The 287,049-nt window shown below is 49.6% G+C and overlaps 2 protein-coding genes and 3 long non-coding RNA genes across 11 annotated transcripts; 1 reads left to right on the forward strand and 4 right to left on the reverse strand.

Annotated features, from left to right (window-relative positions):
- Positions 1-14,714: 14,714 nt before the first annotated feature.
- LOC118915114 (uncharacterized) lies at positions 14,715-16,526 on the reverse strand. Its single transcript, XR_008996121.1, has 2 exons — positions 16,257-16,526; positions 14,715-14,849 (listed from the first exon to the last, which is right to left on the reverse strand). It is a non-coding gene; the product is annotated as an uncharacterized LOC118915114 (long non-coding RNA).
- Positions 16,527-67,158: 50,632 nt separating this feature from the next.
- LOC118915102 (uncharacterized) lies at positions 67,159-91,315 on the reverse strand. 2 transcript variants are annotated; one of them, XR_005025927.2, is made up of 4 exons: positions 90,139-91,315; positions 72,280-72,410; positions 71,542-71,653; positions 67,159-67,295 (listed from the first exon to the last, which is right to left on the reverse strand). It is a non-coding gene; the product is annotated as an uncharacterized LOC118915102 (long non-coding RNA). The 2 variants fall into 2 exon arrangements; XR_005025925.2 differs by having other exon boundaries at positions 71,542-71,656.
- A 28,585-nt stretch (positions 91,316-119,900) lies between these two features.
- ST3GAL1 (ST3 beta-galactoside alpha-2,3-sialyltransferase 1) lies at positions 119,901-214,397 on the forward strand. 6 transcript variants are annotated; one of them, XM_057497725.1, is made up of 10 exons: positions 122,229-122,368; positions 145,255-145,392; positions 176,940-176,994; positions 197,337-197,770; positions 199,890-200,747; positions 204,150-204,346; positions 205,061-205,240; positions 206,441-206,486; positions 207,886-208,005; positions 209,888-214,397. In XM_057497725.1, exons 5-10 carry the CDS (start codon positions 200,436-200,438, stop codon positions 210,059-210,061), a joined length of 1,029 nt encoding a protein of 342 aa, XP_057353708.1. In that variant the 5' UTR covers positions 122,229-122,368; positions 145,255-145,392; positions 176,940-176,994; positions 197,337-197,770; positions 199,890-200,435; the 3' UTR covers positions 210,062-214,397. The 6 variants fall into 6 exon arrangements, with proteins under 6 accessions (XP_036746416.1, XP_057353708.1, XP_036746415.1 ...); XM_036890521.2 differs by lacking the exons at positions 122,229-122,368; positions 197,337-197,770 and adding an exon at positions 119,901-120,128; XM_036890520.2 differs by lacking the exon at positions 197,337-197,770.
- On the reverse strand, positions 120,757-122,746 carry LOC118915110 (collagen alpha-1(I) chain-like). Its single transcript, XM_036890549.2, has 3 exons — positions 122,652-122,746; positions 121,591-122,592; positions 120,757-121,130 (listed from the first exon to the last, which is right to left on the reverse strand). The coding sequence occupies exons 1-3, from the start codon at positions 122,744-122,746 to the stop codon at positions 120,956-120,958; spliced, it is 1,272 nt and encodes a 423-aa protein (XP_036746444.2). The 3' UTR covers positions 120,757-120,955.
- A 27,364-nt stretch (positions 214,398-241,761) lies between the features above and the next one.
- Positions 241,762-247,591, reverse strand: LOC130682796 (uncharacterized). Its single transcript, XR_008996123.1, has 2 exons — positions 247,261-247,591; positions 241,762-242,077 (listed from the first exon to the last, which is right to left on the reverse strand). It is a non-coding gene; the product is annotated as an uncharacterized LOC130682796 (long non-coding RNA).
- Between the last annotated feature and the right edge of the window lie 39,458 nt (positions 247,592-287,049).

Genomic DNA, 287,049 nt, shown 5'->3' on the forward strand with positions numbered 1-287,049 from the left:
TTTCCACCTAGTCCTATCTTTGCCTTTCTCCTGGGATCTCCTGAGTGTTCCCCAAACAACTACCATATAAGACTTACTGATGTTACCTTCTCACCTTTTCAAGCCGCATCAGAGCCATACAGATTCAGAAAACCAGCCTTGGCCAGACACGCCATGTACTCACGGCCACTCTGGTGCTGCCGCCTTGCGTTCCCCCTGAAGACACCTCAACGAGGCCTCCTGCGCCTCACTCATTTAGGTTTTACACCCACTTACTTGAACTTACAGGGGAAGCTCCATCCCCACCTGCCCAGAGGGCAGCCTGAGGGACCCCACATTGGCATCTCACTCTTGCCCATTTTCCACTTCCCCAAGCTAGAACATTTTTAGCTCAAGGCCTTTCATTGACTTTCCTTCCCTCCAAAGCTTGGGAATTTCCCCATCAAGACACATTGCCCCTACAGAGACATTCATTCTCTACAACCAATTATTCCAATGTACTTTCCCAGATTCCTTTGTAACGTGAGTAATGAGCCTTATTGATCTTTTTCCTCAAATGGGCTTTCCTTAGAGTGAGTCACATCCCGTCAACATTTGCACTGGTCCAAGAATCAACAATGCAGTGAGGTCCAGGAAACCCAAGGATTAGACGGAGGAGAAAGGAAATTGGTGCTGAACTTGCATGAAGTCTCTTGGGATGTGTTCGATTACACTTTACCCCCCTGAGAAAAAGAAAGGCAACTACCCAATAAAGTAATGCTGATTTTATTTATGCTCTGATTATTTAACTAGGCAATGAAGTGAATGCATTCTATCTGCCCAACACCATGTCACATATTCATAAAAGAGACATTGTGGAGAAAAGTATAGAATACCTATTGGTTTTGCCAATGCCCATGGGCTCTTTGGTGAGTCGTCTCCCCCTCTAGGCCCCTGTGGCTTCAGATTTAGAGGAGGGCACACCTCAAACCAGCAGGTGAAGAGTTTACAAAACATTTTGCACAATTTATAAAAAGGATTCGATTTTTGTAGTTGACTTTGTATGGGTGGCTATTAAGAGTTCATATTCATAGTGTATTACCCCTGAAGAGAGGAAAAGTAAGGAAGAGAGGAATAAAATAAGAAAAAGAAATGCAGAGCTCAACACTTTCAAGATCAATTAAAAATGAAGAGAGTCACACTGAAATTAAACCATGACTGAAGAGGATGAGATTTTGATTTTAAAGATCTAACACACCCTTTCCAGAATATAGCATCATTCAAAAGCCATTTGGTCTGTCTGTCACTTCTGTCTTGGATCCTAAGACTTGTCTGTAGGTCCACCTCTAAAGGATCTGCTCCCTTCTCAGGGCTCTTCCCAGTATGGCGGCTCCATACCAGGCATACTGGATCAATGACTTAACCCTCTGAGCACCAGTATCTCAGCCTATAAAGAAGGAGGGCTAATTCTCATCCCGAAATCCACTAATGGATGGGCAGAGACTCTCTCCTTGTGTTGGAAGGTAAGCAAGAACTTTTTGGTAAGTTCTTTGCTGGCCCTGTTGACTACTCCACGGATCATTATGGTAGGGACGGACACAGAGAGCATCTGGTGACGGAGCACTGAGGACCCTTGCTTCCCCTCATCACAAGCCACTGTGTGACCCTGAGTAAGTGGGCTCCGTCCTTACTGTGCTACCGTGTTCTCACTGGTGCAGTTGGGATGATTTTGTTCACGTGCATGTGGCTCATTTCTGTAGCTTCAGAACTACAGAACTACAGACCTACTAACGTGTCATTTAGCACTGATGGTGATATCAGGATTTATCACCAAGGATCCCTTTAACCTTGCATCTGCTGACAGAAGCAAAGACTTCTTGCAGAGAAAAGTTCAGACATCGGCCTCACAGAAAACCCCAGTTCGCTATGAGATGAGTGGGTCCAGAGACACCATGACTATCAGCCTGGACCTGGGTCACTGGACCAGACTCAGTGCTATTGCCCTCCCAGTGCCCTTCCTGCACCCCCATCTGTTCACTTAGGGTCCCTCATTTGCTCACATGCTGTCGGTTAGGAGATCTGCTGCCTACAACAGAAATCTGATGGCAGTGGTGACAGCAAATAGGTTGTGTCTCCCAATGTTATATCCAGTGTCATGTATACGTGTCACAGCTTTGACCCTGCCTAAATCCCTAAATGAATTTTCACCCCACTTAGACTAGAGTGCCCCCTCAGGACCAGACCAGCAGAAACTGGTGGGATCCAAGATGGCAGCTCACTTGCCGTCCCCCTAAAGAATCTCTAACTTCATTGTAACGCACTTTTCATACTAAATGACATCCCACTGGTGCCATGAGAGTTGACGATCACCATGACAATGACCAGAACAAACCGTAAGAGGAAAAAAGAAGGGAGTTCTAAGGTTTTGAGAAGTTCTCTTCCCATCCCAATAAAAAAGCATGATGGAGCTCAAATCCCTAAGAGGGGCCAGAAGGGACGTAGCCCCAAGCTGAAATGCTGAGGGGGGACCGCCCACCCCAGTAACAAACTGCAGCTTCTGGTCAGTAGAGTCCCGGCAGCACTGAGGAATGGAGTGCAGGTATCACTGGGCAGTCTCTCAAACACTTACAGTTTATTTTTTTTCTTACCATAAAAGAATACAATCTTTCTAAACCATTGCTTAAAATGCATGAAAAAAGGGAAAAGGAAATAAAAATCACCTTGTCTTCAATGCTAGTACTTTGTCACCATTCTTTCCAGATTTTATTTTATACCATGAAAGAGGCTTTTTTAGTTCCAATGATCAGAAGTCAGTGTACCAGGAATGTACCAGGCCATGCAGCTGAGGACCCCAGGGGAGGAGGGTCCCAGGGGGGGAGGACCCCAGGGAGGGGAGGACCCCAGGACAGGAGGACCCCAGGGGAGGAGGACCCCAGGGGAGGAGGACCCCAGTGGGGGGAGGGCCCCAGGGGGGAGGACCCCAGGGGAGGAGGACCCCAGGACAGGAGGACCCCAGGGGAGGAGGAACCCAGGGGAGGAGGACCCCAGGGGGGGGAGGACCCCAGGACAGGAGGACCCCAGGGGGGGAGGACCCCAGGACAGGAGGACCCCAGGACAGGAGGACCCCAGGGGGGGAGGAACCCAGGACAGGAGGAACCCAGGACAGGAGGACCCCAGGGGAGGACAACCCCAGGGGGGGAGGACCCCAGGACAGGAGGACCCCAGGACAGGAGGACCCCAGGGGAGGAGGAGCCCAGGACGGGAGGACCCCAGGGGGGGAGGAAGCCAGGACAGGAGGACCCCAGGGGAGGAGGACCCCGGGGGGGGAGGACCCCAAGACAGGAGGACCCCAGGACAGGAGGACCCCAGGACAGGAGGACCCCAGGGGAGGAGGACCCCAGGACAGGAGGACCCCAGGACAGGAGGACCCCAGGGGAGGAGGACTCCAGGACAGGAGGACCCCAGGACAGGAGGACCCCGGGGGGGGGAGGACCCCAGGGGAGGAGGGCCCCAGGGGGGGAGGACCCCAGGGAGGGAGGACCCCAGGACAGGAGGACCCCAGGGGGGGAGGACCCCAGGGGAGGAGGGCCCCAGGATGGGAGGACCCCAGGACAGGAGGACCCCAGGGGAGGAGGAGCCCAGGATGGGAGGACCCCAGGGGGGGAGGAAGCCAGGACAGGAGGACCCCAGGGGAGGAGGACCCCAGGGGGGGAGGACCCCAGGACAGGAGGACCCCAGGATGGGAGGACCCCAGGACAGGAGGACCCCAGGGGAGGAGGAGCCCAGGAGGGGAGGGCCCCAGGACAGGAGGAGCCCAGGGGAGGAGGACCCCAGGGGGGAGGACCCCAGGGGGGGAGGACCCCAGGACGGGAGGACCCCAGGACGGGAGGACCCCAGGGGGGGAGGACCCCAGTGGGGGGAGGACCCCAGGGGAGGAGGACCCCAGGGGGGGGAGGACCCCAGGGGAGGAGGACCCCAGGGGGGGGAGGACCCCAGTGGGGGGAGGGCCCCAGGGGGGAGGACCCCAGGGGGGGAGGACCCCAGGACGGGAGGACCCCAGGGGGGGAGGACCCCAGGGGAGGAGGGCCCCAGGATGGGAGGACCCCAGGACAGGAGGACCCCGGGGGGGGAGGATCCCAGGACAGGAGGAGCCCAGGGGAGGAGGACCCCAGGGGGGGAGGACCCCAGGACGGGAGGACCCCAGGACGGGAGGACCCCAGGGGGGGTGGACCCCAGTGGGGGGAGGACCCCAAGGGAGGGAGGACCCCAGGACGGGAGGACCCCGGGGGGGGAGAACCCCAGGACGGGAGGACCCCAGGGGGGGAGGACCCCAGTGGGGGGAGGGCCCCAGGGGGGAGGACCCCAGGGGAGGAGGACCCCAGGACAGGAGGACCCCAGGACAGGAGGACCCCAGGATGGGAGGACCCCAGGACGGGAGGACCCCAGGGGAGGAGGAGCCCAGGGGGGGAGGGCCCCAGGACAGGAGGAGCCCAGGGGGGGAGGACCCCAGGGGGGGAGGACCCCAGGGGAGGAGGGCCCCAGGATGGGAGGACCCCAGGACAGGAGGACCCCAGGGGAGGAGGAGCCCAGGACGGGAGGACCCCAGGGGGGGAGGAAGCCAGGACAGGAGGACCCCAGGGGAGGAGGACCCCAGGGGGGGAGGACCCCAGGACAGGAGGACCCCAGGATGGGAGGACCCCAGGACAGGAGGACCCCAGGGGAGGAGGAGCCCAGGAGGGGAGGGCCCCAGGACAGGAGGAGCCCAGGGGAGGAGGACCCCAGGGGGGAGGACCCCAGGACGGGAGGACCCCAGGGGGGGAGGACCCCAGGACAGGAGGACCCCAGGGGAGGAGGACCCCAGGACAGGAGGACCCCGGGGGGGGAGGATCCCAGGACAGGAGGACCCCAGGGGAGGAGGGCCCCAGGACAGGAGGACCCCAGGACAGGAGGAGCCCAGGGGAGGAGGACCCCAGGGGGGAGGACCCCAGGACAGGAGGACCCCATGGGGGGAGGACCCCAGGGGGGGAGGACCCCAGGACAGGAGGACCCCAGGACAGGAGGACCCCAGGGGGGGAGGACCCCAGGGGGGAGGACCCCAGGACAGGAGGACCCCAGGGGAGGAGGACCCCAGGACAGGAGGACCCCAGGACAGGAGGAGGACCCCAGGGGGGAGGACCCCAGGACAGGAGGACCCCGGGGGGGGAGGATCCCAGGACAGGAGGACCCCAGGGGAGGAGGAGCCCAGGGGGGGAGGGCCCCAGGGGAGGAGGACCCCGGGGGGGGAGGACCCCAGGGGAGGAGGAGCCCAGGGGAGGAGGGCCCCAGGACAGGAGGAGCCCAGGGGGGGAGGAACCCAGGACAGGAGGACCCCAGGGGAGGAGGAGCCCAGGACGGGAGGACCCCAGGGGGGGAGGAAGCCAGGGGGGGAGGGCCCCAGGGGGGGAGGACCCCAGGACAGGAGGACCCCAGGACAGGAGGACCCCCTGGGGGGAGGACAGTGTGAGCCTGGCCAGCTCCACAGAGCGAGAACCCTGTCGCCTACGTCCCTCCCTCTGCATGGCCAGTGCTGTGCTGCCTGCTTCTCAGGTGTGACCTTTATAAGATGTGTCATCTACACACATCTGCAATCCCAACTGAGGGGACCCCTTACCCAGCATTCTTCCCAGAAGTCTCTGCTTAGCCTGGTTTGGGACAAAGCCTTGGATCTTTGCAGGATCACCATGAAGTGGGGGAACTCCAGGTCTCCCCCAAAAGAGCACCAGGCAGGCAGTATTACTGCTCTCTCACTTTTTAAAATTAGGATTAAAATAAATATATGGCAGTGTTTGTTGAGTGAATGAGTGAATGAGTTGGTGAGGGGGTTTGGTTCACCCACATCATCTCACTTCACCCTGCCTATCAGCCCTCTGATGAACGCAGTGATGGGCATCTTTTTCGAATTAAGGAGCTCAGCCTAGAGCATTGAACTGACTAGACCCCAATGTGTCTGAATCTTTTCCCTTGGTTCACTCAGCTCATCATCATCAAAATAAGTTAACATACGAGGACTGTAGAACAGAGCTTGGCATGGAGCGAGCATTAGGTAAGAACAAACATTGGTCACTGTTGCTCATTTCATTATTATGATCTGTGATAACAAGTATCAGCTCACTTCTGATCCACTTTGTTAACACATGTGTAAGGTCCTGTGAAGGCTCATACCTGCTAGTGGGTCCTAAGGCAGGGGGCTTCTCAACCGAAGGCTGGCATCCCCTGCTCAGCTCACCTTGGGCAGGTGAAGGCAGCTCTGTCTTCTTAGGAGGCCTGCTCATAAATTTATTTCTAAACTGCAGTATTTTCCCTTTAGAAATGAGACCTTCACACTAGGCAATTCTTAATCCCTTCCAGGAAAGTTCTGGACAGATGGAAGCCCACCAACAAAATTCAATTTTCAAGTCACCAAAAGCCTTTTAAAAAGTAACATTTATTTTCTAAACATATAAGCAATATATGCTCATTGCAGAATTTCTGGAGGCTATATAAAAATAAGGAAAGGAAATAAATACCACTTACAATACCCAGTCCACCAGAGAACCACTATAACATTTCATTTGGTCTCCTTAATGTTTATTTTATTTTTTCTTATGCGTATGTCAATACTTTTTCATTTTCTCTCAAATTCTTTTATGAGAGAATCAAACTTTTACTATCTCATGGAAATATTCACCACCTCTCCCTAAATGTTTTATTATTCAATCTGTGAGACACTGAGCACCAGGAAGCATCATTTGATACATTGACATGAGAACTCTATAATTTCAAATGAAATTTTCTGTACAAGACCCATTATTATTTCATAGGGCATTAAGACTTAAAATATAACTTTGCACTGTTTTTTCCCCCATCGAGTGGGGAATTCTGAAGGGCAGACAAAGAAGAACATGAGTGGTTGATCTGGGCATTAACAGAGCTGGTTCTTACTTTCCGTTCTGAAAGCATCGTGCATGGAGGTGTTGTAACTAGTAATGAGTGTGGAAATAAATCACCTATCTTACTGTGTAGGCGAAGTGACGTCCTGAGAGTAGGTGCATAGCCTGCTTTAACGCTAGTCTTAGTGTACTGACATTTCTGGTTTGTACATTTGTTTCTTGCATTAGACAGAAATCTTGGGAGCTGGAACTGCATCTCATCCATCATGGAGTTCCCAGGGTTTATACAATGCCAGGCACTGGAAGCTACTCATGAAATACGTGCCGAAGTCAACTCAGGGGCTAGAGGATTTGCACCTGGCCGCTGATGACCTTTGGGGACTGAAGTGAGGGCTCATGTTGTTCAGTGAATGTGTGATGGATGAACAAATGGAAACATGAAAGGGAGGAAGGAAAAGAGGAAAGGAAAAAGGGAGAAAAGAAGGAAGCAAGGAAAGAAGAAGGAAGGGAGGAAGGAAAGGGGGGGCACCTGTGCCTTACCTCCCAGACTGTAACCTCCCTGAGGGCAAGAGGGTTCATCCCACCTCCATCCTCCACGCTCTGCATGGGGCCCAACTCATATCAGGGGCTCAAAAATGGAGACCATTGGTGTGGTCCGGTACACCCCGTTCCCTGAGTGAGCTCTGCTCAGGCACCTTTCTGTAGCATGAATTTATTATCTGGTTCTCCCAACACAGACACTAGAGGTTTTTTGTTTGTTTTAATGTTTTAGGCGCTAGAGTTTTTAAGGCATTATTATTCAATGTCAAGCTAATTAACTCAGCTTACCCAGTCTAAGGGCGCCTTTCACTGAAGGCTTTCTGAAGACATCAAAAGGTTAGTTTAGAATGAATTAATTACACCAAAAATTATACAAAATTAACTTGAATCCCACAGTATATTCAATGTGCAATATGTTTCGCTGGTTTATATTTCTTGACTCGAGTTTCTTCCCATTAAGGAGTTGGTGACACCCTCAGCAAGGTGCAACTGTAGAAATAGTCCAGACTTTCTCCTCTCTGGCTTTTCCTTCTCTATTATCTTTCTATGTTATTTTTTTCTTCTTTTATACTTCCCAGTGATCTTCAAAAGAATAGCTGATTTCTTTGTCTAGTGGCGGAAGGGGCAGAGGGGGTGCGATACATACGCTGCAGAGAAAGCTGGTTCTATCTGTTCACAATTGCTCAATATTTTAAAGTTTAAGTGCCGAGTCTCCATTAGTTGAGCTGCTATACTTTTGGTTACTACCACCATTCCTAGTTAGCCAATGCATGCATCTGTGCAATGTTGTAAAGCATGGAAAGCATTCTCTTCTAACATCTGCAGTTTAAGGAAGAGGATAAGGAGGTGTAATCTGGACATGGTGTACACGAAAAGGTTCTTGGCAGTCTACAGGGAGATTTCTACAGGTAACTGAAAATGCAGTTAAGGACCCATTCTTTCATTTCTTCAGTTCTCTAGGAAACATGTCTTGGAGCACAAATGAAGTTTCACAGACAAGCAAGCTGCCAGGTATTTGGAGACACAAATGACCACTCAGCGTTATAGTTGGTAGTACCAAACTGGGGAGTTCTGTTGATGGCTGTAACCACTGTGAGGCTTCCCACTATACGGCCCCTCAGCCCCAACTCCAGACCTTGGGGGCTTCTGGGAGCACAGGCAACACTTGTCCAGAATCCACTGAGGACCTATGGCCTCCGTCCACTGAGTCCTAAGCTGGGCAAGGTCGAGAGCCAGGCGAGTTAGGAGCTGGCCCCGAGTGAAATGTTAACAGGGCTTTGAGAAACTCCATAAGCAAGAGCAATCATTTTCAACTCAATATTTAAAAAAATAAAAATGCAAAACTCCATGATGAACAAATGATCCATTTTTAAAAATAAATACAGGAGCTGAGGGGGAGACTGTTAGGGTGATGAGACAGGCAAGAGCAGACTCAGATGCTGTCTTTGTTAAACGGTTTGATGTTTCATTCATCATGGATATTTGGCATTAATTTTGGTTTTCTTTTTGAAATCTGCCAGGGAAATAGTGGTCGTGAGGACTGAGTTTTTGGAGCTCCTGGCATTTTGCACAAGTGAGTGACCATCTCACTCCTAGCCCCAGAAGCCTTTGTGCAGAGAGCGGGAAGAGAGGGTGGGCCTCCAAGCCTGAGTGCAGAATGCGCCTGGGCCCTGAGCTGCCAGGCTGACAACACGGAAGCTGCCCAAGAAAGAATGGGCCCATCCCTGCAGAGCGGTGCAAAGGCTGCCTGAACCAGGGGACTCACTCCCTCGAAGGTGCTGATGGAGGAGAGAATGTGCCCTGATCCTAATGTCAGCCACAGCAGGATGGGTGGACCTGGAGAAAATGGCCCCCTGTCTCTGGTGGGGAGCAGAGCAGGACCTCATACAGGCAGGTAACTGCTGTGGAAGAAATGTGAAAAGAGCAGAAGGCATCTCTTGGGGCCTCTGCAGACAAACTTGGTGAGATCTTACAAATCTTTCACATAGAAAGACACACTCACAGCCTCCTGCAGAGAGGTCTGTCTGTAGGTGCCCCCTGGGAGTAAAGACCTGCAGTAAAGACCTGCCAGGTGGATGGGAAGCAGGGTTTCTGGGCGGCCTGGGATGAGGGAGTAAAGGGGCCACAGTCATATTACTGTGCACATGGCAGGGTGGCTTACAGACCGAGTCACCCTCCTGCGCCCCTGGATCCAGAGAGGGGGCAGGGACTGGGCTTCAGCCCCACTGCGCAACCCTCTCGCCATGGACAGTGTTCAACAGATGCTGTTGCTAAGATCACCCCTGACGCATTCATGCTCCATGGTGTCCCCGGTGGCCGCCCTTCTGCCACCCAGCGTGGTTCCTGACCCCTCAGGCCTTCTTAGTACTATTGCCCAGATGCAGCCTGTCTTTAGGTACTTCCTAAATTTCTTATTTCTTCTTAAGTACAACTGCAGTGTTACCTTTCCAGAAAATTCCTAGTCATCCTTTGTGTCGAGCTCCTGCCACCTCTTAGCTCCATGGTTTGCTTGCTATCCCCCCTCCCTTTCATCAAATCATTCTTTACATTTATCTCCAACCTGGAATAAACTACATCAGATTGCCAGGGGAGGTTTTCATGTCCATTCTCACCCAGAGACTTGAATCTTTGGGAACAGAGACTGTTTGCTCTTGTTTATTTACCTCCAGCCTCCAGCACGGTGCCCAGACCCCACAGCCAACCCAACTCACCAGAGTTGATCCCATGGTGGCACGGGACTTCCATGAATCAGTTTGCACTCTCGAGTGTATCAAACGTGTCTTTTTATGCTGATGCTTTGACCTCTGGGGCACTGCGGACGCCAAAGCGCATCCCCTCCCAGGCAGCTAGTCCCTAGAGGGAGTCAGTATCTCCTGGCCGCATGTGGGACCCAGCCCATCTGGAGCTCACACCCACCACCCGCCACTCCAGGCCACATCCACCTGCCCTAATCATCCGGATCAGGAACCAGACAAATAGTGACCCGGATGCCCCAGTCAGTCCTAGGCTGCTTACCCTGTCTTGCTGGTTCCTTCCTTGCAGAAACCATGATAAAGGCCTCGTCCCATCTTCCCCAACGTCTGCTGCCTCCTGCCTGACCTCGGGCTTCCCCGTGTGGCCCTGCGTGGTGAGCACGCTGCCTCCTCCCGGGAGCCGAGAGCAGCAAACCACCTTTTCAATGGCAGTCATGTCCTGATCTGCAGGCCTCACCATGCTGAATAATAGTAAAAATAATATTAAAACCTACATTTTAAAACATGAAGCATCACGGAGCTTCCTCAACTGTAAGCTGAGATAATAGCAGGGCTACGTCACAGCGTGCTTAGGAGGGGTGAGGGGTGCCGGAGCTGATACACGTGACGCTGCTGGAAACACGGACAGCGCTTTGTATACATGCTCATTCTCCCCGTCACTGTCACCTGTGTTACGGCGAGGCAGTGAGAACCAGCAAAGAGTTGGGGGAGGGAAGGCGGGTCTGCGCTCTAAAGGAGGCAAAGGAGCGAGAACTCCCACCCATGGGGAGTCCACGGCCGAGGGACTCTCATGGGTAGTGACAAAGTCTACATGGCCGGAAATGAACGTCTGTGGATTTCTTTGTCTGGTACTCAGGTCTCTGCTGTAACTGCCTTCATTTCAGCACCTACCTCCCTACCCCTCAGGACGCTTGTTACAGAGAGCGGGGAAAGCGCGAGATCAGTAGACAGAAGGCTGTGATGCCAGTGTGGGAAATTCAGACTTCATCCTAAAGCGGATCGTGGTGGGCAGAACGATGACCCCACCCCCAAGACATCTGCCTCCCTAACCTCAGGCTTGTGGCTAGTTACCTAACCTGACAAGAGACTTCAGAGTTCCATTAAGTTAGGGGTCTTGAGATGGGGAGATGACCCTGCAGGACTTGGGTGGGCCCAGTGTGACCACACAGCTCTTCCGAGGAGGGAGGCAGCAGGGTCAGAGGGCGAGATGACGCAGCAGAGGAGAGAACAATGCCACCAAGAAAGGGCACCTGGCACCGGGAGGGGCTTTGGAAGCTGGGAAAAGCAAGGGACAAATTCCTCCTGATGCCCCCAGAAGGGGTAGCAGCCCTGCCTATGCCCTTATTTTGGTCTCATAAAACCATTTTGGATTTTTGATCCCCAAAACTGGAAGATAATATATTTGTGTTGCTTAAGGCAATAAGTTTCAGACAGTTTGCTACAGCAGCAAATGGAAACTAATACAAGGCTCAGGTTTTTATGCACTGGAAGACCCCGATTAGGACCGGTTTGGGGGAAGATCACTTTCACCTATTGGTACATGTTATGCTAATTATCATCATAATAATATTAGTAGCAGTAGTCATACATTTATTGAGAACTTCCTGTTTGCCAGGCACTTTTCCAAGAGCATTGCGTGTATTAACTCACAGCACCCTCTGAAATGGGAACTATGACTGTTCCCCGCTCACAGACAGGAAGCCAGGGCCCGCAGAGCAATGGAAGAACTCGCCCAAGGTCACACGGGCAGTCCAGTTGTAAACATTTAGAAATTGAGGGTCACCTACGGGACAGAATTCTCTGAGGTGGCAGAAGGGATGGCCACCTAAGATGGTGCGTCCCTATCGTGTGCTCTCTCCACTGAACCAGGGAGGCGACCACAGGCAGTGACATGAGGGAGGAGAGAAGGAAACAGGCCAGTGTACCCAGAGGGCTTGCAGCACCCGGAGGGGCACATGGGCACCTGGTCAGCAGTGGGTCCGCTCCAGGCATGGAAGTGCATCGCCAGCAGGGTGAGCATCAGGGCAGCCTGGAAGCTTTGTGGTTGTGGTGCTGTGGGAAGCTCTGTGGGAAGGCTGGCTCTTCTTTAATGGCTGTGGGACACAGCAAGAGGCAGAAATCGAAGCAGAGATGAGACTGGTGGTGAGAAGGCAGGGCTGCTCTAGGCTCGAAGCAACCTTTGAATGCCTTTGAAAAAGATGCCCCACTGGGTGAGCAGGTGCAGAGAGGCACCCCTCTGGGTGGACACAGTCCTGCAGGTCAGCTCACGGCCTGATGGGGACAGTTTCCAGAAGCTTTCGCCCCTCCTCTGCTGTGTGTGTGACCGTACCCTGTGCCCGCCATCAGGACAAGCTGCAGCAGTGCCCTATAGGTTTCCTTGTTGTTTGCTTGTATAAACTGTTTAATTAGGACAGTTGAGATTTCCAGAAAAGTTGCAAAGAGCCTGGAGCTCCATACACCCCCTACCCCTTTTCCCTGCTGTTAACGACTTACTTTATAGCCAGATGATTCTCTTCAAAAATCCAAATTCCAACCCTTTAATTCACTAAAATGAAAATACTGAGCACCTACTCTGTGCTAGATGCAGGTGTCAACAAAATAACAGTGAAAGAGCAGGCAGCTCCTTTCTTCATGGAACTCACATTCTCCCAGGAGAGATGGACAGTAACACAAAGATAAAGTGGTTTCAAACCAAGCAGTAGAGCATGGAATTGACTTGCAGAGTTGTGGGGACAGGGGACAGTCTTATGATGAACTGACATTTGAACTAAAACCTGACTGATGAGACAGGAAGAGATCACCCCAGGCAGAGGAAAGAGTCAGTGCAAAAGGCCTAGGACAGGACAAGTCAAAACAATTAGAGACCAAACAGTGTGGCCATAGCACAATAAGCAGATGTATCCTAACAGGTGGCAGGAGCCAGGTCAGATAGAAACACGTAGGTCAAGGCTTTGGAGCCAATAGACAGAGTCTTTCAAAATCCAGGCTCCATTCTTTATGTGCTGTGTGACTTTAAGCATGTTACTTAACCTCTCCGCTCTTTAGTGTCCTCTTTATAAAAAGCTAGTGCGACACAGCGTATCCTGAAGGCTGCAGCTCTGCAGCCAGCAGGACTCCTGCATGCAGCCCACACAGCAGTGCAGGCACCTTACAAGCCCAGAGGCACCACACTAAGGAGGGGTGAATGACAGCCCTGGAGTGTGAGACACAGAGGCCCCCCTGTACGATTCCTGCTATCCAGCTCTGCCTCGTGAGGCCCCGCTCCCTCTCTGCACCCGAAGGAGAAGGCCTGGCTGATGTCACTCAGAAGTGGATCCTGGATCTGAGATTGACCAGCAGCAGCCCACCCGGAGGCACCAGGAAAGGCCGTGGGGGAAGGCCATGTCTGTTATCCATGCCCTGGGAAATCCCTCCAGGACATTCCCATACTCGTCTGGCAGAGCCTTTGGGACAGGCTGACAGGATGATGAATGACAGGCAGGGATGGAATGAGTTCCAGAGCTGAGGGCTAATTGGCTTGGGATAAACTCTGACTGGAGGAGACCCCTGCAGATTGCCATTGCTCCAGGATGAGATAAGCCTGGGAAACAGGAAAAGCTTCTCAGATGGTGTCAGAGCCATATGGTGAGATGATAACAGCCGCCATTACTGAGTACTGAGTGTGGGCTCTGCACTGTTCTCACAAAAGCACCACTGGATAAATATAACCACTATCTTCATTTTTAGAAGGATGTGTCAGGAATGTGTTCACAAGCAAATATTAGAAAGCTGGACTAATAATGGCTAAACGAATAGGTACTTTTTGTTCCATATGAAAGGTCCGGAGGTAGGGAGCTTCAAGTGTTGGCTGGGCTGCCTGACCATGAGAGCAAAGACCAAAGCTGCTACTAGTTGTTCTCTCTCCCAGACTTACGAGTTGCCTCACAGTTGCAAAATGGCTGCTGTCTGTCCAGCTATCACATCCATTACACTTCTATCTAAATGATTCAACATTATGATTCAACACTTGACACTGGGTACATTGCCACCCTGAACAAAATCAACAAATAGGAAGAAAAATGGATATTGAATAGACAACTAACATCACTATAGTCAAAAGGTGAGCCATGTTAGGGGTCTGCATCGTGGTGTGATGAAATGTCTCCATGTTTACTCTATCACTTGCTAGCTATGGACCTTCAACACTTACATCAGCTTTCTGAGCCTCTGTTTCCTCTCATACATAAAGGAAAAGAGCAATGTTAGTGTCTGCTTAAGGATGTCAAGATAGAGGACATGTGCAATTTCTTAGTAAATGATTAAATGAAAGGAATGTTCCAGAAACCTCATGGCCCTCTATGTGCAGTTCGGCACCACTGGGAAAAGCAAATGCTCTGGTCTCAGCCTTCTTGGTTTTGAAGTCTCTCTCCTCTACTTATTACCTCAGTGATCAAGGTCAAAAACAACTCCACATCAGTTTTCTCATCTGTAAAATGGGCAATAACTGCACCTTGCTCTCCAGGTATGTGCAGATGGTGTGTGGAAAGGACCTTGCCTATTACTGCCACACCAAAGGTGTCTGATCAGTGCATGTTCTTAATATAATCTGCTTTTTACACAAAGATCTAAAGCTTCCTGCTCGACCGCTTGGTGTTCCAGACTCACTGAGTCCACTTCTTCCTGGATAGTTTACCCAGATGCTCCACAGATACTGCAAGGGAAAGAGGTTGACAGCCTAGCAACTCATCCTTTCCCTGCACACCCTCACTGAAACTGTCACCAAGCCCTGCCCTCCCATCTCTAAAGCCATCTCACGTCTGTCCTGCTCTTCCTCCCCAGAGCTGCCGCCTCAGTGCCCACGTCCAACCCTCACCAGGCCAGACACTTCCCGAACTGTAAGACGCATGCAGAGCCCCAGGGAATCTTGCTAAAATGCACATTCTGATTCCTACGTCAGGGGGTGCTGGGGTGGGGGTTCTGAATTTGTAACCAGTTCCCAGGCGATGCTGCTGCTGGTCTACAGATGTCATGTTGCATCACCAGGCTGGAGAGCTGGCAGGACCGTGGGTAAATCTCTGGGCTCCAGCGCAGACCCCAGTGCTGCTGATAGCTCTCCCAACATGACCCACTACCACCCCACTGCTGCGGCCACTGCCGCTAACACCACCAGTAACAATAACACAACATGTTTTGGAGGTTGCCACTATCTTCCAGGCACTCTTCTAATTCTTACATGTTTGCTACCTCGTTTATTCTTCCCGTTCATGGATGAGGAAACTGAAGCTTGAAGTGTTCAGTCTCACAAATAAGGTATTTAGCTGGTAAGTAAGCAGAGGTCAAAGCCCCGTCTCTTATGACCAAGGACATTAGATTTTTCACGTGAAGACTGTCCTACGCCTCGCAAAGCAGGTGGTTGTGGTACCTGGTGTCAAATCTCCTTGGCTCACATCTGATCTCAGCCACAGCTGTGGTGGACAGAGGTGGAGGCAAACGCATTCAAAAGAGATTTTGTGTTTCCTATTTCGGGAGCACAGTCCGGAAGAACTGGGTGTGGGTGTGCAGGGGCTGGGTGGATAATCGCCCCCCAGCCGCTGGAGTAACCCCCCCATGGGTGGGGCAATGCCAGGCCTTCTCTCCTCAGGGGGGCAGCTCTGGGAGCAGTCTGGGTCCTCTCAGAGAGCCCAGCAAAGTCAGGGCCTCCATGGCACCCTGCGTGAGCTTTTCCTCTTCCGGTCTCACCCTTTCTGTTCTGTCCCTTCTGCTTCCTGAGGCCACCTCTAAAATAAAATACCCATACCCAAGTGCTCTAGGCACTCTATCTTGGGAACCCCAAGTCTCGCAGGGCCCAAAAGGGGCTGGAAGCAGACACTGGGGAGGGCGCAAATAGGGCTTTTGATGAGGAAGGAGAGAGGAAGAGAAATCTGATGAACTGACTTCCTACCATGTGTCAAGAACAGTGACACCTGCCAGCTCACGGAAGTCCCCAGTGGTCTGTAGGGGGGACTGGGGCTCAGAGAGCTGGAACATCTATTAAGGTGACTCGGATTGCTAAGAACTCACACAGGATTCAAACGGAGCTCTGCCTGGCCCCCCACACCCCATGTTCTCTCCTCCATACCTGGGCCAGCAAAGCATTCCATCAGGAGAGTCTGCTCACATCTTGCACACTCACTTCATTCTGCACTGTGTGATGAGGAGGTGGGAGGAACGGGCATTTATTTGTCTATCTGACCTCCACAGCCTGAGTACAATCATAATATTTGGACAGTTCAGAATAAACATCACCAAACATCGAAGATCTTTGACTTCTCCCATTTCTAAAGACAGGCATGGGTTATTCACCAAATATTTGTACAACTTACTTGATTTTTGCTGACTTGTGAAAATGTGTCTCCTAAAGACACATGTAATGCTTCTCTTTTGTTTACTTTTTTGGTTCATCATACAAATGTAGGGTGGGAGCCACTGAGGCCTGCCTGGCAGTGAAGCAGCCTGCAGCCCTCCTTGGCGCCTGAGCCCTCCTGCGCCTGGAGGCATCTGAATCAGGTCTTGCTGCCTGGATTCTGTCGCTGCCACTCCTTCTGATTGGCACCCACTGCAGGCCCGAGGGAAGGAGAACAATGACATGAAGAAAGAGTTAAAAAAAAATAGGTGGTGTTATTTACATATTTCTATTCCCCTCCTTTCTTACAGAGCCCCAAGACTGTCAAAATCAAGGTCAGAATTAACTTTGTCATAAGAAATGGCTGTGGGCAGAATAAAGCCATCCTTCCTGTCCCTGCTCCAGTCCCACCTCTTCAGAGAAGGGCCCCTGATTGCCCCAATAAAAAGAGAATTTTTATTGTATAAAGCATAGTAGAAAAAAATGATGATTCTAGGGTCAGATTTGACCCAGGAAAGAAGCACAGGATGGGAGATGGAGGGTCGGGCCCAGGGCCAGGGCTGCACGAGGTAGATATGTGGCCCAGAAGGAGACGCTCAGACTCTGAGCATCGGTGTCCCACTTGTCAAAGGGGCTCAAACAAGGCATCAAACACATCATTCTCACTATTTCATTGGGTCCAAAACAGGCATTTTGTTTTTATTTTAACATCTCCAAAGGTAGAATGTATCTTAAAATCGCTGGAGTCTCAGACTGATTAAACACAGTAGTGGAGAAACAATCCATACCTGGGACAATTGGGTAAAGTACAGCCCCCGGCCCTAGAGCTTCTGAGCTGGTTGATAATCAGCTTTGAAACCTCAGAAGGTGTTTTATCTCTCATCTGATAAAATTTGATAAAAGTCTATGGGGTGGGGGGGGAAGGACAGAAAGGAATAGCCATTGGCAAGGGCTCCTGGTAGGAATGCAGGAAGACAGGCTTTCTGGTGGAAGCCTAGGGTCAGGGGTCAGGGTTGTAGTCAAGGTCAGGGCTGGGATGAAGCAGGAGGGAGGGTCCTATGGTACAAAGGAGTCACTGACTCTCGGAACCATGCCAGTGCACCGTCAGCATCTGAGTTTGAGAGCCTTCTTATATTTGGGCCCCTAGGTCCCTCTGTGGCCTCAGTGCGGTCCCAGCCTGTTTAGAATATGACCCTTCTGGGTCCCACCATTGTGAGCCTTGGGCAGCTCACTTCCTCTTCTGGGACTCAGTTTCCTGACCTGTAAAATGGGGAGGTAAGGGTCTACTCCAAAGTACCCTTAACACTGTTTCTGTGATTCTACATAGTCCAATTTTGCCACTAGACAGGGCACTCTTGGGGATCCTGGCCAGTGCTGTTTTGCCCCTATAACTCCTCCACAGGGGCACCTATGGGGCACCAGGCAGGTGCTGATTATTTCTGTTGAGTAATTGTAGTGATCAGACAGCTTTGTCATTGTTAGTATTGAGAGCAGCAGCTCTGAGCTGGCTTTGGAACCCAAGAGAGCTGAGTTCAAATGTCAGCTCCACCATTCAACATGTGAAAAATTTTATGTAAGTTACTAATCTTCTCTGTATGCTTCCTCATTTGCAAAGTGGGGGATATGCAAGACCCCAAAGGGCTGTTGCGGAGATTCTGTAAGAGCGTCAGGGAAGGTTCTCAGCAAAGTGTTTGTGGGGGGGGGGGGTCAGCTGTGTTGCGCATTGTTACCGTCACTTTCCCGGCTCAGCTTCAGGGACCTACTGCTCCCTAACAGGCAGTGGAGACAGAGCACTATGGATGACCCACACGGTGTCCTCCAGTCCAGAATATTTTCAAAGAATTTTGTTTTTCTATTTGGGATTCTGGTCGTTTCCATAAAGACTCCTCTTGGAGCCTCCCTAATTCCTTGCTAAACCTTCTACTCTTAACCTGCAGAGGAAAAACAAAAGGCCTTGAATGTAGAGCTATCCCCTAAGATCCCCAGGAGCCAGAAGGGCCCACCAGACTGCACTTCTTCACACCCGAAAGCACGATGGGGCTCAAAGAGCAACCCCAGTACATCCTGAAATCCCAGGTGACTCAGGCTCCAGAGATGGGATATTCAGTCCAGCCACTCATAGTAATTCCATGTTAATTATGATTTTTTCCTCATCTCTCTTAAGTAACATTAACGTGGATCCAGTTGATAAATCTGCTTCAGTCCCTACTGAGATTCAAGGGTGATGGCTAATCACTGCCATGCTTCCCTCTAATTTCAGAATCAGTCAAGAAATATATACACGTGTCAAAGAAGTGGAGATTTCAGAGATCAGTATTAATACCGCTAAAGCTTGATTAGAAAACCTAGCTTGCATCCTAGTCATAATCTGGTTATCTAAGACCTCCGTCTTCCCAAGGATTTGGGAAAGTCTGCAAAGCTCATCCTCACCTGCCAGGCGGCAAAAGAATCATTGCTTCCTATCTGTTAAGAAGGAGTAAGACGGAAAGAGAGAGAGAGGGACCTACCACACTAAACTTCACCCAGATGAACTGCAGCCTGCACTAAAGATTGAAAGTTCACTGCTTTTAGCCTCTCACCAACCAGTATATCCTCCAGTCCCTTCTCCTTGCCAGGAAGGAAGGGTGCAGGAGGAAGGAGAGAGTAAAGGGAGGTGCAACAGAGAGGCTGGAAATGTTTCTGCAGAGGAAGTCCCCTTGTGATGTTATCGGTATGTGAAATAGATCTCATTTTGAGATGTATCCTCTCCTTTTGTTTTCACTACATGATGAAATGAATGAATGAATGAGCGAACAAATGAACAGACTGTTGCAACACTCCATGCTTGGTATGATGGAGAGAGCATGACACCAGAATAAGAAGCCCTTGCCCTTGCCCAGGTGCTGGTGCAGTGTGACAGCAGTCATAATGGCCCACACCTCTGAGGTGGGGATGGGAAAGAAAACAGCTTTTAGGGCAAAGCATGCCAAGGAAAAAATAAGCTTATTAAAAGCTGATTGAACATAGCTGGAAGATGCCCCAGCCTCCATCCCCAGGGAGGGACTGAGGTTGTAAGTGTGGGTGTGACTGCATCACACAGTGTTTCTGAGTGCATGCTCACTGCCAGGCCCTCTACCAGACCCTGAGAGGCTACAGACAGGACAACGCCTGAGAAAGTGCAAAGGCAGACACCCTGGGCTGCCAGTTCTTCAGAGACTTGTCTGGGCTCCAGCGCTCAGAAACGACAACTTCTCCAGGTCCAACCTACAGGGCGTGAGGCTCTTTGCACACCAGGTTTGCTATGCTGGTCCTCTGCACAGGAGGAGTTCCTGAAAGCCAGTTGAGAAATGGGATGGGCAGTGCCTCTCCCCGCTCAACACAAAATCTCCCTTCTACTGTTGGCTGTTCTCACCATCTGTTTCATTTTCTAAAATTTCAAATGTTTTCCCTTCCAAGGGCAAACTTTGAGTCACCCACTTCAGCTTCGTTGTACCTACTTCTTACCAAGGCTGTGAGCTAAGACTTATTACTCTTGTCCAGCCTTAAAGGGACTGGGACCCTAAGAGCTGAGCACCTGACCAGGGCCGTACACCTGGGAGACAGGGTCGGGCTGGATCCCAGGTACACCAGGGTGCACCGCTTGCTTCCTGTCCTCACTGTTCCAAGAATGCAGGAGGAAGCCTGTCATCAGCAGCCATCAGCCTTTCTCATCTGTTCTGCCCCTGTCTCATATTGCCACTACAGTCAGGCTATGGGTTCAAATTTGACTCTACCTCTGTGTGATCTTGGACAAGTCAGTTAGTCGCTCTGGGATTCAATTTTCTCCCCTGCCTAATGGGAATAATATGTCTATTTTATAAATTTCAGATTTACTCTTCCCTCCAGCCTCCATGAAAGAAGTATATTTTCTCATTCCATTAATGCTGACCTTGGACTTGTGGCTTGCTCTGACCGATGGAGTGACACAAACACTAGTTAGAAGGGAACTATTTGGTGTGCATGGCTGGTTAAGCTTGGTTTCTTGTGCTCCAGTCATGCACCATTAGGAATTCATGCCCAAGAGCCCCCACTCCTTCAGCCTGGGCTGCAGTGAGCCCCAGAGCCCCAGGGTGGTGACAGGGTATGCCCAGGCCACAGGAGGGGTGAGTTGCCATTTCCTGACTCAAAGCCCCCGTACAGCACACAGGGCATCCTGCAAGTACAGGATAAACATGGTTGTATTTGCAGAGATCATAAGCCATTCTGTGCCGTGTAAGACAGAGATTTCTGACCTACATTGTCATCCCTGGCAATTAATCCAAACTCCCCATCCAGTTTCCCCAGAAGACCTGCTGGGTCAGGGGGTGTGTATCCACTCAATGTTTGGCTCTTCCCGGCAGTCACCAGTACCGGAGACCAAGTAGGCTGGTACAACTCTGTGCTCAGTGGTTCCCTCAGGGCAGCCCTCAGCCCATGTGCCCCAGAGACAGGAAGGAAGGAGGACCTTGTGCGGCCATGTGGCTGCTCAGTCTCTGCATCCGTGAGAAAGATGGAGGCACTTCAGTGGCTCTGAAGTGTCAGTTTCTTCATCTTGACATGGGGATGAAGTCCTCACCTCCTTCATAAGCTGTTGTGGAAATTGAATGAGATCGTGCATGTAAAGGGCTTGACATGGAACCTACCCAGCAGGTGGCCAAGCAATGCTGAGTTATTCCCACCCCTCCTTGGGTGATCGTGTGAGGCTTCAATGAGGAGAACTCATAATACATGCCTGGTACAGAGCTGGGGTCACCACGGGTTAGATACTATTGTTGTCATTAGGCTTTTTTGGTCAGCAGAGTGACATGTCTGACAAACAGAGTAAAACAATCATATGTGAATGCCGATGTCAAAAACCACAGGCATCTCTGTGGAGCAGTGGGGGTCATCTGGAGTGCAAGCTGACCCTTGGCGGGTGTGTCTCTTTCTGTGGCTAGGGATGGACACCATTCTCAAACTGGCTTAAGCATAAAAGGAAATGTATTAGCGTAGATAGCTGTAAACTCTAGGCGTGGACTCACTTCTGGCAGGTTCAAACCACATCACCAGGATCTGATCGCTCTTCCTGGGCCCTCAACTCTGCTTCCCTCCACTGGCATCACCCCAGGCTGGCTCTCTGCGCAGCATGACCCCTGGCGCTTCCTACACGACTGGGGGCCCCACAGGAGACAGTGATCCTTGTTGGAAGAGCAGGACTCCTTTACCCCAGCAGGTCCTGCAGAAGTCCTGGAGATGAATGCCACCGGCCTGCTTGCCTCATAGCTGAACCTATTCTGCAACTTGAGAAAGACTATGTGTAGCATGACAAGGACTTGGTGCTGACTCATCCTAGATCCCACCCAATCCACAGGGGCTGAGTGGGGTGAGAAATGGTCCTCTCAAAGAAACTGGTGCCAAAGCTTACAGAAGAGAGAAGCCTGTGGGCCAGGAAGAAAGCACCGCTCTGTCGAGCACGCTCTGGCCACAGCACGTGCAGTGAGATGGACGGCAGGTTGTGTGGGGTTTGGTGAGGGGGCTGCATCTGTGAGAGAGTTGGAAATCAATCCCTGTAAAGTAGACCTGAAGGCACTGGGGATGCCAGACCTGAATTCAGGACATCGTATCCCTCTGTTGTCTGGGAATCTGTTGTCTTTTTTCCTTACTGTTTTGCATCTTTAATTGTTGCCCATAAGTGTGCTTCACTTAAAGAAGGATATTTTAAGTAATAGTTATTTTTGTGAAAACAAAAGAGATAAACACAGAAAGCTTAACTGTATTAGTGATCTACTGCAATGTAACAATATTATGAGCTTAACACAACACACACTAACTGTTGCACAGTACCTGAGAATCAAGAGTCCAGACTCAGCTGACCCGGGTCCTCTCAAGGCTGCAATTGGGACGTCAGTCAGGGCTGTGTTCTCATCTGTAGATTCCACTGGGGAAGGATTCACTTCCGAGTTCACATGATTGTTGGCAGCATTAAGTTCCTTGCAGCTGTTGGACATAGGCCTCAATTTCTTGCCAGCTGTCAGCTGGGGCTTGGAAACCACTCACAGCTCCTAGAAGCTCCCCTCAGTTCCTGATCCTGTGGGCCCCCAAAATGCCTGTTTGCTTCACTGAACCAGTGAAAAAGAAATTCCAGTAAGACAGGGGAGACACTCTTATGTAATGTCATCAGTTGCATCCCGTCACCTTTGTCATAGTCTGTGGTTAGGAGCAAGTCATAGGTCTTGCCCCCACTAAGGAATGAATGCCAGGAGTCAGGGCTCATTGGGGGGTCACCTTGGAATCTGTCCACCACATTAACAGCTTGCCATGTTAGACTAGATGAGTAGTGAGCACAGAATTGACTTTCCAGAACATTAAAAGATTGGATTAGGTTTTCAGAAAAGGTCTGTACCACAGATGTATAAAACTGCCAGGGTTCTCATCTGCCACTTACTAGCTTTTTGACCTTGAACAAGTTATTCCATCTGTCTAAGATTCAGTTTCTTCATCTGTAAACTGAGGGGGAATAAAACTGCCTTCTTAATAGTGTTGTAAGCATTAAATGGGTTAATACACATAAAGTGTTATCATTAATTCCAGCTCATATTTAATGCTCAGTAATGATCAGCATTACACACACACACACATTATAAATATATACTAAACACACTATTGTGCATCTGAATGATGCGCTAGATTTTTCAAGTGCAATATGAAAGCCCACTTACAGATGATAAAACAGAGGCCGGAAGCAGCTGTGTGTCCTTCCTGAGCTCTCGGAACTGCTCAGTGGCTGAAGTCAGCTGGACACTCGAAGCTTCTCAGTGGGCCCCAAGCTGGAAGAGCCCTGAGTGGTCCTCTAACCTTAAAAATTCCCCCTGGCCTGGTTTCCCAAGGTTTTCCATGGAAATAAAAGGATGGCCAGAAGGGTGGGACTCCAAGAGCTGCTTCTTTTTATTTACTTTATAGTTTGGGCTTCTGCAGAAAGTTTTGTTTTGTGAGGAAAGGCTTTGGCATTTGAAAAAAAAGCAAACAAATAATTAATGGAATAAATACGTAAGGGTCAAGTCAGCAGCCTCTCCCTTCCTTATCACTTACCGAAGAGGAAAGTGAGACCCAGAGAAGATGCGGGCCCAGGTGTCAGCCACTTGATGTCCCCGGGAGCAGCAGGTGCCCAGTCTCCCAGCTGCCGTCTCCTCAAGGCCTGCATGGCCTCTCTGCCCGTGAGCTTCCACAGACTATTTTACTCTGAGTTTGATCGGGAGAAATTAAGCCATTTAAAAAAAAAATTGGCTGGATTCACTGTGTCCTTGTCCAAAACAACCATGAAAGCAACTGGAAATACCAAAGTAACAATCTCTCGAGCTGGATAAATCTGTAGGTGGATGTGAGCCATTTTGAGCATGGCCTGCATTACTAAGCAGTAGAATGCTAACAAAATGTGGGCAACAAATTGCATTTTAAAGGCATCATGGGAGACTGAGATTGCACTTTTAAGAAACCCTATGAGGAACACCTTGATAGAGTAAGAAGGAAAAAAAGACCTTTAACAATGGAATAAAAATCACTCATTTGAGTCTTATAAATCTCGACTGTGGTATATGGGGCTTTCTTCTAACTTATTGTCTTTTATATGTGTAGCATATGCCTGAGCTCTCATACGTAAATCAGCTGGGTAACTATGGCTGCAAAGCTATGGCCCCCCTACTGTCAATCCCTCTTACCTAGTTGTCTCCTTCCTCCACCTCACCCAGCAAACAAAATCAACTTTCACCGTTAAAATATCTAAGTAAGTGAGGTCAGGGTGGTTTAGAGAAATGAGAACGGATTGGCTAGTAAGAGACCTGAGCTCAAGCAGTTTGACTTTTGAGCAACCTGTCCTGTTACCTCTCGGAGACTCAATTTTTTCATCTGTAAAGTACAATATCAGCTCAACTGAAATTAGAGGGCAATTTTGAAGGTCAAAATAGATGATGAATGCAAAAGCATTTATCAAAAGAAAACTGGCCAAGAGTGTGAAAAACTCAGGCTCTGGAAAGCGTTGCCTTCTCCCTTGCCCCTCGTCCTTACCTCCAGGCAGCCATCAAGTCCTACAATCTTCTTGGTTAAATATTCCACACGCACACCCCTCTTCTCCGCCCTAAGGTCCTGGCCTAGCTCAGCCTCCCCTCACCTGTCAACTAGGTAAAACAGGCTCCTCACTGATCTCCCTGAATCAAGGTATGTCTACCTCCAATCATTCTCCAAGGCAATTTTTCTAAAATCAACTGTAATAGCTTCCTGTCGATCACAAGAAAAAAGTATTCAGCTCCTGTGTGAAGCTTAGCAGAACCTTCAAGATTCATCCCTGCCCACCTATCATCCACGTTTCTGTGTCAGACTTTGCACAACAGCCTACTAAACTTTTAAGGTTCACCAGATACAAGGGGCTATTTCTCACCTCCAGGCATTTTCATATGCTGTTTTCTCTGCTTTGATGACTGCTGTCTTTATATATTAGTCAGGGTGATCTAAGTTATAAGGCAGAAACAAACATCCCTTACATCTCATTTTACATGTTCAAAGTCATCACGAGGAGGAGGGATGGAAAGCACCTGCTCGCTGTCACTCTACGGTCTGATCACTCTGTGATCCAGGCTGATAGGGGCTTCATCTCAGCATGTGCTTCCATGACCAAATGTACACAAAAATGTCCTAGCTGTTGATGGGGATGGAGAGGTATGAGGGCTTCTGAGGGTTCTGGAGCCAGCTGAGCGGCCCCTCACATGTCTGGCCACTCCACGGAAAGCTCCCAGCTGTCCCTGCAGCCACAAGGCAGCCAGCCACACTTCCCTCCTCCAGCCACCCAGGGTCAGTGAGCCTGCTTTATCTTCCTGCATCCCGACCTTACTTAGTTACTTTCCAGCTGTCAATTTCCATCTATTGTAACTGTCTAAAGTCTTGTGTATACACCCTACATGCTACCTACACACTGATTGTTCTCTTCCAAGTAAAACCTTCCTTCCCAGTGAGAATTTGAAGACAACAAAATATAAAAACACACTTCTCAGCTTCCCTTACTATTCTGGACAAGTAGACGTGACTAGAGCCCCCAGTTTCCTGATAAAGAAGGAGGCGAAGGAGGTGAAAGGACCTGCCCAAAGTCCAGCCACCTGCTCATGAGGAGCAGAGCTGGAATCCAGCCTCCGTGGCCTGCAGCTCGCACCACGCTGAGTCCTAGTCAAGGGGAAGGCAGGGAAGGAGCTCGCAGAGCAGCCCCCCCCGGTCATCACTCACAACTGGCTCCTGCTGCTGCTCCCTGCTCCCTCCGCTGCCCCGGTTAACCCTCCCTGGGCTGGACAGGCTCAGCTGCCCAGACTTGGGCTACTAAACTGGCCTTTGGGCCCTAATCCTCACAGGTGACCTGGTCTCATTGACATTGGATGATTAGTAGCTACAGGCAATAGGCAGATTAAGGGTCAAATGAGGGGTGGGTACAAACTCTAGCTCCACCACGGACCAGCTGTGTGGCTAGATAGCAAGTCACCGATGGCTCAGAGCTTCAGTCTTCCTCATTTGCAAAAGAAGGGTAGCGTTCCCCTGATTTAAGGATTAAATGAGCTCATGTGTAGTAAGCACCAGGTCTGTATCTGGCATGTAATAGAAGCTTAATATAGGACAGCTGCTCTAAGGTTTGGCTGTCCTGGGCGGCTTTGTTGTTTGGAGCCGTAGTGAGAAAGGAGTGCTCCTCAGTGGGGTCCATGGACTGCCCCCCACCCACAACTCTGTTTACCCACCCACAAGATGAGGGGCTTGTGCCACATGTAAATTAACTACCCCTCTCCCTGAGGGCAGGGCCTGCCTGCTCCTCCTGGCTCCGGCTCCAGCCCAGGGCATGGCTGGGAGGATGATGCGTGCGGCTGGGTCTCAGCGCTGCTGGAATGAGGACCCACAGAAAGTGACAGAGACGCGGGGGTCTAAGCAGAGCTGCGCACACGTCCTCTGCCTCTTCAGCCCAGTGGTTGGGGAGGGATCCGGGCTCCTGGCCCTTTCATTTCACTTATTTTCCCTTTGGCTCCATCTCCACAGCATCTGGCTTCTGTCACTGGACAGATGACACTTGGGCCCCAGGTTCCTTGACCTCCCAGGGACTCTGAGCATCAGCTGGACTTAGCAAAACTGTACATTCCAAACCAGAGGAATGTGCTGAAGAAGATGGGGAAGCAGCCTGGACTCAGTGGGAGGTCGGCAATTACAGAGAGACTGCGGAGGGGTGCCTGGCCCCGGACCAGCCAGCAGGAAGGCCTTGGGCGGCCTCAGGCCAGCTCAGCTGTCCGTAGTCCCACAAAGATCTGAGGATAGCACTGAACGGGCTAGATATGCAAGCCTTCTTGAACACAGAAAACCCTCAGTCAGAGCCCATTGTTTCTTTATCATTACCATTATTATAAGAGAAGAGATGTGCTTGCCTCATTGTTTGTAATGCATCCATCCAGATGCTTCAAGCAGTGCCAGGTTTCCCACCATTAGGTAGAAGGGTGAGGAGGTGAGCTGAGCTCTCACCACGGACCAGATACCAGACTCCACGCTTCCTGATGGTGGCCCTCCCAAACTCACTGGGACTTGCATCTTTCCTCCTGAAGGTACAGACGAAGAGATCGAGTTCCACTCAGTTGGTGACCTGCCAGTGCCTCAGAGCTTCCACGTGATTGAGTCCAACTCAAAGCCAATTTTGATTAGTTTCTCTGCCCACCACTGTTTTCAGGACAGCATACTGGGTGCTCAGAGTAAGTGCTGAGGCTCTAGTCTCATGCACCACACAGACACTCCCCCCACCATATTCACACATACATACACACTGTATATTATTACGCTTGCACACACACCAGCACTCGCATTCATGGGCAGGTGTGCACATGCACACACACACACACTCTCCTGCTGCAGCATGGAACATTGACTCACATTCTCCTGGGGCAGCTCAGACAGGGAGTGCAGGCACCTCATGCTTTCGCAGCGACATTTGCAGACCTTCATATCCACCTGCAGTTGATACCTCTGAATTCTGTGTATCTGACTCAGAAAAGCTGGGCCTTGGACCAGACAAGAAGGCCATCTCTGAGCAGGGAACACAGGAACCAGGCAGGGAGGGGAGTTATACATAAATGATGAGGACATGAAAGGGAGGGGTGTCTATTGCTTCAGTTAATGGTCCACTTACGGCAACATTTATTGAGTGTGTCTTAAACACTGGGACTGCTAAATGGGAGAAGACAAGGCCTGTGCCCTCCAGGAGCTCTGGGACAGTGGGGAGATAGGACAGGGGCACCCAAACAAGCAAGTGCTCACCACCCAGTGCTGCAGGAACCCAGGGCATGCACCCACTGCTTGCCCTGTCTCAGCACTTGCTCATCCTACTCCCGGGTGCCTTGCAGAGCCACCGATTCCTCCCTAGGTCTGCAGTCAGCTCACAAAGCACCTCCCCTCTTCTAGGTAAGGTCTCCCCGTGTCCACACTCAAAGGCTCCCAGAAGTCTGGTGGAAATGGTCACAATTGTATGCAATGGTAAACAGCTTCCTGAGGGCATGGCTGCGTCCCCTGCTTCAGCGCTTTCTTTCCAAGGCCTGGCACAGAACAGGTGGAAGCCACTGACGCACTTTAAGCAGGAAAGTGAAATGGTGCTGTTTAGAATGATTACTATGCCACGGCGTGGAGGGTGGAACATAAGAGTCCAGCCTGAAGGCACTGAGTCCAGGCAGGGGCACTGCTCTAGGCACCAGGTGGGGATGGCCAGAGCATGGGTCAGGTGGTGGTGGGCTGAGGGGCGGGGTGCACTAGAGACTCTTGGGAGCTGGAATGAAGAAACTGCTGAGAGGGTGCGGAAAGGAGAGGAGAGGAGAGGAGAGCGTTAGGATGCACGGTCTGGCTTGTCCCTCAGGCAAAGGATCCAGTATGTTCCGTGCCCACATGGCTGAAGGTTCTCTGCTTCCAGAGAGCTGAAGAAAGGAAGGAATAATTAAATGGGCAGCTTGGCCTCTCTCAAGGAAATAAACAGAAATGGACGCGCCCAACCATGGTGACTGAATGAATGTAGAGAAGATGACAAATGCCTTCAATGTCAGAGTTAAATAGATATTAAAGAGCAATAGATCCCAGGCTCCTCCACCTGACCCCTTCTGCTCTCGCCCAGATGGCTCAGCGTATATCTGTTCCATTGGGCCCTGTTACGAGAGCGTTTTGCTCAAGGACTTTGTTAGTGTATGGGTCCTAACAACTTCGTGTGCCCAAGAGGTAACAGCACCCAAAGCACCCCAGGTTATGCTTCTCTCCAAACCAACCTATTTTTAATGAACAGCTCAACCTGACTCTATGCCGAGCATTACGGTGTGGGCTGCAGGGAGGTGACGATGAACAAGACATCTTTCTGATCCTCACAGATCACACAGTCTGGTAAAATATCTAGAATGTGTACACTCATGCCTATGACACAGGAAGAAAGCCGCAAGAGGCTTTACAATAAAGCCAGTGCTGGTAATACGCTTCAAATGATCCAGGTCCTGTTCTAACGGTTTACCTTGTACCAGCTTGCAGCCACCCTCAAATGTAGAGAGTTCTTACTGCTGCTAAGGAAAATGAGACTGTTGTCCAAGATTTTAGAAATCTTAGTGTCGGAGCTGGGGTTGGGTCCAGGAACCCGGTGTGGATCACCACGCTGCCCCACTGAGTGCTGAGCTGGCGTTTACGGAACGCTGGCTCTGGGCTAGCTACACTCGTGCACGCCCTCTGCACCTATTTCATCCTCACGGTGCTTCTAGGAAGGGGAATGGCAGTACAGGATCATGAGTTTAATAGTCTGATTTTATGGGGTCAATTTCCAATTCTAGCACTCACTATCCATGTAGCCCTGGCCAAGTTTTTAACCTCTCTGTGCCTCAATTTCCTCATCTTCAGTAGGAGGATAATCATATGCCAACCTTGAAGGCTATTGCAAAGATTTAATGAGTTAATGCATGTAAAGTGATTAAAGCATGGCTGGCACAAGGGAAGAGCTTTTGTTACTGGTGGGAGAGCAACACATACAAAAGTTAATTGCATCTTTTGCTATTCTACACCTGGTAAGTGGGGGACCCTACATGCACGTCCAATTCCAGTACTAGGGTTTTTACCCACTGGTGTTGATACAATGAATGAGTGAATGAATGAACTAAAAATAATTATTTGGCATCTATTATGACCTGGACAATTTCACACTTGTTATTTCCCTTGGTAATTAACTGCCTGAAGGTAGTTAGCTGTAAAAGGTATTATTGTGGCTTTTCAAGATAAAAAACCAAGACTGAGAGAAGAAAATAGCCCAGTGCCATGTCACTGCCCCCCACGCCCAGCACCACCTCAGTGGAAAGACTAGGATTCAGTCCCAGGTCCTTGACACCAAGGTTAATGTTTCTTTTTTATACCAGAATAATCTAAGACCTGGGGCAAATCCAAAACAGATTCTTTCCTCTGCAAAACTTCACTTAGAGCAGTTAGACCAGGAGAATCCCAGAGCTCGTGTCCTGCCTCTGCTGATTTCCAATCAGAACAGGGACCTTTGAGCATATGAATTAATTCTCTGAACCATGGTTTTGTTTCCTATAAAATGTGCATAATGATACCCACCTTGCAGGGTTGTTCTGCGGGCCAGTGAGACGCCACAGAGTAACAGCCAGCATGAGACCTGGCACACAGGAGTCACCTAGGAGATGGACTTTAATCCATATCATGTTTGATGAGTGTATTAATTAATAACAATTTTAGCATGGAGGCTGAGCAAATAATGGGGAAATTGGGGCTTAAAGAAAATGCAGGTGATCTGCCTTGCACAGCTCCTGAGCTGCCACCGTGACTGTGTTTTCAGAGCTCCAGAGGTCAAGGGAGCATCATTAGCCACCCCTGCTTCACGGACTTCTGCGTGCTCAGTACCCGGCCACTGGGCCGAGGTCTGCTTCTGCCCGACTCAGCCTCCAGGTCGCAGCTGTGAACCCAGAAGTAATGGGAAAAGAATCTGAGAAAAGCATAACAGTAATCACAAAACTGTAACTTTTCCCTTCTAGACTATGCAAATATACTGACACAGTTTATTCATGATTCTGATAGACTTTGGAATCAGGATGTTTTGGGGTGCAAATAAAAGATTCGACTAACGTGGCATAAACATAAGGGGCATAACCTCTCAGAACAAGGAAATCAGAGGTAGATGATTTTCCAGTGTTGATCTGCCAGTTCACAGTCTCCTCATGAGCCCTGAGACCTTTCATCTTTCCACTCCGCCATTTTCGCTCACTGGCAGCGTCACCCTTGTAGTTGAAGGTGGCTGTCAGAGCTGTCTTTGACTGTCCGAAGGCAAGGAGAGAAGAATTCCCATCTTGGGTTAGTTTTGCAAGACCAGGAGCACATTCCCAGAAACATTAGGCAGGCTTCCCCAGCACCTCGTTCCCTGGGGCTCTCACATGGCTCTGCCTGACTCCATATCCAGCTTGGGAAAGGACCCGCCAGGAGCGGCCTGAGCAGGAGGCTCACGTTCTCTGGGGGGTTGGCGCTTGAACAGAATCCAGTCTGGCCTGCCCACCAGAAACAGGCAGGATGGTGGGTAGAGCTGTGCAAGCTGCCACATTGCTCACTTGTTATGTGACTTCTAAGCCCACAGCCATGAGAAACACCGAAAAACACACCCTTCCCAGTCTGCAGCCCTTCAAGGTCATGTGACGGCTCACCTTCACTCTCATTCTAGTCCCTCAGGACCCTGTTTGGTAGGAAGGGTAAGGGACTCTTTTTGCCCACGTCACATAGGAGGAAGCTGAGACTCAGTGAAATGTTAGTGGGGTCCTTCACAGCTGGAGGGAGCTCACTCCGAGTTCAGTGTGTAAACCCCGTTCAAGACAGCTGCAAATCGGCAGACACAAACGCCCACAGAGCAACAGGTATGAGATTCTTATTTGAAATCATATACAACTCCCCATTAGAGCTCAGCATCCTTGCTACAAAATATTTCAGGTTTACAATAAGCTCTGGGTAGATGAGCATAAGTCTTCTGAGCCATCTAATTTGTTTTACAAGCAAAATAATAATGCCAATCTGGTTTAGATAGCTTCAACATAACATGCACAGTTCATGGAGAGACAAACCCATCAGAGCTGCAGGCAGCTGGGAAAGCAAGCAGAAGCTGAAGACATCCACCAGCCAGAGCATGAAATATTCATCACCCACTGTAATGGACCCTGGCTGCCTCATCCGGCGAGCCCCGGAGCCGCCCGGATTATGACAAAAAGCTTTCTAGGGAACAGGATAAGTTGTCATGGGTTTTTCCTTGAACCCAAGTCAGACGACCCTTCGTGTATTCACTCATTTTGTGGACGTTCACCGGTGAGCTGTGCGTTCAGGGCTCCAAGGTGGAATTTGGCGGTCCTCTTCTGGGGGATCCCAGAGTCCTGGGCCCTTTCCAGTCCCGCCTGTGACCTGCCCTCCATCAGGACAATGTGGTGACAGGGGCCATCCCTTGGAAGATGTATACTCCAGGCTGCACATGTTCTCCCTCCACACCCAGATGTCTGCCCTTGGGTCTCAGAACATCAGGGGAGAGCGTCGGGAACTCATTTGCTTGCCTCTGAAGCTGTACATGTGTGAACAAAAAAAAATGTGCCCTGCAGAGTTGTGCTGACCTGGGACCCTGAATTGACCAGTCACCAGTGGCCAGCTGATTCCTGGAAGGGGAGTGTGACCAGTGAGGGGACTCTTTATTTCTGGACAGCCCCAAGCTGTCAGTACTCCCAGAAGCTGGGGGACAAATGGCTTAGTCCTAGAGGAGGGTCACACCTGCCAGCATCCACTACTGACCTTGGCAAGGAGTTCAGGTTTTTCAGCTTAATGTGTGTGGAAAATGAGGCTCAGAGAGGGCAATGGGTTTCCTGATGTCACACAGCATTTCGCTCCATAATCTGAGATTCAGAGCCTCCCAAGACAAGGGCACTTCTGTAAGTCCTTCCAAGCAGCTGTTTCTAAGAACTCATCATGATCTGCTTCTCCTCTGGACCAGTACTGCTGGACGTGCACACATGTGTTCATCAGACCCATGTGCAAACCCACATGTGCATATACACACACACAGTGTAATCACAGTGCATGTCCCTGCACTTCTGTGTCTTTGGTGAACAGCCTTTCCCTCAGAGGGAGTAATTTATTACACCCCCCAGCAGTCATCATGGAACGTGGAGACACCCTTCAAAAAAAATCACCGAAAGACTGATAACCTGGTGTATGGGGTTTCTTCTCTTAGCAGATGGCCTGCTGCAGCGCCCAAAGCATGGAGAGGCATGTCCCCTTTTCCCAGGAGGAAAGGTCTTTTCCGCACATCTCAGATCTCAGTTTACCCTGCAGTGGCCAATGACTGATGTTAGATCCCAGTGACGCTCTCATCTCCAAAAGCCCCGAGGGCAGCCAGGCAATGCAAGCCTGGGGTCTCATAGAGCCAAGAAGCAGACCAGACAAGTTTTGAGTGTCCTTTCAGAAGATCAGAACAGCCAGGTTCAAACTTATCTCTACTTGCCAGCACATTTGATTCTTCAAAATTATCCCTTAATTTTTTTAAAGAAACACACACACGCTTAGGGTCAATTTCACCAGATTTCTGACAAGGTCAGTGCATGACGAATCAGCCAGGCAGTCAATTCCGTCTAGACTTGGGAGCCAAAAACTGGCTTCTTCATCGACCACTGTGTCACCTAGAGGGAGTCACCTGACCTCTTGACCCATGGCCACAATGTGGAGATAAGAGCCCTGGGCTCCCATTTGTTCTGAGGACAAAGGATGCTGTCTGTACATGTGCCCCTCAGACTCTAATGAGCGTGTCCCTTTCAGGTCCTATCATTAAAAGACACAGGTAGGAAAGAACATGAGCTGCTGTAACACTTGACAGGCAGCGGGCAGGGGCACTCCTGGGATCATGGCTTTGTGCACGTGACCTCCGCCTCCCATCCGCGGCCACGACCGAGTGCCATCAGCCCTTCTCAGAATCTGGTTCTGCCACAGGGTTGCTGAGGGACTCCAGGCAAGTGACTCCTTCCCTATATTTGGTGTCTTCATGTCCTATAAAATGCTATCTTCCCTATCTGCCTCCAAGGCCTGTGGTTGGAATTAAAGACTCAAGCCTGGAGAGGTGACACATGCTGGATGGGGTCTCTCAAGGTCAACGCTTGCCCCCATCCCAGCCGCCACACCGCTCCAGTTCAGGGACACCTGCCTGGGCTCAATGTCTAGACCACCCCTCCACCCCATCCCGCCCTGACCCCATCACCTCCCTCAGGAATGCCTAGGCAATCCTTCAAAAGCCAAATACCCAGTGCATCATTTCCCTCCTCAAATAATGCCACTGGTTCCCCTTGCTCTCAGAAATGTGAACAAAGACCTTCCCTTGGTGTTAGAATCACACAGCATGGTGGGTAAATTATAGAACCCGGAGCCAGACTGCTGGGATTCAAATCCCAGTCTCATGACTTACCAGCTGTGTGACTTTAGACAAGTTCACTACCTTCTCTGTGCCTTACTTTATTTATGTATAAAATGATGATGACAAAGCTGATAGTACCCACTTAATAGGATATTTTATATGGATTAAATTAGTAAATACATGTAAAGACCTAATGAATGGAGGCTGTTTATTCCTAAGCCTGCAGTAGGTAACCCATCTACTGTCATTTTGGGGTTCACTGTGCTGGCAATTAATTTATAGAGTAAAACGAGGAAATACCAAGACAGCCTCAGACTGACAAGTGTTCTAGTCCGGTGGGGGTCTGGAAGTGGGGAGAATTTCTGGTCCATCTACAGGTAGACTCGGCTGTCTTTAGTTAGCTGCAAGGGACAAGAAAATTCAAAATGGGGCAATTTCAAAATGGGGAAGGATTGTTCAATGTTTAGAGCAGGTTTCTGCAGGCAGCTGTTTCCTGGAACAAGCAGGGGTGAATGGGGAGCTTTCTTGTGGTCATTATGGGGGTGAGAACAGCAGGTTGCTCACTAGCCTCAGCCATCACCACCCGCCAACAGTTCCCTCGTGGCGACTTTCTCACCTTTGGTCTCGGGTAGGACAGGGCCACACATCTGCCCAAAGGGACCACTGGGGGGACACAGGTGAGGAGACTGTGGCACCACGGCTGGCCCAGGCAGGGGTGCCCTGCAACCATCCTTAACTCTGTGCAGGATTCCAGAGTGGGATGCAGGCAGTCACATCTCCTCCTGGAGACTGATGTAGATCCACATAATGATGGCACTAAACTTCTGGGAAGTGTTTTTTAAAGGCTCCCCTTTCTTAAATATATTTTGGGAAGTTAGTATATTATGGAGCAAGTGGGCCTGGGGCAAAGTAGAAATGTGACTAGGTGCTCCTCCTGTCCATGTTGGGTAACCCAAAAGGCGACTCACTCCAAGCGGGGGGAGGCCCCAGGCTCTGTGAGCTCCAGGCTTTGATCAGCAGACAGCTCCCTCGGTCCTCAGCCTAGCTCTGCAAGGGTGGGGGTGTCCAGAGGTCACTGGAGGCAGCAGACTTGGCTGCGGCAATGCACACCGGCGGCCACCCACTCCAACACCGAGGCACATGACCACCAGCCCCACAGGGTTTCTGCATCTCCACCCTCTCTGATGAGGCCACCCAGCATTAGGCAACGGTAAGATTTAGGCCTTGGAGATCAGCAGGTGGGTGAGAGCAGGGACATCAGCGAAAGCCCAGAACATGGTTAGAACAGAGCGTGCCCTAAGTGTGCACAGTGTTGGGCGTACGTGGAATCTCCCGTCTACTGCTCCAGGACTCAGTGGTGAGACCCCCAGTTTCCACCCTTGCCCATACTCTCATGTAAGATATTGCATGTCTAGCATGGGAAATGGTGCCCCGTTAAAGCTGGAAACCTTGTGCAATGCACAGCATGAACAGTCTGTATGTGGCAGCCCTGGATGAAGGAATTTTCTCCACAGAGATGAGAGTGAAAGTCTTGGAAGAGGGGACTTGGATTAGCAATTGGAAGGAAGGAAGGTGACAAGATTTATTCACATATTCACTCCCCTTTATAATTTATTCATTTATTGCTCATTGATCCCATAATTCAAAACTCTGAATTGAGTTCCTACTTAAGTCTAAAGTCTAAATCAAGGGCTAGAGTCCCAGAAACAACCTTGCCACATACCTGTCCTAGAGGAGACTGTAGTCTGGCAGCACCAGCGAAGGGTTTTCGCAGAGAATGTTTACCAGGTATGTTTGCATCCATGCCCTTTTCTTAGAGTCATGCAACAAGTAGATGAAGAGCGTCTGTCTGTTCCAGACATCACATTAGAGACATGGTCTCAAGAGGCAGGAGCTCAGAGTTGGGAGGACGAGAACAGAGATGGTTACTGCAGAGTGGGAAGGAGATGCCTTAAATCCAGGTGCCCTCCAGTGCTCTCCTCCCAGCCAGCCCTCCCCTGATGATGCCCTTGCCCTCAGTGGGCATAAAGAGTTTTTCTGGGTTCCTGTAGCTGTTCTGCTTCTTGCATTGCTCCAGGGCATCATGACCACAGCCTGTTTACTTGCCACGTCTGCTTGTCTCCACCATGAGCTCCTTGGGTTGAGGATATTTCCTCATGTCTTGTCAAAGTTCCATGTCTTGCATGGTGAATATTTGAGACATGCTGATGGACTAGACGAATGGGTGCATGCTGCGTGCATGTATGTTGCCATTTCCAAAAGATGAGCAGAATATCATCCAAATGAGAAGCACACTAGAAAATACAACCCTGGGCAATGATTTTGTCTGCTTTGCCCACCTCCTAGCCTGGGACCCAGAACAATACAGTACATATGTCAGTCTACAAGCATTTCCTAAGTGAATGGCAGGAAGCTACCCTTTCCTGCTTTGCCAGAGACTCTGTAAATGGGGAAGGTCATTGCATAGCAGGGTTTAAGCAGCCCTGCTGTCACAGGTAGCCTCCCATCCCTGTTTCTGTGAAATCCTCCCAACAACCTCCAGCAAGAAGCTTGGAGCCACAGACTTTCCTGAAAAGAAGTCAAGGATTCCTCCAGCCAGAATCTGGGTTCTCACAGCATCAGCCATATTTGATTCTGTCCGAAATTCCCAAGGAAATGGACCTCAGCAGCGCCTCCCACTGACAAATGCAGGCTGACTTGAATCCACTGGCAAGGCGTGGACCCTGGGGATGCTGTGTGCTGTGGCAGAGATGGGGAGACAGAGAGAGAATCAAGGGGAGTCGTTACTAGTGCAGAAGTTAAAAATCCCATAGTCTTGATTAATTTGGCTCAAGCCTTCCTCAAACCAAACCACAAATCAAGATCTAAGACTGGACATTCCAGTTATTTGAGCCAATAGACTTCTTATTATCCAAGCCAGATAAGAGTTGCATTTTCTGTTTCTTGGAGCTCACAGAGGCTATCAGGTGGCAGGGGCACGCTTCTAAACTGAATGAGATCGGCTGCTGCTGTCTTCTTACGGCTGTCTTAGCTCCCATCTTACTTACTCTTCAACCCTGAGAGACTACTTGAGAGCTCTAGTTTCAGGTGTGTGCCCACACTTCACAGGGGGAGGACAGGCACCCTCATGTATGGTCTCCTAAATGGGAAAGTGTTTTCCAAAAAAAAGAATTAAGTTTGCTGTTAGCCAAAGTGGCAGTCAAAAAAACTACATGAAAGAGGAGAAACTTGTATGACTCCTAACCGTTCCGTTGTCCTTCCCAGGCAGTAAGTGCAGCTAATCTTTGCCTCCCTCTCAACTTGGACGTGGGGGTGCCTTTACCCACACAAGTGCTGAGTCTTCCTGTGCACCGTCTGTGTCACATCTGAGCCCTGTTCCAGCAATGCCCTCCAGACCCAGAACATTCCTTCATTCCAGGAACGTGCCTCATCACTGCTCTGTCCATCAGGCAAGCTGACTGAGCAGTGGCTTTGCAGTAACTGGAGTCTTGTGCAATCCTAAAGGAGAAGTAGACGGAGGGATGTGGGTGGGCCTTGGAACCATTTGTTTTGAAGCTCAGGGCTCATTGTCCATGGTTTCTGGGGCACATGCTTGAGGCTCACAGAGCCCAGCATGTGAAAGAGCACCCCAGCCCCCTGCTGCCTAACTGTGCCCACCCTCCCCTTCCACCATCCTGGGCCATGGCTGGGGCCAGGTAACATGGGTACAATATTGCAGATTCTTAATAGGGACGGTGGCTGTAGCTTGTGTCCTATGGGCTTTAAGTGTCTTGCACATCACCTCCAAGTTCCTTAGGCCACTAGGATAAGGCAGGTAGAGCCCTGATCCTGGTCCTGACCTCAAAGCACGGAAGGCCTCCAGAAAGTCCCTTCCGCTCTCTGGGCTTGGCTTTGCCTGCCCAGACACTTCCTCTCCAGGGCAGGAGTCCCTGCTCCAGTTCCTGCCCAGTGCCTGTTGTGCTGTGCTGGCACACCCCCAGGGACAGGGGACTCACTTGCTCACAGGCAGCCTGTCCCGTCATCAGAGATCTCTAAAGCCGCAACGTCCGTGGCAGGCACTGAGCCCAGCCCAGCCCAGCCCAGCGCCATTCCCATTCCCCGGGTGGCCACCCACCCACCGAGGGCCCTGAGCCTGGCTGTGGGGCTCCGGGTCACACCGCTGGGTGGCAAACAAAGCCCCAGATAATGGACATGTGATCCACGTGTAAGCCAGGTCTCTCCCATCTATTACAAAGGCAATGGATTTTTCAAGCCTGAATCTGATTTTACACTGATCCCTGTGAAATCTCAGAGTCCTTTTCATTCATGGAGTGTTTTTTTTTCTTTTCTTTGGGGCTGTCTGTTGATGGTGGAGAAATGATTCGAGCTCTCTGAAGAGAATGCCCACGCACCGCCATCATGCTGCCTGCTGCAGGGCTAGGAGCAGGGACTCTGGCGTCAGACGGACCTGGGCTGGCAGCTGGTGCCAGTGCACCCACCGTGTGGCTTTGGCGATGTTTCTTAAGCTTTCTGAGCCTCAATTTCTTCAACTTAAAAACGCAGATAGTAAAAGTCCACTAGTTTTTGTAACTGCCCCAAGGTAAATCAGTAAATGAAAACAGGCTACAAAGGACTTTCCACCGTGCAAGGCTCTAGGCGAGTGCCCAGCAAAAGGCTGCTGCCGTCCCACGTGGAATTACCCGGACAAGGTTCCAGGTGTGAAACTGCTTTGCAAGCTCTGGGAGCCCTGCTCTTCCAGATGCCACCGCCCTGGTCACCGGAGGAAGCCGAACAGGGGGAAGGTGAGAAGCCCGGTCCCTCGGCCCCACGCGAGCCGCCCACTACTGAGCGCGCAAGGCTGGTGAGGGGATTCTGTGGTCTCTGTGTTTGGAGCAAGAAGGCCCTGGTCCTTGGGCAGGCGCTCCTAAAGGCGCAGGGGCTGGACACTGAGGGTGAGCTGTCTGGGCTGTCTCTTGCCCTGAGTAAAATGTCGCTGCCACACCCACATGACCTTTTGCCCTGGAGGCTGTGTGGCCAAGAGGGCCGAGCTTGGCCTTTGGACCCAGGCAGACCTGTGGTCAAGTCCCAGCTCTGCCATCATACTCAGGGTCTCCTCCTGCCTGGATGGGATTCTCCTACCTCCTCACCGCTGATTCTTCTTTGACAGGCTGTTTTCTCCTTAAAATTCAGTTCAAGCAGAAACTTGCAGAGGCGCCCCCACCCCCAGACAGGCTTATGAGATATTTTCTCTGCTGTCCCCAAACTACCCTACATTCTGCCACCAGCCACATGGAATTGAAAGAGCCTGTTCAATGTCTGCCTTCCCGACCACCTGTGAGCACCTTAAGGGAAGGGACAGAGGCTTATTCATCGGTGTCTCCTGTGCCCGGAATGATGCCTGGCACCACGAAGTGTACCTAAATATTTGCTCAATGAATTAATTAAAAATAAAAACAGAATCAAAACCAACTGGGTAGGTGTTAGGGACAGTTATCGACTGTAGAAACAAGAAGGGGAGGAATAGGAATGGACCTTTTCTGGAGCCTGGTTCAAGGGGTAGAGAGAAACCTGGGCCAGGTGAAACCCAGCTCCAGTCCAGGACCGGCCTCACTGCTTCGGCTTTGAGAGGAGTCAGCTCCTCTCCCTGAGTCTAGATCACAGCTTCCCTCCCCTGGGAAGGTCTGGATGGGTCACCTCTAAGTCCCCGTCCATTTCTGCCCCCCTCTGCAGACAGAGGCCGTTGACTAAGGTCAGGATCTAACCCTCCCACCTTCCCCTTCAGCTCCGGCCAGCCTGTTCAGGAGGAGACAGCCCTCCAGGCGAGGGCCACATTATCTCTCCAGACAGGCGTGTCATTAGCCGCGCAGGGTAAGACAAGGAAGAGAGCGGTTTTCAAAAAATGCACGAGCCTTCCGATTCAACCTTACTGCCAGTGGGTTTTCTATCTCATTTGTTTGCCCCTGAGTGACTTGAGGTGTTCATTCTGCAGCGGCAACACTTACAAGAAATAAGAGAAAATAAATTTGCCACAGACATTATACACCACGGTGCAGTAATTACAAACTGCTGTCCTAAAAGCAGCCTGAGGTGGTTGAAATATATGAACGCATCATGCTTGGGAGGAGGAAAGGGGAACGGAGGGAAAGAAAGAAGAAAGGACAATGGGGGGATGGCGGGAGGTTGAGGGGATGGAAATAGACACCATTTATCATCAGCAATCTGGGTGCCAAGCACTATGCCAGGCTCCTTACCAGCTTTACCTCGTGTACTTCTTTCAAGATCTCCCGTGAAGTAAGATTATTTTTAACCTCAGATAGAGAGGAGAGAGGGAGCAAAAGCAGAAACAGAGATACGCCAGCAGTGGAACAGAGCAATGAGAAGCGAGCCAAATTTCCCTGCAGAACCTCTGAGCGGCGCTGCATGCAGAGCTCTGGCCTCCTAAGAACTAAAAGCAAGCTGGAAATTGGGATTGGCTGGAAGCCTGTGTACAGAGAGTTGGCAGCCACCCACCCAATGTCCCATCCGCCCCTGCACAGCTGCACACGTGCACACATGCACACACAGAAGACCAGAGCCTTCAGCTCCCAGATTTTTTTTTCTCTCTGTCCTTCAATTGGGTGATTTCTATCCATCTGTCTTCAAATTCACTGATTTTTCTCCAATCTGTTAAGTCTGTCCAGACAACTTTTCATTCCTGTTCATTCTTCTCAGTTCTAGAATTTCTATTAAATTCTTCCCAGTTTACATTTTTCTGTTGAAATTTTCTACTGCTTCCTCACTAAAATCACATTGTCCTTTATGTGAATATATTTTCAGGAGTCATTTTAAAGTCTTTGTTAAGGGTAATATGCACTATCTTAGATTTGATTTCTATTGACTGCTTTTTTTTTTTTTACTATGGATTATATTTCCCTATCTCTTTATAAGTCTAGTGAAAATTTTACTGAATACTGAACTTTGTGGAGAGGACATTGTAGGGACTCTGGCTTTGGTTATCATCCTCTGAAATTAGCAAGCAATCAAGTTCATCACTTGAACTTGCAGAGGCTTGGTTTCACATTTTGCTCATTCAGATCTCTAGAAACCTCAAGGCATTTTCTAAGCCCCTCTAACTTGGTGGGTCTCAAACCTGGCAGGTCCATAGCATGGCCCTCAGTCTAAGGGCATGGTCTTTCTGGTGTTTCAGCTAGATGCTTGGGGTATGAAGTGGATTTTTCCACTCTGGCAGAGCAAGAATGTCAACTTCCCCAGCACCGCTTGGCCTCTGTATCTCTGTTCTGTCCTCAAAGCCATAACAGCTGCTATGTGATAAGGCTGGGGTGGCTTGCTCTGTGCACATACAGCCAAACCTTGGCCATGGACTCCCACATCAGCTAACAGGGCAGCTCTTTTCTGGCATAGGCTCCTCCTTTCCAGTGCCCCAGCCTGGGGATTCCATCCCTCTCAAGCCCAGAACTCTGATCTCTGTTTCTTCAGCTCAGTGGGACCGTGCTTAGTGGGGCTCAGCGGGGCTCTGTTCGGGCTCTGCTCATCGTGCCATCATCACGAGATGGTCCCAGGGTTAATGCTGGACGAGGAAGGAGTCACCATGTGGGTCTCTGTTCTCTCAGGGATTGCAGTTTTGCATTGCCTGTTTCCCACTGCTGAAAGCAGTTACTTCATTTTTTTCTCCAGTTTTATATCTGTTTACAGCAGGAGAGATAATCCAGTGCCAGTTACTGTAAAATGGCTCGAAGTTTGTGAAATGTATTTTTAATTTCCCAGAAACTGAATTACGGGAAAGCATAGCAAAAGGAGGGTGACATCGCTGTTGGGTGAGCCAATCTACAGTATGTTTTCCAACCTAGAAATATACTATTAGCCAACTTTGAAAGAAAATGAAAATCATTTCAGACTTTCCAGGACTACAAATAATAATAATAAATTAAAATGTCCCTCTAACATATCCTTTCCTAGGAAAGTACTAGAGGAGGCACTTAGTAAATTGAAGAGAAAGAAAAGGAAGACCCAGAATCCCAGTAACAGAGAATCCAGTTCAGGAGAGTAAAATTATCAAATGGAAGTCCCATTTGATGGCCATTGTGTGCCAGGCTGAGAAAGTGATCTATTCAGAGTGAAAGAAAAAGCTGCAATGATATAGGAGGCAGATCTCAAGTACACATAAAAATAAAGCTGAGAGTGTTTAAGTACTTGGAGAACTCTTGACAGGCACATGACAGAAGGTGAGAACAGTAAATAAGAAAGTGATAGGCACACAGAAAATAAATAATAGGAAATCAAGGCAATTATTTACTCCAGGTAAAACAAAAAGTTGTAGGCTGTATAACTGCACACTACTTAGTCTAACAGGAACTAACATTTACATAGTCATAATTCTATAAACATTATTTACGTTTAACCAAAAATTGTATGCAGATATCGTTAAGGAATATGAATAGAGATAAGATTACAAGGGAAGTATTGTATAAGACAGAGTGCACGGGTGCCTCATTCAGATAGGCCTGTCAACTACTGGCTCTTGCACCACCTAACTGGGATGGACTGGGTGGCTTCCTTGAATTTTCTGGACCTCAGTTTTCCCCTCTATGAAATGGCCATTGATTCTCATATTAAATGAAATACAGAAAGCCTCATATACATAATGATATTGTATATATGGGTATATATGTGTGTGTGTGTTTCCAATGTTTTCTTCCCCACGCACCCAGACAATTCTTTTGCAAGAGAAAGTAGTAAAATATTATCTACTCCAGTCACTTTTCTAACCCAGCCCTGGCTCCCACAACCCCTTATCTAGCCACCCCTAGTCATCCTCACACTCTATGCTATAATCACACAGAATTATTTGCCAGTGCTCACAACACATTCTACTTCCAGTCACACTGCTGTGTCTTGGTATTTGGTCTGCCTAGAGTTTCCTTTTTGACCGCCATGTGCATTTGTTAAAAATCATAATCTTCTGTTATAATTCCAAGAGTTCCAATTAGAACTTACTCCTTCAGTGTCTGGCACATTCCTAGTTTGTATTGTCTATCTAAGTATCTGTGTCCCCTACCAGACTATGACCGAGGACTCTGCTTCAATTCAGTTAAACCAGTAATTATTTGTTGAGCAATTAATGTGTACCAAGTACCATGCATGTTAAGAATTGGGAATCTAAGATGATTTAGATTCATTTATTCATTAAAAAATATTTGTCATGCACCTACTAAATAACAGGAATTCTAGTAGGTACTGGGTATTGATGTGACCATAAGAGACACAGACACCTTTTTTTATTTTGTTTACAGTGTGGTGAGAAGGGCAGACACGTATAGGAGGAATTCTAAATCTAAGTGAAGCTTATATGAGGAGAAATGTCTGGGTCAATGAGAGCACAAAGGAATATCCAGCCCAACCACAGGAATTCAGGAGAGGCTTCTTGGAAGAAGGGATTTCTAAATTCAGAGCTAAATAAGTAGTAGCTAGTCAAGGGAATAAGAAAGTTCAGGGCTGAGGAAAAGCCTGTAAATATGTACACAGTATAGAGAAACAAGAGGAATGGGCATCCCCCGCTATCTAAAGGAACTGGGGAAAACTATGACAGAATTTGAGCAGAATCTTGAAAGATAAATAGGAGATTACAGGTAATAGTTGCAAACATTCTTTTTGTTGAATAGATAAATGAATGAACTAATAAGCCAAACTTCATATTAAAACAATAATTTATATTTGCTTTAATGGTTGTATTTCAGCAGGGTTGTGTTTACCATCTAAATTGTAGTTTTTGTTATTTAAAACAGATTGATTTCATCTTGAAATATTAAATACAATCTGAAAATTAATTTAAAATTCTATTTTTTTAAACCCTATTCTAGTATTTGATGCAGTTACAATTTTTTGTACAATCCAAATTATCTTGAAGAGAAAAACATAGACACTAGGAGAAAAAGTTGGTCACTGTACCTCATGATGTATATGCAACAGGGCACAGCATCTGAACCAACCTGCATTTCAGAATGAATGATTTCAGTGTTCTAATAACAATTCAGAAATATGTAGCCAAGATAATTTCAAAAAGAAACAGGTGTCTCACAAAATTAAGTAGTATGGAGAAGAACACCAAAGAAGTTGACTTGAATTGAAAAGACATTTTCTAAGAGCCATGAGTGTGCTTGCCCTGTGCCCTGAGGAACCAAAGGAGAAGACACAATTTTGCTGTTCAGATGAGCTTTGAAGGGTTAGCAATATTGAAAGGCAAACAAGAGTCACTATCTCTCCAACTCATTTCTTCCCTTATTTTTACAATGACTGTCTTAAGTTAGGCTCTCATCACCTAATGTCTGGATTATTAAAACATTCTTCAATAATCCACTGGATTTCAAGCAGAGTGACCTTTCTGAAATGCATACCAAAAGGAATCTCTCCTCTAATTTAAGTCTTTTTTCATTCCTCATTTTTGAAAGATACGTTCTAGGTTGACTTTTCTTCTTTCAGTTCTTTAAAGTTGTTCCTCCATTATTTTTTAATTTGCATTATTTCCAACAAGTTTTTTTGCCATTTCTTACTTCTGTTTGCCTATGCGTAATGAATTTTTCCCTCTGTATGCTTTTATGATATTCTCTTTATGACTGGTTTTAAGCATATTGACTATTGAGACAGGGACCATGGGTGTAGTCAGAGTAGGGTGAGAGCCTCTGGGAAAAGCAGGGCAGAATATTTACAGTCAGAGCAATGTAACAATGGGCAAAAAAGTCCCTACTGAAACTCTGTGCTAAGCATTATGCAAAGTCAAGGTCACACTAATACTCTAGGGAAAGATACCTAAGAATATAGACATCTTCAGTGAGATCAGTTAAAGGTTAAAAGGCCAGAAGCAACTTAGCCTAGAATGTTTGAGTGTTCTGCAAGGGTATCAGCATAACCCCTGACCCTGCTGTCAGCCCTGGCACTCAGACTACGACCCAGCGCGCCTTGAGGACAGGGCAGGTGACGCAAGTCCCCACCCCTAAGTTTTTTTCATGTCTTCGAAAAACCCTCAACTGCCTATAAAACCCCCTAGACAACCCACCACTACGGGCTCTCTTGTCCCCTCCTGGCGTGAGCCAGGAGCTCTATTCTCTCACTTTATTTCTAAATAAAAGCCTGTACCTGGCTCTCCTGCCTTGAGTGTTTGTGAAGCTCATTCTTTGGCTTTGTGAACAAGAACCGCGGCGTCACTATCATGTGCATTGGCATAGCTTCCTTCAAGCTTCTGCTTGGAGTTTTCTGAGCCTCTTGTATTTGAAAAATTTTTGGCTCTATTTCATAATTTTGTCCCCCTTTTTTCCCCAGGACTCCAATTATGCATATGTTAATCCTTGTAAAATTACGTTCTAGTTCACCAATGCTCTGTTTATTTTGAGTCTCTTTTCTCTGTGCTTCATTTTTGGATACTTTCTATTGCTTTTGCTTAAAGTTGACTACTTTTTTCTTCTATAACATCTACTCTGCTATTAGTATCATTGAATGTATTTTAAATCTCAGACATTCTTTCACTCCTACAAGTTTGCTTTGAGTCTTTTAAGTATTCTCCACGACTCTACTTAACATGCTCGTGTTTTCCTCTACCTTTCTGAACATAAGGAATATGTTTATAATCGTTTTTCAAATCTCCTTTTACTAATTCTGTCATCTATACAATTTCATCTATGTCTGTTTCTATTGACTGATCTTTTAAAAATCCTCATGATAGGTCCCATTTCCCTCCTTTAGATACCTGGTAATGTTCAGTAGGATGCTAGACATTCATGACTTTTCCACGTCGGCTGCTGCATTTTTCTGTGTTCTTGAGATTTGCTCTTCAGCGCAGTTAAGGTACTTAGGAACCAGTTGATCTTTTCAATGCTTGCATCTAAGCTTTGGTAGGTGGGCCTAGATTAATTTTGCCCCATCAGTGAGACAATACCGTCCTGAGTACCCAGCCCTGATGCTCTGGTGCTGTAAGATCCCGGAAATGGCTGTCTGCAGCAGGAACCATCCCAAGTCGCATGTGGCTCCAGGGATGTTGCCATCTACTCCTTTCAGGTTTTCCCCTTGGCCTCAGGTGGTTTTCCTCTAATGCAAGTGCTGATGGGCACTCAGCTAAAGGCTCCAAAGAGCCCCTCTTCAGAACTGCAGAGCTCTCTTCCTTGGAGCTCTTTCCTCCAGAAACATGGCCCAGAGAACTTCATCCACCTTGTCCTCCTCAAATCCTCGGGAGATCGGGAGATCGCTGCACTCAGTTTGGTTTCTCCTCCCTGCACCACAGCCTGAAAACTCGCCCCAGGCAATACACGGGCGTATTCGTAGACCTTCCCTCCTTTGTCCCCCTTTTCCAAGAGATTACTGTCCTGTGCTGCCTGTTTTCCAATGTCTGAAAATTATTATTTCATATATTTTGTCCAGTTGTTTGTTTGTTTAAACTGAGAACATAAATCTGGTCCTGTTCTTCCACCATGTTTGGAAGTAGAAATTCTTTCTTTTATTTAAAACAGGTAGTAAAAAAAAAAAAACCTCTAACCACCTGGAGGGACAAATCAGGACCTAGGTGGTCTGGTCTGATTATCCTTCCTGTCACCTCCCCTCCCCTTCGCCCCCACCACCCTAAACTCCAGCTACACGTGACCATTTAGAGCACCCATATCTGCCACAGGGTTTACCTCTGTGCTTTGCCTATGCTCCTCCCTCTGCTCTGAAGGGACTTTCCTCTCTACCAGTGAGCCTGAACTTCTGCCCGTCCTTCCAGAATCAGCTCCTCTGCTGCTTTTTCCAAGCTCTGCCTACACCTCCTCCCACGGGAGGGAGGAAGGGTTTCTCAGCATAGACTGGTGTTCGCTGGTCAACCGAGTAGTTGTCAGGGACCCTGGGAAACATGAATGCTCATGCCCAGCACTGTTTTGGCTTCGTCCTTCTGTGGAAGAAGAACCTGGTCTCCAAGTGCTGGGACCTGAGGTTACAGCTCCAACTCTGTGCGTCCTGCTCCTAAGCAGGCCTGAGATGCAGTACCGAGGTTCCCTTATGGAGCCAGGTCCTGTCCTTGCCCAGGTGCTGCTCAAATGGGGAAATCTCATGGCAGAGCTAGCCTGCTGCTATAACCAGATGGACTTCTGGCCTGGAATCCCATCCCCAAAGTGAATCCATCATAATAAATTCATCTGCTATCTCTATTTGCTTGCCTGGAAGGCAACATTCCACTGACTTCTTAGCTTGACTTCTTGACTGTAAAAATAGAGCCAGTGGAGAGAAGGGAAACGCAACGCTCTTGAGACATTGCAAGAAAGCAAATTTGTTAGCAATAGCCCCATGGCTGAGGCAGGTAGGCTTGTTAAGGAAGGAGGTTCCACCACAGCACTCAGAGATCCCTTCTTCCTTAAAGGCACAGCCTAATTTGAAAGTCAAAGGGAGAGAAAGGAAGTCAGGGAATTGTCTCATTCTTCGCTGCAGATTGGTGGCACCATAATCATCCCAGAAGGAACACTCCCAGCTCAGTAGGCTCCTAGGTTGGAGGAGACAGACAGGGAGTCAGGACTCGCCCACCTGAACCACTTCCCTGCCCAGGTGACCATGTGGTCTTGGTTACTTCACTCTGTGTTTTCCCACTTGAGCAATGGTGACTTGGACCTGATGATCTTGGGGCTCCATCCAGTTGTGGTGTTTATGATGGGTTCTGAGCCCTTCTCTGTTCTCTGCTTAAATCTCTCCTCCCCCTGGTATGTTTGGGAAAATAAATAGTTCTTCCCTTTCTTCCTATTCTTCCCACAGGACAAGAGAATTTTTCTGGCCACCTCCAGAACCACTGGAAGGAGCTACTGCTCAGCTGATCCGCCACAACCTCCAGTCCATCAAGCCCCAAGTCCAGGACCTGCCCTCTCTTTCATCCTTGTCCCACAGGAGGGAAGCCACTTCGAACAGGGCTTGTCCCGCTGGGTCTTGTTTGGCCTTCATTCATTCCGCTGGTGGTGTTGAGGTCACAGGACCCAGTTTGGGGCCTGGACAAAGCATATGGTTTCCAGGGTTGGTGTAAATCCAAGGAAAGGAAATCCCAGGGCAAAATATCTCTAAAACCGAAATTGGTCAAAGAGGGAAATAAAGTTTAATATCTGTTTATTGCTTACAAACTGCAGTCCAGGCCATCTCTCTTCTCTGCTCTGGCAGAAACAAAAACCAGCCCTCCCCTTAATCCCTCAGGTTCAGCTAAACCCTCTTGCCCAGGTGATTACCCATTGATATGGAGATGAACTTCTCTCCACAACTGAGGAATGCCTATTGATATGCAGATGTCCTAAAGCCATACTTCACTCCACCCCTGAGGATGCTAAAGCCAGGAGAGATATTCTGAAAATATTACGGTTTTGCCCACAGTTGGAGACCGGGAAATTGGAGCATCCACGGAGATCTAGGTTTCTTTCTCTCTGCATCAGTTTTCCCAGTGATCCTGGCAGTGCAGGACGCAACTTGCTTGCCCAGCTACACTGTGAAGAAAACTGATCGGTTTCCCACTTGGCTATCACTCCTGTATGTGCAGTCCTCATTGTCTGGACCTCCAGAGGGCAGGAAGAGTGAGCTTTGGGATCAGGGACCTATGTCCCCACCTTAAACTCCTATTAAGGCAGAGGAACTCCTGCAGAGTCCCAAAAGAAGGCACTGAAATGATAACAACAGGGTGCTCCATGAATTCTCCATGAGTACTTGTCCATCAGATGGAATACAACACACCAAGAAGAGCCAAGGTTTTAAGGAACCCAGGCCCTAGCCCTGCCCAGCCTGAGGGTATCTGGGAATGTTGCAAAAGGAAGTGAGTGGCCCCTTCCCTCACATGTGCCATGCAGTGGCATTTTTTGTAATGGCCTCCCAATAACAGTGACTCGGTTGAGCAACTCTGGCCCTTTGGAAACATTCTGGCAGCCTCGTGCTTTGGAGAGCTCAGTAATGATTAAGATGGAAGACGGCAGCCAGCAGCCCTGTCAGGCGGCCAGGGAGTTCCCGCTGAGGCCATTATAAAGGGAAGCCCCGGGGTAACCTTAGGAAAGCTGAGGATGGGAAAAGGACCCCACACTGGCCTCCCTGAGCCTTTGATTACAACAGGCCAAGTTCGTCCTCCCCACTCTTGAAAACGTGCTTTCTGTGAAACTAGGGCCCAGAATTCTAAACAAAGAGGCTGTTAAAAGATAGATTAAAAGGTACAAAAATAGTATTAGATTTCATGGCACAGAGAGGCCTGTCAGGTCTGGGCTCACAGAGAGAATTGCTTTCAGGCAATGATCAAAATGAGTCACCCGTGTCTTCTGCTCGGATTGTGCTGATGCCTCTTGAAAAGGCAAAAACTGGCACTATTGTTTGTGTCAAAAATACTTCTGAGGAGGCTGCAGAACTCAAAAGGTGCTGATCTGCCAAAGTCTGGAGGGAGAGAAAGGGGAGAAAGAAGAATCAGTGGACTTAACATGGAGGGACACCAGGTAAGCTAGGAAAACATTTCAGAGTAGCATGGAGGAGGGCTGACAGTGGGGACAGGATGAGTCATGGAGGTTGAGTGGGAGTCCCAGCACTATCACAGGGGATGGTCTTACTTTTATTGAGCTTCTACTATGTGCTAAATACCATGGGAGGCACTGTAAGTGTGAGACTAGTTGAAAACAATAGTTCCTTGAGGGGCCTATGTGTCCTTAAAGATGTCATTGCCCCTCTCTGAACCTCAGTGTCTTCTTCTGGAAGGTAAAAGCAATCATCCATTTCTCCCAAGGTAGTTGAGGAGGAGTATTAGTTCGCTAGGGCTGCCGTAACAAAATACCACAGACTGGGGGTGCTTGAACAACAGAAATATATCTTCTTATAATCTAAAGTTTGGAAGTCTGAGACCAAGGCGTCAGCGGGACTGGGTTCTCCTGAGGCGTCTCTCCTTCCTTGGTTGACGGTGATCTTTGCCTAACTGTGTCCTCACACGGTCTTCCCTCTGGACATGTCTGTGTCTTAAACCTCTTCTTATAAGGACACCAGTCATATTGGATTAACTCTCACCCAGACGACCCCATTTTGCCTTCGTTGTCTCTTTAAAGACCCTGTTTCCAAACACAGTCATATTTCACTTGGGTGAAAGCCCCAAGTTTCTAGGAAGGGTTCAATGTATGATAACTGAATGTAAAGAAAAAACACAGGATAAACATAATTGTGAAAATATTTATCAAGAACATGTTACACTCTGGCTGCTGTGATGAGCACTTTACATTCATGCATTATCTAATCTCTATTTAATTAGTAAAGACACTGAGGTACACACAGACTAGGAAAGGAAGTTGTCCAAAGTCCTACAAGAAATAAAGAAGCCAGAATCCCAAACTCCATCCATCTGGTTCCAAAACTCTGTGATCCTAATCATTCCAGGGACTGGTTTCTAGAATGATGGTGGGCCAATGTTGGATTAACCTGAAAGGTCACCCATTATGAAGCCTTCCGCCTGTCCTCAGGTGCCTCTGTCACACTTGAGCTCCCCTGAAACATCCTGCCAACCAGCCAATCTGCTCCCTTCCACACTCGCCCAGCGACGGGGCACTCACGCCCTGCGAGACAGCCTGTCTGATTTCTGGATGAGTCTAATGGCTTGAAAGCACTTCCTCCTTCAGGCAAACGGATTGATTTCAGATTCAAATCGGTACCAAGTAGACTCATCCTCAATTGTCATTTCCAGGGAGGGAGTCTTTGACAAGTTCCCGTTGCTTTTAGAGGTAAAATAGTCATAACTTGTTCTTCGTAAAAACTGCCAACAGCGTGAAGAGAATCAAGACTGAAGACCGAAATTGCTTTTCTCTGCTCTCGCTGACACTGTCAGCGGGGCACGGCCGGCTGTGGAAGATCTCCATTCGGGACCAAATTTATATTCATTCAGGTGTCACTGGACTGTGCTTTCTTGCGTCTCTTCCCTGTTCAATGCACTCATTAAAGACCCGGGCTCGGCAATAGATTCACCTTAATGCTCGTCACCCTCGGGTTTCAACTGCGGTCTCCGGGAGGCTCTAACAAGCCACTGAAGGATGAAGAGAAAAAAGCTCTTTCTTTCCCTCCTTATATAGAATCTGAAATTGTTTCTCTTCGTTCTTTAAAATGGTTCTGTTGACTATCCTAATTTTACTTAGGAGCTTTACAGGGCACATAAGGGAAGAGGGAGTTGGCAAAAGTATTCATGTATAGCAGAAGGTGTACAGGAGGCCCTTGATTATTTACCCCAATGCATTGAAAAAATCTGAACATTTACATCTGTTTTTCTGAATTTGAAAGATGTGTTTGGACACTTAAAATAAAAGGATGTTTGTTTCACCCTTTCCTAATTCCTTCCTTTTTCTCTCCACAGAAGCACATTTACACTTTTGCACCTTCCCTTCTAAAATCTGTCTGCATGCTCCCGTGTTTTCCATTCCAGGCATGATGTATATGGGATGTTCTCAGCATTATTTTCACTAAATCTCTAGCATACACATTTGATGTCTTGCTTGCTTCTTTTACTTAGCATCTTGCTCCTGAATAATTTATGGAATAGAAGTTCTTAACCATTCCCATTAGATTACTTCCCTTTTCTCATAATATATGTAAGACAATAAAATATCTCCATACACATTGCTATTTCCTTCAGTGAAGCTGTTTCTTTAGGTTTGAGCCTCAGGGATGGGAGCGCTGGACCAGGGTGCATGCAGAGTCTGAGGACCTGCTGTCTACACGTATGCTATCTACACAGTTTTCTAAACAGAGCTTAACTACTTCAACACATCAGCATGTAAGAGGACACCAAGTTTACTGCTCTCTTACCACCACCAAATGGTGTGTCCCAGCATGCTGACCTTTGCCTATTGGTCTTCATGTTTGTATGTTCTAGTATGGACACCAACTGTATTATCTCAAATCAAACCACTGCCATGACCCCAGCCCCCTACTCTGGATATCATAGTACTTCATGCTTTTTAAGAATTTATGGCGGTACACCCATCTGTTCTTTTTCAATAGCAGTTTAGGATAGGCAAGCCAGCCAAACAGCTCAGAATTAAAGGTTTGTCATGCAGTGGATACTGTGCTTCTTTGGCAAATAGGAAAATTGAGTGGGAGAGCTGATCCACAACTGTTTTCTACCTGACATTCAATACAGGTCCTATAGCCTTCACCAAAATTGAAACTATGCTTAATTCAGTGGTTAGGCGGAGTGTGTGCAATGTTGTCATGCTACTGTTGGAGGCATCGTGTTTCAACAAAGCTGGAAAGGATCAGAAATATTTTTCAAGCTCATAGGCCAGGAAACAGTTTTGTGAACTCTTTTGATACCATTAAACAGTGACTTATGATTGCCTATTACTGAGCCTCCATTTGGTCAAAATATGAACTGAAACTTATGTGTCCCAATGCACAGCTCTGTGCTAAATGCCTCATTCCACTTTATCAATGAGGCAAACAGATGTTACAGAGTTTAATAGACTTAGCTAAGGTCATACTGTAGCAAAGGCAGGGCTGGAAAGAAAATCCCCATCTTCCTAATGGCCAAGTCCATCACACTGTCCAGTCTGAGCACAGGGCACTGCAGCTGGGCCGCCCATGGGATGCACGGTGTGTGGCCTCTCATTTTACAGAAGGAAGACCTGAGGTGAGAGACCTTGAGTTACTGGCCCAAAATCACATGCTGCCAGATCTGCTGTTAAAGCCAGGCTCCCAAATCTTCCCTCCAAAAGGATCTAAATAATGTATCATGTCCCCCTGCCAGGAGGGGGACCTTAATTTTTCTCCTCCTGATTATGGGCTAGACTAAGTGACTCTTTCCAAAGTATGGAAAGGGGAACTGAAGAGACTGGGCAGATAGCACCTCAACCAAACACTCAGAGTTCCCATCCCAGTGATAACTCACATTGGTAACTCATGCAGAAAACCCCCAATGTCATGCAACCAGAAGGATACATCATGTCTGTGCTGGCTTCTCAAAAATCTATAACCCCATCCTGATTTGGCGAATCCAAATGGAGGGATACTGTAAAATGCCTGACTAGTATTCTTCAAAAGTGTCCAGGCCATGAAAGAAAAAGAAAGATTAAGAAAATGTCTCAGATCTGAAGAGTCTAAAGAGACATGATGACTAAATGCAACGTGGGACTCAGACGGGATGCCAGCAGGGAAAGGACAGGAGGGGAAACAGACCACATGCGGATGAAGTGGGCTGGGTAAGGATGCTGTGCCAGTATTAACGTCTTCACGTTGATCATCACCTGCACTTGCAGATGCCTTAGGACAGCCTGGGTGAAGTGTACAAAGGAACGTACTGTAGGATCTTTGCAACTTCTCTGTAAATCTAAACATATTCTAAAATAAAAAGCTTAAAATAAAGATAAACAGGTTTCCTAAACCCAAGCTGCCTATTTCATGGGCATTCCTTTACAGCTTGTGATCTTCCCGAAGAGGAGTGCAGAAGAATATTTAGGGAACACTTCATTCTAAAAACTTATAGCTGTTATTCCTCGAATGGTCATGCTCTCACCAACACCACCACTACGTGCATGTACACACACACACACACACACACACACACACACACACACCCTGCAAGCTGCTAAAAATGGCTCCAAACATACAACAACATTCTCTTTTCCAGCTGGGAGCCTGAAATTTCATGTGGCCACTTGTTAGGGTAGGATTGCCCCAGTTTTTTTTAATAGGGGCAACAGTGCTGCAGCTGAGCTTCTATAGAAAGAGAATGATATTCTTTTCACTTGAAAAAAAGAAAGGGAACAGTTAAAAATATGCATTGGTACATACTGCAATTATCATTCAGAAGAAATGCAGGAACGGTGACGTGAACTAATGGGAGTGCAGCAGCTGCCTGCTGACTGAAAGCCTTCCTCAGCAGCGCCAAGGTGTCCGATGCTAATTGCTCATTTAGTCTGTCTGACTGACATGGGGGAAAAGCCCACCAGGCAGGGACCAAGGCTGCTCTTTTTTTAAGTGCAACCCAGAGTCTGTTTGTCTTCAATGGGTGTTTGCTGGGAAGGGGGAAAGTGTTACAATAGGATCATGATTTCATCAACTTGACATTTGCCTTTGCTTCACTGAGATTTTCCAAAGGAAGAAGGCTCGGTGAAAACGGGTAACAAAGTGATCACTAAAGGGGCCTCCACATGAACCGGAAATGAGCCACACTCCAGGCAACACGAGGCACATTACCATGTCTTTAGTCCTCCCACCACCCCACTGCAGGCAGTACTGGGAGCCTCTTCTAAACAGGCCCAGAGCCATGAAAGGCTTTGTTGGGTTTATACCTTGAGAAGCAGGAAGTTCAGGCTTCTCTCCTCCAGCCCAGCCTTTTTCCCTGCACCAAAGCCCTTATGGGTCAGGCGTCATGCTTGGCACCCTGGATGCCAGGGGGATTGTTTTAATTATTTATTAATTTCTGTATACTCACACCTCAATTCCAAATGCAATTTGGATGCCTTATGGAGACTTAGTAAAACTGGACAGAACCCCAGTTGCATTCCCAATAGCATCTGGTATGGGGTGGATGCTGGGATTTCTTTGAGCATCTAGCAGTCAAAGTTGCAAGATCCACATTGTCTGTAAGGAAAAACCAAAGGGAAGATATGAGGGGGAGGGACCAGCAGGAACCATGCTTAAGGCATTTATGTCCCTTTCCTGAACAGCTGCCTTATACTTTTGGAATTTCTTTAACCTTCTATTGGGTTATGTGTCTTTGAGAGCAGCAGACCATGTATTAAATTGCTTTTTTCATTCTCCATAGTTCCTTGCATATACTGAATTGCATGTGACTCATTTGCTTATTTATAAATGATAATATCCACTTCAAAGTAATACTGTGAATTTGATCAATGCCTGTCAACCGCTTAGCACATGCCTGATGCATGTGATCAGACAATGCTTGTCAACCACTTAGCATGTACCTGATACATGTGATCAGACAATGCCTGTCAACTGCTTAGCACATGCCCGATACATGTGAGGCCCAACAATGGCAGCCAGGGCCTCGGTGTGCACTTAACAAAGCATATTGATTTGAGTTAAATTGCTTAAGGCAGACAAAAGTTGCTAAAGCTGGGACGTTAAGAGGACAATATATTTCAGCGCTGCCCACCTGTATGACAGGGAAGGATGGAAGGAAAGGGGGAGTGAGAGGGGAGGGGAGGGAAGGGGGAGGGAATAGGGAAAGAAAAAGGAGAGAGCAGAGAAGGAGGGGGAGGGAAGGGGGAAAGCAGGGAGGAGGAGACCTGGGGGGAGAGGAAGGAGGGGCAAGAAGATGAAGGGAGGGGCAAGCACTATGTCAGCTGCAATCAGTGTGACCAGGAAGGGAGGGAGGGCGGGAGGGCAGGGAGGAAGATCAGGTAGATAGATAGATGATAGATGGACAGAAATAGGTGGACAGTCAGACAGAGCCCGGCCAGGATATAAATGGGGGTTCCTGGCCTGCAGTCTCTTTCTACCTTCCCTTCCCACCATATCCCATCTTGCCACCCGGTGTGCATGCATTTGATCCCTCCAAGCCAGGCATGCTAGGTAGCCACCCTATGGCCACACACACTCACCAGGAATTGCATTAGTCACTGCCATCTTTAGGCCGGGGCAGCCAGAAGCTCTGCCCCGTGTCCTGGGCCATATCCCTCCCCCTAACAGTGAGGACTCCGTGAGCCCTAAAGGAGGTTCCCACCCAGGGTACCTGTCCCAATCTCTAGAACGTGATCTGGATACTTTCACGTAGAATTCCTTGACCCAGCAGCTCAGACCTGACTCTAGGGCCATGTAGGCCTTTACCCATGTAGCTCCCTGAGGACAGCCAGTGCTACTGGCATGTATGCTCACCCTAGGCCCTGGGGTCCACTAGGTGGCTACCTAGGATGCCTGGCTTGGAGTGACAGCAATCTGCGTGCACCACTGGCACAAGCCAAAAACAGAAGGCGGCAGGAAGTCCCATCCATCTCCGGGTCTACTCCAGCCCAGCGTGGACCCCAGTGATGGGCACAGATTCCAGAGTCAGAGGACGTTTGTCCAGAGAATTCCAAACAATGCAACAAACTGGCAACAGGATGGTTTGTCTCAGAAGCTTCCCGAAGTACCTGGGGCCACCGTATAAGGGCTGTGATCTTGCATAATCAAGTAGTACGTTTGGTTCAGGCATGAAGAATCTGGTGTGTGATGCTGCAGCCCCTGGATATCTGCTTATTTGTCCAGGTGCACATGCTGGGGTGGCTTTAATACTTAGAGTTCTCTGGAGCTGGGGAGCCAGTGAGTGTGCCCTGAGATTCCCCTCTCAACAGGTTAACAGCGACAACCCCCAAACCACCACCAGTCCCGCCTACAGCATGTTTTCCAACCTATCCTCTCCTCACTCTCCCGTCTGGACATGGTCCTCCAGAAATGTGGCTCCCAGGACAGAAACCAAGTCGCTAGGAGCTCTCATTACTCCTTCAATGCAGAGCCCACTTCCATTAATGCGGCCTCAGACTGTAGTAGCCTTGTGTCTGCTTTCTATTGCTATGGGACAAACAGCCACAGCCTTAGAGCTTAGAACCGCACCCACGTATAGGCTCCCAGTTTTGCAGGTCACAAACTGGGCACAGTGTGTCTGGATTCTCTGCTCAGGTTATCACAAGGCTAAAATGAAGGTGCTGGCCAGCCTGAATTCTCCTCTACAAATCTGCTTCTACATTCAGTCTTGTGGGAAGAATCCAGGACTGTGTGGTGGGAGGACTGAGGTCCACTTCCTTGTCAGCTGTCAGCCAAGGGCCGCTGTCAACTCCAAAAGGTCACCCACATTCTTGCCATGCAACCCCTCCTTCTTCCAGCCACCAAAGGCACATCAAACCCTTCTCAACTCTCTGACTTCCTGTGTCTGACCTTCAGACCAAGATTTACAGAGTTCATGGATTAGGTCAGGCCCTCCCAGATAATTGCCCTATGTTCCGGTCAACTACTTGGGAGCCCTAATGTGTCTGCAAAATCCTTTGTGTCGTAAGCACTGGAGCCACGGCTCATCGTTGCCACAGGTTCCACTCAAGGGGAGGAGAACATATAAGGGCAAAGTTATGGGGGTTGTGTCAGTTGAGGGGCTTCAGGGAAAAAGAACAAATAGGTTACATAGACACAGAGAGAGACTGAGATACAGATAGACATACATATATACATGCTAAGAGATGTATTTTAAGGAGCTGGAGCACATGGTTGCAGAGGCTAGCGAGTCTGAAATCTCTAGGGCAGACCAGCAGGTTGGAAACTGAGGCAGAAGCTGATGCTGCAGTCTTGAAGCTGACTTCTTTGGGAAACCTGCTTTGGCTCTTAAAGCCTTCAACTGATTGGATGAGGCCCATCCACACTATGAAGATTGCTCTCTTTTATTTATAGTCAACCAATTCTGGATGTCCGCCACATCTACATCATAACTCAACAGCAACACCTGGATCGGGTTTGGTCCTGTCGCCCGGTGAAGTGGACTCATAAAACCAGCCTCGCAGGGGTCATCTTAGAATTGCACGTACACCACTGGGTGAGCGTCTGTACCACACTAATGACCTACGTCATGGTTGTGGTTAGCCAAGGCCCTTGGGCACATTCCAATATGCATGTCCAATGTTACACCTGTCTGTTCAAGAGCAGAAAAGTATCTACAGCTCCACCCATGCCTGGAGAAGACATGATTCTCAGGGAGGAGGGTCACCCACAGCCATGACCTCAGAATGTTCTAGAGGGGCTTGGCAGCCCTCCCACCCCATCCCTCATGCGGAACCCCAGCCATGAGCCCCCGCATCTCAGCAGCAGAGAAGCCCTGGTTCTGACAGCTCTACAGGGGGGAGAGGCATTTGCCAAGCCCAGTAGTGGCCCCATGCATATGTTTATTTCAAAAATCAATTCCTCTCCTACAGACAGCATATTGCAAAAAAGAAACAAGAACACAGCAGCTGCTCTGCCAGTGGCAATTCTGGTCCTTCGCCTCGGTGTGGCTGGGACATCTTATGTGGGGGTGCATTTGCATTTCAGGGCGCCTGATTCCTCCTGCCCCGGAGCAGAAGGAGAAGCCCTTCTACCTGGACCTCACGTACTAAGAGAGAATCCCATCTGTGGGGCCCCTGAGCAGGGAAGGGGGTCCAAGCCCAGGTGGAACCAGGAGTGGGCATCGGCCCGAGGGGACTGGAGAGAAGAGTGAGAAAAATGCCAGGGAAACAGGGCCTGAAAAGTCTGCCCTATTACCTCAGTCTCCCCCATCGAGGAGAACGTTCAGGATCTGATGGTTCCAAATGGCAGCCAGTGTAAGTTGCATTTGTCACCTTGCGGAGTGTCTATGATACCCCCACCTCACCCGCATTCTCTCACATCAGCCACAGGGATGGCAACGGGCTGTCTCTAGGAAGATGGTGCTGTGTAAGAACACCGGACACACGTGTTCTTGCTGTAAATCGCATCAGAACACGGGAGCAGACACACCTGTGACCCTGACTCACGTCCTCAGCCTGACCTTAGGTTTCAGCTGCAGCCCGTGCAGACATTGCTGGGGGCCTTGGCTCACACTGAGCCCACAGAATCTGGCCTTGAGTATGCAGGGTCCCCATTTTATAGGTGCACCTCTCCTTCAGTGACACCCTCCTGGCCTGTGGACAAGTGCAGTTCAGACACTAGGACTGTGAGCAGCCCTGAGCAGTGCCCTCAAATAAAGGTGGAGAGGTGGGAGGCGGGAGGCGGAAGGCAAGCGCCACCTGTGCAGCCTGCTGACAATTCCGGGCAGCAGCCTGAGTGTGGCTCCGAAGGACCTGGAGGAGCACAGCATCTGGCTCGTAGCAGCCACCGCACAGCCCCCATGGGGGCATGTCCTCCGTCCCTGCTCCACTCTCTCCTGTTCCTTGAGATCTCCTTCCAGAAAACGATATAGACACAAGTGTTCCAGCTCCTGATTTCAGGGGAGTCCAGAGCTAGGACCTCTCGGGAACTCATTAAGTGCCAAATGCTGGCTAATCCTTACTGGGCTGCTGGGCTAACTCTGCCCCAGACCCAACCACAGTAACCTGGATGGTGAAAAAGACATATTAACAAAGTTGACTGTGGGAACACGTCTGTGGGAAATTCACGTCACCAGGAAATTAAGAAACCACAATAATTCCTTTAAAAATTCAAACTCCCTCAGGGGAAATTTTATGTACTTTTACTTCTCTGTTTTCAGCGATGCTGGAAGTCAAGGGTGTTGAGGAGAATATACTTACAACACTTCTAAAACTTACTGACAGGAATAACACGGAGGAAACTGAGGTGTGGGCTGGAAGGGTCCGAGCAGAAATTCGTTATGGAGGCAGAGCACAGACAAACTTAGGATCTACTTCCCCAGCTTCTAGGACAGGAAAAGAGGACAAGGTGCATGAGGTGCCTTAGGCTACCAGCTATGATTGCCTGCTCGGAGGAGGGGAGCTGGAAATCACAAAGGCCAATAAATACGTGATCAGGAGACAGACACTTAGAGTAGGAACTGGAATCTGCAAGATAGCATAACGCGCTGCGTCTGTCAGCACAGATTGGGTTGCATTGTGTAACAGTGCAGAATCTTGGTGGCTTAAACCTACCGAGATTTACTCCCCTCTTACACTAGGTGTCCCTAGAGGGTGGGCCTGGGGCTCTGCTCCACGTGGCCTTCACTCCAGGCTGAGGCACGAGCAGGGGCTGCTGCCTGATTCATGGCCAGTCACTGGCAGCCAGAAGGAACACAGCGAATTGCTCAGGGTCATGTAAAGTTTCTGCCCACACTTATTGTCACTTCTGCTCGCATGTCACTGACCGAGGCCAGTCACAGGGCCAACCCAGATAAGTTAGGAGTGCAAACTTAGCAGAGGGCAGAGCTAGTAATAACTGGGAAGGAATGCTAATTACTATAAAAACATATTTATAAACATCCCCTCCAGCCTTCAATTTGAGGCTCCCAAACTGTTTCTGGGGCACAGAGGGGTGCTAAGTGGATCTTAATTGTATGATTAATTTTTTAATTAAGTAATTATTTAAAATTAACTAACTGTATGATTGGTGTTTTGCCATTTTCAGATATAATAAATACCACTGACATTTGGTTATCTGTGGTCTGGTCTTTATTATGATGTTAATATTTTACTAATGGAAGTATATGTATATTTAAATACTTAGTAATATTTTAGTACTGTTTGTGTGTGCATATAATCTTAATTTTTTTGATTTGATTAATTTCATTTATATATTAAGGCATTCATTTTTTTACTCTGCGACTTCAGCATCAAGTTTAAATGTGGTTGCCAGTTTCCTATAAAGCCCTGTGCTCCACAAGCAGGCATTGCCTCTTTTGAGTGACTCTAGGATCCCTTCTTTTTTTTTTTTGATAATTATTTTTTATTGAAGGGTAGTTGACGCACAGTATTACATTACATTAGTTTCAAGTGTACAACACAGTGATAAAACATTTATATACATAATTCTAGGTTCCAGCTATCACCCTACCAAGCTGTTACAATATCTTGACTATATTCCTTATGCTATACATTACATCCCGGTTACTTATTTATTTTACCATTGGAAGTCTGTCCTTTTTTTTTTTTTTTTTTGTGAGGGCTTCTCTCATATTTATTGATCAAATGGTTGTTGACGACAATAAAATTCTGTATAGGGGAGTCAATGCTCAATGCACAATCATTAATCCACCCCAAGCCTAATTTTCGTCAGTCTCCAATCTTCTGAGGCATAACAAACAAGTTCTTACATGGAGAACAAATTCTTACATAGTGAATAAGTTACATGGTGAACAGTACAAGGGCAGTCATCACAGAAACTTTTGGTTTTGCTCATGCGTTATGAACTATAAACAGTCAGTTCAAATATGAATACTCATTTGGTTTTTATACTTGATTTATATGTGGATCCCACATTTCTCCCTTTATTATTATTATTATTTTTTTTAATAAAATGCTGAAGTGGTAGGTAGATACAAGATAAAGGTAGAAAACATAGTTTAGTGTTGTAAGAGAGCAAATGTAGATGATCAGGTGTGTGCCTGTAGACTATGTGTTAATCCAAGCTAGACCAGGGCAACAAAACATCCATGTATGCAGAAGATTTCTCTCAGAACAGGGGGGGTGAGGTTCTAAGCCTCACCTCTGTTGATCTAGGATCCCTTCTTAGGTGTTGGGAAAGGACCGCCGTATTTTTCATCACAGGAATCCAGTCCCACAGCCGTCATAGTGGGCAGCATTGCTTCTAAAGGGCAAAACAAAGACCAAAAAAGACAGGGGGAGGAGCAAAAATTAAATAGCCAAGGAGGTCAGCATCAAGACAGGGAGAGGAAAGGGGTTAAAAAGAGGTTAAGAGCAGCCCACCTGTTCCAACACCCCTCATGCACCTGACAGGAAGTCTGAGGAAGCCTCCAGAACAGTCACTGGCAGATCAGAGCTGTCCAGTGCTGCGCTGACCCTCCCGGCATGGTTAACTAGGAACGCAGAGCTGTGGGCTCAGGCAGGTGGTCAGCACACACTGAGGCCAGAGCTACAGAGGCCCTGGGCTGCTTGCGGGGACCTGGGGGTGGAATCTGAGGTCCTACCCGGGCCGAGGGCTCTCAACCTCATGATGCCTCCCTGTAATCCACCCCAGACCCTGACCCCCTCACCAAGGCCAGGCAGGGTCATCTCCCACCCTCCTGTTCCACCCCTCTTCAAACGGACCCCTGAAATGCCTATTCTCGGAATCTCCTTCGCCTGGTGATTCAGAATCAAATTCAAGGGCTGGAGCAGGAAAGACCCTCACTGAAGAAGAAAGGAAAGCTTTCTATCTTTGTTCAATATGTGAATGCATGTTGCTAATAACCCAGGGGCAAGGGACATCAGGAAAATGGGCTTATTTACGGTCTCCAGCTGATACTACATTCATTTCCCTGATATTTGTAATGAGGAGAGCAAAAATATTTACCTGCTTTGCAAATGCCCCAGGAGGGGAGATGCAGTGAGGGCCTGGCCAGGTCTTGGTCACCCACTGGCTTTGTGTAAGCAACTACTTTGCATCTCTGAGACTGTTTCCTCAGCTGTGAAATGGAAAATGAGAGAGAGTCTGGGTGGAAGGCCGGCAAAAGTCCTGATCTATTTAAGTGACACCATTTTACTGAATGCCATGATGTGGGTCCTATTTGATGTCAGTTCCAAGTCCTTTTAAAAAATGTAACACTACATCCTTCCTGCCCGGTTATGATTGATCCTTTCTTTCAAACAGATACGAGCCTCCCTCTTTATCCTCCAGTGGTCTCCCAGGATTAGAGATACATAGTAAACATTATTTAATAGTCTTCGTGTGACTGTATGCAAATGAGAAGCCATTCTGGCTTAAGTCTTGTTAACTCTTGTCAATCTTACTTAGATATTTTATTTCACTTACAATAAAAATTTATGCTTTTTAAACACTTGCTCTGTCCAGGCACTATTGTAACAGGTTACATTTGGTAAACACCTTCCTATTGGGTCCTCATAATAACTTGGTGAATTGGTGCTGCTATTATGTCCCCTTTTTACAGATGAATCCCTGGAAGCTGGGAAAGAAGTCTGTCCCTTCACTCAAAGTCTGCAGAAAAAAAAAAAAGGGCAAATATGCGGATAACTAGACCCAGGCATACTTGTCTTATTGCTTCAGACACAATCAGAGCCACTCTTGCTGCGGCCGTTGGACACCTAGAAAGGCCCCACCGGACAGACATGGTAAGGACTGCTTTAAAAGGCCCATTGCTTGTAGAGGCTCAGGCCAAGTGGCAGGATACCAAACAGCAATGAGAGCAACAAACACCATTTTGCACTAATAACTCCTGCTTCGAGAGCACCTTCCAGGTACCAAATACTGTGTACATATTAACTCTATTCATCGCAAAAACCCTTCTAAACTTTCCTTTGCTGAGATGAAGAAACTGAGCCTTTTCTCCTGACAGCTGAAAAAGCAGTTAGAGCCAGGGCCCAGGAAGCTCATTCCAGGTGAGCATCATGAACCCTTCTTCCCAGGTGAAGGAGTTGAGTGGCTTGTCCATGGTCACAGCAGAGCTGGTTAGTGATGGACTCTGGTCCACACATGAGATCAAGCTGCCTCCAGACGCAGCTGCATCAGTAATTCTCACCAGCAAACCCAGCCCCTGGTGACCACAGGACCCTAACACCTGGTCAGACCCACCTCCCCAGCCCAGAGGCTCGGCAGGAGAAATCTGCCCCCGGCAGTCAGCAAAGACGCTGGCATCAGCCCCAGACCCTCTTTATAATCAGTGGTCGGAAGTCCTGATGTTGCTGTCAGAATAGGGATCCAATAATATGTGGGGTACCACTGGAATGTAGAGGAAGAAGCCAGACGGAGGCAACCTCCAGGTGGGACGTAGAGATCAAAGGGTGGGTGACCTTGGCCAGAAAGCCCCGGAATGCAGACTCTGTGTCATCCTCCACAGGGGCCTTAGAACCAGGGGAAGCAGGGCCTGGCAGGCTCAGATTTGTGGCCTAGAAGGAACTCTCTGCTGGCTCCAGGTACCGGCTGGAAGGCAGGGAGCTGGACTGCACAGGAGAGAATTGGCAGCCAGCTGGAAGGAGCCAGTGGCATATGAAAGGCGAGTGCGGCCTGTGCCTTCAACATTCATTGACTATGTTGATGAAGAAATGAACCACGGGGAACTGCTGAGGTCCAGAGCGGGGTGGAGAATGAGGAGCCAGTCCTAGGTTTCCAAGTCCGAGCCCTCCGGTGGACCATCCCACGGCCTGTATCTGAGCCCGATGCAGCGGGCTGGAGGGAGAGAGGCCTGGCTCCTGGACCCACCCCAGAGACATGGAGGACCCAGGGGGAAAACAAGACGGCGGGAAAGGCTGCCCCCACTAGCGAGGGTCAGCCTGGACCCTCTGGGCTTTAAAACTGAGAGAAGGTTCTCCCAGCCTCTACCTGAGGCTCTCTGGAAATGACCCTCCCTGGTAAGCTGAGTCAAGGCTCCTCAAAGACGCCTACATCCTAATCCCCAGAACCTATGAACGTGTGACTTTACACGGGAAGAGGGACTGTGCAGATGTGATCAGGCAGGGATCCTGAGGAAACGAGATTATCCTGGATCCTAGGTGGGGGTAGATGTGGTTACAGGGTCCTCAGGAGGGGGAAGCAGGAGGCTCAGAACCAGAGGTGATTTGACAATGGAAGCAGAGGTCAGAGGGCTGTGGCCATGAGCCAAGGGGCAGCAGTCAGCTTCTAGAAGCTGGGAAGGGGAAGAAAGCGGTTCTCCCTTAGAGCCTCAAGAAGGAACACAGCCCTCGAATGTAGACTTCCCTCCTCCAGAACTGTGAGAGGGTAAACTGGTGTCTGAAACCACTAAGCTTGTGGCGATGTACTCAGCAGCCATTGGAAACTACCCTCGTTCCCTTCCTCCCCTGCTGTGTGCTGGCCTGAGAAGCAGCCTGACCGCAGCCCTTGTCTCCCTCAAGCACTGTTGGGACACACTAGCCAGCAGTTAAGGGACCAGATGGGAGATAAACAGCCTGACTTACAAAGGACAAAGACCTGCCCCCGACCAGCTTGTTCTCTTTCCAGACCCTGCCTCCTGGTGCTTCCTAGTTCTGAACAGCCTTTGCTGACCCACAGGCCAGTTCAGGAAAAATCAAAATATTTACAAGCTGCATTTTGTTTTCATTTAAGGTGCAAATAGCTCTTCTAGGCCCCAGGGGGACAGTATAGATTTGTACAGCATAGATAACTATTAGAAGTGAACAATGCCCAAGGGAAAATGGGCATTTTTAGCTTCTAAATTAACATTTAGAATATTCCTTAAGTAGACAGGAGAGTCAGCTTTCTAATTTTTTCTTCTTTCCTTTGTCTATCCTTTTCCCCCCAGTGTCTGACCAGTGACACCTGACCCCTGCCCAGAGCTGGCGACCTCGCCCCTCTGGCCTGAGAGCAAAATGTCCCTGGCATGACTTCATCGCCTGAGCCAAGCGGAGGGGTCGCGCAAGGCTATGGTGGGAACAGGATGTGAAGCAGACACAGGGCCTGAAATAGAAGCCTGTACGGCCACAGGAAGAGGATGAGAATATGGAGGGTAGGGTGGCTACCCACTAGCCCTCTGTCATTAGGCATCTTTATTGTGTGGTTGACAGAGGAGTGGGGAGCGTCCACCAGACCCAGACTGGCAGACACGTAATTGAGTCCACCCTGCCTCTGATTTAATGACCCACTGGTACAAGCCACAAGCTCTTCATTTGTCCATAATTAATGGGAGGCATGCAGGCAGAGTCCCTTGGAAACCACAGTCCACAGGATGGCCCAAAGCAGGCCTCCCGGCCCCCGTGACCTAGCATCTAGCAGGCGGGGGCGAAGATGCTGCTAAACACCTGGCAGGGTTCAAGACAGCCCCCCACCCCAACAAAGGATCAGCTGGCCCAAAAGGTCATTCATGTTGAGGTTGAGAAACCCTGCTGCTGACTGTGTGTATTGCTTGGGAGTAGAAATCTCAATTTACTCAGTTTTGAATTCCCAGTGCTGTCTCAGAACCTGGCAGAGTCAGAATCCAGCATATTTTGCTGTTGGTGAATAAATGTATGAGCAAGTGAATTCTCTCCTGCCTGACACATCTGCGATGCACAACCACCTTCATGCAAGCACAACCCCAGGCCCACTTTTTTTATCTCTGTATTATCTCTGTGAATACATCTGCACACAAGTGCATGCACACACAGATGAGCACACATCCACAGGCATGCACACACACACACACACACCATCCTCTAGGCACCTGCCCAACTCCGCCGATCACCCCTTCCCTAGTTCATCTGAAGACCAGGGGCTTCTTTTCTCTGCTACAGTCAGAACATCCTGGGCACAGACACCTCGGCAGAGGCACTAAGTGTTCTCCATAAATAATTTCACTGATTCGAGGCATTTTCCTGTAGTGGCTCCATGACTGACTAAGCAGCAGATGCAAAAGGGAAAAGATCCTTTTTGCAGTTATACACACAGAAGGCAGCTCAACAACTGCAAAAGTGACATGTCAATTCTGACGATGGAGTCGGCCCAGACACGTTGTAGGTGGGCCCGACTCATTAAATGGGGCGATGTTAGAGGTTGTTGACAAAGGAGTGGAGGGGGCTGGAGGAACTGCAGCGGGGACTGCCAGGCCCACCGGTGGGCACCAGCTGGAAGGGCACAGGAGAGCAGGGTAGAAGTGGCCGTGGCACAAAGGCGCTCTTGTTTCTTTCCTGTGCTTGTCTTGTGGGAGCTGGACAAGGCTCAGAAATGAGCAGTCAAGAGGAAGAAAAGCCACAGGGGAAGTGACACAATGATTTAGGTACCAATTTCCTGGAAAAATTGGAAAAGAAGGAGTCTGGAATTTGTCAGTTCTTGGCTCTGTGACCCAAATCAAGTTACAAGTGACCTTTCCCACTTTGGCCCTGTCAAGGTCGAGGTATTGCATGCCCACAGGCCAGGGGCTTCCCTCCATCTCAGCAATTACTGATCTTCAGGCATTTCCTGATTACTCACCCTCCTCCCCTGCTGAGCGGTAAAGTCCCTAAACAAAAAGGGTGTCACACTCATATCTATGTCTCCAGTATCTACTTTAGTAAATGTGTGATAAGTGAGTACATAAATGAAACAATGGAGGAACCCCAGTCAACTGAGTTTCGGGAGGAGGCCAGGGTAAAAGGGCAGAGTCCAGGGACAGAAGCCACATTTGCTGTGTCAAAGAGTTTGGGGTTTTTTTCAAGAGGCAACAAAGAGTTACCAGGGGGATGACATGCTAAGTTTAGTGCTTTGAAGAGAAGCCTTTGTATATGTACACGTGCTGCACCTCTGAAATTTATAACCAATGCCTTGAATTTTTGTGTTTTGCTTTGAGTTTGGTTTTCATTTGGTCAAAGTGATGAACACATTATCTGACAGTAAACCCCACTTCCTATCATCTTCCATCTGAGACCCAGAATTTGTCTCGGATAACTGTGCTTTAATGAGTATGTGTGATATGGTTTCAGTCGTGGTGGCACATGCATTCAAAAAATGTAATCAAGAAATACACAAGCCTATGCCAACCAGTGGCCTCCAGGAGGCAGGACCCTTTGTGTCTTCCGCTTCTGTTACTATTTTTTGTTTTGTCCAAACATTCTCCAGAGCACATGCAGGCTGAGCCTTCATGGCCTCAGCTCTTCTTTTGAACTTCCCACCTCATTGACCCAGGAACGCAGGCACTGCTGTGTGTGTGCAAAATGCCAACAGCCCAGGCCCCAGTGAATGGCTCAGGTGTAGACACTCGAATACAATGCCCCAAATCCAAGTCCTCTCCCAGAGCTTTGGAAAGGAAATGAAACCGTCTGTCTCCAGGTGGCTGAAACATAAGGCATGGGAGCTTGAGAGCTGGCCGCTGGACGAGGCTGGAACAGACAAGAACAGACAAGAAAACTGTTTTCCAAAGAAGCAGAGCCAAGAGCAGGTCAGAAGGGATTCTGTTGTGTTTCAGGGTCTGGCGTCCAGCCGTCTGGGGGCCCCTCCACGTTCCAGTCTCCGGGTTCTGTGACCTACCCCAGTGTCTTCCCCAAACCTCTTCCTCTTGCATAAGCTACTTTTTGTTGTATTTCTTCCACCTGAGCTTCAACCAATTCTGTAATAGGAGGTGTTTTACTTTTACGATCAGAAAAAAAAGTTGTTGAGAATATAAGAGTTTGTCATTTAAATTTCTCTAAGCTCCTGCCTCACTTGTAACTTCAGACCTACACCTTTGCAGCTGTGCAAACCCACCAAGCCTTTCTTTGAGGAGTTTCCCTCAAAATGAAAGAGGAGAGACCAGCGCTTTCTCTTCTACCAGCGGAGTGATTTGCTGTAGCGAATCTTGCCACTCTCCCCACCCTCCCCACGCTGTCCTGTCCAGGAGGTATCTTTGCATCAGCAGCCCTGAGGGTAATTTGGCTGGGAATCCACCCTTATGAGTTGAAATAGGCAGATGCTGAAGAGAGAGACCCGCATCTGAATTACAGCTTTACCATGTGCGAGCCACGTGAGGGTGTTAAATTACTAAACTCCAAGCCCTCAACAACGTCCTGATCTGAAATGCTCCTAATAAGGGACATGTGCCTTCTAGAACATGGGGGAAGATGCAATGATATAATGCCTATAATCTCCCTTAGCCGGGCTGCTGGCCCACAGGAAGCACAAGAGAAATGATGCCTCACATTGTCAATAGTGTCTCTTCTGGACTCCTTCCTCAGGGTAATTCCCACTTGAACAAGAACATGCTCTACTCTTATATCCCCATAAGGATATATACTCTTATATCCTCATATCTTTGAGCTCCCTAACTCAAATGTTTCATCCCGATTTTCCTGGTCTTCAGTTTTTAGATCTGCCCGGGGTATGTGTCCATCCCGCCCGATGCAACAAAGGCCTGTCAGTCAGCTTAGGTTTATGCTGCAGAAATAAATTTCACCCACCCCCAAAGAATCTTGGTGGATTACAAAAACAAACGTTTATTTCTTGCTCACAGTCAAGTTCAACTCAAGCTGTAAATGGGGCACATCTCTGTTCCAAACCTCTTCATTCCAGGGCTAAGGAGCAGCCACTATCCAGAACAAACCCAACTCGGGACAGAAGAAAGAGATAGGGAACCACCTTAAAACATTCACTGGACTTGGTGCCCATCACTTCCACTTACATTTTAATTCCAAAGCAAATTGGGAGGGGAGAACTTCTATCAGTGGAAGTATAACTTTCTTGCATGGATGAATTCAAGAAAATATTGTGAACAAATAATGGGCTTTCACTGGGAGGTTCCCCACCTGGTCGAGGGGCTCTCTGGCTGGACATGCAAGAGAACACATAACTTTAATGCCCTGGGTCCTGATTCCCTCCAAGAGGGGGGTGAAGGCCTCTCTGGTTGGCCCCACCCCCTGCTGTTACACCTCTTTGGCCTCCGGTGACCCTCCAACACAAGTAACAACTGATATTTAATTCCAGCTACCAAAAAGATGTTCACATCATAAAAACTGGAAGGAAATAATCCAAAATCTAATTTTGCTTTTTCTCTGGGATTATTTTTCTTTTTTTATCTTCCAGGCTTTGTAGAATGAGTGTGTGTGTGTATTTTATTGAATAACATACTAAAAAATTAACTATAAAAAATAAGAAGATGAGCCTGGCAGCAAAATGGGGGTCTGATTCCCACGGAAAGATCCTGGAGGCAAGAGGTAGGGGAGGAAGGAGATGAGGCTAACGCAGGGCCGTGGCCGTGGGGACCGAGCAGAGGAGGCACATTAACTTGGTCGTGGCGGGACTGATGGCAGCAGGAGGCGGGGAGGGAGGCTTCTGTCGAGCACCTTCCTTGGGGCTCCTGAGGGTGTGGAGCCCTTGGTCTTCAGGAGAAGAGGACACCTCCCTGTGTCTGTTTTATACAACACCTTGACCCTGGGCACATCAGTAAGAATCTCTTGAGCCTCAATTTCTGCCTTTTAAAACTGAAAGCAGTATCATCTACCTCACAGTCCTATTCCAAGAATTATTCTGAGAGTGATATGCAATTATTCTGTTTTGAGAATTATTCTGAGAGTGATATGCAATGCATTTCTGCTCTTGTTTCTGTTTCCTGACAATTCCTACTGGAATTGTTGAAAAGGAATCAGCTTTGAATCTGCTCTTGAAGCTGCAGGTGTCATCCTTTCCTTACAGAAAAGTAAGAAGTTCCTTCCTTGAAACCCTCTTCCCAGCACCCATGTCTCTCCCAGGTTCTGCCCTGGTAAGTAGGTCGACATCTAATCTTACATTGTTTTATTATTTAGAAACTATCATTGAACTGCCACCATCTTGCTTTTAGAAAACAAAAGCTTGATGGACAACTGATGGGATTATTCCCTTCACCCTCCTGTCATCATGGCAGAAAAGTGCAGGTTCAGCCCCTCCTGATGTGGCGAAGGACACACGTTCTCAGGGCGGACAGCGCTGTATTCAAATGGTGTGATCTTGAGCACGTCGGTGGGTGTCTCTGAGATTCAGGCTCCTTAATTATAACACCTTCTCCATAGGGTTTGTAAGAACTGGAAGGTGTCAAACTTTGAAACATCTGATATAACAATGCATAGCACATAATAAGTAATTTTAGTAATGATAGAGCCATACTGGTACCAAATTAATAAGTAAAATCATCTATAATTTATCCATCCATTCCACCATTTAATAATTAGGATGTTCTTCCTTGTGTCCAACCTAAATTTCTCCTCTGCAGCTAAACCCATAAACCGACAACCTGCCGTGTGACAATAGCCCTGGTCTGGACTCAGTCCAAAGCATGATAAGATCATTTGCTATGGAGTCACATGGGTCTGTTTTACAACAGCTTGACCCTGGGCACATCAGCAAAAATCTCTTGGGCCTCAATGTCCACCTTTTAAAACTGGAAGCAATATCCTCTACCTCACAGTCCTGTTTTGAGAATGATTCTGAGAGTGATATGCAATGTATCTGGTCTGTAAAAGGTGTGCAGTGAATGGGGGTTCCTTTCCATTGATTTCTAATGGATTTTACCATTTAAGGAAAAACATATTTTTTTAACTGAAGGGTTTTTTTTCAGCTCATTATTTTTATCGCAGACCATTATAGCTTTTAAGTGTTTCGGGGCTTCCCTCCCTCCAGAGACACATTATGATGATAATTCAAAGTGCAAGTATACCGAGATTAAAAAGTAATGACTAGCAAAGTGAACGGTGGATTTCCCCTCTTGACAGCTTGCCCCTCCAGAAGCTCATTTCCAAATAAGTAACTCTCTGGGGGAAAAAAAAACAACAACATATACACACACACTTTTCTAGGGTTCGGGGAATATCATTAGGATTTTACAGTTTAGGATCATTTGATGGCCATGGAGCAGAAGGATGCTCTGCGGCAGCAGGGAAGCACATTGACATCAAGACAGCACAGACCACGCTGCTGCCCTGTGTTAGGACAGACATCTGATACCATGAAAACAATAGTCAAATCATAGGGAGCTGGAAAGGCTGGGTCACCAAAGGGAAGAACCAAAGGCTGCATCCAGTTTTACAGGCACTTGTCCCCTTCCTTTCACTCTTACACATGCAAAAGGCTCTCAGCAAATGTGTGGACTCCCTGGGGAATCTATGCTCATGTTGATGAAATTATGTGTAGTCTTCCTTCAGTTCTATTCCTCTTGCCTCGCTTGACCTTTTCTCCACCTCTTCCTCTCCAAAGAACATAGGCGTAAGCATGGAATGATCTAATTTAATATGGGGACCCCAGATAAGTTTCCTATTCTTTTCGAAAACCATCTCTCTCCTCTGTAAGTAGGATAAGTAATGCCTGCTTCTGAGCCTCATCTGCTTCGCGCCCATTACCGTATCCGCGGCTCAGGCCCATTCTTCTGCATTCATGCAGCTGCAGCCCACCTGGTTTCCCCGCCTCTAGACTTAGCAACCCTCCTCTCCACCCCAGCCCACAGCATCCATGCCCCAAGCTACTGCAACACGTTCCTTCAGCAATGCCCTCCCACCACGCCAAACACCTTCGCAGTCCTATCTACAGCGGAAGGGGTTAACCTAGCTCCATGAGAAGGGAATCTGGAGCGAGGCTAAGGGAAGACATGGCATCCACCCTCAACTCATCACTCCTTCCTCTACTCACTTGCTCTCTTTACACTTCCCACTCCAGCCACATGGCCCAGCTCACCCCCCACCTCCATGGCTTTTGCTGCTCCAGGTCTATGCAGGTGCTTGTTTCTGTTTCCTGACAATTCCTACTGGAATTGTTGAAAAGGAATCAGCTTTGAATCTGCTCTTCCCAGAAGCCTCCCCTGCCCACTCCAGGTTTGGCTCAGGACCTGTCTTCTGTGTCTCAAAAGTACTCTGCCCTTACAGGTGTCCAGTGGGCCTACAGCTGTTGGATTTTATGTGTCCCATGCTGGCCTGGGCTCACTGAGACAGACATGGCCCTTTTATCTCTTCATCCCCAGTGCCTGATGCAGCGCAAAGCAGCAGAAGCCCTGAGTCATGGTTCAGGAAGGAGTAAAAAATACCTACTTTGCAGAGTGATGCATGCTATCACAGAAATATAGGAGGAAATTGAATAACCCAGTCTAAAACTGAAAGCAGAGACTCACTCTGGGCAGATGCTTTCATGATTGTCCCTTTTTTTGGTAATGACTATTTATGGAACAGCTCAGTTTGGTAGGGTGCTACCATTATGGAGCTTCACATGCATCTGTCTGGATGGCGAGTGGCTTCCCTCCTCTTCTTACATTCTCTCCTTGCTCGTCTCTACAGAACTATCTGTACAGACCACCTCTCTTGATCTCCCTTCTCCCAAACCCTTTCCCCCATGGGCCCTCCCCCACGCATTGCTAGGCCACTGGACATGTCCTACCTTCCATGGATGGATTCACACTTCTCTGTTGAATGTGAAGGTCCTGATCATCCTTTGTCCTCAACTCTGGGGTTTCATCCAAATGTGAGACAACAGGAAAGAGCTTCTTTTGTTAACTATTAATCACATTTCTATGATATCAGGGAAAAAACAGACAGGAAATTGGCTTTGGTGAGGGGCACAAAACGATGTGTTCAGCTAAGCTACAAACAACAGTCCATGATGCTCCCCAGGCCCAGTGCCTGGTATGCCTGCAGATGGCAGGGGTGGTCTCCCATAAGCAGGAATGGAGACTGTTGGCCATTTAGAGGATCTGTTTTGGTAATAATGGAAATGTTGGACTAAATTAAATGCTGAATTGCATTTGTGCACATGGTATGGGTGTGTAAATATCTATTTTAATCAGCTAAAGAACCCTTTAGTACCTTTGGATTACATTGCAGTTAAAAATGTCTAACCTCCAGAAACACTAATAATACAGAAAAGGCCAGGTTCTGGGCATTCCAGAGAAATGCTCTTCTGTTGGATTTACAAATGGACTCTGACACACAAAGAAGACAGCCATGATTCTGCCCAAGCTGGGCAGGGAGGAAGGCTTTATGAAGGGGATGGGTCTTTGAGACTCAGGAAGATTGCTCTGAGGGGAGATGGAAGAGCACGCAGACCCTGGGAGCCCTGGAGATGACCAAAAATATAAGAGCAACTGGGGTCAGGGTCCAGGTCGCAGGCCTGGGTAATGAGAAAGAGATAGGGAGGGCATTGTCTGAGCCTTCAGTCCCCTAGATCCAGGTCCTTCAAGCCTCTTTTCCTATGCGCCCCGTGAAGGAATTAACAGCCTGTTTCTTTTCAGATGCGGAATGAGGTTTAGAGACGCTAACTGACTTGTAAGGAGAGCCACGCTGGGCACTTCACCTGGGCAGTAAGGCTGGTGTTCTTCCTAGCGTGCCGCTGGGTGGGCAGAGGTGGGAACTGACACTGAGATGTTAGCTGGGCCTCAGGACAGTGACCTTCCACATGGTGCCCACCTTTGCTGGACGAAGAACAAAAGCTGCCAATCCCCCTGCTGGGGAAACACAACAGGTGCCAGGGGCGGCCTCGCTGGGGAGCAGCCGCGGCTGGCCCCGCTTCTAGACTTGGAGACAGGGAAATCCTGGGCTCAGGGTCAGGACAGGGCTGTGAGGGGGCCCTCGTGATGCAAGGTCAGGGATCTAGGCCTGCTCCGGGTTTTCTTGTCTCCAAGTATCAGATGATTCAATCCCCAGAAAACTTCAGCAGCTTAACAAAATCACCCCTGTGACCCCAGATCTCCAACCCCACTGAAACATGCCCCCTCAGTGCTGAGAGTGGCCGTGGGTAAGGAGATTCAGGGAAAAGTCCTGCTGATCACTGCTGGGACCCGGCAAGGTCAAATCAAGGTGAGAGCAGGAGGAAGGGAAGGGCCCAGGCCCGAAGCCTTCAGCTCTTCGGTGGGCATGTGTTCTGTGGCCACCTCCACCCTGGACGCTCAGGGCAGTCAGGCCCCCTCCTGCCTGCAGGCGGCCACTGTCAAGGAGAGAGAGACTCACAGGCAAACCTGGGTCCCCTTCACTGCCTCGCCATTCAATAATTCTACACTGATCTTGAAAAGCAAACAAACATACTTTTCTACTCTCTCATCTCCTAGGATATGAGATGACCCACAGCAATTAATCTGTCCAAAGGACTTAGTCAATTCTGGCTTCTATAGTCTCAAAGAAGCAAAAACAATAAAAATGACAAAGGATAAATCTTTATTGAGATGGTACTCTGGGCCAAACGTTATGGGGAGCTCTTCACAAACGTCGTCACATTTTATTCCAACCACCACCCTATGAGCTGACTGCTGGGGTCATCGTCCTGTTTTCCAAATGAGGAAACTGAAGGTTAGACAAACAGCAAGCTGCGCCGGAGGCAGCATGCGGAGGAGCCAGGTCTCTGACACGGACCATCTGGCTCCCCGACCGCCTTTGATAAGGAGCCTGCCCCAGCCACAACAGGTGCCCTTCTCTGCCACCGACACAGGGGTGGAAGCCCAGGGAGGCCCTGGTGCTGTGAGGCGACAGCAATTCCTCCAGACGCAGAGGGAGAAGGCTCTTCTCTGTTTGTCATGGACAGCCCCATTGCAGCCCTGGGTCCCACCCTGCAGGACCCTCCCCTACACCCAAACACACAAGGCCTGCTGGTGGGGGAAGGCCCCAAGGTCGGCTGTCTGCCAATCACAGCCACCCCCAGCCCTGCACGGTGAGTCTGTCTCAGGGGCCAGTTTTAGACACTCGGCACAGTCAGTGTCCCCCACCCTGGGAAGGGCTTACTTTTTATTCTTTTAACACACAGAATGAAGGACACCCACATTCACAGCAGCATCATTTATAAGCACCCGAGGCAGAAACAACCCCAGTGTCCATTGAGGGATGACTGCACAGACATGCCCTCTGCACGCACCGTGGAGTGGCAGTCGTCTTAAAGAGGAAGGAAGTGCTGACACGTGCTACCATGTGGAGGAGCCTTGAGGACACCCTCAAAGTGAAATGAGCCCGTCAGAGGACAAACACATCTGATTCCCCTTACAGAGGTACAGACAGTAGCCAAATCCATGGAGACAGGAAGTAGAAGGGTGGGTGCTGGGGGCTGCGCAGAGTTAGTGACTCGTGGGGACAGAGGTTCGGTTTGGGAAGATGAAGAGTCCTGGAGATGGTAGGAATGGTTGCACAGCAGTGCAGCTGCACTTAGTGCCCCTGTCCTGTGCACCTCAATGTACTTAGGATGGCAAACTTCACATTTCATGTGTTTTACTACAATTAAAAAGTTACAAATGGAAAAAGAAAGAGAAAAGCCGGAAGAGCCTGGGGGAAACTTCCCCAAGGCTGGTTCCTGCCACCCTTTATCCTCTCTCCAGGCAGCATTCCACTGTCACCCCACGGGTGGGCCCTCTGCCCAGGGAAGTTCTTCAGCTTCAGAAGTCCCGATAAGTCTAAAACCACCCGGGCTTCTTCTGTAAGGAGGAACAGCCTGAAGGCTTCCAGGGGATCCTGGAGCGAAGGCTGGGGAAGCCATGCCCAGCGGCTGTGCCCCACGGAGGGAGGAAGCCCGCGACTGCTGCCCACTCCTCTCTGGGGGACAAATACAGCGAGTTGGCACAAGATTTCACTGAAAACCTCACAGAATCCTTACCACCTTCGTATGTTCCCTTCGTTGAAATAATGTGATGTTTTTTTCCTTTTAGAGAAAAGGTACCACAGATCTTGAGAACAATAGACAACTATCACAATTCATTATTTCCAAACTTTACTCAAAAGAGAGAAGAAATCAGGAAATATGTCGATCAGGGCCTCAGGACCTTGAGTGGAAAACGATAGAGGCTTCCAGATGGAGGGTGCTGCCTCTGTGCCACTGACTCTCCTCAATCCTCCAGAGACCTAAGAAGTCAGAGTCCCAGCCTCTTGCGGCCCACAACATCCCCATGCTCTTCTTTTCCATGGTCTCCAAAGGCCACCAGGTAGGGGCCCCAGAAACACCACCAAAAGCTTGTTCCCTGAACACCGACGGTGACCCTAAGTCTAGAGAGCAAGAGGCTTAGTAAGTTTCAAAGGTCGATTTTATCACTGAAAGAAGAAATCTTAACCTAAGTCTTATGAGGTATTCCTCTCTGAACACCAGAGTCGCCCAACCAGTTCCGAGGCACCGACAGAGAGGGTAATTGAGACTCAGTCGGGCCTTGGAAACTAGAGAGATCTTCAAAGATGGGCTGTGACTGAGTTTTAAGGGTGACAAGGAGCCCCAGGCGAGGCAAGAGGCATAGCCAGGGAGAAAGGTGTCTCATAAGCCAAGGCCTGAGGTTTAGCTCAGGGAATTCTGTGCATGAATGTGGGAACGGGCAGTGGTGTGGAGATTCAGGTACCCGGAAAAGAGGCGAGTCCTGAAGGCCCTCAGGACCATGGCAAGAAGCGTCTTCACCCTCCCATACGTCTGTTTCCACGCCATTTACAATGCATGTCAATGGGGTGGGGGGCAGACTTGATAATATGGGTGAATGTTGAAACCACAATGTTGCTCATGTGAAACTTTCATAAGATTGTATATCAATGATAACTTAATTAAAAAAATACATGAACAAGATTTCCATAGCTATAAACTTAACATTCATAAACTTAACATTACTGTTGTCTCCTTGAAGTTGGTCTAACTCTACATAATAATTTTTGTGCTTAAATATCTTGTGATAGTCATTCTTTCATCATTGTTCGCAATGAAAATATGAACGCACATTGGGAAGAACAACATCTCAAACTTTTCTTTAATGTTACTTGAAATCAAAACACACCAATCCCCCCAGAGTGGACAGAATAATCTTTTTAAAACCTAAATCTATCCTGTCTTGCTTAAAACCCTTAGTCGATCCCAGTGGCTCTTGGAATATGAGCCCTTTGGAGAGCAGGTGCCTCTGTGTAAAACCTCTGCTGGCTTCCAAGGAGTGACGTAATATTAACAGTTAATGACATTTTACTATGGACTATATGCTTTGCCTGTGTAAATTCATTTAATCCTTATATCAGGGTATAAGGTAGGTGCTCTATTAATCCATATTGTATTTGCAGATACTTTGTCTGAGGTGGCAGAGCTGGTGAATAGTGGGGTCAAAAATGAAACCTGGATGTCAGGCTCCAGAGCCAAGATGCTGTAACCCCTGTGCCACACAGCCCCCCACGGCCATGTTGGCATGTCCGTCCCTACATGCCTCTCTCCATCTTCACTTCACTATTCGAATCCAAGCCGCCCACATCTCTCCCCTCTCAATGGCCGTGGCCTCCGAATCAGACTTCCTCTCCGATCTCAGCTACATTCTCCTAGACCCCTGTCAGGATCCCAACCTCCTGCGCCTCTTTCAGACCACCTCCTTTTATTTCCTGTTCATTCACTCTAGTACACTAAGTACAACAATTCTTTGGCCCCAACACAACCTACAATCCCACGATCCTACCGTGTATCTACTGTCCCTCACCCTACTCATGACCCCATTTCCTCCAACCTAGCACAGACTTCTCAGAACATCACCATTATCCCCTCACACACCTTGATCTCCTCAACCTTTCTTTCTGTCACTGTATTTACCTGAAAAGACTCCAGTCCTGGTTAAATCCTCCCTGCTCCCGCCCTCCTCCTGAATCCAAGCAACTGTCTTTCATTGGAAGAAAGCCCCAGCCAAGCTGATTCTAAATGAACGACCATCAGCCTTGGTGAGCCTTGATGACTGCCTGGCAATCCTGCCACTTTCCCCACATCAATCCACTCTCCCAGGTCATGTGTACTCCTCTCTTCTCAAACTCCCCAAAGTCCTCTCCACTCTTCCCTCTAGTTTGCTACTTTGCTGAGAAAGTGAAGCAATTAGAAGAGAAATTCCTCCTACTCCCACCCCCACGTACACCTACCTCCCCACCTGCACCTCTTACTGGTGATTATCTATATTCCTATCTACGGCTATTCCTTCTTCTCTGTCCCACCTGTTCTCCCCTTCTGAATTTCTCTCCTGTATCAACAAATTTCCTCTTTCTATGGAATCATTTTGATTAGCAGTTAAGTGTGTTCTATTTTATATTCTGGTTTTCAAATATTCTTCCTTAACCACACATTTCCCTCCTTCCTCTTGGAAAGGATTGTATTTACCCTTTTCTATTCTCTGTTTGACTCATACCTGTCAAAACTTCATCTCCACTAACCTACCAAAAGAGCCATCATCAAGGACACCAATGGCCTGGTCAGTGCGATTTCTGTCATTCTTCAGTCTTGTTGTGTTGCAGAGTGCTGGACACATTTCATAAGTTGATCACTGCCTCCTTGGTAAAACCCTTTCTTCAGTTGACTTCCAAGACACCATCTGTCTCAATCTATTTGGGCTGCTATGACAAGATACCGCAGACTGGGTAGCTTATGAATCACAACATTTACTTCTCACAATGCCTGGAGCTGAAAAGTCCAAGATGAAGGTGCCAGTATGATCCCGCCTGGTGAGGGGCCCCTTCCTGGTTCATAGCTGCCAGCACCACGTCACCGCGTCCTCACCTGGCGTCACGGGCAGGGAGCTCTGCAGCATCTCACTAAGCCCATTCACGAGGTCTTTGCCCTCATGACCTAACCACCTCCCGAGGACCATCTCCCCGCACCATCTAGTTTGGGGGTTAGGATTTTAACATATGAATTAAGGGGACACAAACACTGAGACCACAGCACCACCTTGGCTGTCCTTCTCCCTCACTGGCCTCTGCTTCTCCTTTTCCAGTCTTTCTCCATACTAACCACCAACAAACAATAGAGTGACCCACAGCTTCCTCCTCAGACCTCTTCTCTTTGTACGTGCACCTGCTAGGTCAGTACCTCAAGACTTTGGGTGTAAATAACCCTCTATTCCTTGATGCCTCCCCAAGTTTTATTGGGGAGAGGTCTGATCTCTATTCTGAACTCAGACATCTCCACTGGGAAGTCTGATAGACATCTTAAACTCTACTTGTCCCCAAATCCCTGATTTCCACTCCCTCTCCCAGCCTTCTGCCCCCACAGGTGTCCTTGTCTCAGTTAAGGGTAATTTATCCTATTTGGCCAGAGGGTCGCCCTGCTCCATTGGAACAGGTCCCCTCACATAGGTGCAAGGGATGCACCAATGTGCCCCGTGGTCAGACCGTCACTCAGCAAAATGGGAGCTGCAGTGGGCATCTTGGAGCAGGCCTGAGTGTTTCTCAGGAAGGTGGGAAGGACCAGGGGCAAGAAGCTGCTGTTGATCGCCTGGCGGCTGGGGGCAGGGATGCAGAAGTAACCTTGGAATAGAGACACAGGGCCAGGGTGAGTTAGGGTGTAGGAGAGGGCCAGGGAAGGCCTTCTGGAAAACCCACAGGACAAAGAGTTAGCTTTGAGCAATAGCCAGACCTAAAAGGACAAAGCCAGCTTATGATTAGGATAGTACTAGGCTAGGGACTTGTCTATTTCTATTTTCTCCCATACATCAGAAACTGGTCATTGAGTAGAAAGAGGACAGTCAGAGAATCGGAAAAGAAGCCACCCACACTCCTGTTTTGCCCCTGCAGACTTCATCCCAAGCTGACCCCAAGCTAGGGAAGGGAGAAGATTTGCCACTAAGGCCCTTGAGAGTTTTCATGATTACATGGGACTGGAATTACATGGGATTTTTAAATCAAGATTTCAAGGGATACAGGAAGTCTATTATTTTCTATGAGCAGAAAACTTATGAGCCCACCAGAGCTTGCATTCAGATTCAGAAGACAATAACCTCGACTGTCTAACATTTGGAAGTTCTATCTTGATCGTCATGCACACATCTTGCTTATCCATTCTGTACATATACCAGGTGTGTGTGCACACACACACAGTGAATTCACTAGGGATACAGAAATAAATAAGACTGCACCACACATGCAAAATTCATTTTTTTGCACACATGCAAAACACATCATTACAGTACTTTGTACTGATTGCCAGGACAGACCTATCCACAGTGCCATGAAGGCCTATGAGTGAGGGCTGGGGTCAATACAACACTCTGCATCAGAGATTTTGTGTCCTGTGAAATGTTCTGGAAAATCCTGAAGCCAAATATTTCTGTTTCAGTCTAGTGAGCATTGTAAGATCGTGAGTCTTACAGAACAAAGCACCTGCTTTCAGACACCTCTCAAACCTCAGTAGCAAGTGAAGATAAAATGTCTCATGATGGGCTAAGGAACTTTCTCCCTTCCAGGGTCATTTCTGTTCCTACCAGGGACTTCTAGAGATAGAACGCCCAGAAACAAAGTCAGGAAACCCAGAAGCTCTGGTCTGAGTTATTTCCACATTCAGCAGCACCCCCACTTGCAGCTGATGGCTGGATTGTCTTGCCTAGTGGCCCTTCAGCCTCCGCTTGCAAAACTCCTGAGGCTGCTCGTGTAGTTCTGGATAGTTCTGGTGGGGTTGGTGGAAGCCCTCAAGAGGCTGTGACTGTCAGCTGACCAGAGAGCGAGCCTAGGCAATTGGAAGCCCATGGCCTCCCCTGTCCTTGGACTATGCGTGCCCACTGTTCCCATAGTTGGACCTGTTGCAAGGACCCAGCCGTGAGAGAGTAAGCTGTGGCTGAGACCATCTGGATGGAACTACGGTGAGGCCTCTGTATAAATGTTAAAGGTTCCAGCGGGCGGGTGTGTAGACCTACTCATCTGTGGGTGCCAGAGACAAGCCTGTAAGTTCCCTCACTTATTAAACCTGTCACCAACCCATCTGGAGTGCCTGCCTCTTTCCTCTGTCTCTCCCTGCCTTCTGTACACAGGCTGATTTACACAACTATGTGAGGGAATGTTCTCCCTGAGGCTAAGCAGAAAGGTGTGGCCCCCATCTTTCCTAGTCCTTCATCCCAGTTTTCCCAGGTCGACTAGCAAAGCAAATCTGCCCTTTTCCACACGACATCCCCTAAGAAGCTTGATGGCTCCAATTCCAATCCTTTCCCCACCCTCCAGCTGCTATTCTCTGTCCCTGTTCTTGATCTGGTGTTTTAAGCCATGGGTTTGGATCTCAGTGTCACCCTGTACCCTCCTGAAAACACATTTCAGGTGGCCTCTAATGAAGCAAGGTTTCAGCTGAAAGAACTGAGTGAAGAAGGTTCTAGAAGAGGGGGAGGCAGGTGCAAAGGCCCAGAGGCAGTAGCGTTCTCAGGTGTCCTAGGATTAGTAAGGTCATTGCAGAAGCATGAACCAAGGGGACTATATTTAGAAATGAGGTGGGAGAGGTCGTTCAGAAGTCAGTGTAGGTAGGTCTTATCAGCGGATAAGGATCTGAAATAAAATTCCAAATAATAGGAATGACAATGTCAGATTAATTTTTTAAAGACATTGCAATGACTGTAGGGTAAGAATGGATTATAAAGGAGAGAGATGAGGTAAGCGTCTACTGAGGAGGTGGCTACCTGGTCTAGGTGCTTTCACTCTCAGCACGGCCTGGTGCCCAAATGTGGCGTATAGTCCCTACAGGAGGCTCAGTGGGAGAAGAAATCACCACCAACAGCTAACGTTTTGTCGTGCTCACTGTTGGCCAGGCACTCTTCTAAGCGTCTTCCAGGCTCTGACTCATTTAGCTCTCATGCCCAGCCACGAGATAAGGTTGTTGTAAGGATCAAGTTCCCATTTTGCAGCTAAGGGGCCTGAAGGACAGAGAAATAGCAACAACACACTCCACAGGGAAAAACCAGGATACTGCTGGGAGGAGATTTTTGGTTGCCCGCCTGCCGGCCCCACACGTTTATGAAATCTGCCAGCTCTGCACACAAAGGCCCCTTAACATACGGTTCTATCTGAGGTCAGTGTAGTAGGAAGTCAGAGGCACCTCCCAGACTGGGGAAGTGTGGTCCGCAAGTGGGGTCTCAGTGGGCTCGGGAAGAACTCCATCATGTCAGAGTTGAGTATAGGGGAGCACACTGGGCAGAATTGCTTTGTGGAGGACTTACCCTTGATCTGCCAGGCAGTGGGGAGCCACTGATGATTCTGAGGTTCTGTTTGGCCATTGGCATGAACGCTAGTAATGGAGATGAAGACAGTCATGTCCTTGATCTCCGAGGCGAGGAAGAGACAGCTCATCATCGGGCTCTGAATTAGCAGACGAGCCCCTTGGAGAACTTGTCGGGCTAATTAGTATTAGGGATGGGTTTGGAGGACAAGTTTATATGCATATGTTCTCGGGACATTCCCATTGGACACATCCGAGCTTCTCAGTGTTAATTAGAGCTTCTATACCACAGCTTGGAATTTAGTGGGAAATAAGTTGACATAGGTTAATTCAGTGGACAAAAGGGACTGTCCCTCCTTGAAGTCTCATCTGCTTCCCGGTTTGGACAGCTGGACAAGGTCGAGGGGGGGCAGCACCTAGAGATCTCAAGAGAATGTTCTCTAGATTGGGTAATATCCTCGCAGCCTCTTCCCAATTAGCAATGTTAAAGCATCCCTCCTGGTTCCCAGATCTGTAAGGTTAACTGAAGGGCAGGGCGGTGAAGGGAAGTCCAAAGGATCAGACCTGGAACTCCTGTTCCGGCCTTGACTAGCTCTGAGACCTCAGGGAAGGTATACAACCTCTCTGAGCCCCAGGGACTCAGCGTGGAAATGGGAAAGAAAAGAGAAAGATGTCTCATCAAGTTGGTGTGAGGATCAAAGGGCCGAGCATTACGTAAGGACCCACCTGGAGTGGCCCTCGAGGACACCTTGCATCAGTGTGCATGGCTCTCTCGTGAGTGTGGTTCCATTACTGTCCCCTGGGCACACGTGCTTTGGAAACGTGCTCCCTCGCGGTTCTCATCCAGAGCACAGGGCCAGGTGCGCCTCAGGTGCCTGGGGCTGGCGCTCTGTGCTGTGGAGGAACGAGCTCTCCCATCTCCTTCCCAGGGAAGCCTTTTCAGGAAGAAGCGTCAGATACCCAGGCGAGAACAAGCTGGACGCCGGGGTGATTGTACTTGGCCCTTTGATTTCGTTCAGCAAAGGCACAGATGATGAATAAAGTCCGCTTCTAAACTATGGCAGATCACTACCTACTAGGACTCTGGGGCGGCCACTGTCAGGGCCCCACCCACACCCCCAAGTCCTGCAGGCAAACTTCACCAATTCAAGGCCCCCCGGCTGTTAGCCGCTTTCCCTCCCAGCTGTACCGGGAGCAGCTACTCACTTCACCGGAGGGCTGCCCTGAGGCGGGAGGAGCCTGCTTTGCTGGTCCGCAGGGCAGCAGAGTGAAGCAACAGCCTTCAGGTAATGGATGTGAGATTATCAATACCCCAGCTCCACTGGCCCCTGGGAGGACTACTCTGAAATCATGGCCAGCACGGTCCCTAACACTCCCCTATGGGGCTTAGCCCAAGTCACCCTCTATGGGACTTTGACATCATAGCTTGGCTTGGAACCCTCAATCCCCAGCCCCACTTCCCCACAACCACACCAGGGATTTTGTGCAAACACTTCCTTATACACCTCTTTCCCATGAATTACTACAAGGCCTGTTGCTGGCCAGGCCCACCTAAGACAGAATCAAATCAGATTATAAGTACTTAGGACCTACTCTGTGCTAGGCACTGTGTTAAGAGGTTGCTTTTTAAAAACATATATATTATCTCATTTAATCCTGACTGTGAACTTCTTCAGGATATTGGAGGTTAGGAAACTGGGGCTCAGAGATTTAAACCACTTGGCCCAAATCACAGAGCCAGCATGTGGTGAGCTTCTCAGCCTGGGGATCCAGTACACCTGTGTCTTCCTCTCCACACAGCAGGGGTGTCCTGAGGGAGGGAGGGAGGCTGGGGAAGTTGCCAGTCTCCTGCAACCTACACAGTAAGCCTTTCATCTGCTCTATATGCTGGAGTTTCCACAGAGTTTATTTTTATTTTTTGAAAAAGGTTTTATTTAAAAAGGAGCAAGTTGAAAAGCACTGCCTTGTATCTGCTCAGTGGGATAACTATGAAGATTGAATGAAATAATCGGTGCCTGGCACAGAGCTTGGCATGCAGCGTACAGCTGAGAAATGTTAGCAGACAGGATTATATATTTATAACACGCACTCCCATTTATAGATGCTTGTTATAAATATACCATCTATAATTTAAGGAAACAAATAATTTATATAGTTTTGGTAGATGCAAATACTCTCAATGTCTAGTTAGTAGAAATAAATTATAGAAACATGCATATGTGCATTATTTCTCTGTATATATTTAGAGTGTATGGATACAAATGATTTAACTAAGCTGTGTGTGTGTGTGTGGTTTCTGGGAGGCATCTCTTTAAGAAAAGTGCAAGTTAGCTTGATACCCCCACCCCATCCCTACCTTAACCTGTCCCCACTTTTACCTCCATCATCTGCAATGCAGTTATTAGGAAGCTGGAGGAATCTGGCTCACCATCATTAGCTCCTTCCAGCCCTTTGCTGCTGTGCATCAGCAGAGAGGACTTCCAGACTGCTACACTGCGTGCACAAGCCAGGTGTAGGTGACCAGGCTCCACCCCTGCTCCCCTTCCCAGTCACTCATTGCATAGCAAGTACTTGAATAGCAAAAGCAAATTCACCCATTGTATAGAAGACCTACTCCGTGCCAGGTTCTGTGATAAGCCCTGGGATAGACACAATGGAGAAACAACAATTAAACACACACACCCCTGGTCCCCTAGTGAGGAAGAATGGCACCAATCAACCTATTGCACAAATACATATATATGACCAACTATAATAACTCTACAAATGTTTTGAAGAAAAACCAAACTGTATCAGGGGTCTCAAAAGACAGAGTTTTCTCTGCAAAAGGGATGTTTGAGATGAGAGCCAAAGGATGAACAGGTGTTAGTCAACACAGGGAGAGACTAGTCAGGTCAAGAAAACCCCAAAAGCTAAGAGGAGGCAGACAGAGCACAGGGAATTTTTAGGGCAGTGAACGTATTATAATGATGGATACCCATCATTATGCATTTGTCCAAACCCATAGAATATACTACACCAAGAGTGAACCTTAATGTAACTGTGGACTTTGGGTGACTATGATTCATCAGTGTTGGTTCATCCCTGATAAAAACTATCCACTTCTGGAGTATGATACTGGTAATGAGGGAGACTGTGCATGCACAGGGTATGGAGTCTAGGGGAATCTTCACCTTCCTCTCAATTTTTTTGCAAACCCAAAACTGCTGTAAAAACGAAAGTCTCTCCCTGTATATAAATATCTAAGAACAAAACAGAAGAGTTATCGCCTGTAACTGAATTAAAAAGTCTACACATAATGAGAGAAACCATTCCCTTGACTGGGCAGTTCTGTGAGCTCTTAAACAACTTCATCTTGAAGAGCCAACAGTTTGAGCATCCTTGCCCACCTAGCAAGGGCTAGGGAGCGGAGCTCTTAGCTAGATGTGAGCCCCACCCGAGGACGAGCTCCAGCCCAGTGGGGGAGACTGGCGATGGTAGGCATACCTTGGCAGCTGGGTATGCGGGGTGCTCTGTGCTCCAGCTGACTTTTGCTTTTCTCCCACCATAGCCTCGGCCACGCTGTGCTACAACTGTCCATTGTTTATTGGCTTTGGAGTGGGGACCAATCATTTTTGAGTATATCTGTAGCTCAGTGCCAAGCTCTTTTCAGTAAATATCTGTTGGGGAGATCAGGGGCCATTTGGAGATGAGCAGAGGGCAATGGGGAGGGGTGAGAGTGTGGCTCGGCAGCTGGCAATCAGTACAAGGTGCTGTGAAAATATGAGTCAAGTATGTTCAATGTGCCTGGAGAGGTCAGATAGGGCATTCTATAGAAGGGGATATTTGAACTGGCTCTTGCAGGATGAGTAAGAGTTTCTTGACCAGAGAAAAGAAACGGTGCTCCAAGTGAACAGCGCAGCATGTTCAAGGGCTGATGCCTGAATGAGCATCATGTGTCCAGGAAAGGGATGTGGGGATGCGGCTAGACATGAAGCAAGGTTTGAGGCAGGCTGTGGCCAGCTAGGAAAGGCATGTAAATCAAATACAAAAGCTAAGACTCCAGCCTGCAAAGCAATGACCAAGAAGGATCTGCAGCAGGAAACTGATGGTTGCCAGAGGTCATTAGGTTAGTAGGTCCAGGAGTCAATGGGGGGAAGGCAGGCCACACAGTACCTGGGGCTGAGGACACACCCAGGCCTGCGCTCACTGCCTTCACAGTTGGCTAGGGCACAGGGCCTCCCAGAGAGGGGCTGGACTGGCTGGCTTCTCTTGCTGCAAGTTTATCTAATCCAGGATCAGTTATCTCTCCTTGTTGCTGACAGACAAAAAACCTAATATTTATATGGGTCAGTTGTGATAGGGTCAAGTCCCACAAGCCACCATAACATCAGTACTTAGAGGAGTAAGCACTGAGAGGGCCCTTAGAGGCCACCCACCAGTGCAGCATTCCATGTGACCGGAGGCAAGAAGTCCTACAACTTCCCCAAGAACACAGAGAGGGCAGCAGAGCTGAGACTGGGAATCAGCCTCCTGGTCCCAGTGCAGGGGGCAAGAGTTTTTGAACCATCCCTATGCCAGCCTACCATACAAGGAGTCTTAGAAACAGTACTTGGACTTCCTAGGTGCAGGGCAAATACGTATGGGGAGCTGGGATGGCTTCCCCTAAGGAGGGAAGGGCCAGGCGATGGTGTTATTTGCCTCTTTCCTCCAGAGGAACGATTCAGCACCTCGTCCATGATGCCCTCACAGATCTGCTCGTGGCGTGACTGATTTCAAGTTCTGCTGGAAGCTGTTGACATTCTTGTGACCCTGCTGGGCCAGGCTGGGAACTGAGATGCCTGTCTAGAGATGGGCCTCTGTGCACAGAGCCTTGGGAAGCTGGGAAGGCACAGAAGCTCCCAAGTCAGGAGCTGCCCCTCATTCTGTTATTCAAAGCAAGATAGCCTTTCCCATCTCCCTGCTTACTCATTGACCTATGGGTTAGGGTCTTAAAGCACCCCCTAAATCATTAAACAATACCCACCTATGCCACTCCAAATGTAATCTGCAAACGAACACATTGGCTATGTGGATAAACCCCAATAAATTATTTCCCTATCCCCTTTCATTCCACTTTGAGAAATAAAATCAATTTCAGAATACGGAACAGCTTATTAAAAACATAAACTCACCCTTTGGCTCCATGTGTTTGAAATAAAAGGTATTTTTTAATCAAAGGGAATTTCTCATTTGCTGCAGGGCTCAGTTTGCTGAAGTTAATCTGTTTGAAATGCCACTTCCCTAAATGACATGGGCCGGCGTCTGGTAGAGAATAAAGCAGCCATCTCAGCTTGCTCTGGGTTGGCTCTTCAAGAAGGCACACACATCTGGAAAGATACCAGTTCTGGAGAAGTCCGAGGCCCGAGAAAGTTCTGCCAAGAAAGGTGTTTGGGTGGGATATGTTTGAAAACAGGTGAGCACCTAAATGGAGCTCACTCAGCAGAATAGTACTAGCCAATTTCATTCATTCAACTGTTGGTTCAACCAATATGTGTCTATGTTTTAGGTATGGAATGTCTAAAAATGGCTTGTATGAGGTCTTGCCCTCAAGGAATGCTCAGACTGGTAGAGATCAATAGGCCAATCATTCTTTACAACACAATATGAGAGCCAGCAGGGAGAAATACGCAACGTGCAGGCAGGGAGCAGGAAGACCAACACCTGGTCTCCCAAGGGGGGCAGGAGAGCTTCCTCGGGGAGGAGGCCTTGTCCCTGAAACTAGTCAGGACTCTCTGTTGCAAGGGGCTTGATCCCAGGTCACCTTGGCTTCACCAAAAGAGGGATTTCATTGGCCCACGTAAACATGCGTCAGAAGTAGAGATTCAGGTATGGGTGGACCCAGGGGAGTTAGCAGGAACAGAAGCTAGTTCACAGGCCCTGGGGAAGGTTTATCTCCACCTCTTGGCTTTACTTTCACAAGCTTCCCCCTCAGGCCTCTTTCCCTGCGCACTGTTCAATGGCCTCCTGCAGCGTGGGGTGGGGGTGGGGGTGGGGGCGTAGTTTATCCATTCAGAAACGCCAGAGAAGAAAAGGGCTTCTTTTCTAGGAGCATTTGCGCTGACTGCCTGGCCTGTCTGAGAGCTGGGATGGCCTCTCTGAGCCAATCCCTGCTTCCAGGGGGTAGGAGATGCTGCCTGGGCAGGCATAGGACACATGTCCATCCCTGGAGTCAGAGGAACGGGACGGGGACACATCAGCTCTCTCCTGACTACATTCACTGCAGAACATCCGTTAAGGAACATTGTGAGCCAAGCACAGCTCTGAGAGAAGAGGCTGCATCAAGACGGAAAGGACAGAACTTGCTGTCCTCGGTGAGCTTGCAAATGAATAAAACACATACAGGTCAGGTATATAAGTACAAATGCTAGGGAGAAAAGCAAGCCCAGAGGAGGGGTGGTGATTGCCACATTCAAAAGGGTTGTCAGGAAAGGCCTCCCAGAGAAAGAGGCTACGTTAGGCAGGAGCTCAAGTGTGTGTCTGGGGTCAGAGGGCTGCCACAGCTGGAAGAGCCATCTCCCAGGCCTGTGGCAAGAAAGGGCTGGACAACTTTGGGGGACAGCAGATGTCCCCAAGCTTGGCCCTAGGGAATGATGGGGAAAATGCACTTCAGAGGCAGGTGGGACATGGAGAGCTTCCAGCACCTTGGAAACCACGGTGAGGACTTTGGCTTTGTGCTGAGGGCCCAAAGGTGAGAGCCAAGCGGAACCACAGAGGGAAATCAAGATGCTCTTACCAGAGACCCGAGAGAGCTACTGGGGAGAGAAGACAAGGGACGCCCGGCTGAAGTCCAGGTGGAGAATGAGTGGACATGTGGGAGAGACTGTTCCTGATGGACAGAACGGCCTGCAACAAGGTCAGATATCAACGGCCCAGCATGCTCTAGGGACATGCAGCTGGGTGGGCTAGAATACTCAGAGGAAGAGACTATGTCCAGGGCGGAGCTGCACAAGGAGGGCACAGGAGAGGGACCACACTGTGCTCCTGGCTGCAGCCACACACCACCGATGTTCAAGGGTGTCTCTGTGGAAGCAAAGGGCTCACAGAACCGATCACTTCTTTTAATATTCCTTCCCAGGAAACCTGCAAATACTAGAATGACTACTCAAGAGGAAGGTGATTTAATTTCAGGTTTCACTGAAGGACAGTTGTGCAAATGCAGAAATTTAGGGAGGGGGGCATAATTCCTGGAGATGGTTTAATATCCACTTCTTAAAACCACAGCTAGGTGCACATTAAAAATAGAAGACAAAGACTATTGCAAACCAATAACCATTTCTTTTCCTTCCTAGGAAAGGGTAGATGGCATGTGGAATTCCCTTGGCAGATGGTAATATCAGCAAACGTTAGTGAAGCACTAAAATTGGCAGAGAACGGTCCACATATGCATATATGCAAAGTGCTCGTGTGTCGAGTGCAGAGGGCCCAGCATCTTAGGAAATCAGTCCTACCGGGCAGGCACATATGCAGCTTGGCAAACACCCAGAGAGCCCCATGGAATGTGCCACATACTGGTTCAAGCTCTGGGAGTGACTTGGCTTCTCCTGTGTGCCGGGGTGGTCTTAGAAACCAGCAGACATGGGCCCAGCCCTCCAGGATACAACCACCACGCCGACGACACCGCCATGAGTTCTGACTTCACCTCTCATCAACTGCAGACCTTCCACAGTTGATGAAGTGCCGTCCTCTGCACTAACCATTATTCTCGCTGTACCTTGTGTAGCAGGATTTTAGCCACATCTGTATGACTTTGGTGTTTTGGTGACTAGGACTTCGTTCTTGTCTTAAAATTCTCTACCACACACACCACACCACCTTCTACCGTCTGTCTTGGCTATGTTTGCTCACGGGCTGAAAGCCATGTTTGCGTAGCTGTCATTCTCAGGATAAACTATGAAGTATGTGCTATTAGCAGCCCTATCTTCAGATACGAACACTGAGGCTTAAATTAAATGAAATGCTTCCAGGTCACTTCCTGGACTTGACCCCAGGCAGTCTGGCTCAGGAAGTGACACTTGTAACCACCCAGGTCTGTGCCTGGCATCTGAGGTCAAGAGTTGAGTGTGAATTTAGTTTCCAGTAAAGGCATGATTTTTCATCCTCACTACAATCCCTGAAAGTTTTTATCAGTAGCCATATCCTCAGATGTGGAAATGGAAGCTCGGAGACACAAAGCAGAAAGTGGCATCAGAGCGCGCTCACAGAGGCGGTGCCCAGCTTGGGATCCCAGCCCGGCGTGGTCCCGCTCGACCCAGTGAACCTTTGTAGCCCCACAGGGCTTGGCATGTGCGGGCTTGTCATAACCCATCAGATTCACCCAGACTTCTCTCTTCCACTTCAAGAGGACCTTACCTGCGTGTCCCTGACAGTTCAGAGGCAGGCCCGGGTATTTCGGCTCCTGGATCGTGTTGCTGCTCCTTGACTTCCATCAGATTCCTCAGAAGCTAACAGACCCCGGGAGAAACGAGGTCATCAGTATTTCTACGTCTGCATGGGCACCACCAGTCTGACCACAATTCGACTAACTGGGTACCGTGTCACTCGAGGCGATGATTGTGGATGGGAGGGAATGCCAAACTGGGCTTGAACAAGCAGCCGTTTCTGTTGAGATGGGGGGTTGCTAAGGTGGGGGGGACACCAGACACAGCCGAAGCTCCTGGCTTCCCACTCTGGCCATGCCAGCTGTTTGCTCAACTCTGAAACTATTCTCACATTCTGCGGCCCCAACTGTAGAATGAACATCACCCTACCTGTGGGGAGGTCATGAGGCCTCAGTAAGGCCAAATGGAAAAGCACCTAGCACCGCATCTGCCCATCCTAGGCACTCAGGAAACATGCTGTTAAACACACCAGCTGATGCTGAATGTAACCTTTGAAGTTTGTTAGCTAATAGGGAAACTTCAGTGGCTTTTATCATTGTGGAGATCAAATGAGCAGTTAAACATGCTTTTTTTTTTTCTTTGGTTTTCTGGCCATGTTTGCGGAAGGGCCTTATAAAACCAGACTTTGCCCTGGCCTCACAGCCTCCAGGTCAGGCTGGTTGGGTATGAGGTTGGTTTGAGCCTGTCTACTGCTCTGAAATTCCACCAAAAAACTCAACCGAGAAAATCCTGAAAGCCACGGGGGATTTTACACTTCCCAGTGGGCTGCTTCGGAGCCCTTCAGATCCCTGAGATCTGGAAAAAGGAAACCCTACAGGGAGCTCAGGGCTGGGGGCAGGAGGACCTGAGCCCCAGACCCCACTCTTCCGCTGAGTGGCTGTTTGGCTGTGGAAAGCCATTTCCTTCTTCCCTCTGGGCTTCTCCAGTAAGGAGGAGGGATGGGTGAGAACTCTATGCACCACAATAATTAATTAGAAGAAAAAATTTTCTCTGAGCTCACAGGAGCCAACCACGGTCTTCTACGTGTTGCAGTCAGCATTTTGTCTGATCTTTGTGACCACCCTGCAGACTCAGGGAAGCCTTCCTGTTTGACGACAGAGAAACAGGAGGGAGATTAAATAGCAAGCCCACCATCACAGGGAGGGGAGGAGCAGTGACAGCGGCCCCGGACGCCTGACACCCTCTTCCTGGCTCTTTCATTAGGTGACCTCTGAGCGTCAACGCTGACATCTTAGGAACCGATGCTTCTAAACAAAGCTGGAGCCACAGCCGACAGCACTGAATACAATTTATTCTGCCTTCCAAAGACAACAGGCGTCAAGCCAACCTTCTGGGAATTTAATTTCAGTTCCCATCCAAGTCAAGAGGGGTTTGGGGAGCCAGGAATGACACATTGCCATGAGCCTGCTCCCACCTTCTCTCTCTCTCAGAGACCTCACGTTCCCCCCGGCTGCCCAGGTAGAGACCCAAAGGCTCACCCCATGCCTCCACCATGCCTCCCTAATCCAGTGACTCTCCCACTCCTGCCCAGCCCCGTGGCCCCATTCCCACTGCTCCTGGGAGGACCCAGCCCCCCACCTCCGGTCTTGCCCAGGGAACAGGCTCTCGTCAGGGTTCCCGCGGCAGCGGCCCTGCCCCTGGTTTGTCCCTGTAAGCATAGTCCTCGCTATTTCCATGGTATTCATTCTAAAATACACAGCAGGGACTATCACACCCCTGCTAAAGCCCTCCAACAGCCCCGAAAGCCACAAAGTAAGGGGCCAGCTCCCAGGAAAGCTCCTGAGACCTGCCATGACTGGACCCCCCCGCCGACCTCCAGTCCCATCTCACCACACACCCTACTCAGGGCAGTGCTGGGGCACCATCTGCACCCCTGTTCCTCCCCTTCCCAGAATATTGCCCACTTTCATCACGTGCACACCCTTTACCTACCAGCTCTTCCTTGGCCTTCAGGACTCAGTTTGGTATCACCCCACAGGGAGCCTTCCCGGAGCACCGGGCAGCTGGGTCCCCCCTGTAGACTGGGAGCACCCACGATGCTGCAGGCCAGGCACCCTCCCCGCCGTGACACCCCTGTACTCGCCTGGCTTGCCCGCTGGCAGTGGCTTTGAATTAGCTTTGCTTTTCTAAACATCCTCCTGCCGTGCCATTTGGGCTTCTGCAGGGGGGCCCCGGGATCTGCATCTCTGGCAGGTGATCCCTGTTTTCTTTGGGCGGCACTGTTCTCATCCAGCTCTGCCTCCCCAAGTTTGGACCATGGTTTGGCTCAGAGTAGGTTCTCGGTGAAGGGTCATGAATAGGAGAAAACCAAATTGTTAGAGCAGTTTCTTCAAAGTCCCTAAATCTTGCCACTCTCGCTGTACCAGTTCTTTGCCCTTAAAAAAAAAAAGCTATATATTGTCCTTCATGCCCAGTTTTTCCCTTCCAAAGAATAGTCCCAGCTGAAGAGACAGAGGGGTTTGTTGGGAGACTTTCTGCTTTTGTTCCTTGTTCTTCTTGCTATTCTGGTTGTTCTGGGTTGTTCCAAGAACCCAAGAACACTCCCCTCGTAAAACCAAGAGGCCGGAAGGGCAGCAGCCACAGAGCTATTGTGGTCCATTTAAAAGACTGGCTCTTTTTAAGGAGCTGATGGTTTGAGAAAGCAGAATGTTGCTCTGTGGCCATAGAGATGCTTGTGCTTCATTATTTTTTGTTAAGTCCCAAACTGCAGAGTCAAGTGGAAAATAACTGATAAAACTTTCGGTGCAACAAGAAATAAAGAAACAAGCATTTATCCAAGACCCACTTTTATCAATGACCCATCCTGCTGGGCTCTGCACTTGAAGCACCTTGAACCCTCTCAGGATGCTCCCATTTTATAGGTGAGGAAACTGATTTTCAGAGAGGAGATCATGTTTCCCAAGATTATGTGATTATTGCGTAACAGGAGAGTTATACCTCATTGCTCAGATCACTGTGCCCATGCTCTTTCCCCTGATCACTTCCAAGCTGGGGTGGGGGGCAGGGAGCAAGTCCAGAGCAGGTCCCCCATCCTGACTGAGCAGAGACGTCAGTTGAACCCTCAGGACCACCGTCTCTGGCCTTCCTGTGTGAGGCTGGGTTTCCTGAGTGCTTCCATGAAGAGTCTTGCTCCAAGGCACGGGAGCCTAGACTTTGCTGCTCAGCTAATGAACGAGTCACTTGCCCTCTTTGGATGTTACTTTCTCCATTCCAGGAGAAGTTTTCCAGCTATGTTCCTTGGAATTCCTGGAGCACAGAAGGGGCTCCACTGGGGCTCAAAGTAGATGAAGGGGATGGGGTGCTGGCCACATCCCTTCCTTCTGTCTTCCCCGAGTAACTTCTCTTTGGCTGGTTTACATAGGAAGGCTACAGATAAGAGTTCTTAAGTCAAGAGATCCACTGATACATATGAATAAATGAATAAATAAGTTAGAAGAATGAATGAATACCAGATCCAATGATTGGGAGTCTCTTAAGGCCCTGTCTTTCTCAAGTGCCATAGCTGGGAATTTTTTGACCAATGGCAAGTTCTGTGAACGGCGTCAAGAGCGGTAATGTGTCCACCCAAAGTCGGCACCTCCTGTAAACGAATACAGCCAAAATGCACCAACATCCAAGTTCTATGACTCTGCTTAGTCCTCTCATTGGTCATTCACAGGGTGCTTCACAGTCTGTAAAGCACAAGGCTGTTGTGGGACATGTTGTCAGCTTTACCAAGGCTGGGGTCTCCAGGGTTAGGAAAGCTCCCTTTTAATGGCCCCTCCCTGACCTTCTCACTGACTTCCTCATGTCATCCCCTTCGAGGCTCTGGAAACTTCCATTTCCCCTTAAAAGCCACGTCAAGTGCCGCCTGCTTTAGGAAGCCTCACAACCTCCCTTGCTTTCTTTAGCCCTTCCTCCTCTGGAGCTGCATGCAACTCGGATCCTGGTACAGGACGTTTCAAGTTATGTTGCAATTTAGTCATTACTCATCTTCCCTTCTTGCTATATTGTGAGCATCACAAGAGCAAATGGCCCCATTAAGACCTGAGGGAATGAATAATGAATGAATGAATGAATGAATAAATGCATGAGCATACCCAGTTTCTTATATTAGCTAACTTCCTGTACCTCCATGACTCCCAATTAAAGTTAGCCCCACCCTCATGCTCACCCTGCAGCATGTTTGTGAGGGCCTACTACGTGCCTGGAACCATACCAGGTACAAGGGACACAGTGGTAAATAGGAAAGGCAAGGTCCTCGTGGGATTGCCCCTGTGTGTGCATACAGTCCAAGCACTCTCACGCAGAATGGTCGTTTCTGTGTGACCCCACATTGATGTTTGTCTCTACAAATCTCTATAAAGACCAGGACTTTTTGCTCTTCTTCATACCCCCATCACCCAGCTCAGTGTCTGGTGAATTAGACATTCAGGAAGTGTTTGATGGATGAATGTGACACCCTTCACAAGCCAGGTTCCTCTGCTTACTATTTCTGGATCATATCCAGGACCTAAGGCTAAACTGTAAACACATTTCCTCACATTCCCAGAATCTCAGGCAGCACTCTGAGCCATGAATGCTTTTATTCTTTAATACATTTTCACCCTCAAGACAGTGACATTGATAAAACCCTTTCTGTGAGCCTGCATGAGTGTTTCTGTGTGCGTGCACACACACACACATACACATACACACACACACACACACATACCCCATTTGGAAACAGTCATCACCTGTTGCTATATAACCAATATCAATTCATATCAAGGAAGTAAAACAAACCCATCTTCTCATTTTCTTAGCATTGCCCTGGAGGCCACAGAGGCAGTGACAGGAGGTGAGGTGGGCAGCTTATCAGGTCAGGAGTCTGGTTGGCCACCTGTTAGCTGTAAGACACTAAGGAAGTCACTTCACCAGTATGAGCTTTAGTCTCCTGGTCTGCAAATCAAAATAAGAACAAAATAAAAAAACATATTCCAATCATTGGCCTTCATTGATAGTTAGGTGCAGAAAAGTGAAACAAAAAACCAAGATCTAAAAGGCAGGTAGGGCAGTTCAGGAGGAGCAGGTCAGCAGTGGGCCCAGAAGTAGAAATGAGGAGCCATGTGCCTAGGCTGGTACTGCTGGGGCTTAGAAGTCAGGCAAACCTTAGTCAAACCCATTTCCCGTCTTTTCCCACCTGTGTGGTCTCAGGTAAGTCACTTCTGCTCACTGGGTCTTGCCTTCTTCATCTGTAAAGCGGAAATAATGCTTTATCTCACCTCAGGATCTGTAGTCCTTAGGTGCTTCCCTTCCTGCCTCTCTTCTGGCTGCCTCACCTTTCTGGTTTCTGGTCTGCAATAGCTTGTGAACTTGTGGTTTCAAGTCTAATCAAGTGTCCACACTGAGCTCAGAAATGGTGCAACACCTCCTAGAATGGCTAAAAAATAAAAGACAAGTGTTAGGGTGGTATGGAACAGCAGGAGCTCATAGTCACTGCAGGTGGACTCACAGCTACTTCCTATAACCATTTGGCAACATCTAAACAGCTGAACGCATGCATATATTTTGACAGAGCATTTCCACTCCTAGTTATGGTCACCCAAGACTGTGCTAGAATACCCATAGAAACAGTCTTCGTCACTGAAAATCACCCAAATCCCATCTACTGGAGAATGAATAAGTAAATTAACTGTGGAATGTTCACTCCTTGAAATATTATACAGCATTGAGAACACAGCCTCTGCAACTACACATAACAGCCCGGGTGAATCTCCCAGACATAATGCTGAAAAGGAAGCCAGACACAGAAGTACATACTGCATGATTCATTTTATATAAAGTCCAAAAGCAGGGAAAACTCATGTGTAGTGATGGCAGTGGGAGTGGCTGTTGAGACTATGTTGGGGAGTAGTTAGGGAAAATGATGTGACAGTGGTGTGGAGGGGCTCGTCATGATGCTTCTTTATCTGTTTGCTGATTCTACGGGTATGTGAAAGTTCATTCACTTGTATGTACACTTATGCCAAATGCAATTTTGTATGCTTGTGATACTTTATTATTTGAAGAAAGAAGGAAGGGAGGAAAGAGAGAGAGAGGGAAGGAGCCAAGTAGGAAGAAAAGTCAGATTTATTTCAAAGGAACAAAAATAAGACTGATAGCTGACCTTTCAACAGAAACAATGTTAGTCAGAAGACAATGGAATGACAGCAAATCGCAGAAAGAAACTGCCCATTAGAATTCTATATAGGCAGTAGAAATATATTTTCAAAAATGAAAATGGCACCTCCAGGTGAATCACAACAGAAGGAAACACTAAATATCAAGTGTTCTTCAGACAAGGCAAACAGTCCCAGGGAGAAACATGGGAGTGAAAGAACATCGGTAAGGGGAAATATAAATAAATGTGGACTTCACAAAGCAATAATTGCAATGTCTTGTGGATTTTAAAACGTATGTCAAATCAAAACACACAACACACACACACACACATACAAGGAACAAAAATGGTGCTTAGGTGTCTGAACTGTCCATCTTCTCCTTTACGTGAAGTTAAGGAGCACATATCCTTCAGGATGGTCGTGATGGGCAATAATTATATGCTAAGATTGTGTAATTGCAGCAATTGCTGTCTAACCACTCTGGGCTTGACAGGCGGTTCTGCATTTTCCTGCAACTCAACTACTCATAAATCAGCAAGTCCACCATTGAGGAACCTGTGGGTCAGAGACAGGGAGATCCTTGACCAAGATTGCACATCTGGGACTTTGACCTGTGTCAGTGTGACCCCAAAGCTTCTGCTTCTAACTGACTTACTTAAAAAGTACATAGTCATGATGGACAGTTCTGATATGCTTGGATTGGTAACTGCATTTGATACTTACCTATGAATGTGCATTTGCTCTTAGCTAACGCAAAGGCACCATAAGGCTGCATTCCAACACTGCTTTTGGGGACCCTAAAAAATGTCTTCTCTTCTTCATGTCTTATCTCCCCATATGGAAAATGAGGTGGTGGGAATAGATTACCTCTAATACTTGCCCCCAACTACACTCGTGGCTATGCCAGTTGGAACACACACACACACCAATGATGGTTGAGCCAGACTGTCAATATAAGTGGAGTCTGTGTCTAAGTAATAGGGAAAATTAAATGAGAGGACAGCTGAAAAATGCTTAACACAGAACCAGTGCCCAAAATATGACACGGCCAAGCCCTTAGCTTTGAGAGTGAAGGGACACTTGGAGTCACTTCTTTCTCTCTGAGGCCCATCCCATCAGTAGTTACTGAGCACTCAATAATCCGTGTGCCACGGGGGTCATGTGTGTCACCACATCTCATGCTTACTTCCATTACAGAGACAAGGACGCTGACACTGAGAGACCAAGGCATGGGTCACGCAGCGGGCAGAGGCAAAATGGAAGGCCACCGGGCCCGCCTGCCTCCACACCCCGTCTCCTCCACAGGTCTCAGCCACCTCCACGGGTGCGGCTCTCATCCTGTGATGAGACTTCCATCAGCTTTCCCATTCTGGTTCCTGCGGGGCAGAGGTTGATATCTTCTTAGTAAGCCTTTCACATTGTTCTCCCAGGGCATCTGGAGACATGCCAGACCTTCTGTTTTCTCTTTCAACCTGTTTCTCTCACTTCGGTCATTTGGTCTTATTTCAAGACCCTGTTTGGTCTTCCATTTGAAAATGTCCTTTATTGGTTAGAAATCATTGGTGAATTTTCTCCAAAGTTGCAGAAGCAAAGGATGCTGTCCTCTCTTTTTCAGTCTTCCCAGGAAAGAGGAGGCAGTGGCTGAGAAGACTCAATACGCTTACTTCCTCGTGAATTGTACTTACTACAATCTTATTTTCTCCTGTAGACCTGGATGTGTGGCTCCCGTGGGAGACAGGGGTGCAGGGCAGGGCCTCTGGACCTAGACTGCTCCGGGTGATGTCCTTAGGCCTGTGCACATCCATTTCTTCACCTGTAAAATGAGACAAATAGTAACTGATTTGTAGGATTGGTGGGGGGGTTAAATTAGATTATCTAGATAAAGCATGAAGCACGATGCCCGGTGGAGAGAAATACTAAGTGTTGCCGTCATTGTTACTACTTTCCAAGTAAAGCCCTAGGCCCTTTAATGCACGCATTCATTTCATCCTATGAAATCTGGGTTATCAACCCCATCCCACAACAAAGGAAATGAAGCTCCCACGTCCCACGATCCAGACCAGAGCGCTAGCCTCGTAGGTCTCTAGCGTAGTCAGAATCACCTAGAAGACTTGTTAACACAGATTGCTGAACCCCTGACCCATGTTTCAGATTCAGTAGTTCTGGTGTGAGAATTTGCATTTCTAACCAGTTCCTAGGTGATGCTAAGACAGTCGGTGGAAGAGCTAGGATTTGAAGCATGTGGATCATGACCTTCTCGATCGGAGGCCATGCCTATCCATCTCGGCACCCCCTGCAGCTCGATGCCTTGTCCGCACGGGGGCTCTGGGACTGCCTTTAGCGTGCTCATTCCCTGCCCCACGGCAGCACCACCTCCCCGGACACGTTGGCCACTATGTCTTCTAGTATCCTCTATGTGCCCTGAACCCACTTTCAGAGGCAAGCTGGGTAGTAAGAGCATTGGGGCTTGATTTAGGCAGAAGTCTCGAAATGAGAAGAAGAAAACATATCATGGGAAGGTTTTTATGAACATCAGCTGATGCGAGGCCAGCAGTTCTCACAGTTCGGCCACACTGGAGTATCACACGGAGATTAAACGAAATACCAACGCCCGAGATTCAGGCTGAACTGGTCCAGAGTAAGGCCTGGGCACCAGGATTTTTAAAGCTTCCTAAATGATTGTAGTGGACGGACAAATCAGAGAGACACTGACTAAATAATATGCCAAAGGGAGCCGTTGCAGTCCGTTGCAGTGCAGGCAGTCAGGAGGGCGTGACCTAAACCGCACGGAGGGCATGGTGGGTCATCACCACGATGGGACATAGCTCCATGCACTGGCACTCATTTGTTCTCTCTGCTCTTTGTTGTTTTTTGGTAAGAGCCATTTATTTTTACGCCATTGCTGGACAAATAGAAACCCCAGTAGAATCAGAGTTTGTTTGGAAATTGGCCGATTTCCTGTGTTATGGAGCTGCATGCTCCCTCCCCGGGAAGGACAGGAGTCCCCTTGGGATACAGACGCCTTTACAGCATGGAAATCCAATGCCTGCCCACTGGCAAGCACTCTCCTGTTGATTTCTGCATTTCTTCCTGCTGCTCATCTTCTGACAGCCCATGTGCCACATCTTCATTCTGCTCAAACTGCTCTGTGCCATCCATGGCCACCAAATATTCCCAACTGCAGGGCGTGAGTCTTAGCAAAATATCCAGGAGCTGAGGAGGGATTAGCCCTGCCCCCTTGCTCCTGCTCCTCGACAGCCTCTGATGAGACAAGATAGCAGCTTCTTTATAGCTGTGCAGCCAAAGGTGGACAAGGAAGTCCCTGCTTATGTCCCAGGCTATTCACTCTTTAACAATTCCCCATATTCTACACACACACACACACCCCACTGAATAAGCACACAGCTAGAGCACAGAAAACAGGATTTGGGGTTCAGGAAAATCTTGTTCTTCTTAGCCATTAAGACTGGGAGAGCCCCCCAGCCCTCCGAGTCCCAGCTGCCCCAGTTGTCCTATGAAGTTATAGTTGATGCCACCTCGATGATTGTGGACATTGTGTGTAATGACTTAGGCAACACATCTGGTGCATGGCAGGTGCTCAGGAAATGACAGTGTCCTCCCCTTGTCTACACTCAGTCATGACAGAAAAAAACACGCACCCCTTCCTGTCAGCCAGCCTCCTGGCCTGAGGCTTAGGGAGGGAGAGGTGTTTGGAGAAATCAGAAGCCAAGTGAGATCGGCCTTATGGATTAAAATCACCACCCATGCGCGGGAGCTTGATACTGCTTCAGAAGGCAGAAGAGAAGATGAGAAAACTGGGAAAGAAGATAGTCAAGGACATTAGGCCTTCTTTCCCTGCACCACCTGCACCCTTGACTTTGTAGATCATGTCAGTCTCCAGCTATTGCCTAACAACTCCAATTGTGCTGATCTGATTTGGGGAAAGAGTCTCCATCATTCAACCATTAATTCCTATTCCTATTTGCACTTGTAAGAGTTGTTTCTATATTTTGAATACTAGACCCTTATCAGATACATGGTTTGCAGATATTTCCCCCCATTTTGGAGGTTGTCTTTTACTTTCTTGAGCATGTACTTCAATGAAAAAGTTTGTTATTTTGATGAAGTCCTATTTCTACGTTTTACCCTGTTGGTCACGTTGTGGGTGCCATCAGGGCTATATCTAAACCCTGGGCCTTTGGTAGTGAGTCAAGATCCCTCCTGCCAGACACAACATGGCAGAGTGTGGAGGGGCAGCGGGAGGTGCTCGTACTTGACGGGAAATGATCCAGGTCATGAGGGAATAGGAGCGGCCGGTGAGAAAAGCTGTGTGAACAGGCGGGTCAAGGTTGGGGGGACCCTGTGGCAGTTTCTGTCCCATCTGCTGGGCTGGGAGGGGCCCCAGTTCTAGTTGCTGGAGGGGGCTTGCAGCAGGAAGGGCTTGGAGAGGCCTGACAGGACAGCAAACCTTCAAACAGGAACATGGTGGCAGAGAACTAGGGGCGACCATGTGGGCAGTTGGGGGTAGCAAGGGAGAGGAGGGCAGGGGCAGAGAGGGGAAGGAGAGGGGACCGTCCCAGCTGGGCAAGGGATGAGAACAAGGCCGGAAAAGAACTTGCTTTTCCAAACTCTCAAGCCCTGAGTCAATGCTCCACTCGAGAGAAATAATGGCCCACGGGGACTCTCAGTGCCCGCCTGTGGCCTCCAGGGGTGCCCAAGGGCACGTGGAATGAGGGCTTACCTTTGAGAATAATTTCAGACTCATACACTTAATAACATGCTGAGTGTCTTTGCACACATTATTGCATTTAATCCTCCAATCCACTTACTCTGTGCAATAAGTGCTTTTTCTACTTTACAAATGAGGAAAGTAGAACTCAGAGTCAAAATAATTTGCCACAGGTCCCATTACAGACAAGGGACAGACCAAGATTTGGACTCTTGTATCCTGACCCCTAACCTTTCTTCAGTAAGTCAGCTATAGACAAAATCTATCTTGGAACCCTCCTCAGATTCTCCAGGTTGTTGAAAGGCAGGGCCAAGTATGCACCTAGGATGTGGTGCAGAGAGCCTCCCTACCTGGACTGTGATCCCTGGACCAGTGGCATTTACATCCCCAGGGTAGAAATGCAGCTGGTTAGAAATTTAGGGCCAAATCTCAGGCCCAGCTGAGTCAGAATTTTCCTTTCAACAAGACCCCTGGGTGAGCTGCATGCACCTGGCAGTTTGGGAAACCCTTGTCTATGGGGTACCACAGCAGGCTTTGAAGAAGAATTTTTGCCATGAGAAATAAGGATACTAATAGTAGCCATCATAATGAAGCTCACCACCCTGACCCAACCGCAGACAGCTCCGAACTTTTCAAAATATCATCTGACCAGAAAAGCTTATAAACTGCTTATCAGCCGATGACTGACCTCAGAACCTTTGGCAAGACAAAATGTTCTGCTCTCCCAAAGAGATCGATAGTACATTTCTGGTGAATTTATTTAGTTTCTTCCCTGACATAAATCATGCCAAGCCACCCCTCTTCTTTCCACTATCACTCATTTATTTGAATTTCTGACTTACCTTGACCCTAGAGCACATTGAACCTGATGCAACCACCAAATGTTTCTCCTCCAAAGTCCCCAGCGCCCCAGGTGGCCTTGCTCCTGACTTCAGCTCACAGATAAGGCTGCTGTGTCCACAACCAACGCTCCGGGCAACTTGGGGAACAAGCGCTGGCTGAGTCCTCCCTGCCTGGCATCTATTTTCTGAAGCTTTTCTGGACTGATTATGACCCTTTCCAGACCTTCTTTTCGAATTTTACTGGGCTTAGTGACTGATAAGAGAGGAGGGACACCTGGCTCAGAACGTGTGTGGGGCATACCAGGCAGAATCTTCCTCCCCTTCCATGATGGAGAAGGAGAGCCAGCAGGCAGGCCAGGACCCAGGATGGGACCCAAGGAGTCAGGGAAGATAGAGATTGGATGAACTGTGCTGAGAATCCAGGGCTCTAGGGTTGAGTAGCCCTGAGATGGAATCTGTCTCTACTTCTTATTTGCTGGGTGACATTGCATAAATTCCTCACCCACTCTGAGCCTCCCTGGGCTTGTCTATAAGATGAGGTTGATGATGTATGATGACGTATGAGGGATTAATATAGAAATAGATAATATGGGTAATTAATTAGATAATTGATAACATAAAGTGAAATACTAGATGCAAGGCCTGTCACATACAAATATTCAATAAGAGGGAGCTTGTATTTTGATTATAGATTAAGATGTTAAGGGACGGAGCCTAGAGATGTCATGAATCTTCTCATTCTTAAAACACACACACACACAGAGGCATGTTTTCCTGCATATGATTCAATGAAGAATAACTGAAAAAATTAAAAAGTAAATGACTCCTTCAGATACTTAATGCAATAGTTAGTGGCCCACAGGCCAAATTCACGCATGATGGTTGTCTTTTTTATGGCCCACAGACTAAGAATAAATTTTATATTTTTAAAGAAAATATAAGGAAAGGTTTGCTGACCTGGATCAGAGAACAGCCCTAGGAACAAACCCCTGACCGAGTGTCCCCTCTATCAAGCTGCCTTTGTAGATAGCCTTGTCGGTCTTCCAGTAAACCTGGTAAGATGCCCATCATCCTGTTTTACAGATGTGAAGATGGGGGCTTAGAAACAGGAGCCATCTGACCAGTGTCCCAAAGTGAATGCGTGGCCATGCCTAGATTGAGTGCCAATGCTCTAAACAAACCACTTCACTGTGGACCTTCTCAGCTGATCTGACAGAGTCAAAACCAAGAAAGGAATCACAGGTGCCAAGAGTCCGCACCCCAGCCTGGGGAGTGGGCACAGCTAGTGGGAGACATCCATGCCAAAACCCCATCAGGGAGGCTAAAGTCAGCTGAGTCGGGAGGGAAAAAGGTCTGGGTCCACGCAGGAGCAGAGCCGGGCAGCCTGGCGCGCGGCCGGGTGGGGCTGGTGTGCTGGGATGCATGGAGTACAGGCAGTGGGCTTTGCAGATCATTTCCTCTCCTTGTTTTCCTTCTGCTCATTATCAGGGGTGGGGCCCCACCCATGGGCTAGCTAGGGTGCCAGATGCCTTGTGAAGGCAATGGTGAGAAAGGCCTGCTCCCTGCCCCTGAGTTATTCTAGTGGGGGGAGGAGGACGGACTGCAGAGATGAGTTTGTTCACAGCAAGCTCACACCAGATGTGATGCAGGAGGCACAGGTGAAGCCCTGCTGAGCCAACAGGGAAGCAGTGCCCACAGATACGCTCACTGACATCTCCCTGCTCTCTCCCTCCTATCCCTCCCTCCTTCCCTTCCTTCCTTCCTCCATCTCACTCATACTTTCTGAGCATGATCAAGAGCCCAGCACTGTGTGGGGTGCAGAAGAAAACAAAGAGGCAGCAGACCTTTTCTCTACCCTCACAAGGTTATGAAATCACAAGGAGAAGGCATGGAGCAGGGCTCCAGAGCAGCGTGGTGGATGCGTGTGCAGACCCTGGACCAGTCAGATGATGGGGAGGTCTCTCACAGAGCTTGTCGGGCCCAGTGGAAAAGACTTTGCCAACAAGATTCCACTTGTATATTTTAAAATAACACAGTCAGGGCAAAGGACTCATAAAATACAACTGTACTGTGGCAAGAGGAGACTGTGCAGGGCCACTGCATATAGTTCTGCAGAAAGGGGATGCGTAAGAGCTGAAATGCAGCCCACTCTCTTCTGGCCAAATTGTGAGCTCTGCTGCAAGACTGCACCTATACAAAGCAAGTGGGACTTTTCTTCTCATAAAGTGGCTATCTGCTCCCGAGCTATGGGGCTGCACCCACCCAGCAAGTGCCTTTTTTCTAATTGCATAGAGACTCCATATAAGTTAGCAGTATCCCAACTCTGTCAGGATTTGGAAGAAGCCAGGCCTGAATGGTGTTGGTGACAGAAGTATTTTCAGCTTTAAAGCCCTGAAAAAGACAAATGCCACCTCCAGGGTTTTACAGATGAGGAGTCCCTGCCTCTAGGAGGCAGACCCAGGGCCCTGCAACATGTCACTGGCTCAGTTTAGAGTAGAACTGACCTTTTGTTTGACAGTCTTCCCTCTAAGTCCCATAGTCTCCGAGGGTGTCTCTTGAAATGCAGGACTTGGAATAAGGACAGCTGGACAGGGCTGCAGGACAGTGCCATGTCTTCTTGACTTAGAAACACGATTCCCTGTGATGAGGATTTTTCCAAATTCATTATAAATGGCCATCATCTTATCGATGACTATATTCAATGCAGGCACAGTGGGAAAAAAAGCAGCAAGAACAGCAATAACTTAATTTTCTAGTCAACTCTATTTTCCAATTTGGCACTATGCTTCATGGGGCTTTTTATCCCTGTATGTTAAGAGCAAGGGGTGATTATATTGGGTGAGGGAGGAATAAAAAGGGATTTATAGTAAGAATCCCTAACGGAGTGTGCTGTGGGGCCGGAAATGCCATCAGGTCTGATCGCGGGGGCATTTCTGTACACAAATGCGTGAACATGCGAACGTGAATGGAGCCTTACGCTGAGGATGTGGGTACTCTGTGGACGTCGTACTACATAAAGAGGGCAAACATCTCCTTCATTGTCTTTCCATCCCAGGCCGTTTACATGCTCTGTCTGATTTCATCCATGGTCATACTCCTGCAGGGAATTATTAACCGGTTCACAGAGGAGGAGCTCAGCTCTGCCACTTGTCAATACAAGCTCGGCGGGTCTCCCAGAAATGTGCCTTGCTTGCCTGGAAATGGCTTCCATGCCGTTAGATTACCTGGGATCCTCTGTAAACACTGGGCACCAGGGAGGTGGGCATACCAGGTCCTGTCTGCTTCCCCAAACCCTGCTTATCTTGCACCTCACACTAAACTGAACTGCACGCTGTGGTGCAGATGAACTCAGCAGCAGGCTGGTGTGGGACCATTAGGGGAGCCCTACCTGGGCAGCGCTGGGTCCTGCCTCCCCACTGCCGGCTGCCTCAGCCCAACAGGAGCACGGAGATGGGCACGCAGGGCACAGCCCTCCTGGTTGTGGGAAATATTCCATTACAAACCTGGGTCAGGCAGTCGTAAAACTATTTTAAAACCCCAGCCAGAAGAAGGAGGCAGGCCCGCTATTTCCATGCTACTTGAAATGAGATTGTTTCTTGTTAAACCTGGAAAATATAACATGTATATATGTGTGTGTGTGTGTAGGTGGGTGGGTGTGAGAAAGAGAGAAAATTTCTTTTATCTTGGAGCCTGTCTGCTTTCTTTTCAGCTGAGCTGAGGGCAAAGAACATGGACAAACATGTATTCATTAAAAATGCTTCTCAAGTGGCTAATTTGTGCAATGGTTTGGAAGAACTGGCATTGATGAGCCCAGAAATTAGGGCAGGGCCAAGAGTTCTTCTTGAACATCCGGCCCTGCCTTTCCCTGCTTCAGGTTCATTGTGGATGTTAATGAAATGTTAGTCGAATTGAGCACAGAAAAGCTAAAAAATAATCCCTCTCAACTGTGTTCCCCTAGAGATCAATCCCAGAGTGCATAGATCTAACCAAGTCAAATCCCAAGTCACCAAGTCATTACTTCCCTCCTGTTATGGATCAGAAAATACTGCATTCAGTGTTCACTCATTTATTCAGCAGGCATTAACCTACTAAGCTCCTGCATTTGTCAGAACCTATGAAGGCTCGGGGGCACGAGGTAAACCCAGAAACTTTGCCCTCAAATAACTCAGGAAGAGGACAGACACATGCCACATGCTATGATAAATATAGCCCAGCGCGCTCACTCCCAAGGCTGGAGAGAAGCGTGGGAGGGACATTTTGCCTGGGGGCAGCTGGGAAGCACCCAGATAAATTGCAAACTAATCTCAGTTGAAGTTCAGAAGTTCAGAAGCGGGGAATTGACTACACCTCTCTGTGTTTCTGGGCTTGATAGGTTTGCCCACACAGGTTCAATGGCTATTCGTAAGACCATGTAAAGGAAGGGTTTTCCCTCATTTTGCAGATGGACACAGAGGATCAAAGAGTGCAGGTGACTCTTTCCTGGTCATAGAACTACAATGTAGCTGATTAGGGTTTGAACTGTAACTTTCCTAACAGGCAGAGTGGCATAGGGTGGAAAGGGGTTGGTGGGGTTGGGGTTGGGTGGCACTCCTGCAGAGTTCACACTTTATGCTACAAGCAGGTTTGCGGCACGGCAGCCTAGAGGCCAAACTGGGTCATGGTGAGTTTTAAATAGCAACTAGTTAGAGTGTAAAGCATGGACTCTAGAGCCAGATGCCTCATCAAGAATCTCAATTCAGCTCCAGCCCAGCTGTGCAATGTGGGACGAGTTACTTAGTCTCTCTGAGTCTCATTTTCCTCATCGGCAAAGCAGATATTCATACCAGCACTGATGTCCCAGGGCTGTGGGGGTTTGCACATGTTACCCTGCATGGACCAGTGCCCAGAACATCAGAAGCGACTAGTACATGAACAATTCTAATGAATATACAGCACCTAGCAGAGTCTCTAGTACCTAAGAGGTGCTTAATAAATGATCATTATTCTTATCTTGTGCTTTATCAAAAATACCAAGTATCTTCGATGCTTAATTGACGAAAGTCACAATAAGGTACAGAAGGGAATATTTGTCAGCTGCTGATGCCAACTTGAGGTGGGGTATCGTTTATAAATTGAGAATAAAACCTTTTTGACAACTCAGAAGTTAGGGAAGAAGGAGAACTCGATTTCTTGAGTCGTTGTGAGTTTACATTTCTAGTTGTGTGGACGTGAAGGGAGACGCTGCACAGCCACACACAGATGCTCCGTGACATCTGCAGTCGGGGTTCTGTCACAGCTGGCTTGCGGCCGGCTGTGTCTTATCTAGAGTGCTGCTTGAGCAGTATCAGTCGGCCACCTCAAAAGCTAGGTATTTCTTTTGGCTCTATCACCAACTCCCTGCGTAATCAGGGATGCGTGCCTTTCCTGTTCGTGAGCTTATTTGATCTTCCTAATATCCCATAAATGGAAGCATGATAGATGGACATTAAGAGCTCCGTCCCAAATTACAGTTAGTCTCAGGATAAAATAGGAATGGCAGAAACACTGTGCATGGAACTCCCGGCTCCATCTGCATGTCCAGAGGATTCATCCTCTCTCTTTGGCAGCTTTATCACACACTCCACTGCAAGGCTCCACCTCCCTCTCTGTGCCCTCGGCCAGTCGTCCGCCCGATTCTGCAGGGCTCCAGCCCTCACCTGACAACCTTCTCCAGGAGTCTCTCTGCTGCCGCTGAGATGGGCAATGCCGGAAGCCCAGCCGTGACCCTGCATGACAGTCCGGGAAGTGCAGGAGAGTCAGGGTCCCATGGAGCCGAACCTCAGGTGGATGGGAGGTTGGAGCCAGTGAACGCACGTTCTGCTCCCTCTCCCACCAGCAGAAAGACTTGGTTATTTGGTGCAGTAGTTCCTATGCCTTTTAGAAAAGGCCCCTTGTAATGAAACAATACCTAGCGGCAGCCAGATCAATGACACTCCCCGGTGCGTCCCCCTCCTCCCCTCCTGCCTCCCTTTTCTCTCTCCAGCTTTGTTGGAATTCTCTCTAGTAAAGTAGTAACACACAGCTTTTCCTCAGCCTTTGCTCGGTGAGATTTTACGAGAAAGTCATTTCACTCTCATTATTATTAATTAGGACAGCGAGCAGGCGAGAGAGCAGGTCGGAGGCGGAGGCTGTAGATGGATATAAATGAAGCAGGATGGGTACCACAGGCGCTGAGAGCAGACGAGGGGCTCAGTGCACAGACTTTACAGCCCGCTGCCTGGGTTTGCGTCCCGCTTTCATTGATTACAAACCTGAGATTGAGCACATTACCGAACCTTCAGCGTCCTCATTTGTAAAATACAGATGATGATAATTTCTATGTCACAGGGTTTCTGCAATTGCTAAATGCTCTGATATTTGTAAAACACCTAAAACAGAGTCTGATACATTATAATAAGCATTGTTTATGTGTTTATTAAATGTACAAATGAATGAATGACTGTTCCTGTATTTGTATGCAGGACCCTGAGGAAGTTAATGAGTTTCTCTGGGTCACGATTTCTTCAGCAGTAAAACCAAAGCTTTGAATGACTAATCCAGTATCTGACCAGTTCTGACCCTCACTATTGTAAAGGGAACTTGGGCACTAATGTGAATCTAGCACCGTTGTGGGTCAGGGATGATCTAAAGATCTTGTATAAACAGTTTTTATATTTAATTCATCCTCATAGGAGCTCTGTGAGGTTGTGGCAACTTGTCTGCATTTTACAGACGAGAAAGAGAAGGCTCAGAGAGGTTAAGTCATGTGTGCGTGGTTACAGAGTACGCTGTCAGGTGAGAATAGAAACCTGTTTGGTTGACTCAAAAGCCCCACCATGCAAGACAAAAGCCTGCTCTGGGGTCCACTGACAAGGAATGACCACAGAGATCTATGCTGTGGTGCTCCAGATGAGAAAAATGGGATGGGTGCTTTCTTGGCAATTAGTAGATTACCAAACGGCTGCCCTTCTGTGTCCTTGGGTTACAATGGCAAGATGACAACTGCCCAGTGGTCTAGGGCAGATGGATTGATATGTGTGCACTTCTAGAAGAGTCTACAGAGGAACGAAGCATGCATGCTGGAGGAAAAACACCAGTGGGATTAGATTTCATTTGTTTCTCTGTCGGGCAGATCACATACGGGCCAGGCACAGGTGTCCCAGAGGCAGCTCCAGCATCCTCAGCAATTGTGGATAGATGAATGTTTCGTTTGGGATTTTTTAAGTTGCCTTTTTTTTTTTTTTTGGCAAGATGTTGTCTGTTACCATAAAACACTTCATATTTTATTAAAGAAACTATTGCATAGAATAAACAAGATATGGTGTCTTTTGTCACCTTCATAGAAGAGTAGCAATGGGAGGAAATTCAGAGCCTTGACTTCCTCTGTAGGTTGGATGGAGGACGAGGCTGAGTGGTCATAGGCAGAGTCAGGGTGTGGGGGGTAGGAGGCAGTGAGGGAGAGAGCTATGTACTCATGGTATCATGGCCCTACTTTTTGGGTTTCATTTCTGCAGAAGTCCAAATATTCCCTTCAGTCCATGCTAACAGCATTTGCTGTGAGTTTATTTTAACATTGTCACACTGTCCCCAGAGAGTGATATTGAACATGCTTCCTGTTCTCTTTCATACCACAGGGCCAGAGTCAATGCTACAGGCATCAGAATCATTTCATCTTCACACCAAACCCTGGTATGTACAGATTCCAAGTTACATGCTTCTGTTTCTCAGGGAAGCTCAGCTAGCCCCTCACGCTGGGGCAATCCGAACATGACAGTCCATCAATTTGGAGAGATAGCTTTATTTAAGGGCATGGTGGTCTTGGACTTAGAGGGGCATGCCAATAGGTAAGTGGATGGGTTGATTATTCTGTTTAATACATAGTTGTTCGAGTACCTTCTTAGGTCTCTCGCATTAGGCCTTGGAGACACAGCTGGGTAAAGGAAGACAGCCTCTGCCCTCGTAGAGCATCTTCAAGAGGAGGTACAGAAATTGAACCAGTGTGTCCCCCAACAACCAATTTCTAGCTGGGATAATGTCCTAACAGCTGGGCAAAGGGAAGAAGGCCCACCAGAGAAGGACAGATGGTCTGGGGAAGACCTTATTTAGTAAATGTTCAGGACAACCAACTCTGTGTCAAGGACTGATTGGCAGTGGGCACAAACTGATGGACAGACACATACCCTGCCCACAGGAGGCCAAAATAAGTACAAAATGGGGTTATGTGTAGGGTGCCATGGGCAGCAAGGGAAGCAATTTACCAACATGCCTGGGAAAGTCAGGGGCTGCTTCTAGGAAGACAGTGTGTGATCTGAAGCTTGAAGGTGACTGGTGGCTGATCGCTGGACAAACGGCAAGGAGGGGAGAAATACACAAAAACACAGATGCATGAGGGAGCATGGGATAAACAGGACATGGCAGGAGTCTGGTACCTGTGAAACATAAAATAGGATGAGAAGAGGAGAGAGAAGGAGCAGGACTTGGGATGGAGAGACCACCAGGGGCAGTCCAGCAGGCTGCATGCCATGCCGATGTCACTTTTAACCCGCCCCTGAGAGGGGATCAAAGAAGAGCTCGCTGAACGTCTGGTGGCCCTGAGATAGAATGTCTAGGTGGTCCTGAGGTGGCGTTTTCTCCTTCCCTTCTTCCTCCTCCTCCTTCCCTCCTACCCCTCCTTCTTAAATGGACTCTGGTTGAATATGTTGTAAAACTATGAGCTTATGCCTCTGCCGTAACAAGAGACTCTCGTAAACAGCATAGATCCCCCTTATATATTTGTCCAGAGTTTGAGATCACTTTTCAGCACCTGAACCCTAAGGCCAAGACCACAGGCGTAACTAGAGAAGGAAACCAGGACACACAAACCAAGGAGGAGCCTAGTGTGACCAGATCCTAGCGGGTTTCAAGCTGTGTCACATGGTGGCCCATGATGCACAAAAGGGGTCTTCAGCTGCTGTAGCAGGAAAAGGGGGTAAGGGGACCCCTTCCCACAGCTCTGAGGCTGTCTTTTTTTTTTACACCAGGGTTGTTTCAGGCAGAAAACGTTGCTTGCAAGGAACAGAAATAACCTGCAGTTAAAAAGCAACGAGGACAAAAGGAACTTAATGGAAAAACATGGGTGCCTTTTCATAACTGAAAAGAAAGTTCCGCAGTTAGGTACTACTGATACTAAACAAATACTGAACAGGTATATATGTCAGTCACCACTGAAGAGCTTTATATACATTAACTTCATCTGTACAACAGTACTAAATACTATAGAGGACACTATCATGGTGCTGATTTTACATATTAGGAAACGGAGACTCGGAGAGTTTAAGTGATGAACCCAAGGTCAAACAGTCAGGTGGCACAGGGTGGTGATGTGAACAAACAAAATCTGGTTTCTAAATCTGCTTCTTAATAGTATGCCCCCGAACAGGCAGCAGGACAGTCACGGCTAGTGCTCTAGGTAGAAGGACAAAGAAGGACATAAAGAGCGGTCGGTCTCTTTGGGGAGTGGGCCTCACTTGGAACACCTGCCACCTTGTAGTGGAGGAAGGGAAGGGCCCCTTGGCTGGCAGGCTCCCAGACTGTGCAACAGGAGAGAGTTAGTTTTAAAAAAAAACTAACCCCACAAGAGTGGGGTTAGTTTCCGCACTCTTGCCCCTGATCAAAGCTGAGGAACTTACACCCTTTTAACCCTGCAGCACAGATCGAAAATTGTCCCCAAATACCCATTTCCCTCAGCATGTGTTGCCCAGATAAAGACTACATTTACCAGTGTCCCTTGCAGCTAGGCAGGTAAGAGTGGCCTAGGGAACAAGATATAAGCAGAAGTGGTATGGGCAATCTGTAGGAGATGTCCTTAAAGATAAAGAACATGCTTTTATATCCTTTTGAATGTGTGGAATTAAGATTTGATGGCTGGAGCTAGAGCAGCCAACTTGGACTAGGAAGTTGGATTAGGATGGTGTGCACTATCGTGAAACAACAAAGTGTATGAAGCAGACCCCTTACTCTGTAGAATGCCATACCAGCCTTGTCTAACCAGGCTTATAAAAGGGAGAAATTAACTTCTAACTGATTAAGCCACTATTATTTCGGGTTTTCTGCAGCCAAGCCTAATTCTGACTGCTGCAAATACTATCACCTGATTTACATACATGAAATTCTGAAACCCCACCCCCAATAGGATTCTTCACCAGTCAGCTATTTTACTGCCTGATGGATTTCCCCCTTCTCCTATGTCTGTCGTAGACCACAGCCCTATGGCACCCTAATGACTTACACAATTTTGCCCAATTGACACCCCAAGTTTGCAGATGTCATATCTCTTAAAACTGAGGCCATAGCTCCCAACAAAAATTCAAGGTAGATTTAGCTGCCTACAGAATCATTAAATGCAGATCATTAAATGCAAGAAGTTAACACTGATTTATATTTTGTGGGTTTGCTGTTCAAAATATATGTCAACACCAAAATATTTAGTAAATCAATACACATAAAAATAGCAAGAGCTAACTTATCCAGTGCTTACTATGTGCATGGCCCATTTAATAATCACCTTATTTATTTAACCTTCCTAGAGGTTGATCCTATCATTATTCTCATTTTAAAGGTAAGTCAAGTGACACTGAATGTCTGCCCAAGTCCACACATGCAACTCCACTCCACAAATCACCAAGTGATAGAGGGACTCCCACACTTGCGCATTCTCTGTATGGCTTTAACTAGCAAGGAGATATAAACAGGATGCTGGCAGGTTTAATCTCAAGGAAAATTAACCTATTAAACTAGAAAAAATACAGGGAAATGATTTCAGAGCCTGTTTTAATTTCTCAACAAATATATGGATGTTATTTTCACTCTTTTCAACATGGAACCCTTACATCCCAACTTTGGATATTTAAGAGGGAAAAAAGGCAAACTCAAAATTTTAAGGCCACCACCACAGGCCTGTAGTTTAAAAATAAGAATTGCAAGACTTTCTTCCCCAGATGCCATTGGCTTGGCAGAGTTCTGCTATTTGGTATTTCCAAAACTGTAATTTTCCATTATCATTTATAAACATGTGCAAGCATGTTGACAAGTGTACTATGCATAAGAAAGAAACTTAAATTAATAATGGTCATCATGCATTGAATGCTTACTAAGTATCTAAGCTAGTAATTTTTTGGATATAATCTTTCTCCTTACAGTGACTCGGAGAGGTAGGTACCATATGTCCACGCTACAGATGAAAACTGGAGACTCAGAAAGTGTAAATCATCTTATGAGCTGCCCCAGCACACACATCCTTGTCCAGGGTCCCTGCCCTGCACCTCTATGGTCTTCTGCCTCCTTCAGCCAGCAGGGTTGCATCTCAGCTCTCTCTCTCTCTCTGTTCTTTCCACTCAATTTCCCAGGTTAAGGTGCTGGGTTTCAAATGTCATAAAACCATGATATAGAACATTGTCAATCCTTAAAGAGCCCCGCAATTTCTTTTCAAGAATGAAGGTGTTAACCTTTGGATCTTAGACAGATTTCAAATCCAGTAGTTGCATTCTGCCTGTTTTGACTTTACTCAGAAGTAAAGTCATTGAAAAACAGCATAGAATAAAAAATTTCCGATTGCAAGGACCCTTAGAGATCCCCTAAGCCAGTGGTTTTGGTCCTGGGAATGCTGTGTCCAAATGGCAGCCCAAGTATAGGGCACGCAGGACAGTTGAAGTCATCTTTGTAGGCTCCCTCCCTTATTTCTTCTGGTCCTTTTCTTTGGAAATGCCTTTCATAATGATAATTAATCATCACTTCTGTAAACAGCACCAGTGTGCTGCTGAGGGCCCAGCATATAGCAGCTGTTCCATGAATATTTGCTAAATGGATCAATGCAGTGGTTACACAATGTGGAACCACCTCCGGTCCCATAGAACATAGTTTGAAAACATTGCTCTAATTGTGCAGACAAGAGAAAATGATGTGAGAAGAAAACTGTCAGAAGTCAGGTGGCTACAAAGTGGCAGAGCCACGACTTGGAGCCAGGACATCTTATCAAAAACACTCAGTCCAGGGCCTCACTGGGATTTATGGCTAAGCGGCTGAGTGCTGTACTGTCCACCCAGGCCCTGCTTTGTGTTACAGAAGAAAGTTGTTTAAAAAGTCAGATTCCTGCACCTCACCACAGGTGTACTGAATTCCCAATCTCTGAGAGTGGGACCCAGGAGTTTCTGCTCACAATAATTCTGGAGTCAGCCTTGTGCACACTGAGGCTTGCAAAGTAGACTCTAAAGAGTCCCTTGTCTGGCTCTAGGAGGCAACTGGAGACTCAGACAACTGTGATCATTCTGCCTGGGGCCAGACTGAAGAACCACTGACCTGGGGGGTTACCTATAGAGAGTCATCTGCTTGAATGAACTTTTCATTCCCTAATCAGTTACCGACAATCACCATGTGCTTGGGAATCTGTCCTTGTGCTTCTTTTCATTTTCCACAACATCCCCAGGGGACCTCATGCACACCTGGTCTCTACCACCACCTGTTGCCTGTGAATCTTGCTAGTGAACCCAGGCAGGTCTGAAAATATAGTGCCCTCTGGCTGTGTGGCTTTCTAAAACAGGGCTTCAGACTCTCGCCACTCCTCCCTCAAGAGGTGGGGTCTAGATCCCCACCCTAACGTCTGCACAGGCTGGTAACCACTCGAACACTGTCCAAGAGAATGCTGTTATTTTGGAGGTCAGGTCATAAAAGGCATGCAGCTCCCATGTGGTTCTCCTGGGATGCTCCCCCTCAGAATCTTTCTCCATGTTTCAAGAAGCCCAAATCACATGGTAGATATGTTCTGTTGGACAGAACCTGCTGCATCCAGTCTCTGGTCAACCCATCCCCGAGCTGTTTTTACCCAGGCAGAGACAAGCCCTCCCTGCTGGGTTCTACCCCAATTCCTGACCCACGATCATAATGCAGAAGCTGTTGTTTTCTGCCTCTAACCATAATAAACTGCAACTGAATATCCCACAGAAAGCCCAAATGTGACATATGTAAATGGTACTCATCTCTTTCTCCTTCCTATTTTGAAGATGGCCACCATCCAGCCACTGCCAATTAGGGTTGCACATGGGTTGCAGAGAACAAAAATCTCACTATGGAAACTTAAAGATTGGGGCTGAGTATTGTTACATATTTTCTCTCACACAACAAGAGATTGGGGGTAAGACGCTGCCTGCAAGGATGCCACCACTCAGCGATGCCTTCATGGATCAGATTTTTCTACCACTTCATCCGACTGTTCTCATGTCGGTCTTGCCATTAAAGACAGCTGCTGCCTCTCCAGAATTTACATGTGTGTGGGTTTTATACACGTGATTCTGTTGTAAGAAAAAGTAGAAGATGGATATTGGGAAAGGGTGTATCCAACAGTGTCATTACCTGATTGGCTGTCAAAACGGGAATATAAGCCTTCCCCTCTTTTCGTTGCCCTGGCCAGTCATCGATGTGCCCTATTTTACCTCCTCTGAAACTCATCTGCCTCTGCCCAGGCTTCTGCTCCTCCCTCAGGTCAAACCCCTGACACTTCTCACATTACTGGAATGATCCGTCTCATTTCTCCAGCCCGGACACCCGCCTCCCAGCCTCTGCAGGCTGCCCCAGTGGTCTGGCCAGCATGCAAATGTCCACACCGTCCACCATGTGAAATCTCCCGGAGCTCCCTACCGTCAGAGCACAGCCCAGGCTGCCCCACCTGGCTCATGGGGAGGGCTCTGCGTGACTGGACAGGCTCCCGGACCCTGCGCACTGCACCACCATGATCGCTCACCTCTCTCACCTTGAAACACCTGGAGACCTTACCCCGAAAGCCACTTTCTGTTGCAGGAGGTAAATGAACACCCTAAATGATCTGACTCCTCCAGCCTAAAAAAGGTAAAAAATCAATCGGTTCAGGTCATGGGGTTCTTAATACAAAACAGAACAAGAAAACCAACTGTTACTTATGTTAAGAATTGTGATCCTAATCTGTGTTTTCTCTTACATGCACTTCTACCTCTGTCAGAATATTTGTCTCCAGTAGGGCCAGACAGCCTCCAAACCAACCACCTCCATGTGGGTGAAAGCCCTTAATCTCCTCTCAGCGCACAATACAAAAAAGGGAAATATATTAAACGGAAAAAAAACAGTCACAAAAAATAAAATGCTAGAGGGGGGCCATGGAGAGCATATGACCATTAGTTGACCTGACAGCTGTCAGCGTAATCAGAAGCTCCACCCCGCCCCTCAAAGCTCCTGTCCCTGGCAAGTGCACTGTGGCCCGTTCCCACAGGGGGAGCCATTTCAAGGACACGGCCTTGAGAGAATAATGTGTGCTGAGCCTGTCTGGACCCTGTTAAGGCCTCTCTAAACTTAGGATCCTGGCGGGTAGATGTGGCCATCTCATCTTGTGGCAGCCAGACACAAGCCTCATTAATAAGTTCCCTTGCTTATTATACCTGCCACCTACCCATCTAAAGTGGCCTGTCTCTCTGTGGTCTTTCCTTTGTGTAACTCCAGGGGAAAAATATGTTCCCAGCCCAGGGCAAATTACATTTGAAGCTGAAATCAGTCAAAGGGAGAGATAAAGTGGGAGAAACCTGTTCATTGCTTACAAGCAGTCACCGACTTCTGCTTGCCCGTGTCTCTCAGGACCTGGCTGCAAAATAAGGGACCCCACCAAACATCTCCCGGTCCAGATATACCCTCACTCCCCCAACCCTTGTACTCACCTATTGATATGGCCTACTTCTCTCCACACCTTGGAAACACCTATTGATATGGAGATGCACTAAGGCCAGGTGAGAGATTCTGGAAATAGCTGTTTTTACCCATACTTGCTCTCTATGTACAGGGGCCAGTTTGGATTTTACCCAATAAACTCTTGAGGTTGCAAACCCACAGCCTCTGAGACCTCACTAGACCCACCTGTCAGCCTATCATGGCACTGCTCCAAATGTGAAGTGACCAGCAACTTTCAGGCCCCTGCAAAACCATTGGTCTGGAGGACAGGAACTGTGTTGCGTCCACCTCCATGCCCTCAGCACTCAGCACTGTATCTGGCACATAGTAGGTGCTCAATAATTTTTGAGGAATGAGTAATTGCAACTTTCGCTAGGTGGTTTCTATCTAGTTGAAATATACTATAACATGCAAATAAGCTACGAATGTACAAAGGAGTAAGATTCTAAGAAAGACTCAGTAGGACTTCCTAAGGCTGCACAGGGGTAAGGGTGCATTTACGTGAGGCAGCTTTTCTGCTCTAAGAAAGTGCACACATGACAGCGCTGGGCAGGGCACTGACGTCTATATTCAGAGCCTTGTGGTGTGTTTTCTAGAAAAACCAGCAATGTGTGCAGCACACAGGTAGGACAGGCATAGCAGACACTCTATTAAAATAATTTAATGCTTTTGTTCCCTACATGTTCCCATTTTCCCCATTTCAAGCCTGAAGTCTGGCCCTAGATATTTCTTTGCCTCAAGAACTTTTACCTAAGGGAAAATTTGAAGTTGGGCTCCTTTGAAATCCAGTTTAAATCCAACTACATAGGAAAAGGAGAGAGGAGTCTACTTTTGAGAACACCAGGGCAGAAACTGACCAAAAGGATTTCTGAGGTCAGAGGTCAGCTGGAGCTGCCTAGCAAGGGAGCTACCAGTCGAGGGTGTCAACCGGAAGAAGGGAGAGCAAGGAGGTTGAGTGTCCTTCATGTAGGGAGTTGAATTAGTGTCCTCCAAAATTCACAATCCCCAGGATCCTCAGAAAGTGATCTTATTTGGAAACAGGGTTTTGCACATGTAATAGTTCAACAAATTAACATAAGGTCATACTGGTTTAGGGTGGGCCCTAACTCCATGACTGGTATCCTGATAAGAGAAGACAAAGACTCACAGACACACAGAGCCATGTGAAGATGGAGGCAGGGATCAAAGTGATACCTCCAGAAGCCAAGGCAGGCCAAGGATTGCCAGGATACCAGAAGCTGGGAGAAGCATGGAACAGATTCTCTCTGAGCTTCCAAAAGGATCCAATCCTGCTGAAAACCCTGATTTTAGACTTCTGGCCTCTTGAACCCTGACAAAATACATTTGTTTTTGGCCACCTTGTTTGCAGTAATTTGTTACAGCAGCTTTAGGAAGCTAACACATCAAGGAAGGCTGAACCCCAGGACAAGGATATAAAGAAGCCACGGTCCTTTATGGGTCCTGCAGCCTACAACAGTGAAGGCTCTGCTGTTACTGTGAGGATCACTGAGAAGCAAAGTTCCCTCATAATGGGCCCCACATTAGACCTCTGGATCTTTGCACAACCTCAGGGTTTGAGGAGCCCCCGTAATGGCTGTTAGTGAATTTTCATCATCCTGGCAAGATGGAGATCTGTTGATTTCAAGGATATAACATGTAATTTAACCAGAGTTTCCGGGCTGACTCATATTTGTTATATATAGTTTGTAAAGAAGAATACTGTAAGAAAACAAGTGAAAAAACATACATTGGGACTATACCAAGGGGGATCTAAATTGCTCGGTTTGGATTTACTTCCTTAGACAATGGGAGCCATTGAAGTTTTAAGGGTTTTAAGCTTGGGAGTGTCTTGGGGGAAGGGAGGAGGGGCTTCAGGAAAAAGAATTTGATGATAGTTGTTATCATGTATCAGGTGTCTCTCTGTAAGTAACAGAACCATGATGTTAAGTGGCTTAAACAAGAGAATTGTATTGACTTTTACAATAGAAAGTCCATAGGCATCAGGTACAGTGTGATCAGGGCACTGGAGCTACTTTGCTTCTGTTTGGCTTCCCTTAGGAGCACAAGGTGTTTCATATCCAGTTGGAAATAAAGAGATGCTTCCCAAGGCTTACTCTTGAGAACTTCTTTCCTAGAGAACCCAAGCATATTTCTCTTTAGCTTACTGACCTACATAAGGATTAAATGTACTTATTCCTGAGCCTAATTATGGCAAAGAGATCAGGATGGTCATGATCAGCCAACCTTGATCAGCTGCCTTAGCACGGATGTTGGGTCTAATATCTGTGAGCAGTGTATAGTATATGGTCCTGCTTGGTAGTTCTACTGACTCAATTGCCCTCAAGACTCTCAGGGCTGGCAGGAGGCTGAAGAGCCATGTGTCTTACATTCCCTGTAGTGTGAAATCTGTACGGCTCTCCTTTGACATGTTTACTCCTGAGGTGGGCACTTGCTGCCTGGGCAGCCTACACATAGTCGGCTGGTGGCCCATGACCCATGAGGTCTGCCAGTCAGATTCCCACCCTCGGAAAACTAAAATCTGGAATGGATGAACAGTGGGAGTGCAGCTGCAAGGGCCGTTTCCACAGTCGCCATGATGTAGAGGGGCTGGGGCCACAAACACACAGAAAACTGTTAGGGCCGCCCCCAGGATTTACCAGGGAAAGCCAACGGGCTGGGAGAGAAAGGGGCAGAGAGGAGGAGAGGAGAGGCCCAGAGCCAGAGCCCTAGGGAAGGGCTGTCTTCCTTCCAGCTGCGCACCCCCAGCTTCAGTCTATACATACCTACATTACCTCTTTTTATCTAAGTTGGGTCCCAAGACTCTTAGGTAAAACACTGCTTAAAACACAGACTGCCACGTGCCGGCAGCTCTGACAAGCAAGGCAGCCCTTTCTTTTTCTGCCCAGTCACCCACATGGCATCAGAATCCATTAGGATCTTTCCATTCGGATACATAGTTGGATGTGCCCAAAAAGGGGGAGGGGAAGGATGAAATCAATTTCCTTCACCATTATTACTGAGAGCTTTGCTGCTGCTCTGAAATCAGGAGGGGGTGAGAAGGAGAACTAAATCAATGTCAATAAACAGTTCCTGAGAGAACGTTGGTTCTTGGCTTCAAAGCAGAGCACCTGGATGATCTAGGGCCACTTACTTGCCCAATCTGATCCTCTCTAACCCTACTAGGTTGTAATAGTATACTTTGAACTATTACAGCATTTTCTATTTCACAAAGTGCTTTCCTGTATATTATTTATTTGATCTGTGCAGTAAACACTTATTAATTCATTCGGGAACTGTTTACTGAGCATCTACCATGTTACTGGTGTGAGATGGGCACTGCAGTCATCAGGGAGCAAAACACGATGCATTTCTCTGTCCACAGAAAGCTGAGTCAAACTAGAAGGCAAAAGCCACCAACTATATAATCACACAGAGCGACACGGCACTGCAAGCACTTGTCCCTGTGAGGCCAGTAGGAGGACCACTCACGTATTGTGGACAAAGACTTGGACCGGGATGAGGAGGCAAGCCACACCTCCAGGTGTTGAATGTGAGTACTTGTTAGAAGGTTCCCCTAGCTGGAAGATGCTGTCGCTGGACGGAACCTTGGTCGATGCTCCTAGGAAACATCTCTGCTCCCCTAAAGCATTTTGGGTAATGCCCTGGGGAATGCTAAGCGCAGTGAATGAGATGACTCATTTCTTAGAAAAAGCAAAGCCCACAGCGTGCTTCCAGGTAGGCCAAACGGCTCACCCCACCCCACTAGAATTGAAGCAAAATTCAGCGGGGCTTGGGGGGCAAGAGCAGATCATGAAACACCCAAAGCTTTTCTCTCAACTCATGGAGGGCAGGAAACTCAGCCAGGTGGCAGGCTTCACATGCAGCTCGGCAGGACTCCTTGGGGGATTCTTGCAGACCCACCTTCTTTGTTTTAGCTTTCTCCCCACCTTACTCTTGCTCTTCGCACTATGTCTCTATTTCTCTCAGCCTTCCCCTTCTAGTGGTGAATTTCCTCCTTCTCTCCCCTCCCTCTCCTTCTAAATCCACTTCTGTTCTATTACTTTCTTCTCTGAATAGCTCTCCTTTTCTCCCCAGACCCCAGAAGTCTTCCCCAACACTGTCTCCCCATTCCCTGGGGCAGGCCACCTCCATGAAGTGGGCAGGATTTGACACTGGAGAACACCATCCACACAACTTTTATTGAGCATTTACTATGCGCTAAGTGCAGTTTCAAGGGCTCCCCATGTATGCGTTCACTTGATCCTCACTACAACCTCATGGGATGCACAGCGATTAGGCTGGTTTTCACAGATGAGGAATCTGAGGCACAGGGCTAAATCAGCTTAGGAATTCTGTACGTAGCCCAGGATCGTACATTCAGTGAGTGGCAGTGCAGGATTTGAACCAAGAAGTCTGATGCGGCTGACCTGCATCTGAAGCATCCCTGAGAAAGGATGGTCTCCAGAGCTCTCCCGTCCCACTGCGACAGGAATGACTGGCGCGATGGCAGCTGGAATAACTGACCCCTAGGCCAAGCTGTGCCTCTTTCCTCCTAGCATTCCAAAAAAAGGTTGCAAAAGAGTTAAAGCCCCAGTAAGGGGATAAAAACTGTATAACCAGAATTTTTTTTATGCCTCTAAAATCCTATGCAGCATTTAGCTTCTACAATCGGCAGTCTGCCACGGAGCAAGACGTCTCCACTGCCCCCCACTTCCCTCCAAGGAGACTGGGCAAACACCCCTGCAAACCTAACCCCAAAGGGGATTCCGCTTCGGAAGCCCCAGCCCCAGGCCGCCTTGGGGTCGGCCCCGGCCTGAGGTGCCGCTGCCGGGCGCTCCCCCTGCTCCGGCCCGCGTTGCAGCCTCTGCGTGTGTAAGGGAGAAACGGAGGCGGGCAGGCGAGCCGGGGCTGGGGCCGGGCCGCGGGGGCCGCTCGGCGGCTCCACACCGGGCCCGGGCTCGGGCCTCTCCGGCGCCCCGGCCCCGCCCCTCCCCTCCCCCTCCCTGTCCCACCTCGAGTCCCGCGCCCTGAGAGGACGCCGGTGGCTGTGCCCAGTCGCCAGTAGGGGGGCCGGCCCCTTCCCGCTACGGTATTCCGGGCCCAGGCTCTTCAGGGGCCCGACACGTCCTCTCGGTGCGCGCCCGCCGCCTCCCCCCTGAGGCTGGTCCCACCGGACCCGGGCCGCTGTCCCCTGGCCTGGCCGGCTGGTGGGCAGCGGCGACGTTGGCGCGAATACCGCCGGGCTGTGCCCGCAGAGCCCCTCTGGGGCGGCCATCCGGTCCCCGCGCAGCCTCCGCCGAGCCCGCGGCGGCCCACGTGACCCCGGGGCTCCGAATTCCGCCCGCAGGCGCCGGGCGCGGGTGGGGGCGCGGCGGGGGGGGAACGCGGGGCCCGGGGGGCGGGCGCTGGGCGGAGGAAGGGGCGGGCCGCGGCCGCCCCGGCGCCCGCCCCGCCCCGGCGGGCCCCGCTCCCGGCTGGGCCGCCCGCCCCGCCTCACGCTGCGCCCGGGGGAAGGTGTTCCCGAGGCCGCTCCCACCCTCAGCCCGCCTCCCGCGCTCCCCGCTCCAGCCCCCGCCGGCGGAGCTCCACTATGCCAGACAGTTTCGACACTTTGCAAAGACAAAGAGCAGAACGAGGAGGAAGGGGAGGACGGAGCGCAAGGCGAGAAAGAGGGAGGAGGAGGGGGCGATGCGAGCTTCGCAGCGGGCAGCGCTCGGAACAGCGGCCCGCCTTTGACCCCCCGACCCCTCTCCCCGCAGAGCCGGGAACTCCCCCGTGTCTCCAGCCGCGGTGAGTGAGCGCGCCGCGCCGAGCGCTGCCCGGGGGCGCGGGGGCTGCGTCCGCCGGAGTTGGGGCTCGGGCAGTTCCTAGTGGAGGGGTGATTGCCCGTGCCCGGGAGAAGTGGCGGCGAGGGCTCGAGCAAGGTGTGACAGTGGCGGCGGGACCGATGAGCCTGGGCGCTGGGGGAAGACACATGCAGGGCTACCCTGCCCTCGACGCGGCGTCCCTGGGGTCTTTGGGAGAGGAAGGAGGTCGAGGAGGAGGCTTGGGCTCGGGGATCTTCAGCCGGTACTGGGAGAGCTTCTGAGAGCCAAGCGGGCAGCCTACGCCGGGGCAGCAGTCCCCGGGACGGCCCCAGTGACACTGCACCCAGCGCCAGGCTGGCATCTCCAGGGGCCGGGACCGCCAGAGGGCGGAGCGACCAGCGGGGCCGCGGGTGGGATGATATCCCCGCGGGACTGCTGGTCTCCGGCGTTTGGTAGCGAAGTCGGGGCCGCGGGGAAACCGGTCAAGCGGCGGTGGGACGGTATCCGGATGGAGCCTCCAAATCCGCTGCGAGCAGGCGCAGATCCGGGAAGCGGCCATCGCCCGCGGGGACGCCGCCGGCCCACGTTGCTCCGGAGACGTTGGAGAAGTTGGCGCCCGGGACGTGCAGCTGGACGCAGCGTGGTGCGCGGGAGGCACTGGGGTGGGCGAAGGAGTGCGTGGCGGGGGTGGTGCTGGTGGCAACTCGAAGTCCGCCCAACCCCGTTAGGCGCCGCAGCTGCCGAGAAATAATCTGACAAAAAGTTAGCAACTTGTGTGCTTCTCTCTGGTGTGTGATCTGCGCGGGGCAGGGGCTGCTCCCCGGGAGAGCGCAGAGGCGGGCAGAGAGGACACGGATGGAGCGCCTGAATGCGAGCTGGATTCGGAGTTGGGACGGTGGCGCAACTTTCGGCCGGTGCTTCGACTAAGCGTGCGTGTTTGAGCGTGACCTTGCAGGAGGAAGCGCGGCTGAACTTGAGAAGGGGTTGAGGTTGCGTCGGGGCTGGGCACATATAACGCCCGAGCGCGCCTTCGCCTCAACTCGCGGCCGGGGCCGGGGGAAGCGTGTGCGGATTGTCTGGACTCTGTTGACGGCCGGAGCCCTGGGTCTCTCCTCCCTGCTCTCGGAGGATCCCAGCCAGCGCCCGCCACGCGCCGGGCTTGGTGGAGCGCTCGGCTGGCGGACACGTGCGGGCCCAGAAGTGCGCGAGTGGCTGGGGGCAGGGCGAGTCACTGCGTCTCGCGGCTCAGGGTGTCCCGCAGAGGGAGACAGACAGCCTTGACCCCAAGGGCAGCGGCCTCACCCCGTGGCCCCATTAGGCAAGTGCCTGGCTTTCACTTATCCGCTTCCAGGGTCCCCTCGCCGCCTCCAGCTCATCACCGTACAGGTCTTCCTGCCGCTCGGATTTGCTGCAGGAGTTTCCCAGGGAGACAGCGAGGGCGCACCCCTCTCTGCGGCTGAGTGAGTGTGTGCGCGTGCAGGGAGAAAGAGATAAGGATGGAACGAGGTTGTTCAGCCGTCGCCCCCGCGCCTGGCACACAGGAGGCACTAGCGCTGCTGGAAAAGGCCTCCGCTATGGAAGGCGGGGGCCGGGACGTCCCCTTCTCTCCTCCCCATTTCCAGTGTTGAGTTCACATTCATCCACCTAGCCAAGCCTTTTCGGCTTCCAGACGCACCTTGAGCTCCCACTACGTGCGGGGCTGAAACCGGGCTGTTGCTCTCAGAGGCTGCGGGTGGCGCCGCCTAGTTTTCCTCCCCACGGGCGGCGGGAGAGCGCCCCGGAGGTTCGGAAAAGGCAAAGAACACTGCCCCCTGCCGGTCGCTCGGGAAACTGCCGCTGGCTCCAAGGTTGGGTAGGGGCGCCCGCGCACTCCTCACCCAGCCTTTCCGCACCTCCCCTTCCTGCCCCCAATCAGCAGGGCCTGGCCATTTCCTGAAATCTCGTGGTTGGCTGAACGGGCAGACCCGAGTTCACCACTCCATAACCCCTGCCTCTGCCCATATCCGGGTTCGGAATTGGGGGTGATTCTAGTCACCCGTCGTCCTGTCCCGGACTGGCCATGAGACTTTTTGAAGTCTTGGTTTCCGTTATCTGTAAAATGGCATCATTACTACTACCTTCAAACGTGTTGCACGGAATAAATATGACGTCATTGTGTGAATGTATACGTGTGAATGTGTACATACATACCTTCACACACTATATATGTAGGTACACATGTATATGCATATATGAATGTGTATCTGCCTTGACTTTAAGTTGGTGGGGAGGAATGTCATCATTTCAAAAAACTTATTTTTGCTAAATTAATAAATGAGCAAGTAGGGGGCCCCTTCCCCACCTTTGAGCAATCCCGCCCGAGCCTGGAAAGGTGCTGCCCCTGCGATTTGCTAGGCCTGCGTGTGCTGTCTAGGTTTTACCACCGGGGCAGGGGCCAGGGCCTGGGCCTGGCGGCACAGGGTCCTCCCCCTGTCCTCCCCTGCTGGCAGGCCCCAGCACCCGCCTGGAGCACCCGGCTCAGAGAGAAAAACAGGAAATGTTGCCAGAAATGAGGCAGAGGGATGTTAGGGGTGTTATTCAGCTCCTGCGGCCACAGCTAGCAGGCCAAACCTAACTTCTGAGTGGCGTTCTTGCTGACCTCTTAGGGTTGTGGGTTCCCCAGCATCCCTCTTGAAGTCAGGGACAGGCACAGAATTGGCAGTTGGGAGGTCCCTCACTTAGGGTTGGGTCTGGCAGTGAGGGGGTCCTTGGAGGTTCTGGGGCCTCAGGGATGCGTGGGGCTTTGGGTCAGGTGGGCCTCTGCCTCCTCTCTCTACCAAGCAGCCCCCCACCCCCAGGCCAGGACATCACTTGGAGGCAAGCAGTGGGCAGTCCCTCAGACAGGGGCCTCTTTGAATCTCCTGGTCAGTTAACCTTGCTTGAGTCTGTTGAGTCAGGCTGCTGACTCGTTATGTTTGGACAGAGCTTTATGAGATCTAAACCATAACCCTCTTCCTAGGCCCCCTCCCACAGCGCAAAAAACAACCAAGAAAGTGAAAAATAAAATCCACCAGTCACCTTTTTATCCTGCTTCCCAGTGAAACCTCTAAGCACACGTGCACGCACATGGACGCACGCCATAGGCGGATGGAGGAGCTCACCTAATCACAAAAAATTTTGAGTAAGGCTTCCGTAGGTTCTGCTCGGTATGGAGCTTGTGGGGAGCCTTCAGCACCACCTCACACACCCGAGGATCTGAGAGCTCTCTTACGCTCTCATTTGGACAGAGGAGTCCAACCGTGGGCCCTACTGAGAACCTCAGATCTGGTCCCAGGGCCAGTGCTCAATTGCTTTGCAGTTTGGCACCCAAGCTGTTTCAGGTTCTGGGTCTCAGTTTCACTCTTTGTAAAATGAGAGGCTTTGAGTTCTGCTGACCTTGTCTGGGGGCCTCTAAAGCCCTTTTTTATGAAGACGGCCCACACCTCATTCATTCTCAGAAGTCTCTGGGCATCCCTGGCATCAGACAGCCCTGGCCACCCTGTCCCAATGGCACCCCGCCCCTCTCCCTCACCGGGCATGGCAGGCCTCCGGAGCCCGCCCTCACCTGGCTGTCATTCTGTAGCACGGCTCAGCACTGGACATTGAGAGAGAGCCTGAGGTCTGCAGCCAGGCAGGACTGAGGGGACATCTGTGCAGAATCCCAGATGATGCACATTGCCAGTATGAACCACAGTAACCTCACCAGGACCAACTCGGTTCCCACTTCAAGAGCTGAAAGTATTCTTCACAATCATTGTGCTCAGTTATTTCATTTTAATGGGAAAATAAGGAAGCCCAGAGGGGAAGTCACAGGGACCATGGGGTGACAGAGCTCATCTAGAGGCTGGCTGGCCTCAGACTCCAAACAGGTTAGCCCTCGGTGCTCTCCCTTCCCCAAAGCCACACTCTTTTCCAAGTCTTTCTTTCTTTATTGGAAACCAGCACACCCTTGGAAAGCCTAGGGTTTACATTTCTTTGGGTTTTGTTGTTGGCTGGACTGTTTTTCAGTTGAACCAATATTTATTAGGAACTTGTTATGTTCCAGGCACCAGGCAAGGTGCTGAAAATACAGGGAGTGAAGAGCATGTGGTCAGTCCTTGCCCCTTGCCCCCCAGAGATCACAATGTGGCAGGGAGGTTGGTGGGGACACAGAGACGTAAGCTGCAGTGTGGTTTATGCTTGAGCGGATATATGCATGAGCTGCGGGGGAGGGCTGGAGCAGAGAAGGAAACGGTTTCCTCTGCTTTGTGGGACCCGTAGATCGATTCACTGGGGGGGACAGAGCCTGAATACGTTGGGGAAGTCCTAGATGTGAGTCAGACTGCAGGAGAGCAAATGTATTGACTTGAATGTGTAGAACTGAGATGTAGTTAACATGGTGCATGCCCTGTGTGCACGAGAAAGATAAAGCAAAGTAAAATAACATAACAGATTGGCCATAGTTCTGTTCTGCATGGTTCTGCAGGGGTGAGGGAACTGGGCATTTGAGAGGCTGAGGTCTGCAGCCAGGCAGGGCTGAGGGGACATCTGTGCAGAATCCCGGATGATGCACATTGCCAGTATGAACCACAGTAACCTCATCAGGACCAACTTGGTTCCCACTTTAAGAGCTGGAAGTGTTCTTCACAATCATTGTGCTCAGTTATTGAGCCCAGCCTCCATATCCGGTAGTAAGTACTGATCTCTGCTTCGCGTCTGTGTGATTCATCACTGCCACTCAGCCAGAGTGCTAGTCCCTGAACTGTGACCTTCCAAGGTTGGTGGCTTGTAAGATAGAGAGCGGCCGCTTTGCTTTTGCTTTAAGAAAATAAAATCCAATGCTTTATCTTTAATCCTTTTCCTTACATCTTGTCTCAGATTTAAATAGCTGATTTTTGAGAGTAGGGGTAAAAGGCATGGCAAGCTTGAGTGTGGGGAAAGTGTGCCAGCTGTCAAGAGCAGGCTGCCAGGGTCTAGCTGTGGGAGCTCAGGCAGGCCCTGCACCCTGAAGGCCAGAGTGGAGATACAGGTGGGTGACCCCCAGGATTGAATGAGGTCCTGCATGGGAGAGTACCCCATGTGGGGTTGGGCTCCCTATATCCTAGGTAAGAGACTGTGTGCAAGAGGGTTACAAGAAGAAGTATTGCTAAGGCACGGCACTGGAACAGAGCAGGTGGGCAATAGAAGACTTGGCTGAAGCGGGAGAGTTCTGGAAAGCTCCTGGGAAAACACTTGAAATATAAAGAGCAAGCCTGCATGGCTGGGTTGAAGTAAAAGCGGGCTTTTCTTATCCCCTCTGGTTGGTTACAGTAGAAGCCCCTTTTTCCCTAGGGCATGACCCAGAGGATTACCAGGAGCAGGGACACCTGGGGTGGGGAAGGTGAACTGTCCAGGTGGTCAACACCCTGAGCCTGTCTTGGGTAGCCTGGCTGTTTCGGCAATGGTTGCAACAGGTGTCAAAGTTGAAGACACCTGGGTGCGCTCAGTCTAGTGTGTTTAACCCTGGGAGAAGTGATAGAGAAGGGGATCTGGTGTCAGGGTATTTCCTACAGGCTCAGGGGGACCACTGGCCTAGGACTCAAGAACTCCTAGGTCCTGGTCCTGATCCCATTTCACCTGCTCCTGGCCAGGGACCTTGGGTGTGTCACTTCACCTCTTTGAGTCTCCGTTTCCTCAACTAATAGATGGCAATACAGATTTCCCACTTTGCCAAGGGTGGGTTGAGAGGCTCCCACGGGATGAGGCATGTGGATAATGCCTTGTTGATAATAATCTGAGTAGCATCTACTTTTTATTAAGTGTTTTGTATATGCTCAGTACAGTGGCAGGTATTTTAAAATTGAGTCATTCTGGGTTCCAGTAGGGAACAGGCACTCTCAAATTGAGTGGAGAGTTTAATAAAAGGAGTGCTTACTGAGCTGGGAGCAGCATTTAGGGAATTCACCCAGGGATGTAGCACTATCTGGATCCAGTTACCATACTCCCCCCCCGAAGAAGAGGAAAAGGGAGGGATGGGCTAGGGGAATCATTAGAGTGTGGCAGTAGGAGCTCATAGAAGCCTCTAGAATAGCCTCCCTCCATAACCTGGCAGGGAGGAGCTAGCAGGATAAACTCTGCCACCTTACTGTGCCCTGCCTGCTCTCCACAAACCCTGTGCCATCAAGAGCTGAGCCCAATCTAGCAGTCAGAGGCCAAGGAGGTCCTTGTGGCAGTCTCTCAGGGACAGGAAGGGGTGAGCCAGTGAAGAGCAGGCCTAGGGGGTGATCTTGCACACATGCGTCATCTCATCTCACTTGGTTTTCTGCAGGAGCCAGAGGGGTAGGTGGCCACAGGATTCCCAAAGGACAGAGGAGAAGGTGGAGGCACATTTTAACCCCCTGGGCTCTGTCCCCACTAGCAAAATAAAAGCATCAAATGTAATGTTATTTTTATTAAGACTCGTCTAAGTTTTTCAGTACGATCTTCCTGAGAAGCAGAATAGCCTAAGGATTAAGGATTCAGTCCAACATTATCACTTATTATCAGTGTTATTTGACTTTTCCATGTCTCAGTTTACTCATTTGTTGTGGGGATGATACTTCGTAGAGTTGATGTGAAAAATGAATGAGCGTCCCTCGGCAAATGTTAGCTTTTCTTCCTGAGAGGGTCGAGTTTCAGGCATGTTAGCTGAAGGTGCTTGTACTCTATCTATCATGTTCTTTAGGCCTGTTCAGTATTCAGATAATTCAAATAATACTATTTGAATATTCTTACGTTAAAATATTTTTTTTCCCCAAAATCACGTGGGGATGTTTGAATCATTTCTTTGGAATGTGTGTGTGTGTGTGTGTGTGTTTTCTCTAAGATACATAAAAGCTATCTAACCAGGTCTGATTGATTCTGAGCCTTTAAGAGAATATAAAATGCAAGTTAAAAATTACAGTAATTCAGAAAACTTGAGAAGAAAAGAACATGAGTTCCAAATTACTTGGCACAACTAAAAAAGGGATTGCAAATGACTTTTAGAAGGTCCACGTTTGGGTCTACAAAGAAAATAATCTCTGAATTCACCAGAAACCTTTAAAAAAAAAAAGTCAAATCCCAATAGATATCATTGTAATAGATTTTGCCACATTAAAAAAATATCTGTTTGAATCTACATTGACTAACAGACTGGAGTGGCTAAAAATTCCCTTCATGAATATTTACTTAGCAGAGGGTTCTTAAGAAAAACCCAAACCCCCCCCAAAAAAAACAACCAAAGCAAACCTAGCTAGTACCCCAACTGAAAGGGTGGAATGACTCCAAAATACTGTTTCATGCTCAAAAAGTCTAAAAACAACTCTCCATGAAAGACAAAAATCCATCTAATTGGGCATTTACCTTTTCAGAAATACAAGGCTCAGTGGAAAGAAAAGAAAAGAGAAAAAAAAAAAAAGCCCACAAACCTCTCTCCTTGGAAGACTACACTGGAGCCTAAAATAGGCCCCTGAATTTGCTGGGCCAAGTACCGAGGGACTACACTCTCTCTCCCTGACAAGTACTGTTGCTGTGATCTCCTCTGAGAGCTCTCCGTGGTGGGAGAGCAAAATCACCTCAAGCCCCGATCTCTGCCTACAGCCATTGGCATCTGCAGCCCCGACCCTATTTGGACCTCAGGTCAGCTCCCCTGTGTGCTGTGCTGGGGTTGGGTCCTCCCCATGGGGCAGGTAAGGTGACTTAGGTCATGTTGTCTCGCACACAGATCTGCCGAGTGTCTGAAATTACCATCGGGGGAGTGGGCACACCTGGGGAAGGAGGCCCCCACTTCCAATGGCCCAGCAGCCACAGCATGTATCTTCTTCCTCCCGTGCTCCAGAGACCCCACCACCCACCCTTCCCACCAGAAACCGTACTAATGAGGAGGCTGAAGCTCAGCTGACCTGGCTGACATGGGGCCTTGTGCTTGGGAGACAGCAGATCCAGGCCTCTGACCCTGCAGGAGTCACCTCCCTCTGTGCTGGCCCCCCGGGACTTACCAACTGCACTTCAGCCCGAGCTCCCTCCATCCGCTGGGCTGAGTATGAGAACAGTGGCGATGGAGCGTCAGTCTAGGCTCAGCATCCTCCATCTAGGGTCAACCTGTGGAGCCGACACTTGATCATCATAACCACATAACAGCACAGCATGGCCCAAGAGAGCCACCACTGACAGCGGATGTAAAATACGTACAATGAACCAGAACCAGAGCCACAACCACACTGCACCAAGGACGAGCTTTAGCATTAGGAAGCCAGAGAGTGCCATGCCAGGGGAGACTTTGGGAGAGGGGCCAGGGTATGGTTCTGCTGGGGAGACCCAGGCAGGCAGATCTTATTGGAACCTCCAGAACAGACCCGTCAACAAATAACTCAGGTCATTAGTTAGGTAATTTCCCCTCTATTTTGTTATTCTGCATGTATATGATTTTTCTCACAACAGGGAATCTTGCTGATCCATCTTTTGGCGGGCTCACTGATGACTGTCAGTGAGCAGTGAGGTCGCTGTGTGCATTCTGCCCTTGAGGAGGAATTCAAAGAATAGAATTTCCATTGATGAATTTCCTAGGAAATCCTGAGAGTTGAAATGTGGAGCCCACATGATAGGTTATCTTGGGCTGGTGAATTAGCGTCTCCATCTGGGCTGGGCCAGAACGCATGCTTTCTCTCACTAGAGTTGGTCATCCATTAATATTAATTCCCTAATCTCTACAACAGCTCTGCAGAGTCACTGTGTACTTTTTCCTAATCCCATTTAATCGGTGTGGAAACTGAAGCTCAGAGAAGTTAAGCCACTTGCCCAAGGTCACATAGCCAGAGAGCGGCAGAGCCAGAATTCATTGACTACTTCATTTCTGCCCAAAGCCCAAGATCTCAGGCACCATATGGTGTAATTCTCAGGTCATCCTGCATCTGAACATTAGGAGCACACAAAGGGTGGGACAGCTTCCCTAAGAGGTGCAAATATGAAACAAATTACCCTGGGTTATCTGCACCCAGCCCCAGCCCATGATGTGCCATCCCACCCAAGGGGCAAAGGAACCCAAGTTCCGTAGCATCCTTTTTGGAAGGAGGTCCTGACTTTCACCACATACTGTTTCCCAAGTCTTTGTCCAGCAGCCTGATCCCTACAAAAGCTGGGGCTCTGAGCCTTTTTTTTTTTTTTCTGATTCACTGTTCGGGACTAGATGGATGGGTTTATTTAGTCGGTGATGGTCTGGCTGGATCTGGCTGGAATCTTTGCTTTGCTCTCCATTTGGATCTCTTCATGCAGACTGCAAGCACACACCCTTTAGTGTGTCAGCAGCAATTGAATTCAGAGAGCCCCGTGGTGCCTGGGGATTGGGCCTGGGATAGACCGAAGGACGGTGAGCCCGCCATGGGGTTGGAGACGGGACCGTGAACAAGAAGGCTTAGTATAGAGCTTGTCACCAGGCATGTAAACTTATGCAGCTCCCTGGACAGGTACTTCTTGGACAACCTGCTTCAAGTAAAATGAATAATAAAAGTCGTTGTTGCAACATTGGAAAATTCCCTTTTAATAACATCTTCACAACGGAGGGAAAGGTTTGCTGTTCTTGTTACTTGCAAACGCTGTTAATCCTACCACCTGGTGGAGAGTTTGATGAATAAAGACCATTGTTCGGGAAACGGATTGGCTGCCACCACCAAGAATATCTTTGTGGGGGGTATTCCTGGTTGTTTTCTGAAGCATAATCCTAAATTTTAAACTTCAGTCTCTTGGCATAAAAGGAAATTAAAACGAGAAGGGGAAATGAGAAGACTGTGCGAGCTGTGCACTACCACCTAATAGAATTTCAAATGAAGAACATGCCTTTCATAATGGTTTGAGGAATTGGTTCCATCATAAGACCTGCTGCTATTTTTCTGTCTCTACCTATAACATGGAACAAACTAAACTAAACACTAATGATCCATGACCTATCGGACTATACAAATTAAACTGATGTCTATACAATTGCAAAACAATTTACGGTCCCTGGAGACAATTTTGAATTTCAGAATACTTGTGCATTGTTAGGAGGCTGCCCCTGGCATGGGGCAAAGGAGATTTCTCTTTTTCTCTGAACATGAGCTGTGGTGTCATAAGCTGTGACCGTTAGGAGGGAGGTGTGTGTGAGTTGACTGAGTGATAACAAACTACAGAGAGAAATGTGCATGAAACAAGAAAGAATTGTAAAATCCTAGCGCCTGCAAAGAGGCTTGGCAGTGCCCTTCTTCTGCCTTCCACCACTCCACGACTTCAGTTATTCATCTACCGACTCATTCACTGATTCACTCAATCATAGTACTGGCTGTGCCACTTGCTAGCTGTGTGACCTTGAGCAAACTGCTTAATCTCTGTGCTTCCATGTCCTCATCTACAAAATGTGGATAATAGTATCTGCCTCCCAGTACTACATGAGCACTAAGTGAGTCAATACTGGTGTTCAGAACAGTGCGCCGTAGAGCGCCCATTCTCAGTACGTGCTTGCTAAGTACGTGCTGTGATCATCATCCTTCAAGTTTAGAAACCCCTTGCTCAGCCTCCTGTGATTGTTTCCTCACTGTGACTTCACCATGTGGTTATCCTCCATCTGCTCGAACAGTGCCAGTGATTGTGAGATCTGTGCCCCACACAGAGCCCTTTGGCCTCTGGACACTTCTCTCTCACACAGAGCTTCCAACCTTGGAGGGCTTCCTGGAGGAGGTGGTAGGGTGGGACTTTCTAGAACTGTCTGAATTTAAGCCTGGGAAAGCTGTCTGGGTTTACAAAGCTGGGCTGTGGCCACTGGACACTAGAAGCAGGTGAGGTGCACCTCAGACTGCAGATATGACATTTTAGAGATCCCCTGCCCTGTATTTCGCAGTTAAGTAGACAGCTCAGAGGCCTGACCTCTGTGATTCCTTAAGTCCATTTGTGGGCAGAGCCAGGGCTGGAAGCAAGCCCACAGTTTAAGGCTACTAGGGCCTGCTTTCACTGCTGGGTTTTCCACCCACCTTGGGCAGCCCATGGTGTCCTGGAGAGCAAGCTCCATGCCCTCCTGCACCCCAGAGCTGCCAGCAACCAGGGTGCCAGCTCTCCTCTACAACCCTGCTGCTCCAAGCCTGTCCTGTTAATGGATTCCTACCGTGTTTACACCGCAGTCCCCCAGAACCACCCCCACTCCCGGCCCCACCCCAGTCTCCCTTAGACCTCCCTCTGAGCAAGCCTGTGTTGGTCTTGGGAATTCTGGAGTCTGTCTGCCCTTTATCCTTCTTCAGTTTCTGTACAGGAAATACCATGTACTGGACATTCTGAACTCGCTGAACCTTCCAAACAGGGCTTTGTGGTCAGTATTTATCAGTATTTTGAGTTGGGAAAACTGAATCTCATTGCAGTTGGCCACTTGACCTAATTCTAGGCTGGGAGCAATCCCTCCCACCACATCATCACCCTTCCTGCTAAAACTGCCATCTGGTGGAAGGTTCTGGGCCCAGGATGTCTGTTCTCCCTGCCTGCTAGCAGGACCACAACTGACCTCCCTTTGCTTTGTTCCTGAGAATCAGATAAGAGACCCAAAGAACAAAGACCCCCCGCTTCACCAAACCGTATTTCAAAGGGTTATAAATAGGAACGTTAACGGTAGCATTCTGGTCACATTCACCATGGACAGACTTTGCATGATGCCAGCCCTGTCCTCTGGCCCAAGGTTTCCTAGTCAATGAAAGTTTTCTTCCCTCCCTTCTTCCCTTCCCTCCCTTTCCTTCCTTCCTTCTTTCTTTCTTCATTCCCTCTTCCCTCATTCACAAAATCTTGTTCAAAGTACATAGTTATGGCGCCTTAGTTAGCCCACGCTTGCCGAGAAAACACACACATGCTTATTTCACAGCTCCTCCCAGATCTGAGCAAGAAGCACAGTTCTGGGCAGACACAGAGAGCAGAACCCACCGAGCCTGGAGACTGCTCGGCTCGCCCGCGTTGCCCTTCTCTGAGGGCACTTTCAGTTTGCCCAGAGGGGCACTTCCCAGGAGGCCATAGTGGCGGACGGGGCAGCGTGGCCAGGGCAAACATGGGCCCACCGTTTGGTAACTGTGGGATTGGGGCAATGGATTTTCATGTGTGAGCCTCAGTTTCCCAACTTGTGCTCTGGAATAAGACTGCCCATCTTTCTGGCTGGAAAATGAGATCAATAAAACAGGAGAGGGTTGGGGAAAGCCCCAGACAACAGATAGTCTTCAAGCTAGAAGATGGGTGGGACCTACAGCCAGGAGGGTGGAGAGAGGTGGTGCCCAGGGGGCCCTGTGGAGGCACCCTGTCATGTTATTGGAGGAAGGAGGGGTCAGAGAGGAAACCTGCAAGGCCCCAGGTTGGTGAGTCCTAAACGACCTGTGTTCTTTCAGTAATGAGGTGTGACCAAGGGTCCTTTCCCTGTGTGCAGAAAGGTATCTGGTCAGACACACAACTGGCCAGGGTTTGCAATGGAGGGGAAGGAGACAGCGGACCGTCTCGAAGCTAGTCCACGTGGGAGCAGTTGTGAGCCATGTTTGGAGTACTTGCTCCAGTGTGAGGAGAACCAGTGACTCCATCTGTCTGGGGCCTGGGGTTTGAGAACTGATTGTGCTTGGTGCCAGTTGGAGATTTCCAGCCTGGGTGCTCAGAGAACTGGGGAGCCGTAGGTGACGACAGAGCCCAGTGCAGAGGGGCACCCTGGTGGGATGTGAGGGGCCAGGATGGCCTTCGAGATCCCAGCTGGGCTGGATGGCAAAGAGAAGGGCTTGTGTTCGTTCTGGACGGCCCTGGCTTTGACACCGTATCTGTCAGTTCCCCTCTGCGTGGCCTTGGGCAGCTGGCCTACCTCTTTCAGAGGCTCAGTTTCTGTATCTGTGAAATGGGGTAAGACCACCATCCTCAGGGAACTTTGTGATGAATGAATGAAACCACGCACACAGTGCTCAGCTGGCCTCTGCAGACTCACGTCACGCCAGCTATTGTTAATCGTAGTGTCTCCCCTGGAAAGGCAGCCAGACCTCAGCATTTAGCCTCTGCCTTCAGAAATCCACTCGTCTGAGCAATCCCACGTGTGGAAGCCCTTTCAGAGACAGGGAGGGCACACGTCCAGAACAGCTTTGCCAACCAAGCATGCACATTAGCTTCCCTCTGGGTTCTGCTGCATTTCACTTTCAGAACCTGCCCTCCCCCGCGCATCCCCAGGCTGCTTCCTCAGTCGCTGGGCTTTGATGGAGGAGGGGCAGCAACACCCTGAGGGGCCCAGCCCTGCTGCCCCGCTCTGCTTCCTCCCGCCCTCCACATCATCGCTGCCATCCTGTATTCGCACACCCAGAATCTCTGCCCCCACCCCGCTCTTGTCACCGAGCCTGGCCAGCACCCTGCTCTAGGCACACTAGCACTTACACCAGACTTTTCTGGGTCATCTCACTGCCAGCTTCTGATGTGCCTTGCATCTTCCTATGTCTAGGTCACTTGTTATCCCCTTTGCAAACTGATCTAACTAGACACTCTCAGCCTTGCTGCCATTCTCCATGGTCATTGTGCTCTGGGCAGGAGTGCAGAGTAAAAGGTCACCCACTTGTCTGTTGACCACCTCCCACTGGGGACAGAGTGATGTGTTTGCCTGCTCGTGTGCCTTGTTTCCTCCCACGCAGCAGGTCCCCCACAGGCTGTACCCAGGAGCGTACTGTGGTCCCTGCCAGGGCAGTGCACGGTGCGTGCTGGGTGCAGGAAGGCTCGGTACTTGCTGAGGTGAAATGAACCGTGTCAGTCCAGGACTTCCCATGGAGCCTGGTTAGGAATCAGTTTACCATTCAGGCTCCAGTCTTTACTATGACCTTGAACAGGTTACCTAATCTCTTCCAGACACCATTTACTCATCTGCAAATGATGCAAATAATAATCACACATCATAGGACCAATGCGAGAATTGCTGAGATTTGAGTACAAAGGGCTTGGCTTGGCAAAGTGCTGGTAAGCATGGTGTCTTACTTAAAAATGGTATCAGCCACTCTTACTACTACTAGTTTTGCTTTATTACTATTACAGCTCTTCCCTTTTGTTTTCCATTCACTTGTTTTTCAGTATAATCCTGCAAGGTAGTTGAAGCACGTACAGTTTTCACTTTACCAGTGAGTAAACTAAGATTCAGAGAAAGGTTGTTTGTCTAAAATCACACAGGCTGACTCGAACTGCTTCTTCTGGTTGGCACATTTAGCAACAGACTACAGTCTTTTGGAACATGACGTGACCACAGGCCTCTGAGAAAAGATTCCTGTGATTCAGAAGTACAGCAATATTATTCTGCCTGGCCCAGTGTTAACAATTATTCAGATGATCACTTTTCGCTTGGAGGGAAAAGCTATGATTTATTAAGCAAACTGGCTGCACTCCTCCAGGCGTGATATAGAGTTTTACTTCTAGGCCCCTGTTCTACCCTGAGAAAAAACAGATTTGAGGACAGAATCTCTCGTGAGATTTATTGTATTATACTGCACAGCAGAAAGGAATGTCAAATGGCACAAGGTGGCTGCACTAAAGGGGCAAAGAAGGGCTGATCTATGGATGCAGAACAGGAGAAGTGAGAACAAAGCCATGATTGTTTGCCTGGAATCTGTCTAATCTGTGTGCCAGCTAGTTGGTGGACATGGCGGTTTCAGCCCGCAGTTCACTGCTGAGGGCCTGGGTGGGGCCTGCTGGCTGCCAGTTGGATGGATAGAAATAAAGGGCAAATAGGATGAGAGGAAGTCAGTGTGGCAGTGGGCAGAGCACTGAGCCTGCCGTCAAAAACCTCTGCCCCTCACTCCGACAGCGCTGTTCTCCAGCCTCAGGATCCATAAACCCACTGCCCTGGACCTCAGTTTCCTTGTTTGCGATCTTGGAGAGTCACATGAGCTTTTTCTGAGCCTCCCTGAAAATGGAGGTTAGCTCTGCTCTTTCCTCCTTGGGCAGCTCATGTGTATGAACACCCTTCACCCATTCTTGGAAGTTTAGTTCTGAATTGGAAGCAGTTGAGGAAAGGCTGGGGAAATGAGTGGAACACAGGAAGCCACAGGACAGCAGGGCATGGGGAGGTGAGTGTGACATGGTGTTCAGACCAGCTTTTCAGGGCCCATGTGCAAAAGCAAAAGGCAGGCTGCTCCCTGGGACCAGCGGGCAAGGTAGTGGGGTAGTCACCTTCTCTCGTTCTTAGTGCCTGAAAGGAAAGGAGCGACACACAGCAGCAATTCACCGGAGAATTCCGCTTTATTAGGGAAAGGTGCTGGGTTATATAGGAAGGGGCATGGGGTGATTGTGGTGTCGCTTCTACGGGGCTGGTGGCTATTGGCTAGGTGCTGGGATTAGGGGGGCGAGGGGTGATTGGGGTTCAGGTGGCACCGGCGGGAACCGAGGACCCGGAAGAGAAGCAGGAGGTTCGCCATCTTATGGGTGGGGGCCCTTCATTCCCCCCTTTCTCCTCTATGGGGTTGTGGGCGTTGCTTTCTCTCTGACTGCTTCCTGCTGAATGGGGGCGGAGAAGGGAGTGAGGGCTTGAGGACCGGGAGGAAAGGGTTGATAGGACTCCGCACAGTAAGGACGAGTAGATGTGGACTTCTTCAGGTTGGAAATCAATGAAGGTTCCCTGTAACCATAGGTCGAGGACTTGTTGATTCTAATGGTGCCAAGAGGATACGGGTGCCAGAAGCCAGGCGTCTGCGGCCATTGTTTCCAGGAACAGTTTCCGGCGGAGAGAGGGGTCCATCTCAGTGTGTGGTGAGGAGGTTACGTGAGGGTGAGGGATCTTCTGTGGCTAAAAGCTGGTAGTTCCTGAGTAAAAGCTGGTTGAAAGTTTGATTAGAGATTTTACCAACTTGGGATTTGATAAATTTTACAAGGCAAGAAGAGACAGGCGAGGAGAATGATTATTATAGGGCCTGCAATGGGCCACAGCCAGGTAAGGAGGGGGTTTGTTAGTATTGAAGAGAATGGGTTGGAGGAGTAATACTGTGGGTACCGGCAGTTACCCATGTAGTGAATGGCGCAAGACCAGTAGGGGCATCCCCGTAGGTGTCTGGCCATCGCCTGCAACAGGCTTGTTTTTGGTCATAGCGGAAGCAGAGGTAGGGAGAATAAAGGCAGCTGCTAGTGAACACTTGGGTGGAGGGAGGAAAGTGGAGGTATGAAGGCTCGGAGCAGCCTTTCAGAGGGCAGTCTGATGTGGCAATGAGGGTAGTAATTTTTGTTTGATGCTGTGTGTAAGTCTGTCTGACTTTGAATCGCCATACAAAGGAGGCTGGGGTGGCAGGGGAGACAATAGGAATGAGGAAAAAAAGCGAGAGAGAGCGAGGGAGCAGTAAAGGCGGAAAAAGTCATGATTCGGGTATGGATGGCAAAGGGGGCGAACGGGATTTTGGAGGAAAGAGGACAGTAAGGTCAGGAGTCTGGAGGGAGGGAGAGTCTGTAAACTTTTGTAGGTTAAGAGATCCTTTAGGTGATGTGGGGACAGAATGGTAAGGGGCGCCCCGAATGTCAGTTTCTGAGCTTCCTTCTGCAAGAGCTGTCCAGCGGCTAATGCCCGTAGGCAGGGGGCCCATCCCCGAACTGTGGGGTCTAATTGCTTGGAAAGATAAGCTACTGGGGCAAAGGATGGGCCATAATGTTGGCCTAGGACTCCTAGAGCTTGACTGGACCTCTCATGAATGTATAATGAGAAGGGCTTCGACAAACAGGAAGATGGAGAGCTGGGGCTTCCACAAGGGCTCCACGGAGCTTAATGAAGGAGCGTCGGGGTGAGGAGGATAATGGTTCTTCAGGGGGGCCCTTGCTGAGGTCGTATAGGGGTCTTGACAACAGGGAGAAGTTAGGGATCCACGCTCTAAAATACCCAGCCAGGCCTAGAAAGGAAAGGATTTCTGTCTTGGTTTTGGGAACGGGCAGGTCAGAGAGGAGCCGTTTTCTGTCTAAGGTAATGGACTTTCTTTGTTGAGATAGAAGGAATCCGAGGTAAGTGACAGAAGGGGAAGAGATTTGAGCTTTGACAGGGGATACCCGGTAACCTCTGGAAGCTAGAAGGTTAAGTAGGGAGGCAGTGTCAAGTTGAGACTGTTCCCACGAGGGACTGCAGAGTAGAAGATCGTCCACATATTGTAATAAGGTGGACTCGGAAGCCTTGTGGCAAAACTGTCCAAGTGAGTTGTTCAGAATGTCTTGTGTATGGGTTCATCCAGGTGAAGGCGAAAAAATCTTGGGAGGAGGGGTCCAGAGGGATAGAAAAAAATGTGTCCTTGAGATCTAGGACTGAGAAGTGGGAGGCCGAGGCAGGGATCTGTGATAAAAGGGTGTATGGATTTGGGACTCAGGGATGGATAGGGACGATGGCCATGTTGATGAGGCGAAGGTCTTGGATGAGGCGGAAAGATCCGTTGGTTTTTTTAACAGCTAATATGGGGGTATTAAACAGGGAGTGAGTGGGTCTGAGGTAATTTTTGTTTAAAAGATCTTGAATGATGGGTTGAAGGCCTATGAGGGCCGAAGTGGTTAGGGGGTATTGGGCCTGACAGATCTACTGAGAGGGGTCACGTAATTTGATAGAGGCAGGAGGACATAGAGCCACGGAGGGGCTTGTAATGTCCCAAACTTTGGGATTTACAGGGTGTATGAGGGCGGAACTGGAGCTTTCATTGGGCAGAGGGGGGTCGTGGGCTATGAGGGCCATCAGAAAGGGAGTACTGGGGGCTGTGGGAGTGGATATAGTTATGGAAACATGGAGGAGAGAAAGGATGTCCCGTCCTAGTAAGGGGATGGGACACTGGGGCATAACCAGGAAGGAGTGGGAGAAAGGTATGGGATTGTCTTGGATTGTGCATAAAACGGGGGGGGGTTTTAATGGGAAAATCTGTTTACCTCCTACCCCGACTATAGGAGTAATGGCAGGCGTGGTAGGGCCCTGGTATTCCCACAAGACTGAGAAGGTAGCTCCTGTATCCAGGAGGAAGGAGATGGGGCCACCGTCTACTATTAAAGTAACCCTGGGCTCCTGTTTGGTGATGGAAATGGTCGGGAGAGAAGCCCCCGGGCCCCGTCAATCTTCCTCTGCCAGCCCCACTACGGCGGGCTTAGGATGGGGGTTGTTCATCCAGCCTCCCCTTCGGGTGGCTGGGCAATCAGACCCAGTGGCCCTTTTTGTGGCATCTGGGGCATGGGGTGGTAGGAGATCTGGAGGAGGGGCACGCCCTTGACCAATGTCCTTCTTGTCCAGACTTGAAACAAGCTCCTGGGGGGGGGCTTGTTTGTAGAGGGGTGCCCAGGTCGTGGTTTTATCAGCTGGGCCAACATTTGGAAATTGGCGTGATCAGCCTTTTGTTTACGGCGTTCTTTCTCCTCCTCCTGGTTATGGAAGACTTTAAAGGCCACTGTTAGGATCTCAGTCTGTGGGGTAGCGGGGCCCTGTTCTAACTTTTTGAGTTTAGCTGTAATGTCGGGGTAGCTCTGAGCCAGGAAGTATGTCATAAGGACGTGTCTCCCGTCAGGCGTTTCTGGGTCCAGGCTGGTAACTGCAATAGGGCTTGAGTGGGTCTGTCTAAGAACTCGGAGGGAGTCTCGTCCCTCCTTTGAATTATGTCTTGGAGCTTTTGAAAATTGACTACTTTACGAGCTGCCTTTTTCAGACCTGCTATTAAGCAGCAGGCGAAGGTATCTCGAGAGCGGAGACGCACGGTGGTGGGGGACTGGAGGGTTCTGGCTCAGTCTGTGGGGGAGAAACAGGTGATGGGGGCGAAGACGGAGGAGGCCCCTGGGACTTAGTTAGAGGGGGGCTGAAAGGCTCAGGCTTGATCTGCAGGGGGGTGAGGTGGTGGAGGAAGGGGGAGGGGCTGTTGTAGGAGAGGAGGGGGAAGGGAGTGAACGGGAGGCTTCTGTGGGGGAGACGGCTTGCAGGCTGGGAGAACTTGGGGGGAGGCGGGGGAAGGAGGCGGAAAGCTTCGGTGTAGGGAATCTCCTTCCATTTTTTCAGGCGCTGGCAGTAGTTAAAGAGATCGCGAGTGACGTCAGGATCAAGAGCTCCCCCTGCCGGCCATTGGTTGTGATTGTCTGGGGGGCATGTCGGCCAATCTTGGGAGCAGTATTTGCGGAGAAGTTTTGGTTTTACATCAGGCATCAGGGAGAGGGTGGCTAGATGCTTGAGCAGGCATCCAAGAGGTGAGCTTCCAGGGAGGGATGAGGGGGCTCCCGTGGCTAAAGGACAGAGAAGGAGACAAACAGGGGAAGACGAACGGAGACCCTCGGACTGGGAGCAGACGGCAAGGAGACAAAGGGCGTCCCCGATGATCCCTGGGGGTCTGCGGAAACTCGTATACGAGTCGGTTTCTCAGGAAGTGTGGGTCGTCACCCAGGCTTCTCTAAGAAGGCAGAGTGCTGGAGTCACGAGGAACCTAGTACTAGGAGTTTTCGGCGGAAGGAATTTTCGGCGGAAGGAATGGAAGGGGGGGGGAAGGGAGCGTTCTCATCCGCAAAGGAGTCACCCCGTTTATGGCTGTTGGAGGGGGGGCCTGAGCGTCCGCCGCAGCCATGAAGGCCTGAGGCGGGGAGAGTTCCCTCCTCGTCGGGGAAGAGCGGCCCACTCCGGGGGAAAACTTACCCAAAGGCCAGAGAGGAGTGGTGAGTGTGAGGAGCCAGCGCCGGAAAAAGAGGACGAGGGCAAGCTGCTGCTGGTGTCGGGGGGAAGACGGGGCCCAGTTGGGGTGTCCCGTCTCCCGGGTTTCGGCACCAGTGAAAGGAAAGGAGCGACACACAGCAGCAATTCACCGGAGAATTCCGCTTTATTAGGGAAAGGTGCTGGGTTATATAGGAAGGGGCATGGGGTGACTGAGGTGTCACTTCTACGGGGCTGGTGGCTATTGGCTAGGTGCTGGGATTAGGGGGGCGAGGGGTGATTGGGCTTCAGGTGGCGCCGGCGGGAACTGAGGACCCAGAAGAGAAGCAGGAGGTTTGCCATCTTATGGGTGGGGACCCTTCAGTGCCCAATGTCGCGTTAGAGGGGCTGAGAAACAGAGGCTGTAGAAGGTGGGTGGCACTAGAGGTAGTTTTAAAAGCCCCCTGGTTACAAGCTCACCAGTTGGGGTAGGGAATCCAATTCGGTTGCCAATTATATGTGTATTTTTTAAAGCTAACTGGAGATTTATGAAAGAATCTCTTCAGGATTATGCATGGTTCCAGGGTGAGTCTTAGGCATTGACTGAAGGTCACAGGTGGCCACAGGTGCCAGGCTGTGGAGTCAGGCACCTGGGACTCAGATGGCAGCAGAGCTCCATATTTCATTTCCCCTTATGACAGTAGAACAATTACAATATATGTCCCTGTATGTACATCTATGCAGGTACGCGATTATCACTTAGTAAGATGTTACATACTAACAGTTACAGGCTCCTGCTAACTTGTAAATTGGCCCCATCCCATTGATACCCGGGGTTCATCTTCTTCTTCACCCATTCCTTTATTCAGTGGGTGTTATTGAATGCATTCTACGCCTGTACAAGGTGGGAGGTGGGTGGCACGAGACGGGTGGGGAAACCTCGTGATCAGTGAAACACTGCCCCCTCCCCCCCACCCTAAGGGGCTCTGTCTGCTGAGAACAATGGGCAGTGGGATTGAGGTGATGCCCAGCCCTTAGTAAATTCTTGCTAAATGACCAAGGAAGAAATCAACAAATGATCAAGATAAACACAGGAATCCATGGGTAGCCCAAGATAAAGCCCCTAACCCACCTTCCTTTGTGTGGAAGGGGTTGTAACAAAGAAAAGCTCTTGAAGGTGTGACACATGAATTGTTTTATTCATTCTCTCATTTGGGAAATAGTGACCGAATTCCTCCCGTGCTGCAAGCAGTGCGCTGGGTGGCGACGGCTGAGGGCTGGAAGGGCAGGCATGCTCTTGCCCCCATGGAGTTACCAGGCTAGTGACAGATGCTCTGTAGGAATGCAGGGGATTCTGGGAAGGAGAATCCTTCCTGTCTGGGCTGTTCACAGTGATGTCCCTGGGAAGTGCCATTGATACTGAAAACTAAAGGATAAGTAGCTGGTACAGAGAGAGAGGGGAAGCTGCCAACTGGGGACAGGAGGGAGGAAGGTCTGGGCTGTGATCTACAAGGATACCCCTGGCTGCTGCCGAGAGCAGGGGCTGGCACGGACGGGATGGCAGTGGGAAGTCTGGTTAGGAGTCTGGGGCCATGAACACCCGCCTCAGTTCCTTCCAACAGAGGGTCTCGTTCCCAGAGCTCTCATCCCCCGTGACACTGAGTCCTCCTGACCGCTCTGGCTCAGGCCACTTGCATATCTTCTGTATAAACATCCTGCCCCCATCAGCGAGCTCCAAATAGAATCTGTTTATAGTCAACACCAGACGCCTTTAGACACATCTGGGGTCAGTCTGTCACTAGATCCTGTTGATTTTACACCTAAAATAGCTCTTGAATCTTCCATTTCTCCTTTTGCCCACAGCCCTGAATTAGTTCTGTCCCTCATCATCTCTTGACAATCTCCAACATAGGCTGATCTTCCTTATGACAGCCAAGCTTAGTGTGTTTTATCACCATTGCTGTCAGTGTAAAGATAACAGTTGTTTCAGTTAGCTTTCTGTGCGTAACAAACAGCCCCACGTTTAGAGCCGTAAACAACAAATGTTTGTTATTTGTCCTGATCCTGTGGGTGATGGGGCACTTCTTTTGGTCTGGGTAGTTTGGCTGGGGCCCGATTGCTTATGATGGCCTCACCTACCAACCTGGGGACTCAGCAGGGATGGCTGGGATGCTCGGGCCTCTCCCGCGTTGTTTCCAGTTCTCCGGGGGACTAGCCCAGGCAGCGAGTAGCTCAGCGGAATGATTCCCAGCAGCAAAAGAGAGGAAGTTCTGTACATAAGCACTTTTTAAGCTTTCACTTGTGTCTTGTTATTGGCCCATTGGCCAAAGCAAGTTATGTGTCCAAGTTCAGATTCACGGTGGAGGGGTCAGCTCCACATTGGGAGGGTAACGTAAAGCCGTGCTAGGAAGGAGTGTGTGTACAAGGTGGCGTGAGCAGCTTGGGGTTTTACTGAGTTGTCTGTCCCAGTGGTTGAGCTGAGGACCTTGGAACCAGACGGAATGGGGGTTCCTGTTGGGGTCTGTTCTACACCACTTAGACCGCGGTCCTCTGGGGCAAGTTTGCTCACACACATTCTCCCAGCCCCGCTGCTCACCTGTAATGTGGGAATGATCATTGTGCGCACCTCTGAATTCCCTGAGAAAATGCCTGTTCTACCCATGTCTCATCCTTGGGACATAAAATGAATTCGACGGAGAGTCTCTGTTTTCATCCTCAGATGAGGTCATCAGAAGCTATTTCCTCCCCTGCCCCTGCCATTTAACCTAACCCTGATGTCATGCTGTCACTTTCACATCTTATATATTTCTTTATCCTCGTCCTTAGAGACACTTTCCCCAAGCCTCTTTCCTTTTTGCCAAACAGCATCTCACTTGTCCTTGATCGAAGAGCAGCTAAAAATACCATCTCCTCTTCAAATTCTCCATTCGGACTGACGTGGTCATTTCTTTCTCGGCTGTCCCAAATATCATTCACATCCAGTATCACATTGCCCTGAATTATCTGTTGATCTGTCTGTTTTCTCCACCAGGCTGCGCTTCTTGAGGGTGTGCATGGGGTTTACTCACCTTTCTGTCGCTGGCCTTGGGCTCTGTGCATGTAACTGAATAGGTGTTCGTTTAAAAAAATAGATATTTGATGTAGAAATCATTGGGTGAGCAAGTGGAGAAATGGGTGACTTCCTTTTAGTTATCTTGAGTTATAGTTAAAAGGTGGTGAATGAACTAAATGTCAAAACCAATGTGAACTTTTCGCCTCTTCTCTTCCCTTTTCAGACTCAGCCTTTTGGACCTGGAAATACCAGTAGAAGTCATTAGCATCTCCAGGGGCTGTACTGAGCAAACGCTTTGAGCTTTGTGGCCAAGACAGTTCCATCTGAGGACCAGAGATGGACAGTGCCTCACCCTCCTGAGGTAAATGACTGCCTCTCCCCCTCCTGGTGGGAGGTGCTGTCTTTCTTGGCTTCTTCCATGGATGACATTGGGTGGGAAGGGGGATGTTCCCTGGTTTCTTGATCTCTCTGTAACTTGTCCTGCTCTCCTGGAGATACTCTATAAGGAGGCGATGCTTTCTCCCTCCGGGAAAAACACAGGCTTCTTAGTGTAGCAGGTAACCTCTCTTTCTCTAAAATGGAAAGCTTTCTGACCTCTCATGAAAATTGGTTAAGTAAAACCTCGATTGGGAGCATTGTTATGTGACAAGTGCTGCCACCCCAGAGAAAGCCTGGAATGACTCTCTGGTGTGTTATGGAGCAAGTGTTCGCCAACAACTATGATCTGTAGGACAGATCTGGCCTGGCCATTTTTGTAAACAAAGTTTTATTGGTACCCAACCACACTCATCTGTTCAGATATGTCTATGGTGCTGTCATATTTAGGCTGCAAAATCTAAAATATTTATAGTCTGGTCCTTAGAAGAAAAGGTGTGCCAGCCCCTGGTCTAAAACTAAGCTGTCCACATGTAGCCACTCCCTATGTGGCCATTTAAATTTTAATTCATTAAAATTAAATTAAAAACTCAGTCCTCAGTCACACTCACCACCCTTTCAGTGCTCAATAGCCACATTGGCGCGTGGCTGTCATTTTGGACAGTGCGGACTGAGAACATTTCCATCCACGAGGAAAACTGGCTTGGGAAAACTGATCAGCCTGGGGTGTCTCTCTTCATTCTGCCGATCTCTAACTCAACTTGGGCATAATTCTAACCCTTGTGGAAGAAGGAACAGTTTGAGAGTGTGTGTGTGTGTGTGTGTGTGTGTGTGTGTGTGTACCTGCTCTGTATGATTGTTGGCAAGGACATAACACCTATCATCTATCTATATATCAGAAAAGAATTATTTTTAAAGTTTGGGCAACTGATCTGTGGTCTCTGGGAGTTAATTTAGAAACTAAGCTGCTTACACATTGGGATTTATTAGTTTTAGATATACAAGTAGGTAGAAATAGATCAGAACTGGAGCCGTTCTGTGGTCACAGGCAGGCAGATGCAGTACGGGGCCTCCTATAAAGGGGAAGAAACAGTGGTCACATGTCTCCACGGACTAAAGATAGGGTCTCCGCGGACTGAAGATAGGGGCAAGGGCAATAAGAAACAGAGGAAGACAATGAGCTAAAGACAGGGCGCCTGTGAGTCTTCGAAGAATAAAGCATGGTAGAGACAAAGAAGACAGGGAGAGATCATGGATTTACTTTCAGAGAGCACGTTGGACAAAGTAGTGATGATTGGGACCTTATCACATCTCAGAACTGGGCCGAGCACAGCCAGTTTTATACAGCAGGCCTGAGGGGAGAGCCTTGGACTTGACAATAGTCCATCTTGGGTGGGACAGGATTGGTGGCACAATAAATAGAAGGTTCTACTTGTTGAATAAGCCAGTGTGTAGTGGGAATAACGAGGGCCAATAGCCAAGGTGACTAGTTTTCGTGGATGAGTCCAAGGGAACAGAGAAGAAACCCTAGCTGGCCGATGGGTCAGGGCCAAGGCCCCAGGTTGCATGTTTGGGAGCTGGGCTTTCTTCACCTTGGGTTGCCCAGGAGCTAGCAAGAACAAAGAAGAGATTTAGAGAATGAAAAAAGACTCACTTGGTATGTGTACTATACTCTCGATGGGAAGTGGACCCTGCATCTCCTTTCTTGGTCAGCCTTCAAGCTCCTCGCCCCTGCAGGTGACAGCTGGGGGCATCTGAAATGGGTGTTTCCATGACAGGCCTTTAAACAATGGAGTTTAATGCAGACATTAAGTAATGAGAAATAACAATAATAAAGTTAAAGGTTTTTTAGTTCTTGGTTCTTAGTTGCAAGCACATTAACAATGATAGTGAGATAATGATGATGACAGTGATATTTTCCATCCATTTCAAGCTTATTATGAGTCAGATGCATTGTTCTGTTAATAATAATTATTACAGCCTTAAATTTTTGGACACATACTATGAGCCATTCATTATGCTAAATACTATATTTATTTTTGCTTAGTCATATGATCCCAGAGCATTGTTTTCAATGTTAAAAATTTTTTTAACATTTTATTTTTTGATTTTTCAATTATTTTATTTTGATAGAATTGCAAACTTACTGATAAACTGCAGTAGCCAAAAAATCTCGAATTCTCTCACCCAGTCAAATGTAAATGTTTTACTATATTTGTTTATCTTCTCTACATATTGTCCTAAAATCACAAAATTCTTACAACCATGATACAACTAAGTCAGAAGCTTAACATCAATTTGCTGCTGTTTTCTAATCTTTAGACTTTATGCAGATTTCACCAATCGCCCCAGTGAAATCCTTCAGGGAAAAAGAAAATCCACTTGGAATGTGTCTTTCTCAGAAAATGTTTGTATTGTATTTCATGACACAAGCCTTTCTGATACATTCAAGGCAGTTGTTTTGCAGAATGTCCCCGAGTTTGTGTTTGTCTAATGTTCCTCATGGTTCAGTGTAGATGTTCTGCTTTTCCGGGACACCTACCGCTGATGATACATCCTCAGGGCTTCGCCTTGGGAAGCGGACGTCACTCTGCCCATCACTGGCGCTCTTGGGCTTGTTACCTGGTTGAGGTGGTCTCTGCATGTGAAGGTACTTGGTGATTAGTCCCTTGGTAATTAGTAAGTGTTTTATGGAGAGATGCTCTGAGACTGTGTACATGTCCTATTACTCCTGGATCTGTTGATGATTCTTGCTTAAGTCTATGATTACCACGGTTGCCAACTGGTGATTTTTCTGATCTCATCATTTCTTCTTCACTGATTAGTTGGTTTTCCACTCCTCCTTGATCCTTCTTTCTCTCCTTTCTTCCTTTCTTTATGTTAGTGTGGACACATGGATTTTAACTTTATCCAATAGTTTCTAGCCCTTTGTTATTAGCTTTTTCGATATATCAGTTGTCCCGAATGCATCCGCTGGGGGCTGGCTCCTGTGTCTTTTTAACATTTTCCCGTGGTTCTTTGAGCCCTTTCTCACGCCTTGGCCTGACAAGATACTGGAGCCTCATCTTGTACTTTCCCTTCCCCAGCCATAGAATCAGCACTTCCTCAAGCAGCCCTGGCTCCTTTCAGTGGAAGACGGTATTTAGAAATGCCATCTGGTTACAAGGTGTGTCTTTGCTGCAGGGGTGGCATTACTGACAGAGCTGGGGGAGTGTTGTGAGTGTGTGTGTGTGTACATGCATACACACACATAGATACATAACATACTTATAGACATATGCATACCTAGCCACATACACATCCATAAACATTGTATGTACACATACGTATCATGTAGGTCATTTTAAAATCACTGTATTGCATATATTAAAACCACCAAGAGTGCACAGTGATGCTAGAATATTCTGGAACTTCAGTCTGTCTAAATGATGCTAAACATTCACTCCACCCCCACCGTCAGTACCACCAGCCACCACCTTGTTAAACCAAGGATCAGGTCCTGCCCAGACCCTGTCCTTGCTCTTAACTGTTCATAACAGCCCAGTGACCCAAGTACAGATCAGGAAAAAAAAGACTGAAAGGCTAATTAACTGGTGCAGAGTTCTACATCTAGTAAATGTGGCGGGCTTGTAGTGAGGGCCTGTTTGTCTGTCGGCACTTGATCAGATATCAGGGGAGACACTGCTGTCCCAGAAGAAAACCTGAGAAGGTGGGGGAAGCAGTTGTCCCCATGGGCCCGAGGCCTTCTGGCCCTCACAGCCTCCAGAAAGCCAAACCATGTTGATGGATACCCACTTCCTTCCCTCCCCAGGAACATGTGTATGTTCTGCATCACTCATAGAGTCCTGAGACATATAATGGGCTGTGCAGAGATAGATGTAGGGATATGCATCTGTGTGGTACTGCATGTGTGTGTGTGCGTGCGTGTGTGTGTGTGTGTGGCTGTTGTCCTGTGCTCGCACACCTTGGTAAGATGTGATTACATGATGGGGCCCCTCTGGGAAGAGGGCATTTCCCTCTCTTGCAGTGGGTTTTCCCAGGAGAGCTACTTAAGTGCAGAGGTCTTACCTTCCATGCATTTGTATCCATAGCTCCCAGTAGAATGTGTACTTGGTAAAAGCTAGTTTTACTCAGACATCAACAAATATTTCTGAGCACTTTCTATGTGCCAGATAACTGTTCTAGGCAGGCAGAGACCTAGGGAGTTCACATCTTAGCAAAGAGTAGGGAAGAGGAAGAGACTGACAGTAAGCAGGAAAAATTATATATATGATGGCAGGTGGGGGCAGTCAGGGGGCTGGGGCAGATCACAGTGCGGGTGTGGTGGGCCAGGAGGGGCACTCCAGGACATGGGTTTGGAACCCTCTCACACTGCTGCTAGGACAGGACACACAGTGAGATCCAGGGACAGGCAGTCTCCTGTCTCCCATTCACCCTCTTCCAGGGACTGTGGCCTCCCCCCTGGGGAGCCAGGCCCGTTCTCTGCTGTTCACTCCTTGAGGCTTGAAGATTTACATGCGTGGACACTCAGAACTCAGGCATTTCTTCCAAATAAACAATGTTATCAGCTGCACCAGAGACAGACTGGAGGTCAAGGCATTCTGACTCAGTAAGAGGACATCCTGGCCATCATTAGTGGGATGAAAACTAGTGGAATTTCCATTGCTGATAATCTTTGAAAAAAAAGAGCAACAGTTGCAGGAACATGGGTTGCTTCTCTGGAAGAGAAGAGACTTGCGGGAGCTGTCTCTCATATCTGGAAGGCTGTCAGGTGGAAAAGGATTAACTTTGAAGGGGGTGATTTAAGGAGGGAATCCAAGCAGAGTGGATGAAATGAACACAGAGGTTTCGGCCAGGCTGTTTTCCTTCCTTCTCATCCACCCATCCATTTATTTAGCAAACACTCCTAGGTCATGGACACTACACTGAGGTCAAACAGATGAAGATAAGAGCTGTATCTGCGGATGCTAATAATGTAATGGGAGAAATGGACAAAGAACAAACCAGTGGTGTGCACAGATGGACTTCTCTGAGTTTCTTGAGACCTGAAGCTAAAACAGTTGGAGGGTTTTCTTCTAAAAAAAATAATGCAAAGTTTTAAATTGAAACTAAATGCACCCTTAGTTGAGTGGCGTGCCACAGAAGGGCCCTGGAGCCGAAGATTCCTTGGTGTAGGCCTGGACCCGTCCACAGTGTCTGGAGTACCTGGAGGGGGTTATCTACTGAGGACACTTGGCAGAAAGGCTGACAGTGGGATTCTGGTGTCTATAGAAGGGGGGACTTAACCTATGAGGCCTTGTTCTTTGGCTAATTAATTAGGGCCAAGGACCTTTTTCTTAATGCTTCTGAGATTTTCGAAGGCACTTTCCTTAATTCCACAGGCTGACCTTCAGATCGCCCTTCTGGGACTGTGTTCTAAGAATCACCTGAACTTGGGGAGTGTAAGTGCTGGTGGAGTGTTTGTGAGCACTTATGGAGGGTGACTGTGGGTCACATATGCCCTTCTAAAGCCCCAAACATCGACACATTTAACCCCCGCCACCACCCTGGGAGCTAGCTGCTGCCATTCTCCGTTTCACCAGTGATGGAACCGAGGCACAGAGTCGTTCAGTAATTTTCCCGCAGATGCACAGCTCATAGGAAGTGGAGTTGCAGGACTTTCAGTGAAGGCACATAGTCTGCCTCCAGAACCCTGTCTACTTGCCACGCCACCTCCATGGTCCTTGCTGCCTAATTCTTGTGCAGCAATATACTGGAGACACCCTGAGCAGCTGCAGTGAGAACAGCTGAGCTATAGCCACAGAATGGAATCATAATGTGTGTGATCTATACAGTGAGCTGTTACCAGCACGTTGAATGCTTTATTAGGTGCAAAGGTGAAATATTATGAAAGTAAGATTTAATTATTTATTACTGAGTGTTACTGGTGCTTGAGCCCCTCTCAGCCTTTGTCCCTCCCCTGGGCAGTTGTAACAGGCTCATTCATGCACATGTTCACTCACCTGGTTCTACTGATTGCCTGTCCCATGCCTGGTGCTGGGAGACAGCTGTGAGGGACACAAACCTGGTTTCTGCTCTTGTGCAGCTTACAGTCCAGGCTTCTGTCTGTTCACCCCGCCTGTACTTTCTCCCTCTTAACACACTAGACATATCTTTCAGATGCTTTCACTGGTCCCCAGTACCCTCAGATCCAGTGCCTCCTGCACCTGTTTGTAAAATGGGGCAGGGGATCCACAGACTGTCCAGGCTGGAGCAGGTAGCCTCTTCAGAGTTGCCAGCAGGAAGCTTTGCAGGTGTAGCCCTCCCCCTCCATCATTAGCATCTTCTAGAAAGATCAAGCATCTGACAACTGAAACCCTGGCAGCCAGCAGCAGTGAGTGCTTATGGGGAAAGTGGAAGTTCCTCTGGCCAGGATCCTCACCTGACTCTAAACTACTTGATGATGTAATTGGCCTGCTGCTGGGCTACTGCCTCCACTCCCCTAGGCAATGAACTTACTGATTGAGTCACTACATGAAAAGCCCCACCCAGTGCTCTGTGTGGAGGTGGAGATGAGACAGATTAGGGACCTGCAGACTGCTAGGTGCAGATGTGATTCTAGGGCTCCACCTATGGCCAGGAGAATAAAGCTGGGTATAAACCCTTTTACCCCAAGAACGTTCCATTGTCATTTCTCCGTCTCACTGAATCCATAGTGAACTTGCCTCAGGCAAGACAGTGCCCTCCCTGGGTGCTCAAAGATCCAACCCTGGTGGACAGCTAGGCTGCAAGGATGGCAGCAAAGGCCCTGGATTCCTTAGAACAAACTTCAAGATGACTGCTTTGCTGGCTGCAGTTCCTTAATCTGCTGATCCTGCCCTCTTGATAAAATGGGGCCGGTCCTGCCTGCCATGGGGGGGATCAAATAAGCTGATGACTCCAACGATTTGCCTAGTGCCTGGCCCGTAGTAGGTGCTGAGTAAATCAGACATTTATCAATGCTATTATTTAGAGCTGAGCCACACAGGGTAGGGCGACCTGTGAGGACAGGAGCAGGGCTTTCCTCCCTGGTAGCCCAGGAATGGTGTCTGCCTACAGCAAAGACATTTCCTCTATGAAAGGGTGGACACGCTGGGGGTAGCTGCTGTGGCCAGGCCCAGGGACCTTGATGACCCTGGTGCCACAAGAAGATGGGGCCACGAGAAACATGGAAATTTCCTAGTGCTTTTAGAAGCCAAACCCACAGATTGAGTCATCCTCAAAAGACTAATTTCCATTCTAGCCATGCCCGGTGGATAAGCATTTGGGCATTTATCAATCACCTTTGCTCCTGAAGGGCTTGGAGCCAGGTCCCTTATGGTCTCTGAGTCCAAATTCCTTAGCAGGATACGCAAAGCTCCCCATGACCTGGGCCCCACCAAGACCCCCAGCCTTTCTGCTGCTCTCCCAGCCCCACCCCGCTTTCTGCAAATCACAGATAATTCTAAGAGTTGTATTAAGAGTGTAGACTCTGAATGGTGGCCTGAGTTCAAATCACACTTCTGCTATGTACTGTGTCTCTCTAGTTCTCAGTTTCCTCATCTGCAAAATGGACACAATAGATGACAACACCACCGACCTCACAGGGTTGCTAGGAAGATAAATATGCTGATCTATGTAAAAAAGCTTAGAGTCCTGCTGGACACATAGCAATCCTAACAGCTAGTGTTTCCTATAAAGCATGTTGTTGCTGTATGTCTGTCTCGGCCTGTCGACGGTAATGCTGTGGGCTAGGAGGCCTCTCACCTGGGCCCCTAGTGCTTGCGGGGAGCCCCCACAGACATTTTCTGATCAGGGCCAATGTTGTGGCTGGACCAGCCCTTGTGGCTCTTTCTATGATTGCAGGATGCACCTCAGCAGCAAGCATCAAGGAACTTTGAAAAAAAACAAGATTTACTACTTAGAAATCCTGAGGGTACAGGCATGCCCCAGGCTGCACACACAGCAAGGCCTGGAGTAGAGAGAGGGGAAGATGGGAGAGAGAGAGGGGGTCTGCCTCATTGGGGTGGAGGGTGGGGGTCTCGGGTTTCTCAGGTTCACACTTTATTGAATTTCAAACATAATGGTGGGCCTTAGGGTGCAGGAAGAGAAAAGCAGGGTTGCACCAGTACTTTCTGAAAAGGGGAACTTTCATGGGTGAGGCTGCCTGGCAGTTTGTCTAGTTATGTGGCTGGCAGTGTGTTCCAGATGGCTGTCTTTGAAATGGAGGCCTCAGCCATCCAAATATCGGGCTTACATTATAATCATAAAAGCTAGTTATCAGGCACTTAGCAAATACATATACACAGAGGTTGCTATGGATATGGCTGTACATATAGCTGCAGATACAGGTATAGGTGCATCCTGTGTTTATCCTAAGTGACGCTGACTCTAAAGGAAGTCACCTCCATGTTTCCAGGACTTGTAGTATGTGGCTTGCATATGCTCATTCTACCGCCTAGAACACCCATCTCTTCACATCTTCCTGTTTAAATCATCCCTCTTCAAAACAACTCAAGCTTCACCTCCTCTGGGACTCCCTCCCCCTGGCTTGCAGCCCATCCTCTCCCTGCATCCCAAACACCCAGTGTGTGTCTCGACCACACCATGTGGCACACCTGTCCCCAGGCATGTCTGCTTTCCCTGCTACCCTGGGAGGGAGCTCCTAGGGAACAGCCATGTGTGACTCATTCTTCGCAGGGACTTACTGCAAACCCACCTGTGCCAGGCACAGCATTGCATCTCCAAGGCCAAGAATGGCCCTATGAAGGCGGGCACTGTTTGTCTACTTACCTGGGCCCCACAGAGCAAGCCCTGGCCACTTTGTTGCTAAGCAGGATGTGTAGGTAGCTGACGGCTCTGCTGGGCTGGACAAGACCTGGGCCTCCTGGGGCATCATTTCTTCTTCAGCCCCTCAGCCATCAATCAGTCTTCCACACTTCTTGTGACCTCTGCCTCCAGCTTTTGGAGAACTGCAAATGGGGGGAATCCCATGCCTGGGGGTACATGGTTGTCTTGCCCATGGGTTTTAGCCCCGGGCAAGTTTGCTGTGGATTCAATGTGACCAAAGAAATTGACAGCAAAACATTCTTGGGGTGAAAGGGTTACACCCAACTTTATTTCCAGGTGGCAGGTCAGTCACTAGAATCCCATTCACTCAGAGCAAGTCTGCAGGGAGCAAGCCGGTCTCTGCCTCTGGGCCCCTCTGTCTGCACAGATGTCCTCTGGGCCTCTGTCCTCGGCGCTGCCACCACTCCAGCCTCTGCTCTGCTCTCCTGGAGCCTTGCATCCCTGCCACCGTGTCATGCCCAGAGCACTGGGCGGAGCTCTTAGGTATATTGAGTCAATAGCCGTGTATTGCCCACAGGTGTGCAGTGAGCTAGCCAACCATGGCCAGGTGAGAATCCTGGCCACAGGAACTCCCATTTTATCCACAATGGTCCTTCAGCTTTGGGAGTGTCTGCTTTCTATGTTGCTCACAACTCAGCCTGAGTGCTTGCCAAAACACCTGTTGTTTATAGATCTGTGTGCCTCAGGTTAAGTTAGGCCAAGTGTGCCCTACCAGAATAGCCAGCTGATCGAGATCATGGGGAGAAGAAGGAGGAACATAGGCAGGAACCACAGCCACCTGGTCTGAAATCTGTTTCATAAGCGCTGTCTGGTATATTATGTCCAAGAGCCATGCAGGGAAGAAACACGTCATCACCAAGTTGCTCACTTGCCGTCACATTAAGACTTTCTCACAGGCACTAAAAATATCCTCTGTGCCAGGGGGACTGGCCATCAGAAAGAGAAGAAAGGAAAGGCCTTTAGGGCAGGAGAGATCAACTTGCTCATTCTATTGGTTGAATAGAATGAAACTGACTCACTGCACTTTGAAACCTCAGCAGGTGGACGATCATTTAAGTGGAACCTCCATAAGGGTAGGGACCATGTCCTTCCCCATTGAGCCCCTAGTACCTGGGTGGAGTTGGGGGTCAATGGGGAGTTTCTGCAGTTGACTTGAAGAGTTGTCCTATTTTATGGCAGTGTGATGTTCCACCGAGTGACAGCTCCACACGACTTAACCATCTCTGTCGTTGCATATTTCTGTATAGTGTGTATCAGTGCCTATCATCGTCATCGTCGTTACAAACAGCACGGCGCTGAACATATTTCTGCTTTTTCCATTTTCCCTCATATTAACTATGCTCTTGGGATCAGTTCTCAGGAGATTCTGAAAATGTTTTTAGCGTTCTTGCCACCTGTTACCAATTGTGAATTTCTCATGGAATGAAGAGAGGAAGGCAGACTGGGGACATTAATGGGAAGATGATCCTTGATTCCTGCTGGGACTGGGGGGGGGACCAGTGCAAAAGCCAGGAGGCAGTATGGGATCTGGTGACAGCAGGTGGCTCTGCTTCCAGCTGGCCCCAGCGTCCAGGTCAGGGAGGGGTGCGGAGTGACCGTGAGGGTTGGCGTGGGGTTGACCGGGTTGCTAATGAGGGGCCAGCAGGTGGGGACCAAGGAGCCTGTCCCTGACAGGAGAGTGAGCTGGTTCTCATGCCCTGCCTTTCTGCGGAGCTGTGTGCAGGCTGGGCTGTAGCCTGAGGCCCCTTCAAGTCTGTTTGTGAAACCGGGATATTGGCAGTTTGGGGGGAAATAAATTCCTGGGTGACTGGCTCATCTGCAGATCGTTTTTCCTGGCCCCCAGGGCTCCATAGGCTTCAGAGATTTTGCAGAAGTCCCGTTTTGAAGGGGCCACAGGTCTCCACAGAGCTCAGGGTGCCCATGTGCCTGGGGACACAGAGGCTCCCTGAATTCCAGCACCCAGAGGAAATCCAGAGAGCAGTGGCTCCCGAGGCGTTCCTCTAAAGAAAAACAATCAAGACAAATTAAATTACGGAAGCTGTGTCCACATCTACCTGGCCCTTAATTGGTTCTTCAGTGGTTTGAGTGAATAACTACAGGAATGAGGGAGGGAGGGCTTGTAGAGGTGTTCTTTCAAATGATGCTTCTCCACCCCCACGCACGCTCACAGGTGCCGTAGTCACACATGCACATGCATGCACACACAAGGAGAGGCATGTTGCCTGTGATGGCACTGGAGAGTCTCCTGGCATTTTGTAGGTAGGGGCTGGGGTCACCCTGCATCCTGGGCAGGAAGAGTAGTTGTGCTTGGTTGGGCAGGACGCCCCCCTCCCCCCCCTAGGAACCTGCGGGACATTTGGTATTAGGCACAGTACGGTATCATGTGGCATTTAGCAAACTGTGTTTCCAGGACCCCATTTCACTCTTATGCATTACTAGAGGGCCCAAATAGCTTTTGTTTATGTGACTCATTAATTGTTAATCCATTGGTTATGAAAATTGAGAAATTATTCGCATATTAATTCATTTAAATATAACAATATGTCTGTAACATAAATACAATGAGAAACAACTGCTTTCCAAAACAAAAGAAAATTAGTGGGAAGAGCGGTGCTGCTTTACAAAGCTCATCAGCGTCTGGCCTAAATGAAAATAGCTGCCCCTCTGCCCCCACCATCTGCTTCTGCGCTCAGTCTGTGGCGGAATCCCACGTCCCTTGCTGCTGCAGACCTCCACTGTCCACTCGGGAGAGTGTGAGGAAAAGCAAATGGTGTCCTAGCACATGTATACGAATGGTTTCGGGATCATGGACTTTCTGGAAAGGCCTTGATGGCCCCCAGGGGTCCCTGGAGTAACTTAAGAAGCTCAGGTACAGTGGTTAAGAATATGGCTTTTCAAGCAGGCTGTGTGCCTACAGGGGAAGGGGGCTCACATTCAGGCCCACCTGCAACCAGCCGAGAGACCCTTGGCCTGGTATTTAACTATCCTGTGCCTCACTTCTAACCTTTATAAGGTAGGATAATAGGATCCATTTTATAGAATTATTATAGAAATTCTGTGAGCGAATAAGTGTGAGTCTTGGAGCACTCAAGTACATGTTAAAAGCTGTTATGTATCTATACACATGTATATACTAAATATATACTTGTGTATATATATTATACATATACTAAAGCCAATAAAAAAGTCTCAAGTTTTACAGCAGAGTCACCCATTTCACATCATTTCTAAGAATCTGAATCTTAAACAGGTGTTTCTTAACACAGTGTTTCTATCACCTTACCCGGGCCAGGGCCACTAAGAGGACAGCCACCGTGCGTGCAGGGAATGCATAACCTCCTGGAGCAAGGGGCTCAGATGAGAGACCAGCTGTGGAGGCCCCAAGGCCCCAGGGGCGTTGGCCCTTCCTCATTGCTTCCTTGGAACCCACATCAAGGGCTTGGTGACAGCTCCTGACTTTGCTGGTTGTTTTCTCTTCCCCTATTTGCTGGAGAAGCGACTGCCTTCATTTAGCTGCCTGATTGAGAACATCTGGCCACTGGGCTGGGCGGAAACCAGAGGAGGATGCACAGCACCTGGCCCAGGCTGCCCCCACTGGGCTGCTTGGTGCTGGTCAGTGGAGCGGCTCACACTGGGAGCACTTTCCTGAAATGTTTTTGCCTGGAAGCATTTGCTGTGAGCTTTTCAAAGGTTTATGCACCCTTAGCTTTTGAAAATGCACATGAGTTTTAAAACATGGGAAAGGGTTGGCTTCCAAGGCATTACAGGACTCAGGACTGGCTTTCCCTGAAGCCCTGGCTCCTGCCTGCTTCCTGCGCAACGAGTCCAGGTGACACTCTCCTGGTGAACGAGTCCGCATGTGCCTTGTTGCTCCGCTGTGGCTTATTCACTAATTCAATTAAAAAATATTGATTGATTGCCTTCAGGTGCAGGGCAGTGTTCAGAGGGCTGGAAATGACTCAGTAAACAAACCAACAGTCCTTCGTGAAGTACATTCTGGTGGGTGCACCTCTGATAACCTCCACAATTCACCCTTAGGTGCTACGGTTGTAGAAAGACGAGAAGGGCTGTGGGAGACAGATTAGGAGGGTTTGGAGTGTTGCCTGTGGGGAGTAATCCGGTCTGGCCACAATGAGGAGGAAAAGAGCAGAGATTTGGAGGATGGATGTGAGAGGGTTAGCCACATGGGCCCCTGGGGGACAGCCATTGCCAAGCCCTAGGGTGGCAGGAGTGTGCCTGGTGAATCTGAGCAGCAGGGAACTCGGGAGCTCCTGCAGAGCGAAGGGCTGGCAGGTGGTCAGGGAGGAAGGAGGTGGCACACGTCTAATGTGACACTGTGCTGCTTGATTGACTGCTGTGACTTCCCATGGCTAATTCCCTAAGTTCCTCAAATGACAACCTTGCCTCCTGCACCCATCACAGGGCCCAGCCCCCTCCTCTGGGGGCCCATGACATCTCAGTGGACCTCTGTCCTTGAGACCCTAACTTCAGATGCGAGTCAGTCTGCCTGCCGTTTTGTTCCCCATTAGCTGGATCTTTCCATTTTCCATCTACCAAGTGGGCAGACAGCTGGCCTGAGTTTCATGGCCTCCCATCTTGCTCAGGAGCACCACCCCCAAGCTCTGGGCTCCTAGGGCCCTTCTTGTGTCTGCTGGCTCTTGTCTGGGACCTTTTCTTCCCGCCCCCAAGTGGATCCACCTCCCTCCTTCATCAGAATCACGCTCACATTCTCTCTGTGCCCCTCCCAGGCTCTCAGCACAGTGTGCCTGGTGTCTGCCTGTCAGATTCCCCCACCAGATGGGAAATTCCAAAGGGCAGGAATGGATCTGCCTCTGAAACGAAATGGTAGCCTGAACTCCACACATCACCTTCTGCACTGCAGCTGGAGAGGCATAGGAAACCCTCCGCTGGCTGCGCTGTTCTGCCGGGATGAGGCCCGCCGCTGCAGGGCCTGCCCCAGAAGCCTGGGTGCCTGGCTGGGCAGCACCGCCTGCACGCGCCTCCTGCCCGCACTGTCCCGCCAGCTCAGTACTGGCAGCTCCCTTCCCCTTGAGTCTTTGCATGGGTCATCCCCCCGCCCAGAGAGCCCTTCCCCAGTTTCTTCACCCAGCAGAAGTGTCCGCCCGCCCTTACTCACCTAAAGGGCCACCTCCTTGGGAAACCGTCCCTGATGCTCCATCTGTGTCAGTGCCGGCCTCTGCCCCTTTTCTGATGGCACGTCCCCATCTGGCCACGGTGGACTGCGAGGGTCTGGTGTGCCAGGAGAAACGGGGCCCTGCGCTCAGAACCCTCACAGTCTAGCACAGTGACAGCAAACTTTTATCTGCAAAGGGGCCAAATAGCAAATATTTTCAGTTTTGTGGCCAGATTGTCTCTGGTGTGGCTGCTCAATTCTGCCATTGTAACAGAAAAGCAGCAAACAAAGGCAACACAAATGAATGGGTGGAGTTGTGTTTCAGTAAATCTTCGCTTACCTAAACATGTGGTAGGCTGGTTTGGCTGTAGCAGTGGTCTTGGCTCAGTCCAGGCTGTACAGGGCCACAGCGTGGCTTGTGCACGTACCCACTATTGGCCAGTTCCATGTCCCCCTCCCTGGGCGGGGGCTCTTTGAGAGCGCAGATTGTGCTGTGCTCAGCTCTGCCCCCTCGGTGCCTAGCACAGCACCCAGCAGGGGGCAGTCAGCCAGGGTAAGGGAAGGAGGAAGGAGCCTGGAGGAGGGACTGGGTGTGGTGGGGGGTTGGAGAGTGGGGGATGCCAACCCTGCAGGTGTTGAGCCTGGTGGCCTGACCTAGGTGCTGCCCCTCCCTGCCCAGAACCCAGTGCTGGGTAGGGGCTGGGTGGGGTCTCTGGGCCCCTGGGCGTTGACCAAATCCCTCCTCCAGGTGCACCATTTGTGGGATGATTTTAATGAGTTCTGGGTGGGGATGGCTGCGGTCCTCTCCAGGTGGCCCTGGGGGGATTCAGCTCAGCCTCTGGGCTCTGCACCCTGGGAATGCCTCCCTCCCCGGGACAGCCCCCAGATTTTTTTTTTTTTTTTTTTTTTATTGTGAGGGCATCTCTCATATTTATTGATCAAATAGTTGTTAACCACAACAAATCTCTGTATAGGGGGATCAATACTCAATGCACAATCATTAATCCACCCCAAGCCCAATTTTCGTCAGTCTCCAATCTTCTGATGCATAACGAACAAATTCTTACATGGAGTACAAATTCTTACATAGTGAATAAGTTACATGGTGAACAGTACAAGGGCAGTCATCACAGAAGCTTTCGGTTTTGCTCATACATTATGAACTATACACAGTCAGTTCAAATATGAATATTCATTTGATTTTTAAACCTGATTTATATGTGGATACCACATTTCTCTATTATTATTATTTTTAATAAAATGCTGAAGTGGTAGGTAGATACGAGATAAAGGTAGAAAACATAGTTTAGTGTTGTAAGAGAGCAAATGTAGATGATCAGGTGTGTGCCTGTAGACTATGTGTTGATCCGCGCTAGACAAGGGCAATAAACATCCATGTATGCAGAAGATTTCTCTCAGAACATGAGGGGGGAGGTTCTAAGCCTCACCTCTGCTGCTCCCCATTTTCTCACCAGATGGCCCCCTGCAACTGTGCCTGTCTTAGGTTGTTCCTCCCTTGAGGAATCTTACCCGTCTCTGGCTAACTAGTCATCTTCCGGGGCCATACAGGGAAATGTTACAGCCCCCAGATTTTTAAGCACCAAGCCTTCACCAGGGCCAACCTACATTGATCTCTCCAAGCAGCTATGATGGGGGCTGAGGCAGGGGGAGAGCCTACCAGCTGTTAGTGGCTGGAAGGCGGCATTAAGGCATTGAGACCCAGCAGCAGGCAAGCTCTTCCTTCCTGCATCAGATTGTCCTGGGCTCTGTGTGGTCCTGGCGTGAGTCCTGACGTATATGCGGGCAGACCCTTGTGTGCTCCACACATATTATCTCATTTAACTCTCAAAACAACTCATGCTGTGGGAGTTTTTACCCCATTTTACACAGGGCATACCGAGTCACAGGAAAGTGACTTCCCCGAGCTCACACAACACAGGGGCATTTGCAGGATTTCAGCCCAGTTGCCTGACATCTGGGCTTTGCTCATAGCCTCATGCCAAGCTGACCTGCAATAGACAGGATTTAGAGCTGGAGGGAACCAGAGTGGATCAAACTCACCCACCACCCAACCCCTTTTCTCCAGCTGAGGACAGTGTTGCCGAGAACTGAAGGGATTTGCCCAAGATCCCATAGCATTCCTAGTAGAGGCAAGATGTGAAGCTGGGTGATTCGATTCCTAATCCAATGCTTTATCCACAAGCCCAATGCTGTCTTTTGGCTCAGGACCTGGAGATGAGCAGAGAGGCAAGGTCCCTCCCTCCACCTCAAGAAAAACAACTTCCCGCCTTATGCTTGGTTAAAAAGCAGCCCCTTCTCTGGGAGGTGACAATACAAACATGCACCTTAGTTGGTGTGTATGCATGTCCTGAGCCTGGAATCGGCAGATCTGGGTTCAAGAATCAGTATTCAGGTGGGCTTGGCTGAGTCTGCTCATATTACTGAACGTGGTTTCTCATCTGGTGACTGGGGCTGTGAGGCCTGACTTGGCTGAGTTGTTCTGGGAACTACGTGCTGTGATGTATCAGAATGTCCAGTCATCTCTGAGTGTTTGGCCTTCAGCACACATGGCCCCTTGTCCCCACCTTTCCCACCCACCTGCTCTGCACCAGGCAACCGCTGTGGCTCCATGTGAACCGTGCGGCCCTTGTGAGCAGCCACCCTGGCCTCATCTGGTGCAGTATTAAAAGTCTAGGAAACCACATTGGGCTATTTCCACACCCTGCGGGCCGTGGCCACTCACTTTTTTGTTCTTGCCCTATAATTGCAGGGTTTCACAGTGGTTTCTCTGTTGCCTGGAAGTCCTAGTACTCTCTCTGCTTCTCTGTGATATGTAATTGTATCTGTGAAACGCACAGCAATTAGGCTGCTGGCCCCTCAGTGGAGGCCTTTTTCTATGGAGACAGATGTATGGATAAAAAGGAAGCATTAGCTGGTTGCAGGAAATGATATGATTAGACAAACTCTTTAATGAGGCCTCCATATGGATTTGCTGACTCTGGATGGTTGGAAAGCCCTGAAGTCTTCACCAACTCTTTCTGTCTCACCTCTTGTTCTGCAGGAACAAGAGCCCAGGCCCCAGTGCTGAGTGATGAGAGAGCGGATGGCACAGGGTGGGGGCTTCTGCTGTCCAAGACGCCAGGACTGGGGACAGTGGTCATGTCTGCAAGGGCTGGGGTGCAGGTTCCTCAGCTCAGGCGCTTGCCAAAATGCAGGCTGCCAGAGCCCAGCCAGCTTCCAACTCACCGCTGCCTGTGGGCTGAAAGGTGGCAGGATCCCCTCAGCCGTGTGAGGGTGATGTCACCTGCAGGTGGTAGGCTGGTCTGTGCTCAGGGAGACTGCCTGGGTTGGGGTCCTGGCTCTGCCACTGCAGGCCGGGTGATGTTGGACAAGTTCGTAACCTGGGTTTCAGATTTTCATCTGAGAAATAACTTCTTCAGCCCTCATTAAAAACAGGTATTTTTTTGAGCGGTCCTAAGTCTGTTACCAGGGGAGAGCGCCGAGCCCATCGGAGGTATTAGGGAAGTCCTGGCATTCCCATGAGAGCTGACAGTGCGTGTGACACAGCGGGAGTGGGGGCCGGCCGCACAAGCCCACCTGTGGCTTGACTCTTCTACATGCTTTACACAAACACCTGGTCCATCTCACCGTGCCTCTCTGAAGTAGGCTCTGGCTTTAGCATCACCATCCCCACCTACGGAGGAGGAAAAAGGCACAGAGATGTTAAAAGTCTTGCCCAAGCGTCCCAGCAAAGGTTTGGCAGGACTAGAGTCAGACTCGGGTGACGTGACCCTGAGTCCGTGTGCTTAACCATTAGGCTTTACTGCCTCTCAGGGTGGAGGGGACAACGGAGGCGGTGGGGTGGTTTGGACGTGAGCTGTGAACAAAGGCTGCACAGCCGCAGGGCGGCCTCTGTCTGTCCTTCGGCTTCTGCGGGCCTGGGCCTCCCAGTCCCTGCCTCTGTGGTGTTCGGAGGGCCCTTAACCCCTGAGGAAGGCTGTGCCCCACCCGCCCGCAGGAGGCCTGGCCAGGCGCCCTCTGTCTGGTCCAAAGGCGGGAGGCCCCTGGAGCTACCCAAGGGGCGGGACAGGGCGCAGACCCATCTGTTTGGAATTAGACACGAGTTGAGCATAGTTGGCCAGAAACTAGCGTCATTAAGCCAGAGAGCAGAGCTTGGAGACACTGCCAAATGTCTACGCAGAGCCAGCTCTCCGCTTGAGATTCTGTTCTGGTCTCTTCGCTCCCGGACTCATTTTCCATTTTCCCTTGTCCTTGCTGGGCTGGGGGACAGACAAGAGGAGACCCTTTCCTTGCCCTGTGAGGGTGGTAGGAGAGAAATGGCGTGCTGGGCACACCCTGGAACCAAAGAAGGACTTCAGCTCTAGGGGCCATGGTGACAAACAGTATAAAACAGTGTAATTATGAGGCTGCCAAAGCCTAACATTTTTCCCTGTAGGTCAGTATTAGGTTTGTGTCCAGTTTACAGATGAAACCTGGGTTAACTGGCAAGACCCATGATCACTGAGTGGCTCCACTGAGATTTGAACCCAAGCTTTTGGATGCCAGGGCTCGGCTCAGGGCCCGCTGTGGTGTGACGTGAAGTACTCCGGTGGTCAGATCAGAAGGATTAAGTCCCATTTCCTGCTCTGTCCCTAACTTGTGTGGCCTCAGGCAAGTTGGTTGACCTCTCTGAGCCTCCGACCTTTAGACCTTTAGCATATGTGGCATTGTAGTAAGTTCCCATGGGGATGGTGCAGAGACATGACCCCAGTGGGCCTGCAGCAGTATTTTGACAGTCAAGGAAGGACCTGTCTGCCCTCCTGGTAACAGTCCCACAGGCCTGTCAAGTGGGGGTTGGACAGGGGACTGTGGGGCTAGAGGGAAGGGCCAGGAAGCCTCAGAATCCAGGGACAATGTTCCCAAGCCCTCATTCCAGGAGCCATTTGTTTTTTGTTTTCTTGGTTTTTTAACTTTTAAAAATGTGCTGGGTCTGCCTTCTCATGCTGCCCTTACCTTCTTTCCCTTGTTGGCATCCTCTATGGCTTCCTGTTTTTCCTTCTCTGCTTCAGGCCTAAGCCTCCGGAATGAAGTCCCAAATCCCTGGAGGCTTTCTCATTAAATGCTGCCCTTGGGAGGTTGCAAGGTCAAGGTCTTGGGGAGGCTCCAGCCCAGCCTCAGGTTGCTGGAGAAGGTTATAAAGGTGCCACCATTTTTAAGAGTTTGATGTTTTTTCTGTTTGTTTTCATTTGATGCTCATGCAAGTAGCCATGATCGCTGAAAAAAAATCCAGAAAATAAAAGTGTCAAGGCCCCAAAGGAAAAACTCCCACAGAACCAGCCCTCCTAGAAGGCATCTACTGTAGCATTTTAGAGCATCCTTTCAAGGTGCTTTTGGTTCCTGTATTGCTAAAACTGATTCTGATTCTGATATTGTTTCCTTTGGTTTTTTTTTCCATTTCACCATTTAGCAGATGTTTTCCCTGTTACTTTAAATTCTTCATGAGTGTTATTAATGATGCAAACCTTTCTGTCTTATAACAGATAGTTGAATGTACCACGATGCACTTAATACTTAAAAGTGGTGGAACTCTGGCATTTTGCTTTTAAAAATAACCTGATGATAAACCTCTTTGGGCACCAGACTCTGTCTGCGTGTTGAGCCATTTCCTGGAGTAGATTCCTAGAAGGAAGTAAGAGCACTTTCTGAGGCTTTTGATCACCCCATGCATGTCTTTTTGTAAGTGGTGGTGGGGCAGAGCTGGCAGGAACAGGGCTTCGCTGCAGGACGCTCATGTTCCTGCTGAAAGATCAGAATGAACCCACAAGCTCCTGACTCAGATGAAGGGCACCAGATAGGCCAGACTCCACATCGTTTCTTGATGACTTGGAAGAGGCTCTAAGAGTCCTTGATGATTGAAATTAAGTTCCACTTGAAGCTGGGACCATTAGGGAGCACTTGGAAGGCAGATGTGTCAGGACACGGGTTTTGTGATGCTGAAATAGGGGGCTGAGTTCAGCGCAGAATATCTACAAAGCAGTGCATGTGTGTGTAGACACACACACACACACCTCTCCACACTCTCCATCTGTCCCCTACCTCTGACCCATTAAATATTTGCTTCTTTGCTGATTCTCCCAAGTGCCTAGGATTTAAGCTGCCCTCAGGCTTGTTCCCTGCAGTAGTCTGACCACCTGGACCGTTACCTGGCCCCTGGCAGGTGTTCCTCATTGTATTAGATGATGAATGGTGAATGGGGGAAGTGTAAAGACTGTTCAAGGTCCCAAAGCATGACTGTTCCAAGTAACAATACTTGACCACATTCGTTCATTGAGTTCTTAATGTATGCCTGGCAGGTAGTCCCAGACACTGTCCAGGGCACTCTCTGTGGTGGCTCTGTTAGCATCCTGTGTGTTTCCTGATTCCTGCCACCTTGACATTATAACAGAAACATTTCCCCCATGTTCTTTTTTTTCTTTTTTAACATTTTCACAAGCCAGAAATTTTCTTCTTTTAAAGTATGTAAGGACATTCTGGAATGTTCTTGATAACTCTCCGTGACACTTTGGCTAGCTCTGGTATTCGCCTTAGAGTGGAATTGTTGGAGCATAGAGTGTATCTGTATGTAACTTGCACCAGTACTGCCAGGTGGTTCCCTAGAATGGCTGAGCCCCTTTCCCATTAGCAAGCCTCACGATTCCATTCCGTGTCTGCAGATATCTGAATGGCATCAGTACCACTAATTTTTGCAAGGCTATTAGGTATCAGAGATGTTTCATTCTGTTTTCATTTGCATTTCTCTGATTGCTAATGAGGCCTCAGACCTCTGTGCCTGCCCTGCCCTCAGCCTGGCCCCAAGGCCTGCTCTCTTTTCTGCTTGTCCTTCAGGATTTGACATAGGCGTTTGCCCCTCCCACAGGCTCTGGTCCCAGACGTCTCCTCTCTACCTCCCAGGCTGCCCTTCCAAAATAGCAGACAAAGGTTCTGTTTACAAGCCCAGTTCTGGAGTCTCACATCACTGGGATCAAAACAGGCTCCAGCATCTAAAGGCTGTGCACCTTAACCTCTCTGAGCCTCAAAGCCCTTGCCTGCAAACCAGGGATTAAAAACAGCACCTCCTGGGTGAGTTTTCTTGAGACTTAGGCAAAGTTATTGATGTGAAGTGTTGGTACACATGGCTGAGTACACGGGAGCTGTTGGGTATTAGATCCCTTGGAATCCTTCACTGCCGTTATCTGTTTACCTGACCGACCTCCACAGCCTGGGAGGATTCCAGGGTAGGGCTGCATTTGCTTCAACTTTTTATTTTCAGCTCCCAGCAGTGCTGGGCAGACAGCAAAACCATAATGGTGGGTTGGTTTAGATGTTTTTTTAAATAAAGTCCTTTCCAACCCTGAAATTCTGTGATCAGGAAATTACTCAGGAGGAAGTTCTCCTTGCAGGGTCCTTCCCAAGGTTTCTAAACGGGGCTTATTACACACTGCAGGAAATGACAGGAGGCTGCTGCGGCAGCGGTGGGGAGCTCCACGTGGCCTGACAGCTGGTCGGTGCCTTTCAGAGGCCATCACCTTTCTGCTGGCCAGAGGATCGGAATCCTGGCAGACAGAGGCAGCCCTGCAGGACTCACCTGCAAGCTGGCGGCCCACCACGCTCTACCCCAGGGGCTGGCAGGGCAGCATCTGGTGGCATGTGAGTAAATACCAGGAAAATCATGGAAAGCAGGAGCAGAGACCTTTAGGACATCCAGTTCAGAGGTCACATGCATAATGCAAATGCATAAAGAGGCCTGGTTAGTACAACTGAGAATGGTGGGGCCTGTGGCAAATGAGAAAACTGACCAGATTCTGACCAAAGGAGATGGTGGTTGCTTGGCTTTGGGGAGTGTGGGCCCAGAGCTCCTGGTTTCCTTTTCTTTACCAAAGGAAGCCAGAGGTCCAGATTTTTATGTGAAATTTTCTGATTTTTAAAAGTTACAGCTAATTCAAAGTTTTGTCTCTTGCTTCATAGCACAGACTCACACTCCTGTGAGGCAGCAGTTTCCATATCCTCTGACTTAGCACAAGATTTGACAGATTGGGAAACTGAGGTTCAGAATTTGGGAATTTGCCAGAGGTCCCCAGGGAGGTAGTAACTCTGAGGGACATAGAGCCACCGTCCTTTGTGGTTAAGTCTGGGCTTGCTGTCCACCACCCTGATGGGCTCCTCAACACACTCCCTTTCTTCCAAGGCAGGAACTGAAGCCCAGAGAAGGAAAGGGACTAGCTTGAAGTCACACAGCTTGTAACAGCAGAGTCCAGAGTCGGGCTGGGGCTCCTAGGCCCTCTGCCATGGGACTGTCCAGGCACTGCACTGCCAGAAATGACCCTGGGATGGTTATAGTAAAAGCCTGACCAGGAACTTGGCACAAGGTAAATTTTAACTCACTGCCGGTCAGCAGGAATGGGTGGCACACCGCTGGGCAGTAATGCCAAGAGGCTGATGCCACCCAGGAGAGCAGTTTATGTGTTTGCCGAACTAACACTGTCAGCCCCAAAGGTGCAGAGATCAGCTCTGGCCTCTTTCTGAAGGGTTCCTCCAACGGGATGCCTGGAATCTGATGAAGGACGTGTCCTTGCCCTTGAACTCCATTTTTAAAGAGTCTGCCTGTAAAATCTCAGACTGATGGGGGATGTTTTTTCTCCTCTGTGGTCAGCCACATGGCTTAGGGAAATGAACTTGGGCTTGGAGTTATGAGAGGTATGAGCAGTTCCAGTTCACGATGTCCCAGCTGTGACACTAAACCGGCCATTTTAATAACTGTAGCCCTGCTGATATCACAGAGTTATTGTGTACCTAAATTGCCAGAGAAAATGCTAGAGAAGTGTAAACTATTTTTGGCCTTATAGTCCTCCTCCCTTAAGGGTGATGTTTGAGCTGGGACAGGAATGATAGGAAGGAGTCAGAGCATTCAGCAAGTGCAGAGGTCCTGAGGCAGGAACAAGCTTGGAGAGTTCAAGAACAGATGTGGAATTAGCAAGGCTGGAACAGAGAGAGCACAGGGGACCCAGAACCAGAGTGAGGGGGACCCAGAACCACAGTGAGGAGCACCTGGGAGGGTGCAGACAAGGCAGGAAAGGGTCACATGAATCACGAGCTTGGGGCTGCTCCATCATGTTCATGTTTGAGATTCCAGTGTGAGAGAAATGACGCCCCTGTGATGGTGAGTGAAGTAGAGCTCCTCTATAGCCTATTGGTCACTTGGATTCCTTTGTGATTTGCCTCTTTACATCCTTTCCCCATTTTTAATTGGGCGTATGTGTGTGTGCCCCTTACTTTGTAAGAGCCCTTTGTCTATTATGAATACTGGCCAGGTGCCCAGTGTGCTGCCTTATGGTCTCAGGGCTGCCTTCATTTTTCCTGTTGTTGAGGGTAGAGAGCAGGACCAGCAAACTTCTTCATAAGGGCTACATAATAAATATTTTAGGGTTTGGGAGCCATACCATTTTCTGTCATGACTACTCAACTCTACCATCGTAGCAGAAAAGCCACCGTAGACAGTACAGAAATGAATGTGCATGGCTGTGTTCCAATAAAACTTTATTTACCACAGTAGGCAGCCAGCTTGGGGCTGCAGTTATCAACTTTTGCCTTAGAGAAGTTTGCATTTCTTATGTGTTCAATCTTTTTCTTCATGTAACCATGGAATCTTACACTAAACAGAGACCTTCCCCACTACAAGATTAAATAGGGGAAAAATAAAAGACTAGAATAAGAAAAAGTGCTCAAAAGTGATATGAGCAAAATGCCTCACGAGTGATTCATGCTGACCCGTGCTTCTGTGCCAGGAATCCTGGACGTGCTGACACTGACCTGCAGGAGAAGCGAGGGAGGACACAGCCCCCGAGCACTGGTGGGCCAGAGTGGGTGGCTCCCAAGGGGCTGCTTCTTGCTCTGCACCCCTCCGCTCTGACCTTTGCTTTCACCACTGACCTTGAAAAGTGTGCTCTCCAGGGACACTGGGCCCGTTGTGACTTGAGAGACCTGTCCAGTGAACCAGCTAGTCCTTGGCAGCCCTAGTGGGACCCTCCGTGAGGACCCCCACCTTCCACAGAAGCCACTGTCCCCTTCCCCTCCTCCACAACCTGGACTCTTCCACACACCGGGTTGTCAGTCTGACTTTAAAGATGATCACATGGGAGTTTTACACTCTGAATTCCAAGAGGTTGAACGGCTTTTCTCCTCTTGCCCTTCCCAGCTGTCCTCTTCCCCCCTTGGTGGGCCTCAGGATGCACTGCAGAAAGGCTGAGGGGTGGGGCTGTCCCCGAGTAGACCCACAGGAAAGCCCTTCATCTTTCTTCCACTCAGTGGACTCTCGGTAAGAACGAAAGTAATGGCAGGTGACTCTCCAGGTCTGCCGCCAAGGTGAGGGGAGAGTACTTAGGTAACGTGCCAGCACCTGGCAGCAGCTCCAGAGCCTGGCAGTCTGGACTGCTGGGTCTGCCATCTACTAGCTGTGTGACTCAGACAGGTCGCTTCCCCTGTCCATGCTTGCCTAAATATGGGGTGACAGTAAGACACCTAATATTAGGTTGTTCAGAAAACGGAATGGCTTCATCCCCATGAAGTGTTTGAAATAGTGCACATATAAGCAATTAATAAATGGTAGCTTTTGTACGTAAAGTGCTGGGAACATAGTAGGTGCTCAGTAAAGACAGTTGCCTTTCTGTATCATTAGATGTGCTGGAACAATTCCATTATGTTGAACTCGGCTGCTTCCGCAAGGACTGTAGATTTCATGTGTGTCTATCTACTCCATACACCACTCATGAATGCCCCAGACCTAGATAATCTTGCTTTTGTGTCCTTAGCAAGCTTTGGCTTGACGAGAAACTTGTGTTTGTCAGTTTTTAAAAATCCCTGTGATGAGTATTTACTGCTGGAATGTGCAAGTCTACCAGAAAGATGTAATTCCGGCTCTGGATACTAACGCTAGAGACGTAAAGAGGGAAAATGGTTAGGCTTTTCTTTCTTTGCCCTCCACCTGCAGCGCTGACAAGCGCTTCTGTTTATCACTTAAATCCCATTTGAAAAGGTCATCAGTGAATGCATGAATCACACAGTTGAAGACTCAGGAAGAAGTGGAGTCTGGTCCGCTTGAATGCTACTCTATCCCCGTCCTTACCAATAATGGATTGTGTCCTGCATCCCGTGCAGCTCCCAGCTGTGGGGGCCACGCCTGGGCAAAGGCCTGCTGAGCCCAGGCACATGACGCTGTCGGTAATGATAAGACCAGACACCTGTGCCCAGAGTCAAACCGCCTTCAGTCTGCTCTCTCACAGTTACTAGTGTTCCCATTTTCCAGGAGAGGAGACTGAGGCTCCAAACATTTCCGGCTCTGGTGCCAAGTTGCCCAGCGAGTGAGCAGCAGAACTCGCAGCTGCCGGGGTGGAGGGGTGGACAGCAGCGAGCCCCCTCTGAAAGCCCACCCTCTGCCTCAGCCCATCTCTGATTACACCCTGCAGACACTCCCCACGCCTCCGCAGCCCGTGGTTCATTTGATGTGAGATGAGATGAAGGGCTGTGAAATATTTATTGGCCTTATGTCTGATAGGCCCCTTCACATGAAAGCCCAGAGAAACGCTGGGAAAAGTGGAGCCGGTGTTCCAGATGCCACTAATTGGCTTATTCACAAGGCTTAATCTCTGGTATTGCAACATCTCACCTGAAAGGCTGTCTTGGCCTGGGAGCCCCAGTTTGGAACAGTTGTGCTGAGGTTTTGCAAGGATTGAGCTAACCCAGAGGAAGGGACTAGAAAGGGGAATCGTGAAGAGTTTCTTACCTTTGCTTATGTGCCGGGTGACAAGTCACTGCCGTCCTGGGGCGACCTGACCAGACCCTGCTTCTCATCCTGTAAAAGTATCCCTGGAGTTCAGTATGCTTGCATCGCCCAGGCTTTCGGGCAGAAAACAAGCAGCCCGTTTCTGCCTTTAGACCTTGTGCTGACTCTACCTCTGCCTGAACTTGGCTGTCCTCACCCTGTGTTTGCATGGCTGACTCATCCAGGAGCTCAGCTTAGAATTTACCTGGGGGCTGCCTCCTCTGTCATCCACTTGTCATGCCACCCCCTTTAATTATCTGCAGAAGCAATCTGCTCTGATTTGATGCATTTGCTTCAAGAGGGACTTTGCCTTGTTCACCATTGTGTCACCAGCATCAAAAACAGGGCCTGGCACATTCTGGGTCCGGTGAGTCTTTGCTAAATGTCCAGTGGCTTCTGGTTGCTCATTATAAAGCCAAGGTTTAGGGGCAGGTGGGTGCTGAGGAGCCTCCCAGCTCTTGAGAAGACTGAACTTGAGAGCACTTCACCTCTGGGCCTTTCTCTTCCTGACAGTGACCGCTCAGACCAGCCTCACACAGGGGTCTCTGCTCCCTCCCTGCAGAGCCAGAGGCAGGGCTCCAGATGTGTGTGGCTCACTGGGCGGGTGCTGGAGGAGAAGGAGAGGCAGGGGGAGGACAGAGGCTGGGCAAGACTGTGCCTCCAGCCGGAGTCAACCTTCGGGTGCATGGAGCACAAAGTGCACCCACCATGCGGTTGGTCCCTCATTGAAGCAAAGAGGGCCAGCCTCCTGGGCCCCGTCAGTCATTGTCTGGGGACTGCCAGGGTGATGGGGAGCCAAGAGGTGGCCATCTTCCAGGTGAGGCAGCTCCTACCTGGCTGGAGCAATCTTCTAGAGCAGGGGGCATCTATGAGCTGGTAGCAGCCCACAGCCACAGTGCCTGAGGGGTGGTGGCCCAGCCCAGAAGAGGCCATCTGGGCTGGGCGCCAACAGCGTCCACTGTATAGGGACCTGGCACCTTCCAGGTAGCCTGACCCCAGCTGAGGTAAAGAAAACCTGAAACCTGCCTTTCCAGGTGAGGTGGCTCTGAGGGTAACTGGGAGTAATCTGCTACCTAAGGGGAGTCCAGCGGCCCTTTGTTACCACCCCTGCACCTCTGTGCCACTCGTGTTTCCTGCTTGTCCTCTAGGCCAGCCCAGAGAAGAAAGAAGTAATGGGTTTTCTTTTCTTAGTGTACCTACTATGTGCTGGGAACTATGTTCTGGGAGCTTTGCATGTCTTATCTCATTTAACTCTCTCGGGAGTGCCATGAGGTGGGTCTTAAAATGCTGGTGTCTGCAAGGGGGAAACCATGGCTGTCAAGGTAAAATACCTTGCCTAAGACCTTACAGCTGGAAAATGTCAGTGTCAGAATCCCACCCACATCTTCTGGGCCAAAGCCTGTGGCCTCTCCACTTCTCCACCACCTCTACGAGCTTGGGTGTTGAGTGAAGAGACATCCCTCTGCTTATAATCTTCTGAGGCTCCCACTTGCGCTTGGGGTGAGGCCAAACCTTTGGGCCTGGCTTCCTAGGCCCCTGTGGCTTTTGCCACCTTCCTTCCCATTCCAACCCACCCCTCGGTGTTCCCTCCACTGCCACCCACTGTAGTGTGAAGGGGAACTGGCACTTGCTCACTACCTAAAAGTTTTAGCTCGTGTTCAGGGAACCCTTACTGTGTGCCCATCTGGGCTACACACTTGGTCTCTGTTGCCTTGTGGAATCGTCACAAGAGCATGAAGTCAGCCCTGGGTTTCTGGCGTTATGGACGAGGAAAAGGAACTCAGAAGTGGCAGCACTTGCTCAAAGCCCCGTAGCCAGTAAGTAGTAGAAGCAAGGGTTGAACCCAGTTGACCTGGCCCCAAACCCAGTGCTCTTCTTTGCAAGACTAGTGCCCACCAATGATGGGAATAGTAGCCACTAACACTGAGGTGATTAGGTGCTAGAGCAACCAAGGAGCTGTATTTTACATTTTGTTTAATTTTAATTAAAAATAGCCACGTGTGCCAAAGGCTGTGAAGGTCTGTGAAAATCCTGAGATGTTACCCTGCTTGCAAGCTAACAAATTAATCTGCTGGCAAATGCTGGCAGAAGACACGAGCTTCCCGGGTCAGAAACAAAGGACTGTGTTACAGCACAGCAGGCAGCCTGAGCTTCACATCTGCATCATTTCTACTTGTCCCCCAGGTCCCCCGGCCTTTTGTCATTGATGAGGAGGCGTGATCTTTTATAATTGTAAGCAAACCCACCCTACCTGTGGATGGCAAGCAAACCTGAGCTCTTCTCCGAGGAACATACTGCCTCCACCAGCGCTCTCTGGCATAGAGCACTTACTACATGCCAGGCATGCTTTAAACTCTTCATGCATGTTGACTTTGGTCAATGCTTCTGCTCCTGTAAACACATGTAAGTGCCAGAGACCCATGAAGAGTGGCCGCATATGGGGGAGCATGGCTCTAGACCATCTGGGGTGTTTCACGTGTGTTCATCACTCACTAGTCTCCAGGAGCCTAGCAGTTGGCCTCAGCTTCCCATTTTGCCGATGCACAAACTGAGGCTCACTCCAGTTATACTTCCTGAATGTTCAGCTTGAGGATTCTACCTGGGACACATTACCAACTCTGCCCCGACCCTGTGGAAAAAAAATAAAGACAAAAACTTGGGACGTTTGTCCTCCTTGCTTCCTTTCAAAACTTCACCCTACAAGACTCTGGAATTCTTTTTCTCTCTGCCTCATCATATTCTTCCCATTTTTCTAGAACCGGTGCCAGGCTCACTTCCTCCCTGAAGCCCTCCCTGTCCAGAGCAGCCTGTGCCTGCCTTCCCCATCTCTTCTCCTGTGAGAACCCCTTTCTCATACTCTGGACCAGCAGTTCTGGGGAGCAGAGCCTGTGCCTTCCTGTGCCCACACCCCCCACAGCACCTATCACAGGGCACAGGGGAAAGCGGACCAGTGAACAAGAACCCAAAAGACAAATGTAGATACCACAATCTCCTGTTTTATGTCCTGAATTGTATTCAGTTGACCTCCCCACTTCCCACTTCAGGATCCAGGGCATGTGTGATGGGCTTGACTGTCCCAGGAAAGGAAGGAGAATATTTTGAAGTGATTCAGAAAAAGCTTGTTGAATTGAGTTTTGGTCAGCCCACCCACAAGGATGGACAGACTGGACATTTGCCTTCCAAGCCAGCAGAAGGAATGAGCAGGGGACAGTGGAATGATGCCTGAGCAGGTTTCAGGAGACCAAGGTTTGAGTCCAAGTTCCAACACTAACCTTGTGTGACCTTGGGGAAGACACTCGCCTTTCCAAGCCTCAGTTTCTCATCTGTAAAGTGGGACTTCACAATAACCCAATGCCTCCCTGCTCCTCCCACAGCCTACTTCCTGCTGCCTCCCTGAGCAGAACCAGCCCTGGCCCTCCTCCACACTGGCTGGCCCAGGGAGCACTAGCTCTATGGGAGGGAGCACTTGATGTGAATCCAGGCCTGTGCATCTTTAGCCATAACCCATCACACCGTCAACTGCTTACCAACCATGTTGAGCACTCACTCTGCCCGGTGCTGCCCTGAGCACTTTGTGCATCTCTCACTGAATCCTCACAGGACTCAGGATGTGGGCCCTGTTGTTAGGCCTGCTTTGCAGATGAGGAAACTGAGGCTTGAAGTGAAGTGATTTATCCAAAACCACAGAGCTAATGAATGCCAGAGCCTGGAATATAAGTCAGATCTCCTGACCACCAACTCAGTTCTTACGAATTGGATGCTTTTGGGTAGGAAATCAAACAGTTGCAAATGGAAAGGTGCATGACCGGGCTGAGTAGGCACGGGCATCAGCAGAACTCAGGCCCATTCCCCACTGCCATGTGTCTAGGGAGGTTTCTGGGGGCTCACTTAGGAGTCTGGGTGTTTTTTTATCTTGAGCGGCCACTTGTAACCACACAAGCTCCAAACCCCGTGTTTCTCCTTCCAAATTCACCTTTGCCACGTCTGGCCTTGCTTAGGAAGGGTTTTGTCTGAGTCCGTTAGTGTGGCAGAGGATCCATTAGCTGAGGAGGGAAAGATCAAAGCACATGGGGCAGCTGGCCTTTCCAAGCCTCTGCTCTCTAACACTCAGCCCAGCAGTGTCAGGGTAAAGAGCACCCTGTCAGAGTCCTCCTTTCAGCTCATTGCTAATTAAATATTGGCACAGTGAATAATTCAGTTCGTTTGACCCTCATGGGCTCAATTTGCTCATCTGGGAAGTGGGAGCAGTGACAGTTTCCATGAGATGGGCAGCATCTGGCAAGTAGGTGGTGGTGGTGGTGGTTAATAGCTTAGCTCTCCTAGAGCGCTTACTACATGCCAGGCATGCGTTAAGCACTTCATGCATGTTGACTTCCTAATCTCAGCAATCCGGGGAGGTAGGCACGATCCTTAGCCCTACTTTACTGAGGAAACCGAGGCACAGAGAGGTTAAGTGCCTCACTGAAGGACGTGCAGCCAGGACTGACGTGACAGGCTGGCGGTCCCCTAGCCACGACCCATATGGCCTCGAGGCTCACCTACCAGTAGTTAGGCAGGACTGTGTCCCCGTGGAGCTTGCCTGTATGTGTCAGGAGAAAGGGTGCAAGCAACACATGTTGCTTATTCTGGAAAGTAACTACTTTTAAGTTATTTTTTGATTTTAAAAAAATATTCCTTCTTTCGGGTTGTTTCCATGCAGGTCAGGCCCATCCTGGGCACTGATTCCCTCCTGCTGGCCAGGGTGACCGCTAGGTGATATGCACGTCCACGGGCCTCTGAGTCATCAATGAGCTCAGGTCTGTGGGTGCAGGTGCGCTCAGGTGAGGGAGAAAAGTCAAAGCCAGGTGGTCTTAACTGTTCAGAAAGTTGTTTTCATGCTGGCTTCAGCAGCACATGCATTAAAATTGAATGATACAGAAAGTTCTGTTCATCCCCACTCTCAGAGGGCAAGCATTCAGCACTCCTCCCAGGTGACAAGAGCCCAGACAGCGTGTAGCTGCAGCCGCTGCAGCCCAGGGCGTATTACTAGTACCACGGGGGGAGTATTATTATCATTTGTTGGTATTCAGGGATGGCCCTCCCCCACTCGGCATTTAGGAAGAAAGCTAAAACAGTAATTATGCCTCCCTCATTCTCAATCAAGTTCTCTCTCCATTTACAAAATGCCCAGCTGTCTGATTCCTGCCAAGCAGAATATTCCAGAGTCAGACCCTACTCCCCTATGGGACCTGGGACTTGCCACCAGCCCAGCTGCAGGCATGACCTGCACAGGTGTCTGTCCCCTGCCAAGCTACTCTGCCTGTCCGAGCCTCAGTTTCTTCCTCTGATGGAAGGCTGGAGCTGCCTCAGCCTTTGCTGTGAAGTTTCACACGTGTGTGTAAAGCAGCTTACCAGCCGGCAAGAGAGGCCTGGGTTGCAGCACGCCCTCCTCTGCTCTTCTGTCTAGAGCAGGAAGGGTCCTAGAGCTCAGGTAGTGCAGAGCTTTCATTTACAGGCTGAAGGATGAAGCCTTGATGGGTCCCCTGACGCCCAGCCAGAGCTCTCTAGGTAACTGCTGTTCTGTTCCCACAAAGGGCTGTCACTTCACATTTGCTCTTAGTATTTATGTGACAGAGCTGAGTACACTGCAGGCACTTTCTGGTTAGATGCTCATGCTGTCTCCCTGTGGTAAGTCTGAGTAGTTTTTTCTATTTTTCAGATGAAGAAACTGAGGCTCAGAGCAGTTAAGGAGCTCTCCCCAGGTCACATAGCGGGTAAGTGGCCGAGCTGGAATTTGAACCCAGCTCTCTGACTCCTGAAGCTGTGCTCTTAATTTGTTTGCTCTCTGTGCCTTAAAACCATGTGGAAATGATTGTCCCCTGCCCCTCAAGTGTGGGATCCCTGTGCCTGGGTCCTCGTTCCCGCCCCCCCGTGCCTCCTGCACCCACAGCACAGTGGGCTCTCCGCACACACAGGAGGTTTAGCAGGCAGCCCTTTCTCATCCCACGTGGTCAGGCAGTGTTTACAATGTTCATCTAATCACTGGAGAGTTCTGGTTAGCTAAGTGTTTCCCCTTTTTGCTTCATTTAAATGCGTCAACAAGCCACCAACGCGTGTACATGAGAAACGCATTCTACATCCGATGACGAAAACGGCTACTCCATGTGCAGTAGAGGTTATTTCAAAGATGGGTGTGTCTTTGTGATTGAGAGGTAGGACCCTTGACTTTGCGGCGGGAAGGAGGGCAGGGCGGGTGGTGGAGGTGGGCTCCAGCGTGGGGCTGAGATCAGCCCAGCCCCTCAGCACCCGCCCCCACATCCAGATGGGTGCCCACCAGGGCGAACTTGCCACCAGCCTCTGCATCCTTACCGTGATTCCGATGACATCCATTTCCGCCTGGTCCTGCTGCTGCTCACGTCCCCTCCCTCCCGCCACCAGGAATACCTATTCCTCATCCTTGAAACCCACTCTCTTCTTCCAGAAGATTTCCTAGAATCTGTTCCTGAAAAACAAGCCCCACTAGTAACTTGACCGCAAATTAACTGCCTGATTTGGCCTTCTAAGTCCTCAGAGAAAAGCCCAGAGATAAGGTGAAGTGGCTGCAACATTCTGGGGCCACCAGCTCTGGTACTAAGGGGTGTGGCCCCTTAAGGGCTTTGGTTTCACATCGCCTTAGTGGTGTGCAAGGCAGTGAGGAGGCCCAGCAGCTGGGCTCCGGTCCCCACCCCCACCCCCACCCCCACCCCCACCCCCACCCCCACCTCCACATCCACCTCCACCAGAAAAAGCTCAGTTTTAGCAGCCGGTTGCTGCCTGGCTGAGATCCAGTTTAAAGACTATTTGAAAACCACCATCTAACAGCAAATGTCCCTGTCTAGAAGTCCAGAGAGCTGGTTATGGGTTTGGCTATGCCACATCACACTGAGTTTTGCCAGGCCTTTTCCCTCCACTGGGCCTCAGTCGGCCATCTGTGCAGTGGGCTGTGGACCTCCCCGGCTAAGGCTGCCCCTTGGTGTGGTTTCCCAGCTGGGGCTGCACGGAGCCTGGGAAGATGCTTATGCAGATTCCCGGGCTGACGGGGAAGAGCCACAGGACAGAGAACTTGGAAGGGGGTGGTGTTTGATACGAACAGTCCTTGGGAGCCGACCTCCATGGGCCCCCTGCTCGGGACCAACCCAGAGCCACTCACACACCTGGGCTCAAGGGTGAGCTGCTCAGGGCTGGCAGACCATTCCACTGTGCCATGGAGGTAACTCCAAGGCCCCAGTCTCTGGAAACCGGACCCATGGGCCCCACAGTGGGGCCAGGTGCCTCCTTGCACGCTGAGTGCCCCACATCCTGCTTCAGCCACAGAGGAGCCCAGGAGGCAGGACTCATATTTGCTCGCCACTGCTCTGGGCGGCTGTACAGATACACAGTGTGGTTTTGCAGTATTTTGGGTTCTGTTGTTTTTGCAAAAGCCAGAGGAAGTCTGTAGGCCGAGCTCTGCCTTCCCTCCCTGAGGATGGCTGATCTGCACGGAGGGTGACAAACGGCTCAGCTGGTAAAGGAGACCTCAGAATGCAAGGTCCAAAGGTCAGAGGGCAGCCGCTCTGAGCTGGTCCCCATCCTCGGCCATTCACGGGCAGGGCTGCTGTGAGATGCCGTGGTAATCATTCCATTTTCCATATGAGAACACTGAGGCCCAGAAGTGACCAGGGCCCCCACCTGTCACTGTGCGTGAACCCAGATGAACCTCTGCCCCCTGAGCTCCGAGCACTTTTCCATCTGCCTTCAGGGCACATGTATTTTTTGAGGGCCTACCACTGTGCTCAGCCCAGGGAACATACAGTAAGGGACACAGATGAATTTCCTGCCTGTCAGTGGTGAGAGAGAGATGGAGAAAGAAGGACTTCAGTATACTGTGGAGTGTCGATTTGTGATTGAGGCTGTGAGGGAAAATGCAGCCAAGCAACGGTTAGTGACAGCGGTGCTCTCTTGGGGTGACCAGGGAAGGCTGCTCCAAAAACGGCGTTTGGGCAACACCACGAATGCAGCAAGCCCTGTGGATTCGAGGGAAAGAGCCTTGTAGGCAGAGAGGCAGGGGAACAGCTTGTACAGAGGGGGAACCTGCCTGTTGTACAGCCTGATTCTGATGCTGTGTGTTTGCCTCCCTACATTCCCACCAGCACAGCTACTATTCCTTTCTGTCCCCTCCAAGTGTCTTTAGGGGTGTGGATGGAATAGTGGTGATGTAGCAGGAAAATTCAAATTGAATGGGACAGAGGAAGGTGTATTTCTAACAGGAAACAACTTGTCTCGTTCCTTAATCCTCTTTGCACGGTGCACTCTTCAGGGGCATTTGAAATAGTTTCAGATTCTTGCTTTGCATTTTTTCTCATAACACCTGTTTGAACCAGGACTGAGTTTTCAGCGTACTGTGTCAGGCCCACCCTTCCAAGCAGGGCAGAAACCTGGATTCCAAAACCACAGAAATAGAGCAAGAAACTGTGCTGGGACTGCATTGCTGACCTTGAACTGATCTGAGGGGAGGGAGTGCCAGCAAACAGAGCCTGGGGTAGGGGCAGGGCAGACCTCCATCTTGGTGCGGCCGTTCGCATGCTGTGGTTTTGGGCAGGCCCATCCCATCTGGGGGTGCATTCTCCCCAACATTTGTATTGGTATTAATGCCTATCTGGCTCCTGCTGCATCAGTTCATGGGCTGGGCATGCTGAAGGGACATGCTTTGGGAATTGCGGACCCCAGGTTTTCATCTTGGTGCTACCACAGACCCATGTACAACCTTGGGCAAGTCAATATCTGCTTCTTGAGCCTTGATCTCCTCATCTGGGGAAGGAAGCAGGAAGGTATGGTACCCACTATGTTCCTATGTTCCCGTGATCCTGAAATGCCACAAGCCTTTGGCTCCAAGCCAGGCAGCAGTCAGGTCTGGGGACAGAATCTTCGTGTCTTGCCAATGGGTTTCAGCCCCGGGCAAGTTCGCTAATTCAGTGTGACCAAAGAAAATGACAGCAAAACGTTCTTGGGGTGAAAGGGTTATACCCAACTTTATTTCCAGGTGGCAGGTCAGTCAAATCCCGTTCACTCAGAGCGAGTCTGTATGCAGCAAGCCGGTCTCTGCCTCTGGGCCCCTGTCTGCACAGCCGCCCTCTGGGCCTCTGTCCTTGGCGCTGCCACCACTCCAGCCTCTGTTCTGCTCTCCTGCAACCTTGCAGCCCTGCCACCGTATCATGCCCAGAGCACTGGGTGGAGCTCTTTTTATAGAGTCAACAGCCATGCATTGCCCACAGGTGTGCAGTGAGCTAGTCAACCAGGGCCAGGTGACAATCCTGGCCACAGGAACTCTCATTTTATCCACACTTTGGCAGTGCCTCTTGGATTCTGTGCACTTGTGAATGTAGCCTAATGAAGGGGGGCACAGCCTCGCTGGTCCTGCCTTGGGCATTTAGATTAGAGCATCAGGATGTCTTTCCTCTCCCTGATCTGGGAACTGCAGAGCCAGGAACTCATTTTCAGGAGCAGAGGAATGTCTCTCTTTCCTTGGAGCCCAGAAGTACTTATTAAGTCTTCCATTAACTGAATCTCATTCAGCTGGAAAAAGAATAATGAGAAAGCAGTTCTGCCTGGTTATGGCCTGTGAGCTCCTTGAAAGTTTCCTATAAGGAGCACTCAAAAAGCCCCTGTACCATGAGACTCAGAGCCTGGCCCTCCCTGCTTCCTCCCTAAGAAGCAGTCAGTCTGGTGGTCGACCAGCAAGCCTCCCAGCAGTCATCATCACCAGGTTGTCCATTTGTCCATCTACCCATTTAAACAGGCCCCCATGGGGGCCAGTGCCAAGGGTACAATGCCAGAGACACAAAACTAACTAAGACACAGTCTGTGCTCTCAACAGCAGTTCAGGCTCAACCTCACCACTTTCTCCATGTGGTCAAGCTCCAGAAAATTCATGGCTGAGCTCACTGTCAAGGTCACAAAAATGTAAATGTTCAGAAACTTCCACCTCTCTGTGTTAGATCTGTTTCCCACAATGTCTGCTCCAAATTCATTGGCTCAGCATGTTGTGTGTTTACTAACTAAAGCTAATATATCTCTCTGCTTCAATCAAATCAAATTTTCTTCTGGTCCATTCCATCCAATACATCCCAGTTGCACACAAATTCTAGGGAAACGAGGAGAGGGAACCTTGAAGTGTTCCTGGGAAGATGGCACTTTAGACGTGAAGTTCAGCACCTGAAAGTGACAGCGAGTCACTCCATCAACAAGGGCATCATATTGATGATAAAACACTTTAATATGTGGCGAGGGAAACAGCATAGATGTAAAGCCTGGGATTTGATTTGATTCCACTTACAAGCTAATAAATTAGGCTGTTAGTGTTTCATGGATGCTGGCAGAAGACATCAGACTCCTGAGTTAGAGATGAGGGAACTTATTACAGCACAGCAAGCAGCAGGAGCTTCAGGTTTCTTTTGGCTCCCCTTCACCCCCTAATAAGTCCAAGGGGCCCAGGCAGGGGCCCAGACAGATGCTTGCATATGTGAAGGGGTTGCAATGCAGAATAGCAAAGCTGAGCTTGGGGAATCCACCGTTTTGTAGCAGACACTAAGCAGTCCATCATTTGTCCCCAGAGAAAGACATTACATCATGTCTCAGGACTGGCTGTTGCAAACACAACCCTGGAAAATGGTCCAGATAAAGAGCGGTCAGGGCCTGTGTTCTTAACCTAAGACTCCCAGCAATTCAAGAGACAGGGAGGAGTGTCTCTTAAAAGCTGGCATTGAAAACGTCTGGCTTGAAATCGTAGTTCTAACACATGCTAACTGGGAGATTAGGCACATTGCAATCACTGGACTTCTTTTAGCCTCAGTTTTCTGATCTGTTAAATGGGGATAATGCCTACCTTTCAGGTGATTATTAAGGATTGTGTAAGATCATTCTTCTAGGAACACTGTGGTGGACAAAAGCCAGTCTCTGAGCTCAAGGGACCTGGTTGCATGAAGAACCTTTTCAACTATGTACAAGTATATAATGTTGGAAAACAAAGCCCAGGGAAATGGAGAGGGTGTTGCATGTCATGATTCAGGGATACAAATGGTTCAGGAAAGCCTTTCCACAGAGTTGCCATTTGACCCACCCTGCTGAGTTAAGTAAGGATCTCTTCACATCTGTGGGAAGAGCATGGGGGCTGGTTTGGCTCAAGCAGAACAAGCAAAGAAGAGGTGCAGAGAGTGGAGTTGGAGGGCAGGCAAGGACTGGTTCTTGTAGGATCTTGCAGGCCATGATAAGAGGCTTGGATTTCATTCTGGGTGTGAAGGCACCCTCTTGGAGGCTTGTGAGCAGGTGAGCATGGGTAGCGATCAGCCTGGAAGGAGGGCAGGGAAGGGTGTGAGGCCTGGGATTGGATGTTGTCATCCTGTGACTAACAAGTAAGCTAGCCTGTGGGGGTTTCATGGAGCCTGGCAGAAGATGAGATTCCTGAGTCAGAGACCAGGACTATTGTAAAGTGGGAAAGATCGCTTTTCATGCCTGTAGGCTGAGCTCAGAGTGAAGCTTCCAAAATTTTAGGGAAGATGCTAACAAATCAGCATTTTCAGAGGCCGAGCTTAGGAAACAACAGGAAGTAAAAGTTCCTGGGCTTGATTCCAGGCCATGGCTTATCAGAAGGCAGTTATTCTCCTTAAGTCTGCTTGTCTACCTGGAAAACAGGAAGCAAATTAGGAGCCAGGGATATCGTGGGAGCATCATAAATATAAGTTGAATATGGAGACCATGTGCTTATTATCTGCTTTAGTAAGAGTGTTTTATTTGAGACTCAGACTGAGATGGTTTTTGCCAATAATTTATTTAACACAGGTTCACTGCAGGAATTATAATTTATAATAATATTTCACAAGCCAGTAGTGTGCAGGATAATGTCTCTTAATAAGCCATTAAAGAAATAACATACTACAAACCAATGATAGATTAATTATACTACTGTTCCAGGCAAAGGGAGATGACAGAAATGAAGTCCAAATTTAGCTGAGGTGTCCCTCTCTACAAGTTGGATCTCAGCAGAGTTAATCCCTCCAACTAAAAGCTGGGTATCAGCTGCCAGCTTAGGTCCCTTGCTGCTGGGCCACATCACTGGCAAGCGATGGCACCGGTGTTGACAGTCAAGGTGGGCTGCTCTGAAGGTTGTAGTCCAGGGACCATTAACACAGCTTGACCACTGCCTACAGGGAGAAGCCCATCAGCGTAGGACTAGATGTCCCTTCTCTTCCTGACGCTGCTGCCCAGTAAAGGATGGCCAGCCAGGTGTGCCCTGGCCACAGCAGCAGGGGCAGGTGTCTCAAGATATTTGGAGAGCTATTTGGGTCCGCGACGAGTAGCCTTGTCCGGACCCGCACTCTCGGGAAGTCCTCCCAAAGTCTTGGTATTTAAAGTTTAAATGGCCTTCACATGACAGCCGCTCTTCCACGTTCTCATTGCTACGTGCCCAGCGGTGCCCATCAGCAAGTGCAACCTCCTGCCCCAGCTTCCTCAGTGTGAACACATTCAGCCTTAGATCAAAACAATTTAAGTCTCACACAAGTAGATTTGGAATCCTAACAACCAATACACATCAGAGAAGTAGCAAACTTGTCCTAATCACACATCCTTCTAGGTTTTTGATGATTCCTGTTCATTACTGAAAATAAAGTTTGATGTGTAGCTCTGGTCCACAGCACACAGACACTCAGACACCAGTACACAATTCTCCTGCCAGTATCTTTCCTGATAAAGGGTGCCTGACCATTCACTGGGAGAGGGAAGGAGAAGGTGTAAAGGGTCAGGGCCCTGGGGGACTGAAGAATAGGGCCAGACAAACAGCTGGGACAGCCCCACTTCAGATCTGGTCCCCCACACCACCCCATGCTGCACAGATACCTGGAGAGAGCCCTAGTTTACTGCAGTGTCCCCCACATGCCATCTCAGGTGGTCCCCGAGTCAGCCCAGGATGCTCAAAGAGGAGAATTTGCCCCGTCCCACTCATGGCTAAGGAAGGCCTCGTGAGGTCACCTAGCTGGCTAGATGTACGGAAGTACTGGAACTCTCAGATCAAGATTCTGGACTCGTGTTGTGTGTACTCTGCTTTATCCAGAAACGTGCCTGACTGGCCGCCTGGCCAGCCTTGGTCTCTTGGGACTCGAGGATAGCAGCCCACCTTTTCAAAGCCCGCCTCTTACCTTTGCATTTTAGGAGATAAAAGGGCACCTGTGTGTTTTAAAGCAAATGAGGCAGAACAGAAGTTTTCAAAAGGGCTGTGTTCGCCTGTGGGAGGCTCTTTGATGGGCAGCCAGGGACAAGTCATGCCGTCTCTGGTCCCCAGAACTCTGGAGAGCCCCAGGCATGGGGTGGGTGGGAAACTCTCAGTGTCAGATGCCCACCTGCCCTGCCAGACCTGGGGCAGAACAGAATGGCTCCCTCCCTGGGGCGCACCTGGCCATGAGGGTAGTTGCCAGCCTGGAGGTCAGTGTAACTGATTCTCTCCTTCTCACCTGCTGTCTTGCCAATGGGTTTCAGCCCCGGGCAAGTTCACTATGGATTCAATGTGACCAAAGAAATTGACAGCAAAACGTTCTTTGGGGTGAAAGGGTTCTACCCAACTTTATTTCCAGGCGGCAGGTCAGTCAGTAGAATCCCGTTCACTCAGAGCGAGTCTGCATGCAGCAAGCCAGTCTCTGCCTCTGGGCCCTTCTGTCCACACAGCCGTCCTCCCGGCCTCTCTGCACAGTCGTCCCGCACAGCCGTCCTCTGGGCCTCTGTCCTCGGTGCTGCCACCACTCCAGCCTCTGCTCTACTCTTGCAGCCTTGCAGCCCTGCCACCATGTGGTGCCCAGAGCACTTTTTATAGAGTGAACAGCCATGTATTGCCCACAGGTGTGCAGTGAGCTAGTCAACCAGGGCAGGAGAGAACCTGGCCACAGGAACTCTCATTTTATCCACACCTGCCTTGCTGGCCTCCTCCGTTAGATAGTGAGTAGTAGTTGTGAGCTCCTTGTGGGAGGCGGGGTGTGGAGGTGGGACTAGGGCGAGTGGGGATACCAGCCCCCTGGCTGCATGGGCGCACCTGCAGGGGTATGATGGGCCCCCAGCTGTGAGATCAGCTCAGGCCCAGCGGCAGATCCTCAGCAGGAGCAGCTCAGGCTCCAGGGCTGCACTGCTTGGATTGCCTTTTGGCTTCACTCATAAAATGTGTGACCCTGGGCCAAGTGGCTTAACCTCACTGCACCTCTCACCTGTAAAATGGGCACAGTAATAGGTTCAGTGAGTTAACAGGAATAAAGCTATTAAGACCAAGTCTTGCCAGTAGATTTCAGCCCCAGACAAGTTCACTCTTGATTCAGTGAGACTGAAACATGACAGTGAAACATTCTTGGGGTGAAAGGGTTTATACCCAGCTTTATTTTCACCCTAGGGGGTCAGGTACTAGAATCCCACCCATCTCAGGGCAAGTTGGCATTAAGCAGGCGGGTCTCTGCCTGAAGGCCTCTCCATCCCTGCAGCCGTCTCACTCTCTGTTCCCAGTGCTGCCACCATTCCAGCCTCTGCTCTCCTGCAGCTGTGCGGCCCCAGCACTGGGCAGAGCTCTTATTATATAGAGAGTCAGTAATGACATATTGCCCACACGTGTGCAGTGTGCAAGCGGACCAGGGTGAGGTCAGAATCTTGGCCATAGGGACTTTTCATTTTCTCTACAGACCAGCTTTTAGAGCTGTGCCGTCAGCACAGAGTGAGTGCTTAGGAGGTGTCTGCTCTTAGTAGAATTAATACAGAGAAGGGATCGGATAGGCTAGGGACCCATGGAGGCCAAAGCTCTGTGCTGTTTCTGTTTTCTCCTGAAGTCCGGGTTGTCGATTCTGTTTTGCACACAAGGCTAGGCTGTGGCTCAGTTCCATCAAGCGGCCCATTCAGAGGCACACTGCTAAGCAGGCCGTGGAGCTGCAACCACCATCGAGTCTCCACTGTCCCTTGGGACATGGCATCTAGGCCTGAGATCTCTGCCTGTGTCCACCGCGTCCTAGGTGAGTGGCCCTGAGTGGGTCCAGCAACCTGTCTGAGCCCCTTCGGCCACTAGTGCTAGGTGATGAGGCATCTTTATAACTGCTAGTGACACAAGCCAGCAAGCGATGCTCCGGCCGAGGGAGAGAGGCAGCTGGGTATCCCCAGTCCCAAACATCTCCCTACTGTGGTTAGAAATGCAGACCCCTGTGGAAACAGCTTCGCTGCAGGCACAGAAAATGTAGTGCGTGCCGGGACTCTGGGTTGAATCTGGAGTCCGTCACCCTTGAGCAAGTGCCACCAGCCTCTACTATGAAAGAGGAAGTGTCGCCATTACAAAGCTGCTGTGACACCCAGCTTGGTGCTGGGCACACAGTTGTGGACGTCAGGGACAGGCCTCTTGCCTCCTTTCCCAGCACCCGTTTGCAAGTCTCTCTGGGACTCCCCAGCTCTGGTTGCAAATGGAAGATGCCAATACTAGTATCTCACTCTCTCCCATGTCTCCAGGCCCCCCACCTCTCAGCTCTTCTAGGCTCTGGGGACACCTCCCGCTCCTCGTTCCAGGTGACTGCTGGCCTCTGTGCTCCCGCCCTGCTTGCCGGGCCTCTGCTGACCCCCACTGCTGCATGCTCTTGTATTTCCTGCCCCATGGGCCTCCAGGGCTGCATGGTCTCAGCTGCTCCGAAAGCTCCCTGGCCCCACCACACAGTCCTTGCCCACCTGCCCTAGTCGCCCAAGTTCCAGTCTTCCCAGTGGACCACCCCATACTCCCTGACAGCCGGGCAAGGTCTCCCTGCTTCCCCAAGTCAGGGGCTCAAGAGGGAGTCTGACCCAGGCGGCTTGGGTCGAGAGGGCTGTGGGAGTTGAACCGGCAGCTTGTCAAATCCAGGGAGCCTCTGGGGGGCTGGGCCAGGGGTTTTATCTAGTAATTTATCACCGCACTTAAGGTAATTTATCATTATAGTTAAAATCTCCCCACTGAAGTTACAGGTCTAGGAGGAAAGTTATTTTTTTTTCCTACTTTAAAATTATTAAAAAAACGTTTATTGATGCATAGTTGACCTACAATATTAAATTAGTTTTAGGTGTGCAGTGTAGCAGTTTGACAATTAATATGCATTATGAAATCCTCCCCATGATAAATTATCTCCTTAAATCACATATCAACTTTCTACGCCTCTGCTCCAGACCCGCCAGGGCTCCAGACCAGCAGGGCCCCAGCCTCTCACCTGTGCATGAGGAAATCCCTTTTTCTTCTGGGGCCGGGTGTCAGCCCGGACGTGGTCATGCAGCACAGCTCCCCACATTCCCCACCACATTACATGCTTAGAGTGTTGAATGGATTATCTTTGGAGTACGAATTTAGCACCCCTCAATCTACACACATAAGAAGATTTATGGATTTAAATTCCTTTTGTGTGGCTCAAAATGGAAAAAAAAGATATCCAGCTCCTCATATGACCCTAATCCTGGTTCATCATGTTTCTCGGGGATGCTTCTCTTACGCACCCTTTCCAAACCACTGTTGCCTGTGCTGCAAGCAATCTGTTTTCTCCACCACCTCCCAGCAAAGGAGCAAGCCAGAGGTACTAGAGTAGGGAGGGGAAGTTTGCAAGCACAACAAAGGGCTCTCTGGACCTGCCAGCACTTCCAGGGCATGGGGGAGATGGGCAGATGTTCTAGTCCATACAGGAAGGAGGGTGGAGAGAGAGACCCCACAGGAGACAGGCTTCCCAAGGCACCAGAAGGGAGCAGGACTGCTCTCCCGACTCCATGGGGCATGTGTGCACCCCATTCAGTCCTGCCTCCATGTGCCAGCCCTCACTGCTGTCCACTGCTCATAAACCATCAGTGGCTCCCCATTGCCTTCATCCCAAAGTCCATGCTCCTAAAGACTTCCGTGACCTGGCCTCCAGCCCACGGCAGCCACTCTGCAGGGCACCCTGTTTACCATAACTGTGCCAGTTGTGCGCCTGTGGGAGCTGCCTGGCTTACCCCATCCTCTCCGCTCCTCCATCAGTGCCAAAGCTCCATCTGCAGGGCTGTCTCCATGGCAGCCTCCTCCACAAGGCTTTCTCTCTCCCTTCAGCTGTCATCAGCCTTCCACTTCCAAATTGCCAGGGCCCTTGGTGTCCCCTGCTTGGAGGCGCTGGTCCCTCACGAGCAGTTATACGTATGATCCACCATGTGCTTCATCCGGGAGCTGGCCTAGTATGGCTTCATTCTCTAGCACTGAAGAGAGACATTGCACCCAGTGTGTTCAGAGAAGTGTTACAAGTGTCCTTGGAGGCCCAGTTGAGAGGCCGTGCTGTGTAGCATTGAAGAGCAGGCCATGTGCCCTTGAAAAAGTTACCGAAGGCCAAGGGCCTCAGCTTCCCCATCTGTAAAATGGGATGGCTGGTACCCCTTCCTCCATAGGACCTGATATTCCCTCTTTCACACCCTGGCTAGTCCTTACGAAGCTACTTAGCCTCTCAGAATCCAACTTCCTCCTCCCCTGCAAAGCAGAGCTAAGATCCATGGGCACCTTGCCAGCTGTCCAGCACAAAAGTATGTTAGATGTTGACACCACCAGATGGGCAGACTGTGTGTGGATAAGATGGGGAGGTGGCTGAGGCTGCCAGACCAGTCCTGAGACAAGAAGGAGATGCCACCAGATCTGGCTAGAGATGTTCTGTGGGCCTCTGTCCAAGGAAAAACAATCAGTGTTCTCTCTAAAAGCTTGATATTTAAGTCTAGCAGGAGTCAGACGCCCAAGCTGTGGGAGAGGGCAGGGGAATCAGTTGCAGAGAGGGGATCAGGAGTGGATGGGGGGCAAGCTACAGTGACTACCTGGAGCAGCCATGGGATAAGGGGGCCCTGCCCTGCGCTCCCACGGGCCTCAGCTGCATTCCTGTGGGAGGCAGTGCAGGGAGGTGGCTGGTGGTTGCCACCAGGGAGCCTGGGGTGTAGGGGTTTTGCTAGTGGGACCTGGAATGTGGTGAGCCTGGAATCTGACCCTGGGCACATGCCATCCAGTGGAAGCCCTCCTGCTGGGTGAGTTCCCTGGCAGCAGTGGGAGCATGGTGGGGAGGATTCCAGAAAGATCAGCTACCTGAGGTGGGCGGGGAGCCAGGACTCTGGGCATGCAGCTGGCCTGAGCCAGCTCTTCCGGCAAATCCCCGGAGGCTTACAGGGCTGTTCCTAGAGCCCTAGGATTGAGGTGGGAGTCAAGGCTGCCTGTGGGGTGCTCCTGCCTGCATCCGTCAGCATCCTGGCAGGACGCAAATGGTGCACAATGAGGGCAGTTGAATGAAAGGGTTATTTACAAGGATGTGGTGGCTGGTAGGGAAACCACAAGCCCTTTGGTCCCTGGAGATGGGAAGAGTGGGGGGTTTGCTGCCCTAGGGCTAAAGAGGCAAGAGGGTGAGGACAGAGATGTTACTGGGACCCCAAGACAGGGCCAGTGTGTGGGGAGGTCTGCGTGACAGGAGCAGGAGGCTGCCGGCCTTGCAGCCCCACAGGGAGGGGGCAGGGCTCCCTGATCTCACCCCCCTTTTCCCTCCACTGTCCTGCCTGCATTCCCACGGAGCAAACCCCACAGGAAGCCAGCCAGCGAGGGAGCCCCCTGATGCCCGCCCTAGGGCTAGCCCCTGAGCACAGAGCAGGGAGGGGAGTGGGAGGGGTCATCCGGAGGGAAAGCCAGGATGCCCGTCTCACTGCCTGAGCCCCCAGCAGGCCTGGTGGCACATCAGCCCCCTGGCAGGCAGGGCCAGGACATGGATGTACTGTGGGAGATGCCGTTCTGTCGGCCCTGCCTGCCTCCTACCAGTGTGATGTAGGCAAGTCTTGACCTGCCTGTGCTTGATCCCGAAACCCCACTGCCTCAAACCCTGCAGGGGCTTTCCGTGGCGCTCAGGATGCCGCCCCGCCCCATGGTGCTGCCAGACTTGCCCAGCTGAGCTCTGCCCTCCAGCTCCCTCTCGCATCTTCATCTCTGGGTTTCCGTTCCACTTAATCTTCTCTTTCAGTTCCTTCGGACTCATCTGCTCTCCCCGTCCGGCCTTTGCACCTGCAGCTTCGCCTGCCTGGAAGCTCCCTTGTCCTTTCTGCCTAGTTACCTGTCCACCCCGGCCTCAGGCTGTTACCTCGCAACACAAGCTGGCTCCATCCCATGCCCGCCCCTCCATAGCTCTGAAAGCAGTTGTATCAGCGAGGGTCCTCCAGAGAAACGGAACCACTGGAATAAGTGTATAGGTACATTTGGTTTATTTCCAGCAATTGGCTCATGTGATTGTGGAGATGATGAACTCAAAATCTGTACGGCGGGCCAGTAGGCTGGAGACTCAGGCAAGAGTTGATGTTGTGGCCTTAAGTATAAGATCTGTAGGGCAGGCCCTCAGGCTAGGAAGTCAGGCAGGACTTGACTTCTGTGTTGCTTTCTTGAGGCAAAATTCCTTTTCTGGGAAAGCACGGTCTTTGTGCTTAAGGCCTTCAACTGTTTAGACAAGGCCCACCCGCAGTGTGGAGGTAAATCTCCTTTCCTTGAAGCTGACTGACTGTAGATGTTAGCCATATCCATACGATACCCTCACAGCAACACCTACACTGGTGTTTGACCAAACCACCAGGCACTATGACCTAGCAGCCAACTTGACACTTAGCATTGAACCATCACAGCTGTTCCAAGTTCTTTGTGTGATTCCTTAGTAACCAGTCTCGGCGACACTCTGTGTAAGTTTCAAGAGGGCAACAATGAAGGCCATTTACTTTCTCTAACCTTTGTCTTCTCCAGCACTTAACAGACTGGCTGTTACATAGCAGGCATCCAATAACTGTGACATGAAAGAATGAAGATGTGCAATTGGATAGCGGTGTGCAAATCAGTGGTGTGGCCACAACAGAGTGAGGTGCAAAGCGCCTGTAGGCACTCAGCTCACACATGTTGCGTCTTCTTCATGCTAAACCCTCCTCCTGACACACATACACACACATGCTTTTTAATTCCTCAAATGTGTAATGACACCAGGGCAAGGTGAAATTTCCCTGATGTTAATACTAATAATATCTATCAGTTACTGAGGGCCAGGAATTATTCCAGACATTGTCTTTATCTCCATAAAACCTTAGCATTGATTCGGGTGCATGTTAAATACTCAATATTTTAAGTAGTGTTTTTCTAATGCAGGGGCGGTCTGTTACAGCCCCTTGGGAAAGTGACTACTGGGGCTAAGTACGCATTCATGTTTTTGTTCAACTGAGTCTTAGATGAGCAGAGGCTGGCAGCACTGTCCCATTTTACAGAAGAGGAACTAAGGCCCAGAGACTTGGACTGGCCTGAAGTCTTGAGGTCGCTCAGTGTCACAACCAGACTATGTGGCTGCTGCCCCAGGGTGGGGACTGTCTGCTTGGTTCCCTGGGAGGCACAGGGAAGAGAGAGGCCTCAGGGTCAGTGCAGTTGCCAGCTGGGTTAATTAGGAGTTTGGCTTTCTCTGCAGAAGGGGAGAAGTGGCCACCCCCACTCTGGCAGTGACAGGGCATCTGGCGCCCCTGTTTGCCTCTCAGTGCCTGGAGTCACTTCTTAGGTCTTACTTCACTATGACTGCGTTTCTCCAGATGGTGTTTTGTGCCCGGAACCAGGTCCCGCCACAGCCACAGCTCGTCCTTGCTGACCTGGGGAAGGAGAAGCATCAGGCTGGTCCAGGTCTAGGCTGGGCTGCAGAAACACAGCCGCCAACCTCCTGGGCGACTCAGGTCGGGTGGGGCTGAGCTGGAACAAGCTGACCAGGGAGGACACAAAACAAGGAAAGGGGGGTTGACACGTGCCCATGCCAGGCCCCGAGCTGGGCCACTCGTCAACCGTGTCAATGCTTGCGCTGCCCTTGCCTGCAGCTCAGGGCTGGGTTCAGGGCAGGAGGAATCCTGACCCCCCGCCCACTGGGCTCTGCATGGCCTGGAATGCCGCTTCACCACCTGCCAGTGGAGGGTCTTGGGCAGGCCGCTTGACTGCTGTGTGCCTCTGCTCCCACTTCTGGAAGGTGGAGATCGTACCTGGTACCAAGGCCGTGATTGTTATGGGCTCAGGACTTACTGTCGTACTGAACACAGGGTCTGGCAAAGGGAAAGGCCTCCTAAATGGTAATCCTTACTCTTAGTAGGTTAATTATTGCGCCATGTGGCCGCCTCAGACACAGGGATGGTTTTAACCCCCATTTTATAGATGAGGGGCTTGAAGCCGAGCAGCCCATGGAACATCCTCGGGGGCCCACTGCCCGGGGCTCAGTGCCTTCCGGAGCTTCCGGGCAGGGCCCCCTCCTGGCTGCAGCGGGCAGACCGCCTCCGGGACCCTCCACCTCAGGTCTCTGCTGGCTCTCCCTCCGTGTGGTCTCGGCCCACGATGCTTTTCCCGGCTCCTGCCCCTGGAGAGTGGAGACGCAGCCACATGGGGATGCCTGCGTGAGCCGCGCAGGCTCCGACCAAGGAGCAGGCAGGTTTTGGAGTTGGGGACCTGCTTCTCCTCCAGCTCTGGCCCCGTTTTGCTCTGTCTCATTGGACGAGTCACTTCCCCTTTCTGAGCTCAGCCCCTGCATTTGTCAAATGCAACAGGGCAGAAATGACAGGGCTGGGGGGTGTTCCTTGGTGTTTCTGCATGAAAGCAGAAGCCTCGGAGGGAGACCTAGCTTCGGGGAACGCTGGAGGTGTGCTGGGCACGGCTCCAAGCTCTTCCCTCCGTTGACTCGTGTCGACCCAGCTCTGTGAGGTAGGTACTATTCCCGTCCCCGTGCTCTGGGTGAAGAAACTGAGGCAGACGCTACAAGCAGGATTTGATTCAAGGTTGCTGGTGCTTAGAGGCTTGTTGGGAAGGCAACAGGAGGGGTCTCGGGTATCTCGGCCCTGCCGCCAGGCTGAGGCCCAGAGGCAGGAAGCTAAAGGAGGCCAGCGCATCACCACGGCTGCCCTGCCTCCTGGAGGGGAGGGGGGCAGGGCGTTTGGGGCCCAACGCTCAGGCCACACAGCGGCTTCCACCCCTGCCAGAGGGAGGATAGCCCTGTCCCCCTTCCGGTTGTCCTACGGTTATTGGCTGAGCCTCAACTGCATCCAGAGCCCTCCAGGCACAGGCTGCTGGGATCCAGCCTCTGCCGTCCAGGGGAGAGGACACGGAGAGGGGAGGAGGGGATTCTCCCTGCACAGACGGTCACCAGCCTGGGGGCCTGGCACGCAGCAAGAACCAGGCTGCCCTGGAAGCCCTCACGTGCAGACAGGGCTGAGGCTCTGAGAACTAAGCCTGTGCGTACAGAGCTCAGACCATGTGAACTGGTGATAGTCCACTAGCCGCTAGCCCCGTCACTGCTCTGGGCCACCTTTCCTGCAGGTTCTCAGAGGTCACGGCCAGCAGAGCAGAAAGCAGTGAAGGGCCGGCTGTCCAGTTCGTTCAGGAATGGAAGCAACTAGTGCAGCGAGTCGGAATCATCATTTTCGCGACGCCCCAGCTTTGTTCTTCCATGACTGACTTCATTTGGTTTTTAAAGAGCCCTACCCGTCCGGCAAGCCCGGGTTCTGTTGGACTTCTTACAAGTGAGGGGCTGAAACTTAGGGAGGGCAGAGAATCGACATCTGAGATGCACCACCTACTGTGTGCCAGAGACTGAGCTGGTCACTCTTGTGCAAGGCACTCTATCCAAGGATTAGGATAAAATCCTGTAACCCTAGAGCAACCCTCCATGTGGGCTTCATGACTCCCACTTGCTGGATTCAGAAACCCAAGAGGAGCAAGAAGCAGGCCTCTCCCATGACCACACAACTAGGAATGGGAAGCCCTGGGTTTGAACCCAGGTCTGTGCTGCTCTTTATTCCAAAGCTGTTGGCCCTGAACAACCAGAGGTTCCTCACAGAACCAGACGTGATGGGTTCCAAGTGTCCAGTGACCAGACCGGGGCTGGGGAGCCGTCCAGGAAGGAATCCTCCTTTTTTGTTTGAAGGTTTGGGGGCCCTTTACCAGTCAGCTCTTATTCCAAGCTACCCTCAGCCGTCATGTGAGGCCAGCCGGGACCCCAAAGGCCATGGCATGGTGGGATCCATTTTCAGTGGTTAGAAGGAAGGTTCTTGGACACAAAATCCCCACAACTACTCATCACGGTCTCAGGGCAGGCTGAGCTGGGGAGTCATCCTCACTGTGGGTCCTGACGCGGGTGTGTGGGACGCAAAGTGGAAACAGGTGGAGCTGGGCCTGCCTGTGGCCGTGGAGGGCTTGGCAGATGCAAGGCTGCAGCTGCAGGCCTCTGGTCTGTTGATATGCTCCCCTCCTACCACGTGCTCACGCAGCGGTATGAGGAGCTTTGCACTGGGGCCTCTCTGGGCCCCACCCCATGCCCTTCTCTGGATTTGCAAAGCCCCTAATGTGCGGGACACCACACCAGGCACACCGAGAGGCAGAGGAGAGATGCGCTGGCTTCCACTTCTTGACTTAGGCCAGGCCATTTCTCCCACGAGAGATCACAGAAGCTGTGCAAGGTAGAAATCCAGCTCTTTGACTTTGTTAGAGAGCAAACAGGGCTGCCAGGGCCCGAGGGGCAAGCATCCCTGAGAGAAGGGAAACAGTGGGGTGAGCCGGTTTCCTGCCGCCTTCCTGCCCGAAGGAGGCTCCAGGGGACACACTGAGAGTGGCATCTCTGTGCTGGGCAGCCTCTCAAGGCTAGGAAGAAAACAAATTAAAGGAAATATAAAATATAAAATTAGATTGAATTGCAAAACAATACAGTACAATACTATGCTACCAGGTTAGACAAAACCTCAGGGACCAAGAATCTAGAGCAAAGAGAACCCCAGAGAAGAGAGTCATCACTTTGTACCTCTTTTTAACTTCCGTGGCATTTGCCAGTATTTATTGAAGTTGCATGGGACCAGAGCCTGTGAAACCAAGCTGCAAATGGCAGCTGAGAGGCTAACAGGCTACATATACCAAGCTTTTGGCAATCCCAGTGCAGGGAAGAAAGAAATTGGAGACAAGAGCCCACAAAGAAAAGGCACCTTGGTAGGCATCCTGCTCTTCTTTGAGAACGACCATACCCTGCAAGGAAGGTCAAACCAGAAATAATCAGTCATCATAAAAAACAAAGTGCAGCCCCAATCTTCCTGATTGCCCGTGGGGACAAGGTCATGTGCCTGTGCTCTCCCTGCCCTCCAGAAAAAAACAGACTCCTCTGCAAATAAGGTCAGCCTCATCATCCAAGCCTCTCCATTTTAGGCATACACAGTATCCACAGTTACCAGGCATGCCAGGACATGGAACCAAATGACCAAAGAGAGATACAGAGAGAAAATAGACAACAGAAATAGACCCACATTATCCAGATGTCACAAGTTATCCACATAGTCTTTGTGGTAACTGGGATGAATAATTGCAGGAAGATAGATGACACGATGGAGAATTTCACCTGCAACTTACGAAAAATTACAGAGATGGAAATTCTAGAACTGAAAAATACAATAACTGAAATGAGGAACATTATATAATACAAACAGATTAGACATAGTAGAGAAGAGGATGATTAAGGTGATATGTATCTTAAGAAGTTAGAAAGATGACAGACTTCAAACTCAAAGAAATGACAAGGAAGAAAATAATGAAGAGAACAGGTATTAATGAAATAGGATGATTAGCCACATCTACATAGAAAAGCCCAGGAGGAGACAGATGTCTGGGTCAGCGAGCTTGTTTCACCACCGTCTCACTGTGTGACCTTGGATGAGTCACTTACCTTCTCTGAACCTCAGTTTCCCATTTCAGGGAAACAAACTTGATTACCAGTTTTGCCTAGTCATGTGAGGGTCCCAGGGAGGACAACTGGGCCAGCTCTTTGGTGGAAGCCCTGATGTTACCCACAAACTGCAAGGCTCACTCTGTCATTTCCCCAGCAACCATCACACAGGAAGCTTATCACAAACAGCAGGGGGGCATCCCAGCCTTGAGATAAGCACTGTGTGGTTCAAGAGGTCTTAACTAACCGTCCAAAAGCCCATACTGTTCAGTCAACGGCTTTTCCAAGCATTTCAAAGTTCCTCTCTCAGTGGCTGGTAATTGCTGCTATCTCCCTATTACCAGGAGAGTTTGTCTTCATTAGGGACCCTCCTTAAGGAAATCCTTACTGTCTGAGTTCTTGTAGGACATTGACATACGTTAGCATTGTGCTGGTGACCCCATCAGACTGTCCTATGCACGCACTCCGTGTTCCTCAAATACTCCAGCATGTGTGTGTGCAATGACTGCCACCCTGCAGAAGGGACAGGGAGCCATGTCCTCCCCATCACCTCTTCTGTTTCATATTGGGGAGATGTGGCTGGCCTTGCTCACTGCACACTTGGCAGGCTGAGGTCTTTGGCCCGTGGCATCTTGGCCTGGGCTCCATTCCAGGGAACCAGGCTGAATTGCAGCCAGCCCCGTGTGTTGCAGGCTGCCTCCCTTCATAGAGTACAGGGGAGTCACGCATTCCTCATTTCTTCTCTGGGGCCAGGGGAGGGATGGAGGCGTGTTCTTGCTTTTCTAGGGTAGTTTTTCCAGGGCTTTCAAAGGCACTAGTTGATATCAGCCCAGAAGCCCTGCTGGTAGGTGGGATGCAGATGAGCATTCCTGGCCTCAGAGGTGTAGCTACCAGGATGTGCCGGACAGACAGGAGGAGGGTGCTGTGGACGCCCTGCTCCTGCAGCTCAGCCTGCCCTCGGTGCCCACTCACACCCCGCCTCTAGCACCAGCTTAGAACATTAATATATAGTTCATGGGGCCAGCATGTTGGAGGGAACTTAACCTCTCTTTGATTTCACCAACGTGGTTCAACAGTCACTATGTAAGTGAACTTGTCTCTGACCTTGACATCAGGACAGGGTCAGTAAAAGCACCATGGGCCCTGGATTACAAAAACACTTGCATGAGGCCATGCCATTCTGTGGCTCTGACCCTCCACCGGGTCTCCATGTCACTCAGAGAAAGCTTGGTCTGGTTAACGGCTTCTGCACACTGTCTGCCCCACCCACATACACACCTGGTCCTCACTGATCCCATCATCTGCTCGTCTCCTCCATGCTGACCCAGGCATTCCTGCCTCCTTTCTCCTCAAAGACATTGGGCCGTGCAGACGCCCGGGAAGCTCCCACCTTATTTCATGATGAGTCCAGACGTGGCACAGCAGAGGACCGCAGCAGATAGGTCTGGAGCGAATCACATGAATGGAAGGATCTTGCTTGGTTGATGGCCCCGAGAAGTGGGCAAAATCTGATTCTTGGCCCCATTTTCTTGTTGAAGGAATGGTTCAGAGAGAGTAGGTAACTTGTTCACAGTCACACAGTAAAAGGGTGGGGCAGCCTGGTAAGAATCAGAGTGTTCTGCGTCTCAGTCTGTGCTTTCTTGCTCACATCTCTCCTCTGAATGCGTGGCCCTCTCCCTTCATGCACTTCTGCGTCCCTTCATGCAATGCGTGGGCCAGGTGACAGCCGCAGCAGTGCGAGAGACTGAACGTCCATCCTCATGGAGCTCCCGGCCCAGGGAGGGGACTGGTAAGCAGGCAGTGCAGGCAGTGGAGCCGGGGCTGGAAGCCAGGAGAGGCCCCTACTCACATGCCGGAAGTGGGCAGGCCTTCTTCCAGGAGTCGGTGCCAGCTGATCCCTGAAAAATAAGTAAGAGCCAAGCAGAGTGGGATGGATTTTCTAGACCGTGGGGCCGGCCTGGGCAGGAGCCCAGAGGCAGGCCAACTGTGACCCGTGGGTCAGTCCTGTTGCTTCAAGTTATAAATAATTTGCTTTACACAATAAAGGGTATTTACTGTCTCACGTCAAGGAAAAGTTTTGGTGTAAAATTAACTGCGTGTGTGGCTGACTCAGGACTTAGCGCTGTTTGTCTGGGCCCTGTTCAGCTCTCATCTCTTCGACACGAGCTAGCAAAATGGCCAGCGTGACCCTCACTTCCACAGGCAAACATCAAACCAGCCAGAGCAAAAGAAAGCTGCTTTCCTCCCTACAAAAATCAGGGGTGTTACTCTGAGTAGATGAATCAGTCCATCCCTGGACCAGTTATGTGGTAAGGGACGGGAACCCTCTGCCAGCCAAGTTACGTGAGAGCCCATCTGGAAGGTAAAGCATGTTAGTGTAACTCAAATGACAGAGCTGCTTCTTGGTGGAGGGGCAGGAGGTGGCTGGAAGGGAGACTCTAGACACCGTTAGTTCTAAATACAAGCCAGGTTGTCACGAAACACGAAAAATGGAGCACTAGACACATCAGAATGACCTTGCCCGCTGAGCTGAGGAGTTGACGGGGTTACAACCCTTCCCGAGCTCTGGTTGTCTCCAGGAAGGCAGTGTGGATTTAATGTGATTTTTGAGCTGCCCCCTTTTCTACCAAGAGGTGATCCATCTCCTCTCAACTGTCAATTTCCTGGTAAAAATATGCCCTGCTCATTGCCAATCTGCACATCGAAGATGAGGAGGAGTTGATCAGACAAATAGAGATGGGGGCGCACATTGCAAGCAGAGACTGAAGTATGTTCGCTGCAGAGGTGTGGCCACGGCTGCTGTATAGACGCCCCACCAAGTCCGTGAACCCCGGGGACTTCACTGTGTTAGGAGCACCCGATGAGCTGTGGGCCTCTAAGGGGTCCCTGTTTGCTTTATTTGATTAAATATACTCCCCTTTCTCTATAGCCCTCTAACTATGGTCATCTGAAGCTCAGTTAACAGGGTGTTGCTTCCAGAACAGAGCCCCCCACCATCATTCCTGGTGTCCCAGCCCCTCCAGGTGCACAGAATCAGAGGGTATGTGGATTTGGATTCAGATCCTCCTCTCCTTATGACCTTGGACAAGTCAGTTAATTTATTTGACTCTCAGTCTATTCCAAGGTCAGAATGGGAAACCCCTGTCTAACTGGTGGTATACTTGGAGGATTATCACGGGATGAATGGACCGTGATGTGCAGCTCTTAGTGGGTCATTCAAGAATATACCTTGATTCATACATTGAAAAAGGAAGGTGAAAGTTTAGCAATTGCCTAATAGATACTAGAGGCTCAGCATATATCACCTTATCTTCAGAACCATTCTATAAGTGGAGGTGTTATTATCTTATTTTACAGAAGTGGAAACTGCAGGTTGAATAACTTAACTTTCCCCAGGCCACAGAGCTAGTAAACCAGAACTTGAACCTGGGCCATCTGAAGCCCCCTGTCTGGGACTGAACCAAATGGGCAGAGCTTGAATGCCAGGGTAGTCAGAGGCCTAGGCCATCCCCCTAAGCAAACTATTTTTGCTGTTGTTGCAATTCAGAATCCGAAAGAGTGAAGGAGTGAGAAAGCATGTGTTGAGCAGTCTCTGTGGGCATTGCCCTGTACGTGCATCACTACTTCAGTTCATGAACTTTGGTTGAATGCTTAAATGTACTAGATTCTGGTTGCAGGAAAAATGGGTAGGACACCTTCTGCATCCCCTAGCAACCTTGCAGAATGGATGTTAACATCCCATTGCAGACATGCACACACTGAGGCTCAACAGGGTAAACAAATCACCCACAGCTAGACAACAGAGGGGAAGATAATGGAATTCATCCTGGAGGAGGTGGGGGGGAAGGTTTTTTCTTATAACAAGGCAATAGAATTTCCTTATGTGTTCTTCCTCCTGTTCTGTGCAGACAGACAACCCTCAGTGCCATCCTCAAGCTGGCTGCTTCACCGCCACATTGCTGGTCAAAGATGAGAAAGACCAACTTCTAATTAAGGATCGTCACCATCCTTTCCAGAGGACAGTGGCAAACACAGCTTCCCTCTGTCCTGCACTGTGACCCTCCTTCAAGGTCCCTCAACCCCTTTAGATAGGAAAAGAAATCACTGTTACGTAGTTTGATTAAAGCTTCAAGAGACAGTAGCGGCTGTTTAGGATTGCTGGCCAAGCATGTTACTTTCTTCCCTGAAAAGACAAATGTGCAGGAGGAGCCCTCCCACAAGAAGTGGGACGTCCACTTAGCCTCTGCCTGTCGAGGGATGATGCCCGGCACACCAGGGTGGCCATCGCCCAGAGGAAGTGAAGTCAGCCGTAGCAGACCCGGAGTCCCTCTTTGGAATCCCTGCCTCGCCTTGTGATCGCGCCTCTGTCTCTGGGATTTTTCTTCCAAATTCTCCCCCATTAGGTGCGATTTCTTCCAGCCCGTGCCTGGGAGGCCCCCATCAGAGACACAGAAATGGCAGCCGTGAGGAGAAGGACTCTCAAAGTGCTCACCTTCCTTGTCCTGTTCATCTTCCTCACCTCCTTCTTCCTGAACTACGCCCACACCATGGTGGCCACCACCTGGTTCCCCAAGCAGATGGTCATTGAGCTCTCGGAGAACTTCAAGAAGCTCATGAAGTACTCCCACAGGCCTTGCACCTGCGCCCACTGCATCGAACAGCAGAAGGTCTCGTCCTGGTTTGATGATAGGTTCAACCGGTCCATGCAGCCGCTGCTCACGGCCCAGAATGCACTCTTGGAGGACGGCACCTACAGCTGGTGGCTGGTGAGAGCTGGCACTGAGTGTGGGTCTGGGGATGAGCCGGGGGCATGGGGTGGTGTTCCCGTCAGCCAAATGCCCAGGCCCCAGTGTGCATGCGGAGCCCTGCTGGGCACCTAGCAGGCTTCAGAGTACTGGTCATTCACTCATTCATTCAATGACTCATTGAGTGTCTACTACACCGAGATCACAGCAGAGCACTCCTTGTTAGTTTCCTGAGGCTGCCCTAACAGATTGCCAAGACTTGGCGGCTTAAACCGTAGAAATGTACCCTCTCACAGTGCTGGAGGCGGAAGTCCAGAATCAGGGTGTCGGCAGTGTGGGTGCCTCCTGGAGGCTCTGAGGGTGAGTCAGCTCCATGCCTCTCTCCTAGCTTCTGATGGTTGCCCCCAGTCCTATGAATTCCTTGCTTACAGATGCATCACTGCAATCTCTGCCCCCCCATCCTCACACGTCCCCCTTCTCTGTGTCTCTGTGTGTCTCAAATCTCTCCACCTTTCTCTAAGGACACCTGCCATTGAGTTTAGAGCCCACCCTAAATCCAGGATGATCTCACCTCGAGATCAGAAATTACATTTCCAAAGCCCCTTTTTCCTAACAGGGTCACAGTCACAGGTTTCAGGAGTTAGGACTTGGACACACATTTTTGGAGGCCACTATTTAGCCCACTCCAGGTATTGAGGTGCAAAGAAGAGACAAGATCCTTATTCTCATGGAATTAGAATTATATTCTGGCAGAGAGAGACAGAAGAGAAACAAAACAGCCTCAGATGGGAGTGCCCTGAGGGGGATCTGATGAGGTTTGTGATAGAGAAACTGGGGACAGGGGCCTCTGTAAATGGGGTCTTCAGGGAGAGGCAGGACTTGAGCTGAGACCCGAAGGTAGAGACGGCACCGGCCGTGGGAGGATCTGCTGCAGGTCGTGGGCACAGTGAGTGTCCCTGCGGGGACAGAAGGCCGGCCACATGTCCCACACATGACAGTTTGGTGCTGAGTGGGGGTGTGCCTTCCTAAGTGGGGTGCCCGATGAATGCCTGCCCACGCCCAGCCCGCTGAGGTGGACTCCTCCGATGGAGTCCACTCCCCCGTCCCCTGCCATCCCCCTCTTCAGGCAGCGCCAGCCCTTTGGGCCTGCATCCCCCTCTCAGCCTCTGCCTCAGGCCCTGCCCTAGGACACAGGGCCTGCTCAGGATGCCCTGCCCCAGTCCACAGGCATTGGTTGAGCTCCAGTTGTGCAAAGCATACTTGGAAACCAGTGAGAGGAGAGGGGAGTGTGTCTTTGAACTTCCCAACATTCTCTCGTGTGTGTGTGTGTGTGTGTGTGTGTGTGTGTGTGTGTGTGTGTGTGTGTGTGTGTGTCAGCAACCCCATGGGACTTTTATTGTCATTTTTGAAAGGCAGAGAATTCAGAGTATTCCTTCCCAAGGAAGAGAGGGATGTGGCATTGAGTAACCTGCCCCATTTCACCAGGTAACTGAATGGCTAGGATTCTTTCCCTCTTGCTTTCCCATCCAAGTTCTACCTGGCTGTGCCCTGATGTGTTAGTACACTGACCCTGTGGCCTGGTCCCTTCCCTCCCTGGGCCTCAGTCTCCCCTTCTGCCATGGCACAGTAGGACAGATCTGAGATTCCTGAAGTGTGTCCCCTGCACTGCCCGTGTGTGGCCCGCAGCGCGATTCTGGGTGACACAAGGGCACGGTGTTCCAGAGCAGCACATCCCGGACGGAGGAAGTAATTCCGGCTTTAATTTTCTTACTGTCTCCTTAATTGCAGGGGCCTCTCATTGGGCCGATTTCTCATCATGCACGTCTCTAACCCCAGCCAGTCCTCATCCTGACAGAGAGCCACTGCCGGGCAAGCAACAGGATGGAGCTGGAATCAAATAACATTGTTCAGTTTTCATTGTATCCCGCGATTCCTTTTTGACTTCCAACTAATCCTTGCCTTCCACTTGTTGTAGAGATGTGAGATTTCCTTTTAAAATGAACTTGGTTTTTTTCTGAAGTGAGCCATCAAGGAAGAGTAGACCAGGAGAAGCCTGGGTGGGACGATGCCAGGCTGCACTCCCGACACAGGCCCCCTGCCAGCCTGGAGTCTTCAAACCTCGGAGCCTCTGAGGCAAAGTGCTCACATGTTGTGTGGTGGCCACTCAGTAAATATTGTTGCGTGCTTGATTGAGGAAGGCTGTGTCACTCCTTATTCCAGCAGACAATGTCATGCTCCCCCGAGGCAATGACACCTGTCTCAGGTGGGGACCGGGTGCTCTGGGATCTCCCAACACACACATACACACACACACATGCATGCACGCCTCCATTACTGAGCTCCTGGACAGTGGCCAAAGCAAGTGCCAGCCTCTTCTTTTTCTCCACTTTCTCTCCCAGCCACTGCCCTGTCCCTGGGGCTGGGAGTGGCTGGTGGGACTCACCGCACACCACCTGTCTCAGCCACATCCCTAGGGACTGGGCTTTCTGAAGGCCAAGGTTCCAAGGGTCGAAGGCAGGAGCAGTGTTGTGGGGGAAACTTTAAGGTGGGTCTCTAAAAGCTGGGGCTCCAGTCCTGTCTGGCCCAGAGACCCTTCTCCATCTACAGTTGAAGTGACACCACTGTGGTGTGGTAACAGGGTCAGAGGTGATACTTAGGGAAAGTCTCCAGGTTTTACTGTGAGTGAGGAAGTCAGATTATGTCACCAGTTGGCCCTGTGACATGTGGCCGAGCTCCACCTTGAGGCCGCGGGGGGCCATGGCGTGCAGGGAGGCATCACAGGGTGGCCAAACCGTCTGTTTTAGCATCAAAAGTCCTGCACATCTGGGGAAATCTGGTCCTGAGCAAACCAGGATGGCTGGACACCCTGAGGGTAAAACCAGTGTTCTCACCCTGCCTGTGAGTCAGAGAGGTCCTGGGGCAGCTGGCCTGCAAGCTAGGTCTTAGAGGATGAAAGCAATTTGCTAGGCAGCCATCAGAGGCCTTGATGCATTCAGCAAAGGCCTGTTCTTTGGTCTGGCTGGAGCCCAGTGGTCCCTGTGGGTTCAGCAGGGGGAAGGGGAGTAGAGACGGGAGGTGGTCATGGAGTATCACCTGACTCTGCTGTCTTGTGCCTTTCTCATATCCACCAGTCTCATTGCCTCAAGAGGCCAGAGCAGAACCTAACACATAGTAGGTACTCAGTAAACATTTGCAGAGTGAATGAATGACCTCTCTCCACCCCATCTCCCTGAGTTGCCCTTGAGCTTCTGGAGGGGAAGGTGGCTGGCTGAGCCACCTCAGTCTCCAGGTGCCCAGCAGAGAGAAGGCTACACGGGAGGGGCCCAGTAAGTGAAGGTGGTGGGGCTTGGGGCTGGCAGAGGGGTGCCTGAGCCCCACCTCAGGGGCAGCACAGCCAGGCTGACCTCCCACCCTCTGCCGCAGAGGCTCCAGCGGGAGAAGCAGCCCAGTAACTTGAATGACACCATCAAGGATCTTTTCCAAGTTGTGCCTGGGAACGTGGACCCCCTGTTGGAGAAGAGGTTGGTGGGCTGCCGGCGCTGCGCCGTCGTGGGCAACTCGGGCAACCTGCGGGAGTCCTGGTATGGACCACAGATAGACAGTCATGACTTCGTGCTGAGGTGCGTGCCCCCCGCCCCAAGCCAGCCTCGCTGTGCCCAGGGGCCCCTTCGAAGGTCAGGAGGTCAAGGCCTTCCAGGCTAGTGTGCCCAGACTTACCCAGGGACCCCAGGCCCCTCACTGCATCCTCTCCCATCCATGTGCTGCAGGATAGAGATGGTCTGGCAGGGTCTCTGGACACAAGGCCAGTATGCGAGAGGTGTGGCAGCAGCAGTGGGGCTGTTGATCCTTGGGACCTTCTAGAATAGTCTCCAATTTCTGTGATCTCAGACTTTATGTCCTTAGACCCCTGGCCTCTCAGCCTCAGTGTACCTGGAATGGGAATGCCTTGGGGGAGGGGGAGAGAGTCAGGTTCAGGGTCAGACAGACCTGTGACTTGCTAGCTGTGTCCTGGGACAAGTTCTCTGTGCTCAAATTGCAGTAGGTTTCATGAAACACCTACTGGATGTGCTTATAATTGAGATGTAATGATGTGCATGCTTGGCCAAGTCAGTGCCTGGAGCATAGTGGTCGTCAATGTTAGGCTCACTTGAGATCATAAAGGAAAAGGACAGAAGCCTTTGAGGTGCTGCCCTGTGCCTCCATTTTACAGATGAGGAATCAGTCTAGCAGCAGGGGCACCCCACCCAAGGCGGCACTGCAGGCTTTCGGAGCTAGAGCTGACCCTCAGAGCCGGTGCCCTGTGACAAGAGCTCTTCTCTCCTACCTCCTCCCAGGATGAACAAGGCCCCCACAGCAGGGTTTGAGGCTGACGTCGGGAGCAAGACCACCCACCATCTCGTGTACCCCGAGAGCTTCCGGGAGCTGGCAGAGAACGTCAGCATGGTCCTGGTCCCCTTCAAGACCACCGATCTGGAGTGGGTGGTCAGCGCCACCACCACAGGCACCATCTCCCAGTAAGTCCCCTCGGGGCAGGACGTCTGGAGGGACAGCCCACTGCCCTTCCCTTCGCTGCTCCCCCTCGCTGCGTGGGCACCTCTGGGCCCCACGCTATAGCCTGGACGGTGCTGTTCTTCCTCCGGACTGCCTCCCTCCTGCAGCACAAGCCCCTCACCCACTGGCCGCCTCCCGGCCCTCCAGCTCTTCCTGGCCACTTGCCCCAAACACCCTGGACACTCGTCAGGGGCGATTGCTGTTGGAAAGGACTCAGCACGTTAGTCCTGGCCCCTGCCTTACCTCTGCTGTGCACCCCAATGATCATAACCCCCTGCTTTTCAGATAAAGATAGCTCTGGGTGGGTGGCAGGCAGGGGGCAGCGTGCCACACTCCTCAGCTCTGGTGGGTGTCGTCGTGCGCTGCCACGAGCGGGGACTCACATCTTCTCAGAGTCTGTTTTGTTCCAGGCACTGATTGGGTGCATGTCCCCTTGAATTCCCACAATAGTCACTGCTGTTGCCTCTGTCCTCCCAGGAAGGACATGTGAGTGGCTGAACGCCCTGCCCAAGGGTGACCTCGGCACAGAGCCCGCGTGTGTCTGGCTCTGACTCCTAAGGCCTTTACTCTTCCTAGAAAGACGTGGCTTCAATGGCCACATGGCCAAAGCCTGTTTGTCTGAGGCTTGCTTAGGAGGCCTGAGGGGTTGGGGTGCAGGAAACTAGGGGACACTCCCAGGAGGGCAGTGCAGGGAGCAGGGGACAGGAGCAGCTGGGGCCTGGGTGCTGACCATCCCCCATCCGTGGAGCTCCAGTTGCCCCAGTTAGATCCAGCATGAGGCCAGACAGCCAGCATTTATACGTTCATCTCAGGGGCACCGCCTTGCAAATGAAAGGAGGCAGTTCTGGGCCTCATCAGTTGGTGCCCCAGCAATGGGGAGTGGGTGCCCTGGCTCCCACCATACATGCTCCTTCAGGGTGTCAGGGGGCTTGGGGAAGTCTGCCTTCCTAACCTTTCAGGGAGAAGGCAGTTTAAAAACCTCCTCAGGTTAGCCAAGCTCGCCCTCTGGTGTCTGCAACGGGCCTCTGCTGCAGGGCGGACTGGCCTCGGCTCTGCTTGCAGGGGTGTTACCTGCTCCCTCTTGACTGTTATTACCCCCAGGGCTGCGTGCAGGCAGCCTGGACCCTCACCACATTAACCAGCTGCTCTTTCTCTTCCTGTAGCACCTACGTTCCTGTCCCCGCGAAGATCAAAGTGAAAAAGAGTAAGGTGAGATGGGGCTGAGGGCCCTGGTCCTCTGAGCTCAGGTCGCGTCCAGGGCACACTCAGTGACAGGGAGCACCAGGTCTCCCGTCTCTGCCAGCATCTGGCTGCGGGGAGCCCTTGGCCCCCGGGGCTGATGGAGGCAGTAACCCCCACTTAGCCTGCCTGCCTGACAGGCAGACACTGGGAATGTTCCTTGAGGAGGCGGCCCTGGAGCAGGATGGGAGATTGTCACAGGTGCAGATACTCAGGCCCACCCCAGACCTACCGAGTCAGAAACTCTGGGGGTGCATGTGGCCCGGCAATCTGGTGTGGACAAGCCCAGCCCTCCATGGATGCTAAAGCTGGCTGTAGTTTGAGAACCACCGTGAGCTTCTCAAAGCCAGGCCTCGCTGCCCCTGTCCATCTTTCCATCAACCCCAGTGGACCCCTGGCATGGGGCTGACCAAGACATGGGCAGAGGGCAGAAGGATGAAAGAGTGAAGTATCCACTTCATTCTTTGCGCATGCTGTCATATTTAGATGGGGCCGTCAGGGCCAGAGAGGTCAAGTAACTTGTTCAGTGACCCACAGCTGGAACTGAAGTCCGCCCCCTGCTTCCACCCCCTGCCTTTTCCACCGGGCCACACTGCCCTGGGGAAGAACCGAAGCTCTGTAGGGTAGAGCCGGGGGGAAGGGAGGAGCCTCTCAGAAACAGCAGGAGCTTGAGGCCAGGCTGAGAGTCAACAGTTCGCCAGAGACCTGCATGACCCACTGCTTGGGTCCATTCCTTGGGCTGGCATAGGCTTCCTGGACACACACGCCCTCTGCTGCCAGAGAAGTCTGCTTTACTTCAAGGCAGCAGTGATGGGTGGCATCAAGGCCAAGCCTAATACCAGGACACCTCGTAGCTTGGTCACTGCTGGCTGTGTGACACTGAGCAGGTCCCTCAGCTGCACGGAGCCTTAGTTTCCTTATCTGTAACACATGGGGCAGGAAAGCAAGCACATAGGGTCACTTTTACGGACTGGAGATCATTTAGGCCCTTACCAGGCAGAATGGCTGGCTCAGTGCATGCGTTTTCCTGCAGTGGGACAGGACTGTCCTTGTCCCCACTTCATGCTGTTCCCTGGAACCTTCTCCTGCAGCCTCCAGTCTCTCTCCTGGGCCTCATTTGATTGTTATTCAGATGCCACCTTCCCAGCAAGGCTTCAGGCCCCCCACCCCAGTGTTTTTATCACCTTTCCCTGCACCATCCATGGTCTTTGTGATTTAGGTTATTGTCCATCTTTTTCCACTAGAATGTAAGCCCCATGGGTGTAGGGTATTAGTTCTGTCCCCGCGGGCACAGTAGTGTATGGCTCCTAACAGGCGCTTGGTGTCCTTTGCCAGCCATCTCACTAAGGGCTGTGTCCTCCCCCTGCAGATCCTGATATACCATCCAGCCTTCATCAAGTACGTCTTTGACAGCTGGCTGCAGGGCCACGGGCGGTACCCGTCCACTGGCATCCTCTCCGTCATCTTCTCGCTGCACATCTGCGATGAGGTGTGTCACCCTCTTTCCTGGGCAGGTCGGGCTGCCCTAGGACACTGGGCCCCTCGTTCCACGTTTCCAGGAGAGATGGGAGAGCGTCTGTTTGTCCTCCCTCCAGGCCCCCTGCTCAGCGCATCTCTTCAGGAAGCTGAGATTCTGTGTCTTCAGAGCATATCTCCACTATCTTTGATAGTGTGTTTTAAGAGTAACAGTGCTCTTTGAGAATCTCTGGAGCAGGAGTTCTGGCTCATTCTGTGCAAGCTCCCAAGACAGAGCCAGGACCAGTGGGTGGAAGCTCAGACTTGGGAGCAAAATAAAGGAGCAGATCGGAATAGGGAGAGCTGCCTAAGGCTGTGGCTTCCATCGCGGTTGCTCGTTAGAATCGTCTGTGCCGCTAAGTCCCAGCATGCAGGCCATGCCCACGCCCACTGTCACCAGATTTCTGAGAGCAGGAACCAGGTCCCAGGGCTTCCACTGTTCATTGGTTGAGAACCGGCGATATTGCCCCACGGGGATTTTCCATCTTGGCCTTACCTTGCCGTCCACCAGGTAGGCCCAGGTTTCTGTTGACAGTCTGGGGCGCTTGCTGCCACTCTGGGCAAGGGAGCAGGAGGGGGAACACAGCGGCCAGCCCCCACTTCCCCCGGGGCCCTGGGTTCAGGCAGGGCGCCCAGACATCCCTTGGTCACATGCAGCACAGCCCTGCCCCTGCCCCACCTGGCTTATAGCGGGAAACCCCACTGAGGGGTTGGGGGGCGGCAAGGCGCGTCACCACCTCTGGCTCGGCTGTTCTTTCACCATCCCTCTTCTTTCCACCAGAGACCCGGGTATCCCTCCCAGAAACCATATCTCCTCTCATCTCTCCACTCCACTTGCTCCAGCCATCCGGTCACAGACCCCTGGGTTTCTGTCTCAGAAATGCTGCCCCCGTCTCTGCCCTCCTGCTCTGGGGCAGGCCCCTGTCCACGCTGGGTTTGGATGCACCTGCCACGGAGCCATCCCCTGACCCTGGTGGCTCCCCGCCCCTCCATCTGCCCTCCCTGTGGCAGCCCAGAGAGCCTTTGCTCTCCTAGAAGGCTCTGCCCGTGTCCCTCCCTGCTCGTCATCTGCTCATTTTCCTAGACCCAGTTCAACTGTCCCCTGCTGGAATGAGCTCTCTCTGGCCACTCCGGTCGTTGGTCCCCTCCTCTGTGATGGGCGATCCCTGACGTTAGCCCCTGTCCCTCGTGGCGTCCCCCGTTGGTACTTGTCCTAAATTCCCAGTTCCAAGGGCCGACACCTGACTCCTGTGTCCCCACTTTCCCCTTTCCCCAGCACCCACCCCCCAGTGAAGGTCTGCCAGGACTCTGTTGTGTTTAGAGCAGTGCTTGGCATGCGTCAGAAAGGCCCCCGCCCCCTGGCCAGTGAGGGCCCCTGGACCGGCTGATATTAGCTGGCCTCCGGGAAGAGGTTCAGCACCTACCACCTGCCTCTTTACGGTTGTCACTTTGGCCCCATTTTTCAGGTGAGGAAAGTAAGGCTCAGAGAAGTGATGAGGCACTCGTGGGGTCTACCAGCGACTGGCACAGCTGGGGCTTGGGGCAGCCGGCTGGGCTTCAAAGCCCTGCTCTCCAGTCCACTCCAGTCTGTCCTCTCCTAGCTCCTCAAGCCTTGGAGAAGAGGTTGTACCTGCTCCAGAGGTGCGACCAGCACCCTCAGGGCCACCGACATGCAGCAGCTTCCCATTGGGCCTTCTGGCATTGAACGTAACTCATTTGTGCCTCACCAAGCACCCTAGAGAAGGGTGTGTGTGAAGAAGGTGTTTACAGACTCCAGGAATGTCTGCAGGCTCCCTTTCTTAGAGGTTCTACCTGCAGCCCTGCTGTCTGGTTCTCACCTCTGCCTTGCCCTGCAGGTGGACCTGTACGGCTTCGGGGCCGACAGCAAAGGCAACTGGCACCACTACTGGGAGAACAACCCATCGGCGGGGGCTTTTCGCAAGACTGGGGTGCACGATGGAGACTTTGAGTCCAACGTGACGGCCACCTTGGCATCCATCAATAAAATCCGGATATTCAAGGGGAGATGACGCTGGGAAGGGTCCAGGACTGATGCACCGGAGCACACCTCTCCACACCCAGCCCCAGCTGCCTGTGGGGCCCACCTGGTCCGGGAGCTGTGAGGGCCAGCCTCAGGGGTGTGCCTGGTGCCCCTTGGAGCCTCTTGCACCCCAATATTTGGTAGCAGCTACTCAGCAAGGTCACCGAGTCCTGCCAGGGCTGCAGAGAAAGTCTCAGAACTGGTCTTGGGTGGGGCACATCCTATCCCTGGTGTCCCAGGCTGGGGGAAGGTAGGGAGACACAGGAGAGGTCCAGACTCCAAACACTTTGGCTTCTGAGGGAGGGGCAAGGTAGGGAAGACTTCCAAATCATACAGGAAAGGACAGTTTCCCAGGGAGCTCGGGCAGAGACCGTACCCTGCCGAGGACTCAGGGCTGGCACTCTGATGCCTGCTGGATGTTTCTGAGTGAGGATGACCTCCAGGACAGAGCCGCGTTGGGTCCACGGAGGCACTGGTGGCGGCCTGCCGCCTTTCTTTGCACAATGGTGACAACCTCATCTCCCTTTTCTTCCCAAAGCTCATTTATGGTGGCCAGGAGGGGCTGCCCACCCAAAAGGTCTTCACAAACACCTGGCAAGGTCACTCCAGGAGGTATCTTCTTCCCGAGCTGATATTCCTTGAGTCATCTAGTGGTTATCCTCATGGCTGAGAGCAGATCTGACTACTTGATGTGCCTTTGTGTTTGGGGGACAAATGCATGCATTGGCTGAAATGAGGCAAAAGCCTCAGCTCGGGAAAGGGGTCCCCAGCAATGGCCTCTCCTTGCTGTACAGCTGGGGACATCTTTTCTGGTCTCCTGAGCTGATGCCTGGGCTGGAACAAAGCTTGGATGATACTTAATGCCGTCCAGAGGCACAGCAGCTGTGGACCGCCCGTTCTTACCTTCACACGCTGTTGGATTGGGTGCCCACGACCTCCCAAGGCTTCCACCGGCCAGCATGTTCCCCAAGAGCCCCCACTGGGCCAAATCCGTGCTGGCTTCCTGCATGGTGTCCTGGGGGCTGCGGGGCCACCCTAATAGCGTGACTATCAGAGCAGAAGTCATACCTCATCCTTGTATCCCCTGGCTGCTCTTTCTTCCTCGTCATCCTTCCTGATTATTTATTGATTTTTAAAAAATTCAGCTGACATTGTGTGCACTTTGTGGCTCGTTTTGCTGTTCTTGATGCTTTAATTAAGCCTGCTCTCGCTTCACCCAGCAAATGGATAGTGAAAAGCTCAAATCAAGCTTCTTGAGATCCTCAGACTTGGGCTGGTGGTGGGGTTCTAGGGCATGGGGGCTCACTGGTAGGCGGACCCTGGGGTGTAATGTTGGTAGGTTCGTGGCATGTGCTGTACCTCCTTCCCTCCAGCTCCACGTTCCTTCTCTCTTACTGGGGACCTGGATTCAGTCTCAGGGTAGGAATCTCCAAAACTCAGTGGCACTGTCTTGGGGCCAGGTAGGGAGTGGGGTCACAGCTATGGGGGGACTGTGACTGTTGACTCCAGTCTCTGACATTTTATCAGAAAAACCACTTTTCTTATTGAGAGTATTTCCTGAAAGGCCACTGCTACTCTGAAGAGGTATGACAGTTTCCTGGTGAAGTGTGAAGTATGCCAGTAGTCTTGGACGTCCCTGGGCCTGCCTCCTCTGCTCCCTGCAGGGCTTTGGCACTCTGTTTCTCCCTCTGCAAATGGGAAGGGAGGAATTGTGGGAGTCAGGGGCTGCAGATGGCCTCAAGTGACTCACAGGTCTCCAGTAATTGTATGCCATGTTTGATTTTTCCAAGTCTGTTTAAGTGAGCATTTTCCTGAGGAGAGTCCATAGCTTTTATTAGATTCTGAAAGTTCAGAATCCAGAAAGGGGTTAAAAAAAACACACACACACAAACTATTCCAGCTTTAAAATCCTCTAAATCTTAAGACTCTTGCTGATAAGGCTAATAAGTGGCTATGAGGTCATCTTTCTGAGTACAAATCCTCGAAGGCTAGAGCTCATGGCAGTTTGATGGGAGGAACTGGGCAAGTGTCTTTTGTTGGCTGATTAATCCCAGGGACAAACCTTGGGGAAAATGGCCATGGGGACGGAGCAGTGGGGATTCCTGAGCTCTACCCTGTTGCCCACAAGCTGATAACTGTTCAGGAATGAGGGAGCCGCGTGGGCTTTGCTGAGTCAGAACAGGTCCCCCGAGCGAGGCACTGTGGGCAGCTGCGCTGCATGCTGCCCGGGTCCTGGCCCCACCTCTGCGGTCCTCCCTTAGGCTGTTTGAGCCCTGGCATGTCTTCGGCCTGCTCTCTCATTTTACAGATGAGAAAAGCAAGGCCCAGAGAAGGGAAGTGACTTGCAGAAGTGAGCCCAGCATCATGGATAGCACAAGTCAAACATTTTGAGTAAAATTAGGATGTTATTGGCTCCATGTGTAAAACATCCAGAGATGGGCTTTCCCAGCCCAGCTCTCTGCAGCATTTCAAAGGTCTGTAACCAGGCATAGATTTCTGACTCTACTCTGCCTCTCACGCCTGGGCTTCCTCCTCAGACTGCCTAGCAGCCCCTGCAGCCCCCGCGAGAGCTGCTCTCTGCCTTCACATGCCATCGCCGTCGCCCCAGTGCGGGAGAGGCCATCGTGCTTTTCCGTTTCCCCAGCAGACATCTCTTCCTGTCATTGGCTTACCAAAGGGGACTTAACCCAATCCACGCCAGCCACTGTGGTGGGGATTAAGTACACCAGTGGCTTAAGCCAGCTGGGCCCATACCTGGGGAAACGGCGGCTGAGAATCGCACAAGAGCGTTTCCCGTCAAGCATTGGCATGCTGTTGGCAGGAAAACTGGAAACTCCCATACGGTGGCAGTGGGCGGGGAAGGGGGGTGCTCTCACATGTCCACCACACACGGCTGGGCTCCTGGGGCCCTGGGAACCCCAGCCCAGGCTCTGTCCACTGTGCCAGAAGAGAGCTCCTTGGAGAGCAGCCCTGGGCCCCAGGCAGGGAGCAGGGGAGTCAGTGCTGAGGCTGACGCTGCAAAGCCAGGGACTGATGAGGGGAGAGGGCTGAGCAATCTCCCAGCCTTTGGTCGCCCTGCAGTGAGCCTGGTGGCTGATTTTCTCCCTGGAGCCCCTGCCCTCCTCCCCTGGTTAGGGGAGAAAGGAGGGCGTGTTTACAGCCTCTGGCTCCAGAAGCAATTGAAGAAAGTTCTTAAATTGATGCCTTTTGAAACCCTGGCTTCATCAGGTGTCATCCAGCAAACCTCATGGGCTGGGCTTCGTGGAAGGAGCCAGATACCAGAAAGTAGGACATTAATCAGGGAAGCTGGTAACAAGGGCATTTCATGTGGCAATGGTGGGTTTGGAGGCTTGATGCAGCCAGTCTCTACTGTGGCCAGAAGGGGCGACAAGAGGCCAATCCTACCTCGACGTGAACTGGGCCTCTGGGTCAAAGGTGGAATGCCAGCACAGAGAATACTGAGAGCTGTGATGTGTGCTTTACCTGTTCTTTTCAAGGCAGCATGAACACAAACATGGAAGACTGGAAAGAACTCACGTGGTTGTGATAAAAAATGCTTTCTCCAGGGAATCTCACACCCCAGTGGCCACTGTTCAGCTAAAGGTGGCTGGACTCTGACCATGTGCCATCAGGAACTGGCAACTTCCCCCTCAACTGTCCCCTCCGAAGAGCCCGGAGCTGTCATTGTGTCCTTGGTGGCCCTCCCCTGTGGTCTGGGCTACCAAGTGTCCAGTCGGCTGTCCGCCTTTTGTTTCTCATTAAAGCAGTAGCCCCCTGACCCTAGGGTGCCCTCTGTGTTTAGGGGGCTTGGGAGGAACAGCAGAGATGGGCAAAGGGTCATCTCAGTAGGTCAACCACTTCTTTCCATGCCCAAAGAGCACTGTGTTCTTACAAGCTGCCAGCCTGCTAGCAGCGCCCACTTCCCTCTCAGCCCATCAGGAATCCTACTTGTGTTGAGCTTAACCCCACTGCTCAGCTGCTGTCACGTACAGAGCTGCTTTGCTGCCCGCCTGCTGCCAGCCCTGCACTGGACCCCAGCTTTAGCCCCAGGTGAGCGTGGTGCGCACAGTCCCCTTCACGCTTCATGAATTCATGCCAAAGTTCCCTGAGCACTTTGTCTTCTTTGCAGTCTTGTTTGGTTGGTTGTTTGCATTTTAAAATTTGCTTTATTTTTCTCCTTGCTTTGTTTCTGTATTTGTTTTGCAGCTGAGCATTAATCCAGATGCATTTTGAATGAAGTTCTTCGGTCTCTGTTCTGTTTTATTTATTGTTGGACATTTCCAATGATCTGAATCAAAGTGAATAAAAAAAGCTATTTTATCGTTTGGATTGTGTTTATACAAAGGCCATGCCTTGGTGCTGCCACTGAAAGTTTGTACTCAAGAGATATGTTCAGTCCTAAAAAGGAGCAATGCCTCACTTCCTGAGAGCTGCCTGGGTTAGTGTCCACTCCCTCCAAGTGTCCAGAGGTTGCTGAGACAGAGAGTTAGCCTCTGAACGCAACTGCACCTCTCCCTGCTGTGTGACTGCAGGGAGCTGCCTAACCTCTCTGAACCTCAGCTGTCTCATCTGTCAAATGGGTGTCTGTCAGAGGGGGTCTGAGACCAAGAGTAAAACATCTCAGGAGGCCTGAATAGATCGATGCCAGCTGCTCTAAGCATTTGCTGAATGACATTTGCTTGGCCAGTGCCTGATACGGGCTGAGTTAGTATCCATGCTTTCCCAACAGACGGGCACGTCCACAGATGCCTCCAAGTCAGACCCAAAATTGGCACAAATCTCCCATTTTGTAAAACAGATCCAGAAATCCAGTATCGGGGCTCTGTAATGTACAATTGGTGTAAATCACGGTACCTCCCAATTTGTGTGGTGCTCAACAGTTTGCACATCTTCCTGGGCACTTTCTTGATTTCTCAGCAGCCCTGCAGGGCCAGTGAAGGTTGCCAGGTTTCCATGTGAGGGAACAAGTGCAGAATGAAAGCCATTTGAAGGCAGAGGTGGGGTTCAAACCAAGTCCCCTCTCTGGGTCCGGGGCTCCTGCGGCTCTGCAGCCTCCCAAGAGGATGACTCCCAAGTTGGGGGACAAGTCTGGGGGGACCTGAAGGCAGCCCCAGAGGCCCAAGGGTGCAGAGATGAAAACGGCTGCCCGGGAAAGAGGCTGCCTGGGTTCCTATATAATAGCTGTGTGATTTTGAGCAGGCTGCTTAGCCTTTCTGGTCTTGTGGGTAAACTTGGGGTGGTGGAATAGCTACCCTGTAAACACGCTTGAGGATTAAGTGAGTTTAGAAAAGTGAGCTTAGAAAAGAAACCACTACCTAGGAAGACCCCGGTAAATGTTAGCTGTTATTAAATTGAACATATGAGTAGAGAAGGGAGATGCCCCAAAATGTGGGGCCCGCTGGGACACCCAACCTGATTTCTTCACCCCCCACCCCGGCCCTTCTCTCCTTCTTGTATGTCCTTTCTGTCTCCTGCCCCACTCCTGAGGTCTTTGTGTTGCTTCTGCATCTTTTCCAAGTTATTTATCCAACTTGAAATTCCGTTTCCTTCCCCCAACCCGCAATCCATTCTCTATCCTCACCTGCCAGTGCCTGTTCCCAGAACCCCACTCCATCGAGACCTGGCTTCCCCCAGACTCTCTGCAATGTGCACAGGCGGCCATAAGGTGGTGACACATGCAGCCGGGCCCCACCGGGAGAGCTAAATTGGCAGAATTTATCCCATGCTGGTCCCTGTGCCAGAACTGGGAAGGAAAGGAATTAGACTGGGCTCTCCAAAGCGAGCCCTGAGGACCTGAAAGCATTTCTTCGAGACCCTCAGGAACCTGCACACTATACAAGGGCCAAGAGCCAAAGCCCCCGCCCTGCTCTGCACAAACCCCATCTTCCCTGCCAGCGCCCGTCCTCCAGGTCTGGTCGTGGGTACCTATGAATGCTGAGAATTCCTTTCCCTCCCTGTTTTATAACATTTGGATTGGCTTTCCTGAAACTTCCGCCCAGATGGGGAGCTGTGGTTGGCGTGGATTTGTGGACTGCTGGGATTTTTCTTTCCTTCTGCATCCCCCGAGGAGTGGGCTTGACAGGATCACGAGCGCCCACAGTCCCGGGAGTCACAGGCCTGGATCCAGACATGGACCTCCATCAAGTGGGGGTGATGATTCCTGATTTGCCTGCCTCATGGGATTGTGTGAAAAACTAACACCTTATGTGTACATACATTTGAGAATTGCATACCGAGGACTCCTGGAGGCTGGGGGTGGGCGAGACAAGCTCCCTGCCCTCCAAAGACCAGTTCATGGGGGATGAGCCACCAGCCACACAGAGGCAGCACCCTGAAAGTGGGAGATTATCACCAATAATGACTTTGCATGCAGCCAACATGGGCTAAGTGTTTTGCCTATGTTAATCACATTCATTCCTGCAAGAGGCACTATTGATTTGGAGATTTTAATGAGGAAACAGCCTCCAGGAGGTGCAAAAACTTGCCAGCCAGGACCTCAAAAGCAAGGTTCTCAGTTCAGGAATCTTAGGTACTGATTATAAACCTCCTTCCTCACCCCCAGGAGCATGGGAATGGGGACCCTCAGCTGTGCTTCAAACCAAGCACTTTGGAGATGAGCCCTGATCCGTGAGCTGGTTCACGGTGGTTCACCGGCAGAAGGTTCCTTCTGTCCTCTGCCGTGAGCGCTGACTGGGCCGCCTAGTGATTGTGGCCACCAGAGGGCATGAGGGACCCACCTTAGGCCAGGTTGCTTTCAGCACACACGGTTTGGCTGAGACCCAGAAAGGGCTGAAAGCCACATGCGAGAACACACACACCCACCAAGTCCCAGTGACTCAGAACAGGGCCACAAAGGCTTATTTCTTGCTGTGTCAGGGTCTGATGGGTGTGGCAGCCCTCCATGCAGTGACTTGGGCCCCTCAGCGTTTTCATCTAGTGACAGTGCCAACTTCCACTTCAAAACATGGCTTTCAAGCCCTGTGCAAGGTGACATGGGGACAGAGATGGCCCACTTGCTCTTCACTGTCTCCACTTGGAGTCGCTACTCATCACTTCCACTCAGGGTCCAGTGGCCAGAAACACCCACGTGGTCCAAACAAAACTCCAAGGGGGGCCGGAAGATGTGGTGGGGCATCTGGACTCCCTGAAGAGCATTGCCTATACCCATGTCCTTTCTCGATGTCCCAGACCCCAGGCCTGGGCCTCAGAGCTGGCTGGTGAGCAGCCCGCTGGCTCTGCCCTGCTCCTGCCTGAGTGTACCTGGGCAGAGTGCTCAGTGCTGCAGGCTCGGTGAAGCGCTGACAGACCGAGGCAGACCCCGGGGGGCGCAGAGACAGGGACAGGTGTGATCATCCCGGTTCCTAGCAAAGCCTTCCATTACCTGAGGGCAGCTGCAAGGATGGGAAGCTCGCTGTGGGCCCAGTGGCCATTACTGTTACCTTTGCCTGGCGCCTTCAGTGCAGGTCTCCTCTTCCCAGGGCAGACTCTGGTGACAGCATGAGCAGCCGTCTCCTGGGGGAAGTGGGCTCCGTTTGAGCAAAGGCTGGAGACCCACTTTTGGGAGATGCTAGAGAGCAAATCAGGCATCAAGAAAGATATCTGGGAAGAGGGTAGATCCTACTGATGAACCCTAGCCACTTCTGTTCTAACAGACAGTAACAACGGCTGCTTCTGGGCCCTCATTTCCAAATCTGTACGTGGGAAGACCCGGACTGCATCCATGCATCTCAAGCTTTTACGCTGAAGACACCTAGTCCCCCGCTTACCCAGTCACAAGCACCAGACCCCCAAGGGCCAAGAACACGGTCTGTTTCTTCTCTTCCAAATCCCCAGCACCTAGCACAGTGCCAGGCACACAGTAAGCACTCAGAATTTATGTTGGTTGATTAGTAGGCCTTTTGGAATGTATTCTATATAAAAAGAATGAAAGCTAACATTTATTAGGTCTCTACCTTGTTCTAGTCTGTTCTGTGTGTTTGCATGAGTAATTCATCTGCTTCTCTTGCATCCCTGGGGCCAGATACTCTTCCTGGGGTGTGCATTTTATAAATTAACAACTCTGAGAGGTCAACCACCGTTCCCAGTGTCACACAGCTCATCAAACCCCAAATGTGAACCAGGCAGTCTGGCTCTGAGCCTGCACTCTGAACCTCTACCCTAGGCTCCTCACAGTGTTCCCCGAAATAGCTGTCAAACTCCTGTGAAGCTCATGAGGCTGTGTTCAGCTCAGGAAAGGTCAAGCTCCTGGAGAGAGAATATGCTAGAAATGATAAGAGTCATGACTAATGCTTATGTGTGCTCCGTCCCCCACCCAAGGCCATAGGGAGAGGGGACTCTCAGCTTTGCTCTAATCCAAGGAATTTTAGAGGTAAGACCCATGGGCTGATTCATCACCGAAGAGTCAGACCAGTCTGGGGAATCCTGGGGGTCACCAGAGGGTTAATTTTTACCTTGGCCAAGAGTGGTGAGCAGACCCAGGTCAGGGGGTGCAGTAGTACTCAGAAAAGAGGATGGTTAGGCATGGCAGGGTGCTGAGGGTATAACAGGACTTTATCAAAAAGAGGGAACAAGCCTCCTCATTTGAAGGGCCAGCTCTCTCCTGCGGCTTCCTCTGCAGGCCTCCTTCCTCTCTTGATTCCTGAGATTCCGTCTTTGGCCCCCTTTACAAACAGCCACACTGCCCCTGACTGCTGGTGTACAGCTCCCCCTTTTTTTCTCTCCTCACTCAGCTCTACACAGCCCTCTGTCTTCAGTGTATCTTCCTTTGATGTCGTAGAGCTCGGCAACTTCCACAAACCCCCAGCAGCTCCATCATCGTCCTCCCTCCCTGCTCCCGCTCCGGAGGTCTCCATGACAGGAAAGGCACATGGCCACCTAGGATGTGGGGCAGATGTGCACAGCAACACCCCTAAGGGGCCCTCTCTTGCCCACTAGCTGTCCCATCACCAGTGCCTTCCATTCTTCTGTAATGCAAATTGCTCACCTCCACTCTTCTCCAGAGCCCCGTTCCCTCAGCCCTAGTTAGACCCTCCTTATCTCCCAGGTGAAATATCAGGCCTGGGACAAAACACCCAGTGAGTCAGAGACCAACAGGGCTGGACCTCAGGACTGTGAAGCCAGACCTCATGCCCAGCTCCACACAGTCCAGCTCTTCAGACAGTCCCACTGGTGTCAGGGGTGGGTTGGGGGATGCATCCCTCCAGCTGGATGGCAAACCCCACGTGACTGGACCACCCCATACTCCCAGAAGTGAGTGGAGAACATGGCCCCGGTGCAGAATGTGTGAGGAAAGAAGATCGGGCAATGTCAAAGCTACTAATATATAATGCCTTTTAAAATTGTTTCAAACTAATATTAAAAGTAAGTTATTTTTAAAAACCTACAGAATGAGAAAAAATATTTCCCAGTCATATACCTGCTAAATTTTCAGATTATATAAAGAACTCTTTCAACTCAACAGAAATGCCCCAATTAAAAACTGGGTGATGGATTTGAATAGATATTTCTCCAGGGAAGATATGCAAATAGACAATATTCACTTGAAAATATGTTCAACACCATTAGCCATGAGGGAACTGCAAATCAAAACTGCAGTGAGATTCCACTTCCCATTCACTGGGATGGCCGTAATCAAAAAGATGGAAAATAACAAATGTTGGTAAGGATGTGGAGGAATGGGAACCCTTGTGCATTGCTGGTGGGAATATGAAATGGCACAGCTGCTGTGGAAGACCATGTGGTGGGGCCTCAAAAAAATTAAACAGAATTACCATGAGACCCAGTAATTCCACTCCTAGGTATAGACCCAGAATAACCAGGAACAGGTATTTAAGTAAATGTACATGCATGTTCAGAGCACCACTATTCGCAGTAGCTAAAAGGTGGAAACGACCCCAGTGTCTATCAACAGAAGAATGGATAAATTGTAATGCATACATGCAACGGAATATTACTTGGCCGTGAAAAGGAGTGGAGGCCTAATACATACTGCAATGTAGATGAACCTCAAAAACATTACACTAAGTGAATGCAGACACAGAAAATCATTCCACTTTTGTGAAATAACCATAATTTGTAAATCTATTGAGACAGAAAGCAGATTAGTAGTTGCCAAGACTGGGAGTTGGGGAAGGATTGGGGGCTTGGGGAGTGATTGGCTAATGGGCACAGGGTTATATTCTGGGTTGATGCAAATGTTTTGGAACTATCTAGAAGTGGTGTTGGCACAACTCTGCAAAAGCACTAAATGCCACTGAATAGTGCACTTTGAAATGTTGAATTGCATGTTATATGGATTTCACAGAAGTTTTATGAAAACTAAAAAAATAATAATTAAAAATACTAAAAAGTAACTTTTTTCTTCACATATTGTCTCATTTGATAAGGTGGGTGGAATATGTATTAGTAATCCCTTTCTATGGATGTGGAATCCAGGGCTAGGGTGATTAGAAGACTTGTTCAAAGTCTCACAGGGTCCTCACAGCAGCAGAGAGATCAGACCCAGATTCCCTGACAGTCCTGGCTGCGGGGAGAGCCCAGGGGACACGTCTGTATCATGGGGCACATGGCCAGGGTCTGGGGAGACACAAGGCCATCTGGGCCAAGTCTCTGGCAGCTCTATGGCCCTGTGTCTGATGGGTGAGGATCCCTCTAGAAGCCCTGAACAAAGGTTGCAGGCTACAGTTCCCTGCAGCCAGGCCTACAGTTCCCTGCCAGGACCAGGAACAATGACAGAAAAGCTGAACCCTTCCATTGTCCTCTGGCCTGCGGGGTTTCATTTGAGTTTTCTAAAGAAATTGGAGCCCATAGAATTGTTCCAGAAATAGAGCTGTGATTGCATTGCATGTCCTGGAAATTGGGCTTCCTGTTACATAAACATGACTTTCCTTTACCAGCTGAACTTTCTGAATACAGGTGGGAAAGCACAGTGCAGCCTCTCTGGGCTGTGAGTGCATAGAGAGGGAGTCTGGTCGTCCTGATGCACGTAGGCACAGTTTAGAGGGGGAATGTCAGCAAAGCAGAGGTGGTCAGGTGATGCCTCCGGTCAGGCTCTTCCACCACTTGGAAAACCAAGTTCCAGCCCTAGTGGCAAAGGTCCTACCCCAGCCCCTGCTCCTTGACCTCCTTCTCTGCTGAGCTCCTTGCTGGCTGCCACGGACTTCCTCTTATCCCGCGTTTCCACTAGCTGGCCCAGCAGGGTCGCCAGCAGCTTTCTGGGCTGCTGGAAAGTCATCTTTGCCCTCCTAGCTGTGGCTGAAGGATTGATTATCCCTTCCCTCCTTGCACCCCCCTCCTATGTCTCATCAGGCTTCGAGCCCCCAGGATAGCCATCTGCCCCCCAAAAAACATGCTTGTTCTATCAGGATTCCTTCTTTGCCTTTGTGTCTGCCTCATGGCACAGGAAGCTCTTAAGCAGAGATGTGTGAGTTCTAGCACTCTCGGTGTTCAGCATAGCGCCTGGCGCTCTGTCAGGGCTCAGTGGAAAACTGCCTCATTCTGAAAAATGCTGGCTGGGTAGGCAGATGGGAAACTGAAGTGTTGAAGCAGAATGTGAAGGTTGGGGATTAGGACTCGGAAGATCAGCCCTTCCTAGGTCACTCCCCACTCACTAGACAGTAAGTGGCCAGAGGACCATCCTGCCCCTCCTCTGACCTCAGTTCCTCATCTATAAAATAACAGGTTTGGGTGGCCTGATGCCTGAAGACCTGTCCTGCTCTGATCTGCTAGGATTCTCAGAGCCCATGGCCTTCGGTGGGAGGGAGGGCGGCCCTCCCAAAGCCAAAGACTCAGGTCAATGGAGTTTTGGACAATGCCTTACCTGGAAGGGTCTGCCTGGAGTGGGCGGGGGAATCTCCCTAGCACAGAGGGCACTCTGTGCCAAGATTCAGGAGACCCCAGGTATATTGTGCAATATTCCAAATTCAGATTTCCACCTGGTATCTCAGTGTGCATGATCATATGTGCTGCTCACAGCTTTGCACAGAGCAGGGTGCCAAGGCCACCAGCTCCACACTTAGGGAGGTACAGTGACTTATTCCAGACCCCACAACAAACAGCATGCTGTCTGCTGCCTTTCATTAGGCTTTTTAAAAAAATTATTGAAGTGTGGTTGATATACAATGTTATATTGGTTTCCATTGTACAACGTAGTGTCTTTCATTCAGCTTTGAAGGTCTCTGTTCCTACTGACCTAGGAGAAGGCTCAGCAAGTCCGGATGCCCAGAAACATGCCGTGTAATTACCTGGCATGCCAGTCTCAGCCCAGCCAAGAGGTGCCTGAGGGTGGGAGGTGAGGTTGACATCCCTGGGCAAAGACGGGCCTCTCACTAAGGAGGGTGACTCCTTCCAGGTGCTCCCTCCCGCCCTCTCCCACAGCTGAGTCTTTGACGTCCTCTTCACTGAAGACAGCCATAGTTCCTAGTGAGACCCACAATAATTGCCTCTTGCCAACCTCTCCAGCCTTCTGCACCTTGTGCTGTGCCTTTTTCCCTTTTCCTCTCTGCCCTGGGCCTTCATGTGCCCCACATCTCACCTTCCCTGACTCAGGCGTCTGCCCCCCTCCATGCCTTTGCCCTGGATGTCCACACTCAGATGTCCTGCTTGTGTTCTCTATCAGACTGCCTCCTTCTCAGGCCTGACAGTCGCCTCCCTTCTGCCCTCCGTCCCCACTAGGATAATGACACAGTGCCCTAATTAGGGCTCACGACAACTAGCTAAAAGGGCGTGGTTCCCTGCCACCTGTCGCCTCCCCATCACCTGGCTGTGTTTCCTCAGTGCCTAGTGCCCCTCCCTGAGCTGATTCTGTGATATCTATCATAACAGGTTTTCCTTGGAGGTAGACTGTGGGCCAGGCACTGCACAAGTGCTTCCCACGGATGAGTTCACTGAACCCCCACATCATCAGGCAGGGGTGCTGCTGGCCCATCACACATGGAAGCAAGCCTGGAGCAGTGAGCAATACACATGACTCTTCCTGCTGAACCAGCACGATTGTCAGCATCATTGTGATCATCATTAACATCAGCCCCATTTTATGAACGAAGACTGAGAGGAACAGAGAGCTTCAGTGATTTGTCCAAAGTCACAGAGCTGTAAGTGACAGAGGCAGGATTAGAACTGGCCATCTGACCACAGAGTTCAGGCTCTTAACTATTATCCACGGCTGTTTTCTGCCACGTGTGGCTGCCAGCATGTGTGCTTTGGCTGGTGGAGTTGCTAATGGATGTAGTGGCTGTAGGAAGAGCAAGAATGAGAAGGCACATGCAGTAAGGTATTGCCAGAGCCTGTGGGCACGGGTCCAGATGGCATCGCTTCCAGACGCAACCGTCTAGATGAGTTGATGCTGCTCGGGGTTCTCTGACATCCTCCCTTTCCCCCTACCCGCCCTCAGGGCTCAAGTGCCTCCTGCTGTTAAAGCAAAGACCTGACTTTCCACATACTGTCTATGTGGGATGTGGGGCAAATTTCTTAAACTCTCTGAGCCTCAATGTCCTCATCTGTAAAATGTGAAAAACAATTGCACCTTCCTCGCGGCTGGATTCAGGACAGAAGGACGGAATGCCTATGAATTGCTCTATTCATTTGGCTCTATACACATTGTGAGGGCTCAAGAAAAGGTTGAAGAAGCCCCAAATATTTTCGATAAACAGGGTAAAATTTGTAGCGTGGACTCTGTACCCTTGTCTGCTCTGCTCGTATCCCAGAGGGCTGACTCTGCGAACTACATTTCCCAGACTCACTTGCAAACAGCTTCTGCCTGCATTCAGCCAATGGGAGGCTCTGGTCTGGGTCTGAAGGCAGGAGGGAGGAGTGAGCTATGGTGTTTCTCCCTCTGCTCCAGGCTGCACCTCTGCAGTAGCCACATCTCCTCTGTGGGCCCAGCCCCAGGGAGGCAGTCCCTTCCAGGGTGACAGCTCCGCAGAGCAGCCTTGGCCCCGGGACCTTGGGGCAGCTGCTCCCCGCTAGCCCCCCAGCCCCAGGAGGACACGCTCTCTGCTGTTGCTAGACTCTAGGTTGCTTCAGAGGCCCCCCACCACCCTCATGAGTAGACATTACTGGAATTAGTAAATAAAAATACAGGAAGCCCCGTTAAATGTTCATTTCTGATAAATAGTGCATCACTTTTTTTAGTATAAGTATGCCCAAATATTACATGGGGCATCCTTACATGAAAATAAATTCACTGTTTATCTGAAATGCAAATATAACTGGCTGTCCTGTATTTTATTGGGCAACCCTGCATGTCAGGCTTCTCGGCTCTCCCCACACCACTGTACCTAATCCTCCGTGTTAAGTGTCTTCTATTCGACTTCCCGGTAAGGACTCTTTGTTGCTGGATCCTACTTAATACAAATGCTAAGTCTGGCATGAGCCAGTGGCATTTTTCTGGAGTCCAAAAGTTACTCCCTTACCCAGCCTTCTATTCTCCTTCCAGCTACCCAGGAGTTCAAAGAAAAAGAACACAGAATTCAAAACTAACATTCATTGAGCATCTGTATGTGCCAAACACTCAAAAACTTGGCAGAGAGAAAACACTTTGCTATCTTAATTGCTGGCATCAGAACACCTCTCAGAGGGAAGTTTTATTAAGGAAAATACCTCAACAAGCCACTTGGGATGGAGTCTGAGACCCTGAGGGTGGAGATGTGGGCAAAAAGCAATGGTTAACGTGCTATGCTTAAGAAAATGAGGGAAATCTTTTTTGCTTCAGAGCGATGGGGAAGAGATGCCCCCTGTATTCCCATTGCTGTATTGCTGTCATGCAAAGCACCCCCAAACCTAGTGATATAAAACCACAATTATTATGAGCACGAATTCTGTGGGCCAGGAATTGGGACAGAGCTCAGTGGGACGGCGTGCAGCTGCTCCATGATGTCTGAGCTTCAGGTGGCAAGACTCAGCAGAACAGGCCGACTCAGCAGCAGGTAGCCGGCATCAAAAGGCATTTTCACTCGCCAGTGTGGTGCTGATGTGGCCTGTGCTGGGGCTGGCGCCCAGGGTGCCCATCACGGCCTCTCCGAATGGTTGAACTTCATCCTAGTGCGGTGGCCTTGGGAGCTGGCCATCCTTCACACCAGCTCAGGCTCCCAGAAGCAAACACCTCAGCAGACAAGGCAGAAGCTGCCCTGCCCTTCATGACCCAGGCTCAGACATCATGTAAGATTATTTCCTTCTTGTTTTATTTGGGTGAGGCAGCCATAGTCCTGCCCAGAGTTGAGAGGAGAGCACAGATACCCCACCTCTTGATAGGAGGGAGGCAAGGTCACCTAGTAGAAGAGCATGCCAGAGATATTGTTGCAATCATCTTTGGAAAAAAGCAACAGTTGGCCAAAGGAGAGAGAGGAGAGAAGGAAGAGGAAAAAGAGAACCAGAAAATGAACATGAGATTAGAAGAATATGTGGAGGGAAATGGCAGTGAAAAACTCCTGGGCAGAGGAGTGGGGTGGCTGTAGAAATTAAAACGGGTTGCTGGTTCACATGGAAGTTGTCTGCATTGCTGTAAAGTGGATACATTGCTCTGCCTTCCACAAGTTTCAGGCAAGTATCTTGTACCCACAAAGGCCTTGGGCTGCTGTGTGTGCGCCCCTGTGCGTGCACCAAAATGTCCAGTTTATCGTAATGGATGAAGTTAGATTGAAGACCCTTAGACTTAATTCATCTGGCACAAAGGGTAGCAAAACTCCACAACTCTGAGCCCTAGGGCCCAAGTCCCTGGGAATTTGCAAAGACTTGGCATGGCCTTTGGTCCTCCATAGAGCATAGAAAGGGGAGTCAGACCAATATTATTTATTCACTCATTTACTCAATAAGCTTTGATTGTGTACCTCCCTTGTGCCAGAGACTGTGCTAGGAGCTGAGGCGACAACAGGGGTCAAGACAGACAGGGTCTATGCCTCATGGGGCTGACATTTTAGTAAGCTAGGGAGTAAACAAATAAGCAAATGCAGATAAGAATGTCAGGGTGGCCAATACCCCTCAAATCTCAGCAGCTTAACACAATCGAAATTTATTTCTTATTCACAGAGGAATCCAATGTGGATATTTATCAGGTCTTCCCTGGTGTCGGGGTGCAGGCTCTACTATCCTGTGACCCCCCTCCACCCGCTAGGACCCCCCAGACTATCCCTGGCCTTACAGATGGGGCAGAGGGGGCACAGAGGGCCATGCAGGGGCTTTCCTAAGCCAGCACTGGAAACGGGGCACGTCACTCATGCCCATGGGCTGCTGGCAAGGGCACAATCTCGTGGCCACACCTCAGTGCAGAGAAGGTGGGGAGGTGCAGTCGGGTGGGTGTCTGGGAGGAGGACAGATGTGACGGATGTGATGAAGGAAAGACACGAGCTGTGGACAGGGAGTCGGCAGGGACCGATTCACACTGGACCGCTGCATGGGGCCGACGAGATGGGACTTGGGCTGAGGAGCTGAGGGTGAGAAGGAGCAGCGATTCCCTCTGCCAGGGATAGTGTTCTGGACGGAAGAAAGCTGGGACAATTCCCAGAAGCGGGACCTAGTTTGGTGTGCTCAAGGACCCAGAAGGGGCCAGTGGGGGTGATCTGGGGTGAGGTAGAGAGGTGGGCAGGGGCAAGACATGTGACCCCTGCAGGCCTCGGAGGGCTGTGATCTCAACTGGAAGTCTTTACAGGATCTCAAACAAGGGAGTGCCAGAATCCGAGCTGCATTTTTCAGAAATCTTATCATCCTTCCAAAGGGCAAGGAGGCCTTTCTGCATATCTGAGTTATCTGATTATAGTTTACCATTTAAACTGATCCTCACACTAACTCTGGGGAAGAGATGTCATTGACCCTTTTGAGCACATGAGGACATGGAGGGTCAGAGGGTGCAGTGTTTGTCCTAGGTCACTCAGGACAGTCAGGACCACGGCATGGCCAAGCCTAGTTCCTAAGCCAAGGCTGAGGAGGAGCCACAGTTGAGAACAGAAGCCGAAGCTCCATGGGGATCCCAGCATGGGGAGGTGCCCGGGGGGTGCTGCAGAGAGGCCAGCGCCGGGCAGCACGAGGGCCACCCTCAGCTGACCTTGTCACCTGCGGGAGAAAAAGTCTGGGTGGCCCAATGTTGTTACAGGGACCTTAGAAAAAGGAATCAAGAGGAGCAGAGTCCCAGACAAAGACATGAACCCGGAGTGACATGGGGCCCTGAGCCAGGGAAGAGCGGGCAGCCCCTGGGGGCTGGAAAAAGCATGCGCATGGACCCTCCCTTGAGCTCCCAGAAGGAGCGCTGTCCTGCCCACATTTTGGTTTTAGCCCACAGAGGCTCATTTTGAACTCCTGACTCCCAGAGCTATAGGATGACACATTTGTGTTGTTTCAAGCCCTGAAGTTCATGGAAACTCGTTACAGCAGCCACAGGAAACACACACACCCACTGACCGAGACGGTGCCCTGGGGACTTGGAAAGACCCCAGAACTCTTTTTAATTGTCATTTGCTTCCATTGCTGGTCATTTTTCGTCCCCTTTCTCTGTTTCTCCACAAATATTACTCATTGAAGCCAAACAAACCGGTGGGCTCATCTTGGGGGATGCCAGAGAACATGTGCCAGCATCCCCGACTCTGAGCCAGTGGGAGGCCAGGGTAGAGGTGGCAGCCGAGGCCTTGGGGCCTGTGGGAAGGGAGCTGGCCAAGCCCTCCGAATGCCAGGGGGAGGGAGGGAGCAGAGCCAGTTTCTCCACAGCGGGCCTCAGGGGTCAGAGGAAACAGGAGTCCAGGGGCGTCTTCCCCAAGAAGCACCCCACGATGGGCCTTTCAGAGGCTCCAGAGTTGGTGCCAAAGTCAAGGGCGCTTTCCACCGCTAGTTTTCAAGCTTCTTGATAGCCGGGTCCAAAAACGGGCGCAGGCTTTGATCCTGGGCCACCTCGGCAGAGAGGGCGGTTCGGGCCTCCCCCAGGCTGCTGAGCTGCTGGCAGGCCTAGGGAGCAGGGGCTGGTTAATCAGTAAGGCTCTTGTTTGTCTGGCTTAGCCTTTGGGTGACTTAGCACCCCTTGGCCTATTTATGAGGGTTGGTGATATCAGGATATCAGCATTTAATAAAATGTAATGAGTAACCAGGGTCCAGAGGCTTTTATAAACACCTGCCTTTTATAAACACAGCCGATTGGCCCCAGTGTCCTCAGGGACTTTGGGCTGGGGGCAGAGCCGGCGCGGTTGGGAGCATACAGCCTCCTGTGGGGTCGCGGCCTGAGCCCTGCACTGTCTCATGTTGGGTTCGGGGCCCAGCGCTAACTCACCCACCCTCGGAGCCTCGTGCCTGCCTCTGCAAGGACATGCCGATGTCCACTCAACACATGCTTATTGACCACAAACTCTATGTCCTGTGCTGAGGGGTATGAGCTATAGTGGAAGGAAAATGGATGAGAATTTTTAGCACTTATTAAGTATGCAGTGAATGAAGATTCCCTTCCCCTCAGTCCCCAGAAGTCAACAAAGTGGGTGTGACGTTGCCCTCAGGGTCTCGCAGGCCTCCAGGAGAGGCGTGCCGGGTGGGTGAGGGGCACCTCTAAGGAGGATAGGCACAGGGTCGCCATCCCAGTGGTGCCAGGTGCACTGAGCGTCCTGTGCCCTCAAACACGTGACTCTGGTTCTCAGAGTCTCAATTTCCTCATATCTAAAATGAGGATAATTAGTGATGCCTCCCAAGATTAGGAGAATTCAGTGAGATGATTTGCAGAAGCTGGGTCCCATGTGGTGGCACTTAGGCAGTACTTAGCAGAGGGTGGCCCCCTTCTCTGCTGTCCAGCTCCATCCCATTCGCCCCATGCCCTCAGAGCCCCCCGACAGTGGAAGGCCTCCTTCTCTACAGTAGGGAGGTCTCCATGGCCAGAAGATTTCCCACAGAGGGTGGACTTCTACACGTGGGTGTTGTGAAAAGTTTGGCATATGTGGGCATACTTGGTGCCAGACAGCCTGCTGAGCCACAGAGAGATGGCAGTGTGCACCAGGGAGGTAGCCACTGGGGAGATGGGGAGCAGAGATGATGCTGTCGGGGGACACCCCCATCCCCAGGACATGGTGTCTGGCTGTGTGCCCTTGCCAGAGGCTCCTTTGCGGCCCTGTGAAAGGTCCCGCTTGTTCCTGAGGTCCAGAGGGTCTCACATGTCAAGGACATCCCAGAGAATGTCAACTGACAGAACCACGACATGCTGGAAGGAGGCCGAGTCAGCCTGTGGGTGGGATGGGATTTGCCCGAGGTGAGGACAGGTGACAGCCAGGAGTCTGGCCAGATCTTCATAACTGGGGCTGTGCCCAGAGCAGACCTGTGACCTCACACAAGCTGGTTCCAACCTCGCAGGCTTCCTCCCAGCATCCTGGGCTCCCCGGCCACCTCTAGTGGAGAGAAGACCCAGTGCTCTATGCTGGGCACCAACAGCCCGGAACATTCCAGAGCACCAGGGCCATGGGTGGGAGAAAGGCCCAGACCCCTCCAGGAAGCTGTGGCAGGACCACCATGGGGGTCTCCACAGAGGGCAGTGACCATGACGGGAAGTGACATACTGTCGGATCTGGGGTTATTTGTGAGATTTGGCCTCAGAGAGCAAAGAAAGGGGACCTTAGGTACCTAATGTCCCATATACTGAGTTGAGTACTTCCTGTATAGTGTCCATTGTTCTATGTCCTTAAAATATATTGTTTCATATAATTCCTAAATATCTTTCCTTCAGAGAGGCCAACTATTGGAAAGATTTATTCCCTGTTACTCGCCATCCCAGCATTTAACTCAACTTTCAATCATTTTGGGTTTTTTTGCTGAAGACATTTATTATTCATTCAACACATATTATTAGCTACCTACTGTGTGCCAGGACTGAGAGAACATGGCAAGAACAAGTTTTTTAAAAAATGAGTAATTGTTTCTTTCATCACAAAGCCTCTACTCTCTCTCTCTCTATATATATATATATACACACAGATATATATATATATTTATATTTACATATACATAATTATATATATATTTGTATTTACACACACACATATCTAATTATACTAATAGTCTTGGTTTCCTCCCATTAAATCATGAGCTCATGAAGACCGGGACCAAGTTTGTCTTCTTGAGACAAATGGCCGCTGAAGCTCATGAGATCATGAAAACAAATTGTTAAATATGAGAAATCCTGCCAACCAGTTAAACTGTTGGTTGCTTGCAGTCGATGACGGTGGGAGTATTTATACCACAGAAATCAGCAAAGGCCACAAATCAGGGCTTTTTTCTTTTGCAGAATATGATTTGTCAGCCCAGCTTCCTACCTCTGTATCAAGGGGCTCACACACAGTAAGAACTTAGTAAATGCTCAAATTGATGAACACTCATACATCCCTTTCTTTGAAAGAAGAACTATGTTATGCCCATTTTCCAGATGAGGAAACTGAGCTTTGAGACTTAGTAATTTGCTCAACGTCATACAGCTTGTAAGTGGTGAAGCTGGGATTCAGACCCAGGTCTGTGGCTCCTACACTCAGCTCTCAACCTCCTGTCTGCATGGCTAGGCCTTCTGGGGAAAGAGAACCATCTGCACTGCAGGAAGGAGGAGAAAGGGAGGAAGGGGCCTGGTGCTGGGACCCCCAGGACTGCAACTGAGGCAAGGGAGGGGTCTGTGGCAGGCACTGTGAGATCAGACCTGTGTTTCTGAAAGTCAGGACCGGGCCCCTGAAAAGCAGAGACCGAAAAAGCTTTTGCCTGTTGATCATTTTTGTTTCCAAAAATATAAACGTCCACCTACGAGACCTGGAGTCCTTCCCAGGAAGGCATGTTTGCAGCCAATTCTGAGGTGAGGTCCGCTGTGGCACCCCCTATCCACCCTGTCCCCACTGGGCTGATGGCTTCAAGGTGCAGCTGTTGGCGGAGCTCCCAGACAGACGTGTTTCATTTTATAAGAAAAGGTGGTTCATTAAAGGTTTTGTGTCACTGGACCAGGCCGCTGCTGTCACCTCCTCCATCAGCCCAAGTGCTTCTATGAGACCCCCGTAGGGCGCAGTCATCTCACAGACTTCCATCATCATTAAGGCCCTTGGTAGTGTTGGGAATGAATGAGACAGAGCATCCGATTCGGGCTAAGCAAACACCTACATTCATTCTGATTAAAAAGTAACATTAACTTAATAGAATGTTATTTTGGAAAACACAAATGATGAGAAATAAAATAAAAACTATAAACAAGACACAAATGTAAGTATGATCATCATTCTGTTGTATTCTTTTAAAAGCATGTGTGTGTGTGTATGTGTGTGTTATATATATCCTTATTGAATCATGCAGTATACACACATTTGTATTTTGTTATTTTCTCATAATTCTTTATCAGGAAAATTTCTCAGGCTATTAAATTTCCTCTAAAAATTCTCATTCTAGAGTCTATTTGGTAATTACCAACATTTATTTTACTGATCTCCTGATTTTTGACATTTATATTATTTCTTTTAAAAATTCTTGTAAGTAACACTGCAATGATGATTTTTCTACATCAGTCATTGTCCAGATGTCTGTTCTGTTTTTGCTTTCCCTTTTTATTATGATTCCCTAGAAGTAGAATTAGTGGGTCAGAGAGTAAGAAGTTTTCAAAATAATACGTAAATATTACATAGTAAATAATATTTTAAAAGTTAATACATAACAAATCAATATTAAATTGATTTCTAGAAAATTTATTCCAAGACCTTCAAAAGCAAAAAGCATTAGCATTTTTTACTTCACAGATTTGATCATTGTTAGGGGGAATTGCATTTTGCATTTATTCCCTCTTGCTCTGCTTTCTGCTCACGGACGCTGAGGATGCAGACCTCGGCACCAGCCTGGAGAAGGTCTGGTGTCTGCTTCCGGACAGTCATCCTGTCCCAAGGCCCGTGTGCTGCCTGCTCTCAAGGAGGCGGGTCACAGCAGCAGAACCAGAACTTTGCCAGGCCCCGTGGGCACTGCAGATTCCAGGACACATTTGCCACAGCACGAAGATTTCTGGGAAAAACCGCAGCCCACCTGGCCTGGGCTCCAGGCCGACTTGGCACCCCAACACCTCCTCTCCTCAGTGGGAGGCCAGGACTGGGGGCCTGCGGCAGAGGGGGGGTGCCACCTGGCTGGCTCCCTGGCCTGTCTTGCAGCTCGTTTAGCTCTCAGCAAGGACCAGCTGCCACCACTCCAGGCTGTGGGCCTCTGAGCTGCCAGCTTCCTCCTGGAGAAGGAGGGAAAGAGGAGATAATAAGTACACTGAACGAGGACAGAGAGGCTCTGACTCTGGGTTCTGGATTAGGAAGGAAGTAGGATCATTTTAATCTTCCTCAGAATGGATACTAAAACAGTGAGCTCACCCATCTCTGGGACACAGAGAAAGGGCCCCAGCACCCTTTTATCCAGAGAGCAGCTAAGAGCTGGGGCTCTGGCAGACTGCCTGTGTTCCAGTCCCCACCTGCCACTTACTACCCACAGGACAGTCACTTCACTTCTCTCTGCCTTCGGGAGCTAAATGCCATACACTGGGCATGCTGTGCAGTGGAGCCATACGGGGGGCCTTCAGTATGCATCAGCTGTTGGCCTTGCACTGGTTCCCTGGCGCTGCTAGAACAAATTACTAGGCAGTTAGGGCCTTCAAGCAACACAGACTTAGGAGCTTACAGTTCTGGAGCCCAGAGCCCTGGGGGGCCTAAAGTCAAGGTGTCAGCAGGGCTGTGTTCCTCCTGGAGGCCCTGGGGGAGGTGTTGCCTTGTCTTTTCCAGCTTCTAGAGTCGGCCTGCAGTCCTTGGCTGGCAGCCCCTTCTTCCACTTGCAGAGTCAGCAATCACATCACTCTGGCATCTGCTTCCATCCTCATGCCGCCTTTTCTGCCTCTTTACCTGCTTCTTCCATCTTTTGATGAGCCTTGTGATTACTTTGGTTCCACCCAGATAATCCAGCACTATCCCCATTATCTTAAAATCCTTAACTTAATCACATCCTCGAAGTCCCTTTTGCCACATCAAGTAACATTCCCAGGTTCTGGGGATTAGGATGTGGACATCTACAGAGGCTGTTGTTCTGTCTGTCACACTGTTACATTTTCACACATATTCATCGAGTACCCAGTCTTTGCCAGCTGTAGGGGCCTTTTCTGAACTGAGTAAGAGTTAGGGTTATATTTCCAGGGGACTCACCGGCAGATGCAGGTGACAAACAGGTAAAGAAATATGCAAGCTGAAGAGGTTAAGAAGTAAAGCTGTAATTCCATACAGAGAATGGAGAGATAAGCAAGGAGGAAAATAGATCTGGGGGAGAAATAAAGATAGAGGAAGTTGGATAAGCAGAAGCATGTAGGTGAGAAGACACCAGTTGGAGGCGATGCAAGATGATCCCCACTAAGAGCATGTAGATACTTCTATATAATATGTGTTGAACCAGGGCCCGAAGTGGCTCTGAGACATGAGCTTAGAGAGGAATGAAGCAACCAGATCATAGAGGACATTATATGCCGCAGTAAAGAGCTTGGGCTTTATCAAGTAGGCAATAGAGAGAGGATGAGATGCTTAGATTTCTAGTTGACCCTGATAAGATGGAGTGAGGGTTGTAGAGTGTGGTGCTGCATAAGGGAGACCAGCTCACCCACTACCATCCATTCATCCTTCCATCCATGCACTCAACTATCTATCTACCTGCTCTTTAATCCACCATCCATCCATCCATCCAACTGCTCATCCATCCATTAATTCATCCATCCGTCCATCCGTCCGTCCATCCATCCATCAATCCATCCATCCATCCATCCATCCATCCAACCATCCATCTATCCTGTCCTTCCATTCTCAGTCCATCTCCCATCTATTGCTCAGTAAACACTTATTTAGTACCTATTTCTCTGCCTGGCACTGTGCTCAGAATGCAAAGACATAAAAGACAATCTCTCGGGTGGAGCCAAGATGGCGGCGTGAGTAGAGCAGTGGAAATCTCCTCCCCAAACCACATATATTTATGAAAATATAACAAAGACAACTCTTCCTAGAATAAAGACCAGAGGACACAGGACAACATCCAGACCACATCCGCACCTGAGAGAGCCCAGCGCCTCGCGAAGGGGGTGAGATACAAGCCCCGGCCCCGCGGGAGCCGAGCGCCCCTCCCCCCAGCTCCCGGCGGGAGAAGAGCAGGCAGAGCGGGAGGGAGACGGAGCCCAGGGCTGCCGAGCACCCAGCCCCAGCCATCCGGGCCAGAGTGCAGGGCGCTTGATACTAGGAAAACAGGGCAGCAGGACTGGTGAGCGGGTCCCTGAGGCCAGCGCCTGAGGACAAAGAAAAGCAAGTGGCCTTTTTTTTTGTTTTCTTTTGTCTTGTTTTGTTTTGTTTTGGCGGGTGCTCTTTGGAAGTCTTAAAGGGGCAGGGCGGGACACTTAATCCAGAGGTAGGGAATCCGGGGATCTCTGGGCACCCTAACCCCCTGGGCAGCAGGGAGCACTGAGGCCCCTCACAGAGATAAATAGCCTCCAGGCCGCACCCCCTCCAACGCGACTCCACCACTTTGGAGCAGCTGCCCGAGCCAGGCCACGCCCACAGCAACAGCGGAGATTAACTCCATAGCAGCTGGACAGGAAGCAGAAACCCTGTCTGCGCGCAGCTGCGCAGCACAAGCCACTAGAGGTCGCTGTTCTCCCAGGAGAGGAGGGCCACAAACCAACAAGAAAGGAAGTCCTTCCAGCCGTCACTCGTCCCAGCTCTGCAGACTATTCCTATCACCATGAAAAGGCAAAGCTACAGGCAGACAAAGATCACAGAGACAACACCAGAGAAGGAGACAGACCTAACCAGTCTCCCTGAAAAAGAATTCAAAATAAGAATCATAAACATGCTGACAGAGATCTAGAGAAATATGCAAGAGAAATGGGATGAAGTCCGGAGGGAGATCACAGATGCCAGAAAGGAGATCACAGAAATGAAACAAACTCTGGAAGGGTTTATAAGCAGAATGGATAGAATGCAAGAGGCCATTGATGGAATTGAAACCAGAGAACAGGAACGCATAGAAGCTGACATAGAGAGAGACAAAAGGATCTCCAGGAATGAAACAATATTAAGAGAACTGTGTGACCAATCCAAAAGGAACAATATCCGTATTATAGGGGTACCAGAAAAAGAAGAGAGAGAAAAAGGGATAGAAAGTGTCTTTGAAGAAATAATTGCTGAAAACTTCCCCAAACTGGGGGAGGAAATAATCGAACAGACCACGGAAATACACAGAACTCCCAACAGAAAGGACCCAAGGAGGACAACATCAAGACACATAATAATTAAAATGGCAAAGATCAAGGACAAGGAAAGAGTTTTAAAGGCAGCTAGAGAGAAAAAGGTCACCTATAAAGGAAAACCCATCAGGCTATCATTAGACTTCTCAACAGAAACCGTACAGGCCAGAAGAGAATGGCATGATATATTTAATGCAATGAAACAGAAGGGCCTTGAACCAAGGATACTGTATCCAGCACGACTATCATTCAAATATGATGGTGGGATTAAACAATTCCCAGACAAACAAAAGCTGAGTGAATTTGCCTCCCACAAACCACCTCTACAGGGAATCTTACAGGGACTGCTCTAGATGGGAGCACTCCTAAAAAGGGCACAGAACAAAACATCCAACATATGAAGAATGGAGGAGGAGGAATAAGAAGGGAGAGAAGAAAAGAATCTTCAGACAGTGTATATAACAGCTCAATAAGCGAGCTCAGTTAGGCAGTAAGATACTAAAGAGGTGAACCTTGAACCTTTGGTAACCACGAATTTAAAGCCTGCAGTGGCAATAAGTACATATCTTTCAATAGTCACCCTAAATGTAAATGGACTGAATGCACCAATCAAAAGACACAGAGTAATAGAATGGATAAAAAAGCAAGACCCATCTATATGCTGCTTACAAGAAATTCACCTCAAACCCAAAGACATGCACAGACTAAAAGTCAAGGGATGGAAAAACAGATTTCAGGCAAACAACAGAGGGAAGAAAGCAGGGGGTGCAGTACTAATATCAGAAAAAATAGACTTCAAAACAAAGAAAGTAACAAGAGATAAAGAAGGACACTACATAATGATAAAGGGCTCAGTCAAACAAGAGGATATAACCATTCTAAATATATATGCACCCAACACAGGAGCACCAGCATATGTGAAACAAATACTAACAGAACTAAAGGGGGATATAGACTGCAATGCATTCATTCTAGGAGACTTCAACACACCACTCACCCCAAAAGTAGATCCACCGGGCAGAAAATAAGTAAGGACATGGAGGCACTGAACAACACAGTAGAGCAGATGGACCTAATAGACATCTATAGAACTCTACATCCAAAAGCAACAGGATATACATTCTTCTCAAGTGCACATGGAACATTCTCCAGAATAGACCACATATTAGTCCACAAAAAGAGCCTCAGTAAATTCCAAAATATTGAAATTCTACCAACCAACTTTTCAGACCACAAATGTATAAAACTAGAAATAAATTCTACAAAGAAAACAAAGCGGCTCACAAACACATGGAGGCTTAACAACATGCTCCTAAATAATCAATGGATCAATGAACAAATTAAAATAGCGATCAAGGAATATATGGAAACAAATGACAACAACAACACAAAGCCCCAACTTCTGTGGGACGCAACTAAAGCAGTCTTAAGAGGAAAGTATATAGTGATCCAGGCACACTTGAAGAAGCAAGAACAATCCCAAATGAATAGTCTAACATCACAATTATCAAAACTGGAAAAAGAAGAACAAATGAGGCCTAAAGTCAGCAGAAGGAGGGACATAATAAAGATCAGAGAAGAAATAAACAAAATTGAGAAGAATAAAACAATAGCAAAAATCAATGAAACCAAGAGCTGGTTCTTTGAGAAAATAAACAATATAGATAAGCCTCTAGCCAAACTTATTAAGAGAAAAAGAGAATCAACACAAATCAACAGAATCAGAAATGAGAACAGAAAAATCATGACAGACTCGACAGAAATACAAAGAATTATTAAAGACTACTATGAAAAGCTATATGCCAACAAGCTGGAAAACCTAAAAGAAATGGACAACTTCCTAGAAAAATACAACCTTCCAAGACTGACCAAGGAAGAAACACAAAAGTTAAACAAACCAATTACAAGCAAAGAAATTGAAACTGTAATCAAAAAACTACCCAAGAACAAAACCCCTGAGCCAGACGGATTTACCTTGGAATTTTATCAGACACACAGGGAAGAGATAATATTCATTCTCCTTAAAATTTTCCAAAAAATAGAAAAGGAGGGAATACTCCCAAACTCATTCTATGAAGCCAACCAACATCACCCTAATACCAAAACCAGGCAAAGACCCCACCAAAAAAAGAAAATTACAGACCAATATCACTGATGAATGTAGATGCAAAAATACTCAATAAAATATTAGCAAACTGAATTCTAAACTATATCAAAATGATCATACCCCATGACCAAGTGGGATTCATCCCAGAGATGCAAGGATGGTACAATATTCAAAAATCCATCAACATCATCCACCACATTAACAAAAAGAAAGACAAAAATCACACGATCATCTCCATAGATGCTGAAAAAGCATTTGACAAAATTCAACATCCATTCATGATAAAACTCTCAGCAAAATGGGTATAGAGGGCAAATACCTCAACATAATAAAGGCCATCTATGAAAAACCCACAGCCAACATTACACTGAACAGAGAGAAGCAGAAAGCTTTTCCTCTGAGATCGGGAACAAGACAGGGATGCCCACTCTCCCCACTGTTATTTAACATAGTACTGGAGGTCCTAGCCATGGCAATCAGACAAAACAAAGAAATACAAGGAATCCAAATTGGTAAAGAAGAAGTCAAACTGTTACTATTTGCAGATGACATGATATTGTACATAAAAAACCCTAAAGACTCCACTCCAAAACTACTAGAACTGATATCGGAATACAGCAACGTTGCAGGATACAAAATCAACACACAGAAATCTGTGGCTTTCCTATATACTAACAATGAACCAATATAAAGATAAATCAGGAAAACAATTCCATTCACAATTGCATCAAAAAGAATAAAATACCTAGGAATAAACCTAACCAAAGAAGTGAAAGACCTATACCCTGAAAACTACAAGTCACTCTTAAGAGAAATTAAAGGGGACACTAACAAATGGAAACTCATCCCATGCTCTTGGCTAGGAAGAATTAATATCGTCAAAATGGCCATCCTGCCCAAAGCAATATACAGATTTGATGCAATCCCTATCAAATTACCAGCAACATTCCTCAATGAACTGGAACAAATAATTCAAAAATTCATATGGAAACATCAAAGACCCCAAATAGCCAAAGCAATCCTGAGAAAGAAGAATAAAGTGGGAGGGATCTCACTCCCCAACTTCAAGCTCTACTACAAAGCCATAGTAACCAAGACAATTTGGTAGTGTCACAAGAATAGAGCCACAGACCAGTGGAACAGATTAGAGACTCCAGACATTAACCCAAACATATATGGTCAATTAATATTTGATAAAAGAGCCATGGACATACAATGGCAAAATGACAGTCTCTTCAAGAGATGGTGCTGGCAAAACTGGACAGCTACATATAGGAGAATGAAATTGGACCATTGTCTAACCCCATACACAAAATTAAATTCAAAATGGATCAAAGACCTGAATGTAAGTCATGAAACCATAAAACTCTTAGAAAAAAACATAGGCAAAAACCTCTTAGACATAAACATGAGTGACCTCTTCTTGAACATATCTCCCCGGGCAAGGAAAACAACAGCAAAAATGAACAAGTGGGACTATATTAAGCTGAAAACCTTCTGTACAGCAAAAAAGACACCATCAATAGAACAAAAAGGTACCCTACAGTATGGGAGAATATATTTGAAAATGACACATCTGATAAAGGCTTGATGTCCAGAATATATAAAGAGCTCACCCAACTCAACAAACAAAAAACAAATAATCCAATTAAAAAATGGGCAGAGGAACTGAACAGACAGTTCTCCAAAGAAGAAATTCAGATGGCCAACAGGCACATGAAAAGATGCTCCACATCACTAATTATCAGAGAAATGCAAATCAAAACCACAGTGAGATATCACCTCACACCAGTAAGGATGGCCACCATCCAAAAGACAAACAACAACAAATGTTGGCGAGGTTGCGGAGAAAGGGGAACCCTCCTACACTGCTGGTGGGAATGTAAGTTAGTTCAACCATTGTGGAAAGCAATATGCAGGTTCCTCAAAATGCTCAAAATAGACTTACCATTTGACAAAGGAATTCCACTTCTAGGAATTTACCCTAAGGATGCAGCACTCCAGTTTGAGAAAGACAGATGCACCCCTATGTTTATCGCAGCACTATTTACAGTAGCCAAGAAATGGAAGCAACCTCAGTGTCCATCAGTAGATGAATGGATAAAGAAGATGTGGTACATATACACAATGGAATATTATTCAGCCATAAGAAGAAAACAAATCCTACCATTTGCAACAACATGGATGGAGCTAGAGGGTATTATGCTCAGTGAAATAAGCCAGGCAAAGAAAGACAAGTATCAGATGATTTCACTCATCTGTGGAGTATAAGAACAAAGGAAAAACTGAAGGAACAAAACAGCAGCAGAATCACAGAACTCAAGAATGGACTAACAGGTACCAAAGGGAAAGGGACTGGGGAGGATGGGTGGGTAGGGAGGGATAAGGGGGGGGAGAAGAAAGGGGGTATTATGATTAGCATGTATAATGGGGAGAAGGAGGAGGAGGGACTTTGCCCGTTGAATCTGAATATTTATTTTAGGAGGAGGAGGAGGAAGAGGAGGGTTCTGGAACTTCTCAAGGAATCCATAACATGATCCCAAACTAAGTAAGTAGCGGGAATCATTATCCTAGTGCCCAGCACAATGTCAGCTCCATTAGGGAGGAGCTCTGCCTTGTTCCATGTTTTATCCCCAGAAACCAGAAAAGAGTCTGACACATAGTAAGTGCTCAACTAATATTTATTGAATGAATGATGATGAAAAAGAAGTCTATGTGTCCTTAAATATGTTCCTAATATTCCTCTATTTCCAGCGCCTGGTTATTACACATTATTGTTGATGTTTTAATATAAAGTTTGATACAACTTTGATTCTGTCTCAGAACTGTAATGCTCGCGTTTGGCAGCCTTTCCATCTCACTGTCCTGTGTCTTGATTTGTCTCTTGGATGACAGGAATTCATATCAATTCATTGTTCTCTTATTTTCTTTTTCTCTCCCCGAGAAGACCTCATGGACACTGGTTCCTAAGTTCTTGCTTGACTGCAAAAGTCTGTCTGTTGCCTTCACACACAAAAGTAGCTTGGCTGGATTTTTGCATGTTTGGGGCCCCATTTCCTTCAAAATTTCTTTGCCATTCACTCTGGCAATTTAAACTGCTGGAGAAAAACCAGGAGGCAGCCTGGCTTTGTCCCCTTTTACACTTGGTTGGTTTTTTTTTACCCGAATTCCAAAGTCTTTTCCTGAGCGTTCAAGTTCGGTGACTGCATCCTGGCACAGGTTATTTGCAGGCATTTTCTTTTTTTTTTTTTTATGGGACTTTGCCCATTGAATCTGAATATTTATTTTAGGCGAGTTTCACTCTACTATATATATGAATAATTTTTCCCCGTTTTTCTGTTTTCTTTCTCAGAAACCCTAATTATGAAATCTTGGAGCTCTGTTCATCTTCTTTGTCTCTCTCTCCATTGTTTCACCTGACGCTTCTCACCGCTGGAGCAAGGAAAAAGGAGAAGCCAGGATCAGAAAGGAAAAAAAGGAAAGCAGATCTTTGAACACATCTTTTTCTTTTGCAGTCACAAAAAGTTTTTGCTTTTTCTTTGCATGAGATGGAAAGACATAGGAGACCAAGAAATAACTGTTATTGTTATTATTGCCTTTACTATTGCTGCTGTTAGCAAGATGGCTGCTGTGGTGTGCATTGCTCGGAGTTGATTGTTGACCATCCGTAGGGCTTAAACATGAACTTTTTTTTCCTGGGCTCCTAGATTGAATCCAGGCAGGGGTCTGATTTCTGTAATGTGTCAGTCCTAATCCTCCACCCACAAGAGCCAGGCAGAGTTGCCTCCCTGGACCACCCTCCTGGTCCCAGGCCCAAGATAAGTAGCAGAACTCAATCCAGGGGGCAGGAGCACACAGCTGAGTGTGTAGCCAGCAGGCAAGAACAACTGAAACCTGCTGGGTGCTGGCAATGTGTTGGCCCCTCTGCCCATTGTCTCAGTGGATGCTTCCAGCAAGTTACTGGCACATGTTTATCAGCTGACTTAAAGGAAGAGGGAAGGGCAGGGGCCAGGTGAGGGGTGGAGGGCAGCCCGTGACAGTCCCTTATGCAGAGTGATAATACCCGAGGAGTCAGGGACATGGCTGGAGAAGAGAATCTGGCAAATGGCTGCCAATTGTGCAAAGCTGGAAAAGCTAGCACAGGTGGGTCCTTACACAAAGATTAGGGCCATGGGGAAATGGGCCGCTAATGTAGGCAGCCAGAAAAAGGAGGGCAGGCCAGGCCAAATGTATAGGAAAGGAGCAAGTGCCTGGGGAACGTGTTCCTGGTAAAATGTATGAGGAGCAGAGAATGTCCAAAATGCCCGAGCAGAGTCAGTGAGCGATGCCAAGTCTTAGGCTGAGTTTCCCAAGAATCACACTCTAATGCAGGGAGCTGGGTGTAGGTAGTTTATTTGGGAAGTGATCTCAGGAAGCCAGGGGAGTGGGAAAGTGAGGCAGAGAAGAGAGGGACACGGTGCTGGGTGCATCCATGAGCAAGTTGCCACTGTGGACCTGGGGATCACTCCCCCAGGGCTCTCAGAGCCTGCAAAGAACCCGATGCAATGCCACCTCACTGGGGGTGATGAGCTGGATGTGCATTCACCAGTCCCATGTGCTGTTGGTTAAGGGTGGCTACTGGGACTCCCAGGCTCCAGCAGCCTGCTCCGTGCATGACTGAGTCTGTTCCTCTCAGGGGGACATCGCAGGTCCTGGGGAAAGAAGCAATCAGTCACTGAGCGAAAATGGGGCCAACATGGACAGCCTGAGCCACAGGCAGGGGTGCCAAAGTTTTTCCGGGGACATGGCTGCCAGCTCATGGAACCACGTGGGTCCTGATGGATTGCACACGATCCTGCCCTAACGCCAGGCCAGCTCACCCACTTCTGATCATCTTGGGGCTGTGGGAAGAAAAACTTTAGTGTGGATAAAGTGAAGGTTCCTGTGGCCCAGATTCTCACCTGGCCCTGGTTGGCTAGCTCATTGCACACATGTGGGCAATACATTGTTATTGACTCTATATAAAGAGCTCTGCCCAGTGCTCTGGGTGACATGGTGGCACAGCTGCAAGGCTGCAGGAGAGCAGAGCAGGGGCTGGAGTGGTGGCAGCGCCGAGGACAGAGACTGAGATGGCAGCGGGTAGAGAGACCCAGAAGCAGAGACCATCTTGCTGTGATTGACCTGCCACTGTGGAAATGAATTTGAGTATAACCTTTTCACCCGAAGAATGTTCTACTTGCATTTCTTTGGTCACATTGAATCCATAGTGAACTTGCCTGGGGCTGAAACCCATTAGCAAGGCATCTAGTCTGAAGGGCTTGGAGTCTCTCCCTGTCCCCCAGATGATGGTTTTCTGGGAAGGATATTCATTTTCAGCTTGACTGAGGGAACCATAAAACCAGCCTCCATCTGAACCATGTCCTGCCCATGCAATTCACACTGGGTGAAACTTTGTTTCCTGCCAATACATGTGGATATGTATTTCTCTTCCCTTTTTATCACTCTAGATGTAATACTTTCACATTATATAAAGTTTGGAAAATACAAAAATGTGGAAAGAAGGAAATAAATTACACCTGAAATCCCATCACCCAAAGATAAACATTGTTAACATTTTTGTGATCTGCCCTTCAGATGATTTTCATCACATGCATTTTTTAGATGATTGAAGTCATAGTTTATATGTAGTTATCTATTCTGCTTTTTTTAAACCTAACATAGCCTGAGCTCTTTTTTTCTTGTTAAATAAACCTTTGCAAACATGACTGTATGACTGCCTATCATTCCAACGTGTGGTTTATCTTGTCTCCTCAGTACGTAACGGCCGAACAGCAAGGTTGTACCAGATGTTTGCATTATCACACACACTCTGATGACTATCCTTATGTCCAGGACTCGCATCTCAGAATGTTTCCCTAAGATTCCATTCCTCAGATAGATTCTCAAGGAATGAGATGATGGTAGAGTACACAATGAGCCTCAAAGAAGGCACAGGGGGCAAGAAGCCAGAAGAGCGTGGCAAAGTCTACCAGCAAACTTCTTGAGAGCAAGGGAATCCCACTGGTCCATTTTAGTTGTGTTTCCCTTTAAATTAGTATTCTTAGAGACAAGGAGAGGTGAGGGAAAGGAAAAAGTATGCTATCTAAAATTTCCTTCACATACTCTCTTATAAGTGGAAAAATAGGTTAGAGATGGTTTCTAACATCATATACATCCTTTTGGTAATATAACTCAAATTTCTAAATGCACATATTGCCGAACAGCTGAACACCTATATCCCAAGTTCTTTTGTATCTGTGGCAACCATGTGACTAGGTTTTAGCCAATGGGAAGCCAGTAAAAGTATGTTATGGGATGTGGTAGACAGACTGTTAAAATTGCGCTCATGATCTTCACTTCCTGGGGTTCTCGTCTTTGTGTGATCTGCTCCCCTAGAGGAGGGTGGGAACTCTGGCTTACTTCTACATGTACAGAAATGGCAAAAGTGATTGTGCATGGTTATGTGAATATATGTACATATTTATGTACATAGGATGGTATTGTTTGTCTTACAAGGAAACTCCTCCTTGCTTGTTTGATGAAATAAGTGAACCTGTTAGGGAAACCCACATAAAAAGAAACTGCAGGTGGCTTCTAGGAGCTGAGAGAAGCCTCCATTTAACAAGCAGAAAGAAGTTGATGCCCTCAGTCCTGCAGCCTCAGGACTGGAATTCTTCAACAGAGCCATGTTCATTTGGAAGTAGGTTGTTCCCCAAGTTGAACCTCCAGGAAACTGCACAGAGCCCTAGGTGACACATGGATTCAGGTGTCGTGAGACCCTGAAGTACAGAACCCAGATAAGCTGTGCCTGAACTCCAGAAATTATGATATAATGGATATGTATTGTTTTAAGCTGCTAAGTTTGTGTTAATTTGTTATACAACAGTAGAAACCATGCATGAGATTTCCAGCAAATTGCCTTAAAGCGAGAGAGTGCCCCCCTTTGACCTGCCTCCTCCTGCTGGGTGTCTGGAATATGGGTGGTGGTGTGGCTGGAGCTGTAGCAGCCATCTCGGGACATGAGACCTGGAGGCTAAAAGCTGTGTGCTGAGGATGGAACAGGAGAAAGAGAAGCCTGGGTTCCTGGTAAGGCTGTTACACTGCCTTCATTGCTTGGCTGCCTCCCTCTGGGTTTCTTTTATACAAGAGAGAATCACTTCCCTCCTATTTAGGCCACTGTCTGGGATTTTCTGGCACAGACAACAAGAAAGAATGCTAACTGATGCTGTAATGCAGTGGGTAATGACCCAGGCTTAGAACTGGCCAGATTGGACTTGAATCTTCATCTGCTATTTCCCACTTGGGTGAGTCTGAGATTTTCCTTTACTCTTCCAAACCTGAGTTCCCCCATCTGTAAAATGGAGATAATCATAGCTCCTACCTCATAGGTTAGTGATGAGAATTAAAAGAAACAACACAAGTGCTTAACATTGCACCTGGCCCAATGTAAGTGTTTAATAAATTAGCTATTATTATTCTCATCAATATTATTCATTCAATAAGATGTACGGAATGCTTGCTAAATGCACTGTGCTAGGTGGCAGGGAAACAGCAGAATCCCTGTTCCCAAAGGGCTTACAGATTTCATTGGAATTTTGAGATACAAGTGAATGGAGCAGTCAGGTGCCGTGCTGGGGGACGTGCACGCTCTGAGGGCACCAGAAAGGAGGCACACACCCTCCTTGGGCAAAGGACCCATTAGAGAAGGCTCCACAATGGGTTAAATTCTCCAGTTAAAAGATGTGGATGTGCTGACTGGATGAGAAAAGAGGGTTCCAACGATATGCTGCCTACAAGAGACTCTCTTTAGATCCAAGGATGCACACAGGCTGAAATGAAAGGAGGGAAAAAGATATGAGTGGCCATCCTAATACCAGACAAAACCGATTTTAAGTCAAAAATGTCACAAGAGACAAAGAAGGCCATTATGTAATGACAAATGAGGCGATTCTCCAGGAAGATATAAAATTACAAATGTTCATGCACCAAACAGCAGAGCACCTAAATTTATGAAGCAAACACTGACTGCACTGAAGAGAGAAATAGACACCAACACAAAATAAAGTAGGAGACTTCCCAGGAGGCTCCACAGAAGGACTGACACTTGAGCTGAGACTTAAAATACCTGAAAAGATTCTCTAAGCTCATGGGATGAGGTAGTAATTATATCATAGAACACGTATACCAAGCAGTGTTCTAGGCTCTACCTACAGAAGTTGACTAAATCATCCCATTGTGCTTCAGAAGGAGGCGTATTATTTTGCCATCAGACCAATGAAGAAATAGAGGCCCAGACGGTAAGTCATATGCCCAAGGCCACACGGCTAGGAGGTGGGAGACCTGGGTTGCTGACTCCTGAACCGTGGCTCTCTACCACCTCCATGGGTCTGGCATGGCAGGCAGAGGGAAGCATGGAAGGAAAGGCACCAAGGCCTAAACATCCCAGTGGGGGTGGGGAGCTTGAGGTGTTCCAGGTAGCAGGAGAAGGGGTGCAAAGGGCCCATGGACAGAAAGGGCAGGGACAGAGCAGGGAGGGCTGGCCAGTCATGCTTAAGAGCTGGGCCTTTATGCAGAGGTCAGTGCAGGGCTTTCAAGGGTGTAAAACAGGGGGTCAAATCCTCAGCCTTGCCTTTTGGATAGATCACTCCTGCTTCAGAAGAGAGGAGGCACTGGAGGCCGAGGGAGAAGGTTGCAAGTAAAGGATGACGGTGATGGGAAGGGAGGAAACATGACTTGGAGAGAGATCCTCCCAGGTCAAGCAGCAGACACCCACTGCGCCCACTCTGTGCCAGACCCTGGGCTGGGTCCTGTGGGCACGTCAGCACTGGGAGGTCCTTCCATGGAGCCCTGTCCCTGGACAAGACCTGTCCGCCCCATGACAGTGTTATCGCTCCACTCCACAGGTGAAGCAGGCCGGAGTGGGAGTGGTTTCCCAATGGCCAAGCCATGGGCTGCTTTGGAACTTCAACTCAGCACAGAATTCTCTCCTCTGGACATTCCCAGTAGGTTTTGGCAAAAGTAAAGTGCTGGAGATGTATGGATCATTCAGGAGAGGAAGCCAGAGAAACAACAGCTTCATTCTGCAAGGGTCTGTTGGGTACCCACGGCCCTGCAAGGTGCTGGGGACTGAAGATGAAGAAGAGTCTGCCCCTGAGCTCACAGTTTCATGAGAGATACAGAGTTAAACCAGTAACTAGAGAATGTATGAGAGGCCCAGCCCTTAGCACCAGATATGCCTTTGTGGAAATGGTATCTATGATGAGATCAAAGCAGGGGGAGCTGTCTTTGCATGGCCTCTCTGTATCACACACACCCCTGCAGCCTGTGCTTGGCTCTCTTCAAAGCCCCAAGTCAAACTAGGGTGGCCCCTGTAATCTTGCAGCTACCAGAACTTGTAACTGAAGCCAGCCCTGCCAGGCTGCAGGGAGAGGCCGGAATGGCCCACTCATCTTTTTTCTTTATCATTCTCTGAAAGGCAGCTTAAGTAACCTGAAAACTGGCTTTCGTTATATCCAGAATAATATTCTTCCTTTGAGTATCTGAGACAAGCCCAAACAAACCATCCTCTGCACATGTTTTATCAGCTATTCTGAGTCAGAAATGCCAGCCACAGTGGGAAATAAATGGCCAAAGGAGCGTGCACAGTGGAGTAAACAGCACCACACGTGGCAGAGGGCACGTTCATCTGGGGGAGCCAGGAGAGCTGGCTCAGTGCCAGGAGTGTGGGTGGTGCAGATTCTCAGGAAGCTGGCAGAATTGAAGAGAAGCCTGTGGGAGCAGAATCAGGGGAAGAGCAGAAACCAGGGAGCCCCAAGGTCTCAGCACGATGTCTCATCAAGGCGCTGTAACCACTTACCGCAACCCCAGGGTCTTAAGGCGACGCATATCTAGCATCTTACGGTTCTGCAGGCGGGAGTTCAGAGGCAAGATGTCCGCAGGGCTGTGTTCCCTCTGGAGCCTCCAGGGGAGAATGGGATCCTGGCCTTCTCCAGCTTCTCAGGGCTGCCCACAGTCCTTGGCTCCCTGCCCCACCTCGCATCGCCTTTTCTCCCTCAGGGTCCATGGTCACGCCTCCACCTTGTACATCTGACTCTTATCCTCTGGCCTCCCTTTTCTAAGGACCCTTGGGATTGTATTGGTCCATTTCGAGATCCTTCGCAAACGGTAAAGTCCCATTCGCCATGTAAAATAACATATTCACTGATCTGGGGGATTGGGCGTGGGGGTGTCCTGCAGGGCTGAGGGGTGGGGGCTGAGGCTGATGTGAGGAGGAGCTTCCCAGAGCAGCACCAGCCGTCGCTGGCTCACCGTGACCGTGGGCTCCCTGCCCGCTCTCCAGGACTGACAGCCGGGCCCGAAACACCCTGCAGGGGCTTCATTACAATACCCACTTACACACAGAGGTGAGGAGAGAGAGGTTCAGAGAGGTTCAGGGAGGCTGAAATGTCTGGCCCAAGAGCACCCATGTAGTAGGTGGTCAAGTACAGAAACCCACCTTTAAAAGACTTTAAAAATCCACACAATAACTGAATCAAATGTTATGCTACTTTGTTTTTTTCTTCCCTATTTTGTTTTCCATGAAATTCAAGCCTGGGTGGGTAAAGAAAGGAATCTGATAAACTTGCTCCAGCCTGGAACTTTTCCCAGGTCCTGGGGGCAGAGAACCAAATTGTACAGACACACCCCTTTGGCCAGAAAGTTCTTTTAAACAGCCATTCTAGCTAGCTCAGTTCCTGCTGGTACCATGGGGAAGGGACCCCCTCAAGGTCAGAGTGGAGGGAGGAGCTAGCTCTTGTGGACACAAGGGCAGGTCTTCACCTCCCGGCAGCCCTGACCTGGAGACACAGAGCAGAGAGAGGCCAAGCAGCCTGCCTGAGCTCACACAGCCAGGAGGAGCAGGTCCCAGAGTACAGAGTCAGTGCTGCCAGGTCACAGAGCCCCTGTGACCAGACCCTGAAGCAGCTCTCCGAACAGAAGTGGCCTTGGAATCAAGGGTCCTGAGCCAAAGACTGTCCCCCAGGGGCTGGTGCCTCACTCCATCCCAGACCCGAGAATGTCTCTCCTTTTCCCTGACTTGCAGCAGCCTGAAGTTCCCAGGAAGAACCTCATGTGCAGAATTAACAACTCCGAGGAGCCCAGCAAACCCTGCCCCGGGAGACCTTGGCCTGCAAGCAGAACAAGAGTCTACATAGCACATTGTTTTATGGTTTCATTCCCCAACCCGCACAGAAACATTCCGTGGGCAGCCCCAGCCTGCTCCTCTGTGAAATGAGAACTTTGGGATGAGGAGGCTTTCGTGTGGAGCTGAGCGCTTGCTCAGGAAGCCTGGGGCACCTAGGGGAGTCTCTTGTGTGGGTCTTGGCACTGCCACTAACTTGCTGCATGACTTCAGGCAAGTTGCATCCCTTCTCTCAATCCAGCCACCTTGCCTGTTGGAGAAAGGGGACAGGAGGGGATTCAGGGGGTTGCTGCCGGTGACCTCCTCTCAGAGTCCTGGCCCAAAGAAGGCTGTGCCTCTGAAGAGGTCAACCCTGACCACCCCCACCACCCTTTGCCCTTTGGAACAAGAGCCCCATTGCATCTCTTTGGTAGCAGGCTCCAGTCATGGAAGGTGGGCAGGGCAGGGAAGGGGGTGGGGCAGGCAGCCGGTCCTGGGGCAGGGACCCCCCTCCCAATGGCTCAGGGGTTTCTCCTTGTCGGAGTCCTTCCCCTGCCTACCTGCAGCCCCACTTGGGGCTCACGCCACCCTGGCCACACTGACCTCCTTTCAGTTTCTCAAAGCAGAAAAACAATTCCTCCCCACTGGGCCCTGTCCTAGGTGATAAAAAGATTCAGACCCGGAGCACCTGGCCAGGACCTGGGCTAATTGCTTTTGTGCCTGTTTCCTCATTGGTCCCCAGGTGCCTTGGGACAGCTGCAACCAAGACCCCTCTGTTCTAGAGCTGGAGGACCCCGTGACCCAAAGGGAGGAACAAGAGAGAACGGTTATCTTCTGAGTTGAGGGCCATCCGTCCTTCTGTTTGGTGACCACTGGGGCCCTGCAGAAGAGAGACTCTTCTATTGTGTCAGAGAGGAGGGTGAGCGGATAAGAGAAGAGTGCCCAAGTCACATTGCTCGCATGCAGAGACCCTCTTTGCGAGTCAGGGGAAGCCCAGGGACCCTGTGGTGGGTTGAATGATGTCCCCACCCAGAACTTGTGGCTGTGGCCTTATTTGGACAAGGTCTTTGCTGATGTAATTAAGGGTCTGTAGAAGACAGACAGAGCCAGGGACCCAATGTCAGAGGTGCTTATGAGGAGCAGGAGATTTGAGACAAGGAGAGCCAGAGAAGGGGCTCCTGGGACAGGGGCAGAGACTGGAGGGATGCGCGTACGTGCCGAGGGACGCCCGGACTGCAGGCAGCCCCCAGAAGCTAGTGCTTCAGGCATGGGGCAGGTTCTCCACGGAGCCCCCAGAAGGACCCGACCCTGCCAGCCCCTGGGCGTTAGACTGGCCTCCAGACCTCTCACTCTGGTGATTCGTTACGGCAGTGCCGGAAAACTAATACAGACCCCTGATCAGAGGAACGTTTTTCAGAGCACACAGCCAAACACTTCGGAGGGGACAGGGAACCAACGACAGGAAACTTCCCTCTCCATCCCTGCACCCGACCCTGTGGGCTCTCTTGAGTAGTCGCACTTCCCCTGCTGCACCTGACAGCCAAGAGGAAGGGTGTGTGTGTGTGTGTGACACATGCATGTGCAGCCTATGTCTGTGTGACATGTGGTGTGGGTGGTGTGTCCGTGTTTGTGTAGTGTGAGTTCGGTATGTGGAGGTGTGTTACCTGTGAATGTCTGTGACATGGTATGTGTGTATGCAAGAACCAAGAGGAGTGGACTATGCAGGGGGACCATCTAGGACCCTCGGTGCGTCGCCCCTCCCTGCCCCAAGCCACCCTCCCAGGAGACAAAGCGCTCTCCCTAACGCCGAGAGCCTGGGCATTGTCACCACTCAGTGGCTGCACAGGTGGCAGAAATACAGGGGATGGGCGGAGGGGCAAAGGAACCTCAGAACCCAGTGGCAGGGACTGGGCCCTGCTGGCCTGCGTCTTTGTGGGCACCACGCCACCTTGCTGGCAGCTGGCAGGGAGGACACCACCATGGTTCCCAGAGGCCTCTCCTGACCTGGGGTCTCCTCCAGGACATCTATGCCCTCCAGACAGCCTGGCAGGGGCTGGCCAAACAGCTGTAGGCGGGTGGCCTTGCCACTACCTGCCCCCACCCTACCTTCTGCTGGTGCCAGGGCTGATGGCTTGCCCCACCCGGCCCAGGGCCTCAGCCACAAAGGAGGAGAGGAGCGTTTGTTGTGCTGTTAAAAATACCATGGGGAAGTCACACTTCCCTTTCGCCAAGGCAGCTGAGAGGCCCAGCGCAAGCTCTGAAGTCTCCAGAGACAGGGGCTGATGACCAGCCTCCCCCATTCCAGCCTAGTGGGAAATAGGAAGCTTCTCAAAGAGCTCAGTGCCATCTCCCCAGGCCCTGGGAGCTGCCACCTACCTCACATAGAACCCAGACTCCCCCCTGCCAGCTCAGAGGCCCTGAGGCTGTGGCCCCACTGCTTGGCCACACGGGCCTCCTTCCCCGCTGCCACCCAGCCCCGCCCTCTGCTCCCCTGGGCCTCTCACATGCTGATCCCTCTCCTGGAATGCTTTGCTTTCGCTCCCACGCTGCCTTGGCCTCCCTCCTTCCTCCCTTCACGTCTCGGCTTCAGTGCTTCCTTTCCAGAGCAGCTTTCCTTTAACCACATTCCTGAGGCAGCTCTCCCCTCCCACCCCTGCCATTTCTCAGCCTCTCCTTGGCCCTATGGTTTTCCTTCATCGCTTGTATCACTGTAACTCTGGTGGGGGAAGTATGTTCCCAGCCTGGAGTAAATAAACCTTTGAAGCCAAATCAGTCAAAGGGAGAAATAATCTGAGAGAAACCCGTTTACTACTTACAAGCAGTGGTCTATTTCTGCTCGCCTGTGTCTCTCACAACCTGGCTACATAAAAGCTCCCTAAACCTCTCTGATCCAGGTGCACATTCACTCCCCACGCCCCCTGTAATCACCTATTAATATGGGGATGGCCTACCTCTGTCTACCCCTTGGAAACACCTATCAATAAGGAGATGAACTGAAGCCAGGTGAGAGATTCTGGAAATATTGCAATTTTACCCACGATTACGATTATGAGTGTTTGTATGCCTTTTTGTTAGTTCACTGCTCACCACATTTTGCCCTCACAAGACTGTAATGTCACCAAGGGCAAGGATTATGTCTTTTCTATCCACCAGTTTTTTACTCAGCGAGTAGTTTCTGACACACAGCACAGGGCTGTACCAGTAGGATAAAACAAGTCATGCCTCAGGGACAAACATCCCTGGACCTCAGTGACTTAAAGCAATGAAGTTTTGTCCCTGCTCATGTTACATGTGCCCTGTGAGTGAGGGCGTGGCAGGAGCTTGAATCTGACCACCATAATCCCCTGGGGTTCGGGCTAATTGATGTGCTCATCTTGACCTTCATTTTTCCACAGTGGAAAGAAGGGGATGTGGAGAATCTGGATTTTAAAGTTTTCACCCAGATATGATATACTTCATTCCATTTCATTGACTGAAACAGCTGACCCAGCTGCAAAGAGCCAAAAGGAAATTGAAGCAAAATATTTCAGAACAGCCCTATGGTACACTGCCAAAATGGTCACAGTTGCCCAAGCCTTCTGCATCCGTGCCCTCGCGCTGTGATGTGAAGCTCGGCCCATTCAGAGGTGGAGTGTATTTCCCTACTCCTGGAATCCTGGCTGGCCCTGTGACCTGCTTTGGCAAAAAGAATGTGGCAGAAGTGATGCTGTAGAGCTTGACACTTAAGGCTCAGAGGCCATGAGTCATCCCGGTCATTCTCTTAGAACCTGGCCCAGCTTACTGGAGAATGAGAGACACACGGCCTAGTCACCAATGTCACCTCATCCCACAGCAAGCCAGCTGGCAGACAGTTGAGTGAGGACCTTCTGTAACAGCCAGCCTCCAGCTGCTCTAACAGAAAGCCCAGCCAAGATCAGCTGAAGGCTGACCGGATGCCCACCCCTACCCACTGACCCATAAGCTTGTGAGCGATAATAATGCTTACCATTTCAAGCTACAGAATTTTGGGGTGGTTTGTTACACAGCAGCAGCAAACTGTTATAAACCCTAATGTTCACATTTAGGTTGAATATAAATACTTGTTGAATGAACAGGGAGAGCAAAATAGCTTCTCTGCCTCTTTTGCCTTCTCTGCCAAGCCTAGGCAGCACTTCTAGGAACAGGGAATCCTGATTTAAAATATGAAGTCCCCTGTGGGTTGGTGGAGAGAAAACTTTCCTGCAAGGTCTAGATGTCATGCTGACTCTGCCACTCACCTGAGCGGGTCTTGGCTAAGTCATTTTTCCTTTGTCTCAGTTTTCCTGGATGAAAAATGAGGAGTCAGACTTGATGTCCTCCAATGGCCCCACCAGCCCTGCAGGCTGGAATCTTCTAAATTGTTTCCTGCAGGCTGGGATCTCCCAGAAAAGACATCACTGAATGACAGAGAGGACAAGATCTGGTGACTTCCTGGTGGCATCTTGGGCCAGCTGGATTGATCTGGAAATCATGGTTCCATCCCAAGGAGATGAGTCCGGCTGTCCTTGAGTTTAGGAGAACTCAAGACAGGAAGAACCCAATTTCCTTGGGGGCTTCCCATTGTCCTCAAGAGCTCACAGCCAAAATCAGACCCCACTAACACTTAAGCAAGCCCCTCCACTGAGCCGGACCCAGGGTTAAGCCCCCAGGACACAGACATGGTCACCCCAGTCCGCAGGTGATCAGGAGCCCTTGCTGTACTGCTGGAGGCACAGAGGGCTCCTCCTGAATTTAGGATTATACCTCAATTCTACTATGGAGCCCAGTAGCAGAATATTTTGGGGGCTTTTAATTTCACTTATTTTCAGTTTTCAGTTGAAAAATGTCCATTGGGTCCTTATTTGTATCTTCTCTTTCTTTGCTGAGATTTCCTGTTTCTTTGCTGAGACTTTCTATTTTTCCACTTGTTTCAAGCATGTTGGTAGTTGCTCACTGAAGCATTTTTAAGATTACAGCCCTAAAATCTTTGTCAGATAATTCTAACACCTCTTTCTTCATGGTCTTGGCATTGACTATCTTCTTTCAGTCAGTTTGAGAGTTTCCTGATTCCTTGACATGAGTGGTTTTTGGTAGAAAACTGGACATTTTCACATTATGTTATAGAGACTCTGGATCTTACTGACACCTTCTGTTTCATTTGGCTTTTTCTGACACCACTCCAGTGAGGAATGTGAGATACCCTGTGCTACCATATGGAAGTGGAGGTTTGGGTTTACAATTTGGCCTCTAAGGTAGGGATATTGGGAAGGAGCTTGCTGATTGGATCTCTGTTAGGCCTTGTAAGGCCTTAAGAGAGAGGGGAGGTAGGTGCAATTACTATCCCAGCTGTGACTAAGGGACAGCGAGGGCTTATTACTTGTTCCATCACACACCCACAATGTCACATGACAAGGGCTGGAACCTGCATCCAAGTGACTCCAGAGCATGAACTCTGACCCATTTTTCTCTATGGCCTCTCCATAGGGGTCATGATTATGCCTAATTCATCTCTGATTCCCTGGGGAGTGGGACAGGGCCTGGCTCACCGTAGGTGCTCAGCCCATGTGACAAACTGAAATGCCAATCACAGGGAGTGCAAACCGAGCACCTGAGGAAGTGAACACGCAGGCAGCATGGAGGAGTTTTCTGCAGGGTCAGGCTCCTGACCTGGCTTGGACCCACGACCTGCTGGAGTGTCGACTTCTTGCAAGCCCCTGGTTTCTAATTCCTTATCTGAAGGTTCTTCATTCTCTCTGCTACTTATTTCTGCCATTTGCCCTTGACTTCTCCCTACCTGGGACCAATTGGGCTTTGTCTCCACTGAGCCCTTACTGAACTCAAAGACAGACTTTCTGCAAGTGTGTGGTATCATCTACATTTTGCAAATGAAGACAACTGAGGACTACAGAGCTGAACTGGCTTGTTGAAGCTCCCAGATCTCTGTCTTCAGAGAACTCATCTAAGACAAATCCATAAACACCTACAAGGCTATCACATTCTAAATGAATGCAAACTCTGATTTTGGAGTCATGCAACTTAAAAATACAAAACATTTCAGTCATTGCAGTGTCAGTGCATACTCTGTCCACCTGGCCTTGGCCCTGGTCACGCCACCTCTCTTAGCCTCAGTTTCCCTATCTGTAAACTGGGGCTAATGAGACTTCAAGCTTCACTAAGGTAATATGTGTAACAGCACAAAGCACAGTGCCGGGGGTGCCATAGGCTATCAATAAGTCCCTTCCTACCCTGTGGAGTCCAGAGGAAGGAGAGATCACTGTGGGCCCATGGGATGATCACCCACCAGAGAGATGAGGCTCAGAAAGTCTCCGAGGAGATTCAGGATTAGACCATGAAGTGGAGGGCAGAACAAAGCAGTGACAGGGAAAGATGCTCTCTGGAAAGAGGCCCTGTGTGGAGGAGCCCTGGGTAGCCCACAGAACCTTAACAGGCCCTCCCAGCCCAGATTCCAACTTCAGTCTGAGAAGAGCCCAGAAGGATTCTGCAGCTGGGGAGGCAGGCCCTGGACGAGGGGAAAGCGCCGGGCTCTCTGTATGTATGAGCTCATTTTATTTTAGAGTTCACATATAAGTGAGATCCTACAGTATTTGTATTTCTTTACCTAACTTACTTCACTTAATGAACAATGCCCTCAAGGTCTATCCATGCTGTCGTAAGTGGCAGGATTTCCTTCTTTTGATATCTGAATAATATTTCACTGTATATATATATATATATATATATATATATATATATATATACTACATTTTCTTTATCCATTCATCCACCAATAGATACTTAATTGTGTTTTTTGTCTTGGCTATTGCAAATAATGTTGCAGTGAACATAAGGGGTGCAGATATCTTTACAGTTAGTGTTTTACTTTCTTTTGAGTAAATACCGAGAAGTGGAATTACTGGTTCATATAGTAGCTCTTCTTTAAATTTTTTGTAGAACCCCATACTGTTTTCCATAGTGGTTGCACAAATTTACATTTCTTTCAACAGTGCATGAGGGTTCCCTTTTCTCTACTTCCGTGCCAACAATTCTTATCTCACGTCTTATCGATATTAGCCATTCTAACTGGTGTGAGATGATATCTCATTGTGGTTTGGATTTGTATTTCCCTGATGATTACTGATGTGGAGCATCTCCTCGTGTGTCTGTTAGCCATCTGTATGTCTTCTTTGGAAAAATGTCTATTCAGAGCCTTTGCCCATTCTTAAACTGGATTTTTTTCTTTTTTTTTGCTATTGAGATTTTCATAAATTATTTCTTAGTATTTATTAAGGACTGATTCTATGCCTACTATGGGACAGGACAGAATGATTAATTCAATAGCCAGAACTTCCTGTCAGCTAGGATACTCCTACAGATGGCTAAATATTTTGAATATTGGCCCTGATACTTATTTACGTAACTGACAAATTCCTTGATCTACAGTCAAGTGGAAAGAAATCAATAGACACACAAATAATCTTTGATGAAATGGGTAGTGATAAGGTATATTAGAGAGGTTCAAAGTAAGACAAAGACCTAGGAAGAGAAGGTAAATTCAGAGGGTGGGTTTTTAGAAGGTTCCTGGTGGTGTAGGTTAATTCCAGCTGGGCTCTGGCAGGGCATGGCGCTCTACAGGGAGTGGGAAGGGGAGCCACAGGAAGTTGGCAGGTAGGAAATGGCTAGAGCTCAGACTGGTTCAAATCTGGGTACAGATCGATCCATGATGTAGAAGGTAAACTGAGAACTACTTTCTCCTCCTAGATGTCCAGGTCATTTCAGCCATGTGTCCGAGAAAGCCGCAGAAGGCTTTAGAGCAGGTGACTGCCTGAGTCTAAGCTGCCATTGGGAGGGCAGCCAGGCAAGGAGGAGAGGACCACTTCATGAGATGAGGCACCCACAGACAGGGCGGGATATGACCTCTTTGGGTGAGGGATAAAGAGGCAGGGAGATGGGAGACAGTTGGTCTCAGAAGCTGGTCACAGAAAAGAACACAGGACACAACCAGTATACCATGGGCAACTTAATGATGAGGCAAGGCTGAGGAGGACATGCTGGGCTTGCAGCAACAGCTAAAGGACATGCCAGAAGGGGAAGTCCAAGAGAGAGCCAGTACCTGGACCCCAAACTTAAAAAAACATGAGCATCTACTTCCAAAAGGAGGTTTCAGGGCTGCTGTTGGTCTGTGGTTTCTTGGCCATGATAAGATGTGGAAGCACAGCCCTGCATCTTGCCAGAGAAGCTAGAAGATGAGGGACCTCCAGCCCAAAACAAGCAGGGCCTCCATTTTCAGCCCCTATCCCAGGTGGGTCCTTTCTGCAACTGACCTGACTTGGACCCACGACCTGCTGGAGTGTTGACTTCTTGCAAGCCCCTGGTTTCTAATTCCTTATCTAAAGGTTCTTCATTCTCTCTGCTACTTATTTCTGCCATTTGCCCTTGACTTCTCCCTACCTGGGACCAATTGGGCTTTGTCTCCACTGAGCCCTTACTGAACTCAAAGACAGACTTCCTGCAAGTGTGTGGTATCATCTACATTTTGCAAATGAAGACAACTGAGGACTACAGAGCTGAACTGGCTTGTTGAAGCTCCCAGATCTCTGTCTTCAGAGAACTCATCTAAGACAAATCCATAAACACCTACAAGGCTATCACATTCTAAATGAATGCAAACTCTGATTATCTAGTCATGCAACTTAAAAATACAAACATTTCCAGTCAATGTGCAAAATGTGAAGCGATTCAAATTCTCCACCTTGTCCTCATCATGTATCAGTCACACAGTTTCCAAGTTGGCAGGTGGAGTGAGCTACACATTGTTTGTGCTATTATTGTGTATGTGTGCCGCTTTAGCTGGAAAACAGAAATGCTCATCAGCACCCTTGGCAGTTGGCAGCATTAGTCTTGAATTAATTTTGTATGTTTACAATTATGAATGATCTCTAGTAGCACATCCCTCTGAGGAGATCTTGACAGTGGATGTTACAGATGCATCCGTGTCCACACAGACCACCGAGGGCCACAGGGGAGAGCAATGCATCCACCTGGGAGAGGAGGGGCAAGTCAGGGAACAGCAATACCACATGGGGATTCACAAATGTCTTGATAGTAACAGGGAGAGGGACACCTTGGTTAAATGGCTGAGCCTGCTGTGCTGGTGGGAGGCCCTGTTGTGGATATCAGCTGATTATCTGAGGAGGTCCTTGGTCTACCACACTCACCTCAGTGGACAGAGATCTTATAACCCTGAGCTCTCCCGCCCTCACCAAAGCAGGGTCAGGCTGCTAATCACTGACCATCAGCATGTGATATGACAGCCCCACGGCCTCAAGATTCTGGTCTTGTATGAGGCTAAGAATTTGGAAGGCAAAGGTGCAGCCTGAGGAGTCAACTGGTGTCATCTACATGGGGTTCTCCTCCTCACATAAAGCAAAGGGGAAAAACTCAGTCCCCAGTGGTCCCTAAGACCGAATATTCTCACTGTCTGCAGAATCGCTCTCTAAGAAACCCTTACGTCCTCACCACTAAGCAATTTTATGAAGCATTTCACATCCAAGAATTCTTCTTGGAGGCAGAGAAAAGTCTTTAGGACTCCCCCCCCCCCAACCCCGTTCTACACAGCAGGAACCTGATGTTCAGAGAGATTAACTGACTTGCCTCGGGTCACATAGGTGCTTAGAGACAAAACCAGGACAAGACTTCAGGACCTTTCCCCTACGTGGGTTGCTTCTGTCCCATTAGCTGTTGGTGTATAGCAAGTGCCGTCAGTTGAATGTCAGGTAGGAGAACCAAATCTCTGACCCAAACCCACTGGCTTGGTGACTTCATGGCACATATATGCATCACTGGATTTGAACAAAGGCTCAGGGGAAATGTTGGACCTCTAAGGCTGTGCCTAATCTTGTGCCTTTTCTAACCCACTTGCTTCACATTTTACCTTCTGAAGATTAATGCATGTCTCCAGCCACCCAGCAAGAATAGGGAAAACGGTCATCATACATGCCCATGCCGTGCCAAGTGAAAATACAAAGAGAGGTCCCCAGGCCATGTGCTTTGCAGAGGTTATTCTATTGACTTTCTTGCAGATTTCTTTTACGTAGGTTCCATTCTCTTCTCTCTTTGCAAGACAGAAACGAAACTAGGAGAAGTGATATGGCCACGCCCCCTGCCCCCACCCCCACCCCCAACACACACACACCACCAGCCATGAGACAGACAGGATTCCATTTCAAGACTTTTTGGCTTTAGATTCCATGCTCTTTCTAATCCAAAGGATGACCTGCCCCCTTATATTGTCTAAACCATTGGCTTTAACTTTTAGTTTACCACCGAATTACCCTGTATTATAAGAGTGAGATTTCTTGCTAGGATCCCTCTTGGTGATGTAATGACCAAGTCAACAGGCCTCCTTGGAATGTCAGGAGGGGAAAAGCTTCTAGACACTGTATTCTATCAGCCTGTTTTTCTAAATACTGTCTCTACACAAGAGAGAGAGCCAGTGGAGAGACACTCATGGGAATGTGACTGGTCATGAGGAAGGAACCTTTCCAGGGAAAATAAATCAATGTTTAATGAGTAAGTGATTTCTTCCCTTGGTTGAGGACAGGCTGTGCACCTCCTTAGCCAACTTTATTTCCCGTTACTTCTCCCCAATGAGTCTTCAATCCCACCCTCATGCTCTCCTTTTCTAACTTCACACATTCCTAACTATGCTCCTGTGGCCATTGCTGTGGGTTTTCACGTCACCCCAAAGCTGAGTTTGTCGGAGGAGGGGCCCCACTGCTGTGAAATTCAGTCCTGGAGAATGACCGTCGTCAGATCAGGGACTGTGTCTGTTGCTCTTTGAACCCCCAGAGCCAGGTTCCTTGCCTGATGGCTAGTGCATGGCCACCTGTGAGAAGCATCTGAGTGTCAAGAGCCCCAAAGGGATAACATGGAATGCTGTTCCTGTGTCCGCCTTGGTGAGTCCCACTTATTCTTTGAAGAAGTAGGCCAGCTTTCGGAGACCCCAGAAGTTGGAACTCAGAATAGCAAGTGGAGGTTTCATAGTCATAATTATTCATGGTCATGATTAGAAGTGTCATTCTTCAAAAGGAAAAGACACTCTCATAGGAACAGATTGCAACACAATGCAAGAAAGAAAATTCTAGCAGTTGATAGTCTCTCCAGATGAAGAGAGGCAGTGAGCTCCCTGCTATCAGATATGTTCAAACAGAGACTGGTAGAGAACTATTTATATAAAGATCATATGGCTATCCCTTCAACAAATACTTAGTGCTACAGAACACTGGATAATAGGAGTGCAGAACTGGGTTTACAGCGAGGGTGATTCTGGAGGCATTGTTTCTACTGTCTTCTCTGGCGCATCATTTTTAGGACCTCTGTTGCCTCATCTACAAAAGGAAAAAGTGTGGGGAGGCTTGAAAAGGACAGGAACTAGTAATCCCCCTGTGGCAGTCTTTGCTAAAACACAGAAGTGCAGTGCTGAGGATATTCGTGCCAGATGTCTATTGCAGCAAGGTCTGTATTACTTGAAGAAAAGCAATTAGAATCCTCCTTTGTATATCAGGTTATATTAGAGATTTGTGTGTCCGGGGTGATCTTGATATATATTGTTAAGCAATTACTAAGTGTGGTATACAGCATGGCACCACCTTATATGCATACATACATAAATGATTCTTGCTATGAGCACATAGAAACTTGTAGAAAGATGTGATTATTAATACCAGTCATGTCAAGAAGCGGAACTAGAAGGGGAGGAGAAGTTATCAATTATAATTGGATCCAGGCCCATTCAATGGAAAACTCAAAATCCAGTGGCTTAAGTAAATAGGAGGTTTAGTTTTCTCTTACCAAAGGAAGTTCAGAAATAGATGGTCTAGAACTAACATGGTGGTCCTTTGATAGTCATCAACTCAGGCTCTGTCTTTCTGCGTCATCATCCTTGGCTAACGGCCTCTAGCCTCCAGGCCACCTGTGGTCTAAGATGCTCTAACAGTCCATCAAGACAGGCACGTGGAAGTTTATGCCTCTTTTAGGGAGCTGTCTCAGAAGTCCTACCAACTATTCAATTGCAAAAGAGGCTGGGAAATGTAATTTTTAAGTTGGACACAATAATTATATTGCATCATATTGTATTTTATTACATTGGGCAGCCCCAATAATATGAAAGTTTTGTTACTAAGAAAGAAATGGAGAATGGATATTGGATAGCCTGCCACAAGAAGATCATTAACTTCTTTGGAAATAGACTTCCGTGTTATCTAGCTAAACGCAATGCAAAGCAATTGCTTTACAATTTTAAACATCCAGTTAACGAAGGCTTTTAAAAGGGAAGGGAACTAACTTTTCCCAGCACACACCATGAGACAACCAGGCATTTCACACGTTGTCCCATTTAAACCTCATGGTAACCCCACGGGGGGTATGACGTCCCCTTCCCCTTCGCAAGAGGAGTCTGAGATGCAGAAATGTCCCAAAGTCCCATTGCTATGAGCATACAGAAACTTGTAGAAAGATGTGATTATTAATACCAGTCATGTCAAGAAGTGGGACTAGAAGGGGAGGAGAAGTTATCAATTATAATTGGATCCAGGCCCATTCAATGGAAAACTCAAAATCCAGTGGGTTAAGTAAATAGGAGGTTTACTTACCAAGGAGCAGAGCCAGGATTGGGATCCAGGTGTGTGTGATCATAAATTCTGTGCTATCATCTCTACCATTTTTAGGAAAGGGAAAAAACACAAACAACTCGTGTATGATTCTAGAGTCCTAGATTTGACAGGGGCCGTATTCCCCAACGAGATCATTAGGGTGAAGGCAGGAAGGTGAATACTGATACCTGTTTGACTTCTTGATCTCTGAGGGGCATTATCCTAGGTGAAGGCTTAGGACACTAACCTGTTTTTTCCTCTAGGGTGGATTCATTTCCCAGCAACATAAATCTTCCTTTTGTTTCCTTTTCTTTTTTTTGTTCCTTTTGTTCATTTTCATGCAAACATTCAGACAAAGACAAGGAGGTGGGAAATGTAGAACATACTGTCTCCTTTCTCCCCTCCTTTTTCTACAGCCTCAGTTTATAAGAGCGAGAAGGAGAAGAGCAGAGTCTTACGTAAACACTGGATCCTTTTGGATTTTCATTGATGTGAATTTGTGGGGGAATCTGGAGTGAATCCAAAGGGTAATATTATGCCGCAGAGATGCTGCCTGCTGCCTGCCGTGTGGGAAAGCGCAAGCACCGGGGGTATTTCCCTTGAAGCACTTCGGGCTCTAGATAGGACAGAAACAAAATCAAAGAGATTGCTTTCCTCTGTCCCGTACCAACCTGGGCCTCAACTCTTGGTCTCTGTCCTACCAGAGAAGCGCCCCCAGAGAAATATGAATACTGGTACTGAAGGGTAAGCTTCCTCTTCAAAGGAGAGGCTTTTTCACGCAGGGCTCCAGTTTGTCCCCTAGACATTCCAATAAGGGACCAGACATGCTTCTCACGGAAGCCCAGAGAACAAATGGAGTTTCTTCCCATCTGGGGCCCATTGGATATTGGCACACGGCTGGAGTTGCTGCCTGGGTGTGTTCTTGGGAGCATGGAAAGTTCACACCTGGGGAGTGTGGAGAGGCGTCGGCTTAACCTGGGGTGGAATCTCACCTTCATCCCTCACCAGCCGTGGGAACTGGACCGGTTGCTCAGCTCCCCTGGCCCAGGCTCACAAACTGTGAGAAGGGGCCAGTGAAGCTGTGTGTTCATGTTTCCTCCCTGTGTAGACTTACGTCCCTCAAGGGTGGGGGAGGTATCTTGCTCATCTCTGGGTGCATAAAAAGTTGCTGTGAGAATCAGAAAAAAAAAAATACATTAAACATTGTTCCCCGGTTTTTCTGTGGCTAGGAAAAATTAGCTAGTGCCTGGCTCAGCATGAGAGGCAGCAAGGCAAGAACATGTTACCAGAAAACACACTGAAACCCCAAAGCCCGGGTTCAAAGCCAAGCTCTGACGCTTACCAGCTGTGTGGCCTTCTGCAAACGTTCTAACCTCTCTGTGCCATAGTTCCTTTATGTATAAGTGGGAATAATAATAGTGACAATCTCACCTATGAGTTGATTCATGCAAGGTGCTTAGAACAGTCCTAATAATACAGACTCAGTAAATGTTGGCAGTTGTCTATGATCAATATTATTATTCCTGAAGCTGCTCAAGGAAGGGTAAGGTCCCTCCCTCACCACATGTCCTCCAGGCAGTGGCCGCTTCCAGAAACTCGGCTGCTCCATGGCCAGAGCTCTGAAGGTCGGGCTGACTGCTCTGGCTGCTCCCCAGGTTCTAAGTCCCATGCTCAGTACCCCCTCCTACTGGAGACACAAGACAGAATTCTAGCAAACCAACACTTAACTGGAAAACAACTCTCTTCAAACCAGCAAGCCCTACCCGGATTCACACTGCAGCCCCCGCCGCGTGCAGGACACTACCTCAGGCTCAGTGAGGCCAACAGCCACCTTCGCCATGGGAACTGGGAACGATGTCACTGGCCTGGATTCCCAGTCCCTGCAGGGCTAACTCAGGACCCCAGAACAGACACATTCTGAGCGCCCTGGGATGTTGGGTTCTTCATGGCTTTACCTCAAACCAATATGATTTATTGAACTTCTACTGTATACCAGCCTTATGTCAGCTTCTTTGTGTATTTAATTCTCTCCACAGCCCGGGCTGAGCACTCTCCACAAGCCGTGACTGAGCAGCCCCCATGGCCAGCGTGGTGGGTAAGTTGGCAGGTCCTGAAGCCAGCCTGCCTGGCTGTGAGCTGCGGCTCCACCGGCAGCTCAGGGACTTGGGCTGGCCTCCGTTTCCCCTGTCAGCCTCGGCTCTCTCATGGGCCAAAGGGCCGCCGTGACTGTGCTGTGAGTGTGAAATGAGAAAATCCGTGTGACATGCTTGGCGTGCTGTGTCCTGAGTAGTGTCACTAAATGCCAGCTCAAAGATGGCGCTCCTTGGAAGGCCAGGGGCCCTAGGGATGGAGAGGTGACAAAGGCACATGCCCAGCTGGGATGGGACAGATGGCGATGTGGGCCTGGAATCGCAGGGCCCTCCTTTTACAGAGGAGGACACTGGGGCCCCAGACTCAGTGACTTGCCCATGACCCCCCACAACACCAAGCAGAGCCCCAAAGACTGCCTTTAGGGTGCTTGATGCAGCCATGCCTGATGCCTCTCACTGGGACCCTCTACCCCCTCGGGCCCCTGCCCCTCCCTAGAGAGGGGGTATGCATTGGCAGAATCCTCTGGCAAGGACCCTGCCTGGTGGAGGAGGGTGTGCTTCCTGGGGCCATCTCGCTGAGCCTGGGCGAGCCCTTAGCCCCTGGATGGGGTCAGGGACTAGAGAGGCCTTAACCCTGGAGGATCTGCCCTTATCTGGAGGCCTTGTGTTCTGCCCAGTGAGTGGGGGGGAGCCAGTAGCTCTGGGAGGGGGCAGGAAAGGAGCTGGAGAGGTGCCACGGGGAGGGAGCTGACCGGTGTCAGTGAGGCTGGCACTGTGTGGAGGCAGGAGTAGGGACTCAAAGCAAAGTAGGGGGACAGTTTCTAGTGTCTGCTGCCAGTTGGGCCACATCAACCCTTCCTAGGCCCACTTTCAGAATGCCCCGTGACATCTGAGTTCCTCGGAAATGCCTGGTGCAAGGGTTTGGCAGAGAAACCCAGAAATAAGGGGGAGGTGTTCACTCCCCATCGTCAGGGAAAATGGTCTGCGAGCCCACCAAGCTCCGGTTGTCCCTTTGATCCGCCCTCACACGCAGCCCTCCTCTGCCCTCCGGGGCCTCTGCAAATCTGGGCATCGGAGGTGGCCTCCACTTCCACCTCCTCAGTCCAGGATGGACTCTAGGGTGGTGCATTTGCAGGAAGCAGATTCCCAGTGCACTCAAGTTTCTAGTAGTCAGTGCCCTTGGTCAGTGGTCAGTGGCCTCATCTGTGAAATGGGAATAAGTACAGCATCTCCCTGAGGCTTTCTGAGGATAAGGACACAGGACAGCTGGAATCTATTGCCTGGGCAGTGGCCTGAGAGCTTCCTCAGAAGGAATCCTGACCACACTCGCTGAGGTAGGTGGCTTCACTCCTGCCTCTGTTTTACAGAGATGCAAAGCAAGACCCGGAGGCTTGGGATGGTTCTGCGTCCCTGGGTGGTAGTGGGTAACAGAATGAGGGAGCTGATGCTGAGTGGGGTGGTGCCCATGCCGAGTCTGAGTCCTCACCTGAGGCTGGGGGCAGACAGGTGGTCAGGTCCAAGTTCAAATTCAGCCACTGTCGCTGGAAAGGCACTGAGCTCTCAGGGCCTCAAGCTCTGCATTCTGGCAAGCAAAGCTGAGCCTCGAAGGGTCTGAAGCAGGGTGGTGACATCATCTGTCGAGCGTGGCTAATTGTGCCCTACAGGCGGCGCTGGCCTGAGAACTCAGGCCAACCCCCCAGTAAAGCACCCGGGCGGTAGTTAGCATTTCCTGAAGGCCAGTCCTTGCTTTGTGGACAGGTTTTGTCCTCCCAAGTCAGTGTGCAATGGGTACAGAGCCCTCTTCCTTTTGGACCCCAGGCGCTTTCCCAGGCTGGGGAGAGATGAGGGTGTTCTGGGAATTCTGGAAGCCCAGGGCTCTTGGAGTCACCTCCCTGGGGCTGAGCTTTGGGGGAGGACAGGAAAACAGAAACAGCCTGGGGACACAAGAACACAAGCCTGCAGACAAGGACTGCGTTTGTTACAGAAACAAAAAGGGCTCATTCAGCCCTGGGCTAGGCGCCCAACACAGCCTCCGGCCTGGAGCTCAGGGCAGCTCCCGCATGTACCCTGAGGCATGGCTTCCCCAGAGCCACCTGTGAGCCGGGCTGCAGCCTGCGCCAGTGAGGGAGAAGGCAACTGCCTTTCCCCAAGTGCCCAAGCGAGGGTTCTGGTTGAGAGGAGGCACCTCTGGCCCCTGTATTCGGCCTGACTGGAGCTTCCCTCCCCTCCCCTTCCTCCGCTTGGACGCTCCCTCTCTTCCTCCACCTCTGGGGCTGCAGGGCAAACACTGGAGTTCATGGCTGCAATGGAGAGAAGATTCCAACCATCCGAGGGTGGGGGGAAAGGTAGTCATATTTATGGAGCACCCACTATGTGCCAAGCAAGCTACTGAGCCTATTTATCTACTGCTCTGGGAAGATCAGGAAGTGTAACTCAGCACTGTACTGGCTGGATCTGACTGGGGTTCAAAGTCCATGGCCACGAGGGTGAGGGGAAGGGGTGGCAAGAGGAAAGGCCACAAGGAATGAGAAAGCAGCTGACACACAGTAGGTGCTCAATAAATACATGCTGAGTCCCTCCTTAGAGTCCCTATGGAAGGTGCTGAAGACTTGTTTAAAGGACCTAAAGGATGGCTGCTGAAAAGGATTCGTTTATTTCATTCAGAAATACCTACTGAGCACCTACTATGCACCAGAAACTGGGTAGGGGCCAGAATTCCTCAGTGTCTGAGACAGAAAATGCTCCTGCCCTCACGCAGTTGATGTTATCGCGTAGTCAGGAGAGGTACTCTTTTCGCTCATTAATCCAACACAGACATGCTGAGTGCCTACTATGTGCCAGGTTCTGCTCTCTGCCCTGTGTTCTCTGACCAAATTCTGTCACCAGAATCAGGAGCAACATTACACCTTTGTGGGGACTTGAGAAAAGGTGACTTCCTCTGATATCTGCCAGAAAAATTGTCCCAATTAACACACAGATGCAAAGTAACAACATGAGCGGTACCCCCTGGAGTTACGTGGTGAACAGGCTGCACCCAGTGGGGCTGCTTGACAGCCACTAAAAAGACCCCCCAACCCTGAGGAAGTCCCTCCAGTGCTCTTCCACACACACCGGGAAGGCTGCATCACAGCACCAGTAATAATCATTACAAATGGAAATTAGCATTAACATTTACCAATGACTCACTGATATTCCAGGAACTGTGCAGTGCACTCCTGATTTCATTCAGTCCTTCCAGCACCCTATGCACCCTGTTGGCTGCATTGTGTCCCCCTCAACTCATATGTGGGCATCCTAACCTCCAGGACCTCAGACCATGACTGTAGTTGGGGGTAGGATCTTTAAAGAGGTGATTAAAATAAAATAAGATCATTGGGGGGCCCTCATCTACTATGGCTGGTGTTCTTATACAAAAGGAAATCAGGGTAAGGACAGGTACAGAGGGAAGACCATGGAGGACTCAGGGAGAAGATGGTCACTGCCAGCCGGGAGAGAGGCCTCAAAAGAAACTGACTCAGCGGACACCTTGATCTTGGGCTCTAGCCATCAGAATTGCAAGAAAATCCATTTCTGTTGCTTAAGCCAGCCAGTCGGTGGCATTTTGTTATGGCATCTCTAACAGACTAATACAGATAGATAATATTTTCCTCATTTTACTGATCAGCACCGAGTCTCAGAGTAGTTATTTAACTTGTCCAAGCTCACACAGCTAAGAAATCGGCAAATGGAGTTGGAACTCAGATCTGTCTGGGCAGATTTTTCTTCTTTGACACTTTTTTAGGCTTCTCAGAGACGTGTGTTTTTTTTGTTTTTTGTTTGTTTTTTTTTTACTTGAACCAACTTTGGTTGTGTTGACTGAAGGAGAACAGGTTTTGTTTTGTTTTTTAATTTTTTTTTTGGTATCATTAACATGCAGTTACATGAGCAACATTGTGGTTACTGGATTCCCCCCATTATTAAGTCCCCACCACATACCCCATCAGCATAGTAAGATGCTATAGAGTCACTACTCGTCTTTGTGCTACACTGCCTTCCTGCCCCCCACCCCCTACATTATGTGTGCTAATCGTAATACCCCTTATTTCCCCTTATCCCTCCCTTCCCACCCACCCTCTCCAGTCCCTTTCCCTTTGGCAACTGTTAATCAATTCTTGGGTTCTGTGCTTCTGCTGCTGTTTTGTTCCTTCAGTTTTCCTTTGTTCTTATGCTCCACAGATGAGTGAGATCATTTGATACCTGTCTTTCTCAGCCTGGCTTATTTCACTGAGCATAATACCCTCTAGCTCCATCCATGTTGTTGCAAACAGTAGGATTTGTTTTCTTCTTATGACTGAATAATATTCCATTGTGTAGCCATTCATCTCCTGATAGACACTTAGGTTGCTTCCATTTCTTGGCTATTGTAAATAGTGCTGCGATAAACACAGGGGTTCAAATGTTTTTTTCAAAATGGGCTCCTGCATTCTTAGGGTAAATCCGAAGAGTGGAATTCCTGGGTCAAATGGTATTTCTATTTTTATTTTTTGAGGAACCTCCATACTGCTTTCCACAATGGTTGAACTAATTTACATTCCCCCCAGCAGTGTAGGAGGGTTCCCCTTTCTCCACATCCTCACCAACATTTGTTGTTGTTTGTCTTTTGGATGTTGACCATCCTAAGTGGTGTGAGGTGATATCTCATTATGGTTTTAATTTGCATTTCTCTGATGATTAGTGATGTGGAGCATCTATTCATGTGTCTGTTGGCCATCTGAATTTCTTCTTTGGAGAAGTATCTGTTCAGATCCTCTGCCCATTTTTTAATTGGATTATTTGCTTTTTGTTTGTTGAGGTGCATGAGCTCTTTGTATATTTTGGATGTCAATCCCTTATGGGATATGTCATTTATGAATATATTTTCCCATACTATAGGATGCTTTTTTGTTCTACTGATGATGTCCTTTGCTGTACAGAAGCTTTTCAGCTTGATATAGTCCCACTTGTTCATTTTTGCTTTCATTTTATAGATACTAAAACTGGAATTTTACACAATTTTCCCTATCATAAAAATATTATTCTTTTAATTTTTTTCTACCTTGCCCATGGAGATATGTTCATGAAGAAGTTGTTCATGTTCATATTCAAGAGTTTTGCCTATGTTTTCTTCTGAGAGTTTTATGGTTTCATGACTTACATTCAGGTCTTTGATCCATTTCAAGTTTACTTTTGTGTATGGAGTTAGACAGCAATCCAGTTTCATTCTCTTGCATGTAGCTGTCCAGTTTTGCCAACACCAGCTGTTGAAGAGGCTGTCATTTCCCCATTGTATGTCCATGGCTCCTTTATCATATATTAATTGACCATATATGCTTGGGTTAATATCTGGACTCTCTATTCTGTTCCATTGGTCTATGGGTCTGTTCTTGTGCCAGCACCAAATTGTCTTGATGACTGGCTTTGTAATAGAGCTTGAAGTTGGGAATCAGAGATGTGTTAACTCCATCTCTGCAGGTAAGCATGTAGGTGGGCGGGAGGCTGGTGTCGAGCCTACAATACTTGCTGGAAGGACCTAGGTACCCTTCCCTGCAGCAGACCCCACAGAGCCTGGGCTGGGTCTGGCCACTCATCAGGGCCTCCCCGCTGCAGCTGGGCCAAGCTGAAGGCATTGTTGAGACATCATTTTGTTTCTAAATTGTCTTGGTCTTTGGAAGCAGCAATCTGTGGAGGAAAAAGATGCAAAATATTACAAGGACTGTGAATAATCTGAAATGTCACCTCTAGGCCAGGGAGCAAGCATTATGTGTAGAGTTCAAATAGTAAATATTTCAGGCTTTGCTTGTTACATGGTCTCCATGCCAACTACTCACCTTTGCCTTTATAGCCTGAAGCTGCCACAAATAATATATAAATGAATGAGCTGAGCTTGGCTGTGTTCCAATAAAACTATATTTTATAGGTACTAAAACTGGAATTTTACACAATTTTCCCTATCACAAATATAGTATTATTCTTTTGATTTTTTTTCTACCACTTAAAAATGTAGCCCTGTTCTTAGCTAGAGGGCTCTATGTAAATAGACCAGAGTAGGGGTGGGGGTTGGGGGCCATGGATTTGGCCTGTGGGTTATAGTTTGCGAGCCTCTGGGGTAGATAATTGTATTTAACATTTCTGGGAAGTGATTTTAGACTGTTAGAGCTGTGAGGGCCTGGCGATCAAGGCTCTCACCTCGGGTTCCTGGTGGGGACACTGAGTCTCAGGGTATGCAGTGACTTCGGCACATGAGTTCTTGGGGGCCACAGCTGCGTCTCTCAGCCCCTCCTCCCACCCTGAGGGACAGGCCCCACCAAGGGAGTGATGACACCCCTCAAGGGAGTGGCACTGTCTCTTTCTACAATAACTTTTGGACCCAAAGCCCACTGTCTCAGCTCCCAACACATTTCCCAGAACAACCCACCTACCGAGGTGAAACTGTTGCCAGCTAAAATAGGGAGATGCTCCCAGCTGTGCCAGGCGCGTCACACAGTGCTCCGGGAGCATCACTGCTTTGTCTCCATGAATCCTCAAGACAAACCCAGGGGTCGGTGCTGTTATTGTGTCCATTTTACAGATGAGCACATCAAAAGTCATAGGGGTTAAGTCATTTCACCAGAGACATGCAGCTAACAAATGGTAACCCCAGGCCTCACACCCAGGCCCAGCTGCCTTCGTTGCTGTGTGGTCGGTCAGTGGTGACAGGACAAGCCCCGCCTCTGCCTGCCATGTTGAACTGGCCAGGCCGGATGTGGGGCTTGGCAGTACAGTCACCCTGACCCCAAGGCTGGCCCAGGGCAGACATTTCCAATACACTCATGGGAACATTTCCCGCAGGAGGTGGGCCACAGAGAACCCCGTCACTGAAATGCCCCTGGAGCTGAGAGGAGGCCTTATCTTTCTGTTACCACAAACTCAGATGACATCATCACCACCTTCCTCTGTTCTGTGCAAACCAATTTAAAATCAATCCTGACAAACAGTCACCTGGTAAAAGACGTGCATACAGAATGCCTGTTGCTGTGTCTGACAGCAACAACTTGAAATCAACCCAGAGGACAAAAGAAGAGCAGAGTTTAATAAATGATGGTCTATCCAAGTGGCAGAATATTGCACAGCTGTTAAAAGATACTAAAGAGTATTTCTTTGTATTGCCCTGGAGAGATGGTTACAGTCTATTAAGTGATAAAACTGATTACAAAATCATGTGTATGGTAAGATCTCATTTACATGTAAAAATATGTGGGATACACTTGTGTGCGGAAAAATGTCTGGAATTTTATACAGCAAAATACTATCACTATTAGTTTGGGTTCATTCATTCATTATTGACACATCATTATTACTCAGAGTTCATAATTTACATTATGGTTCACTCTTGGCTTTGTATATTCTATGGGTTTTTACAGATATATAATGACATGTATCCACTATTGTGTATCATATACAGCAGTTTCACTGCCCTACAAATCTTCTGTGCTTTACCTATGCATCCCTCCCTCACCCCTAGTCCTTGGAAACCACTGATCTTTTTACTGTCTTCAGAGTTTCGCCTTTTCCTGCATGTCATAGAGTTGGAATTACACAGTATGCAGCCTTCTCAGACTGGCTTTTTCACTGAGTAATATGCGTTCAAGTTTCCTCCATGTCTTCTCATGGCTTGATAGTTCCTTTCTTTCTAGCACTGAATAAAATGCCAGTGTCTGCATGGGCCACAGTTTATTTAGCCACTTACCTACTGAAGGACATCTTCGTTGCTTCCAATTTTTGGTAATTTTGAGTAAACTACCATGAGCATTTCTGTGCAGGTTTTTGTGTGGATGTAAGTCTGCATTTTGGGTAATTACAAAGGTGTGTAATGGCTGGATCATAGGTTAAGAGTATGGTAAGTTTTGTAAGACCACCACGTCTTCCAAAGAAACTACACCATTTTGTATTCCCACCAGCAATGAGTGAGTTTCTGTTGCTCCATATTCTCGCCAGTTTGGTGCTGACAGTGTTTTAGATAATTGCCATTCTGATAGATGTGTGGTGGTGGTATCTCACTGTTGTTTTAATTTGCAATTCCTTAATGACATATGATGTTGAGCATCTTTTCATATGTATTTTGGCCTTCAGTCTATCTTCTTTGGTGAAGATTCCTGTTCAGGTCTTTTGCCTGATTTTTAACTGGATTGTTTATTTTCTTATTGTTGTTTTAAAAGTTCTTTGTATATTTTAGATAACAATATTTATTAAATATGTCCTTTGGAAATGTTTTCTCCTAGCCTTTGCATTGTCTTCTCATTCTCTTGATAATGGGCAATTTTTCATTTTTTCTTTTGATCACTTATATTTTCAAATCATTTTGCAATGAGCATATGTCACCTGAGTATTGTTTGTTTTAAAAAAAGATTTAATAGGCAAGCTTACAGCAGGGCAAGGGAACTTTACCTGTATGCTATTTAATATTCACGCAAAAATATAACAATTGTGTGTGCACGGGTGTGTGCGGAAAACCAAAGTCTGGAGAAAAGAAGTATCTGGCTCAAGGTCACAGAGCCAGGAGGTAGTTTGCTGGGTTGGAACAGGGCCCTACCAGCTTTAGAACCCAGGGTTCTCCATTCCGACTGAGGGGGAGATTTGGCTCCAGTGGCAAATCCCCCACCCCTCATCCCCCACCAGCCACGGACTTGAGCTGCCCCTTCCAGGACTCTCTGCCCACCACCACCAGCCTGACACTGCCTGCCTAGTTCCATCTCAGCATGTCCTTAACCATCTAACTCCTCAAAGAGCTTCCAGATTCCATGTAGTGACCAGCCAGCTTCGAAGCATGGATGACTATCTCCAGGGCAAACAGAGGAGCTGGGTGGGGTGGGGAGAAGCAGATGGGGACCCCAAGCATACAAAACAAGCCAGGACGTCCTTCCCTCCCCTCCCATCACTCCCTCTCCTTGTAGACAACCACACTTACCACCTTGCTCATAGCATTGAGCTTAGCTTGCCCTGTATTATCTGACACCTGGCTATGTTAGCTGGATACTTGTGTTAGGGAACCGTGTTCTTTTTTACCTGATGTCTCTCCTTGATGAAACCCCTCCTCTAAAGCCCCTAGCCCAGGGCGTGGACACCAAAGCATGTCAGATGCATGACACCAGGGGACAGGTTAGCCTCCTAGCTTCCTCCTCACCTTCTGCCGTGGACACTGCAGGAATATATTATTCTGTCGCAGTTTTATTGTTACTGCTCTTCCATTCATGCATTGAACCGATGATTACTGTGCACCTTCCATGCACCGGGTACAGTTCTAGGCACTGCAAGTCCAGTCAATAAAACAGTCCAAATAGTCCTCCTCTCATGAATTGACAGTGCACTTTGGGCAGGCAGATTTTAGGCAAAATAAATCTGTATATTACTTGGAACTGAATATTACACAGCGATTGGTGCTACAAAAAAAAACATTAGGAAAGAAGAACAGCACAGGAGGAGTGTGGGTGTTTTGCGGTTTTAAATATGTAGTTCCTTTAAATAAGTAAACTTATTGCTGTTACCAAAAAGAGCTATTTTGATGCATTCTTCAAAGTTAATCACATGTTTGTCTTCCAGGAACACAGTCCTCCGCCCCGCCTCCCCCCACACCTTCGGGGTTTCTGTCCCTTCCTTCAAGCTAGTGTTTATGGATTAGAAGACACTGGCCAGAGGCATCTTTCCTGTCCTCAGTCTGGTTGTAACTCTGAGACAGGGCATGTTCGGTGTCCTGGGTTGGTCGGCAGGCCGCGGCTGCAGCTTCAAGGAATTAAGCCACGGGTCAGTTAACCCTGAGGCCCCTGAGGAGCAGGGCCATGTTGCAACCCCGAGTTGGCTAGAGGGACACCCCAGGCCCTGAGTCTTCTGTCCCGCGTCTCTCTGCAGCAGTCTCTGTCAGCTGAGGAGGGGCCTGCTGACGGTGGGTGAGCCCCTTCCCCACCCCGGCTCCTCTCTTCCCAGCGTGGCTGCCATCCTTCCTGCTCCCTCTGCTCATGGGCGGCATCCGACGAGCTGGCCCCGCAGCCAGGCCTTATAACTACCTCTCTGTCCTTTCCTCTCCGCATCACACTGTGTTCTCTCACCTGGCTTGTAGCCGTCTCCCACCTGGGACCCCGAACCTGAGCTCGCGCCCTAGAGACCCTCCCGGGACCTTGGCCACAGCCATCCCCTAAAACTCCCAGCTCACACTCCTGCCCCAGGCTCACTGCCCCCAGGGACTTCCTAACCCAGAGGCCAAGGCATCGCCCAAAGGCCTTGGTGTCAGGAGCGCTCCCTGCTCCACACACCACTCACTCCACTCTCTCCCAGGTCGTTCACACAGTGTTAAAGGCCTCCGAACCCAGGCTCCATAATGCCCTGGGATTCCAACCCCATCTCTGCTGATTTCTAGCCATACAGCACCAAGCAAGCAACTACACCTCCGTCTGCTTGTCTTAGAACTGAGGTAATGAGAGCCCCTGTTAGGGAGGAATGGATTAAGTGAGGTAATGCAGGTGCTCTACTTAGAGGTCAGCCTACTAGATAAGCTCTGATTAAAGCACAAAGTGGGAAGGGAATTGACAGACACACTCAGAATACCCAGATTCTCTTGTCTTGGTTCTATCACCTCCTGGCTGTGTGATCTTGGGCAAGTCCCTTGGACTCTCTGAACTTCAAGTTCTTCTGGAAAATGGCGATGTGGGTCTTGGTGAGTTTTGAGAGTCAAAAGAGATGACAGAGGCTGTAAACTGCTCTGTAGGTGCTGAAGTGTGGTAACAAAGATGCTATATGTCTTAAAATGTACCAACTGTGTATAGTATAGCCTAGTTTTCCACAGGCTGCCCTCCAGGCAGTATCAACCCCTGCCATCTGGCTGTCAGGGTCACCTCTGCTCCATATTACCCAAGACTTTCTGTGCCTGAAACACTCTGGCTGCATGATCAGGAGACCTGAGATCAAGGCTCGTATCTGCCACCTACTACCTGTGTGAGCCTCTGTGCCTCAGTTTACACAGAACGGTTTTAAGGATCAGATAACATCAAGGATGCGAAGTGTTTGAAAAAGGGATGAAGGTACCCTGACCAAGTCACTCCCCAGCCCAGCAGTGCACAATGGAATTGTAATGCAAGACACACAGGTAATGTAATATGGAAAATGTTCTAATGTCACATTTTAAAAAGTGAAAAGAAGCAAATGAAACTAACTCAACTTTTATATTTTTATTTAAGCCAATATTTCCAATGTGGTTTCCACATGCCATTGTTGGGGAGGAAAAATTTTCCTCTACCCTTCAAAGATTTTCTAGCTGGTCTAAGAAACCAAACTGACATGAGACATATTAATGGGAGAAAATCAAATTTAATTGCGTGCAATGGGGAATCCACACAGATATGAGATTCCAAAGGGAATCATGCAAAATGAGGAATCTGTGTTCTCTGGAACTAAGGAGAAGGAGAGAGGGACTTCAAAGGGAAGAAAAACAATTCACCGAAGATGGAGAAGAGTAAATGTTCGGTAAATAAATGTTCGCTGGGCCTCAAAGAGACGATGGGACCCAGAGAGGAATTCTAACAGACTACTGAATGTTTACTTTCTACCCTCCTAGGTCATGTTAGAATGTAAATTTCCATAGTGACAGCTCTCTTCTCTCTTCCTCGCAGGTCCTCATCTAAGTTCTTTCAGGCAGTGCGGGAGAGGGTCAAAGTTTCTGAGTCTTTTGAGACTTGTTTTCAACTGGACATAAAATCTGCATGTCAAAGTTACACATTTTAGGGCACTGGCCCCAAATAATATACAAATTGCACTACGTAATATACAAAAATGTTGAGATATATATATATATATACATACTTTTTCGTACTAAGTTTTTGCAATCTGGTGTGTGTTTCACACTGCTGGTACATCTCAATTTGGAAGCTACATTTTCATCAAAAATACTTGACCTGTATTTAGAGTTCATAAAATTTGCCATTGAGAAGTGGATTCCTGGTACTGATATTATAACCAATTTGTTCCAAACACACTTAAGTTTTCCAAAATCTAAACTGTGTGTTGCTTTTTAAATTTAAATTTTAATAAAATAAAATAAAATGGTAAGCACAGTTCCTTAGCTGCACTAGTAGCAAATCCCCTACTCCAAATTCATATGTGGCCAGTGGCTCTTGTGGACAGCACTGTTCGGCACCTCATTTATTCATGTACCTCACACTCCTTGGGTGGGCCTGTGCCCCTGTCAGCCACGGTGCTCACCCTGGGGAGCAAGGTCCTTTCCTCGGACACCCCTGTCAGTGTGAGGGCTGCGAGAAAAGCCCACAGCCTTGGGGGCAGGCTGGGCTGAGTTTGAATCTCAGCACCTGCGCACAAGTCGGGGCCCCTCTGACCCTGGGTTTCCCAGGCCTGGCCTGGCAGCATTGCCAAGAAGATTGCTAGGACCACCGGGCTTGCTTTCATGCCCGGGGAGCCAGGACGGCTGGACGGAGGACAGGACAGACATATGAGGCTCCCGGAGGAAGGTGGAACCTGAGGCTGTGGGGGAGGCAGAGAAGGCCAAAGTCCAGGCAGCCTGCTCCATGCAGGTGTCTGGCAGCACTTTCCGCCCAGGGAGGGAGGGGGTGGTCCCTGGCACACTGACTAGCTGCAATGGTCCTCCTATCCCGGAGCTGGGCTCCCTGATCTGAGGGACAGCAAAATTGGCGTCAGTAACCCCTGCTGTGCCCCATCCCTTCCAGAGTGCTAGCGCATGCGCTGTGCAGAAGCCAGAGGTCTCCCTAAAGTCAGTGGGGAGGCTCTGGGAGGCTGGGGTGCTGTGGGGGCACCCCCAGAAACAAGGAGCCCTCTCAGGGTTCTGAGGGCAGCTGAGTCTGGCTTTGTCGCCGTTTGGAGGTTAGAGAAGTGAGGCATTATTTACCCCACCCCACCCCTTGGTTTGCAACTCTGCCAAATAGACAAATTCTGTCTTCCTCCTGTGGCCAAGTTTGTCCTCGAGAAGAAATGAGATGGTGGATGGGAGGGAGCGTGGCCCCCTGACCACCAGGTGACCTCATTCATTCATTCTTATTGGCTGTGGCTATCAATCATGGTCCTCTCATCGGTTCACTGGTTTTTGTGTGTCTGGACTGGCAGTTCCTTGAGGGCAGAGACCTTCATTGGCTTGTTCCCCACTGGGTCTTAATTCCTGGTTGAAGCCCTCAGGAAGTGTTTGTTGAATTAATAAAAGGAAGTGAATGGCAAAGAACCTGCTGAGAATAGGTGTCTGTTGCCCTAGGAGGTCTTGTGATTCCACAGCAATCACAAGGGTACCCGCCCCCCCACACCAGTAAGACCCCAGATGTGCACCAGGTCCCAGGGAGGTGAGACCAGGCTGAGGGAGCAGAAGTTTCCAACACCCTGAATACCAAAAAAGGAGAGGAGACTTACTTTCCCTGAAGAGTAACTGACGTCAGAGAGAGGAGACCCTGCCGGTGAAAGCTTCCCGAAACTGTCAAGCAAGCAGGATACCTGGGTAGGCTCAAAGGGGGTCAGAGCCGTGCAGAATGTCGGGAGAGCTCCTTGGGTCTGGCCAAACACCTGACCATGTGGGCCTCAGTTTTCTTGTCTATAAAGTGGGTAGTTAAAGATGAACAAGTATCGAGATGCATGAATGTTATTATCATACAGAGAAGGTAGCTCATTGGGCCCAAATGGTGGATTTTTGCTGCCCTGGATGTTTGCTATCATTTTATTTAGTTGAAGAATGACTAAGACAGAGAAAAATGTATGGAGTGCACACTTCTTAAGTGTATGGCAGTGATGCTTTATGTATGTATACACCACGAGGCCACCGCCAAATCAAGAGAGAAACACCCCTGGCTCCCCAGATACACCCTGGTTCCCTCGTGGTCAGTATCAGCCTTGCTCCCAGCACGAACCCCTTCCGATCTCCCTCCATCAGTTTGCCTGCTCTGAACTCCACATGAAGGGAATCACATAGTGACTTTGCATCGTTGTGTCTCCTGCCCTCTCGTTTCTGCCAGCCACCCCCCACTCCTTTCCTCCTGGCAGACAGATGTGCTTCCCTTTGCTCTCAGGGACATAGCTTTCTGCGCTGCTCTGTCCGTGTCTCGCCCTCCCCCAACCAGGCAGCCAGGAGGGGCATGTGAGCTGGCCTGGCATATCGCTTCCTAATGTTACTGTAACAAATGACCATAAATTAGTGGCTTAAAACACACAAATTTATTATCCTACAATTTTGGAGATCTGAAATCTGAAATAAGATTCACTGGGCCAAATTCAAGGTATTGGCAGGGCCTTGCTCCTTCTGGAGACATCAGGTTAGAATCCATCTCTGCCTCTCCTGGCTTCTAGAAACCATCTCTGTTCCTCGGCTGGTGGCCCCTCCCTCCATCTTCAAAGCCCATGATGCCAACCTCTGCTTCGGGATCACATCTCCGGCTGCCTCCCTCTTATAAGGACCCTTGTGATTATACTGGGCCCGGCTGGATGAGCCACATAATGTCCCCATCTCAGGATCCTTAATTTAAATACATCTGCAAAATCCATTTTTGCCATCTAAGGTAACATATTCCCAAATTCTGGGGGTTAGGAATTGTTTGTCTTGGTGGGGGGTGAAGGGCATTATTCAGCCAACTACATCTAACAACTGGGAACATTCCATTCCTGGCCACTGTAACTGACTCAGTCATTGTTCCATGACCCAAATCCACCCAATGAATGTTGACCCCAGGGCTTTTGCTGAAATGCTATAGAAAGTGGTATCCTGTTGTCACAGGAGATAGGACCTGGGTAGGGTACCAGCCTGAAGCTGCTGCAAGACCCCACCTTGGTTACTGCTTAGGGAGATGCTGTTTGCCATACACAACACAGAAGAAAGCAGAGCCAAGAGACAACACACACACAGAAATTACTCTGATGATATTTTCTAGGTACCTAGATCTAGCCATGCCTGAAGCTCACAGAATTCAGGGCCATGTGAACCAAACATATTCCTCTTATGGCTTAAGAAGGTTTGAGTTGGACTTCCGACACTTGGAATGCGAAGAGCACTTAGAAACCTGTACCTGTGGATTCTGGTTCTCCAAAGAACGCTGGAATTCAGAATGAGAATTTCTGGTACTCTGTCACCTAGCCGTTATCTTCCCTAACACCCAGAATTTCCCACAGCAAAGTCTTAGGCTCCCTAATCCCCCAGACTGTGGATTTGTGCCTCCTACCTCTCTGCCAGCTGCTCCTCCTTGCTCCATAGGTCATGGGGTCATCCAACTGCTCCCTCCAGTTATACAAGTCACAGTGAGAGGAGCAGGGCATCTTGGGCTTCATTTATTCACCCCTGAGGTTTTGCTGTGTTGCTCACAGACAGAAAGGGCTACCATTTTTCTAGCTCCCACTGTGTACCCCAAGTTCTGCTTCCATCCTCTCATTCAGCTCTCCCTGTGACTTGGGTACTGCTAGAACCGTGCCCCAGTAGAGGAAATGGAAACTCACACAGGTCTGGTAACTTGCTCACAGCCCCTCAGCTAGCTGGTGCCAAAGCCAGCTTTAGAATTCAGTCTGGCCCCATTGCAGGGTCCGCCCACTGCAGCACGGAGCCAGTCATAGGTGGGGTCCTGGGGTCTCGACCAGGAAAGAGCACAGGCTTTGCCCTCTAGGCACCAGCTTCTGCATGGCAGACCTGAAGCAGGACCTGGGTCCAGGCTGAGCTGGAGAAAGGGGCTGCCCAGGGACGCAGGGTAAACCCTGCCTTCACTGGGCATTTTACACATTTCAAATGCTCTGCCTGCCTCCCTCCCTCCTTCCTTTCCCCTCCCCTCTCTCTTTTCTCTCTCTTCCTCTTTTTCTCTGTCCTCCTTCCCCTCTCTCTTTCTCCATCTTCTTGCTCCCTGGCCCTCCCCAGAGCCACTGCAGTCTCCTGCCCTTCTCCCTCCTGCCTGTGTCCCCCACCTGTGATTGTAAAACTGTCAGGGACCTCAACGTCCTTCTTGCTGGGGAGGAACTGGCTTTAAAACCATGTTAAAGCTTGGACAGTCAGGGAAGGGAGGCGAGGCAGGAACCTAAATGACAGTTATTGAGGCAGAGAGTGATAAGGCTCCTGCAGATAACACACCTACTTCTTGGGCCAGATCTTGGCCTGTGGTGGCTCCAGTTCCCTGGAACAGAGACAGAAACAGGTAAATATAGTGGCTGAGATAAGGGCTGTCCTAGAGCCCTGTGCAAGGGACTGTAGGAGCTGAGGAGAAACCAAACACTTTGCCCAGCACCCAAGGGAAGCTTCCAGGAGGAGGAGCCGTGTGAGCTGGAGCTTGCAGGAAAGGCCAGGCTTGAAAAACTGAGAGGGCAGCGGGGCAAAGGTTTCAGGTGTGGTGCAAACTGATGTGGTCCAGAAATGGCAAAAATATCAAGTCTGGAGTCAGGAAGCTTGGACTCACATTCTTCTCTGCCCCATCCTTTCTGGATGACCCAGACATGTGACTTTACCTCTCTGAGTGTTTGGAAAATTGGGGAGAATAAAACCTGTGCCAAAGGCCGCTGCTCGAATCAGGGCCTGGGGGATGAAAGAGCAGCACACACACCTGCTGTCGACACGGAGCCCTCTGCTCTCCATGATCTGCAGTTCCACAGGGACTCCCGTCTCCCTGCGCAGGTGCAAGTCCCTGGTGCCAAGGTCTCTAAGGCTGTGACACTCCAGCAGGGATGCTCTATAGTCCTAGGACTTTCCAGAGCCCTCAGACCCCTTCACACCTTCAGGAAGGAACAGCTACCATTTTTTGAGCATTTATAGTATACTGGGTGCTTCACAGGCCTTCTCTCTGATGCTCACAATAACTCTGCAAATAGGTAATAACTCTGCAAATAGATAATAATGCTGCAAATCACCCCCATTTTGTAGATAAGGAAACTGAGGCATGGGAGACAGCTATGTACCCTGGGTTACATGGCTAGTGAGAGACAGCTGGCATTGAGGCCCAGCCCTGTCTATGCCATTACTAAAGGTAACGTTTGAGGATCGAATGTCAGTGTGTAAAACAGGAGTGGCCAACATAGAATTCGAGCATTAGACCCTATGGGTGGGGGAACAAGAAAGGGGGTGATCTTTCCTTTGTGGCTCCTTGATTACATTCAGCAATGGGGAACTCAGTCAGGAAAGCAGGGTGCTGGGCCTGGTGGTGGGGCAGAGGGACGGTGAGGATAGTATCTCTCTGGACCTTGGTCTTTCCATCTGAAACATTGTGGTGTGGTTCATTCCAGTTATCAGACCCCGCCCCATGGAACCTGGCCTAGATAAGCAAACATTTTATTGCAGGCAGGGTACCTGTGGCTAAGATAAGCAATTCAGGAGCCTGGCCCAGCCCTGGAAAGTGGGTGGTGGAAGGAAGGAGAAAGTTCCTTTTGTTTTGGGTCTGGGTAGAGCAGGGAGGGATGGTGCCAAAGTGTGGGGAGGGGGGTGCAGGGCACTGAGTGAGAGGGGTAGCAGAGAGCAGCCTTCCGCTGGTGCCTGGGAGGTCAGGGAGCACGTGGAAGGGCTTGGATGGAGGGGATCGTGCAGGGAAAAGGACTGCCGCTGTCGGGCATGGGGACTTCCAGAAGCCCCTTCCCTGTCTCCCTGCAGGGACTCTTACATCCGCACCTGTCCTCCGTCACCTGCTGCCCCTCTGCTGTCTTTCCACTTGGGGAGCTGCGGAGCTGTGACCCCACCCCTGCTCCCACACCTGTGCTTCCTGTTCTTCCTCAAGCTGCGGCACAGCTCCCTACTTCTCTAAGAAGGACCTAGGGCCTCTCTGAGCCTCCCCATCACCGGTGCTGCCTTTGACTGAACTGGGAAGTAAATGCAGTGTCTCCTTCCCCAGAGGGACGGCACCCCTCTTCCTGAAGGCCAGGGCCAGAGCTCCCTGGTCCCTTCTGAATGCCTAGTCTTCTGGGCTCGTGCTCAGCAAACCACTGCTACACTGAACCCTGGACACAGAGCAGAGAGGCTCCGAGACTCCCCAGGCAGAGCCTGCACCCTGCGGATCAAGACACAAGTGCCCAGGATCTATGGAATCTACCGAATCTCCTTGCAGGGTTTTGGTCCTGGCTCAGGGACCATTGTTACTTGGGAAGGAAAACAGCATGGGGGCGACCAGAGTTAATATGATCTGTTCTGGGTTCCTGGGCTTCTGGGCAGTGCCGCGCTTCTCCTTTAAGGCCTGAGTCGGCCCCACAGCTGTGCTGGGGAGGAAGAGGAACTAGGAACCCAGCCAAGCAGTTTGCAGCCAAGTCAGTGGGTGAATGACAGCAGCATGGTGCAGCCCCCAGACTCAGTCCTTCACCCTCTGCCCACGGCCGTAGGGGCAAAAAGGGCCTCTGGGGACACCCATGCAGCATGTCACATTGGAGGAGTGGTTCCTTCCACAACAGTTAAAGTGCACATTTTAGTGGAAGTCTTGTAAAGTCAAAGTTACCTTTGGAAAGCTTCTAAGGTGCCCCATGACATGCAGTTTGTGGTAGGCAACCTCAGACATGATATGCGCATGTCTGCCACTGGTGACCAGGTCACCATCACCTACCTGTGCCTGGAGTCCTGCCCTAACCTCTAACCTCTGACTCTAGGTTTTTCTGCTTCTGTCAGTATCCTCCTGTGGTCTGTTCCATCGTTTTAGTCCAGAAAATCCCACATCCCAGGAATCCTCTCAACTGTGGGAAAATCAGGACAGCTGGTCACCCTACACCACGGCTACTCAGCATTGAAGACAAGTGGTCCCCAAGGCTCCATGTGAACGGATGTCATCCGTGCCCTGTTACCAATGTGTGGACCCTCTCTGACCTCATCTCCCCATCTCCCCCTGCCCTCATGGCCCCTGCCTCAGCCCCACTGGCCTCCCTACTGGTCCTTGAATAAGCCATGTTTCTGACTCAGGGCCTTTGCCCCTGCTCTTCCCCTTACCTCCAGTTATTTTCTCTCCTATGCCGACACTGCTGTCTCCTTCACTTCCTTTCCGTCTCTGCTTATGTGCACCTTTGTCAGTCAGGCTCCACATATGCAACGGCATCCCCCCTTTGTGGACAGTCTCCGAAGATGGCTGCCTGCAAGCCCTCCCCTGCGCCTGCGGATGCGCACGCCCCTCCTCATACCAAGGGGTAGAATGGACTTCCTGACCTGAGCCTGGCCTGGCTTGGGACTCCTTCCACCAGTAATATTGGGTGGAAATAACACTGTGCCTGCCCAGACCCAGCCTCTGAGAACTTCCATTTCCTTCCTCTTGACAGCCAGCTGCCATGTAAGAAATCTGACTCTCCTGAGGCCACCGTGCTGGGAGGAAGCGACTTGACTAGAGATACCCAAGCAGCCCCCTGCTTTCCAGCCATCTCAGGTGAGGGCCCGCATACGCGAGAAAAGATGCCACCTTGGCGGGTCCAGCCTCAGCAGTCTCCATGTGGAGCAGAGAACCACCCAGCTGAGCGGAGCCAATATACAGAATTGTGAGAAATAATACATGGATGCCGTCTTAGTTCATCCCCTCGAGGGGCTGTGTGCCGCCGTGGGTAACTGAAACACGCCTCCACCTGATGGCCCTTACCCTGCTTCCACTCTCTCCTTTAACTTCCTCATTCCATACTTGGTGCTCAGTAAATATTTATTAAAGGAGTATTTAGGGAATTTGCATTTAGGGCCCACCTGTATAGTCCAAGATGATCTCCCCAAACAAAATGCCATCTTTTTAAATCCCATCTGCAAAATCCCTTGTGCCATATAAGAATTATTCACAAATTTCAGAGATGAAGATCTGATATCTTACCATTCTTTAACTTACCATAACTATCAACCCCATCCCTCACAGGGCGATGACTCAGAGAAGCTAAGTGACTTCCTTGAGCCACACAGCAATATAGAGACCCAGCTTGGCTTCACCCTTTTCTACACCCCAGTCAACCCCAGTGTGACTGGATTAGTAACTCCAGGTCATTTTTGTTTCAGATTTCAAAGATTGTGCAGGTTATTTACAGTAACGGGGTAATTCATAGCAAAGGCTGACAGTATCAGATCATGGATATCAGAAAATAAAATTGGATATATTCACTTTGGAAAAGAATAAAGACACTAAAAGTAATTCCTCATCTACCCACAAACAAAAAAAAGGCCATTATTACAATGGAACTAATGCTACCTACTCTCAGAAGAAGTGAAGAACCATATCCTGGTCAGTGTGCAGAGAGCCGACTCCTGCGGGAGAGAAACGGCGATCTCTGTGGTTTGCATTTCACCCCATTCTTGCAAGGCCACATGAAGTTTTAGCAAAGCTCAAGTATCAACCCCACCTTCATAAGGGGTCCTGGGCTCCTGGACAGTGACTCAGAGAAACAGCTAATGAGGTCAGCAAAAACTAAAACCAAAACAAGAAAGGAATTGAAAGAAAAGAAAGAAAGAAACAGAAAAAAAGAAGGCATGAAGCTCTTACATAAACACTAACAACTCCGTCCTATCACTTCCACCGTCAGCAAAGCGGACGGGGAAGCTGCCCCAAGTCCATGATACAACAGTAAGGATGGGTTTGCCCATTCAAGACCAGCCATGGTTTTTATCTTAACTTCATTTCGCCTAGATGAAAGTGTTGAGGGACAGATGTGTTGGTGGCACGGTTTGCTGGGTCTGGCAGCTTCTGGAAGACAAAAATAGCTAACTTGATTAGACATCTTCACGTGCCAGAAGTTGCTATATTATCTCTTACCAGCTACTATGGTTCTAGTTACTAGAAACAGCAAATACAGAGAACTAGATTAAATGATGAAAGGAATTTATTGGTATTGTGTAAGGACTGAATAATGGCAATTAGGGACCACTGTAAGGGAGACTTGATTTGGAGCCCCCATGGATACCACTGAGACTCACTTTCTTCCCACATCTCCATCCTTTCACTGGGTTGTCTCCATCCTGAGGATTGTTCCCCTCTGATTACAGAATGGCTGCCAGGTGCAGCCTCACTGCTGCATCCTTCTTCTTCACCCCCAGTGGGGGCACCAAGATGCGCCAAATACCATGTTAGGCTCTGGGCTTTAGGGAACACGAATAAGACCAAACCTTAGAATACAGTGCAGTACACTTAGTCTGATTTCAATACTGTGTGTCTACTTAAATTAAACACAAACAAACAGAAGCAGCAAAATCTCAGTTGACTTGTGGTGGTTCAGTCATGTATTACCAGATCTCCTTTCAGTACAAGGTGTGCTTCTCACCTGCCGGAAGTTCTGCCATCATACAGCCCTTAACTGTCAACCCTTTCTGGGACTGCAGGTTGTCTGTCACCTTCCCTGTGGTCATTGCATGTCCATGTGCAAAGGCCAGTGGACATGGAGTGAAAATTCCCAACCAATCAATTGTTATGAACTGAACTGTGTTCCTGCAAAGATATGTTGAATATGTATATGTGCGTGTGTGTATTGAACATCACTGTTGCAACCTTTCCTTTTCCACCTCCCACCCAAGGAACATGCCGTGAATTGAATCAGCATCACGGGGCTCTTGGTGATCAGGTAGGAAATTGTTGGCCTCTGAGAGTGAATAGAGGGAGGCCCCATCTCACATAGAGCAGGGGAAGTGTTAACAGCATTTGTGAAGAGCAGGCCCTCCTGTGGGGTGCTGCGCCTTTATGTCAAGCTACATGTTATCATGCATCACTGACTCAGCCTTTCCAAGCTTATCGATGAATATTTTCTGTTTAATATGGAGGAATCTCTGAGCCCTTTGGTCACAACCTAATAATGAAGGGATGACAGGAAGTGAGCCTGGATAAGGGATTCCCAACCCTGGCTGCATATTAGCATGTCCTGGAGGCTTTATCAAATTCCTGATGTTCCACACCACCCCAACAAAATTAAATCAAGCTTTCTGGCAAAAGGTTCTGGGCATTGGTATTTTTAAGAGCTCTGCTCCCCACCCCAGGTGATTCTAATCCAAAGTTAAAATTGGAAACAAATAGTTTAGATTTGAGAAGGTTTAGCAAGCATTTTGTCGGGGCAAAACAATCGTCTACAATACCTACATCTCTGTATATTCCTTCCATAGAAAGTAGGAAGGCAAGATAGTGGAGTATGACATTTTAGAAAGAATCAGACACAAAAAGTGTTCTGATAAGTGAATCCCATTCCGACTTCCATTGCAGCCGGGCCAGGACACATGACTAAGTTGTGGTGTGTGGTTCGTGAGCAGAGGGATGTGCAATTCCAGAGAGAGTCTTGAAATAGGGATCATCCTCTCCCCTGCCTTTCTTGCTTCTCCTTCTCAGAGAGGCAGCGGTGAGCTGCACTACCGCTCCATACACCTACAGGAAGCACATGGCTCTCACTGCATTCTGTGCCAGTGGCCTGGGGTTTGTGCAACCAGGGGCCAGACAGTGAATCACCTCCAACCCTGTGGATTGAAGCAACACCCCTGGGCCATCAGAGCAGTAAAGGGAAAGAGTGGGGTCTCCTCCCCAACATGACAGCCTTTGCCGCCTTGGCTGCCCAAACTCAGACCATTGCATGAGAAAGAAAGAAAATTGTCTCTTGTTGCAGTCATGGTTATTTCAGGCCTTTGTTGGGGCATCTGACCCTATACGCCAGCAGATAGACCAGATGACTCTCCATTACCAGGAAAGTCAGCTCCAGCAACATGTCCTCTGAACGCTGCAGTGTCCTGGTTTAGACAAAACCTTTCTTTAAACAGGCATGATTTTGACAGTGCTGTGTTGTGTGAGAACAGTCATCAATACAATGTCCTGTATGATAACATCCGATGAACTGTAAGCCCAGCAGGGCAAAGATGGTGGCACAGATCAGACAGTGTCCTTCACCCTCGTAAAGCTAAGGTTCATCACAGACATGGCACAGGGTGGGGCTCGGTGGAGGAGTCAGTGACCACATTGGTGACCACAGCCAGTGCTGGATGTACACAAGCACCACCCAGCACCCAGCCAGGCGTTCAAGCTTGTCTGTGACCCAACTCCCTCTGGTCTCTCTTCTTCTTCCTCTACAACATCTTCTTCCCCGTGTGGACCAGCAGCATCAGCACCATCTGGGAATTCGTTGGAAATGCAAATTTGTGAGCTGCATCCTAGAAACTCTGGGGTGCAGGCATCTGTATGTCTTATTAATAGCTTTTATTTTTTAGATCAGTTTTAGGTTCACATCAAAACCAAGCAGAAAATACAGAAATTTCCCATATATTCCTGGCCATACACATGCACAACCTCCCCCATCACCAGCATCACCATTATGATAAGTGAATCCCATTCCCACCTTCGCCACAGCCAGGCCAGGACACACGACTGAGTGTGTGATGCCTTTGTCATAATTCTTGATGATACACTGATGTGTTATAATCACCCCAAGCCCACAGTTGATATTAGAGTTAACTCCATCATTACAGTATCCTTTTCACATTACATTACTGTCCATTGATTTTATATTTACATTTTATAGCAGCTTACTAGACTGCTGCCCTATTGCCTTATTCAAGGTGACAGCATTTATTGTGAGAGCCACTGTAAACCCAGCCTTGAAGCAAGGGGCTGGGGGTTTGAAGAAAACCTGGTCCAACCAATAGGAGCTCACATTCCAGAGGGGTCGGCAGGCAGGTCCAGCCAGAATGGACAAGAGACAAATTGTAGCCAGAATGGACATCCCCAGGGAGTTACTGCTCCAGACAGTGTGGCTCTGGGGGACGTGTGAACATTCTTATACTTGGTACCCAGTTTACGTGCGGGTTCATATCCATCATTACAGTATCAGGCGGAGTATTTCACTGC

Source organism: Manis pentadactyla, chromosome 3 (genome assembly GCF_030020395.1).
Source record: "Manis pentadactyla isolate mManPen7 chromosome 3, mManPen7.hap1, whole genome shotgun sequence".
Lineage (NCBI taxonomy): Eukaryota > Metazoa > Chordata > Mammalia > Pholidota > Manidae > Manis > Manis pentadactyla.

Excerpts from the sequence above, each read along its gene's own strand:
- ST3GAL1 (XM_036890521.2), top strand. The coding sequence starts at position 200,436 with ATGGCAGCCGTGAGGAGAAGGACTCTCAAAGTGCTCACCTTCCTTGTC. Across the intron at positions 206,487-207,885 it reads TCAAAGTGAAAAAGAGTAAG|ATCCTGATATACCATCCAGC; the intron begins GTGAGATGGGGC and ends CTCCCCCTGCAG. Across the intron at positions 208,006-209,887 it reads CGCTGCACATCTGCGATGAG|GTGGACCTGTACGGCTTCGG; the intron begins GTGTGTCACCCT and ends CTTGCCCTGCAG.
- LOC118915110 (XM_036890549.2), bottom strand. The coding sequence starts at position 122,746 with ATGCCAGCCTGGCGCTGGGTGCAGTGTCACTGGGGCCGTCCCGGGGAC. Across the intron at positions 122,593-122,651 it reads GGCTCTCAGAAGCTCTCCCA|ACCCCAGGGACGCCGCGTCG; the intron begins GTACCGGCTGAA and ends CCTCTCCCAAAG. Across the intron at positions 121,131-121,590 it reads CTCAGGGCGCGGGACTCGAG|GAGGAAAGAGGCACAGCTTG; the intron begins GTGGGACAGGGA and ends TTGGAATGCTAG.